This window comes from Ornithorhynchus anatinus, chromosome 3 (genome assembly GCF_004115215.2).
Source record: "Ornithorhynchus anatinus isolate Pmale09 chromosome 3, mOrnAna1.pri.v4, whole genome shotgun sequence".
Classification (NCBI taxonomy): Eukaryota; Metazoa; Chordata; class Mammalia; order Monotremata; family Ornithorhynchidae; genus Ornithorhynchus; species Ornithorhynchus anatinus.
In genome coordinates this window covers 86,409,592-86,694,922 of record NC_041730.1, presented here as the reverse complement: position 1 = coordinate 86,694,922, position 285,331 = coordinate 86,409,592, and the positions used below count along the sequence as shown (strand labels likewise).

The following is a 285,331-nucleotide window of genomic DNA, read 5'->3' as shown; positions in this document are numbered from 1 at the left end:
AAGTAAGGGACGTGGATCCCAGTCCAACCACCCAGGATCCTCAGCTTCCCGGCCAGGCCCTCAAGATAGTGGACATTCAGAACCCCCCTCGTCTCCCACCTTGCACCTCTCCCTGCCCTGCTCTCTAACTTGGTCTCTTCATCTCTCAGGACAGTCTGAGTGAATGCAGATGGATCCAGCAGATACAGCACTCTTCTGTTCCTTTCTTCCTAGCCTGGGAACCCCAGCCCTGACCCTGCCTCACATTTGTCTGCAACTGGAGGTTTTCTGCCCCAACTGCCGCTCCACCCTGACTTACTTCCCGAGGAAAACGTCACTCGGAGGGTCCCAGCCCAGGAGGGAAGGAATGCACATCCTGGCTTTTATGTACCTCAGAGGGCTTCATGACATTGTCTCAGAGAGAGGTATTGCTTGAATCTATCACACTACTTCCTACAGCACATGGCTTATAGTAAGCGCTCAACAAAATATCATGTGTCTTTTTTCAGTCAGTGATAGAAAGCTGACCGAAACCCCAAATAAACCTCCGACCTCTAGCAGCGAAACCTTATCAGTATCATCTTTAATGGTGTGAGGTGAATGTACCGTTTAGCTGGGTCACAGGTGAGGTCAGTCAGCATCGAGGCCAATTTTCCATGAGGCTCATCTCTGAACATCATGATCCTGGCTCCACATTTCTCACCTGTCCCTCTCCTGGCATAAGCCCTCAGAAAAATCGTTTCTAGTAAGAGTAAACGATTGTTTTTTGGTGTTTTAGAACTCACCTGAAAGACTGCCTGAGGGCAGAGAGCAAACCTGACCCAATGTAAGATATGGTGCACTCCCTATCCACTGAGCCTAGCTGGGTGAATGAAGAGTCTAATGTGGTCAGGGGGTCTTTCTTCTGTATATCTGGGACAGCCTGAAGTGGTTACAGCTTTTCTCATTGGAAGCGGAATGACCTAGTAGAGAGAGCATGGGGCCGATTGATTGCTGTGTGACCTTGGGCAAATCACTAAACTTCTCTGTGCCTCAGTTTCTTCAACTGTAAAATGGGGATACCTGTTCTCCCTCCTACAGACTGTGAGCCCCATGAGGGACAGGGACTGTGTTCGATCTAATTAATTGGTAGCAACTCCTGCACTCAGAAGAGTGTTTGACAACTGGTAAGTACTTAACAATGCCTTAAAAAAAGGATGAGAGGAAATGTCTGCTCACCATGTCGACAAGTGTTGGGTGAACCGGTCCAGTGCTTAGAACAGGGCATGGCACATAGTAAACACTAAACAAGTACCATAATTATTATTATTGTTCTACCAATCTGTTGCCGAATTGCACATTCCAAACCCTTAGTACAGTGCTCTGCACATAGTAAGCATTCAATAAATACTATTGAATGAATGAATACCAGTTCTCCTGAGCAAACTTAGCATCTGTGACTGCTTCGTCCAACTCAGGGTCATATCTCCATATGAACCGAGCCCAAGAGATCCAGCCCCAACGAGATAGGCTCTGCCAAGCTCACAACCCTTTCTCCGGTTCCCTAAAATGACACCCATTTCACCCTTACCATCAACCCTAATCTACCAGAAAATAAACATATCCAAGCACCTCTCTGTTTGAACACTTTTCTCTCTCACCTGTGCCCTTGGAGTGGTTCTTCCAGCCAATGCCTTCTTCTACCAGGTTGACACCAGAATGAAAGAACAAATATTTCTCCAGACCAGCCTTCTCACCAGCCTTAGCCACCCATCTGCTTTCTCACTGGCTGCTACCTCCTCCCAGACAGGTCAGGCAGATAGGAGGCTCCACCTCTCCTAACCAGGTAAGCCATCTGAACTTAACTACAATGCATCTCTTGCTACTCTCACTTGCAAATTTAGAGATACATCATCTAAATCTAAAGATACAACCTAGGGAAGCAACGTGGCCTAGTGGATCGAGCAAGGGCCTGGGAGTCAGAAGGAACTGGGTTTTAATCCCAGCTCTACCTGTTGCCTGCTGTGTGACCTTAGGAAAGTGGCTTAACTTCTCTGAGTCTCAGTTATCTCATCTGTCAAATGGGATTAAGACTGTAAGCCCCAAGTGGGATAGGGACTGGGTCCAAAGCAATTATCTTGTATCTACCTTGATGTTTAGTATAGTGCCTGGCACATAGCAAGCACATAACAAATACCATAAAAAACAGACTTCCAAGTTTCCATTTGCTTCAGAGTTTGTGAATTTTGAGGTGATACAGCTCCAAAATGTGCTCTTTCTAAGAAAAAAACAGAAACTACAGACAAAAATCTATTCAGTCTCCAAAGCTTCCTCCTTAAATCCCCTACCACCAAACAATTCCATCCATCTGTCTACTCACAGTATAATTCCTCACACCAAGTAGGTTTCATGAATAAGAACATGCAGTGAGTTCAAATCCTCTGGTCATAATCCCATGTCAGAAATGCAACCGAAAACATACAAGTTACCCATAGCTTCGATTTTTCCACTTCTCCTTTAGTATCAGACTCATGTCAACTTCCCCATCCTCTCTGCCTGTGTCCCACAGAATTTCCGCATACAAAGGCAAAACTTCAAAATACGTTCATAATAAGTTCTTTATGGGCAGGGAACATTCCTGATAATTCTGTTGGATCGTACTCCCCCAAAAGCTTAGTATAGTGCTCTCTGCACATGGTAAGTGCTCGAGAAATACCACTGATTGATTGATTAATATTCCAATCCAAACAAATGTGGACCAGGCCAGCCCCTAGTAATACGACTTAATAATAATAATAATAATTGTGGTTTTTGTTAAGTGCTTACTATGTACCAGGTACTGTACAAAGATGTGAGGTGGATACAGGAAAGTCGGGTTGGACACAGTCCCTGTCCCACACAGGGTTCACAGTCTCAATCCCCATTTTACAGATGAGGTACCTGAGTCACAGGGAAGTGAAGTAACTTGCCCAAGTTCACACAGAGACAAGTGGCGAAACTTGTCTTAGAACCCACTACCTGCTGACTCCCAGGCCCATGCCCTACCCCCTATGCCAAGCATGGCTCAGTAGAAAGAGCCCGGGCTTGGGAGTCATAGGTCATGGGTTCGAATCCCGGCTCTGTCACTTGTCATCTGTGTGACTGTGGGAAAGTCACTTAACTTCTCTGTGCCTCAGTGACCTCATCTGTAAAATGGGGATTAACTGTGAGCCTCACGTGGGACAACCTGATTACCCTGTATCTACCCCAGCACTTAGAACAGTGCTCTGCACCTAATAAGCGCTTAACAAATACCAACATTATTATTATTATTATTACGCTGAAGAAGAGCCACGGCGTTTACAAATCATATCCTGACCTCCCAACCCAACCCCCACTTTCTAATGTATATTCATTCAGTAGTATTTATTGAGTGCTTACTATGTGCAGAGCACTGTACTAAGCGCATGGAATGTACAAATCGGCAACAGATAGAGACAGTCCCTGCCCTTTGATGGGCTTACAGTCTAATCGGGGGAGATGGACAGACAAGAACAACGGCAATAAATAGAATCAAGGGGATGAACATCTCATTAAAACAATAGCAAATAAATAGAATCAAGGTGATGTACATCTCATTAACAAAATAAATAGGGTAATGAAAATATATACAATCGAGCGGACGAGTACAGTGCTGAGGGGATGGGAAGGGAGAGGGGGAGGAGCAGAGAGGAAGGGGGGAAAAGAGGGTTTAGCTGCGGAGAGGTGAAGGGGGGGTAGAGGGAGCAGAGGGAAAAGGGGAGCTCAGTCTGGGAAGGCCTCTTGGAGGAGGTGACCTTTAAGTAGGGTTTTGAAGAGGGGAAGAGAATTAGTTTGGCAGAGGTGAGGAGGGAGGGCATTCCAGGACCGCGGGAGGATGTGGCCCAGGGGTAGGTGGGACAGGCGAGAATGGGGGACGGTGAGGAGGTGGGCAGCAGAGGAGCGGAGCGTGCTGGGTGGGCAGTAGAAAGAGAGAAGGGAGGAGAGATAGGAGGGGGCAAGGGGATGGAGGGCCTTGAAGCCTAGAGTGAGAAGTTTTTGTTTTGAGCAGAGGTTGATAGGCAACCACTGGAGGTTTTTAAGAAGGAGAGTGACATGCCCAGAGCGTTTCTGCAGAAAGATGAGCTGGGCAGCAGGGTGAAGAATAGACTGAAGTGGGGAGAGAGAGGAGGAAGGGAGATGAGAGAGAAGACTGACACAGTAATCTAGCCAGGATATTACGAGACCCTGTAACAGTAAGATAGCTGTTTGGGTGGAGAGGAAAGGGTGGATCTTGGCAATATTATAAAGGTGAGACCGGAAGGTTTTGGTGACAGATTGGATGTGTGGGGGGAACAAGAGAGCCGAGTCAAAGATGACACCGAGGTTGCGGGCCTGAGGGACGGAAAAGATGGTCGTACCATCCACGGTGATAGGGAAGTCAGGAAGAGGACAGGGTTTGGAAGAGAAGATGAGGAGCTCAGTTTTGATAGAAACATCTTGGAGGCAGGAGGAGATACGAGCCTGAAGGGAGGGGGAGAGGACAGGGGCAGAGATGTAGATCTGTGTGTCATCTGCCTAGAGATGATAGTTGAAGCCATGAGAGTGGATGAGTTCACCGAGGGAGTGAGTGTATATGGAGAACAGAAGAGGGCCAAGAACTGACCCTTGAGGAACCCAACAGTTAGAGGATGGGAGGGGGAGGAGGAGCCTGCGAAGGAGACTGAGAATGACCGGCCAGAAAGATAAGAGGAGAACCGGGAGAGGACGGAGTCCGTGAAGCCAAGGTGAGATAAAGTGTGGAGGAGAAGGGGACGGTCGACGGTGTCAAAGGCAGCTGAGAGATCAAGGGGGATTAGGATAGAGTAGGAGCCATTGGATTTGGCAAGAAGGAGGTCACGGTTGACCTTAGAGAGAGGTCGGTAGAGTGGAGGGAACGGAAGCCAGATCGGAGGGGGTCCAGGAGAGAATGCGAGTTAAGGAATTCTAAGCAGCGAGTGTAGACAACTCGTTCTAGGATCTTGGAAAGGAAGGGTAGTAGGGAGATAGGGCAATAACTGAAAGGGGAACTGGGGTCGAGAGTGGGCTTTTTTTACGATGGGGGAGACATGGGCATGTTTGAAGGTAGAGGGGAAGAAGCCATTGGAGAGTGAGTGGTTAAAGATAGAAGTTAAGGAGGGGAGGAGGAGAGAGGCGATGGTTTTTATAGGGTGAGCGGAAATGGGGTCCGAGGCGCAGGTAGAGGGGTGGCACTTGTGAGGAGGGAGATCTCCTCTGAGGATAGTTCAGGGAAAGATGGAAAAGTAGGGGAGAGGGTTGCGGAGGGGCAGGGGAGGCAGAAGGGGAAGGGGTGACTTTGGGGAGCTCAGACCTGGTTGTGTTAATTTTCGTGGTAACAATAGTAATAGTAACAATAGTAACTAGTAACAATAGTAATATTTATTAAGGGCTTACAGTGTGTGGAGCACTGTACTAAGCAGTGGGAGAAGATAAAGGTTGAAATGACAGAGCCGTCACTGCACCTCTGCTATGGCTGCAGACTCAAGTAGGACTTTGGAACGGGATATCCTGAAAGTTGGTCATTTTAAAATGTGCCACGAATATGTTCTTTTGAGGGAATTTCCTAACCTCGGACTCTGTGAAGACCCTAGGATTCATCTGGGTTATTGGTCCTATGGGTCACCACTCTTCTTGCAGAAAAAATCGATCCCTCGCTGGAAACCAAGTCTTGGAGAGTGATATATTTTGCACTGAGGTTGGAGTTTGCTAACCTAAACTAAGCAAGGCTGCCCCAACATTGCTATGTCTAACAAATGGAGGTTCACTCAATCGATCGATCAATTGTATTTATTGAGCACTTACTGTGTGCAGAGCACTGTACTAAGCACTCGGGAGAGAACAATAAAACAGAGTTGGTAGGCAGAATCCCTGCCCACCACGAGTTTACAGTCTAGAGGAGGAAACAAACATTAATATAAATGAATATATTGCTGATAAGTACATAAGTGCTGAGGGGCTGAGGGTAGGGCGAATGAAGAGTATAAAGCCAAGTTCAAGGATACAACCTTGGAGGTGAAAGCTGTATTAGATTGTGCTTCAGGTCATCCAGGGCACTTCCATAATCATCATCTAAAGACCTAATGACAGAGCGTTGCGGGACTTGGATATGGATCATCTAAAAGGCCACACCCAATGGGTCGGTGATAGCAAACTGCTTTTAGGAATCAGCATGAGACTTGTGGTCCAACGTTCTCTGTGGCTGTGAGAGCTGGATCTGCTAAGAAGGTCACCACATCTGTGTCCTTGAGTTCTCCCACAGTGTCTTTTGTAGACCATACACAACATCAAGCGGTAAGACAGAAACAAGAACGTGATCCAGAAATGAAGCAGCATGGCGAGTGGGTAGAGCACGGGCCTGGGACTCAGTAGATCATGGGTTCTAATCCCTGTTCCACCACTTTTCCATTTTGTTGCCATGAGCAAGTCACTTCACTTCTTTGGGCTTCAGTTACCTCATCTGTAAAATGGGGATAAAGAATGTGAGCCCTATGTAGGACAGGGCCTGCTTACAGTTTGCTTGTATCCACCCCAGCGCTTAGTACAGATCCATAGACTAGACTAGACTTTGAACTCGTTGTGGGCAGGGAATGTGTTTGTTGTTGCTTTGTACTCTCCCAAGTGCTTAGTATTATGCTTTGCACATAGTAAGCACTCAATAACTACTATTGAATGAATGAATGAAAGCATTTAACAAATACCATTATCATTATTATTATTATTAATGATATTACATGTAGACATCTTAAATAGCAATGAAATTCTGCTTACCTCAACATGGACATCTGCCGAATAGGGAACTGAAATGGAGTGACCAGAAACAACAGGGGTGAGGGTGTGGCGGAAGGCAGGGGAATCATTTTAAGGACACAGTAAAGCGAGGTCTCTGGTAATACGATTTCACAACCGAAAGCTAGGAGACAGCTGTGGCAAATCTACATGAAAAGTGAACTGTAACCAGGAAAGGAGCCAGCCTTTTTGAGCAGGAGCTTTGAATCAGTCAGTCAGTTGTATTTATTGAGCACTATTGTGTGCAGAGCACTGTACTAAGTGTTTGGGAGAGTACAACAATTAACACACACACATTCCCTGCCCACAGTGCACTTACAGACTAGAGGAGGGAGACAGACATCAATATAAAATAAATTACAGATATGTACGTAAGTGTTGAGGGGTGGCAGGAGGATAAATAAAGGGAATAAGTCAGGGCGACAGAGAAGGCTGTGGGAGAAGAGGAAAGAAGGGCTTAGTCAGGGAAAGCCTCTTGGAGATGTATTGTCAATAAGGCTTTGAAGTCAGGGGAGAGTAACTGTCTGTTGGCTATGAGGAGGGAGGGCATTCCAGGCCCGAGGCAGGACGTGGGTGAGATTTTGATGATAAAGTAGACAAGATTGAGGTACAGTGAGAAGCTTAGTACTAGAGGAGGGAAGTGTGCGGGTTTGGTTGTCCTAGGAGAGCAGCAAGGTAAGATAGGAGGGGAAAAGGTGATTGAGAGCTTTAAACTCAATGTGAGGAGTTTCTGTATGATGTGGAGGTGGAGGGCAACCACTGGGGGTAGTTGAGGAGAGGGGAATCATGGCACTAACTTTTTTTGTAGAAAAATGATCCGGGCAGCAGAGTGAAATGTGGATTGGAGTGGAGAGAGACAGGAGGCTGGTAGGTTAGCAAGGAGGCTGATAGAGTAATCAAGGAGGGATAGGATTAATGTTATAGCAGTTTGGATGGAGAGGAAAGGGCAGATTTTAGTAATGCTGTGAAGGTGGGACTGACCGGATTTGGTGACAGATTGAACATGCGGGTTGAATGCAAAAGAGAAGTCCAGGATAATGCCAACGTTATGGGTCTGTGATGCAAGAAGGACACAATGATGGGAAAGTCAGGGGAAAGACAGGGTTTGGGTGGGAAGATAAGGAGCTCTGTTTTGGACATGTTAGGTTTGAGGTGATGAGAGGACATCTAAGCAGAGATATCTTGAAGGCAGGAGGAAATGTGAGGCTGCAGAGAGGGAGAGAGATCCGGTCTGGAGATGCAGATTGGGGTATCATCCACATAGAGGTGGTAGTTGAAGCCATGTGAGCAAATGAGTTCTCCAAGGGAGTGGATGTAGATGGAGAATGACAGGGGACCCAGAACCGAAGCCTGAGGGATCCCCGCAGTTAGAGGGTGGGAGGCAGAGGAGGAGCACGCGAAGGAGACTGAGAATGAGTGGCCAGGAGGAGGACCAGGAGAGGACAGCGTCAGTGAAGCCGTGGTTGAATAGTGTTTCCGGGAGAAGGGGTTGATCAACGGTGTCGAAGGCGGCTGAGAGGTCGAGGAGGATTAGGATAGAGCAGAGGCTGTTGGATTTGGCAAGGAGATCATTTGTGACCTTTGTGAGGGCGATTTCTGTGGAATGACTGGGATGGAAGCCAGACTGGAGGGGGTCATGGAGGGAATTGGAGGAGAGAAACTTGAGACAGCAGTTATAGACAACTACCTCAAGATGTTCACGAGGCAAACAACAAAAGCAAAAGCAGAACTGCAAGAGATAAATACACCAGAACAGGGGATGATCTTTGCGTGTGCACAGGGTGGTCAGGGCTGTTGGTCATGCACTGACCTTTTCAACCTCACACTCACGTGCTTGGTCCTCAGAATCACCTTCAAACTCAGGGCTTAGTGTAAAGAGCATGGGCTTGAGAGTCAGAGAGGACATGGGTTCTAATCCAGGATCTGCCACTTGTCTGCTGTGTGACCTTGGGCAACCCACTTAACTTCTCTGTGCCTCAGTTACCTCATTTGTAAAATTGGGATCAAGACTGGGAACCCCATGTGGAACAACCTGATTACCTTGTATCTACCTCAGCTCTTAGAACAGTGCTTGGCGCATAGTAAGCATTTAACAAATGCCACAATTATTATTGTTATAATTAATAAGTACGTATATTTATGCAGGCATATAGATATTATGTCAATGCCAGTGGTCTCTTCTTCAAATATGGTCAACTATAAGTGTAATGCCACTGTGGAGAAGGATATCGATTTCTCCCTTCCTACTTCCCAGTATAAACTGCAACTCCCAAATATCTTTCAACAGCAATGTGCATCACGTAAAACAGGAAAATGCTATGAACAAGTAAAAGGCATTTCACCAGGAACCCAGTGTGAATATAACGTGCGATGTGTAGAATGAAATACAGAACCAGCATGAGAGTAAATAAGAACACCGAGGCACTATGTATGAAAACATGTTTCTCTTTATTCATCCACCTTTATCCAAAATCCTCATAACGTATCCGCATAATATAAAAGCTACATAGTTTTCACCTCTAATGCTCTAATGTTAGATCATGTACATTTATATGCACCCTCTCTCTCCTCCCCTTCCAAATAATGTGTAGATTTGAACAACCTCCAAACAGATATGAGCACACGTGTGTGTGGATGCATGCACACACACACACACACACACACAACTCCCCACCCCCCCACCCCCACCCTCATGCATAGTCTACATAAAAGCCCTGCAGGTTTGGGCAAAAACTCTTCTTGGTCTGGGACAACTTTTACCGTGTGTGCAGTTGACAGGACTGATTCAATCAATAAATCAGCAGTATTTATTGAGCTCTTACTGTGTACAGAGATCACTCTACTAGGCACTTGAGAGAGTGCCCTGTAACAGTTTTGATAGACACGATCCCTGCCCAAAATGAGTTTACAATCCTGAGGATTTACAACTGAAACCAATGTACAATGGGTCCAGAAAAAGCTGCTTACTGCACATTTGCTATATTCAGTGAATGAATGATCATGCTATTTAATAAGCACTTACTACGAGCTGAGCACTGTGATAAGCTCTGGAGTAGAAGGAAAATAAAGAATTCAAACAAGTTTTCTGCCTCAGAAGGGCTCAAAATATAAGTGGAGGAGGATAGAGAAATAGAAAAAGGAGTAGGTTATCAACAATGGGAGAAATGACAAAGAATTTGGAAATTATGAACACTTTGTAGGTAAACGGTTCTTAGAGTGGGTGGGGATGTTTTCAGGAGCAATGCTGCTCCAAGCCACAGTCCTTGATTCCTTGGTCCCAAACGATGCAGTCTTTTATTTTTTTTTTCTTTTAATGGTATTTGTTACACACTTCCTATGTGCCAGGCACTATACTAAATGCTGAGGTAGGTACAAGATAGGTTGGACACAGCCTTGTCCCACATGGGCCTCACACTCTTAATCCTCATTTTATAGATGAGGCAATCGAGGCACAGAGAAGTTAAGGGACATGCCCAAGGTCAAAGACCAGGCAACTGGCAGAGCTGGGATTAGAACCCAGGTCCTTCTGACTCTCAGGCCCATGCTCCATCCACTAAGCCACTCTGCTAACAGCTGTCCCACTTGGGAATGCATTTGCTGTACATTCTGCCTCTTGGATCATAACCCTCCTGAGTCCCCTGCTTTCATTAGCTTCCCCAATCCCGATGACTGTTTGGGAGGTTGGTCTGTCTGCCACGTGCCTTCCAGATCTCCAGTTGTTTTAAGATTGGACTGTCCAGTCTCTTTTAACGTGTTTCTTCTGCCTGACTTTTTGCTTTTACTTCAGCTCACGTCAATGGACTCTGCAGCCAAGCATTCCTGGGACTGGGATACACCCAGAAAGATTTTTCCCAGTGAAAAGATCTGCTTTTGAGTCACATCTGCCCAGAGCCATCCTCCCCTTTGACAGAACCTAAGATTGGTAAGTTCAGGTGTGCTGACAAGAGCAGTGGTTTCAGGGTTACATATCATTCATTCATTCAGTCAGTCGCATTTATCGAGCGCCTACTGTGTGCAGAGCACTTTACTGAGCGCTTGGAAAGTACAATTTGGCAACAAATAGAGACAATCCCTACCCAACAATGGGCTCACAGGAGAGTACAATATATCAATGAACAGACACATTTCCATTCACAATAAGTTTACAGTCTACAGTCCTGCCTCAGGACCTAGTGACCCTCCTGATCGAGTGCCAGGCTGCATCTACTGCACCAAGAATGCCTTTTGGTCTCTCCAGTGGTGTCCTGGTTGTCAGGGCCCAAGAAGGGATGGGAAGAGCAACCACTGCTAGCCAAAAGTCCGGTTCATTAGTGCTCTGAGAGAAAATGATAGCTGAGACCTCTCGTGGGGATTGATTGAATACTGCTGCTTGTCGGTAGGTTTGACTTGTGCAGAATGGGGTCAGAAGGAATCTTCCTCTGGAAAATCCCTTTCCAAAGCCCTTCCTGACCCTTGAAGATACTGCAAGAAAATTGCTTCTTGATGAAAAGGATAATCCTTTTCTCCAGGATTTGTCTATTCGTCAAATCTCACTACATTTGAACCACAGTAGAAGAATTGCTTTCTGGTGACTGATTCAAAGAGAGAGCTTGAGTAATAGCTGTGATGGGAAATAACAATGACCCAGACTTTTCTGTTTACCTCAGAGGTAGAACATACAACTCCAAAGACCTCTCCCCATACCAGCCCGTGGGGGGGGGAAATCTGGGTCATGTTGGTGTGTCAATTCTCATTCGGCAGAGTTGACCGTCAGTCAGAAAGCCTCTCTCTCTGACCATCAGCAGTTGGAAAGTCTCTCCCTCTGACCTTTTGGAGGAAAGAGGGTAGCAGGAGACGCCTGGAGGACTGAGGAGAACCTTGGCTGATTTTTTTGGGGGGGTATTTCTTAAGCATATTCTATGTGTCAAATGCTGTTCTATGCACTGAAGTAGATATAAGTTAATTGGGTTGGACACAGTCCCTATCCCACATGAGGTTCACATTCTAAGTAGAAAGGAGAGCAAGAGAACTGAGTCACAGAGAAGTTAAGTGACTTGCCTAAAGTCTCACAACAGACAAGTGGCAGAGCTGGGATTAAGGGACTAAGTATGGTTTAGAGGAAAGAATCCAGTTTTGGGAGACTGAGGACCTGAGTTCTAATAGTTAAGCACTGGGGTAGGTACATGATCATCAGATCAAACCTAATTCCTAATTCCTTTCCTCCAAAGAGTTTACCATCGAAGAGTTAGGGGGATCAAGGACAAGGATCCTCATTTTCCAGATGATGAAACTAAGGCTTAGCAGAGGTTAAGATCTCCTGACTTTCAGCCCCATGCTCTTTCCCCTTGGTTACACTGCTTCCTTGCACTTTCTAAGCAGCGTGGCTCAGAGGAAAGAGCTCGGGCTTGGGAGTCAGAGGTCACGGGTTCTAATCCCGGCTCCTCCACTTGGCAGCTGTGTGACTTTGGGCAAGTCACTTCACTTCTCTGGGCCCCAGTTACCTCATCTGTAAAATGGGGCTGAAGACTGTGAGCCCCACGTGGGACAACCTGATTCCTTTGTGTCTACCCCGGTGCTCGGCACATAGTAAGCACTTAACGAATACCAGCATTATTATTATAATGTTCTGCACATAGTAAGTCCTCAATAAATATCACTGAATGAGTATGCCCCACTTCCTTTCACCTTGCTCCTGAGCTTAGGGGAGACCTAGAACGATCTCAGCTCGCTGAGACCTCTGAACCTGGTGCCAACATAGCTCACACCCTAAGGGGCTGGTGCAACCTCATACAAACTACCACAAATGACTAATGATTGTACGCTGTGACACAGAAAGCTGCCCCTACTCAGCTAGACCACAGCATCTGAGTACTGAGGTTCCCTGCCTTCCTGCCATCCCCCACCTAATACATCAGGGAATCTGTATGGTTTAACCAATAGTCACCTGTCTTTTTTTCCCCATATCTTGAAACCTCCAGGCCGGCTCTGGTCTTCAACTCTCCTCTAGTCTTTTTTTCTCAGAATCCTTAGTCCCTCAGCCCTTCCTCCCTCTCTGTTCAGCAGGGAAACCAGCTGGTTGAGATCGGGCTGAGGATGTCTGGGGGAGCTTTGCTGTTGTGGCCAATTTTACCTGTTGAGAGGCTTTGGAGTCAATTCTTGTTCCTGGCATTCGACTGAGTTGCCTTCAGGTTTTAGGGTTAGGATGGATATGGGGTAATAATAATAATAATAATAATGTTGGTATTTGTTAAGTGCTTACTATGTGCAGAGCACTGTTCTAAGTGCTGGGGGAGATAGAGGGTAATCAGGTTGTCCCACGTGAGGCTCACAGTCTTCATCTCCATTTTACAGATGAGGTAACTGGAGCACCGAGAAGTTAAGTGACTTGCCCAGAGTCACACAGCTGACAAGTGGCAGAACTGGGATTCAAACCCATGACCTCTGAGTCCCAAGCCCGGCCTCTTTCCACTGCGCCATGCTGCTTCTATGGGACTGGGAACAGAAGTACACTGGGAAATCCCAGCCTGGAATTTCTGGCCTACCGTGCCCATCTGTAGAGCATGGCCTTGATTTGGGAGACGCCGAAACGGGCTGGAACATGGACGATTTCTGAGCTCAGGTTTCATTTACTCCAGAAGTGCATTGAACTGCCAGATGTCTTGAGGAAAGTTTCCTCGCTGAAAGACCCTGAAGAGAAAGGCTTCTGAATTTTTTATTCCATTTCAATTTCAACTCAGTCCAGTTTTTTCACCCCCTCAGCTACTGACTCTCTCTCCCCTCCACCACCCTGGCTGTCCCAACTCGATAATTTTCCCCCTAGCTCCCTGATTCAAATCTGATTCCTGTTGTCCCACCCTCCCCTCAAATGGCTACTATAGATTAATGTTTTCCAAACAACAGCTCCCTAATCAGCACCTATTGCAATCCCTGTCCCTGTTCCATGTTCCAGACTGGAGGGGTCCTGGCTGGGCTTCACCACACCGCCCCACTTCGGTTCCCTACTGGCTTTCCCAGGAGGCCCTGGTGGGCATACTCCAGGCACGTTGACCCCTTCAGGTGGGGTGCACAGGTCACGTTATATTGGAATGACACCGACCCGTGGTTCAGATAGCAGTCCTGAATCTTCGAATCCTCTGTATGGGGAGCCCGGTCACAAGTACCCAGGAGATCATCATCCCAGCCGTTGTCAGCGTCCCATACCTGTATCCTGAGGGGTCCCCCCGAGTTCAACTGCACAGGCCCAAAATCTATATCGGTCTGCCACACTGGGTTGTTGTTATTCCATATCGTGGGTGTCCTCTGCTCAAGTCCCCCAAAAAACACTCTGACGTAGGCATCTGTGCTGGTGAAATAGTCTCCCCACAAACCACTTGCCTTAATGATTCTCACTTGTAACTTTGCAAGACCCCACTTCTTGGGACAGCATTCCTCATTCATACCCCATGATTCATGGCACACACAGCGACAGGGGTCATGGGCGCTTTTTACCTTCCCAGCAGGACAAGGCCGGGTGCAGTTTTGCCACCGCGCCTTCTGGATAATATACTCACTCACGGCCTGCCTTAGTTCTTCCTTGCGGGGATCATTTTTTTGCAGGAGAAAGTGGAGAGGGTCCAGAGAGTAGGTCACCAGCCCAGGGGATGCTGGTAGTGTGGCCATCCAGGCGGAGAACTGCTGCGTCTTTTTGGTGGCCCCAAAGATCAGGTCAGCGATGCTCTCGTGCTGGCCTCCCACCACATCCACATGCCGTTCGTTGTACGTCTCGTGGAAGGACCCCTTGAGATTATGCTTTTTAATCTTCTCCTTGCACCACTTGCTTTTAGCCGTGGTTTCCCCTATGAAGGCCACACTCACCGCGGCTTCCACTGCCAGGCAGTCGGCCACCTCGTCGGCCGTGACCCCGTCCAGCGTCAGCTTGCAGGTGCGCAGGGCGGTGATGTCGGTGGCCCGGCCTCCCAGCTCCACAGACCTAATGAAGTGGGTGCCGAAGTTAGCGATTAATTGAAAGTATTCAGTTTGAGTGGAGTTAGTGAATTTGTCAGGCAGGAAGCGCAAGGCTCGCTTGAACTCAAACTCCAGGGGTGGCATTTGGATAAGGCGGAACCTGGGATGGAAGAAAGGGAGAGAGGAGTTAGTTGGGAAATAGCCATTGTGGAATGCAGCACAGCCTTGTGTAAAAAGCATGGTCCTGGTAGTCAGAGGTTCTGGGTTCCAACCCCAGCTCTGCCTCTTGCCTGCTGTGAAATCTGGGGCAAGTCACTTCACTTCTCTGTGCCTTAGTTTCCTCATCTATAAAATGGGGATTTCATATCTCTTCTCCCTCTCTCTAAGACTGTGAGTCCTACGTGTCCAAACTGGTTATCTGTTATTTTACCCTAGGATTTGGTATAGGCTTGGAGATTATGGGGTTTCAGCCCAAGCAGGTGATCCAAAGTATCTTAATTAGATTACGAACACTGGTTGAGGCAGGGATCGTGTCTGATCTAAATGCCTTGTATCTATCTCAGAGCTTAATAAAGTGCTTGGGCTGTAAATAAATACCATATAATTATATGGTTATAATTTTTAACCAGATTTCCTCTTTCCTATCCTGTCATTCCAGAGCCAGCCCCTTGGGGTGGAGGGAGAAAGGAAGGGCCTTCCATCGGAACTAGTGAATTTTCAGTGCCCCCCGACCCCCGACAAAATTATTCACTATCAAAGGTGCCTAGTTCCTGTCTAGTGGGGCATGAGCGGAGGAACTAATGATCTCTCATTGCTTCCTCCTTCCCCTCCCAAGCGCATTTCTCTTGGACGCTTCTCAGCTCCACTCCAGAGCCAGGTAGATGACCATCAGGTCTCCCGTAGTCATCCCTGCATCCTCCTGCCTCCCCAGCCCAACCCCTTTCTTATGGCAAAGATGATTCTCTGGGCCCCTGTAGTTCTGCCCTTTCATTTCTACTCTTTCATTTAGAGAAGCAGCATGATGTAGTGGAGAGAGCACAGACCTGGCAGTCAAAAAGTCATGGGTTATAATCCCGGCTCTGCCACTTGTCTGCTGTGTGACCTCGGGAAAATCACTTCACTTCTCTATGCCTCAGTTACCTCATCTGTAAAATGGGGATTGAGCCTGTGAGCCCCATGTGGGACAGGGACTGTGTCCCATCCAATTTGCTTATATCCACACCAGTGCTTAATACAGTGCTGGGCACATAGTAAGCACTCAACAAATACCATCATTATTATATCTGGGGCCTGACTGTCGTTACTTGTTACGCAGAACCCCCACGACTCCCCTCACCCCAGAGCCGGCAGCGGGCCCCTCACCTGTAGTAGCGACACTCCACCGTGTCGCTGGTGAAGACATACTTGTCCTGCTGCAGTTTCCCTGAGGCAAAATTGGCTTCTTTGGAGTGGGATCCGGCCACCGACACCTGGACGTTGACTGCTGGTTTGGGAGTCACATTCAGGCCCTTCTTCCAGTTATTCTGGATCTTCTTGGCTGCCGAAGCGGCCACCTCTACCGCTGAACGAGCCACTGCTTTGACCACTGCCCTTTGGCACTTGGTCGTGTCGGCACGCCAGTCCGTGACGGCCAAAGGGAGGAGCTGGAGTTCTCCCCCTTGATGGTCATTGCGGCAGAGAATGCAGGTTCCATTCTTCCGCAGATATTTATTCAGATCCAGGGGGAAGAAGCCCGTGTGCTGAAGGGTGGTGATGTCCACACCTTCTCCTACCAGCTGGGACCCCGGGATGAACTTCTGGTGCTCCTTACACTCTGCCTGGGTGGCAGTGTGGCAGGGGGCAGGGACGGGCAATGGCCGGAGGAGAAGGAAGAAGGGGAGGAGAAGGAAGCAGCCTCCCATAGCTACAGCCAGTGAAAGGACCTGCCAGAGACTGGGACGGAGCAGACAATCATGAGTAGGGAGTGGCTAGTTTCATTTCCCCCACCTATTTATCTGAACCCCCCCTCGCTCTGGAAAGTCCTTGCTATGGCAGCACCCCGCCTCAAAGTTTCTACCTCAAATCCCATCTCTGTGAGGTCTGAGGTTTTTTCATACCTCTCTCACCCCAGCTCTGGCAGGCTTGCGTTGTGAGTGGAGGGATAAATTAAGATATACTTGGGTCAAGACAGGGAAGCCACAGACCCCTCACTCCAGCGGCCAGTAGAGAAGTGCAGTGGACTGAGATCCTCAGGCAGAACCTGCTCTCCCGCTCGTTCGGCTCTGAGATGAGGGTAGACCACAGCGGCCCCTGTGCTAAGCCCCACCTCTGCCTTCCGTCTTCTTCCTCCCTACCTCCCCCCACCCCACTTTGTAGCCCACCCGCTCTGGCACTCAGGGCAGCCCAAACAAATGTGTAAAGTAGGGCACAAACCTTTTCCCCCATTTTCTCCCCAGGACAAGAACCCCGGCCCCCAAAGCTGTCTGGGACCCATCTGGCATTGGAGGACAATTTTAATGTCTCCCCTGGGTGGTGAATTTCCACTCTGATTGAGGAAGACATTTGTAAATAGTGCCCAAGAAACAAGTGGGTGTTTTCTGGTTTGGCCAGGAACTTTAAAACCGGGGCATTCCAGGCCCCATCATCACTAGTTCTGTTTTTCAAAGGGGCGTGTTCAGGTGGAGAGTGTTTACAGAAGCATCCGGGCATCATCGAGGGGGTGAAGACTTCTGCCTTCTGATGGGAGTCAGGATGCTTGTGTTCTGCCAAAGAGCAGGGTGTTGGATGGGCCAGCGAGCAAGGAGGGGAAGACGATGAAGGGTTTTAAGGAGGGGGTCTGGAACCCCACAGTGGAAGACCCCATGATTTAAGAAGGAGGATTTTTGAATGCTCCGACTCCAAGTGGAGCTATGAGAAACCTAGAGCAGGAAAGGAAGAGGCCTTGGGGAAAGAGGTAGGGCTTGGGAATGGGGGAAAGGGCAGCCTGCTGGTCAGAGTAGATGATCTCAAAGGAAAGATGGGCTCTCAGCTTCTGTTGTCATCAGAGTAATTCTTGCCCCGTACTCCCCCTTTATACAGGATGTCACAACTGCATCAGTCTGTTCCAAAAATGAAATTTACATCCCTCACCTCAAACTTGCAGGGATTGCAGTCTCCCATGACTAGGCTAATAATAATTATTATTATTATGGTACTTGTGAAGTGCTTACTATGTGCCAAGCACTGTTTTAAGAGCTGGGGCAGATACCAGTTAATCAGGTTGGACCCAGTTCCTATCCCACAAAGGGCGCACACTCCTAATCCCCATTTTACAGATGAGGTAGCTGAGGCCCAGAGAAGTTAAGTGACTTGCCAAAGTCACAGAGCAAACGTGTGGTGGAGTCAGATTAAAACCAGGTCGTTCTGACTCCCAGGTCCGTGCTCTACCCACTGAACCATGTTGCCTCTGGCTGCCCTTTCTAGGTTGCCCTTTCTGAGTGCCAGGGTACTGACACCAATCTTATACTGGCTCTTTTTGAATGTGAATGCATGTTCTTCACTCATGAAAGGTCAGTGCTGACCAATATGAGGCCACAGAAGCCCCTGGAGGATGTCTTTTCCCTTAACCCGTCGATAGGTCTAGGCCTCTTCAGGTCCTGCTAGTTCCCTTCCTCTCTAGTCTGAAGTTGATGAAGCACCAAGAAGAATGGCTAATTTATGTGGTTAAGGAAGCAGCCTAGTGGCCTAGTGGAAAGAGCATGGGCCTGGGAGTCAGAGAATCTGGGTTCTAATCCTAGCTCTGCCACTTGCTTGCTGTGTGACCTTGGGCAAGTTACTTAACTTCTCTATGACTCAGTTTCCTCAACTGTAAAATAAGGCTTCAATACCTGTTCTTCCTTCTACTTAAACTGTGGGCCTCATGTGGGGCAGGGACTGTCTGACCTGATTGATTTGCATCTATCCCAGCACTTAGAACAGTGTTTGACATAGTAAGACCTAGAGCTTACCCTGTGAAATGGAATGTCTCTGCAGTTGGGGAATATGGGGTGAAGCTCAAGCAGGAGATCCAAAGTATCTTACTTAGAATGCGAACACTGCTTGAGGCAGGGATTGTGTCTGATCTGAATGACTTGTATCTATCCCAGAGCTTAATATAGTGCTTGGCCTGTAGAAAGCCCTTAACAAATACCACAATTATCCAGCCTTCCATAGAGGGTGCACCAAGGAAATGTGATGCTGGGGTGGAGCAATCTCATCCAGTTTTAATGCAACCCTATGAATGGAACCCTACAGCTGCCTCAGTTTAAGGATTCAAAAACCATACAAATAAAGGTAACACCCTTCCAGCCAGCTATGGACTGTAAACTCGTTGTTGGCAGGGGCTGTGTCGGTTATATTGTTATACTGTGCTCAATAAATGTGGTTGACTGACTGACTCTGGCTCAGGGTCACTAGGTTTGTGCCACCCTAAGACCCGAGTTCTAATCTCAGCCCTGCTGCTTGTCTGCTGTGTGACTTTGGGCAAATCACTTCACTTCTCTGGACCTCAGTTACCTCATCTGTAAAATAGGGATTGAGACTGTGAACTTCATGGACTGTGTCCAACCTGATTACCTTGTCCCATGGCTTAGAACAGTGTCTGGCACAGAGTAAGTGCTTAACAAATACCATTTTTAAAAAATAGGGCCTTGGGAATGGCTTTGAAAGATGAAATCATCCAGCCACCATTACCGGAGTACAGTTGGAAGAAGCAGCAGAACAGCAGAAGCTTCTCTCATGTGAACCACTTAGCGGAGGAAGGGGGTGGTTGTATTCAAGCATCTTGTCCCCAAATTTCCCCAACTAAACCTTGTTCCATTCGCAAACTCAAATGCTCTGACCCTAGCTGCCTGTCTCCCAGAATCAACCGCTGTTCCCAAGCCCAGTTCTCTTTTCAGAGCCCAAAAGACCATTACTCAAACTGCACCAGCTCCCTGCCTAGTGGGCAATTTTATTGCTTCTGTGGGGATAGAAATTCAGTGATAATGTAAACAAAATGTAGCACAGTCTGGTGGATAGAGCACCGGTCTGGGATTCATAAAGACCTAGCTTCTAATTCCAGCTCTGCCACTTGTCCATTGTGTGACCTCGGGCAAGTCACTTACCTCTGCCTCACTTACCTCATCTGTAAAATGGGGATTAAGACTGGGAGCGTCATGTGGAACAGGGACTATGCCCAACCTGATACGCTTGTACCCACCCCAATGCTTAGTAAAGTTCCTGGAACATACTAAGTGCTTAACAAATACCCCAGTTATTAGATCAGTAGGCTGTGTGGATAGTGTGATTCGGTAGCTCCTGCAGATACCAGAACATTAAGAATAACCAGGAAAGTCCTAGATCTGTTTTCCTAACAGCACTTCTTAGTACTATAACCTTCTTGAGGGCGGGGTCAATGTTACAGGTTTCCTTTGCCCCACACATCCTGGCTAACAAGGAGAAGAGTGGAAAGTTGTGTCAGAAATGTCAAAGAGAACATATTAATGTATGTAGGTGTTCATGCACAAGTCTGTGTTCGGGCGTGTGTGTGTGTGTGTGTGTGTGTGTGAAACATTCATTCATTCATTCAATAGTATTTATTGAGCACTTACTATGAGCAGAGCACTGTACAAAGCGTTTGGAATGTACAATACGGCAACAGGGATTGTCTCTGCCCAATGATGGACTCACAGTTTAAACGGGGGAGGCAGACAGCAAAGCAAAACAGAACAAAACAAAAACAAGATTGCATCATCAAGAGAAATAGAAGCATGGAGATATACACCTTATTAACAAAATAAATAGGGTAATAAATGATATATTAAATGAGCATAGTGCTGAGGGGAGGGAAAGGGGTAGAGTTGGGGGTGGGAAGGGAAGGGGGAGCAGAGGGAAAGGGGGGCTCAGTCTGGGAAGGCCTCCTGGAGGAGGTGAGCTCTCAGGAGAGCTTTGATGAGGGGAAGAGAGTTAGTTTGGCAGATGTGAGGAGGGAAGGCATTCCAAGACAATGGTAGGAGGTGGGCCAGGGATCGATGGCAGGACAGGCATAAGTGGGGGACAGTGAGGAGGTGAGCGGCAGAGGAGCAGAGTGTACGGGGTGGGCAGTAGAAAGAGAGAAGGAAGGTGAGGTAGGATAGGGAAGGGGATGGAGAACTTTGAAGCCAAGAATGAGGAGTTTTTGTTTCACGTGAAGGTTGATAGGCAACCACTGGAGGGTTTTGAGGAGAGGAGTGACATGCCCAGAACGATTTTGTAAGAAGATGATCCGGGCAGCAGAATGAAGAATAGACTGGAGTGGGGAGAGACAGGAGGAAGGGAGATCTGAGAGGAATCTGACACAATAATCCAGTCGGGGTATTATGAGAACTTGTACCAGCACGATAGCCGTTTGGAAGGAGAGGAAAGGGCGGATCTTGGTGATACTGTGAAGGTGAGACCAGCAGGCCTTGGTGATGGATTGGATGTGAGGGGTGAATGAGAGAGCTGAGTCAAGGACGACACCAAGGTTGCGGGCCTGTGAGACTGGAAGGATGGTCGTGCCGTGCACAGTGACAGGGAAGTCGGGGAGAAGACAGGGTTTGGGAGGGAAGATAAGGAGCTCGGTTTTAGACATGTTGAGTTTTAGGTGGTGGGCAGACATCCAGGTAGAGACCTCCTGGAGGCAGGAGGAGATACGAGCCTAGAGGGAGGAGGAGAGAACAGGGGAGGAGATACAGATTTGGGTGCCATCTGCATAGAGATGATAGTTGAAGCCGTGGGAGCGAATGAGTTCACCAAGGCAGTGAGTATAGATAGATAGAGAAGAGGGCCAAGAACTGACCCTTGAGGAACCCCTACAGTTAGTGGATGGGAGGGGGAGGAGGAGCCCACGAAGGAGACTGAGAATGAATGGCCAGAAAGATAAGAGGAGAACCAGGAGAAGACAGAGTCTGTGAAGCCAAGGTGGGAAAGTGTGGAGAAGGGGATGGTCGACAGTGTCAAAGGCAGCTAAGATGCTGAGGCGGATTAGGATGGAGTAGGAACCATTGGATATGCTAATAGGTAAAGAATATTTACCCCTGCCAATTATTCCGGACCTTTAATTCTCTCCTCAGGTTCCCTGTTCCTCCTTCTCCCCCATCCTTCTCCCCCAACGATCTGGCCACCTACTTCATCATGAAAATTAACACAATCAGGTCTGTGCTCCCCAAAGTCACCCCTCCCTCTTCTACCCTCCCTCCCCCCGCCCAACCCTCTCCCCTACTTTCCCACCTTTCCCTGAACTATCCTCAGAGGAGATCTCCTCCCTCCTCACAAGTGCCACCCCCTCCACCTGTGCCTCGGACCCCATTCCCGCTCACCTTATAAAAACCATCGCCCCTGCCCTCCTCCCCTCCTTAACTTCTATCTTTAACCGCTCACTCTCCAATGGCTCCTTCCCCTCTGCCTTCAAACATGCCCATGTCTCCCCCATCCTAAAAAAACCCGCTCTCGACCCCACTTCCCCTTCCAGTTATTGCCCTATCTCCCTACTACCCTTCCTTTCCAAAATCCTAGAACGAGTCGTCTACAATCGCCGCTTAGAATTCCTTAACTCCCATTCTCTCCCGGACCCCCTCCAATCTGGCTCTACTGAGACTGCTCTCTCTAAGGTCACCTGTGACCTCCTTCTTGCCAAATCCAATGGCTCCTACTCTATCCTAATCCTCCTTGACCTCTCAGCTGCCTTTGACACTGTCAACCATCCCCTTCTCCTCCACACCTTATCTCACCTTGGCTTCACGGACTCCGTCCTCTCCTGGTTCTCCTCTTATCTCTCTGGCCAGTCGTTCTTGGTCTCCTTCGTGGGATCCTCCTCCCCCTCCCATCCTCTAACTCTTGGAGTTCCTCAAGGGTCAGTTCTTGGCCCTCTTCTGTTCTCCATCCACACTCATTCTCTCGGTGAACTCATCCGCTCTCACGGCTTCAACTATCATCTCTGTGCAGATGACACACAGATCTACATCTCTGTCCCTGTCCTCTCCCCCTGCCTCCAAGACGTCTCTACCTGGATGTCTGCCCGCCACCTAAAACTCAACATGTCCAAAACTGAGCTCCTTATCTTCCCTACCAAGCCCTGCCCTCTTCCTGACTTCCCTATCACCGTGGATGGTACGACCATCCTTCCCGTCTCTCAGGCCCGCAACCTCAGTGTCATCCTTGACTCAGCTCTCTCGTTCACCCCACACAATGGATCCGTTACCAAGACCTGCCAGTCTCACCTTTATAATATCGCCAAGATCCGCCCTTTCCTCTCCACCCAAACGGCTACCTTACTGCTACGGGCTCTCGTTATATCCCGGCTAGACTACTGTGTCAGCCTTCTCTCTGATCTCCCTTTCTCCTCTCTCGCCCTGCTCCGGTCTATTCTTCACTCCGCTGCCCGGCTCATCTTCCTGCAGAAATGATCTGGGCATGTCACTCCCCTTCTTAAAAACCTCCAGTGGTTGCCTATCAACCTCCGCTCAAAACAAAAACTCCTCACTCTAGGCTTCAAGGTTCTCTATCACCTTGCCCCTTCCTACCTCTCCTCCCTTCTCTCTTTCCACCGCCAACCCCGCACGCTCCGCTCCTCTGCCGCCCACCTCCTCGCCGTCCCCCGTTCTCGCCTATCCCGCCGTCGACCCCTGGGCCACGTCCTGGAAGGCCCTCCCTCCTCACCTCCGACAATCTAATTCTCTTCCCCTCTTCAAATCCCTACTTAAAACTCACCTCCTCCAAGAGGCCTTCCCAGACTGACCCCCCTTTTTCCCTCTGCTCCCTCTACTCCCCCCTTCACCACTCCGCAGCTAAACCCTCTTCTCCCCCCTTTCCCTCTGCTCCTCCCCCTCTCCCATCCCACCCCCTCAGCACTGTACTCGTCCGCTCAACTGTATATATCCTCATCACCGTATTTATTTTGTTTAATGAGATGTACATCACCCTGATTCTATTTAGTCGCCATTGTTTTTATGAGATGTTCTTCCCCTCGACTCTATTTATTACCATTGTTCTTGTCTGCCCGTCTCCCCCGATTAGACCGTAAGCCCGTCAAAGGGCAGGGACTGTCTCTATCTGCTGCCGATTTGTACATTCCAAGCGCTTAGTACAGTGCTCTGCACATAGTAAATGCTCAATAAATACTATTGAATGAATGAATGAATGAATGAATTCAGGCTCTCATAATATCCCGGCTGGATTATTGTGTCAGCTCTCCCTTTCTCCTGTCTCTCCCCGCTCCTGTCTATTCTTCATTCCACTGCCCGGCTCATCTTCCTGCAGAAACGCTCTGGGCATGTCATTCCCCTTCTTAAAAATCTCCAAAGGTTTCCTATCAACCTCTGCATGAAACAAAAGCTTCTCACTCTAGGCTTCAAGGCTCTCCTTCACCTTGCCCCCTCCTACCTCCCTTCTCTCTTTCTATTGCCCACTCCGTTCGCTCCTCTCCTCTGCCGCCCACCTCCTCACCGTCCCCCGTTCTCGCCTGTCCCGCCGTCAACCCCTGGCCCACGTCCTCCCCCTGTCCTGGAATGCCCTCCCTCCTCACCTCCGCCAAACTAATTCTCTTCCCCTCTTCAAAGCCCTACTGAGAGCTCACCTCCTCCAAGAGGCCTTCCCAGACTGTTTCCCCCTTTCCCTCTGCTCCCTCTGCTGCCTCTCTGCCTCCCCCAACCTCCCTTCAGCTAAGCCCCCCTTTCCCCCCTTTCCCTCTGCTCCTCCCCCTCTCCCTTCCCCTCTCCTCAGCATTGTGCTCATCCGCTCATTTGTTTATATTTTTATTATCCTATTTATTTTGTTAATGAGATGTCATCCCCTTGATTCTATCTACTGCTATTGTTTTTGTCTGTCTCCCCCTTTTAGACTGTAAACCCATCAGTGGGCAGGGATTGTCTCTATCTGTTGCCAAATTGTACATTGCAAGCGTTTAGTACAGTGCTCTGCACATACTAAGTGCTCAATAAATACTATTGAATGAATGAATAAAGAATGTTCAATAAAACTGTGATTTTCCTGTAGGAAAAACGGTGTTTTTCCATGATTGGGCTAGATTTCTGATTTTGGAGAAATCTCCCAGTGCCATATGATCCAAATCTCAGTGTTGGGGTAACAGTTGTCTGTGTCCACACTGGCTCTAGCAGTAGGGTCTCGCTATAGAGAATGAAGGCTGAGTTTGCCTATAAAAGGGAGGCAAAGCAGTCTGGGGAACAGACTCAGGATTAGGTGGCTGATGGGCAACAAGCTGGGTAAACCTCTTCTCAATTTGGCACCACTTTGGATGAGTTTGGGCAGCCTGATGAAGGGTGGCTCAGAGACAGGTTTTGGATGCACCATGTTGGGGAGTAGTCATCCCTTATCACACCAGTGGCTGCTGGGGTGGGGAGAGGGAGGGTTTCACAGTCAGACAGTTACCAAGAACAGTCTTTCCAAACCAGCCAAGAGGCAGAACGATCAGAAGCAGAAGACCCAGCACTGCTTCCTGAAACACCAACCCTGGCTGCCATAGGGTCCCGATATTTTTTAGCTCACTCCTGTCTACTCTGTATTCTTTATGGCTTTGTAATATTACAGTTGAATAGTTACATTTCAGTTTATCCGGGGAGGCGGGGAGGGTGCTATTTTTGTCTGTTCTACTTTTATTTCCTGTTCTTCTTCCCTCTTTGACTGTGATCCCAAGGGGGGACAGAGACTGTGTTTAACCTGATTATCCCCTCCAGAGCTTAGAACAATGTTCGTTACACAGAACACACTTAACAAGTACCACAATTATGACCTTTAGAAAGAAGAAAAGAGTCCCTCTAGACTAAGATCTTTGTGGTCAGGGAATGTGCCTACTAACTCTATTGTCTTGTTCTCTCCCAAGGGCTTAGTACAGTGCTCTGCACACAGAAAACACTCAAAAAATAGCATTGATTGATTGACCGAAGGCTCCCCTGACCTTTCCAAAACCATTCTGAGAATCTCATTGAAAGATGGATTTTGAAATAGGTGAGGGCACAGTGTTTGAGCTGCTGGAGGGACCACGGAGACATTCTGTTCTATGACCACAGACTTCATCCAGTCTTCCTGCAGGCCATTTTGCAACACCTTCCAATGGGCAATAAAGGAACCAGGTGAAAGAATGAGTACAGTTCAGCCCCCTCAGCACCTCCAAAACCACACTGGAAACTTTCCCAGTCCAGAGCTGTGAGGAGGCAGTCACTTAACTTATCTGGGCCCCAGGCCCCCCATCTGCAAAATGGTGATTCAATACCTGTTCTTCCTCGTACTAAGATTGTGAGCCCCACTAGGGACCTGATTATCTTGTATATACTTCAGGGCTTAATACAGTGCTTGGCACAGAGTAAGCCCTTAAAATAATTCTTATTTCCTCTAAACTGTAAGCTCCTTTGTGCACAGGGAATGTGTCTATCAACTCCGTTCTATTGTATTCTCTCCAGCTGAGGAGCAGTGTGGCCTTAGTGGAAAGAGCACAGGCCTGGGAGTCAGAAGGACTTGGGTGATGATGACCTTTCTGGGCACCTAACTTCACGGTTAGGGTTGTCCATGTTGGAAGACAGCATTGTCAAGGGGGATTCATATTTCTTGGACCGGTGAGGTGGCTGAAAAGACCAGTACCAGCAGAATTTTATTTTATTTCATTTTTTCCCTTTTTAATGGTATTAATCAGAGACTTAGTAGGATGCCAATGTGCTCTGGAGGCACTGCTGAATCTGGGCCCACCTGGTCGAGCGTCACAGGTTCTTCTGGGCTTGCCAACCTACCTCTGCCTCCAGGTAAGTCCTGTACAGAGTCTTTTTTGACTTTTGACTGACTCCTAAGGACTGATTCACCCCCAGAATAACCATAATCCTTTTTAAATCTCTCTCGCTGCCTCTCTGCAGCCTCTCATTTCCTCCTGCCTTCAGGACATCTCTACTTGAACGTCTCATCGACACCTTAAACTGAACAGGTCCAAAACGTAATCAAATCCTCTGTCCAACCAAATCACTCAATTAGTGGTATTTATTGAGCATTTACTCTATGCAAAGCACTGTACTAAGCACTTGGGAGAGTACACCGCAATAGAGTCGGAAGACACATTCCCTGCTCACAAAAGCTTACACTCTAAGGAGGGAGATAGACAATAATATAAATGAAATAAATTACAGATATATACTTAAGACCTGTAGGGCTGAGGGTGGGGAGAATACCAAGCTTTTAAACCCAACGTCACTATCGTCCCTGTCTCCCAAGCCCATCATCTCAGTGTTACCCTTGACTCATCTCTATTCAACCTATATATTTAGTCTGTCACACACTCCTGTAGGTTTTACCTCACAACATCACTAAAATCTGCCCTTTCCTCTCTATCCAAACTGTTACCATATTGATCCAATCATTATCTTATCCCACCCCGACCACTGTCTCACATTTTTTGCTGACCTCCCTGCCTTTCGTCTCTCCATTCCAACTCCAGACATTACTTCACTATGCTGCCTGGATCATTTTTCTAAAAAAAACCCCAATCCATATCTCTCCATTCCTCCAGAATCTCCAGCTGTTGCCCATCCATCTCCACATCAGAAGGGAACCCCTTACCATTGACCTTCAAGCACTCAATCGACTTGCCCCCTCCTATCTAACTTGGCTGACTTCCTACTGGAACCCCAACCCAGCCCACACACTTCACTCCTCTAACACCAACATATTCACTGTACCTCTATCTCATCTCTCTTGCTGTCAACTCTCTGCCCATGTCCTCTTTCTGGGCCAGAATCCACCCCGCTGTCCCGCCCTCCCATTCATTCTCCCCAAGTTCAATACCGAATTAAAATTATATCTCTTCCAGGAGGCCTTTCTCAACTAAGCCATCATTTCCCTTGTTCCCTATCCCTCCTGTGTCACCTGTGCACTTAGATTTGTATCCTTTAAAGCACTTAATACTCATCCCACCAAGTCCCACAGCTCTTATGTACATATCTGGAATTTATTTTAGTGTCTGTCTCTCCCTCTAGATGGTAAGCTTCTTGGGGATAGGGAACATGTCTAACGACTCTGCTATATTGTACTTTCCTAAGTACTTAGTATTGTGCTCTGCACACAGTAGACACTCAATAAATATTATTAATTGATTGATTTTTGTGCCCAACACTCAGGACCTCTATTCCAAGGTGATGTCCCTTGAGCGGATACGGGCCCCAGCCATGTGATGCAATCAATCAGTGATATTTATTGAGTGCTTAATGTGTGCAGATCATGGTACGAAATGCTTGGGAGAATATAACAGAGTTGGTAGACCTATTCTCTTCCCACAAGGAGCTTTCAGTCTAGAGATAATAATAATAATTAATTCATTCAATAGTATTTATTGAGCCCTTACTATGTGCAGAGCACTGTACTAAGCGCTTGGAATGGACAATTCGGCAACAGATAGAGAAAATCCCTGCCCAATGACGGGCTTACAGTCTAATCGAGGGAGACAGATGATCAAAAACAAGACAACATAATCATGATAAATAGAATCAAGGGGAAGTACACCTCATTAACAAAATAAATAGGGTAATAAAAATATATACAAATGAGCACAGTGCTGATAATAACTGTGGTGTTTGTTAAGCATTTCCTATGTGCTTCCAGAAACTGTACTAAGCACTGGGGTAGATACAACCTGATAATAATAATAATAATGTTGGTATTTGTTAAGCGCTTACTACGTGCAGAGCACTGTTCTAAGTGCTGGAGTAGATACAGGGTAATCAGTTTGTCCCACGTGAGGCTCACAGCTAATCCCCATTTTACAGATGAGGTCACTGAGGCACAGAGAAGTTAAGTGACTTGCCCACAGTCACACAGCTGACAAGTGGCAGAGCCAGGGTTCAAACCCGTGGCCTCTGACTCCCAAGCCTGGGCTCTTTCCACTGTGCCACGCTGCTTCTCCAGGGTGGGCACAGTTGGACACAGTCCCTTTTTCATATGCGGCTCACAGTCTTAAACCCCACTTTACTGACGAGTTAAAGGAGGCACAGAGAAGTGAAGTGACTTACCCAAGTTCACTCAGCAGACAAATGGCGGAATCAGAATTAGAACCCAGGTCCTTCTTACCCTCAGGTCCATGCTGTATCCCCCAGGCCATTGTCTATTCCCTCCTTTTACCTCTTTTTTATGGTATTTGTTACGTGCTTACTTCCTTCTCAGGATCACATCTGGAGAGTTCCCAGTACTCTACCAGTCTTGACCACAGGAAGGAGAGTCGAGCAGAGGTCTAGCAGAGGCCTACCCATTCCATTCCTACTTGGCCAGTGGCTAGCGAGTGGAAGGCAATCTGCCACAAGTCAAAACTCACCTGAGCCGGGCAGCAGCGGCTGGGAAAGTGTCCAGGGTGGAGACTCAAGTTGACAATGTGGAAGAAGGCAACGGTAAACCACTTCCATATTTTTACCAGGAAAACTCTATGGATACACTACCAGAATGATTGCAGATGGAGATGGGGTGTTCTAGGAGAGATGTGTCCATGGAGTTGCTATGGGTTGAAGATGACTCATTCATTCAGTCATATTTATTGAGCGCTTACTGTTTGCAGAGCACTGTACTAAGTGCTTGGGAAAGTAAAAAATACAACACTAAACAGGGACAATCCCTGCCCACCACGAGTTTACAGCTCAAGACAAGTGCTCATCATGTGCCAGTCACTGTTCTAAGCTCTGTGGTAGGCATAAACTAATCAGTTTAGACATATTCCATATTCTAAGTGGGGCTCATTGTCTTAATCCCTATTTTAAAGTGGAGGTGACCAAGGCACAGAGAAGTTAAGTAATTTGCCCAAGGTCTTGCAGAAGACAAGTGCTGGAGCTGGGATTAGAGCCCAGGTCCTTTGATTCCAGGACCGTGCTCTTTCCACTAGGCCACTCTGCTTTCCTTCCCCTTCTTTTATGACTCTCCTCTTCAGCACAGATAAGTCAAGGGACTTGCCCAGAGTCACTCAGTAGGCAAGTGGCAGAGCTGTGACAAGAGCCTGGGTCTCTTGACTCCCAGGACAATATCCTTGCCACTAGGCCATGCTCATAGTCCATTTCCCCACGACATATGACAGGGAGATGTCGATCACAGGGATACTGCTCATTAGCCCATTGTAAGTCAACCCCTTCTATTAGGGGTCAGTAGATCAGAGAGGGCTCCTAAGTACATCCACAATCCAATCAAATACGCACACTGCATTCCTGTTGTATACCTTTCTCCACAGCTCCGTTAAAAAATTTGCTTTGTCCCAAACTATAACCTTAAATCAATCGATGGTATTACTGTGTGCTAAGACACACAGTACTGTGTATTACTGTGTATTATTGTACTTAGTACAATACAAATGTTGCCTGCTCAGAAGGAGCTTACAGCCTAAAGGGGGTAGGGGGGACAGGAGTTAATTTAAATGAGTAAATTACGGTTATGTGCATAAGTGCCGAGTGGCTGAGGGCGGGGTGAATATCAAAGGCTTTAAACTCGATGCCCAAATTGATACCCTCAACACTGCTCCCTTGACTCAACTCCACTCACTCACTCACTCCCCTATCTTAGTACCAGTAACCCACAGCCCTTGATCATCTCCACAAAATGCTTTCTTGGCTCCTGTGCTCGAGCTGAGGAGCACTGCTAGCAGAAATCCAGTCACGGGGCCAATCACATCCATCTCAACCTCATCCTCACCTGTTTTAACTCTGTCCTTCTCCTCTGCTTGTAGCATTACTTCTCGATCCTTATTGACACCCATGCTCATTGTCCTCTCCAGTTGTTTCAGACATTTAACTATTTCCTCAAACCCTCTGTTTCCCCTCCCCACCCTCTCTCTTGACCTTAATGATCTGACCTCATACTTTACCAATAAAATTGAAACCATCTGGCATGATCTCCCTAAAATCTCCCCTGCTCCTCTTCAGTCCCTACCTTCTCCTGATCTTTCTTCGTCTCTCCAACCCTTCCCAGTAGTACCTAAAGAGGAGATCTTCCAACTCCTCTCAAAACTGACCCCCTCCGCCAGCACTTCCATCCCTATCCCTTCATACCATCTCAAACACCTGTCCACTCCTTTCTTCTCTCTTTGATTGCCATCTTTGACTGTTCATTCTACATTGGCTTCTTGCCTACTCCTTTCAAACATGTTCGTTCATCCCCTCTCCTAAAAGAACTTTCCCTTGATCCCACTCCTTCTCCTACCATTCATCTCTAAATTCCTTGTGTGAATTTTCTACACCCTCCGCCTCCACTTCCTCTCCTTCAATCCTCCTTGGCCCCTAGCATTCTGGCTTCTTCCCCTTCGCTCCATGGTAACCGCACTCTCTAAGCTCACCAATGACCTCTTCTTGCCAAATCCAATGGCCCCTACTCCATTCTAATTCTCATCAACCTCTCATCTGCCTTCAACACTATGGATCTCCTCCTTCTCCTAGAAACATTATCCAAGTTTGGGTTCACTACTCTTCTGGTTCCTCTCTAATCTCACTGAACTCTCAGTCAGTCTCTTTCATAGACTCCTCCTCTGCTTCCCACCCTCTGACTATGGCGGTCCCTCAAAGCTCTTCCCTCTTTATGCTGATGATTCCCAAATCTATCTCCCCAGACTTGACATTCTCCTCCTCTGCAGTCTCACATTACCTCCTGCTTTCTTGACATCTTTATATGGTTGTTCTGCAGACACCTCAAACTTAACAGGTCCAAAACAGACATCACATCTTCCCACTTAAACCCAGTCCACTCAGCAACTTATCCATCACTCTAGGTAGCACCACCATCCTCCCTGTCACACAAGCCCATAACCTTAGTATTATCCTCAACTAAGCTGTCTCATTTCAACCCACATATTCAGTCTGTCAACAAATCCTATCAGTGCTACCTTCACAACATCCCCCTTCCAAAGCTGCTAACACACTGATCCAAGTACTTATATCCCACTTTGACTACCGCATCAGACTCCTGTACCCTTAAGCACTTGATGTGCTCATTCCACATCTCATAATAATTAAATTATTAATAATATCCAGGCACTGATTTTATTTTGCAGATTTGCAAATTTTCCCTTTTTTATATATATTCTAACCTGGATCTCCCCCACATTTCCCTGCTCACCCGGGTCCTGCTCCTCCCCTGGACTTAGATGTTCTTGCTCTCCGGCACCCTGCTCTCCCCCTCTGCAGACCCTCTTTTCTGGCTAGAACTCTGTTATTCTAGCTTGACACTGACCTGTATGATCCTGTGCCCTGGGAAAAGGAGGTGTCTTCTCTGGAGGAGACCTCACCTCCTCAAGGGAGTTTTGCTGAGCTAGAAAATAGTTTGCCCTATGGGGGATTTCTGACTTGATTGCTTTGCAACTTCTCTCTCTCCCTCCATTCACCTCCTCCAACCTTACTTCCCCACACCTGGCTGAACTTTGGGAGGAAGCCCTGTTCTTGGCCAGGAAAACTCCTATGTCTTTCACTGGTTGCTGGTTCAGGAGGATACACACACACACACATTTCCCTATAATCTTTACCATCTCCAAAGCAATCTGAATTTGGGGGGTTTTAATAATAATAATAATAATGTTGGTATTTGTTAAGCGCTTACTATGTGCCGAGCACTGTTCTAAGCACTGGGGTAGACACAGGGGAATCAGGTTGTCCCACGTGGGGCTCACAGTCTTAATCCCCATTTTACAGATGAGGGAACTGAGGCACAGAGAAGTTAAGTGACTTGCCCACAGTCACACAGCCGACAAGTGGCAGAGCTGGGATTCGAACTCATGAGCCCTGACTCCAAAGCCCATGCTCTTTCCACTTATTTTAACCTCATGTGTACCCCCATAATCATTCAATAGCATTTACTGAGCACTACCTATGTGCAGAGCACTGTACTAAGAGCTTGGATTGTACAATTCGGCAACAGATAGAGACAATCCCTGCCCAAAGACGGGCTCACAGTCTAAACAGTCTAAAGTCTAAAATCATTTTTTCAAAATTTGGGTAAATTCCCCAAGTTTAACTTTTAAAATTTTTCTTGGGTTTTTCATAATTGTTTTCATGGTCAGATTGGATTTAATAACAATAATGAAAATAACAATTATCATTATTATGGTACTTGATAAGTGCTTACTATGTGCCGAGTAGTCGGGCTGAAGTCAATCTGCAGATTTATCCCAATCCCGCTACCCCAGATTTTAACTGATGTTGCACGGAAGAGAATGGTTTGTTCCAACGGAGCTTGGTAATGTAGCAGGCTGGGGGAATGGGAGTCCAGTAAAGTCTAACATACAGGAAGTCAAAGCTACGGAGCTGCCCAGCAGGGGGCGGTGCATAGTCACGCAATGGAGTCCAATAAATAGAGCTGGTGAGTTGAAGCTGTTGGGGATCAGATTAACAGGAACCTGCTGCATACTAGCTGCAACTGGTATGCAGTATGCATACTAATTGCATACTACAATTTCATACTGAAATCGTGATCCCTTCTCCAGATCACGAGAAGGCTGCTAGAGTAGTAAAAATATTAGTAGCAATAGTAATATTTATTAAAGGCTTACAGTGTGTGGAGCACTGTACTAAGCATTGGGAGAGGATAAAAGTTGAGATGACAGACCTGTCATTGCACCTCTGCTACGGCTGCAGACTCAACTAGGACTTTGGAATGGGATATCCTGAAGGTTGGTCATTTTAAAATGTGCACGAATATGTTCTTTTGAGGGAATTTCCTGACCCCCGTCTCTGTGAAGAACCCTAGGATTCATCTGGGTTGTTGGTCCTATGGGTCACCACTCTTCTTGCAGAAAAAATCGATCCCTCGCTGGAAACCAAGTCTTGGAGAGTGATATATTTTGCACTGAGGTTGGAGTTTGCTAACTTAAACTAAGCAAAGCTGCCCCAACATTGTTATGTCTGACAAATGGAGGGTCAATCAATCGATTGATCAGTTGTATTTATTGAGCACTTCCTGTGTGCAGAGCACTGTACTAAGCACTCGGGAGAGAACAATAACACAGAGTTGGTAGGCAGAATCCCTGCCCACCATTCATTCATTCATTCAATAATATTTATTGAACGCTTACTATGTGCAGAGCACTGTTCTAAGCGCTTGGAATGAACAAGTCGGCAACAGATAGAGACGGTCCCTGCCATTTGACGCGCTTACGGTCTAATTGGGGAAGACGGACAGAAAAGAACAATGGCAATAAATAGAGTCAAGGGGAAGAACATCTCGTAAAAACAATGGCAACTAAATAGAATCGAGGCGATGTACATTTCATTAACAAAATAAATAGGGTAATAAATATATACAGTTGAGCAGACGAGGACAGTGCTGAGGGGAGGGGAAGGGAGAGGGGGAGGAGCAGAGGGAAATCAGGGGAAAAGAGGGTTAAGCTGCGGAGAGGTGAAGGGGGAGTGGTAGAGGGAGTAGAGGGAGAAGGGGAGCTCAGTCTGGGAAGGCCTCTTGGAGGAGGTGAGTTTTAAGTAGGGTTTTGAAGAGGGGAAGAGAATCAGTTTGGCGGAGGTGAGGAGGGAGGGCGTTCCAGGACCGCGGGAGGACGTGGCCCGGGGGCCGACGGCGGGATAGGCGAGACCGAGGGACGGCGAGGAGGTGGGCGGCGGAGGAGCGGAGCGTGCGGGGTGGGTGGTAGAAAGAGAGAAGGGAGGAGAGGTAGGAAGGGGCAAGGTGACGGAGAGCCTCGAAGCCTAGAGTGAGGAGTTTTTGTTTGGAGCGGAGGTCGATAGGCAACCACTGGAGTTGTTTAAGAAGGGGAGTGACATGCCCAGATCATTTCTGAAGGAAGATGAGCCGGGAAGCGGAGTGAAGAATAGACTGGAGCGGGGTGAGAGAGGAAGAAGGGAGATCAGAGAGAAGGCTGACACGGTAGTCTAGCCGGGATATAACGAGAGCCCGTAGCAGTAAGGTAGCCGTTTGGGTGGAGAGGAGAGGGCGGATCTTGGCGATATTGTAAAGGTGAAACCAGCAGGTCTCGGTAACGGATAGGATGCGTGGGGTGAACGAGAGAGACGAGTCAAGGATGACACCGAGATCGCAGGCCGGAGAAACGGGAAGGACGGTCGTGCCATCCACGGTGATAGGGAAGTCTGGGAGAGGACCGGGTTTGGGAGGGAAGATGAGGAGCTCGGTCTCGCTCATGTTGAGTTTTAGGGGGCGGGTCGACATCCAGGTCGAGACATCCTGGAGGTGGGAGGAGATGCGAGCCTGAAGGGAGGGGGAGAGGACGGGGCGGAGATGTAGATATGCGTGTCTTCTGCGTAGAGATGGTAGTCAAAGCCGTGAGAGCGAATGAGTTCACCGAGGGAGTGAGTGCAAATGGAGAACAGAAGAGGGCCAAGAACTGACCCTTGAGGAACTCCAACAGTTGAAGGATGAGAGGGGGAGGAGGCGCCAGCGAAGGAGACCGAGAATGACCGGCCAGAGAGGTAAGAGGAGAACCGGGAGAGGACGGAGTCCGTGAAGCCAAGATAAGATAAGGTATGGAGGAGGAGGGGATGGTCGACAGTGTCAAAGGCGGCAGAGAGGTCAAGGAGGATTAGAATGGAGTAGGAGCCATTGGATTTGGCGAGAAGGAAGTCATGGGTGACCTTAGAGAGAGCAGTCTTGGTAGAGTGGAGGGGATGGAAGCCAGATCGGAGGAGGTCTAGGAGAGAATGGGAGTTAAGGAATTCTAAGCATTGATCGTAGACGGCTCGTTCTAGGATTTTGGAAAGGAAGGGTAGTAGGGAGATAGGGCGATAACTGGAGGGGGAAGTGGGGTCAAGAGTGGGTTTTTTTAGGATGGGGGAGACGTGGGCATATTTGAAGGCAGAGGGAAAGGAGCCATTGGAGATTGAGTGGTTAAAAATAGACGTTAAGGAAGGGAGGAGGGCAGGGGCGATGGTTTTAATAAGGTGAGAGGGAATGGGGTCCAAGGTGCAGGTGGAGGGGGTGGCACTTGCGAGGAGGGAGGAGATCTCCTCTGAGAGGGGAAAGTAGGGGAGAGGGTTGGTGGGGGGGAGGGGAGAGGCGGAGGGGTGACTTTGGGGAGCTCAGACCTGATTGTGTTGATTTTCGTGAGGAAATAGGTGGCCAGATCACTGGGGGTGAGAGATGGGGGAGGGGGTGGAACGGGGGCCTAAGGAGAGAGTTAAAGGTCCGGAACAATCGGCGGGGGTTTACATCACGAGTTTACAGTCTAGAGGGGGAGACAAACATTAATATAAATGAATATATTACTGATAAGTACGTAAGTGCTGAGGGGCTGAGGGTGGGGTGAATGAAGAGTATAAAGCCAAGTTCAAGATACAACCTTGGAGGTGAAAGCTGTATTAGATTGTGCTTCAAGTTCTCCAGGGAACTTCCATAATCATCATCTAAAGACCTAATGACAGAGTGTTGCGGGACTTGGAAATGGATCATCTAAAAGGCCACAGCCAAGGAGATGGGTAGGTGATAGTAAACTGCTTTTAGTAATCAGCACGAGACTTGTGGTCCAACGTTCTCTGTGGCTGTGAGATCTGGACCTGCTAAGAAGGTCACCACATCTGTGTCCTTGAGCTCTCCCACAATGTCATTTGTAGACCGTATACAACATCAAGGGGTAAGACAGAAACAAGAACATGATCCAGAAATGAAGCAGCATGGCGAGTGGGTAGAGCACGGGCCTGGGACTCAGAAGATCATGGGTTCTAATCCCTGTTCCACCACTTTTCCATTATGTTGCCTTGAGCAAGTCACTTCACTTCTTTGGGCTTCAGTTACCTCATCTATAAAATGGGAATAAAGATTGTGAGCCCTAGGGACTGTCTACAGTTCTATTTGTTTGTATCCACCCCAGCGCTTAGTATAATGCTCAATCCATAGACTAGACTAGACTTTGAGCTAGTTGTGGGCAAGGAATGTGTTTGTTGTTGTTTTGTACTCTCCCAAGTGCTTAGTATTATGCTTTGCACATAGTCAGCACTCAATAACTACTATTGAATGAATGAATGAAAGCATTTAACAAATACCATTATCATTATTATTAATGCCAATAGATGTAGACATCTTAAATAGCAATGAAATTCTGCTTACCTCAACACGGACATCTGCCGAATAGGGAACTGAAATGGAGTGCCCAGAAACAACAGGGGTAAGAGGGGGGGTGAGAGGCAGGGGAATCATTTTAAGGACACAGTAAAGCCAAATCTTGGATAATATGGTATCACAACAGAAAGCTGGGAGACAGCTGTGACAAACCTTGCTGCAAAGTGGACTTTAACCAGGAAAGGAGCCACTTTTTTTGAGCAGAAGCTTTAAATCAGTTAATCAGTCAGTTGTATTTATTGTGCACTACTGTGTGCAGAGCACTGCACTAAGTGTTTGGGAGAGTACAACAATAAACACACACATTCCTTGCCCACGATGCACTTACAGACTAGAGCGGGGAGACAGACATCAGTATGAAATGAATTACAGATATGTACATAAGTGCTGAGGGGTGGCAGGAGGATAAATAAAGGGAACAAGTCAGGGCGACACAGAAGGGTGTGGGAGAAGAGGAAAGGAGGACTTAGTCAGGGAAAGCCTCTTGGATGTACTGTCAATAAGGCTTTGAAGTCGGGGGAGAGTAACTGTCTGTTGGCTATGAGGAGGGAGGGCATTCCAGGCCCGAAGCAGGACGTGGGCGAGATGTTGGTGATGAAATAGACAAGATGGAGGTACAGTGGGAAGCTTAATACTAGAGGAGTGAAGTGTGTGTGAGTTTGGTTGTCATAGGAGAGGAGCGAGGTGAGATAGATGGGGAAAAGGTGATTGAGTGCTTTAAAGTCAATGTGAGGACTTTCTGTAAAATGTGGAGGTGGAAGGCAACCACTGGGGGTTGTTGAAGAGAGGGGAATCATGGCACTAACGTTTTTTGTAGAAGAATGATCCGGGCAGCAGAGTGAAGTATGGAATGGAGTGGGGAGAGACAGGAGGCTGGTAGATTAGCAAGGAGGCTGATAGAGTAATCAAGGAGGGATAGGATTAATGTTATAGCAGTTTGGATGGAGAGGAAAGGGCAGATTTTAGTAATGCCGTGAAGGGCCGTGAAGGTGGGACTGACAGGATTTGGTGACAGATTGAACATGCGGGTTGAATGCAAAAGAGAAGTCCAGGATAATGCCAACGTTATGGGTCTGTGATGCAGGAAGGACACAATGATGGGAAAGTCAGGGGAAAGACAGGGTTTGGGTGGGAAGATAAGGAGCTCTGTTTTGGACATGTTAGGTTTGAGGTGATGGGAGGACATCTAAGCAGAGATATCTTGAAGGCAGGAGGAAATGTGAGGCTGCAGGGAGGGAGAGAGATCAGGTCTGGAGATGTAGATTGGGGTATCATCCACATAGAGGTGGTAGTTGAAGCCATGTGAGCAAATGAGTCAAGGGAGTAGATGGAACCGAAGTTTGAAGGAACCCCGCAGTTAGAGGGTGGGAGGCAGAGGAGGAGCTCGCGAAGGAGACTGAGAATGAGTGGCCAGGAGGAGGACCAGGAGAGGACAGCGTCAGTGACGCCGAAGTTGAATAGTGTTTCCGGGAGAAGGGGTTGATCAACGGTGTCGAAGGCGTCTGAGAGGTCGAGGAGGATTAGGATAGAGCAGAGGCTGTTGGATTTGGCAAGGAGATCATTTGTGACCTTTGTGAGAGCGGTTTCTGTGGAATGACTGGGATGGAAACCAGACTGGAGGGGGTCATGAAGGGAATTGGAGGAGAGAAACTTGAGACAGCGGGTATAGACAACAACCTCAAGATGTTCACGAGGCAAACAACAAAAGCAAAAGCAGAACTGCAAGAGATAAATACACCAGAACAGGGAAAGATCTTTGTGTGTGCACAGGGTGGTCAGGGCTGTTGGTCATGCACTGACCTTTTCAGCCTCACGCTCACATGCTTTGTCCTCAGAATCACCTTCAAACTCAGGGCTTAGTGTAAAGAGCATGGGCTTGAGAGTCAGAGAGGACATGGGTTCTATTCCAAGATCTGCCACTTGTCTGCTGTGTGACCTTGGGCAACACACAACTTCTCTGTGCCTCCATTACCTCATTTGTAAAATGGGGATTAAGACTGTGAGCCCCAAGTGGAACAACCTGATTACCTTGTATCTACCTCAGCTCTTAGAACAGTGCTTGGCACATAGTAAGCATTTAACAAATGCCACAATTATTATTGTTATAATTAATAAGTACGTATATTTATGCAGGCATATATATATTATGTCAATGCCAGTGGTCTCTTCTTCAAATATGGACAACTATAAGTGTATAGTTAATGCCATTGTGGAGAAGGATATCGATTTCTCCCTTCCTACTTCCCAGTATAAACTGCAACTCACCAAATATCATTCAGCAGCAATGTGTATCACGTAGAAAAGGAAAATGCTATGAACAAGTAAAAGGCATTTCAACAGGAGCCCAGTGTGACTATAACGTGCGATGTGTAGAATGATATACAGAACCAGCATAAGAGTGAATAAGAACACCCAGGCAGTATGTATAAAAACATATTTCTCTTTATTCATCCACCTTTATCCAAAATCCTCATAATGTATCTGCATAATATATAAACTACATAGTTTTCACCTCTAATGTTAGATCATGTACATTTATATGCATTGTCTCCCTCCTCTCCTTCCAAACAGTGTGTAGATTTGAACAACCTCCAACACAGATATGTGTGTGCATGCGCACACACACACACACACACACACACACACAATTCCCCCCCCTGCCCCCCCCCCCCCCATGCATACTCTACATAAAAGCCCTGCAGGTTTGGGCAAGACTCTTCTTGGTCTGGGACAACTTTTACCATGTGTGCAGTTGACAGGACTGATTCAATCAATAAATCAGCGGTATTTATTGAGCTCTTACTGGGTACAGAGAGCACTCTACTAAGCACTTGGGAGACTGCCCTGTAACAGAGTTGGTAGACACGATCCCTGCCCAAAATGAGTTTACAATCCTGAGGATTTACAACTGAAACCAATGTACACTGGGACAAGAAAAAGATAGCTGCTTACTGTACATTTGCTGTATTCAATGACTGAATGATCATGCTATTTAATAAGCTATGAGCTATAACTATGAGCTGAGCACTGTGATAAGCTCTGGAGTAGAAGGAAAATAAATAATTCAAACAAGTTTTCTGCCTCAGAAGGGCTCAAAATATAAGTGGAGGAGGATAGAGAAATAGAAAAAGGAGTAGGTTATCAACAATGGGAGAAATGACAAAGAATTTGGAAATTATGAACACTTTGTAGGTAAACGGTTCTTAGAGTGGGTGGGGATGTTTTCAGGAGCAATGCTGCTCCAAGCCACAGTCCTTGATTCCTTGGTCCCAAATGATTCAGCCTTTTATTTTATTTTTCTTTTAATGGCATTTGTTACACACTTACTATGTGCTGGGAACTGAATGCTGAGATAGATACAAGATAGCTTGGACACAGCCTTGTCCCACATGGGCCTCACACTCTTAATCCTCATTTTACAGATGAGGGAATTGAGGCACAGAGAAGTTAAGGGACATGCCCAGGGTCACAGACCAGGCAACTGGCAGAGCTGGGATTAGAACCCAGGTCCTTCTGACTCCCAGGCCCATGCTCCATCCACTAAGCCACTCTAACAGCTGTCCCACTTGGGAAGGCATTTGCTGTTCTTTCTGCCTCTTGGATCATAGCCCTCCTGACTCCCCTGCTTTCATTAGCTTCCCCATTCCCAATGACTGTTTGGGAGGCTGGACTGTCTGCCACGTGTCTTCCAGATCACCAGTTGTTTTAAGATTGGACTGTCCAGTCTCTTTTAACGTGTTTCTTCTGCCTGACTTTCTGCTTTTACTTCAGCTCACGTCAACAGACTCTGCAGCCAAGCATTCCTGGGACTGGGATACTCCCAGAAAGATTTTCCCCAGTGAAAAGATCTGCTTTTGAGTCACATCTGCCCAGAGCCATCCTCCCCTTTGACAGAACCTGAGATTGGTAAATTCAGGTATGCTGCCAAGAGTGGTGGTTTCAGGGTTACATATCATTCATTCATTCATTCAGTCGTATTTATTGAGCACCTACTGTGTGCAGAATACTGTACTAAGTGCTTGGAAAGTATAATTTGGCAACAAATAGAGACAATCCCTACCTAACAATGGGCTCACAGGAGAGTACAATATAACAATGAACAGACACATTTCCATTCACAATGAGTTTACAGTCTACAGTCCTGCCTCAGGACCTAGTGACCCTCCTGATTGAGTGTCAGGCTGCATCTACTGCACCAAGAATGCCTTTTGGTCTCTCCAGCGGTGTCCTGGTTGTCAGGGCCCAAGAAGGGATGGGAAGAGCAACCACTGCTAGCCAAAAGTCCGGTTCATCAGTGCTCTGAGAGAAAATGATAGCTGAGACCTCTCGTGTGGATTGATTGAATACTGCTGCTTGTCGGTAGGTTTGACTTGTGCAGAATGGGGTCAGAAGGAATCTTCCTCTGGAAAATCCCTTTCCAAAGCCCTTCCTGACCCTTGAAGATACTGCAAGAAAATTGCTTCTTGATGAAAAGGGTAATCCTTTTCTCCAGGATTTGTCTATTCGTCAAATCTCACTACATCTGAACCACAGTAGAAGAAATGCTTTCTAGTGACTGATTCAAAGCGAGAGTTTGAGAAATAGCTGTGATGGGAAATAACAATGACCCAGACTTTTCTGTTTACCTCAGAGGTAGAACATACAACTCCAAGGACCTCTCCCCATACCAGCCCACGTGGGGGGAAAATCTGGGTCACATTGGTGTGTCAATTCTCATTCGGCAGAGTTGACCGTCAGTCAGAAAGCCTCTCTCTCTGACCATCAGTTGGAAAGTCTCCGCCTCTGACCTTTTGGAGGAAAGAGGATAGCGGCAGCCGGCTGGGGGATTGTGGAGAACCTTGGCTGTTTTTTGGGGGGGTATTTCTTAAGCATATTCTATGTGTCAAATACTGTTCTATGTATTGGGGTAGATCCAAGTTAATTGGGTTGGACACAGTCCCTATCCCACATGAGGTTCACAATCTAATTAGAAAGGAGAGCAAGAGAACTGAGTCACGGAGAAGTTAAGTGACTTGCCTAAGGTCTCACAACAGACAAGTGGCAGAGCTGGGATTAAGGGACTAAGTATGGTTTAGAGGAAAGAATCCAGTTTTGGGAGTCTGAGGATCTGGGTTCTAATATTTAAGCACTGGGGTAGGTACATGATCATCAGAGCAAACCTAATTCCTAATTCCTTTCCCCCAAAGGGCTTACAATCGAAGAATTAGGAGGTTCAAGGATCCCCATTTTCCAGATGATGAAACTAAAGCTCAGCAGAGTTTAAGATCTCCTAACTCTCAGCCCCATGCTCTTTCTCCTTGGCCACACTGCCTCATGCACTTACTAAGCACCGTGGCTCAGTGGAAAGAGCCCGGACTTGGGAGTCAGAGGTCGTGGGTTCTAATCCCGGCTCTGCCACTTTGCAGCTGTGTGACTTTGGGCAAGTCACTTCACTTCTCTGGGCCCCAGTTACTTCATCTGTAAAATGGAGATGAAGACTGTGAGCCCCACGTGGGACAACCTGATTCCCTTGTGTCTACCCCAGTGCTTAGAACAGTGCTTGGCACATAGTAAGCGCTTAACAAATGCAGCATTATTATTATAATGTTCTGCACATAGTGAGTACTCAATAAATATCACTAAATGAGTATGCCTTACTTCCTCTCACCTTGCTCCTGAGCTTAGCGGGGGCCTAGTATTATCTCAGCTCCCTAAGACCTCTGAACCTGCATAGCTCAGATCCTAAGGGGTTGGTGCAACCTCGTACAAACTCCCACAAATGACTGATGATTGCACGCTGCCACAGAGAAACCTGCCCCTACTCAGCTAGACCACAGATTCCCTGCCTTCCTGCCATCCCCCACCTAATACATCAGGGAATCTGTATGGTTTAACCAATAGTCACCTGTCTTTTTTCCCCATATCTTGAAACCTCCAGGCCTGCTCTGGTCTTCAACTCTGGTCTTGAAACCAGCTGGTTGAGATCGGGCTGAGGACTTCTGGGGTTGACATGCCAGCCGGGAGCTTTGCTGTTATGGCCAAGTTTACCTGTTGAGGCTCCTGTAATCAATTCGTGTCACTGGCTTTCGACTGAGTTGCCTTCAGGATTTAGGGTTAGGATGGATCTGGGATTGGGAACAGAATTTACACAGGGAAATCCCAGCCCGGAATTTCCGGTCTACTGTGCCCATCTGTAGAGCATGGTCTTGATTTGGGAGACGCCAAAACGGGCTGGAACATGGACGAGTTCTGAGCTCAGGTTTCATTTACTCCAGAAGTGCACTGTACTGCCAGATGCCTTGAGGAAAGTTTCCTCGCTGAAAGCCCCTGAAGGGAACAGCTTCTGAATTTTTTATTCCATTTCAATTTCGACTCAGTCCAGTTTTTTCACCCCCTCAGCTCCTGACTCTCTCTCCCCGACCACCACTCTGGCTGTCCCAACTCGATAATTTTCCCCTTAGCTCTCTGATTCAACTCTGACTCCTGTTGTCCCACCCTCCCCTCAAATGGCTACTATAGATTGATGTTTTCCAAACAGCAGCTCCCTAATCAGCACCTATTTCAGTCCCTGTCCCTGTTCCATGCTCCAGACTGGAGGGGTCCTGGCTGGGCTTCACCACACCGCCCCACTTCGGTTCCCTACTGGCTTTCCCAGGAGGCCCTGGTGGGCATACTCCAGGCACGTTGACCCCTTTAGGTGGGGTGCACAGGACACGTCATACTGGAATGACACCGACCCGTGGTTCAGATAGCAGTCCTGAATCTTCGAATCCTCTGTATGGGGAGCCCGGTCACAAGTACCCAGGAGATCATCATCCCAGCCGTTGTCAGCGTCCCATACCTGTATCCTGAGGGGTCCCCCCGAGTTCAACTGCACAGGCCCAAAATCTATATCGGTCTGCCACACTGGGTTGTTGTTATTCCATATCGTGGGTGTCCTCTGCTCAAATCCCCCAAAAAACACTCTGACGTAGGCATCTGTGCTGGTGAAATAGTCTCCCCACAAACCGCTTGCCTTAATGATTTTCACTTGTAACTTTGCAAGACCCCGCTTCTTGGGACAGCATTCCTCATTCATGCCCCATGATTCATGGCACACACAGCGACAGGGGTCATGGGCGCTTTTTACCTTCCCAGCAGGACAAGGCCGGGTGCAGTTTTGCCACCGCGCCTTCTGGATAATATACTCACTCACGGCCTGCCTTAGTTCTTCCTTGCGGGGATCATTTTTGGGCAGGAGAAAGTGGAGAGGGTCCAGGGAGTAGGTCACCAGCCCAGGGGATGCTGGAAGTGTGGCCATCCAGGCGGAGAACTGTTGCGTCTCTTTGGTGGCCCCAAAGATCAGGTCAGCGATGCTCTCGTGCTGGCCTCCCACCACATCCACATGCCGCTCGTTGTACGTCTCGTGGAAGGACCCTTTGAGATTATGCTTTTTATTCTTCTCCTCGCACCGCTTGCTTTCAAACGTGGCTTCCCCCTTGCCAGCCACACTCACCGCGGCTTCCACTGCCAGGCAGTCGGCCACCTCGTCGGCCGTGACCCCGTCCAGCGTCAGCATGCAGGTGCGCAGGGCGGTGATGTCGGTTGTCCGGCCCCCCAGCTCCACGGACGTAATGAAATGGGTGCCGAAGTTAGCAATTAATTGAAAGTATTCGGTTTGAGTGGAGGGAGTGAATTTGTCAGGCAGGAAGTGCATAGCCCGCTTGAAATCAAACTCCAGGGGCGGCATTTGAATAAGGCGGAACCTGGGATGGAAGAAGGGAGAGAGGAGTTAGTTTGGAAATAACCATTGTGGAAAGAAGCACGGCCTTGTGTAAAAAGCATGGTCCTGGTAGTCCGAGGTTCTGGGTTCTAAGCCCAGCTCTGCCTCTTGCCTGCTGTGCGATCTGGGGCAAGCCACTTCACTTCTCTGTGCCTTAGTTTCCTCATCTATAAAATGGGGATTTCATATCTCTTCTCCCTCTCTCTAAGACTGTGAGCCCTATGTGTCCTAACTGGTTATCTGTTATCTACCCCAGGGCTTGGTATAATGCTTGGCACTTGGAGAGCACAAAAATAAATACCATAATTATAATTATCATTTTAATCCAGGTTTCCTCTTTCCTATCCTGTCATTCCAGAGCCAGCTCCTTGGGGTGGAGGGAGAAAGTAAGGGCCTTCCATCAGAACTGGTGAATTTTCAGTGCCCTCGCCCGCCCGAAAAAATTATGCACTATCAAAGGTGCCTAGTTCCTGTCTAGTGGGGGATGGGCAGAGGAACTAATGATCTCTCACTGCTTCCTCCTTCCCCTCCCAAGCGCATTTCTCTTGGACGCTTCTCATCTCCACTCCAGAACCAGGTAGATGACCATCAGGTCTCCCGTAGTCACTCCTGCATCCTCCTGCCTCCCCAGCCCAACCCCTTTCTTGTGGCAAAGATACTTCCCTGGGCCCCTGTCATTCTGCCCTTTCATTTCTGCCCTTTCATTTAAAGAAGCAGCATGGCGTAGTGGAGAGAGCACAGACCTTGGGAGTCAAAAGGTTATGGGTTATAATCCCGGCTCTGCCACTTGTCTGCTGTGTGACCTCGGGAAAATCACTTCACTTCTCTGTGCCTCAGTTAGCTCATCTGTAAAATGAGGATTGAGCCTGTGAACCCCATGTGGGACAGGGATTGTGTCCAACCCAATTTGCTTGTATCCACTCCAGTGCTTAATACAGTACTGGATACATAGTAAGCACTCAACAAATACCATCATTATTATTTCTGGGGCCTGACTGTCGTTACTTGTTACGCAGAACCCCCACGACTCCCCTCCCCTCAGAGCCGGCAGCGGGCCCCTCACCTGTAGTAGCGACACTCCACCGTGTCACTGGTGAAGACATACTTGTCCTGCTGCAGTTTCCCTGCGGCAAAATTGGCTTCTCTGGAGTGGGATCCGGCCACCGACACCTGGACGTTGACTGCTGGTTTGGGAGTCACATTCAGGTCCGCCTTCCAGTTATTCTGGATCTTCTTGGCTGCCGAAGTGGCCACCTCTGCCGCTGAACGAGCCATTGCTTTGACCACTGCCCTTTGGCACTTGGTCATTTCGGCACGCCAGTCCGTGACGGCCAAAGGGAGGAGCTGGAGATCCCCCCCTTGATGGTCATTGCGGCAGAGAGTGCAGGTCCCATCCTTCCGAAGATATTTATTCAGATCCACGGGGAAGAAGCCCGTGTGCCGAAGGGTGGTGATGTCCACACCTTCACCTACCAGCTGGGACCCCGGGATGAACTTCTGGTGCTTCTTACACTCTGCCCGGGTGGCAGTGTGGCAGGGGGCAGGGACGGGCAATGGCCGGAGGAGAAGGAAGAAGGGGAGGAGAAGGAAGCAGCCTCCCATAGCTGCAGGCAGAGAAAGGACCTGCCAGAGACTGGGATGGAGCAGACAATCATGAGTAGGGAGAGCCCTCAGTCAGTGGCTACAGTAATTTCCCCCAACTATTTATCTGAACCCCCCTCGCTCTGAAAAGTCGTTGCTATGGCAGCACCCCGCCTCACAGTTTGCACCTCATTTCCCATCTCGGTGAGGTCTGAGGTTGTTTCACACCTCTCCCACCCCAGCTCTGGCAGGCTTGAGTTGTGAGGGGAGGGGAATTAAGATATACTTGGGTCAAGACAGGGGAGCCACAGACCCCTCACTCCAGCGGCCACCAGAGAAGTGCAGTGGATTGAGATCCTCAGGCAGAACTTGCTTTCCAGCTCGTTCGGCCCTGAGATGAGGGTAGACCACAGCGGCCCCTGTGCTAAGCCCCACCTCTTCCTTCCGTCTTCTTCCTCCCTACCTCCCCCCACCCCACTTTGTAGCCCACCCGCTCCGGCACCCAGGGCAACCTAAACAAATGTGTAAAGTAGGGCACAAACCTCTTCCCCCATTTTCTCCCCAGGACAAGAACCCCGGCCCCCAAAGCTGTCTGGGACCCATCTGGCATTGGAGGACAATTTTAATGTCTCCCCTGGGTGGTGAATTTCCACTCTGATTGAGGAAGACATTTGTAAATAGTGCCCAAGAATCAAATGGGTGTTTTCTGGTTTGGCCAGGAACTTTAAAACCGGGGCATTCCGGGCCCCATCATCGCTAGTTCTGTTTTTCAAAAGGGCGTGATCAGGTGGAGTGTGTTTACAGAAGCATCTGGGCATCATCAAGGGGGTGAAGACTTCTGCCTTCTGATGGGAGACAGGATGCTTGTGTTCTGCCAAAGAGCAGGGTGTTGGATGGGCCAGCGAGCAAGGAGGGGAAGACGATGAAGGGTTTTAAGGAGGGGGTTTGGAACCCCACAGTGGAAGACCCCAGGATTTAAGAAGGAGGATTTTTGAATGCTCCGACTCCAAGTGGAGCTATGAGAAACCTAGAGCAGGAAAGGAAGAGGCCTTGGGGAAAGAGGTAGGGCTTGGGAATGGGGGAAAGGGCAGCCTGCTGGTCAGAGTAGATGATCTCAAAGGAAAGATGGGCTCTCAGCTTCTGTTGTCATCAGAGTAATTCTTGCCCCGTACTCCCCCTTTATACAGGATGTCACAACCACATCAGTCTGTTGCAAAAATGAAACTTACATCCTCCACTTCGAACTTAACAGGGGTCTCAGTCTCGCATAACTTGGCTAATAATTATTATTATTATTATTGTGATACTTGTGAAGTGCTTACTATGTGCCAAGCACTGTTTTAAGAGCTGGGGCAGATACCAGTTAATCAGGTTGGACCCAGTTCCTATCCCACAAAGGGCTCACACTCCTAATCCCCATTTTACAGATGAGGTAGCTGAGGCCCAGAGAAGTTAAGTGACTTGCCAAAGTCACAGAGCATACGTCTGGTGGAGTCAGATTAAAACCCAGGTCGTTCTGACTCCTAGGTCCATGCTCTACCCACTGAGCCATGTTGCTTCTGGCTGCCCTTTCTAGGTTGCCCTTTCTGAGTGCCAGGGTACTGACACCAATCTTATACTGGCTCTTTTTGAATGTGAATGCATGTTCTTCACTCATGAAAGGTCAGTGCTGACCAATATGAGGCCCAGAGCCTCAGGAAGCCCCTGGAGGATGCCTTTTCCCTTAACCAGTCGATAGGTCTAAGCCTCCTCAGGTCCTGCTAGCTTCCTTCCTCTCTAGTCTGAAGTTGATGGAACTCCAAGAAGAATGGCAAATTTGTGTGGCTAAGGATGCAGCCTAGTTGCCTAGTGGAAAGAGCATGGGCCTGGGAGTCAGAGAATCTGGGTTCTAATCCTAGCTCTGCCACTTGCCTGCTGTATGACCTTGGGCAAGTTACTTAACTTCTCTATGACTCAGTTTCCTCAACTGTAAAATAGGGCTTTAATACCTGTTTTTCCTCCTACTTAAACTGTGAACCCCATGTGGGGAAGGGACTGTCTGACCTGATTGATTTGCATCTAACCCAGCACTTAGAACAGTGTTTAAGGTAGTAAGACCTTGAGCTTACCCTCAATGTCTCTGCAGTTGAGGATTATGGGGCTTCAGCCCAAGCAGGTGATCCAAAGTATCTTACTTAGAATGTGAACACTGGTTGGGGCAGGGATTGTGTCTGATCTGAATGCCTTGTATCTAACCCAGAGCTTAGTATAATGCTCGGCCCGTAGTAAGCCCTTAATAAATACCACAATTATCCAGCTTTCTGTAGGGAGTGCACCAAGGAAATGTGATGCTGGGGTGGAGCAATCTCATCCAGCTTTAATGCAACCCTACAGCTGGCTCAGTTTAAGGATTCAAAAACCATACAAATAAAGGTAACACCCTTCCAGCCAGCTCTGGACTGTAAGCTCGTTGTTGGCAGGGGCTGTGTCGGTTATATTGTTATACTGTACTCAGTAAATGTGGTTGACTGACTGACTCTGGCTCAGGGTCACTAGGTTTGTGCCACCCTAAGACCCGAGTTCTAATCTTGGCCCTGCTGCTTGTCTGCTGTGTGACTTTGGGCAAATCACTTCACTTTTCTGGACCTCAGTTACCTCATCTGTAAAATAGGAATTGAGACTGTGAACTTCATGGACTGTGCCCAACCTATCTATCCCAGTGCTTAGACAATGTCTGGCACAGAGTAAGTGCTTAACAAATACCATTAAATAAATAGGCCCTTGGGAATGGCTTGAAAGAAGAAATCATCCATCCTCCATTACCAGAGTACAATTGGAAGAAACAGCAGAACAGCAGAACCTTCTATCATGTGAAACACTTAGGGGAGGAAAGGGGTGGTTGTATTCAAGCATCTTGTCCCCAAATTTCCCCAACTAAACCTCATTCCATTCGCAAACTCAAATGCTCTGACCCTAGCTGCCTGTCTCCCAGAATCAACCACTGTTCCCAAGCCCAGTTCTCTTTTCAGAGCCCAAAAGACCATTACCCAGACTGCACTAATCCCCTGCCTAGTGGGCAATTTTATCGCTTCTGTGGGGATAGAAATTCAGTGATAAGGTAAACAAAATATAGCACAGTCTAGAGGATAGAGCACCGGTCTGGGATTCAGAAGGACCTAGCTTCTAATTCCAGCTCTGCCATTTGTCCATTGTGTGACCTTGGGCAAGTCACTTACCTGTGCCTCACTTACCTCATCGGTAAAATGGGGATTAAGACTGGGAGCCTCATGTGGAACAGGGACTATGCCCAACCTGATACGCTTGTACCCACCCCAATGCTTAGTAAAGTGCCTGGCACATAGTAAGTGCTTAACAAATACCCCAATTAATATATCAGTAGGCTGTGTGGATAGTATGATTCGGTAGCTCCTGCAGGTACCAGAACATTAATAATAACTAGGAAGGTCCTGGATCTGTTTTCCTAGCAACACTTCTTAGTACTGTAACCTTCTTGAGGGCAGGGTCAATGTTACAGGTTTCCCTTGCCCCACACATCCTGGCTAACATGGAGAAGAGTGGAAAGTTGTGTCAGAAGTGTCAAAGCACAAGTCTGTGTTCATGTGTGTGTGTGTGTGTGTGTGTGTGTGTGTGTGTGTGTGTGAAACATATTCATTCATTCATTCAATAGCATTTATTGAGCACTTACTATGTGCAGAGCACAGTTCTAAGCACTTAAGGAAAGGAAGACTTAACCGAGAAATGTGGTTTCCTTAGATTGCGGGCCCCAGGTGGGACAAAGACTATCTGATCTGATTTTATTGTATCCACCCTAGTGCTTAGCACAGTGGTGGACACATCCTGCCTCTGGCCCGGAACACCCTCCCTCTTCACATCTGACAGACCATCAATCTCCCCATCGTCAAAGCCTTATTTAAAGCTCATCTCCTCCAAGAGGCCTTCCCTGACAAGGCCCTTATTTCCTCTTCTCCCACTCCCTTCTGCATCACCCTTGTACTTGGATTTATACCCTTTATTACCCTTACCCTCCCTGAGCCTCGTAAGACTTATGTACCTATCCATAATTAATTTATTTATTCATTCAATAGTATTTATTGAGCGCTTACTATGTGCAGAGCACTGTACTAAGCGCTTGGAATGAACAAGTCGGCAACAGATAGAGACAGTCCCTGCCGTTTGACGGGCTTACGGTCTGATCGGGGGAGACGGACAGACAAGAACAATGGCAATAAATAGAGTCAAGGGGAAGAATATCTTGTAAAAACAATGGCAACTAAATAGAATCAAGGCGATGTACATTTCATTAACAAAATTAACAAAATAAATAGGGTAATGAAAATATATACAGTTGAGCAGACGAGTACAGTGCTGAGGGGATGGCAAGGGAGAGGGGGAGGAGCAGAGGGAAATGGGGAGAAAAGAGGGTTAAGCTGCGGAGAGGTGAAGGGGGGGTGGTAGAGGGAGTAGAGGGAAAAGGGGAGCTCAGTCTGGGAAGGCTTCTTGGAGGAGGTGAGTTTTAAGTAGGGTTTTGAAGAGGGGAAGAGAATCAGTTTGGTGGAGGTGAGGAGGGAGGGCGTTCCAGGACCGCGGGAGGACGTGGCCCGGGGGTCGACGGTGGGATAGGCGAGACCAAGGGACAGTGAGGAAGTGGGCGGCAGAGGAGCGGAGCGTGCAGGGTGGGCAGTAGAAAGAGAGAAGGGAGGAGAGGTAGGACGGGGCAAGGTAATGTAGAGCCTTGAAGCCTAGAGTGAGGAGTTTATTCATATTAATGTCTCTCTCCCCCTCTAGAGTGTAAACTCATTGTGGGCAGGAAATATCTACCAACTAAGAGCAAGGGCTTAGGACCAACTAAGAGCAAGGGCTTAGGAGTCAGGGTTCATGTGTTCTAATCCTGGCTCTGCCACTTGTCAGCTGTGTGACTCTGAGCAAGTCACTTTACTTCTCAGTGCCTCAGTTACCTCATCTGTAAAATGGGGATTAAGACTGTGAACCTCACATGGGACAACCTGATTACCCTGTATCTATCCCAGCACTTAGAACAGTGCTCGGCACATAGTAAGCACTTAACAAATACCAACATTATTATTATTAACTCTGTTATATTGCACTCTCCCAAGTGTTTAGTACAGTGCTCTACACAGAGAATGCATTCAATAAATACGGTGGATTCATCAATTGATGGTACACTGTTATTATTATTATTATTATTCCCCTCTCCCCGTGCTTCCTGGCTTAAATGGAGACGCATGTGAAGTTTTGCTTGTTCTGAAGTGGTGTGAACTACACATATTTTAATTTTATTTCTCTTCCACTCTCTGCAAAAGGCACTTCCATGAGTGGACTCCTTCTAATAGCCAATACTTTGTGACTCAGTAATGAGAGTCACATTCACAATTCTCGGGAAGCTGGATTTAGGCAGGAAGAGGGTGGAACACAGGGTATGCCATTTCTCCTTTTTATATGGCCTGATCCAGAAAAGGGGGCTTCTGAGGAAGGGGATTCTCTTGATCCTGGTTTCCTTGTCAGGTGCAGATAAAAGTCCGAGCTTTTATCTTTTTTTTAGGGTTTCAAGTTTTTCTATTCCACTCTTTCAATTTCTGTTAGAAAATGAAAACTCCTGTAAACGCCTCATAAATTCCTGGAGGGCAGGGATCACACCTACTAACTGTACAGCATAAGTGGTATTTATTGAGCACATAATAAATACCACTGAAGGACTGATTCACTCCATACAGGTGTCCCATCCATAGCGTGGATCTCCTGGTCCATCAGCCAGTCATATTTATTAAACACTTACTGTGTGAAGAGCACTGTACTAAATGCTTGGGAGAGTACAATATAACAGAGTTGGTAGACATGATCCCTGCCCACAATAAGCTTACACACTAGAGGCACTGTCACTACACTGTCACTGTCACTACTGTCACTATAGTTACCCAACACCTCCTGTTGGGTGTTGGGTGACGACAAGGCTAGTCATCCCCCAGGAAGGATGGTGTCAATCAGTAAATCAATCAGTGGTATTTATTGAGAACTTACTATGAGCAGAGCAGTGTACTAAGCACTTGGAAGAGTACGGTGAAATTAGCAGACACATTCATGAGAAGCAGCGTGGCGCAGTGGAAAGAGCCCGGGCTTTGGAGTCAGAGGTCATGGGTTTGAATCCCAGCTCTGCCACTTGTCAACTGTGTGACTGTGGGCAAGTCACTTTACTTCTCTGTGCCTCAGTTACCTCATCTGTAAAATGGGGATTAAGACTGTGAGCCCCATGTGGGACAACCTGATTCCCCTATGTCTACTCCAGCGCTTAGAACATTGCTCTGCACATAGTAAGTGCTTAACAAATACCAACATTATTACCTGCCTATATTGAGCTTATAGTCTAGAGACTGTCCCTTGTATTCATTCATTCAATCTTATTTATTGAGTGCTTACTGTGTGCAGAGCACAGTACTAAGTGCTTGGAAAGTACAATTCAGCAACAAATAGAACCATCCCTACCCAACAACGGGCTCGCAGTCTAGAAGCGGGGAGACAGACAGCAAAACAAGTAAACAGGCATCAGTAGCATAAATATAAGTAAATAGAATTGTAAGTATATACACATCATTAATATAATAAATAGAATAATAAATATGTACAAATACACACAAATGCTGTGGGGTGGGGAGGAGGTTAGGGCAGAGGGAGGGACTTGGGGTGATGGGGAGGGGAGGAGGATCAGAGGAAAAGGGGGCTCATTCTGGGAAGGCCTCCTGGAGGAAGTGAGCTTTCAGTAAGGTTTTGAAAGGGGGAACTGTGCTAGTTTGGCCAATTTGAGGAGGGAGGGCATTCCAGGTCAGAGGTAGGGCTTGGGCCAGGGGTCGATGGCAGGACAGGCGAGAATGAGGCACAGTGAGAAGATTAGCAGCAGAGGAGTGGAGTGTGCAGGTTGGGCTGAAGAAGGAGAGAAGGGAGGTGAGGTAAGAGGACCAAGGTGATGGAGAGCTTTGAAACCAATAGTGAGAAGTTTTTGCTTTATAGTCCATGAGTTGGCCAGATGAGCAATTGATGGCACCGCTTTGGACGAGATTGGGCAGCCTGATGAAGGATGGCTGAGAGACAGGTTTTAGATGCACCATGTTGGGGAGTAGTGGCTGCTGGGGTGGGGAGAGGGAGGGTTTCACAGTCAGTTACCAAGAACAGTCTTTTCAAACCAGCCGAGAGGCAGAAGGGTCAGAAGCAGAAGACCCAGCACTGCTTCCTGAAACACCAGCCCTGGCTGTCATAGGGTCCCGATATTTTTTTTAGCTCACTCCTGTCTACTCTGTATTCTTTATGGCTTTGTAATATTACAGTTGAATAATTACATTTCAGTTTATCTGGGGTTGGGGGGCGGGGGTGGGAGAGGGTGCTGTTTTTCTCTGTTCTACTTTTATTTCCTGTTCTTCTTCCCTCTTAGATTGTGATCCCAAGGGGGGACAGAGACTGTGTTTAACCTGATTATCCCCTCCAGAGCTTAGAACAATGTTCGTTACACAGAACACACTTAACAAGTACCGCAATTATGACCGTTAGAAAGAAGAAAAGAGTCCCTCTAGACTAAGGTCTTTGTGGTCAGGGAATATGTCTACTAACTCTATTGTCTTGTTCTCTCCCAAGGGCTTAGTACAGTGCTCTGCACACAGAAAACACTCAAAAAATAGCATTGATTGATTGACCGAAGGCTCCCCTGACCTTTCCAAAACCATTCTGAGAATCTCACTGAAAGATGGATTTTGAAATAGGTGAGGGCACAGTGTTTGAGCTGCTGGAGGGACCACGGAGACATTCTGTTCTATGACCACAGACTTCATCCAGTCTTCCTGCAGGCCATTTTACAACACCTTCCAATGGGCAATAAAGGAACCAGGTGAAAGAATGAGTACAGTTCAGCCCCCTCAGCACCTCCAAAATCACACTGGAAACTTTCCCAGTCCAGAGCTGTGAGGAGGGCAGTCACTTAACTTATCTGGGCCCCAGGCCCCCCATCTGCAAAATGGGGATTCAATACCTGTTCTTCCTCATACTTAGACTGTGAGTCCCTCGAGGGACCTGATTATCTTGTATATACTTCAGGGCTTAGTCCATTGCTTGGCACATAGTAAGCACTTAAAATAATTCTTATTTCCTCTAAACCGATAGCTCCTTTGTGCACAGGGAACGTGTCTATCAACTCCGTTCTATTGTATTCTCTCCAGCTGAGGAGTAGTGTGGCCTTAGTGGAAAGAGCACAGGCCTGGGAGTCAGAAGGACTTGGGTGATGATGACCTTTCTGGGCACCTAGCTTCACAGTTAGGGTTGTCCTTCATGTTGGAAGACCACATTGCCAAGGGGGATTCATATTTCTTGGACCGGTGAGTTGGCTGAAAAGATCAGTACCAGCAGAATTTTATTTTATTTCATTTTTTTCCTTTTTAATGGTATTCGTTTAGTGCTTTCTATGTGTCAGGCACTGTACTAAGCACTGGGATAGAGACCAGCTAATCAGGTTGGGTTTAGCTCCTGTTCCACATAGCGCTCACAGTTTTATTCTCCCCTTCACAGATGAGAGAATCGAGGCACAGAGAAATGAAGTGACACCCAAATCACACAGCAGAAAAGTGGCAGAGCCAAGACTAGAAATCCAGGTCCTTCTGACTCCCAGGTCCATGCTTTATCCACTAGGCCATGCTGCTTCTCAATACAGAAGTCAGTACAGAGACATCTGTATCGTCTGCATCCGGAAGGTAGGCTTCCTGGTTGGTTCTCTTTCAGGTCGTCTTTTTTGGGTCAGGGAATGACCTAGCCTGTTTGCCGAGGGGCTTGTCCTTGAGCTCGCTGTGTGTCGGGTTTCCTGGTTTGCCTGCCCTGTTACGAGAGTTGGGTCCTTCTCCCCTCCAGATGGTGCAGCAGCAGTAAATATTTTCGGTTCTAATCTAATCGCAGGGCTGCTCGCCTGAAGGATGAGGTCATGCTCACTCCCTTGAAGGCGGCTGGGGGCTTTTCTGGGGGCTCCCTGGTGTGGAAGTGGTCCCCCACCCCCATCATGCAAGCCCGTCACAGGGCTGTGGCCGGGGACTTTCCGTCTCTCTGACGCTACGTTAGCCTGCTGTGCCCTCCTCCACGCTAGCATCACCTTTAGCCTGCCACAGCTTGGTTGAGTTGCTGTTGGGGTTGTTTTCCACCCCCTCTACCCCAAGTTCTCACTCCATGCCCCCACACCTTCAAATGCCATGCCGCTCCCAAATAAGGTGGCAGCATAGCGGGGTGGCCTAAATACGGAACTGTGAGTCAGGAAATCCAGATTCAAGTCTCCGCTCCTCCACTGGCCTACCGGGGGACCTCGGGCACTTCACTTAACCACCTTTGGCCTCAGTTTCCTCATCCATAAAATGAGGTAAGAGAAATTGTGAGACCCCTGTAGGACAGGGACTGAGTCTGACTTCATAATGAAGCAGCATGGCCTAATGGCAAGAGCATGGCCTTGTGAGTCAGAAGATGTGGGTTCTAGTCCCCTCTCTGCCACGTCTGCTGTGTGACCTTGGGCAAGTCACTTAACTTCTCTATGCCCCAGTTACCTCATTTGTAAAATGATGATTAAGTCTGTGAGCCCCACATGGACCAACCTGATTACCTTGTATCAACCCTCAGCACTTAGAACATTGCTTAGCACATAGTAAGTGCTTAACAAATACCATACTTAGTATTGTTATCATTATTATTATATCTCCCCTACTCTTAACACACAAATCGTCATTCAGTCACTTTCATGGGCTCCTCCTCTGCCTCTCATCCCCAAACTGTGGGAATCCCTCAAGGTTCAGTCCTGGGTCCCCTTCTAGTCTCCATCTACACCCGGTCCCTTGGAGAACTCATTCACTCCCATGACTTCAACTACCATGGCTCTCGTGACAGGGCAGGCAAACCAGGAAACCCGACATGCAGCGAGTTCAAGAAAAAGCCCCTTGGCAAACAAACGAGGTCACTCCCTGACCCAAAAAAGACTACCTGAAAGAGAACCAACCAGGAAGCCAACCGTCCTGATGCAAATGATACAGACGACTCTGTAGTGACTTCTGTATTGAGAAGCAGCGTGACCTAGTGGATAAAGCATGGACCTGGGAGTCAGAAGGACCTGGTTGTTGAAGCTACGGTGGTTGATTCCCAATTCTACATCTCCAGCCCTGACCTTTCTCCTTCTCTGAAGTCAATTTATCATATTTATTGAGTGCTTACTCTGTGCAGAACACTGTATTAAGCACTTGGGAGAGTACAATATAATAGAGTTCATTCATTCATTCACTCATTCGCATTTATTGAGCGTATACTGTGCGCAGAGCCCTGTACTAAGCGCTTGGAAAAGTACAGTATAACAACAGAGACAATTCCTGCCCACAACGAGTTCACAGTCTAAAGGTGGGGAGTCAGACATCGATAAAGTAAACAGACATCAAAATAAATAAATAAAGTTACAGATACGTAATAAGTGCTGTGGGGCGGGGAGAAAGAAGAAGAGCGAAGGGAGCAAGTCAAGGTCATGCGGAAGGGAGTGGGAGATGAGGAAAAGTGGGGCTTAGTCTGGGAAGGCCTCTTGAAGGAGATGTGTCTTAAGTAAGGCTTTGAAGGTGGGGGAGAGTAATTGGAGGATCTGAGAAGAGTTGGTAGACACATTCCCTGCCCACAGTAGCTTATAGTCTGGGGTCCACAGTCTTGTATTTCCTCCTGTCTTTATGTCCTGCCAACACCTCAATCTTAACATGTCTAAAACAGATCTTTTCATCTTCCCATCCAAATCTTGTCCTCCCTGTGACTTTCCCATCACTATAGACAGCACCACCACTCTCCCTGTCTCAGAATCCCATAACCTTGGAGTTATCCTGGATGCATCTCTCTCATTCAACTTGTCACATATTCAATCTGTCACCAAAACCTTTTGGTTCAACCTTCTCAACATCGTTAAAATCCACCTTTTCCTCTTCATCCAACTGCTACCATGCCAAGCACTTATCCTATACCACTTTTATTAGTACATCAGTCTCCTTACTGACTTCCCTGCCTCTTATCTCTTCCCACTTGAGTCATACTTCATTCTGCTGCCCAGATCATTTTTCTACAAAACCATTCAGTCCATGTTTCCCCACTCCTCAAGAACCTCCAGTGGTTGCTCATCCACCTCCTCATCAAATAGGAACTCCTCACCATAGGTTTTAAAATTCTCAGTCACCTGGCCCCCTCTTAACTTACCTCTGATTTCCTACCACAACCCAGCCCACACATTTCGCTCCTTTAATGCCAACCTGCTCACTGTATCTGGAGCTCGCCTATCTCGTTGCCTAACCCACGCCCACACCCCATCTCTGACCTGAAACTCCCTCCCTCTTTATATTCGAAAGATGGTCTCTTGCCCTACCTTCCAAGCCTTATTGAAATCACACCTCCTCCAAAAAGCCTTCCCCAACTAAACGCTCATTTCCTCTTCTCCCACTCCCTTCTGCACTGACCTTGCACTTTTAATTGCACCCTTTATTCACCCCATTCTCAGTCCCACAGCATTTATGTACATTCATTCATTCATTCAATCATATTTATTGAGTGCTTACTGTGTGCAGAGCACTGTACTAAGTGCTTGGAAAGTGCAATTCAACAACAGAGACAACCCCTGCCCACAATGGGCTCACAGTCTAGAATGGGAAAGACACACATCAAAACAAGTAAACAGGTATCAATAGCATCAATATAAATAAATAGAATTATAGATATACATTCACATCAGAGAAGTAAACAGGCATTACTATAAATAGAATTATAGAATTATAGATATGTACATATGGAGAAGCAGCGTGGCTTGGTGGAAAAGAGCCTGGGCTTCGGAGTCAGAGGTCATGAGTTCGACTCTAGGCTCTGCCACTTGTCAGCTGTGTGACTGTGGGCAAGTCACTTCACTTCTCTGTGCCTCAGTTCCCTCATCTGTAAAATGGGGATTAACTGTGAGACTCACGTGGGACAACCCGATTACCCTGTATCTACCCTAGCACTTAGAACAGTGCTCTGCACATAGTAAGTGCTTAACAAATACCAACATTATTACATATATACAAATATCGTTGCATCTAGTAAGGGCTCGATAAATACAATTGATTGAATGGATATCCATATTTCATTTATTTATATTAATGTCAGTCTCCCCCTCTGGATTGTAAGCTCCTTGAGGGCAGGTAACGTGTCTACTGACTCTGTTGTGTTGTATTCCCACAAGCTCTTTGCACAGCACAGTAAATGCTCAATAAATACTACTGACTGATTGAATGACTTTTCATGGTATTTGTTAGGTTCTAAATATGAGTTGAACACTGTTCTAAGCTCTAGGGTAGGTAAAAGTTAATCAGGTTAGACACCGTCCCTGTCCCACAAGGAGCTCACAGTCTAAGTAGGAGGGTAGACAGCTATCCCCATTTTTACAGAGGAGGAAACCAAGGCACAGAGAAGTGAAGTGACTTGACTGAGGTCACACAGCAACCAATTGACAGAGTCAGGATTAGAATCCAGCACCTTCTGTATTCCAGGCCCCTGCTCTATCCACTATGTCAGCTGGTCTATGGAGCTTTCTAAGTACCCCTTTGTCTGTCTTGCAGTGACACCTGGCCTGACCAGAGTGCACAGTGCTGGTACATCAGCATCTCCTAGAAGCCACATGTCCCATGGCAGGGCAGGATCTTCTTTTCTTTTTCTTATGGCATTTGTTAGGTATTTGTATCTGTATTTGCTATGTGCCAGGCACTGTATTAAGCACTGGATCACAGCTGGGATCTCAGAATCCATCAGTTTATCAGTACTGAAGCATTGCCTTCCTGTGCGACAAGCTGAATGGGGGACCGCCTATGCTAAGGGGACATGGTACAGCCTCATTTCTACCCATGACCTTGCAAAGGCCTCAAGGGAGGAGCGTGGCCTCGTGGAAAGAGCACTGGCCTGGGAGCTGGAGGGTCTGGCCTCTAATCCTGGCTCCCCCACTGGCCTGCTGTGTGTTCATGGGGAAATCACTTAACTTCTCTGTGCCTCAGTTTCCTCCTCTGGAAAATGGGGATTCAATATCTGTTCTCCCTCTCCTCTATACTGTGAGCTCTAGGTGGGTCAGGGCTTGTGTCTGACCTGATTATTGTTTCTTCCCCAGTCCTTAGTACAGTGTCTGATACAATGATCAGTAGTATTTATTGAGTGTTCGCTGTGTACCGAGCACTGTACTAAGCACTTGGGAGAGTATAATACAGCACAGTTGGTAAACACATTCCATGTCCACAAGGAGCTAAGCATTCAGAAAGCATCCTCTTAATAATAATCAGGGATAGATAATGACAAACACTTCAACAAGGCAATATCTGGCTATCTTTATACTATGGATAATAGATAGCGAATGGCATGTCAACCTTTTCAGCCAAAATTGAGAGCATAAATAAGATTTCATGATCAATTGCATCATCTTTAAAGATGCAAAATGGCAATACCTAGGACCATCTTTACCAAATAAATCTTGACTGCTTTGAATTGCTTACTCATTCTCTCCTAGTGTCTCCAGGTTCAATGGTCCTGTGCATAGATAAGGCCATTTTTCCCATTTATCCCATGTCCTCCTCCTGGCTTGGAATGTCCCCCCATCTTCATAACCGACAATTTAAAGGCTTATCTCCTCCAAGAGGCCTTTTCTGACTAAGCCCTCTTTTCCTTTTCTTTCATTCCCTTCTGTGTGACCCTGACTTGCTCTCTTTATTCATCCCCTCTCAGCCCCACAGCACTTATTTACATCCGCAATTTATTTAACGCCTGACTCCCCCTCTAGACTGAAAACTCACTGTGGCAAGGAATGTGTGTGTTATATTGTCATTTGTACTCTCTCAAGCGCTTAGTACAGTGCTCTGCATGCAATAAGTGTTCAACAAATTCATTCAGATCAGAAGGCAATGACTCGCATGCCAATTTGGTCTGAGTAGGCCAGCGGCCAGGGGCTTGGCACCCCCTTCGTCTGAAAGCAGAACTTTAGGAGTATTTAAAGCCTCGGATTGGCATGGGATCAAGCAGGGCCCGGGCCACAGCTTCCCAGAGTGGTTGCAGCAGGCTTTGGGGGGCCAGTTTGGTCATTCTTTCAAAGCCGGGCCGGGGGAAGGATGGAAGCTGTCTTGAAACTAGAAGGCTACATCACCCTTTGATGGTAGAGGTAGGAAGAGGGAAGGGGAAGTTGTTTCAGGAGGCACTTGGGCATTGGACTAAGTGGCTTATCCCTCCCTCCCTCCACCCCCGCCCCGACAATAATAAGGATAATTCTGGTACTTATTAAATGTTTATTATGGGCCGAGTTCTATTGTAGGTTACACGTTATAGTAAGTGCGCAATAAGTACGATTGAATGAATGATTGATTGTTTTAAAACTTTTGGGATGATATTTTCCTTATAGTCACAGTGCCGCCAAGGTCTAAGTCTTGCTTTTGGTTTTTAAAATGAAATACATGTTAATCAAGCTCTTAATACCTTTTCCTGTCCCCCTCCCTCCTCCCTACCCGTCACCCTCTCAGGTCCAAGATCAGAATTTCTCCTCTTTCTTCTTGGAATAATAAGAATCCTGGAAAGCAAACAACTCAGACCTTCTCCCAGTACCTCAGGGAAGCTTAGATCCTCTCTGAAATCCCAAGCTTCCCGGTGACATTTGAGTCAAGCTGCCTCTGCCCATCTGGGAGCTTGAATGTTAGAATGGCAGCTGTTATTGTTTGGGTTGAAGTGGCCAGGACTAGGGTACAATCCAGGGAGAGCCTGACTCTCCCTGGCTGAAACACCTCCCTCTCTCTGGACACAATAATAATAATAATGTTGGTATTTGTTAAGCATTTACTATGTACCAAGCACTGTTCTAAGCGCTGGGGTAGGTAGATACAAGGTAATCAGGTCATCCCACGTAGAGCTCTCAGTCTTCATCCCTATTTTATAGATGAGGTAACTGAGGCACAGAGAAGTTAAGTGACTTGCCCAAGGTCACACAGCTGACAAGCAGTGGACCGGGATTAGAACCCATGAGCTCTGACTCCCAAGCCCGGGCTCTTTCCACTAAGCCACGCCGCTTCTCTGATGGAGTTAGACATCAACTCCAGCCTGGAGGCTTGGGGGAATGAGGGCCTGCTCACTTGGTGGGCTTCCCTGCCCCAGGTCAGGGACTTGGGTTCTTCAGCCGAAGATGTTCCTCACACACCTGGGGTCCCAGGGGCCCCTGATCTCCAGCGGGTGGTGAGACACAGAGTGGACCAGATGAGCCCTCACAACAGCCATCCACTCATTACTCAACTTGAACAATAGAAAATGTTTCCAAACACCCTAACTCACCCCAAACTCATGACCCATTACCCCACAACATCCATACACAGTTTCCAAACAGAATTGTTTCTAACTGATCTCATTTTTTCAATTATTCCCTCAGGACATCAGCTGTTCTCTAATGAATGACAAATCACTGTGGCTAGTTTTCCCCATCAGGATGTCTGGATATGGATATTAGACAAAGATTCCATGAGCATGGAATATTAAGGGGAACAAAAGAGAAGCAGCATAGCTTAGTGGAAAGAGTGTGGGTATGGGAGTCAGAAAACCTGGGTTCTAATCCCAGCACTGCCATTTGTCTGCTGTTTGACCTTGGGAAAGTCACTTTACTTCTCTGTGCCTCAGTTACCTCAGCTGTAAAATAGGGATTAAGACCGTGAGCCCCATGTGGAACAGGAACTCTGTCTAACCTAATTATCTTGTAGCTACACCAGTGCTTAGTACAGTGTCTGGCACGTAGTTAGCACTTACAGATACCATAAAAAAAATTGAGGAGATAAGGCCTTGACAAATCAATCAATCAATGGTATTTCTCACCTTGGCTTCACGGACTCTGTCCTCTCCTGGTTCTCCTCTTACCTCTCTGGCCGGTCATTCTCGGTCTCCTTCGCTGGAGCCTCCTCCCCCTCCCATCCTTTAACTGTTGGAGTTCCTCAAGGGTCAGTTCTCGGCCCTCTTCTGTTCTCAATTTACACTCACTCCCTCGGTGAACTCATTCGCTCTCACGGCTTTGACTGCCATCTCTACGCAGATGACACGCAGATCTACATCTCCGCCCCTGTCCTCTCCCCCTCCCTTCAGGCTTGCATCTCGTCCCGCCTCCGGGACGTCTCCACCTGGATGTCTGCCCGCCACCTAAAACTCAACATGAGCGAGACTGAGCTCCTCATCTTCCCTCCCAAACCCGGTCCTCTCCCAGACTTCTCTATCACCGTGGATGGCACGACCGTCCTTCCCGTCTCTCGGGCCCGCGATCTCGGTGTCATCCATGACTCGTCTCTCTCGTTCACCCCACGCATCCTATCCGTTACCGAGACCTGCCGGTTTCACCTCTACAATATCGCCAAGATCCGCCCTTTCCTCTCCACCCAAACGGCTACCTTACCGTTACGGGCTCTCATTATATCCCGGCTAGACTACTGTGCCAGCCTTCTCTCTGACCTCCCTTCCTCCTCTCTCGTCCCGCTCCGGTCTATTCTTCACTCCGCTTCCCGGCTCATCTTCCCACAGAAACGATCTGGGCATGTCACTCCCCTTCTTAAACAACTCCAGTGGTTGCCTATCAACCTCCGCTCCAAACAAAAACTCCTCACTCTAGGCTTCAAGGCTCTCCATCACCTTGCCCCTTCCTACCTCTCCTCCCTTCTCTCTTTCTACCGCCCACCCCACACGCTCCGCTCCTCTGCCGCCCACCTCCTCACCGTCCCTCGGTCTCACCTATCCCACCGTCGACCCCCGGGCCACGTCCTCCCGCGCTCCCGGAACGCCCTCCCTCCTCACCTCCGCCAAACTGATTCTCTTTCCCTCTTCAAAACCCTACTTAAAACTCACCTCCTCCGAGACGCCTTCCCAGACTGAGCTCCTCTTCTCCCTCTACTCCCTCTGCCACGCCCCCTTTACCTCTCCGCAGCTAAACCCCCTTTTTCCCCCTTTCCCTCTGCTCCTCCACCTCTCCCTTCCCATTCCCACAGCACTGTACTCGTCCGCTCAACTGTATATATTTTCATTACCCTATTTATTTTGTTAATGAATTGTACATCGCCTTGATTCTATTTAATTGCCATTGTTTTTACGAGATGTTCTTCCCCTCGACTCTATTTATTGCCATTGTTTTTGTCTGTCCATCTCCCCCGATTAGACTGTAAGCCCGTCAGACGGCAGGGACTGTCTCTATCTGTTGCCGACTTGTTCATCCCAAGCGCTTAGTACAGTGCTCTGCACATAGTAAGCGCTCAATAAATACTATTGAATGAATATTTATTAAGCATTTACTATAAGCAGAGCACTGTACTAAGCACCTGAGAGTTGACAGTACAACAGAATTATCAGACATGGTGCCTGCCCATAATGAGCTTGCAGTCTGGAGCCCCCACACATTGGGCAACCTGGTCCTGAATAATCAAGAATGAACAGCCTCTGGTAATGATAATAATGATTATGGCATTTGTTAATCACTTTCTATGTGCCAAGCACTGCATTAAGCACTGGGGTAGATACAATATAAGCAGATCAGACAGTTCCTGTCCCACAGAGGGCTCAAAGTCAAAGGGAGAATGGGTATCCTAACCCCATTTTTCCAGAAGATGAAACTGAAGCACAGAGAAATTAAGGGATTAGCCCATGGTCACTCCACAGGCATATAGTGGAGCAAGGATTAGAACCTAATAGTAATAATAATTATTGTATTTGTTAAGCTCTTTCTATGTGCCAAGTATTGTTCTAATTGCTGGGGTAGATAAATGGTAATCAGGTTGTCCCGCATGGGGCTCACAATCTTAATCACTATTTTACAGATGAGGTAACTGAGGCACAGAGAAGTTAAGTGACTTGCCCAAGATCCCACAGCAGAAAAGTGGCAGAACCCACGTCCTCTGACTCCAAGTCCTGTGCTCTTCCCAGTGATCCATGTTAGAAGTTTCAGGATCTTGACTCTGTGACACTGCTTTGTCAGTAGTGACAGTTATTAAGCTTTGGTAATGTGTGATGCACTGTGCTGAACACCAGGGAGAGATACAAGGTTACTAATTCAGATTCGATACCCGGCCCTTGGGGGAAAATTAATAGGGAAAATTCAGCAAATGCTAGAAGAAAGAGCTGTGGGGGAAGGGGCCTACTGCTTGGTCAAAATCCCCACAAACTCCTCCACGTTCTCCACTTTGACATGGGGTCTCAGGCTCCGGTGCCACAGTTTTCACCTGGGTGCACTGGATCTCTGTGGAGGAATGGCTCTGTCCATCGTTTTTCTGGTCAGTGAATGAAGAGGAGCCCAGGTCATCCCCCGCAGAGTTTGCAGTGTAGGTGAGAATGATTACTTTTCCCGATCCTCCGATGAGGAAAATTGAATCAAGACTCGCCAGTTCCAGCTCCTTAGTCTACTACTACTTTTATTATTACTATTATTGCTGATAATAATAGTAATAGTATTTATTAAGGACTTACTCTATGCCACACACTGTATTAAGAACTGGGGTAGATATAAGAAAATCGGATCAAGCTCGGTCCTTGTGTCCCGTACGGAGATCAGAGTCTAAAGGAGAATAGGTATTTAATCCCCATTTTAGACATGAAGAAATAGAGACCCAGAGAGGGTTAGTCACTTCCCCAAGCTCACACAAGGGGCAAGTGTTAGAGAAGCGGGGCATCCTAATGAATAGAGCATGGGCCTGAGAGTCAGAGAGACCTGGGTTTTAATCCTCGCTCTGCCACTGTCTGCTGTGGGACCTCGGGCAAGTCAGTTAATATCTCTGGGCCTCAGTTACGTCATCTGGAAAATGGGGATTGAGATTGTGAGCTCCATGTGGGACAGGGACTGTGTCCAACCTCATGCATGGACTGTGTTCAACCTGATTAGCTTGTATTGACCTCAATGCTTAGTACAGTGCCTGGAACATAGTAAGCACTTAACGAATACTATTTTTTTAAAAAGTGGGGAATCCAGGACTACAATACGGGCCTCCTGATTCCTAGTCCTGAGGGCTTTCCACTAGGCCATGCTGACCCAGAGAATCCTTAACTTCTAGAAAAGGAAACTCCTGTTCTGGTTGAGAGGGCATGTCTGAGGGCTTTTCAGAACACTGATTAAGCAAGACCCAATCTTAGAGGGAAAAAAACACAGGATATGTCCTAACCAGACTCCTGAAGGCACAAAGCTAGTTTTCTTCTAAACACAACTGGATTTATGGTTTTACCAAGAAGTTTTTACAGCATTGAAAACAGCTTTTGTGAATGGGAGACTATTACCTGTCTCACTCCAGCTGGAGTTGTAAAGTTTGTTTGGCAAAATCCTTTGTAAGGAATGTGCCTGTTATATCCTAGCCTGGCTTTGTCCCGATCTGGTCTACGTTTCTACTGGCAAGGAACTGGAGAAGGGCTCTGTAAGGGATGTTTTCGCTATCTAGTTCAAAGAAACCCCATTGATCTCTTCCGATTATCCTTTCCCCACCCCATTTTCCCTCTTTACTGCCATTCCAGAACTTCCACATCACCTAAACATCACCTAATGCTTAGGTGCACTCTTTTTTTTAATGGTACTTTTTAAGTACTTACTATGTGTCAGGCGCTCTTCTTAGCACAGGGTTAGATACAAGCTGATTAGGTCCATGTCCTATGAGGGGCTCAGAGTCTTACTTCCCATTTTACTGATGACGTAACTGAGGCACAGAGAAGTGAAGTCCCTTGGCCAAGGTCACACAGCAGACAAGTGGTAGAGTTGGAACTAGAACTCAGATCTTTCTGACTCCCAGGCCCATGCTCTCTCCTCTAGACCACGCTGTCCTCCCCCTTGTTATGCCGCAGGACTTACATATATATGCTTTCCACTATCTTCCCAGACCTCCTAACTCTATTTTTATTGCTGTTTTTATTTTGATTTGAGTATTTTTATGGTATTTTGTTAAGCACTTACTATGTGCCAGGCACTGTATTGAGCACTGGAGTAGAAACAAGCGGATCAGGTTGCATACGGTCCATGTCTCTTGGGCCTCACAATCTTAATCCCCACTTAACAGTTAAGGAAACTGAGGCACAGAGAAGTTAAGAGACTTACCCAAGGTCCCACAGCAGAAAGGTGGCGGAGCCAGGATGAGAACCCAGGTTCTTCTGACTCTCAGACCTGTGCTCTACCCATTAGACCACATTGCTTTTATTTTATGGTATTTTATTTTATTTTGTGTAGTTAAACAGGTCTTCATGTTGTCTTAGTATTTTGTTTGTTCTCTCCTTGTGTGTCTGTTGTTAGTCCTTTCCCACCCTTATAATTTTAGATTGTTAAACCCCGAGGGCCAGGAACTGTGTCTAACTTTTACCTTTGAATTCTTTCCCAGTGCTCTATTGCACAGAGCTCTGTCCACAGTGAAAGCACTGAAATTCTACTATTATTACTACCACTACTCTATTGTATTCTCTCTAGCATTTTGTACAGTGCATTATTCATTCATTCTAACATTTATTGAGCACTTACTGTGTGCAGAGCACAAGAGTACTAAGCACTTAGAAAATATAATTCAGCAATAAAGAGAGACAATCTCTGCCCACAAGGGGCTTACAGTCTAGAAGGGGGGAGACAGACATCAAAACAAGTGAACAGGCATTTATAGCATCAATATAAATAACACAGAGTAAGTTTAGTGAACAGTACTGACTGATTGACTGACCGACCAAAGGTGCTACATGACCTGGAAGTAGAAGACAGTACCCAGAATTAATCCATGTGTGATTCTTTTAAGTTCTTCAGAAACACTTTTTCTTTCTTTTTAATTTGTATTTGTTAAGCACTTACTATTTGCGAGGCATTGTACTCAAGCCCTGGGGTAGATAAAAGCTAATCAGGTTGAACACAATTCATATTCCACATGGGGCTTAGAGTCTTACTCCCCATTTTATAGATGGGGTAATTGAGACCCAAAGAAGTGAAGCGAATTGACCAAGGTCATCCAGCAATCAAGTGGAAAAGCCGGGATTAGAACCTAGGTCCTTCTGACTCCCAGGCCTGTGCTTTATCCACTTGTGTTGAGCACAAGGGACTCCATTTTGTAATGCAGAAACCATTTTACGAGCGACCATCATTTGACCCTGTGAACAACAACATAGGAGGAGGAATTTGGGAGGAACAGGATAACGAAGATGGAGGACCTTGAGGAGGCACTGAACCGTCTTGCCGTCAGAAAAAAGGAGGACTGCTGGAGTACATGAGATAAGCTACCTTGCAAAAAACAGCCCACAGGGTGGGCACTGGGGGAGGGGTAGCCGTCTCCCCTGGCTTTACCTGGTAACGGCAAGTCAAAGCAGTGAATCAAGACCTGCTGCGACCCCTCTGAAACAACCAAAAAAAAGGGAGGGGGGATGTGATCGACAGAGAGAAAAAGAGATCAAAGAGAATAAGCATACACAGAAGAAGGGGGAAAACAAACAACTGAAGCAGGTGGTCACCATGAGCTAAAGGATGTGACCCCAGGTGGCTGTAAAGACCACCTGGGCTGAGATGCCTACCGCAAGTCCACCACGATCCACCTAAAGATTTGCATGAGGATGACATGCTGCAAGCAGCCAGACTCCTCAAACTCCTCTGACGTGGGACCATCTGCATGAACTTAGGGAAAAATCAGACAGGGTAACAGTGTGTCAATATAGTTGTGTGTCTGTGTGAGCGCGTGCGCGTGCTCCCCTTCAATTAGACTGAGAATTGAATAAAGCTTTCCACTACATACCCTGGTGGTTTGGTTTCACTGTGGTTTGACTTGCCGTTGAGTGCCTGATGGGGTGAAATAATACAATTCATTCATTCAGTCGTATTTATTGAGTGCTTACTGTATGCAGAGCACTGTACTAAGCACACTTGGAAAGTACAATTCCGCAACAGAGACAATCCCTACCCAACAACGGGCTCACAGTCTAGAAGGGGGAGACAGACAACAAAACAAAACAAGTAGACAGGCATCAACAGAATCAAAATACCAATCACAGACCTATAGGATAGGTGCCTAATGGGATGAAATAGTACCAGGGACGGACTTTTGGAATGAGTGCCTGACTATGTGAGACAGGCTTATGACACCACTAGGCTTCACACTATGACACACTGCTTCTCAACACTTGTTCAAAGAGTGTGCTTGCTTTCTCTTCCTCTCTCCATATGTGTGTGTGTGTGTGTGTGTGTATGTATATATACATATATATATTTGATATCTATCTATCTATATACACATCTATATATAGACATATATATATATATATCAAATAAATAAGTATATGTGTGTGTATATATATATATATATATATATATATAGACTTTTCCCTAAGTTCATGCGGTTGGTCCCACATCAGAGGAGTTTGAGGAGTCTGGCTGCTTGCAACTTGTCGTCCTGGTGCAAATCTTTAGGTGGTTCTTCGTGGCCTTGTGGTATATATATATGTGGTATATGTATGTAAATGTGTGTGTGTGTGTGTGTGTATACGTATATGTTTTCTTCTGCATCTTGAGAAGCAGCGTAGGCTTAATGGAAAGAGCATAGGCTTGGGAGACAGAGGTCATGGGTTCTAATCCCGGCTCTGCCACTTGTCTGCTGTGTGGCCTTGGTCAAGTCATTTAAATTCTCTGTGCCTCAGTTACCTCATCTGTAAAAATGGGGATTGAAAAATATGAGCCCCATGTGGGATAATCTGATGACCCTTTATCTACCCCAGCGCTTAGAACAGCGCTCAGCACATAGTAAGCACTTAACAAATACCATAATTATTATTATTCTTATTATTCTTGTGTTTTGCTCATCTATTCCCTAGCTTGGCTTTCAGTCCAAGTCCAGTGCTGTACCACTCCAGAGAAGTTCCTCTGCGCTGCCTGCCTGTTCCAGGTTAATAATGATACAAACAATTGCGGTATTTTTTAAATGCTTATTATGTGCAGAGTTGTCCTTCAGTTGTCTTTTACTGTCTATGTCCAGAGTTGCCTGTTTCATATCATTTCTAAGACCTGACCCTGCAGGCCCTCCACCACTACTATCGTTTTTCATTCTACGTTGCAATGTAAGCTTATTAGAACCTGACGATAAATTTCTTCTTCATCCCACTGGTGGAGAGCGAAAAGCCTGTATCCACATATTTTTGTCCTTTGAAGACCCTTGGATGTATCTGGATTTCCAGAAACAAGGCCCGTTCTCACTTTCCAAGCCCTACAAAGTCTAAGAGGTGAGCAAGCTGAGAGCCAGTGATTGCCCATTTTAACTCTTTTTTTAATGGTATTTGTTAAGCACTTACTATGCCACAGGCACTGTAATAATAATAATAATAATGTTGGTATTTGTTAAGCGCTTACTATGTGCCGAGCACTGTTCTAAGCGTTGGGGTAGACATAGGGGAATCAGGTTGTCCCTCATGGGGCTCACAGTCTTAATCCCCATTTTACAGATGAGGGAACTGAGGCACAGAGAAGTTAAGTGACTTGCCCACAGTCACACAGCCGACAAGTGGCAGAGCTGGGATTCGAACTCATGAGCCCTGACTCCAAAGCCCGTGCTCTTTCCACTGAGCCACAAAGCACTGCAGTAGATACAAGCTAATCGGGTGGGACACAGACCACATCCCACCTAAACGGGTCACAAATCTTAATCCTCATTTTGCAGAGGTGGTAACTGAGGCTCAGAGAAATCAAGTGACTTGCCCAGGGTCACAGAGCAGACAATTCATTCAATAGTATTTATCAATCAATAGTATTTATTGAGCACTTACTATATGCAGAGCACTGTACTGAGCACTTGGAATGTACAATTTGGCAACAGATAGAGACAATCCCTGCTCAATGACGGGCTCACAGTCTAAACTGGAGAGACAAACAGCAAAGCAAAACAGAACAAAACAAAAACAAGACAACATCATCAAGATAAGTAGAATCAAGGAGATATACACCTCATTAACAAAATAAATAGGGTAATAAATAATATATACAAATGAGCACAGTGTTGAGGAGAGGGGAAGGGGGAAGAGCAGAGGGTGGAGGGGAGGGGAAGGGAGAGGGAGGAGAGGGAAAGGGGGCTCAGTCTGGGAAGTCTTCCTGGAGGAGGTGAGCTCCCAGTAGGGCTTTGAAGAGAGGAAGAGAGTTAGTTTGGCGGATGTGAGGAGGGAGGGAATTCCAGGACAGCGGTAGGATGTGGGCCAGGGGTCGACGGCGGGACAAGCGTGAATGGGGGACAGTGAGGAGGTGAGCGGCAGAGGAGCAGAGTGTAAGGGGTGGGCAGTAGAAAGAGAGAAGGGAGGTAGGAGGGGGCAAGGTGATGGAGAGCTTTGAAGCCAAGGGTGAGGAGTTTTTGTTTCATGTGAAGGTTGATAGGCAGTCACTGGAGGTTTTTGAGGAGGGGAGTGACATGCCCAGAGTGTTTCTGTAAGAAGATGATCCCAGCAGTGGAATGAAGAATAGTCTGGAGTGGGGAGAGAAGGAGGAAGGGAGATCAGAGAGGAGGCTGATACAGTAATCCAGTCGGGATATTATGAGAGCTTGTACCAGCACGATAGCCGTTTGGACGGAGAGGAAAGGACGGATCTTGACGATATTGTGAAGGTGAGACCGGCAGGTGTTGGTGACGGATTGGATGTGTGGGGTGAATGAGAGAGCTGAGTCAAGGATGACACCAAGGTTGCGGGCCTGTGAGACGGGAAGGATGGTTGTGCCATCCACAGTGACAGGGAAGTCAGGGAGAGGACAAGGTTTGCGATGGAAGATTAGGAGCTCAGTTTTAGATAAGTGGCAGAGCTGAAATTAGAACCGAGGTACTTCTGGACTTCCAGGCCCGGGCCTTAGGTCATGCTGCTTCTCAACACTATAGCCATGTCCAAGTATGAGCTCGTGTGTTGGGGTTGTTGTAGCATATGGTGGTCGTGATGTTCAGTTGTGGGGCTCTCTACAAATGAAGCTTCCTTCCTGCTTCTCTCTGGCTAGGCTTGTACAGCAGCATGGCATAGTGGATAGACCACGGACCTGGGAGTCAGAAGGTCATGGGTTCTAATCCTGACTCTGCCATTTGCCTGCTCTGTGGCCTTGGACAAGTCACTTTACTTCTCTGTGCCAGTGGGGATTGAGACTGTGAGCCCCATGTGGGACACGGACTGAGTCCAACCCAACTTGCTCGTATCTACCCCAGCGCTTAGTAGAGGGCCTGGCACATAATAAGTGCTTAACAAATATCATAATTATTATTCTTCTTGTTACAGCCCCCTTCCTCCTAGACCTCGTCAATTCTGAGGACCCAAAAATCAGCACTTAATGCATTTGGATGTCAAACACAGTCTCTGACTTGCTTTTGAAGCAGATTCTCCCTGACTAGACGTGGCTCACAGACCAGCATCTGGTTTAAGAAAGCCACCTGGGAATCTGGAATGTATCTCATGCTAAATTTGAACTTTTCCAAGTATTTAGTATCAGGCTCAAAAAATGCTTGCCCCTTCCCTTGCCCCAACTGTTCACACTCCAACAGCATCTTCCCCACTGCTTGCAAACATGCTCATGTCTCCCCTATCCTAAAAAAAACAAAAAACTCCTCCTTTGACCTCACGGGTCCCTCTGGTTATTGCCCGATCTCCCTCTTCCAAACTCCTTGAGTGAGTTGCCTACATTCACTGCCTCCATTTCCTCTCTTCCACTTCTCTCCTTGATCCACTCCAGTCTGGCTTCAGCCCCATTCCACCCAAACTGCCTTCTCGAAGGTCACCAATGATGTCCTTCTTGCCAACTCCAACAGCCTCTACGCCATCCTAATCCTCCTCGACCTCTCAGCTGCCTTTACACTGTCAACAACCTCTTTTGCTGGAAACATTAAGCAACCTTGGCTTCATTAACCCTGATCTCTCCTGGTTCTCCTCCTATCTCTCTGGCCACTAATTCTCAGTCTCCTTCTCTTTTGCCGGCTCCTCCTCTTCCTCCTCTGAGAGTAAGGATCCTTCAAGGCTCAGTTCTGAGTCCCCTTCTAGTGTCCATTTACAACCACTCCCTTGAAGAACTTATTTGCTCCCAGGGTTTCAAGTATCTATGAGTATGATTCCCATCTCCAGGCCTGATCTCTCTCCTCTGCAGTCTCATTTTTCCTCCTGCCTTCAGTACATCTCTACTTAGACGTCCCTCCGACACCTCAAATCTAACATATCCAAAACAGAACTACTCACATTCCCATATTCCCACACAAACTCTGTCCTCCTCCTGACTTCCCCATCACTGTGGACAACACCGCCACCCTCCCTGTCTCACAAGCTCATAATCTTTTTTCCCTTTTTTATGGTATTTGCTACGTGCTTTGCTATGTATTTGCTTTGTGCTAGGCACATACCACTGGGGTAGATACAAGTTAATCAAGTTGGACACAGTCCATGTCCCACAAGGGGCTCGTGGTCTTAATCCCCATTTTACAGATGAGGTAACTGAGGCACAGAGAAGTTAACTGACCTGTCCAAGGCCACACAACTTACGAGTAGTGGAGCTGGGGTTAGAACCCAGGTCCTCTGACTTCCAGGCTCGAGCTCGCTCCCTTAGCCCATGCTGTTTCTTGACTCATCTCTCTCATTCCATCCATGTATTCAATCTGTACCTAATCCCACGGGTTCTACTAGAACCTAGCACTCTCACTTTGCTCCTCTGATGCCAACCTACTCACCATACCTTGATCTTTTCCACCTCACCATCGACCCCTTGCCCATGTCCTGCCTCTGGACTGGAACTCCCTCCCCCTTCAAATTCAACAGACTATCACTCTCCCCACTTTCAAAGCCTTCCTAAAATCACAGCTCCTCCAAATGGCCAGCCCCGACTAAGCCTTCATTTACCCAACTCCCTCTCCCCTTCTACATCATCCTTGCACTTGAATTTGTTGCCACTGTTTACCCCACCCTCAGCCCTACACCACCTGTGTTAACAGAAATTATTTTAATGTCTGTCTCCCCATCTAGTCAGTGACCTATTTGTGGGCAGGGAATATATCTGCCAACTTTGAAATACTGTACTCTCCCAGCGCATAGTACAGTGTTCTGCACACAGAAGCATTCAGTAAATACAATTGATTGATTAATATCATCACCACTACTCCTACTAGACTTATTCTTTTTTTCCAGAGAAGACTAGAGCCCTGGCGGCTTACAAAAGCATTCCACCTGCCATTGGTGGAATTGGTGGTTGCAGGTGGAACCTCCCCAGGCAGGGTAATGCAGCCGGGTCTCTGGAATTAAAAGTAATAATTATAATCACGGTTCTAAACGCTGGGGTAGGTATAAGTTAATCAGTCCTTGTCCCACATGAGACTCACAGTCTAACTAGAAGGGAGAACAGGGATTGAATCCCCATTTTACAATTGAGGAAACTGAGGCTCAGAAAAGTTAAATGATTTGCCAAGGGTCATAAAGCAGGCTGTGGTTAGCGCTAAGAAGTGGGCCAAGGAGGCCAACTGCTGATAATGATTCTCACATTGAACATTAATAGAAACGACAAGCTTTCAAACTTTTTTGACAGATCAAAAGTGGCTTGGAGGAGGGGCTCTGGGGCAAGGTTGGGCTCCACCATCCAGTTGTCCAGAATCTTGAACCCGGGATCCTGAGGTCTCTGGGCCCAACTGAACTGTCTGTCCCATGGGCCAGCCTGGATGGAAAAGTGGCCTGGCCCCAACTGGGCTCCTGATGACCTGCTGATTTACATGAAGGGGTGGCGGTGATGGCGGCGGTCTCAGCATTCCTCCTGTTTCTCTCCCAGTGTGGCAGCACTCGAATTATGGACTTCCAAATTTTTTGACGGACTTTATGGAGATGGTTGATTCCAGTTCGTTTTTACCACCCATCTGTGACTTTGCGTGAAACATGGCAACACCATCCCCCACCTCCTCCAAGGGATTCCCTTACCACTGACCTGCCCTGGACTTCCCACTTGGTAGCTTTGCCTGCCATTACCTCTTAAGTCATTTTCAGTCCTACTGAAACAGAAGTTGCTGGATAAACACTTAAATATATCCCTGGATGACCTGACTGACAAATGGAACAAAGACCATATCCAATTCCCCAAATGAGAGGTGGGGGACATCCCCCGCCCCTAATCACCACCCTCCCCCCCACACACCATCTGCCCTCACTTCCCTCCTGTCCTCTAAATGCATCAAGCACCGTCCCACCCTAAAGCTTCATTGTCTCTGGTTAGTACAGTCCAGGAGATCTCTGGTAAGAGTGGTTCCGGTAGCTTCTCTCTCAGCAGACTGTTCCCCCCTACCTCGGTTGGGTGCCAGAGAAACCCCTGTGGTGGGGGAGTGCGGGGGCATGGTGGGGGGACACAGTGTCTCCAAAGCAACTCTGGTGGGACTGCAGGTCATGGTGAAGGAGATTTAGAAGTCAATCAATCAGTCGATCAATCAATCTGGTATTTATTGAGTGTTTACTATGTGCAGAGCACTGTATTTAGTGCTTGGGAGAGTACAACAGAATTACTAGACAGGTTCCCTGCCCATAAGAAGCTTTCGTCTAGAGGGGAAGTCAAAATGAACGAGTGGGGTTTCTTCCCTTGCCTACCAAGTAGCGGACCCCAAGTCTAAAATTCAGGGGTCGGACATGGAGAGCCTTTTTGGGGCCTGGAGGAAGATTCTCCCCTTCTTCCCTTCTCCTTATAGAGACGCCAGGGCAGAAAGGGCAAAGGTAGGGAGGGGAAGAAAGAAGAGGGTTTTCCACTAGAGAACCGAGAGGATCGAGGACGCCAACAGTCAGTGTTGGATAACTTTAAACTTAACTTTGTCAACTTTAAACAGGCAGGGATTTCTCCCCTTTCATGAGCTGATGAAAATGAGACCCAGGAGGGGGAAGTGACCCATCTCCAGCTCATTAAGCAGAAGACCCCATCAGCAGGAGGCTGGGGTCCCCAGGCCCATTGAGAGTCACTGTCTACACCAGGGGACTGGAGAGAACCATCAGTAAACTATATATCGAGGCTGAGGTGGCTGCTCCTGAGGGGTTAGAGTGTTGGTCAAAGCCCCTTCTTCCTCGACCCCCAGCTGTGGGGAAGCTCTTTGTTTTGGCCCTTATGGCTATTTGAGTTGAACTCAGACTCACCAGGATTCTGATTAGAATCCATCCTAATGGGGGTGAAAAGCTCTCCAATGGGCTGGGTTTTTAATAATGATAATAATAATGATAATTGTGGTATTTGTTTAGCACTTACTATGTGCCAGGCACTGTACTAAGTGCTGGGGTAGATACAAGTAAATAGGATTGGACACAGTCCCTGTCCCACATGAGACTCACATTCTCAACCTCATTCTATAGATGAAGTAACTGAAGCACAGAGAAGTGAAGTGAGTTGCCCAAGGCCACACAGCAGACAAGGGGCACAGCCGGGATTAGAATCCATGACCTTCTGACTCTCAGGCCTGTGCTCTATCCACTACGCCTTGGGTCTTTCTGACCCATTAGTTCCTAGAGAAGCAGCATGACCTATGTGGCAAAAGCATGGGCTTGGGAGTCAGAGGACTTGGGTTCTAATCCTGTCTCTGCCACTTAACTGCCATGTGACCTTGGTTAAGCCACTTAACTTCTCTGTGCCTCAGTTACCTCATCTGTAAAATGGGAGTCATGATAGTGATCCCTAAGTGGGATAACCAGATTTCCTCGTATCTACCCCAGCACTTAGAACGGTGCTTGGCACATAGTAAGTGCTTAACGAATACCACGAGAAGCAGCGTGGCTTAGTGGAAAGAACCCGAGCTTGGGAGTCTGAGGTTGCGGGTTCTAATCTTTGTCAAGGTCTTCTTTGTGACCTTGGGCAAGCCACTTCAATTCTCTGGGCCTCAGTGACCTCATCTGAAAAATGGAGATTCAGACTGTGAGCCCCAAGTGGGACAACCTGATCACCGTATAAGTCAAACAGCACTTAGAACAGTGCTTGGCACATAGTAAGCGCTTAACAAATACCATCATTATTATTATTGTTATCATTGTCTGCGTCACCCTGCCTCTGCCCCTTGCCCAGGATGGAGAGATGGCATCCAAATGGCGGGGACACTGGCCTAGCACCAGGAGACCCGGGGACGTGGAGCAGGGGGAATCATGGGGCATGGGGATAATAATAATAATGATGATGGTATTTGTTAAGTGCTTACTATTTATTACTATCCCTGCTCTGTCACTTGTCAGCTGTGTGACTGTGGGCAAGTCACTTAACTTCCCTGTGCCTCAGTTACCTCATCTGTAAAATGAGGGTTAAGACTGTGAGCCTCAGGTGGGGCAACCTGATTACCCTGTATCTACCCCAGCGCTTAGAACAGTGCTCTGCTTAACAAATACCAACATTATTATTACTACTTGAGAAGCAGTGTGGCTTAGTGGAGAGAGCACGGGCTTGGAAGTCAGAAGTCATGGGTTCTATTCATTCATTCATTCAATTGTATTTATTGAACGCTTACTATACGCAGAGCACTGTACTAAGCGCTTGGAATGTACATTTCAGTAACAGATAGAGACAACCCCTGCGACGGGCTCACAGTCTAATCCCGGCTCTGCCACTTGTCAGCTGTGTGACTTTGGGCAAGACACTTAACTTCTCTGTGTCTCAGTTCCCTCATCTGTAAAATGGGGATTAAGACTATGAGCTCCACGTGGGACAACCTGATGACCTTGTATCTACCCCAGCGCTTAGAACAGTGCTTGGCACATAGTAAGCGCTTAACGAATATCATCATCATTATCATTTATTACTTGCCAAGCACTGTTCTAAGCTCTGGGGTAGGTAAAGTTCACCAGGTTGTCCCACATGGGGCCTACAGTCTTAGAGAAGCAGCGTGGCTCAGTGGAAAGAGCATGGGCTTTGGAGGCAGAGGTCATGAGTTCGAATCCCAGCTCTGCCACTTGTCAGCTGTGTGACCGTGGGCAAGTCACTTAACTTCTCTGTGCCTCAGTTACCTCATCTGTAAAATGGGGATTAAGACTGTGAGCCCCACGTGGGACATCCTGATTCCCCTGTGTCTACCCCAGCGCTTAGAACAGTGCTCGGCACACAGTAAGCGCTTAACAAATACTAACATTATTATTCACCCCCATCTGACAGCAGTTTACCCGTGGTCACCCAACAGACAGGTGGCGGAGGCAGCATTGGAACCCAGGTCCTCCACCTCCCAAGCCCGTGGGAGCCTTTCTACTGAGCCATGCTGCTTGTCTCAGAGCAGCAGCGGCTCCTCCGATCCCTTTTCTCTGGCTTCCTCCTCCTCCCCCGTCCCGGCGAGGGGGCCTATGAAATTACGGGAAATAGAGAAGCAGCGTGGCTCAGTGGAAACAGCCCGGGCTTGGGAGTCAGAGGGCGTGGGTTCTAATCCCGCTCTGCCACTTGTCAGCTGCGTGACCGTGGTCAAGTCACTTCACTTCCTCTGTGCCTCAGTTACCTCATCCCTAAAATGGGGATGAAGACTTTGAGCTCTACTTGGGACAACCTGATGACCTCGTATCTACCCCAGCGCTTAGAACGGTGCTTGGCACATAGTAAGCGCTTAAGAAATATCAACATCATTATTATGACTGTTCTTTTTCAGCAAGTTCTCGTGTTAACAAACTGAAGAGCCCTACTGAGAGCTCCCCTCCTCCAGGAGGCCTTCCCAGACCGAGCCCCCTTTTCCTCTGCCCCTCTTCCCCTCCCCATCACCCCGACTCCCTCCCTCTGCTCTCAGTTCCCTCATCTGTAAAATGGGGATGAAGACTGTGAGCCTCACGTGGGACAACCTGATGACCCTGTATCTACCCCGAGCGCTTAGAACAATGCTCTGCACCTAGTAAGCGCTTAACAAATACCAACATTATTATTATTATTATTATTATTACCCTCTTCCCCGCCCCACGGCACTTGTGCAGATTTGTGCATATTATTAAGGATGTGTAAATATCTATAATTCTATTTACCTGTTCTGATGGTAGTGATGCCTGTCTACTTGCTTCGTGGTCCGCCTTCCCCCCTCTAGACCGCGAGCCCGTCGGTGGGCAGGGAAGAAGCAGCGTGGCTCAGTGGAAAGCGCCCGGGCTTGGGAGTCAGAGGTCATGGGTTCGAATGCCGACTCTGCCACATGTCAGCTGTCACATGTCAGCTTGGGCAAGTCACTTCACTTCTCTGGGCCTCAGTCACCTCCTCTGTAAAATGGGGATTAACTGTGAGCCCCATGGGGGACGACCCGATGACCCTGTATCTCCCCCAGCGCTTAGAACAGTGCTCTACAAATACCAACATTATTATTGTCTCCATCTGTGGCCGAACTGTACTTTCCAAGCGCTCAGTCCAGTGCTCTGCACCCAGTAAGCGCTCCGTACATACGACTGCACGAATGAATGAATGAATGAATGAATGAATGAACGATCGATTGAATGAATGAAGGGTGGGCCGGGCCGGAGCGGGGAGGGGGCGGGCTCGCCGGATCCCTGGCTCCCCCGGCCAGCGCCCGCCCTGCAAGGACCGGCGCTGCGCCGCTGCCCTCGCCACGCGCGCCCCGAGCGCCACGCCGCCCCCGGGAGCCACGAGCGCCGCCAGCGCCCCACGAACGCCCCCCGAAAGCTCCGAGACCCCCGAGAGCCGCGCGACCCCTGGAGGCCACGAGCGCCCCCCGAACCCCCTCCCCCCCCCCCCCCCGAAAGCCACGAGCGCCACGCGCCCCCCGAGAGCCACGAGCGCCCCCCGAGAGCCACGCGATCCCCGAGCGCCACGCGACCCCTGAAAGCCACGAGCGCCCCCCGAAAGTCCCGAGCGCCCCGCTGTCCCCGCGCCCCCCGGAGGGTCCGGGAGCTCGTCCCCGCAGGATCTGGCCGCCGGCCCGCCGGCTCCCGATGGACTACAGCCGCCTCGTGTTCTCCTGCCTGTTCCCCCTCAACTGCTGGCTGGCCGCCACCGGGGCCCCAGGTAACCCGGACGGGGCCCGCCGGAGAAGGCGGGGGCTTGGGGTGCGCCCGGCCGCCTGCGTGTCCACGGCCGGGAACGTCCCCGTGCCACCGGGTGCCACAGCGCGCCTGTGGGTTGCACGGCTGGAAATGTCTCCGTGCCCGTGTGCCCGCCTGTCCGCGGCTGGGAACCCCTGTCTGCCACCCGTGTGCCTGCGGATGCCCGGCTGGGAACGTCTGTGTGCGAGAGTGTGCCTGCGTGTCCACGGCAGGGAACCCCTGTCTGCCACAGTGTGCCCGTGGATGCGCGGCTGGGAACGACCGTGTGCGAGAGGGTGCCTGCGTGTCCACGGCTGGGAACGTCAGTGTGCGAGAGGGTGCCTGCGTGTCCACGGCAGGGAACCCCTGTCTGCCACAGTGTGCCCGTGGATGCGCGGCTGGGAACGACCGTGTGCGAGAGGGTGCCAGCGTGTCCACGGCAGGGAACCCCTGTCTGCCACAGTGTGCCTGTGGATGCGCGACTGGGAACGTCAGTGTGCGAGAGTGTGCCTGTGTGTCCACCACTGGGAATGGCATTGTGCCTGTGGGTGCACGGCTGGGAACCCCTGTGTGCCTGAGTGTGCCTGAGGATGCACGGCTGGGAACGTCTGTGTGCGAGGGTCTGCCTGCGTGTCCACGGCCGGGAACCCCCGTGTGCCAGAGTGTGCCTGTGGATGCACGGCTGGGAACGTCTGCGGACGAGAGCGTGCCTCCGTTTCCACGCTGGGAAAGTCTGTGTGCGAGAGTGTGCCTGCGTGTCCACGGCTGGGAACCCCTGTGCGCCAGAGTGTGCCTGTGGGTGCACGGCCGGGAACGTCTGTGTGCCTGTGTGTGCAGGGCTGGGAAGCAGCATGGCCCAGCGGCAAGAGCACGGGCTGGGGAGTCAGAGGCCGTAGGGTTCTTATCCCCGCTCCGCCACTTGTCTGCCGTGTGACCTCGGGCAAGTCGCTTCTCTGTGCCCCAGTTACCTCATCTGTAAAATGGGGATTGAGACTGTGAGTCCCATGTGGGACAGGGACCGGATCCAACCTCATTAGCTTGTATCTACCCCAGTGCTTAGAACAGTGCTTGGCACAGAGTAAGCGCTTAACAAATAGCAGAGTTGTTATTACTATAAACGCCTTTGTGCCAGTGTATGCCTGCGTGTGCATGGCTGGGAATGCCTGTGTATGAGCGTGTGCTTGTGGGTGCGTGGCTGGGAACAATGCGCGTGCGATGGCTGGGCTTGGCTCACTGTGGCCAGGGACCCTGTCTCCCAACCCTGTGGCACTGTGCTCTCCCAAACGCTCAGTACAGTGCTCTGCCCACAGTCCGTGCTCTGTAAATGCCAGTGAATGATTGGACATGTGTGTGCGTGCATATGGACGTGTGCGTCTGCACGCATGCATCTGTGTATCTGGGGTATGTATATGCGGGCTCTACTTGGTAACTGTCCTTGTGTGAGTTTGTGCATTTGCATAATAATAATAGTGGTATTTGTTAAGCGCTCACTATGTGCCAGGCAGTATACTAAGCTCTGGGGTAGATACAAAGTAATTGCATTAGACACAATCTTAAGCCCCATTTTACAGATGAGGTAACTGAGGCCCAAAGAAGTTAAGTGACTTGCCCAAGGTCACACAGTACACAAGTGCTGGATGCGGGATTAGAACTCGGGACTCGGTCCTTCTGACTCACAGACCTGTGCTCTAACCAGTGTACGTTTGCCATCGAATGGTGTGCGTGCGTGACAGCATGTGTGCCCCGGTTTGCGTTCATGCACGTGTGTATCTGTGGGTGTGCACATGTGTGTTCTAGTTGGTTTCTGTACCAGTGTGGACTAGTGCGTGTGTCTGTGAATACGTGGGTTTATGGGCTTCATGTGTTTGTGCGTTTACGCGTGCGTGTGGGTGCGCGACTTGCCCAACACTCTTTGGCTGGGCCGCGTTGGTTGGCATCCCCAGATCTCCGCTCGTCTTGCCGACTGGCTCCAGGGGGTCTGTTGTTGGGGGAAGGAGGAATTGGAGATCAGAAGAGCGGGGGAGTAAGGAGGGAGGGGGAAAGTTGGAGAAGCAAGCCCGAGTCAACCCTCAGGACTTCTGTGTCCCTCATTCTTCCTCTTCATTGACATTGTGTTTCTGGACTTTGGACACACAACCTCAGACACACACCCTATGTGGACATCGAGGTAATGTGGGACAGGCACACGTAGACAACTGAAATGAACACTGTGACGTAAATGCTCAAACTCACGAGCACACTAACGTTGGCATAAACACATGCATCCACATCCCATGAGCTCACATCTGAACAAAGATAGACAAATGTCTGATCTACACAGGCACAAAAGCAGACGTGGCGTACATGTTCGGATCAGTACATTCTCCTTCACATGGGTTACGCATCCAGAAAAAAGCCCGTGCATTTGAATGTACACTGAAGATCCCATTTTCAAAATGTATTTTTATCCGTTCCTCGTCTCTTCAGCGTTCTTGTGATTTCAATCGGAAGAAAATTAGCAGTCCTTTGGGCACCAAAAGAAGAGTGCTTTCAACTCCTAAAGCCACTCTCCCTTTTATCAGCATGCGGACGAGGAGGGGGGAGGAGGATGTTGCGAAAATGAGAATTTCGGCTCAGACCCGGCTCACAAGTCAGCAAAAAAATCTATCCTTGGCTTTATTTGCAGCGCGGTCCAGAGTTTGGAGCGGGAGAGGAAGGGGCGTCGGTGTGAAATCGCAATGTAGCCCCAGGGCCGTGACCGTAGATCACCTATCACTAAGACTACAGATGACTTCGGACCATGTTCTGCTTTCTCAGCAAGGGCATTTGGCATGGACCCTCTGAGCAGCAGTGGTTAGCCTTTCAAACTTGTCACTTTTTGGACCGCCATCACTCTCTTTTTAGTTGTAGTGGTTGTGTTGGCATGAGCACGCTACCCAATTTGGAACCGGGGGTTTTATTTGGGGTTGCTAGGTGTGTTTGTTTGGACAGGTGTATTTTTATGCTGGGTTAGCACCGTTGGCTGGCAGGATGATGCCTGCTGCCTAGATAGGCAGGTAGAGTGAATCAGACTTCCCGGAGATCACTTGTTTGACATCTTCTTTCCCTTCTCCCTCCACCCACTCACCGTACCTGTCAATCTGTCGGTCATTTGTATTTACTGAGCACTTAATGCGTGCAGAGCGCTTTACTAGGCGGTTGGGAGAGTATAACGGAACAATATGATAGACACATTTCCTGCCCCAGTGAGCTTACAGACTAGAAGGGGAGACAGACGTTAATATAAATAAATTCTAGATATTTATCTAAGTGCTGTGGGGCTGGGGCGGGGAGGATCAATAGAGGGAGCAAGTCAGGGCAATGTAGAAGGGTGTCAAAGAAAAAGAAAAGAGGACTTGGGGAAGGCTTCTTGGAGGAGGTGTAAGTTCATTCTGGCGGGGGATGTTTCTATTATATTGTTATATTGTACTCTCCCAAGCCCAGAGAAGCAGCGTGGCTCAGTGGAAAGAGCACGGGCTTTGGAGTCAGAGGTCATGGGTTCGAATCCCGGCTCTGCCACTTGTCAGCTGTGTGACTGTGGGCAAGTCACTTCACTTCTCTGTGCCTCAGTTACCTCATCTGTCAAATGGGGATTAAGACTGTGAGCCCCACGTGGGACAATCTGATTCCCCCGTGTCTACCCCAGCGCTTAGAACAGTGCTCTGCACATAGTAAGCGCTTAACAAATACCAACATTATTATTATTATTATAGTGCTGTGCACACAGTAAGTGCTCAATAAATACAATTGACTGACTGAATAAGGCCCTGAGGGTGGGCAGAGTAATTGTCCCCCCATTTAAACTGTGAGCCTGTTGTTGGGCAGGGATTGTCTCTGTTGCCGAATTGTACATTCCAAGCGCTTAGTACAGTGCTCTGCACATAGTTAGCTCTCAATAAATATGATTGAATGAATGAATGAATGAATGAATGAATGAATAGGAAGAGGGAGGACATTCCAGGCCAGAGGCAGGATGAGGGCGAGAGGTCGGGAGTAAGATAGACAAGATCGAGGTACAGTGAGTAGGTCGGCATGAGAGGAGAAAAGTGTGTGGGCTGGGTTGTAGGAGAGCAGTGAGGTGAATTAGGAAGGGGTGAGATGATTGAGTGCTTTAAAGCAGATAATAAGGAGTTTCTATTTGACGTGAAGATGATGGGCAACTGTTGGAGGTCCTTGAGGAGTGGGAAAACATGGTGTGAACGTTTTTGTAGAAAAATGATGTGGGCAGCAGAGTGAAGGATGGGGAGAGATAGGAAGCTGGGAGATCAGCTCCTTTTGCCCTCCCCGCTTCTCAGTTTTCCTCAGGTACCCTCTGGGAATTTACAGGGTGTGTGCATGGGGAGGGAGAGTTTGGGGAATGGGGTCATTGATTTTCCTGCAGTGGAGTTTATTAATTCATCGGGGAGGAACCGCTGGCAGGATTCACCAAATGGTGCACATATTTCGCATGCTTGCCGCTAGCTAGCTTGTAAAGAGGCGCAAGTCCCTGTCGAGAGTCATTTTTTCTGCTAGGCTTGACCGGGGTCAAAGATTTAGTTGCTGTTACTTTCTGGCCCGTTTAAGGCTGCAACGTGCTTTCTTGTTATTCAGAAACCAGAAGCAAGAGGCAGCAGGAGAAAATGGGTGTGAGCCCTGAGAAAAGAACTCGTAGGGGGTTTGGTGACTCTTGGCAAATCCTTTCTGTTCTGCACCTCCTTCCTCCTCCTGACACCCCACACTCTCCTTCCTGGCTGGCCTGCCCTCTCCCCCTCTCGTTGCCCCAAGCTCTGGTCGTTCATTCTTACAATCCGCTTACTGTGTGCAGAGCACTGTACTAAATGCTTGGGAAAGTGCAAATGTAACTGGCTTGTGCACCAGCTGCCCTGAAGCCTGTCTCTCTCTCCCTTTCTCTTTGCATTTGTCTCCAACAGAGCCCTTCTGGTCCGGGAAGCAAGGTGACTATGGCGTGGTCGTGCCCTTCAGTGTGGACCACCGGGGACGCTTCGTTTCGCACGTGGTGTCTCGCCCCGCAGCGACGACCCCTGCGGGAGCCGGGAGCGGCCCGTCCGGCCTCCAGTCGTCAAACCTGGCCTCGCCAACCCCCTGGTCTTTGCCACGCCGCAAGCCCCGCAGCCCCCCCGACCCCAGCAGCCCGGGGCAGTCCTCCCTCTACTTCAATGTCACCGTGTTCGGGAAGGAATTGCACCTGCGTCTGCGGCCTAACCGGCGACTGGTGGCCCCGGGAGCCTCGGTCGAGTGGCACGAGGATTTCCGGGAGCGGCGCCGGGAGCCCCTGCCGCAGGGCTGCCTGTTCAGCGGCGGTGTCACCGGCATACCCGGGGCGGTCGTCGCCATCAGCACCTGCGATGGACTGGTGAGCCCCGGGGCTGGCGGTGGGGCAGGGCTGGGGGCCGGGGCTGGGACCTGGGTAGGGGCGGTCCTCCGGTTCAACGTCACCTTCCCGGGACTCTCGCTTCTCCTGCGGCCTGGGCTAGGTGCGAGGTTATGGTAGGGAGGGGGTTTCCCCTCACAGACTAAAGGCCCTGGGCCCGGTGAACCCCAGGGAGGCTTCTTCCCTTGATTTGCAGTCAGGTGAGAATCTCCCAACCAAATGCCAGGTCTGTGAACTGCCCACTTCTTTGCTTCCATCCCCCGACCCCATTGCTCATCCCTAGGACTCTTCCTGGATTTGAGGTCAGTGGGGCACACCAGCCCCAACCAGCCCCCTCTCTGCCCCCAGCCAGCCCACTGCCAACCCCTTTCCAGCCCCGATCCAGTCCTTTCCCAGTCCTTTACCAGGTCCCAGCTAGCCTGTCAGCCCCCCTCCAGCCCCTTGTCAGTCGCTTACCAGCTCTCTTTCACTTATTCATTCCTCAATCATATTTATTGAGTGGAGAAGTAGCATGGCTCAGTGGAAAGAGCATGGGCTTTGGAGTCAGGGCTCATGAGTTCGAATCCCAGCTCTGCCACTTGTCGGCTGTGTGACTGTGGGCAAGTCACTTAACTTCTCTGTGCCTCAGTTCCCTCATCTGTAAAATGGGGATTAAGACTGTGAGCCCCACGTGGGACAACCTGATTCCCCTATGTCTACCCCAGCGCTTAGAACAGTGCTCGGCACATAGTAAGCGCTTAACAAATACCAACATTATTATTATTATTACATATCTGTAATTTTATTTATTTGTATAGATACCTGTCTCCCTCACTCTGGACTGTAAGCTCGTCGTGGGCAGGGAATGTCACTATTTATTGTTGTATTGTACTTTCCCAGGTGCTTAGTATAGTGCTCTGCACACAGTAAGCGCTCAATAAATACGATGGGATGGATGATTAATGAGGAATCCTCCACTCAGGAGAAGCAGGAAACTAAAAAAGTACTTCTTTTCTCTTTCCTGACACCAACCCCTGATCCCCACCCCCATTCACTGGCTTTTCTGTCCCATTGACATTGCCTAGTAGGGTGGCCATCTGTCTGGTTTTACACTTGTTCATATGGTTTTCAACTGGTCTGTATCCTGCCCAGTACTGACAGGGCACCGGACGCCTTTATGTCCAGAATGCTTATTTTAAATGCCAAGTTTCACTCCGCCTTGACTTCTGGGCCACGCAGCCCTGTATCTTGGAAGTGGCACCCATGTTGTCAGAACACTCTAAAGGGGACACAAAAATTCCGAACAATGGAGGAGAGCAGGGTAATAACAATAATAGTGATTATGGCATTTATTAAGCAGTTACTATGTACCAAGCAGTGTACTAAGCATTGGGATAGATACAAGGCAGTCGGATCGGACACAGTTCCTCACCACTGAAGAAGGAAAAGGAACAAGTATCTAAACCCCATTTTGCAGATGAGGAATCAGTCGTATATACTGAACCCAGATCTTCTAACTCCTAGTCCTGTGTGCTTTCCACTTGGCCCCGCTGCCTTTCTCGTTTCTAACCCGGCACTTACAACAGTGTTTGACACATAGTAAGCTCTTAAAAAATACCATAAAAAAAAACCCCTAAACCCCAGAAAATCTCTGTGAGACTCCCCAGAGATCATCATGGCTGCAGCCACTCCAGTCCCTAAGCCATCATGAGGTGTGGAAGCCATGCTGGGCATACCTGATGGCAAGGAGGAAGAGGAGAGGGAGGAGGAAGAGGAAGAGAAAGCAGTCTCTTCCCTACATTTCCTAACCTGTGCTAATCTTCCTGTTCAGATGCAGGCTTCTCCAACCTGCCTGTCCCCCCACCCTCGGTTCTTGCTACAAGAAAACCAGTGCTTGGGGGCCCAGCCTCAGGAGAGGCGGTCTCTGTCTTGGGGTTTCCCGTCTTGAGGGTGATTTGACCCCTGTCCTTGGTCACTCAAGGGCTCCTTTCACTGGGAGCTGGGCACATCTGTTCCCAGGACAGCCTAAGGGTTTTCCTTGAGCTGCTGGTTCATGACTGTTCAGAGAGTGGAAATGGGCCGGCCTTGATGGAGGTCACTGGCCAGTTCTCTCCCGAGGACTTCTCAATTTATCGTTAAGGAATTTCCCTGCTGGTCTCCAAACTAGTCCCCTCCCCGACCATTCCCCCACTCCAGCCTTGAATTCCTTAGGGGACCCTTGATCTTTCTCCTCCTTAAAGTCACGGTACCTTGGGGGGTCCATAGACTACCAATCAGTCAATGAATAAATCAGTGGTATTTATTGAGCACTCTGTGCTGAGCACTGAATGCTTCGGAGAGTACACTAGAATACTGCAATAGAAGCAGCATAGCCTAGTGATTAGAGCATGGGCCTGGGAGTCAGAAGGACCCGGTTTCTAATACTGGCTCCGCCACTTTCATTCATTCATTCAGTCGTATTTATTGAGCGCTTACTGTGTGTAAAACACTGTACTAAGCTCTTGGAATGTACAGTTCTGCAGCAGATAGAGACAATCCCTGCCCAACAGTGGGCACTTGTCTGCAGTGGGAGCTTGGGGAGGTCATTTCACTTCTCAGTGCCCAAGTTCCCTCATCTGTAAAGTGGGGATTAAGGCTGTGAGCCCCATGAAGGACATGGACAGTGTACAACCTAAATAGCTTATATCTAGTCCAGTGCCTAGTACGACACCTGGAACAAAATAAGTGCTTAAAAAATACCATTAAAAAATGTAAGATATAATCCTTGGGAACTTAGGTTTGGAAGTATCAATTATTTAGAGTGCTTTAATTTGGGGCAAGGGGAGAAGGAACCAGGCCCAGCAAAAAGCAAAGTTCCTCTATAGCCAGTCAATAAGTCAGTCAGTCGTCTGCCTTCACTGCAGTGCCCAGAGACACTGGATGTTGGGCAGGAAACAACTTCTGCAGTAACATTCCTGAGCATCCCCCTAGGAGTTCAGTTTGGATTCCTGGGAATTTGGTGAGGAGTCGGGTGGGGATTCCTTGATTATCTTGTTGAGAAAGAATATTCCACCCAGTGCATCCTGAAAGGGTCTGAGACCAAAGGCTGCCCAACAGATCGGTTTTCATTGAGAAAGCTGAGAGCCTCTCGATAGCTCAGCTAACAGCCTGGCCTAGTGGATAGAGCATGGGCCTGGAAGTCCGAAGGACCTGGGTTCCAATCCTGACTCTTCTACTTGCTGTGTGATTTTAGGTAAGTCACTGCACTTCTTGGTGCCTCAGTTACCACATCTATAAAATGGAGATTAAGACTCCAAGCCCTCTGTGGGACAGGAATTGTGTCCAACCTGATTTTCTCGTATCTATCCCAGTGCTTAGGATAGTGCCTGACACAGTGAAAGCATTTAACAAATGCCACAATTATTATTATTATCAGTTAACAGGACCTGGAGGGATGCTTAGAAACCTGCCAGGATCCTTAGCAACTCGCTGCCTCCAAGAGGGGAATCTGGTGTGGTGATTTCTTGGGGAATGAAGGCAGGGCAGCTGTTGCCTGTCGATTGTTAAGCTTTGGGTAGAAACTGGAGGGGAGTGACTGTCAGCTAGTTATTCACCTGCTTTGGAGATAGGGTCTGGACCTCCCAGCCCCACAGCACCTATGTACATATCTGTAATTTATTCATTTATATTAATGTCTGTCACCCCCTCTAGTCTGTAAGTGCTTTGTGGGCAGGGAATGTGTCTGTTATATTGTACTCTCCCAAGTGCTTAGTACAGTCCTGTGCACACAGGAAGCCTGAGCCCCCAGGGTTCAGGGAGCAGCCTGCTCTCACATGTAGCCCGATGCTCATTATACCCTTGTGGGTCCTGTTTAACTAAGGCTAATTTGAAACTAATTTTCCTGCCGGTTCTGCTTCAACCCCAGTGCCCCTCTCTGATGGCTCACGGATGGTGGTGCCTGCTTTTTTTATGGTATTTCTTAAGTGCTTACTAGAGAAGCAGCATGGCTTAGTGGAAAGAGCACAGACTTGGGAATCAGAGGTAATGGGTTCTAATTCCGACTCCGCCACCGATCAGCTGTGTGACTTTAGGCAAGTCACTTAACTTCTCTGTGCCTCAGTTACCTCATCTGTAAAATGGAGATCAAGACTGTGAGCTCCATGTGGGACAACCTGATTACCTTGTATGGACCCTGGCACTTAGAACAGTGCTCAGCACATAGTAAGCGCTTAACGAATACCATCATCATCATTATGTGCCAGGCACTCACTAAGTACTGGGGTAGATATGAGCTAATCAGGTGGGACCCAGTCCATGTCCCACATGGGCCTCACAGTCAGAATCTCACGGCAGGGACCGTCTCTATCTGTTGCCGACTTGTTCATTCCAAGCGCTTAGTACAGTGCTCTGCACATAGTAAGCGCTCAATAAATACTATTGAATGAATGAATCTCCATTTTACAGATGGGGTAATTTGGGCTCAGAGAATTGAGGTGTCTTGCCCAAGGTCATACAGCAGACAAGAGGTGGAGCTGGGATTAGAATCCAGGTTCTGACTCCCAAACCCATTCTCTATCTGCTAGGCTGTTCTGCTTCTCTAGTTAATTTTCCCACTGGAAATTACAACCTCAGTGCCCTTCTCTGGGGCCTGGAGCCCACAGCCTGTGCCCCAGCTGATGGCTGGAGGAGTCAGGTTGGTGCCTGCCTAAAGGTCTGGTGGGGCTGAAGGGGAGGAAGTCTGAGGAGCTGGGCCACGTCACATTCTCCCTCTGCTGCTGTTCTTGGCTCTCCCCTGAAGCTCACGGGAGCGAACTCTGGAATTTTCTGGGCCCGGGGTGGGCTCCAGCTCGGACTAGGGTGTGACTCTGGGCCAGCTCATGTGCTGTGGACCTCACCTTTTTTGTAATGGGGTAAGAAGGATGGCTTTCGGGGCTCTGCCTCTCAGGAGGATGAGTAGTTATTATAAATAATAATCATGACGATAGTAATAACAATAATTGTGGAGTTACGTAAGTGTTTAGTATGCGTCAAGCACTGGGTTAGAGCTAAGATAATGTGGTCAGACACTCTCCCTTTCCCATGTCAGGCTCATATCTAAGTAAGAGGGAGGAAGATTGAATCTCTTTTTAACAAATGAAGAAACTGAGGTGTAGAGAAGTCAAATGACTTATCCAAGGTCACACAATAGGCAAGTGGCAGAGCCAGGAATAGAACCTAGGTCCCACAGCTCCCAAGCCACCCTGCTTCTCATGAGTGAGAACATTCCTACTTCTACACCCTTTTGATGATGAGGTTGCTATTTATTAAGCGCTTAAGACATGTTAGCCACTGTGCTAAGCCCTGGAATAGGTATGAGATTATCTTTTGAGCCCTGGTATGACAGTTGTTGAGGAGGGAGAAAGTTTGATTTGTCCGTGACATAGTCTCTTCCACCATTTTCGGAGATTCTGAGGTCTGCACATGAGTTCTTATAATAGCAGGTCTGTCCCGTAAAGGTCAGAAAGCAGTCAGAATGTGTGCCACCTTCCTTGAAAGCTCAGGATTTTCCACATTATGGCATGAGAGGAAGGCAGTATGCTTTGTGTAGAATAGAGCTGAGCTTTGGGTTGGGCATTCCAGCTCTTTCTAGAGCCAGGATCTCAGGCAGCGAGTGCAGAGATGAAAGCCGCAGTATTCCCTGAATTTAGCAGTTGTCCGTCAGCAGCCCCCTGCTTTAAAGCTGGTTTTTATGGGGCAAAAGGAGGGTAGGCAGGAGCGGCCCCAGGGGCTTTGTCGGAAGGATTGCCTTACCCGAATGAGGAGAGGCTGGCAGGCTGCCAGCCTCAGAGAAGAACAGAGCTGCTCCTTGTGGCTTTGAGCTGGAACCGCTCAAGGGTTAATCTGCACCGCCCACCCGGATGTGTTGGGGCTGGCGGCCAGAGGGTCAATCCTCCTCCTGTGTATCTCCTACCTCGGTGGGCTCTCCTAACCTCTGCCCTGTTCCCTCACCCCTGTTCTTGGCCCTTCCCGACCCTCTCCCCAGGGGAAATGGCCAGGGTTGTCTAATAATAATAACAATAATAATAACAATTATTATTATTACGGTATTGGTTAAGGGCTTACTATGTGCCAGGCACTGTAATAATGTTGGCATTTCTTAAGCGCTTACTATGTGCAGAGCACTGTTCTAAGCGCTGGGGGAGATGCAGGGTAATCAGGTTGTCCCATGTGATCTGACTTGTATAATAATGTTGGTATTTGTTAAGCGCTACTATGTGCAGAGCACTGTTCTATGCACTGGGATAGATAGGGGGTAATCAGGTTGTCCCACGTGAGGCTCACAGTCTTAATCCCCATTTTCCAGATGAGGTAACTGAGGCACAGAGAAGTGAAGTGACTTGCCCACAGTCACACAGCTGACAAGTGGCAGAACCGGGAGTCGAACCCATGACCTCTAACTCCGAAGCCCGGGCTCTTTCCACTGAGCCACGTTGCAAGTACTGGGGTGGTTACAAACAAATTGAGTTGAACACAGTCCTTGTTCCACATTGGGCTCACAGTCTCAACCCCCAGTTTCCAGATGAGGTCACTGAGAAGTGAAGTGACTGGCCCAAGGCCACACAGCAGATTTGTGGTGGAGCCGGGATTAGAACCCTTGACCTTCTGACTCCCAGGCCTGTGCTCTATCAACTATATCATGCTGCTTAGACTGATTCCCTTCTGGGTCACTAGATTCTCAGGCTGAATTAGCTGGATGCTTGTTCCCCCTCACTCTTCCCGTTCTATACTGCATCTGCCCTTGTGGACAGTTCAGTCAGTCAGTCAATCGAATTTATTGGGCACTTACTGTGTTCAGAGCACTGTACTAAGCACTTGGGAGGGTACAATAGAACAATAATAATGATGGTATTTGTTAAGCGCTTACTATGTGCTAGACACTGTACTAAGCTCAAGGTTAGATAAAGGAATATCAGTTTGGACACAGCCCCTGTCAACATGGGGCTCACAGTCTCAATCAATAAACAGACACATTCCCTGCCCACAATGAGCTTACAGTCTAGAGGGGGAGACAGACATTCCTGTGGGGGTTTGATGGGCATGGCCCAGTGGAAAGAGCCTGGGCTTCGGAGTCAGAGGTCATGGGTTCGACTCTCGGCTCTGCCACTTGTCAGCTGTGTGACTGTGGGCAAGACACTTAACTTCTCTTTGCCTCAGTTACCTCATCGGTAAAATGGGGTTTAACTGTGAGCCTCATGTGGGACAACCTGATTACCCTGTATCTCCCCCAGCGCTTAGAACAGTGCTCTGAACATAGTAAGCGCTTAACAAATACCAAAATTATTATTATCCCTTGGTGCCTGTTGAGTCCAGAGGAGACGCCTGTGCAAGAGAGAGATTTATCTGTGGGCTTTATGGGCGCGCTGCCCCGTGCCAGATCGTCTGACTTCTCCCTGCGAAGGTTGGCAGCCCTCCAGCAGGGTGAATCTCACGGCCCCGCCTGCCCTGGTGCTCAGCCAAGGGTGAAGGGAAGGCCCGGTCCTGCCCTCACCTTCCCAGCCCGGCCGCCCGATTGGCTGAGGGTGCCCCTCTGGGAAATGCTCGCTGGCCTTGAAGGGGGAGGGGTGGCCATTGGGAATGGATGGGCAGCCTATCCCCTGGGGCCTGGGACAAGGAATTTGGAAAGGGAGGTTGGAAGGACAGGTTAAGATGGCTGACTGTTCTGTAAAATTCCCTTATCATCACCCCTGGGGCCAACTCACTGTGTTTGATAGCCACATTGCCCTCATTGCCAAAAATAGTGCCCAACCCAGCCCTCCATCCCACACTTCCCTCTCCTGTAGGGTCCGGTCCGAGAGGCCCAGTGTGAAGGCCCCTAGAGTGACGTTTCCCCATGCTGGTATTTCCCGCAGTCTTTCCTGCACTGAGAGTGGACTAGTTAACCAGAAATTTATTGCACTTCCAGAGAATGAGCCCCCAGCTGTGGCTCATCACCATATTTCAATGTAGGATATGTGCCAAGCACAGTACTAAGTGCTGGGGTAGATACAATAGCTCAGTGGAATGAGCACGGGCTTGGGAGTCAGAGGTCACTGGTTCGAATCCCGGCTCTGCCACTTATCAGCTGTGTGACTGTGGGCAAGTAACTTAGCTTCTCTCTGCCTCAGTTCCCTCATCTGTAAAATGAGGATGAAGACTGTGAGCCTCATGTGGGACAACGTGATTACCCTGTATCTATCCCACCGCTTAGAACAGTGCTCTGCACATAGTAGCGCTTAACAAATACCAACATTATTATACAATACAGTCAGATCAGACCCAGGCCGTGTCTCCCATGGGGCTCTCAGTCTAGAGGAAGAGAGAGTAGATATTGAATCCCCATTTTACAGCTGAGGCAAATTGAGGACCAGAGAAGTTATGGGATTTTCCCAAGGTCATTTGGCAGGCAAGTGGCGGGGCTGGGATTATAACCCAGGTCTCCTGACTCCACGTCCTGAACACTTTCCACTAGGCTGTGCTGCCTCCTTGCTCAGTGGATTCTCATCTTTGGTTGTGACACAAGAGGCAGGAGGTCCCATGTAACTAAGAGGGGCGGCCTGGTCTAGAGAAGGGTGGCCAGCAATAGACTGTAAGCTTGTTGTTGGCAGGGAATGTCTCTGTTTACTGTTGTATTGAATTCTCCCAAGTGCTTAGTACTGTGCTCCGTACACAGTAAGCACTGAATAAATACAGTTGAAAGAATAGGACCAAGCAGGCTGACCAGCAATCAATCCATCAGTGGTATTTATTGAGCACTTACTATGTTCAGAGCAATGGACTGAGCACTTGGGAGAGCACAAGAGAGAAGTAGGCGGGATCCCTGCCCTCAGGGGGTTGTCACCTTCTCCGTGCTAGTTCACAATTGCCTCCCAGGAAAGCTGCTTATCCAAGGATCGGAATCAGAGCAAAAAGTCCAAAGCCATGGATACGAATTGTTGAGAGGTCAGGTTTGACCCCAGAATGGTCCAAAACTCTAGCCCCAGTAACTGGTCCTGCAAAAGGAAGGGGGCTGAATCCCTCTACATCATGGGTACTGATGTAGGGTACTGAACCCCTCCCCTCTCTCGAACCCAAATCCTCCTTTTCCATCTGAAAGTACTGGGCTTTGATTTTGCATTTGATTTGGGGCCCTTGAATGCAATGGTTGGTGCCTTTCACCTACCCCTTCTACCATCTTCCATTCTGGTATGTGATTGTGGAGTTTGTTAAGCACTTTACTAAGTGCCAAGTACTGTTCTAAGCACTGGGATTGATATAAGGTAATCAGGTCAGATACAGTCCCTGTCCCATGTGGTGCTCACAGTCTGAGGAGGGAGAAGAGGTATTGAATCCCCATTTAACAGAGGGGGAAACTGAGGTTCATTCATTCATTCATTCATTCATTCAATCTGTGTGCAAAGCACCGTACTAAGAAATGGGGAGAGTACAATTTAGCAACAAACTGACACATTCCTGCCCATAGTGAACTCAGTCTAGAGAGGGAGACAGACATTAATATAAATAAATAGATAAATGAACTATTGAGAATCAGCATGCCTTAGTGGATAGAGCCTGGGCTTGGGAGTCAAAAGTCATGGGTTCTAATCCTGCTGCGCCACTTATCAGCTGTGTGCCTTTGGGCAAGTCATAACTTCTCTGTGCCTCAGTTACCTCATCTGTAAAATGGGGATTAAGACTGTGAGCCCCACGTGGGACAACCTGATTACCTTGTATCAACCCCAGCGCTTAGAACAGTGCTTTGCACATAGTAAGTGCTTAACAAATACCATAATAATAATAATTATTATATATACAGTATATACATATGTGCTGTGAAGATGGGAGGGAGGATGAATGAAGGAGCAAGTAAGACTGGTGTGGTGGGGAGGGGGGAGAAGAGAGGAGGGCTTAGTCTGGGAAGACTTCTTGGAGGAGATGTGGCTTCACATCTTCATCTCCTGAAATCCGGAGGTTAAGTGATTTGCCCAAGGTCACACAGCAGACAAATGGCAGAGCCAGGATTAGAATTCATTCATTCAATAGTATTTATTGAGTGCTTACTATGTGCAGAGCACTGTACTAAGCGCTTGGAATGAACAAGTGGGCAACAGATAGAGACAGTCCCTGCCATTTGACGGGCTTACAGTCTAATCGGGGGAGACAGACAGACAAGAACAATGGCAATAAAATTAGAATAAAATAAAATAAAATAAGAATCCAAGGCTCTGACTCCCAGGCCTGTGCTCTTTCCAGTAGGCCATGCTATTTCTGTAGGTTTAGATGTGGCTGCTTCCTAGATGTGTAAAATGCCAGGAGAAGTTTCTCCTAGTCCTAGGTTTGGAGATTTTAAGGTGACAGAATGTACACTACCATAGACTTTCAAGACAGGTCTCCTAACATGGGATTGCCTCCTAAAATTGTACAGTGCTTTAAATCACAGTTGGTCATCTCCGCAGCCTGGGGATGGAGGGAGGGAGGCAGTTACCCTCCCACCCCCTGCCCCACTTCTTCGTGACATTGAGAAAGAACCCATATTACACTCTTCTGAGTTTCCCAAACAATCCGTGGACAACTCAGAAGTGGGCATACACCACCTTACTAAGCCTTCAGTTTCCAAAATTCAGTCTGCGGCGCCTGCTTTTCCTCTGCTCTAGAGTAATCATAGGGTTTATCCAGCAATTAGCATGGAGTTGATCCTAGTCCAGTGTAAACAGCATCTCTGTCATCTTCGCTGCCTCTCGGTGGGAGAGAGAGGGGCCGGAGAGACCCAGGAGATGGACAAGAAGCAGGCTCAGGGTCCCAGAGGGCAGCCAGCCCTGAAACTGTTCACAGGTCTGGTGGTGGCTGACCTCTGCCTATGCTTCTGTCCTGTGCCATGCTGCTCCTTCTGATATATCCAGTCTTCGATGTTTTGTTATTTAGGACTTCAAAGGACTGATGGCCTTTGGGGAGCCCCCGGGTGGAAACCTCACCCAGAATGACTCTTTCCAAAACATGGATAAGTAATTTACTGTTTCTGCTGCTAGGCAGAACAAATTTTCCCACCCTGGGTCACTCACGCAGCCACGCCCCACATAGGAAACACTTTTCCCGAGTTCTGAAAGTCCTTACCATGAGGCCTGGTGGTTTCTGAAGAGTTCAGGGTTCAAGGCTCCAACCAAGAATTTCTTCCTCTTTCTCTTGTGAAGCGTTCTGGGGAATGGCGAACCAGGTGGCTTGCAGCTCTGTCAGCTCACAGAGAGGCCAGTGGAGAGAGCCTGGAGGCTGGGAGTCCAGGGACGAGCTAAACAGTCAATATAACAGTTTGAAAGGGGATCGATCAGGCCAGCTGGGGTTGGCAGGAAATTGAATGCTCTCCCAAGTGCCTAGTACAGTGCTCTATACACATTAAACAGGCAGTAAATACTACTGATTGATCTATTGACTGAAAGACAGTGAGAGGCTGACATTGTGGGCTTCTGGAACAAAGAGGCCGGTGGTAACGTTGACAGAAATGGAAAAGCAGGTTTAGGAGGGAAGATATGAAGTTCAATTTTAGATGCCTAAAATTTGAGATGCCAGCAGGAGATGTCTTAAAGACAAGGGGAGAAATGGGGTTGTAGATTAGGAGAGAGGTCAACCTACTCACTGTACTGCCCACCTCAGTTTACCTCGATCTTGTCTATCTCTCTGCCTACCCCTCACTCATATGCTGTGTCTGCCCTGGAACACTCTCTCTCTTTATATCCGACAGACAATTAGTGAAGGCACATCTCCTCCAAGAGCCTTCCCTGACTAAGCCCTCATTTCCTTTACTCCCACTTCATTATGCGTCGACCTGACTTGCTCCCTTTATTCATCCCTCCACCTCAGCCCTATAGCACTTATGTATATATCCATAATCTTTTTTAATTTTAACGTCTGTCTCCCGCTCTAGACTGTGAGTTCATTGTGGACAGGGAATGTGTCTGTTATAATGCTATATTGTATTCTACCAAGCTCTCTGTACAGTGCCCTGCACACAGTAAGCTCTTGGTAAATGATGTATTGATTGATAGGTCAGCATTACAGAGGGAGATGAGGGAGTTAAAATGAGAAGATGAGCTCCCTGAGAAGGTGTTGGGTGACAAGAGAAGGGGACATGGAACAGAGTCTTGGGGACATTCAAAAGTTAGGCTATGGGAGGAGCTGGGATTAGAATTCAGGCCCTCTGACTCCTTGGCCCATGCAATTTCCACTTGGCCTTGCTGCTTCTGCCCATTGATTCCCACAGGACAAATCAATGGAGAGCCAGTCTGCACACTGTCTCCGTCTGAGCTGTTAGCAGTCTGGTGGACTTGGGAACAGGGTGGCCGCTCTTGCGGTCTTCAATCAGTCAATCGATCGATCATATTTCTTGCCAGTTGTATATCGCTCTCCACCTCTCAATTTCCTGAGAGCCTCCATCTTGGGTCCAAATATCTAGTGTAGTGCTCTGCACATACGAAAGGCTCAGTAAGTACCTTTTATCAACTGATTAAGTGTCAGACAGACCTCTTGTCCTGGAGAGCAGAACTTAGCGTTAAAGTCAGGAATGGGTGGGCAGGATGAAAATGTGAATAAAGTATTGCTTAAATGAGAAGTAGCATGGCCTAGTGGAAAGAACACAGAACTGGGAATCAGGGGACCTGGTTTCTAAGCCCAGTTCTGCCACTGGTCTGCTCTGTGACCTTGGCAAGTCACTTCTTGTGGCTTCTGTTTTCTCATCTGTATAATGTGGATTAAATAGATGTTCTCCCTCTCATTTAGACTGTGAGTCCCATATGGGCAGGGACTGGGTCTGATCTGATTGTATCTATCCAGTGTTTAGCACCACGCTTAGCACATAGTAAGTGATTAACAAATTCTGCGGTTACTCTTATTATCCAGCATCTGCCACATCAGGGCTAAGGGTGCTTGACCTTAAGTAGGAGGGATCAGGAAGAAGAAGAGACATTCCCCCCCTTCACCCCCTGCCCCTGACAGCCCCCAGCCCAGATATCTGGGCTAAGAGAGGGCAACAAAATCCAGGGCGGACTCAATGGGTTTGGGCCTAGGGTAATGATAACTATGGTATGTATTAAGCGCTTACTATGTGTCAACCACTGGGGTAGATTCAAGATAACCAGATTGGATGCAGCCCCTGCCCCACATAGCTCTCACAGTCTGAACAGGATGAAGAACAGGCATTTAATCCCCATTTTCAGATAAGGAAACTGAGGCCCAGGGAAGTTAAGCAATTTGGCCAAGGTCACACAGAAAGCAAGTACATCTGCCAACATTCTTATCCTCTGTTCTTCCTCCCCTTGCCGGCGTCCCCCAGGCCGGCCTGATCCGGACGGACAGCAGCGAGTACTTCATAGAGCCCCTGGAGTGGGGACAGCAGGAGGAGGAAGAGAAGGGGCGAGCCCACGTGGTCTATCGGCGGATGGCTCTGAGGCAGGAGAGGGCGGAGCCTCAGCAGGACCTCCACAATGAAGGTAGGCCGAGGGGGCCATCTTGGTGGACTGGCCAGGTCCTCCTTTGGGGGCCTGGGCTGCTGTCCTAGCATCCAAAAAGGCACTCTGGGAATTCTGTGGGTGGGAGCGACAGATAAGTTAGCTGTGGCATCCAAAGAGGAGACTTCTGGGAACCAGTGTTCTGTTGCCTTGTTTCTTGGATTGGTGGATTCCAGACTGTACCAAACTGGACCTTGACTGGATTCTGCTGGGCAGCGTATCTGTTCTGTGGGATCCGTGGAGCCGGGAAACTCTCCTGAAATGGCTACCTCATCTACAGATGGAGTAGAAGCTTGAGCCAGCAGCACAATGGAAGTAGTAGTATCAGTAGTAATAATAAGAGTAATAATAATAATGATGGTATTGGTTAAGCACTTACTATGTGCCAAGCACTGTACTAAGCTCTGGGGTAGATACGATGTAATCAGGTGGTCCCATGTAGGGCTTACAGTCTTAATCGTGGCTCAGTGGAAAGAGCACGGGCTTAGGACTCAGAGGTCATGGGTTCTGATCCCGGCTCTGCCACCTGTCAGCCGTGTGACTTTGGGCAAGTCATTTCACTTCTCTGTGCCTCAGTCACCTCGTCTTTAAATTGGGGATAAAGACTTTGAGCCCCATGCGGGACAATCCGCTTACCTTGTATCTACCCCAGCACTTAGAACAGTGCTCGGCACATAGTAAGCGCTTAACAAATACCAACGTTATTATTAGTAGTAGTAGTAGTCCCCATTTCACATTTGAGGGAACTGGGGCACAGAAAAGTGAAGTGACTTGCCCAAGGTCACGCAGCAGACAAGTGGCGGAGCCGGGTAGTAGTAGTAGTCAGAAGGACAATTGTAGTAGGTAGTAGTAGTAGAGAGAAGCAGCGTGGCTCAGTGGAAAGAGCCCGGGCTTGGCAAGCAGAGGTCATGGATTCTAATCCCGCCTCTGCCGCTTGTCAGCCGTGTGACTTTGGGCAAGTCACTTCACTTCTCTGGGCCTCCGTGACCTCATCTGGAAAATGGGGTTGAAGACTGTGAGCCCCATGAGGGACAACCTCATCACCTTGTATCACCACCCCCTGCCCCAGCGCTTAGACCGTGCTTTGCACATTAGTAAGCACTTAACAAATGCCATCATCATTATTATTAGTCATGAGCACAGTTGTAGTTGGTAGTAGAACTCAGTCACCTATGTAGTAGTAGTTTAGTAATTTAGGACTGGCATTTATTGAGGGTCTACTTGGTGTTATGCACTGTAGTAAAAGCTTGGGAAGAACAGATAAAGGAAGTGACAGGCTCCCTGCCAACAAGGAATGTGCACTCTAATAGGGGAGACAGGCATAAAGATTTTTACAACCGGAGAGCTCAAAAATAAGTAAATCCAGCAGACATCCACGTGAGTATGCAGGAGGGTATAAATCTGTTCTTCAGTACTAGAGAGTTGGCTATCGGAGTCCTTTTTTACTTCCGCTCTCCTCTTCCTAGTAGAAATAATAATAATAATTGTGCTATTTGTTAAGCTCTTACTGTGGGCCAGGCACTGTTCTAAGCGTTGGGGTACATACCAGCTAATCAGATTGGACACAGTCCCTGTCCCACATAGGGCTCGCATTCTAATCCCCATTTTATAAAAGAGGTAACTGAGGCCCAGAGAAGTTAACTGAGTTCCACCCCACTCTTATGTCTCTCCCTCTCCCTCTCCTTCTCCTCCTGTGTGGTTCCCCATACCTCCTCCCTCAAGAGTTTGCTCCTCTTTGTCCTTGATCCCCTTCCACTAAGCAGCATGGCTCAGTGGAAAGAGTCATGGGAGTCAGAGGTCATTGGTTCGAATCCCGGCTCTGCCCCTTGTCAGCTGTGTGACTGTGGGCAATTCACTTAACTTCTCTGTGCCTCAGTTACCTCATCTGTAAAATCGGGATTAACTGTGAGCCTTACGTGGGACAACTTGATTACCCTGTATCTACCCCAGCGCTTAGAACACTGCTCTGCACATAGTAAGTGCTTAACAAATACCAACATTATTAGCACACTTTCTCATTCTCTGTCCCTCCTTCCCTCTTGCCCCACCAGCATCTGAGATCCTTCTCCTCGAAGGAAGAGGTCCCAGAAGAATTCAGATGACCAGCTGTTGTATATAACTCCTGGCTCAGTCAAACACATTTCTCCTCCTAAATCAGAGGTTTTCAAATGGAGAGCTGCCAGGAAAAGGGGACGGGGGAAGTTCCGAGGGTTTTGTAATCCCAAGGATCAGGAAAATTTCAGCAGAAAATTGGACGGCATCCACAAGAGACCTTTGTTCAGAATTTATTTGAAGGGATGTTGGCTGTTGAGAAACAACATTGCCTAATGGAAAGAGCATGGGCCTGAGAGTCAGAGGACCCGGGTTCTAATCCCGGCTCCATCACTTGTCTGATCTGTGATCTTGGGCAAGCTACTTAACTCTTCTAAGCCTCAGTTACCTCATCTGTAAAATGGGGATTAAGACTGTGTGCCCAATGTGGGACATGGATAGTGTTCGATCTGATTAAGTTATATCTACCCCAGCGCTTAGTACAGCGACAGGCACATAGTAAGTACTTAACACATTCCATTAAAAAAAGAAAAAAGAAAGAAGAGGCCGAGGTACTCAAGGATTATACTCAGCAGAGCTGGGCTCACAGCCTGCCAATCAGCACACAAGTCTCTCAATCCTGTGCAAGGTGAATCTCTCCCTCTAGACCGTAAGCTCGTTGTGGGCAGGGGACATGACTACCAACTCTGTTGTGTTGTATTTTATTGTACTCTCCCAAGTGCTTGTACAGTGCTCTGCACACAGTAATGCTCTGCACATAGTAAGCGCTCAACAAATACCACTGATGACGATTAAGGAGAATCTGCTCTCATTTCTCAGGGAATAAAGAAGATCGGGAGAGTACATAATTACAACCCACAGAATTCCAATCAACCAGTGATATTTACTGAGCACTTATCGTGTGCAGAGCATTGTGCAATGATAAGCAGCATGGCCTGGTAGATAGAGCACGGGCCTGGGAGTCAGAAGGACCTGGGTTCTAATTCCGGATCTGCCACTTGTCTGCTGTGTGACCTTGGGCAAGTCACTTAACTTCTCTGTGCCTCAGTGTCCTCATCTGTAAAATGGGGCTTAAGACTTTGAGCCCCGTGTGGGACAGGGACAGTATCCAACCTGATTAGCTTGTATCTACCACAGCACTTACAACTGTGCTTGACATATAGTAAGCCCTTAGCAAATACCATTATTATCATTATTACTAAGCACTTGGCGAAGTTCAGTACAACAGAGTTGGAAGATATGTTCTCTGCCGTCAAGAGTTTACCATCTGGGGGGAGAAACATTCATTAAAATAAATTATGGCTGTGAATATAAGTTCGTGGGAATGAGGGTGAGGTGAATATCAGGTGCTTAAAAAGGGTACTAATTCAAGTGCGTAGGTGACACAGAAGGGAGAGGAAATAAGGGAAATGAGGGCTTAGTCAGGAAGGCCTCTAGGAGATGCAATTTCTCCTGTCCTTCCCCCTTCTCTCCCCGCCAAACATCATCCCCCCCACCGCATACTGACAGTCCTAATTACCAAACATGCATAGGCCCTCCTGCAGTTAATCATTCACATGGCTGGGTCAGCCATGTGCAACTCATAGCCACCCCCACAACTAGCCCAGACAGTAAACTTTCACTGGAGAAGCAGTGTGGTCTAGTGGATAGAGCACTGGCCTGGGAGTCAGAGGGACCTAGGTTCTAATTCTGTTCCCACTACTAGTCTGCTATGGGACTTTGGGCAAGTCACTTCACTTCTCTGCCTCAGTTACCTCATCTGTAAAATAATAATAATAATAATGTTGGTATTTGTTAAGCGCTTACTATGTGCCGAGCACTGTTCTAAGCGCTGGGGTAGACTTAGGGGAATCAGGTTGTCCCACGTGGGGCTCACAGTCTTAATCCCCATTTTACAGATGAGGGAACTGAGGCACAGAGAAGTTAAGTGACTTGCCCACAGTCACACAGCCGACAAGTGGCAGAGCTGGGATTCGAACTCATGAGCCCTGACTCCAAAGCCCGTGCTCTTTCCACTGCACCACGCTGCTTCTCACAGCAAAATGGGGATTAAGACTATGAGCCCAATGTGGGACAGAGATTATGTCCAACCTGATTTGCTTGTATCTACCCCAATGCTTAGTACAGTACTTGGCACATAGTAAACACTTAACAAATACCCCAATTGTTATTATTCACTCAGGCAGGAATGCAGGAGTCCCCTGGCATGGGATACTGGAACCTTTGATAGTGGAGAAAGACAAAGAGATGCAGGAGGCACTCATTTGGAGTTGGCACTCCTCAGTGAGGGCTAACAGTGAGGGTGGGGGGCTTGTAGGGGACCTGCCCTGCCTCTGTTACCCTCCAGCAGTCATTCAAGGCCTCCCGGCCCATCTCCAGAACCAACATCATGCAAGTTCTTACTTCTGTCCCCCCTCCCCGATCTCCTGGCCCAATCCACCCAATTCCAGGAGGGCTCTTTTGGTTGAAAACACGTGCCCTCTACCTCTGGCCCTCAAAGTCTTTCCTGGCATCTGGGGTGGGCAAATGGACATGGTGCAGACATCCACAGTGGGGAGGGTCCAGCACCTAAGATGGGGTGTAGCCCCGATCCTAAACAGCTGTCTCTTTGCTCCCCTTCTCCTCCCCACAGTTCCCGCCTTTCGGCTGGGTGACTTCCCCAGCCTGCTGGACCTGATTGAGGACCAGCTGGGCGAAGCCGACCGGAAGAGGCGGCATGCCAAGAAGGACAACTACAACATTGAGGTGCTGCTGGCCGTAGATGACTCGGTGGTGCGTTTCCACGGAAAGGAGCATGTCCAGAACTACGTCCTCACCCTCATGAACATAGTGAGGTTTTGGGTTTTTTTTATCATGTGCTACAACCCTGGCCTGAGTTCTTGGGGGTGGAAGGTGGTGAGGTGGTAGGGCAGGGGAAGGGGGGAGCATGGAATTCAGGATTATGGGGTTTTCCTGCTCTGGTTATGGTTTTGCTGGCAAGTTAGGGCAGGTTCTGCCCTTTCGTGGGGCTTTGAGGGGAAGTGGGCTCTTGTTCGGTTCAGTCATCTACTCAGTTGGTGAGTAGAATTGCCTTTCTGACTCCTTAAGTAGCTCTTAATTTGGGGGTCCATGTGGCTGGGGAAGAAAGTGTACAAGTTGGAGCCACATGAGCAGTGGGAAGAGCTAGGCAGAACAAAGATGCCTTCCAAGAGTGGCAGAGCACTGGAGTGTTAGTGGGCTGAGCGCTGGAGCACTGGTGCGAATCTTTTTTTTTTAATGGTATTTGTTAAGCACTTACTATGTACCAGGCACTGTACTAAGCCCTGGGGTAGATATATGCAAACGAAGTTCATTCATTCATTCATTCAATAGTATTTATTGAGCGCTTAGTACATGCAAAGCACTGTACTAAGCGCTTGGAATGTACAAATCGACAGTCCATGTCTCACATGGGACTCTCAGTCTTAATCCCCATTTTACAGATGAGATAACTGAGGCAAAGAGAAGTTAAGTGACTTGCCCAATTCCCGGCTTTAATGAGGATTTGGGGATGTGGGAGCAGAGGGTTGGTAAGGAGGGAAAGAAGCCAGAAGAGTAAAGATGATGGGTTACGGGTAAATAGTCAACATTTGCTCTGCCGGTCTGTGGCTTCTATGGCTATTGTTCTTTGGCTTTGATCAATCAATCAGTGGTATTTATCGAACACTTACTGTATTAAGTGCTCAATAAATAAATATGATTGGTTGATTGGGAGAGTACAATACAAGATTCAGTAGACACCATCCCTGCACACAAGGATCTTACAGTCTGCAGGAGGAGCTTACACTCTCTGTGCTCAGACTGCCCACCCTGCTCCGGATTTAACGAGGATTTGGGGGAGGTGGGAGCAGAGGGTTGGTAAGGAGGGAGAAAAGTCAGAAGTGAGAGGAAGATGGGATACTGGTAAATACTCTACATTTGTTCCGGTGGTCAACTTCCCTGTGTCACTTCTGAATGCCCAGCTGGTAATAATAATAATTATGGTATTTTCTAAGCACTTACTGTGTGCCAAGCATTGTTCTAAGTGCTGGAGTAGATACAAGATAATCAGGTTGCCCCATGTGGGGCTCACAGTCTTAATCCCCATTTTACAGATGAGGTCACTGAGGCACAGAGAAGTTAAGTGGCTTGCCCAAGGTCACACAGCAGACAGGTGGCAGAGCTGGGATTAGAACCCATGCCCTCCGACTCCCAAGCCCATGCTCTTTCCACTAAGCCATGCTGATTCTCCAGCTGGTCTGCGTGTGGCAGTGGCTAGAGATTGAAAGCAGTGTGGCCTAGTGGAAAGAGCATAGACCTTGGAGGCAGAGGCCTGGGTTCTAATTCCAGGTCTGTTGTTTGTCTGCTGTGTGACCTTGGGCAAATCACTTCACTACTTTGTGCTTCAGTTACCTCATCCGTAAAATGGGGATTCAATACCTGATCCCTCTCTTCCTTAGGTTGTGAATCCCATTAGGATATGATTATCTTTTATCTACCCCAGCATTTAGTAGAGCGTTTGGCACATAGTAAGCAATTACAAATACCATAGTTCTTCTTATTATTATGCTATCTTTTTTAAGCGCTTACTATGTGCAGAGCACTGTTCTAAGCGCTGGGGTAGACACAGGGGAATCAGGTTGTCCCACGTGGGGCTCACAGTCTTAATCCCCATTATACAGATGAGGTAACTGAGGCACAGAGAAGTTAAGTGACTTGCCCACAGTCACACAGCTGACAAGTGGCAGAGCCGGGATTTGAACCCATGATCTCTGACTCCAAAGCCCGTGCTCTTTCCACTGAGCCAATATCATCGGTATACCCCATCAAGGCTGTGAGCCCCAAGTGGGACAGGGACCCAATTTACTTGTATCCACCCCAGTGCTCTGTACAATTCCTGGCACATAGTAAGTGCTTAAAAAATACCATTATTGTTATTATTATTGGCCTTGGCATAGCCCTTCCATCACATGCCAGGGCTGATAGGGGTGACCGTAGTATTTTGTTTGCAGGCTACCCAGAGAGGAGGAATGGTAGGAGAAGGCAGAGAGCAGTTGGCAGAGACCGCTGCCCTGAGATCTTTGGCACCTCCTTCACTCTCCCGTGCCCGGGTATGGTTCCGTTCAGAGTTCCACTATCTATAGGGATGGACATGTGCCTATCAATTAATCAACCAGTCAGTTGTATTCATTCATTCATTCATTCATATTTACTGAGTGTTTACTGTGTGCAGAGCACTGTACTGAGCACTTGGGAGAGTACAAAACAAAAGAGTTGACAGATATGTTCCCCCCCACCCACAGTGAGCTTACAGTCCAAAGGGGGAGACAGATATTATTATAAGTAAACAAATTACTGATATGTACTTAAGTGCTGTGGGACTGACGGAGGGCTGAATGAAGAGTGCAGATTCTAGAGCACCAGGTGTCCAGCGTGGCAGTCATCTCCCTGCTCATCCGAGCAGAGTCCCCTTGCCGCTAGCAGACCCCGAGTCCTGGGCCAGGTGGACAGTGGGTGGGTCTGGCAGTCCTGTATCGCCCCCCCCGTCCCAAAAGGACCTCTCCTTGGCTCTCTGCCTCAGCCCAGCCTGTGACTATCCCTTAGACTTCGAGTTTCTCTTGGAGCCTGATTGCCTTTTCCTACTACAACCTGTCCCACCCACTTGGCTCCTCAAACACCAACATACACTATCGCAGTCTCGTCTGTCTCACCGCCGACCTCTCGCCTACATCTTGACTTTGGTGTGGAACTCCCTCCCCCTTCATATCCGACAGATCACCATTCTCCCCACCTTCAAAGCCTTATTAATATCACATTTCCTCCAAAAAGCATTCCTCCTCTATGCCCTAATCTCCTTCTACTTTCTGTGTTGCCCTGGCACTAGGATTTGTAACCAGTAAACACTTGCTTATTCATCTCACCCTCAACCCCACAGCATTTATTGTTGAGGGCAGGGAATGTATTTACCAACTTTCCTGTCTCGTACTCTCCCAACCACTTAGTACAGTGCTCTGCATTCAGTAAGCACTCAGTAAATATCATTGATTATGTACATAGCTGTAAGTTCTTCTAATGTCCACATCCTCCACCCCACAGACTGTAAGATCCTTTTGGGCAGGGATCTATTGTATTGTACTCCACCAAATTGTCCAGAAAGTGCTCAGAAGACAGTAAGCACTCAATACCATCGATTGATTGATCTCTACTCCAGAGCTTAGCAAGTGCTTGGCACTTAGTAAGGGAAGCAGCGTAGCCTAGTGGATAGAACATGGGTCTGAGAGTCAGAAGGACCTGGGTTCTAAATCCGACTCTGCCACTTGTCTGCTGTGTGACCTTGGGCAAGTCACTTAACTTCTCGGTGCCTCAGTTACCCCATCTGGAAAATGGGGATTAAGACTGTGAGCCTCAAGTGGGACAACCCGATTACCCTGTATCTACCCCAGCGCTAGAACAGTGCTCTGCACATAGTAAGCGCTTAACAAATACCAACATTATTATTATTATTCTCTGTGCCTAAGTTCCTGCATCTAAAATGGGGATTAAAATGGTGAGCCTGATTATCTTGTATCAACCCCAGTGCTTAGTACAGTGCCTAGCACATAGTAAATGCTTAACAAATACCATAAACCACTACCTCTATTATTGTTATTATGATTAAGAAGGCATGAGGGATATGTTTGGATCTCTAAAGCGCTTAACAAATACCATTAAAAAAAACACACAGGCAGCTAGCAGTCTCTGCAACAATACTATCATTTTGGTATGCTTGGAACAGCACAGTCACATGTGGCCTATCTGGAGAGCGAGGCCCTCCTGGCCTGGAAGACCCTTGGACAGAGCAGCCCCCATATGGGCCTCCCTGAGGAGGAGTCCACTGGAGGGCAAGAGAGCTGGATCCGCGCCTTTCCCAGCAGCTGTAAATCAAAACCCCAACACCGAGGACCACACAACTAGACAGTAATCCCATCAGCTCAAGGCTGGGTCCGGTGGCTGGGGCCTGGCCCGGAAGCCAGCGGGTGGGCGGGAGAGTAAAGGAGAGGAGGGGAAACAAAGGGACTTAATGATCTGGCAGCTCGGGCCCGGCCAGGCTGGAGCAGGAGCGCTGAGCTCCGCGGGGAAAGCCGGTATCCCGGCAGGGGCCACGCTTCCGTCTGTGCCGCCGCCAGCGGTTTGGAGAGGACCAAACGTTCCCCAGGCAGCAGGCCCTGGGCCGAGGCAGCTTGGCAGGGGAGACCAAAGAATCCGAGATGGCAGGAGAAGAGGAGGGAGCAGCGGGGAGATGGGCAATCATCTGACGGGTGATCTAGAGGAGATGCTCCCAGCCCAATCTTTAAGGAGTCCAGGTCAGGCAGCGAGAGTGGACCGTCTGTTCTGCCCACCCCAGCTGCCTCTATCTTGGGTTTTGGTCAGGGAGCTGGGAGGAGGGGGAGGAGAAGAGGAGGCCTGTTTCTTTATACAAGCAAAGTGACTTCTTCCAGCCTTCTTACTACCTCATTCTTTGGTCCAGTCAACCTTGGGGTTCAGGGCTCCACCACCCATCCCTAGGGCAGGGTCTATTCTCTACCATCCAAGGCAACGACCGCCAGCTTGGGCAGGAGGGGAAGGGGCAGCTTCCTGAGGATTTATCATAAAAAGAAAGTTTCTAGTAAGCTACTTTGTCCACAGGCCCCTGGACCCGAGGAGAAATCCATGGGAAAACCCCTCCAGCAAGCAACTTTGACAAACAGAAATACCTCAGAGAGCTCAGGCCCTCTGAGCCCTCTTCTCCCAAGAGGTCAGAGGAGGGTGCAGTCAAACTCTCCATAGTACTTATTGATTCATTCAATAGTATTTATTGAGCGCTTACTATGTGCAGGGCACTGTACTAAGCGCTTGGAATGTACAAATCGGCAACAGATAGAGGCAGCCCCTGCCGTTTGACGGGCTCACGGTCTAATCGGGGGAGACGGGCAGACGAGAACAATGGCAATAAATAGGATCGCGGGGATGAACGTCTCATTAAAACAATAGCAAACAAATAGAATCGGGGTGATGTACAGCTCATTAACAACATAAATAGGGTAACGAAAATATATATAATCATCATGGTATCTGTTAAACGTTTACTATGTGCCAGACACTGTACTAAGTGCCGCGGTGGACACAACCACCCCAATTCCCACTACCCCGTGCTGGTTCTCATGGGGAGAGCGCCATATAACGCTTGGAAGAGTACAATATAACAACAAATCGACATATTCCTGCCCACGGTGAGCTCACGGTCCGGAGGGGGAGACGGACATTAATCTCAATAAATAAATGGCAGATATATACAGATCTACACCTAGGGGCTGGGGGGTTCAGAACAGTGTTTGACGGACAGTAAGGGCTTAATAAAGCTTAATAAAATACAGGCAAAGCAGAAGGGAGAAGCTGGTGGCTACAAAAACCCTGACCCCGGGGCCTCTTCCAAGCTGGAGGTGCGGCAGAGGGAAGCAGTCGGTCGGTCGATCATATTTATTGTTTAATAATAATAATGTCGGTATCTGTTAAGCGCTTACTATGTGCAGAGCACTGTTCTAAGCGCTGGGGTAGACACAGGGGAATCAGGTTGTCCCACGTGGGGCTCACAGTCTTAATCCCCATTTTACAGATGAGGTAACTGAGGCACTGAGAAGTGAAGTGACTTGCCCAAAGTCACACAGCTGACAAATGGGCCGAGCCGGGATTCGAACCCATGACCTCTGACTCCAAAGCCCCTGCTCTTTCCACTGAGCCACGCTGCTTCTCTCTGCTTCATTCATTCAATAGTATTTATTGAGCGCTTACTCTGTGCAGAGCACTGGACCAGGCGCTTGGAATGGACAGTTCGGCCACAGATGATACAGACCCCATTTTCCCGATGGGGGAACTGAGGCCCAGAGAAGAAGAAGGTTGGTATTGGTTACTGTACTCGAAAAGGGAATGGGACTAAAAGGCAGGGAGGAGTCGAACCCAAGGTGGTGACACAAGCAAGGAAAATAACACTCAGAGACAGTGTTGGATAGATCAGAAAAGGGAGGAAGGTGACCGAGTGCCCGTTCACCTCCCGGAGAGGTACGAGTGACACAACGACCCCCCTCTCCCGTTTGGCTGTGCCTTTATTTGCAACGTACAGGAGAAGTGGCCGATCACAAAAGAACTCGGACAAGTGTGTTTTCTTCAATGACAAAAGAGACTCTTCAAGCAGGCCTTATCTGTATTGGGTAAGAAGCAATCTCCTGTCCAAGCAGGCCTTATAATAATAATAATGTTGGTATTTGTTAAGCGCTTACTATGTGCAGAGCACTGTTCTAATGTTGGTATTTGTTAAGCGCTTACTATGTGCCGAGCACTGTTCTAAGCGCTGGGGTAGATACAGGGTAATCAGGTTGTCCCACGTGAGGCTCACGGTTAATCCCCATTTTACAGATGAGGTAACTGAGGCACAGAGAAGTGAAGTGACTTGCCTACAGTCACACAGCTGACAAGTGGCAGAGCTGGGATTCGAACTCATGACCTCTGACTCCCAAGCCCGTGCTCTTTCCACTGAGCCACGCTGCTTCTCGCTGAGCCACGCTGCTTCTCAGCCCTGGGGGAGACATGGGGGAATCAGGTTGTCCCACATGGGGCTCACAATCTTAATCCCCATTTTACAGATGAGGTAACTGAGGCCCAGAGAAGTGACTTGCCCATAGTCACACAGCTGACAACTGGCAGAGCTGGGATCACCTACTGTGTGTTGAGCACTGTATTAAGCATTTGGGAGAGTACTATAGAGTGAGTAGACATTTTCTCCTGTCCTCCAGGACAGGGGTTTGCAGTCCAGCAAGTGCAGAAAGCTTCTGTTCTTCCCCAGGCTGAGTTTCTAGCCAGGGTCTGTGGCCTGGAGCTGTGAACAGGATGGTTGGGATTGAGTGGGAGGGGGCTGGCATCTGGGGAGGTGAGGGGTTGAAGAGAGGTCAGAGGACCTCTGGCCCAGGACCTCCTGCTCTGGTAGGTGAGCTTATGTGGAAAAAACCCAAGGGCTCCACTCTCTAGGCCCCAGTTCTTGGGGTCAGTGCCTGCCTGACTTCTGACCCTGAACTGGATAGGCTATCTTAGGCCAGAACAGAAGTCTCTGGAGCTGAGGGCTAGCCCACAGAAACCCCTCCAAGGCTGGGACGAAGAGAAGAGACATGTTGCTCATCCTTCCTTTTGTCCAGGAGGGAAAGCCAGGGTCAGTGGATCCATCCCAAGGGGTTTCCTGCAATTGAAAGAGCCGGTCCTTCCCTCACTTTGGTTCTGCATGATGCTGGAGATCCTGATTTGAGAGTTTTCCTGATGCCCATCTTCCCTTCTGCTCAGCTCTGACCTTTTCCCCCTCCATTATCATTTTCCTCCTGCTCATTGTCCTTCAGTCTTTTGTTTTTGCTTTTTTCATGACATTTGTTAAGCACTGCTTTTTGCCAGTCACTTTACTATGCCCTGGGGTAGATACAAGATGATCAGGTTGGACGCAGTCCCTGTCCCACATGGGGCTCCCAGCCTTAATCCCCATTTTACAGATGAGGGAACTGAGGCACAGAGAAATGAAGTGACTTATCTAAGGTTACACAGCAGAAAATTGGAGGAACCAGGATTTGGACCCAAGTCCTCTGACTCCCAGGCACGTGCTCTTTCCACTAAACCACACTGCTTCTCCAGAGGAAACCCCATGTTCTCCTTTCAGAATACAATTAGATATAATAATAATAATAATGATGGTATTAAGTGCTTACTATATGCCGAGCACTGTTCTAAGCACTGATCCCTGGCCTCAAGGAGCTTTCAGCCTAATGAGGAGACAGCTGGAAAACCGGAACTAGCCTGGGGTCTGCCAGCACCTGCCAAGGCCCCTCCTACTCTTCCTGCTCCTCCATCTTCTCTCCTCCTCCTTTTCCTTCATTTCCTCCTCTTTTTACTCCTCTACCTCCTCTCCCCCCCACCCTCCTCCCACTCCTTCTGCTTCCCCTCTTTCTCCTTCTTCTTCTCCTCTCTCTCCTTCTCCTCCTGCTCCTCCTCCTTCCCCTCCTCTCCTCCTCCTCCTCCTCCTCCTTTTCCTTCTCATCCTCCTCCTCGTTGTCCTCCTCCTCCCCCTCCTCCTCCATCTCCTCTTCTTTTCCTGCTCATCCTCCTCCTCTCAGTTTAGCCCCATTCTCCTTGGATCACTGCACTGGAAACTAGCCCAGAAAGGTAATAGTGGGGGTAACGGGAGAATGGGGCTTGTTTCTCCACTGAACTGTGCATCTCCAGTCCCTCTAAGGGGGTTCAGGACAGTTCATGGAGGAAGTTGAGGGGAGCAGGAGGATCTGTGTCCACTGCCCCAGTGAACAGGGTGCAGCTGGCACATGGCTAGAAATAAGAAGGGAGGTGATGGGGTCTGAGAGTGACTGGGCCTGTCAGGACGAAAGAACATGGGCCAGCGAGGCTGGGTGTGGGAATGGAAAGGGAACCCATTCTCTGGAGTGATCCCAGCACCCCCCGGGCAGCAGTATCTCCTAGGAAATGGACCCAGCTAGGAGATGGTGACCTGGGTTCCCATTCTGCTCCCTCTGGAGATGATTTCTGGGACCTCGTTAAGTTCTGTGCATCCACGAAGTCCACAGGAGGTCCAGACTCTTGCGCTGTGTGCAACTCTGAGGCACAAACCATTCTTCCTCATCTCCTCTGCTCTGGGGAGACCTGGGCCCAGGGTGGTTCACAAACCCCTGGAGCAGCTTGCTGGGAAGGAGCTAGAAAATACCAGAGAGATTGACAGTAACTGTCGGAGTCATCATCATCATCAACATCACTGCCACTTTCGCCATCGAAGGTGATGACCGAGCTTGTCCCACTCCTGGCTTTTTGCGGTGTCCCTGCTGCTTCCCGTTACCACCGCTATTACAGTGGATGGCTGGTCTGTGAAGTGTCAGCAGCAGCTGGTCCCTTGGGAAACAAGACTCCTAGCACTCCCTTCCTCTATCTAAGGAGACCCGCAAGGCATCACGGATTCAGCAGTGGACTTAGTATTTTTGAGAGAAGGGAGGAGGTGGGAGGCGAAAGGGAGCAGGAGGACAAAGGGTCCCTTTCACTGAGGTCATTAATAGAGCCCGATACTGGCTAGGAATGCTTCCAGATTTTGTTTTCTCACCATAGAGCTGAGCCGACCTACTGGCCAGAATGTATGGGGAGGTACCCTCTGTTCCCCTTCCAGCGCCCTCCTCACCTCCATCTCTCCCCTCGTCCTGGAGGACCTAGTTTGGGGTTTCTCTGGAAACCCTTGTATGGCTCCAGCCTCGGCCTTAGGAGGATGAATGTGACTTCGAGCCCACCCATCCACTGAACCGATTGGAGTTTGAAAGTTAGCAGGAAGGCAGGACTTGCAGAAGTCCCATTTGGAGATTTGGAGGATGTCTTTACTCAGCCTTCTACCATTTAGGAAAATAGTTAAACCTGTTCTGGGCTGGGGCTGTGAAAGCTAAAGGGGAGGGGCAGCGGGGAGAGGTGTAGACGTGGAGGAATCTCATAATTTGTGTGGAGATGGAGGCCCCTAGATCTGGTCCATATCAGAGTTGTCTGGGCCTGGGCTGGTGCTGAGTGATTAATTCATTCATTTAACCATATTTATTGAGCTCTTATGGTGGCAGAGCACTGTACTAAGCACTTGGGAAAGAACAGTATGGCAATAAAGACAATCCCTGCCCACAACGAGCTAACAGTCTGGAAGCGGGGAGACAGACATCAGGTTAAACGCATAAAATTACAGATATACACATAAGTGCTGTGAGTGGGGAGAAGGGGGAAGGGCAAAGGGAGAAAGTCGGGATAATGCAGAAGGGAGTGGGAGATGAGGAAAAATGGGACTTAGTATGGGAAGGCTTCTTGGAGGAGATGTGCTTTCAGTAAGGCTTTGAAGTGGGGAGAGTAATTGTCCGTTGGTTGCTCAGAGTGTGACAGATATTTAATGTAAGGATGTCAGAGAATGGAGGATGGCAAAGCCACAGAAAAGGCTTTCATGCTGGTAGAGGTTCAGCTTTCTGCTCTGGCACCGGTTTGAGCGGGAGCTTCTTGGATGGGATTGAACAACATTTGCCCTTGACCCTTGGGCAGGCTTCCCTCCCCAGGGCCCAGAGGACAGGCTGCCGTCAGAGTTAGTCTCAGGCCAGGACCCCCCAGCCTCCTTTGGAGCGGGCCCCTGGGAGGCCAACTTCCTGCAGGCTGCTGGCCTGGCAGGGTCATTAAATCGTCCTTCCTAGGTTGGGAATTGTGGCAGCCAGCAGCCCATAGAAGAAGGAATCCCCAAATGTGGTCCCTGGCTTCCAGGTATGATCACGGGCCCTCATTGGCCTATTCATGGGGTTGAAAGTGGGAAATGACTGCTGCCCAGATCAGAGGTGCCCATCTGCACACAAGTAATGTCTCGTTAACAATTCTGCCCGAAGGATGAGGGAAACAAGGGGAAGCTGGGGGCCAGAGCAGTCTGAGGATCGAAACTAGTTGGGTGGCAATCTTGCTGGGCAGCAGCTGGGTGAACAGAGAGAGCATGGGCTCTTTTGATGCAGTGGGCCTGACTTGGAGTCATCAGTAAACTGAATCCCTGGTTCGGCCTTGGCAGCCAGGTGGAAAACCGACCCGACACACGGGCGGGCAGGCAAAGCCGTTGTGGTTCCTGGCGGTGGAGCAGAAGCTGCTTTGGGGTCCAGTCTCTTTCTGTCTCTCCCTTCCTCCCTTCTTTCCCTTCCCTGACCCCACCACAACTGCATCTTCGGGGGGCAGGGGGAGCCTCATCAGCCTTCTCTAGAAGAGAGAGACCACCAACTCCTAGTACAACCCCTCGCCCCTCTGGGTATGGGGTGTGACACTTAGGTGGGGAAAGTCAAGAGGGCCAGGAGTGCCTGCCCTCAAGAAGCTTGAAGTCTAATGCAGTGGTGGCCACCACATTTAAGAGAAGCAGCATGGCGTAGTGGATAGAGCATGGGCCTGGGAGTCAGAAGGTCATGGGTTGTAATCCCAGCACCCCCACTTGTCTGCTGTGTGCAGACAAGTCATACTTCTCTGGACAAGTCACTTCACTTCTCTGGGCCTCCATTATCTCATCTGTAAAATGGGGATTGAAACTGTGAGCCCCTTGTGAGACAGGAACTGTGTCCAACTCAATTTGCGTGCATCCACCCCAACGCTTAGTACATTGCCTGGCACAAAGTAAGCGCTTAGCAAATGCCATCATTATTATTGGGTAGTGCAGTGGAGACAGTGGAGATAGTGCAGTGTTCATTAAAGCCACCTGCTTACAGACCAAGCCTTCAGCAAAGGCTCATTAAAAATCGTAAATGTTATAAAAAAATTAACCACATATCCAGTCAATCAATGGTATTTTCTGAGTACTTAGTGTGTGCAGAGCACAATAGAATGGTAGACATGAGCCTTGCCCTCAAGGAGTTTACAGTCAAGTGAAGGAAACAGACATTAAAATAAATTACAGATCTGTTGTTTAATGGTAAAAATGAAGATTTTCACTCTGGATATGAACATGAATTTCTGAAGAGTTGGTCTTCGAATGAGAGTCAGGTTAGCACCCCTGCCTTCATGCCAATTCCGCAGTGGGTGTCTGAGCCCTGCAGCTCAGTAGATCAACCTCGGGTGGTATGCTGGGAGCCTGGGGAGCGGGGATACCAACCCTCACTGACCAGCGGGCATCTCCCAGGAAAGGAGCCATCTTGCTGGGCTGGGAGCCCAGCGGACTGGGCCACGACATAGTGGGAGGCAGGTGGCCTCAGGCTGCAGTTGGGCACTGCCCCAGGGAACCCTGCCAACCCGGGGCTGGCTTGGGCTCCCCGGGCTAGGGTCCAGAGGAGGTGTCAGAGGCCTGGCCAGCTTGTGAGGCCCTCAATATGGAAGACCCGTGCCACTTGAACCCCTAATAATAATTGCTGTATATGTTAATTGCTTACTGTGTGCCTGACATTGTACTAAGTGCTGGGGTGGATACAAGCAAACTGAGTTGGACACAGGCTCTGTCCTTCATGGGGCTCACAGCCTTAATCCCCATTTTACAGATGTGCAACTGAGGCACGGAGAAGCAAAGTGATTTGCCCAAGGTCACACGGAACCCGGATCTCTGACTCCCCGGCTCATACTCTATCCACTAGGCCACGCTGTTTCACCCCTAGTTGCAAAGGTTCTGAAAAGCGTCCATCAACAGCTCTGCTGTTCTACTTTGGCGGGCTGGAATCTGGGCCAGAAAACAGTGGCACAGCAGCAGGAGGCGGGCTGGGGAGTAACTCAATCCTTGCCATTGATTAGGGGCAATTAGGGGGAAGGAACCTCAGAGGAGGCTAGGGGAAAAATAATTCCTCACCTCCTCCTCCTCTTCCTCTTTATCCTCTTTTTCCTCCTTCCCCTCCTCTTCCCCTCCTCCCTCTCCTCTTCTTCCTCCTCCTCTTCCTCTGCCTCCACCACCTTCTCATCCTTTTTCCCCTCCCCTCTGCCCCCTCCTCCTGGTCCTCTTTAACTTAGAGCCAAGTTCAAGTCAGGCAGGCGCCCGGTGGTGAGGGATTAATCCTGCAGGAGTTGTCAGGGGCGGAGAAGGGGTTTTCCTGGTTGAGCCGGAATTGGAAAGTGCTGTTGGCAGAAACAAGCTGCCTTCCCATGTGGACTTTTCTGGGCCTTTTCTGTCCCTCTCCCTGCAGCCCAGGTCCTCCCCGGCAACTTGAACTGGTGTCTCACCTCCGCGACTTGCATCTCATTGCTTTTGGCCCCAGATGGTGGGTCCAGCTGTGAGACCACTGAGGGACATCCTGAGGGCCCCGGGCCAAGTGGATGGTTTCTGGGAGGGAAAGGGAGAGGAGGGAAGGGAAGGGGCAGTTAGGCCACCCTGGCTTTGAGGTCCTGCCCATTTGCCTTTCCAGGGGCAGGCTTGGGGCCCAGTTCTTGGAAGTCCCTCAACGGAGCTAACAGCCAGTCCTTCGGCAATCTCAGCCAGCCCCTCGGTCCATCCTTTGGCCAGGCCTGGGGCAGTTCACACCTTTTCCTTTCCCCCTGCCTTGCTTGTCCTCACTCTGGTTTCCCACTACTGTGTATTCCTTCCTTGCCCGTCTCTTGCCTCTGCCTCCAGTCTCCGTATCTCCGGGGTTTTCCAGTTCATGTTGAATGGTCACTTCAGGCTGACTTTCAGGCCGGGCTTGGGACCTGGAGACCAGTGGACTAGAGTCAGGGCCTTATGGGCTTTGCCACAGGTCAGTTCACATTGTTGGGACTTGCTTTCTCTGGTTGTGTGAGGTGAGAAGAAAGGAAGCCCCACTTCTGCCTGCCCTTGGAGGGCAAGGTCAGTATGCACTCAGTATAGTGCTCTGCACACAGTAAGCATTCAATAAATACGATTGACTGATTTACTAACTTTTGTGACAGAAGGATGGACTCTATCCAGCAGGGGCCACTGGGAGCCTTTCCTGCCGAGCCCCCTTACCATTCATGCCCTGTGCCTACCTTTGGGGAAGGATGGGGGCCAGGGACTCTAGACCAGATGCCACCTGTCCCCTGTCCCCCACCCACTACCCCAATACTTATGGGCATACCCTTATACTTAGTTGCTTCTCTTATCTATAACTAGTTTTAGCGTCTGTCTCCCCAACTAGGCTGCAAGCTTCTTGCGGGCAGGGAGTGTGTCTACCAACTGTGTTATACTCTCCTAAGGCCCTGAGTACAGTGCTCTGCACACAGTAAGTGTTCAAGAAATATCATCAATCGAGTGATTGGGGAAGGACGAAGGGTCAATCCAGGAGCTCTGCTGCAGTCCTCTCAAAATGCCCCACCACCTCCCTTCTAGGCCGCTGGTTTCCCTTGCTCCTAGATTGGTGTTTCATCCACCGCGTCTCTATCAGTTTTCTAGGTTTAGTGCTTTTCTCTGCTACCTTTTGCTCTGCCAGGCTCACAGGGAGCGGGCTACTTTCTCTGCTGAGGGAGAGAGAGAGAGAAATAAGAGGAGACAGGCCAGGAGAGGGAGGCGGCAAAGGAAGGCAGGGGTGTTGGAGCTCATCAGACATGTCCTGCTCTGGACCACTTTCCACCCATCCGACTTTGTTGCCTGTCCAGCTGGAATCCCAAGATCCCGGGAAACTCCCCAGAAGCTCAGATGGGTAACAACCACATTATTGTTTTGGCAAATGCTGAGTCGTTTTGTGAGCCATGGGAGTTTTTCCTTTAAATGGGGCCTCTGCTGTCTCATCACCACCAGCAGCTCCAAGGCTCTAACCCCCAGAGAGAAAAAGAGGCCAGACAAGGTGGGCCCTCTCCATAGCCTTCCAGAACCACTCTCCCTTACCTTTTGAAGAGGGAGCCAGGTAGGCAGGGTGAACCTGAAGCGTGGAATTCCTGCAGCCTGGACCTGGGGACTGTCTTCTAGAATGAGAAACACCATGGCCTAGTGAAAAGAGCATGGGTCTGGAAGTCAGAGGACCTGGGTTCTAATCCCGGCTCTGCCGCTTCTCTGAGCTGGGTGACCTTGAGCAAGTCACTTCTCTATGACTCACTTTCCTCATCTGTAAAATGGGTATTAAGACCATGAGCCTCACGTGGGACAGGGATGTATCCAACCTGATTATCTTATATCTATCCCAGTGCTTAGAAGAGTTCCTAGCACATAGTAAGTGCTTAACAAGTACCACTATTTTTATTATGCTTCACCAGGTATACAGAATGGCTGGGGAGCTCCTCTGGCTCAAGCCGGGTGGAGTGGGGTGGTTTGGACCGAAAGATTTCTGGGTTCTTCAGAGCAAGAGTGGAGAGGAGCAGAAGCCGATTCTCAATTGTCTTTCCCAAGGAATTACAGACTCCACCTAAGCAGCTTCCAGATGGTGTCTCCTGGCGAGGGCTGAACTAGCCCAGATCCAGAGGAGAGCGATCCCAATCCACACTTAACCCAACACCACACTGTGTCCTTGCCCCTTGCAGCAGGGTGTTGGGAGGGAGAAGAGAAGGGGGCAAGTCTCACCTGTCAGGACCCTCACCCACCATTATTTACAGGCTAGTGTCTGTTTGCTTGCCTACATTAGAAACAGTGTCTTGCATCCTCTGCCTAATATTCTCTGAGCTAGTGTTCGTAGTCTGAGGTTTCTCTCCAGGCTTATCCTGGGGGCCTCCTGCAGGGAATGTCTTGATGACGAGCCTCCCCTTCCTTGCCTAGAAGTTGCTGGCAGTACTCTTTTTCTTTTTTTCCAAGAGGAATGGCTTTCCCGGGCAGAGTAAAGTCTCCAGCAGCCCAGACGGGGGCTGGGCTGAGGTCTCTTGCGGGGCCTGGAGCAGTGTCACTGCAGAGCTGCGAGAGCGTCAGGCCAAGTCTGTTTCTGTTTAGGCAAAGCCAGCGGGGCCCGGCCTTTCAGCCCACGAGTGGCGAGGCTTGGGAATCTGGATTCTATTCTTTCTGGACTCCTCGGGCAGCCTGGAAGCATGTCCTGGAATGACTTCAGGGAGTGGAGACTTTCTTGCACGTTCAATCAATCAATTGTGTTTACTGAGCAATTACTGGGTTCAGAGCTTTGTATTAAGTGCTTGGGAGAGTACAATAAAACAGAGTTGGTAGAAATGTTCCCTGTCCACAACGAGCTTGATCGATCGATAGGTATTAATATAAATAAATACATTTTGGCTAGGTACACAAGTGCTATGGGGCTGAGAGAATGGTGAATAAAGGGAGCAAATCCAAATGCAAGACACTCTTTCCCTTACAAACTTTGGGGTGCCCTGCTGGAGGCTCCTGGGAGGATTTTCAATGTCGCTAGTTGTGAGAGGGCAGAGTATGGGGCCCAGGCTTCCTTGGTCATCCCTTCACCTGCCGGAGAAAAATCTGGCCTGGTGGTCACCTGCTATAGGAGCTGGAGCGTTTTATGGAGGGTTTGGGGGTGGGGAGTAAAGTGGTGGAGATGCCCACTTCCTGCCTGTTTGTGATGTTTTGGTGATTGGTGTTGAGTTCTGCCTGGCTGCCCCTCATGGCTGGGGTTGGGGTACCTGATCAAGCCTCTGTCCCGGTCCTTCAGTTCCAACCCCAGGGTCTCTTGCATCTGGGTCCTGCTTCCCATCCTAGGAGGATGTGACCTCTGCTGTCCAGGAACCGGGGAAGAGGCGGGGGAAGCAGGGGTCGGCTCTGAGAAATGGAGAGGAAACACCAATTTCCATTCTCAAGCCAAATGGGCCTTTGCCCAAGTGTCCACGTTTAAGACACTTCCTGTTTGTGTTTCCCCTGCCACCATACTTTCTCAAGACTTTCAATAATAGTCAAAGTTGTGGGGGATTTTAAATGCTTAATATGTGCCAGTCACTGTGCTAAACACTGAGGTGGACAAGAGACAGTCAAATCAGACAAATATGGGGCTCACCGTTTAAGAATAAATGTAATAATAACAATTAAGCGCTTCCTATTTGCCAGGCCCTATACCCAACACTGAAATCGATACAAGCAAATCAGGTTGGACACAGTCCCTGTCCCACATAGAGTTCACAATCTAAAATCGCTATTTGACAGATGAGGAAACTGAGGCCCAGAGAAGTGAAGTGACTTGCCCAAGGTCACATAGCAGACAAATGGCAGAGCCAGGGTTAGGACGCAGGTGTCTGACTCTCAGGTCCGTGCTGTTAGCAGCGTGGCTCAGTGGAAAGAGCCCGGGCTTTGGAGTCAGAGGTCATGGGTTCGAATCCCGGCTCAGCCACTTGTCAGCTGCGTGACTTTGGGCAAGTCACTTAACTTCTCTGTGCCTCAGTTACCTCATCTGTAAAATGGGGTTTAAGACTGTGAGCCCCACCTGGGACAACCTGATTCCCCTGTGTCTACTCCAGCGCTTCGAACAGCGCTCGGCACATAGTAAGCGCTTAACAAATACCAACATTATTATTATTTACACTAGGCCATGCTTCAAGGCAATTCTGATATCACCTTTCATCTCCCTGGATTGGCTCCCTTTCCCAGAACTCCTTCTAAGGCAATGGAGTGACTTTGGCTCATTGGGAGCCAGGGGTTGTCTACCAAATCTTATCAGCCCTGTTTGAATCCAACCAGCTGCCTGTCCACTTGCTACCAGCCCTCAGAAACAGTGGGAATTCACTTTGACTTCTATTGTATGTTCCCAAATAATAATAATAATAACTGTGTCATTAGCTAAGCACTTACTATATACCAAGTTCTACACTGAGCACAATGTGAGCACAGTGTTGCCTAATGGAAAGAGTATGGGCCTGAGAATCAGAGGATGTGAATTCTAATCCTGGTTCTGCCACTTGCCTGCCGTGGGTCCTTGGGCAAGTTAATTAACTTCTCTGCCTCAGTCCTCTCATCTGCAAAATGAGGATTCATCTTCTAGACTGTGAGCCCATTTGGGGCAGGGATTGTCTCTGTTGCTGAATTGTCCTTTTCGAGCACTTAGTACTCTGGTCTGCACACAGTAAAAGCTCAATAAATACCACTGAATGAATTACCTGTTGTCCCTCCTACTTAAACTGTGAGCCCCATGTGGGATCTGCTCATCTTGTAGCTATTCCAACACTTAATATAGTGCTTAGCACATAGTAAGAGCTTAACAAATATTATAATAATATTACAATAATAGTAATAATAAGGACTGGATTCGGTTCGAGATGATCAGGTAGGACATACCAGTCCTTGTCCCATGGGGACCCATAGTCTAATTAGTAGGTAGAACAGACACCTCGTTTTATTGATAAGGAAACTGAGGCACAGGAAAGTTGAGTACTCGCCCAGGATGACACAGCAGGCAGGTGTCCTTGGGGTACCTGATCAAGCCTCTGTCCCGGTCCTTCAGTTCCAACCCCAGGGTCTCTTGCATCTGGGCCCTGCTTCCCATCCTAGGAGGATGTGACCTCTGCTGTCCAGGAACCGGGGAAGAGGCGGGGGAAGCAGGGGTCGGCTCTGAGAAATGGAGAGGAAACACCAATTTCCATTCTCAAGCCAAATGGGCCTTTGCCCAAGTGTCCACGTTTAAGACACTTCCTGTTTGTGTTTCCCCTGCCACCATACTTTCTCAAGACTTTCAATAATAGTCAAAGTTGTGGGGGATTTTAAATGCTTAATATGTGCCAGTCACTGTGCTAAACACTGAGGTGGACAAGAGACAGTCAAATCAGACAAATATGGGGCTCACCATCACTTAGTTCAGTACTCTGCTCTGGTAATTAGTTCTGGTTATTAGGCTGATGATAATGATAATGAAGAATGTGCAATTTAGCCTGTCATGTATTTTAGTGTCTTCTTTTCCCACACTAAACCCCACCTCCCCCATCCCTCTTTCCCCTCCTTTGAAGGCTATATAATCTGCCTCTGTCACCCACTCCAGTTACTAGCCATGGTCACCTACTGCCCCTCAGACTCCACCTTAACTTTCTGATCTATTTTGATCCCTTTTTCACACTCCTTCTCTCTTTTTCCATCCCTCCATTGATCCCTGGTGACTTGCTCCCAGTGACCTTTCTGCTGCATGCTTCCTATCACTCAACTCCACTGACCTCCTGCTCCATCCCTCCTCACCCACTCTTCAACTTGGACACAGGCTTGATATCATCAATCTGTACAATCTCCAACCTCACCAACTCTGAAATTCCACTCTCTGACCACAACTTCCTGAAATGCCTTCTCTCCCACTCACCCCTTCCCTGTAAATCTGTCCAATTCCTCCACAGAGACCTCCGCTATTTTTATCCCCTATAATTTCCAAAAGCTGTCAGTTCCGATTTGATCTATGTACCCACCCTACCTTCTCTTCAGGCACAGATCCACATCCTCAAAGCTGTCCTCTCCACTGAACTCAACTCCCTCACTGCCCTGACCCTCTGCCAATCTTGTACCACTAATCTGGAACCCTGAATCACCTCCACAGTCCACTTTCTCTACTCCGTGCTTGAGCAGCAGAGTGCTGCTGGCAGAAATTTAGACACCAGGCCAACCTCCTCCATCTCAAGCTCATCCTCACCTACCTTAACTTCTGCCCTCTCAACTGCTCGGCAACAATACGTCTACATCCTCACTGACTCTCAGCTGTTTCAGACTTTTAGTTCCTTCAAACCCCCATTCTCCCATTCCTCCCATCTCTTGCCTCAGTGACCTTGCCATGTACTTTATTGACACAATTGAAATCGTCAGCCGTGATGTCCTTAAAATCTCCCCTGTTCCTCTCCAATCCCTCCCTCCTCCCAAAAGATCCCCCATCTCCTCTCAGAGAAGCAGCATGGCTTAGTGGGAAGAGCAGGGGCTTAGGAGTCCGAGGTCGAGGGTTCTAATTCTGCTCCGACACTTATCAGCTGTGTGACTTTGGGCAAGCGATTGGTGAGAGAAGCTGCCATACCCCCTGTGCCAAGGGTGCCAAGGGGATGGGTGGCTTCTGGGGGAGTTGGGGAAGGGGGCACTTTCAAGGGTAGAGAGAGCAGCAGACCTGGTCCCAGGGATATGGGGGGTTTCAGAAGCCCTGGCCCAGAAGGACCACAGAGCAGGGCTGCTGAGTGGGCCCATCACAGAACCTGGGGGATTGCAGTTGGGAGAACAGCTGCCTGAAAAGCACCATGGCCTATTGAAAAGAGCACAGGCCTGGGAGTCTGCAGGACCTGGGTTCTAATCCCAGCTCTAGCACTTGTCTGCTGTGTGACCTTGGGAAAGTCAGTTCACTTCTCCAGTCCTCAATTACCCTATCTATAAAATGAGGATTAAGACTATCCTATGTGGGACAGGGACTGTGTTCAAACTGGGCTTACTCGAATCTATCCCAGCACTTAGTACAGTGCCTGGAATAGAGTAAGTGCTTAACAAATTCCACAATCATTATTATTACTATTATCAGTTTGTCTGGTTCGGGCCAAGAGAAGCTTGGGAGATGCCTAGGCTCCTGCTGGTGCTATTTTCATTCATTCATTAAACTTATTCATTTATTTATGTGTATTTATTGAACACTTAGACAAAGCACTGTACTAAGTGCTGGGGAGAGTACAATATAACATTAAAGGGGCACATTCCCAGCCCATAATGAGCTTACAGTCTTGAGGCTTGGCTCTCAGCAAGAGGTGTATGAAGCCACAGGCACCCAATGCTTTACGTCATTCATCATTATATTACTTGTCTTTAATGTGCATTCTCTCTTTCTTTCTCTGTCTCTATCTCTGCCTCTCCATCTCACCCGGCCAGGTGGATGAGATTTATCACGATGAGTCCCTGGGAGTTCACATCAACATCGCTCTGGTCCGTATGATCATGGTGGGCTACAGACAGGTACGGGTCATCAGCCGAGAGGGCACGAGGGACCCTGGGGAGGGTCCGAGTTAAGGGAGGGAGAAGACTCCCCTCTGTATATGAAAATCCTCAGAGTCCATTTGTCCCGAGGCTGAACCAGGGTGGGGCTGGAGGACCGCTCCCACGCCTGCTCAGCCAGCTGGAAGAGTGAACTCGGGTCTTCAGTAGCCGGCCCTGAAATCCATTAGAATGAGCCTGAAAGAAATGAGGCTGCGGGCAAGTAACAATTTCAATCAATCAATCAGTGGTGTTTATTGAGCACTAAAAGTGTGCAGAGCACTGTGATAAGAGCTTATTTCAAAAAGAGGGAAGCTGGCCTCCCTCACTCCTCAGTGAGGAGGGGGTGGAGGTGCCACGGTTATTTTTAGGATCCTGGGAAACAGGGGTCAAAGGGACTAGAGAGAAGGCAATTTCTGAATTGTGGGTCCACCACTCTGACCCTCCCAAGTGCTTGATTGTTGTCTCACAGTGTAGAGGTAGCATTGCCTAGCAAAGAGAGAAAGAGAAGTCAGATCCCCATATTCTGGTTTTCGCACAGTCTCTGACAGTGCTGGGTGACCTTAAGTAAGTTGCAACACTTCTCTGGGCATCAGTTTGCTCATCTGTTAAAATGGGAACAGTTATACCAGCCCCTCTTAAGGTTCTAAGGCCAAAAGAGATAGTCAGTAGGAAAGGGTTTTGGGAAATGACAGTGTCCAAATGTATTAGTATTGTCATTACTATTAGCATTATTATTACTATCATTTTCACTGTTATTTTTATCCCCACTGTTCGTGGATTGGATTGCTGAAACCATTGCCATAAAGGATAGGCAAGAACAGTGGAAAAGACAGAATCTGTGACTGTTCTGTTCATCAGAGCAGTGGGTATATACGTAGGGGTAGTTTCAGCCTTTCATACTCCTCAACCCAGTCCCCCAGACATTAGCAGGAGCACCCTTCCTGTCTTCTTCCTCCAGCCCCACCCGCGCCCAAAGCCACAAAGAGCCCCTTTGAGCACTTCCCCCGCTGGTCTGCAATTCACTGAAATTCCTAGGCTGGCAGCTTTGTCTCTATATGCAGGGGCCAAACGGCAACCCTGCCCTCCCCACACAGTGCTTCTATGTCTGTGTGAGTGGGGCTAGCCCCCAGCCCAGTGGCTGGAGCTCCGGGACAGCTATGTGTGTTTGTCTGTGTTGGGGGTTGAGGGGACGGGCCACTCGGCCCTCAGGTCTGGTCTGGTTAACCACTGTTAACTATAGATGTAGGGATTACTGTGTATGCCACCCCGCTGCCGCCGGCGGGAGCGGCAAACCCCTTCCCTGGCCACAGGCACCGGTTTGGTTGGGCTGCTGCCCTAAGCCTGCAGCATCCTCTCTGTGGTCCAGGTCGGGAGAGGCTGGGGCAAAGACCGTGGGCTCCTGCCCCCCTCCCCATGCCAGGGCAATAAGCAGGTAGTGGCAGCTCAGACCCTCCACTGCCTGGGTGCCCTGAGGGAGCTCTGGCCACAGGCAACAGTGGAGCCATACTATCTTGGGGATTTCATCCAGAAGCTGCGTCTGCCTGCTGCGGCTGGCACCCTGTCTGCCCGGGGAGCTGGGAGAAGCTGCTTCCTCTCTTTCCACAGCCTTGTCATGTCCTTAGATGGGCAGGGAGCTGGGCGGGGAAGAGAGGATGAGTGGTTATCTCTGTAGTGCAGGTGGGGAAACTGAGGCCCAGAGAGGTTAGTGACTCCCCCAAGGGCACCCAGGAGGACCCACAGAGCCGGATTGGACTCAGGCTTCCAGACTCTCATTTGTTCCCGCCTGATCCATCGCTCTCCCCTCAGATTAAATCAATCAAGGGGGCAGCCTGTGGGGTCGGCCTGCACTTTTGTAGAAACCTCAGCCCTAGAAGCGAAGTGCGGTCACTGGCCCTTCCCGCCAATATTGGGCCTCCTCCCCCTTCCCCCCTTTCCTCCTCTTTCCCCTCCTCTGTTTCTCCCCTTCCACCCTGCCCCCTGCAGTCTATGAGCCTGATTGAGCGCGGGAGCCCATCCCGGAGCCTGGAGCAGGTGTGTCGCTGGGCCCACGCCCAGCAGCGCCCGGACCCCAGTCACGCCGAGCACCACGACCACGCTGTCTTCCTCACCCGCCAGGACTTTGGGCCTGCAGGTATGCAAGGTACTGTATTCCCCAGGGTCAGGTGTGTCCACTGCCTGGCTGGACAGCTGGACGGGAACCACAGGGAGAGAGGAACTAGGCGCCCAAGGGGAAGTGGTTTTCCACACACCCCGACCCGGGTCCTTGAGCCGTGCCTGTCCAGAGATGCCAAGCTTTTCTTTGTGAGCAACGGGGAGGACCTTCCAGGAGCTTGCCTTCACTATTGCCTCCTGCCTCTCCCCACTCCAATCCATACTTCACTCTGCTGCATGAATCATTTATCAATAAAAACATCAGTTCATGTCTTCCCACTCCTCTAGAACATCCAGTGGCTGCCCAACCACTTCTGCGGCAGACAGAAACTCCTCACCATTCATTTTTAAAGCGCTCAATCAGCTCTCCCCAGCCCACGGCACCTCATTAATTGCACACTCTGCTCCTCTAGCACCAGCTTACTAAATGTGCCCCGATCTTGTCTACCTCGCAGCCAATCTCTTTCCCGCCTCATCCCTCTAGCCTGCCCGCTCCATATACATCAGACCACCACTCCCTCCACCTTCAGAGCACAGAGAGTTAAGGTCACATCTCCTCCAAGAGACCTTTCCCGATTAAGCCCTCTTTTCCCCAGCTCACTCTCCCTCCTACATCGTCTATGCGCTTCACTCTGACTTTTGGACACTTGATATTCGTCCCATCCCCAACCGCACAGCACATGTACATATCTTTAAATTATCTATAATAAATGACTTTCATCATATTAATGCCTATTTCGCCCCTAAACTGTAAGCTTATTATGGGCAGGGAATGTCTGTTAATTCTGTTGTGTTGGGCGCTCCCAAACGCTTAGTACAATGCCCTGCACACTTAGTAAGCACTCAATAAATACGATTAACTGATTGATTGACTGATTGAGGGGAGCAGTTGGGAAAGGCTTGGGAGGGCCAGGCAGGCCCCAGAGAGCAAGCAGACCAGACATACCCACTTGAAGTCTGGTGGGGGACTTGGGACAGGCCAGGCTGGGAGACCAGCCCAACCCAAAAGCAGTGGAGAAAGCAGTGGCCTCTCCGCCCTTCTTTCCCCTCCCCTGCCCCCACAGCCAGAAACCGACTTCCCCAACTCCTCTTGCTTCTTTCAGTATTTCCTCAGGAATGGGATGGCACCATCCTAGAGCAGCGGCGGCTGGCTTCTTGGAATGAGTATGCCAGAGAAATCGCCATGGGTTGATTGGGGAAACTGCCCCATATGATGGACCATGGTGGTGGCCAATGGAGAAACAAGGGGAGAAGGTACAGGGGAGGGCCCTGGGACTTGGCAAATCAGCCCTTGGAGCTCAGAGGAGAACCTGGACAACCTGGCTCCTTGCATTATGTGCCCAACAGTGCAGTCCTATCAACAGTGTGTTAGCACCTGCTGGGCTCAATCCAGCATCCTGCCCACAGTGGGAGCATAGTAAGTGCTCAGCAGAGCAGTCTCTGCACTGTAGGTGCTGAGTTCAACACTCTGCACTCAGTAGATGTTCAGTACAGCACTGCATACAGTATTTGCTCAGTTTAGAGCTCTGCTCATTCTAGGTCCTCAGTACAGTTCTCTGAACCCAAGAGGAGTTGGGTTCAGCACCCTACACACTGCGGGTATTCAGTACAGCACTCTGCATATAGTGGGTGCTCAGCCTAATACTCCACACACTGCGGGTGCTCAGTATAGCTCTCTACAAACTGCTGGTGCTCAGTACAGTGTTCTGAAACGGTGCTCAGTATAGTACTCTGCACACTAAGTGCTAAATAGAGTGCTCTGCAAACTGCATGTCCTCAGTACAGTACTCTACACAACGGGTACTCAGTACAATGCTCTATACACTGTGGTTGCTTAGGAGAGTGCATTCCATACAGTAGGCTCAGTCTGTACTGGGTAGTGGTAGCTCAGCAGCAGGGGACCCAGCAGCTGGGATTCTGGAGTGTGGCCCAGGAGGCCGGGTAGAGCCGGCCCTTCTTGGCCCAGTGACTATTCTTACTTGCCTTGACCAGAACAGCTGGATATGGGGGGTGGGGGAAGCAGGGGCGGAGCCTCAGGAGAAAGATCCCATCTGCTCCCTTTCCTGCTCCTCCAGGAATGGCTAGGAAGCCTCTTCCTCCAGGCCCCGGAGAGGGGGGGGGAGAGAGAGAGAGAGGAGTGAGTGCATGTGTGTGTGTGTGTGTGTGTGTATGCTCATGCCCGCTGATATGTGTGGAAACCAGTGCCCCTGCCAGAGGGCAGGATAAGCTCCAAGTTTGAGTCCAGGGCTTGGCCCGGACCCAGGTGAGCCTTCCTCCCTTGTAAAGCTTCCTGTGCCCTGGTCATCTGTGGATGGGCTGCCAGCTCCCACAGACATTCCCCCATCCCCACTACCTGCCCAGGACCCCCCGCCTTGGGGGAGGTTCACTGGAAGCAGGAGATGGGGAAGCCCCTTCCTCCAGGGCCCCAACATGACAGTGAGCAGGGAGCCCCAGCCCTGCAGACTCAGATCAATTGAGTGCTGATGGAGAAGATGCCCCCAGTGCTCCCAATCTGCCCCCAGACAAGCCTGGGATGGCTTGCCCCCATCCCTGGTCCTGCCTCTGGTCCTGCCACAGCTGACCTTGCCTCTGTCCCAGCCCCCTCTCCTACATAACACTCTCTCCACAGCCAACTCTGCCACTCTTCTCTCCCCTTAATTCCCCCTGCCTCCCCTATCCCCCTAAGTCTTCCTTCTGGCCCCTTTCCTTGGCCTCAGCTCCATTCATTCATTTATTCATTCATTCAATCATATTTAATAATAATCATAATAATTATGGCATTTGTTAAGCACTTTCTATTTGCCAAGCACTCTTCTAAGAGCTGGGGTAGATACAAAGTAATCAGGTTGTCCCACAGGGGGCTCACAGTCATAATCCCCATTTTACAGATGAGGTCACTGAGGCACAGAGAAGTTAAGTGGCTTGCCCAAGGTCACACAGTGGACAAGTGGCAGAGCCAGGATTAGAACCTCCTCTGACTCCCAAGCCCGGCCTCTTTCCACTAAGCCGTGCTGCTTCTCACTAAGCCGTGCTGCTCCTTGCTTATTGTGTGCAGAGCACTTGGGAAAGCACAATACAACAATAAACAGTGACATTCCCTGCCCATGATGAGTCTTGAGGTGGGGAGATGGACATCAATACAAATAAATAAAATGTAATTATAGATATATACGTAAGTGCTGTGGGCTGGTGGTGGGGTGGGAGGGGGAAGCAAAGGGAGCGAGTCAGGGAGACTCAGAAAGGAGTGGGAGGTGAGGAAAAGTAGGGCTTAATCTGGGAAGGCCTCTTGGAGGAGATGTGCCTTCTATAAGGCTTTGAAAGAGGAGAGAGTAATTTTCTGTCAGATCTGAGGAGGTAGGGCGTTCCAGACCCAAAGCAAGACATATGCCAGGGCTCACCGGTGAGACAGGCAATATCGGGACACAGTGAGAAGGTTAGCATGAGAGGAGCGAAGTGTGCTGACTGGGTTGTAGAAGAGAAGCGAGGTGAGGTAGAAGGGGGCAAGGTGATGGAGTTCTTTAAAGCCAATGATGAGTTTTTGTTTTATACGGAGGTATCAACCACTGGAGATTTTTGAGGAGGAGGGTGACATGTCCAGATTCTGCCCCTGCCCCTCCTGAGGCCCAGTCCATTGCAGTCTGGGAGCTGAATCTGAACCAACCAGATCAACCAGAGAGAGCTCCTGGGGGGATTCAGGGAGACTTCTACTTTATGTACATAAATGTCAATTAGCATATTGTCCTGAGGACTGGGCTGGGCTGGGTGCGGAGGGTTTCTCAGAGGAAGGACATATTTTGAGTGGAGGGCTGGAGGGGGGAAGGGCGGGGAGAGGGGCGGCTGGGGGAACTATGGTGGGAAGGGGAGGCAGGATTCAGGAGCAGGGACCCCAGATAACAGTGGGATGCAGTACCAGGCCAGTCAATCAGTCAATCAGTCGTATTTACTGAGCACTTACTATGTGCAGAGCACTGAACGAAGCACTATAGAGAAGCGGCGTGGCTCAGTGGAAGGAGCACGGGCTTTGGAGTCAGAGGTCATGGGTTCGAATCCTGGCTCGGCCACTTGTCAGCTGTGTGACTTTGGGCAAGTCACTTCACTTCTCAGTGCCTCAGTTACCTCATTTGTAAAATGGGGATGAAGACTGTGAGCCCCATGTGGGACCACCTGATTCCCCTGTGTCTACCCCAGCGCTTAGAACAGTGTTCGGCACATAGTAAGCGCTTAACAAATACCAACATTATTATTATTATTATTATTAAGAGGCAGGTGGCAGGGATGTGGGACTGGGCAAAGAGGCTGGCTACCAATATGTTGCTGGCTTTGCCCTCCTCTCCCTCCCCTGCCGTGTCTGTGGTGCTTGGGGCCTCCTGATTGCAGTTGGGACCTGCAAATATGCAACAGGAGCCACTTGTCGGCTGTGTGACTGTGGGCAAGTCACTTAACTTCTCTGTGCCTGTTCCCTCATCTGTAAAATGGGGATTAAGACTGTGAGCCCCACGTGGGACAACCTGATTCCCCTATGTCTACCCCAGCGCTTAGAACAGTGCTCGGCACATAGTAGGCGCTTAACAAATACCAACATTATTATTATTATTATTAGTGGATAGAGCATGGGCCTGGGAGTCAGAAAGACCTGGGTTGTAATTCTGGCTCCATCACTTGTCTGCTGTGTGACCTTGGGCAAGCCACTTACCTTCTCTGTGCCTCAATTACATCATCTGTAAAATGGGGATTGAGATGGTGAGCCATATGTAGGACAGGGACTGTGTCCAGGGTGATTATCCTGTGTCTACCCCCGTGTTTAGTACTGGGCCAGGCAAATAGTAAATGCTTTACAAATACCATTTTTAAAAAAATGGCCCCAGGCTGCTCCCTCCAAGGCATGTCAGTGTGGGAAGGGTTGTGGGAGGACACAGCAGAGCTCTGATAGAGTGTTTATTTCTAGACACTGGTTTCTCCCAAGGTCTTAGGTTCTGCCTGTTTTGGGGGTCAGAGGTGCCCAGGTACTGTAGCACAGAGAAGCAGCTTGGCCTAGTGGCAAGAGCACAGGCTTGGGAGTCAGAGAATGTGAGTTCTAATGCCTGCTCTGCTACTTGTCTGCTGTGTGACCTTCACTTCTGTGCCTCAGTTACCTCATCTGTAAAATGGGGTTTAAGACTGAGCCCCACATGGGACAACCTGATTACCTTGTATCTACTCCAGTGCTTAGAACAGTGCTTGGCACATAGTAAGCGCTTAACAAATATTATTATTATTACTGGCAGACCCAGGAATGGACTGGATGGGAGGTGTGCTTGGAATGACCAGTTCTGGTTTGTAGCTTGTATCTCTTAGCTTTTTACTTTCAAGCTGACCTTTGGATGACCTCTCCATGTTCTCTGTCTGTCTCTGTGTCCGTGTGGCAGGATACGCCCCCGTGACGGGCATGTGCCACCCCCTGCGCAGCTGCACCCTCAATCACGAGGATGGCTTCTCCTCGGCCTTTGTGGTGGCCCACGAAACCGGCCACGTGTAAGTGGTGGGCCCGGGTCTCGGGCCGGGGGAGGCGTTTCACTGTGGCTGGGTGGCTGTGGGCAGGATGCCCTATACCCACCCCATGCTCAGTGATGTGGACTCGTGAGAACGCAGTTTCCCAGCTCAACCCCCAGTCCTGGACTGGGGTGCATGGAGTAGCTTTCAGGGCCGGCCCCCTCGGCCTCCCGGGAGCAGAGTTTGGGCCTTCCATACTTTAGGCCGCCCCACCCCTAAGCACTTGAAACTGTTTTCTGGACCAGGAAAGGACCCCATGAATGCACCTCTCCCCTCCCTCCTTTTTTCCCTCCCTCCCTCCCTCCCTCGCTCCCCAGACTGGTCTGCAGGGTCTTTCCCATGTAGCCCATCAGAAGGGTTCACAGCTTGCTCTCCTTTCCCATATTTGCTGTGGCCCTCCCAGCCCTCTGGGTATTTATAAATATTGGTGTGTGGCATCCAGTCCAAGGGTCTGGGGGAAAGTGAGCACAGCTGTTCCCTGCTTTATACTTCCAGTGGGTCTGGCGTCAACCACCCCTCCCTCCATCCTCCCCCCATGCCCTCCTCACCAGACCCTGACAAAGCACATTGCACCCTGTTTCCTTGGTCAGACCCAGGCTCAAGAGGGAGATGGGAGGGAGCGGAGTTCAAGCCCAAAGAGATCAGCAGCGAGACTCCAGAGCAGGGGGTAAGGAGAGTTGGGGAGAGAGTGATGGGTCTGGGGAGTCCAGGGTTTCAAGTACCTCCCAGGTGGGAATGCCAGCCCATTTCACTTGGCCCCCTGCCCAACCCCAACCAGTCTTCCATAAAGTGAAACCAAGGCCAGAAGCTTTTGGTGCTGAGCACCTTTATCCTCTGCTCAGCATCTGTTCTGTTCCCCTATGTCCAGCCTGAGACAGGGAATATCCCCCATGGGAGCACGGTCCAGGCTGGGGGCAGCCGGTGGCAGGGCGCAGAGTACACGTGACAAGATTGGGAAGGATGAGGGGCAGCATCTGCTCTCCACCCAGCTGGCCTGGGAATCCTTCCATCAGTAGTTCTTATTGAGAGCTTACTGTGTATAGAGCAGTATATTGAGCGCTCCGGGGAGTGGGTTAGAGCTAGTGGACATGGCTCTGAGATCTTTGTTTTTCCACGTGTCCTCAGTCGGGTGACCCCAGCAGCGACTAGTGGGCTAGCAGTGGAAGTTCTGGGTGGCCCCAAGCATATGTCTTAGGCTGCCTCCTAGGTCCCCAACTCAGAGGTGTGAAGTGGTCAGGGCTGGGAAGCAGAGGGCATGGTGAAGGGCAGTGTGTTTCCTCGTGGAGACTTCCTGGTGATGCAGTGCTCTGGAGCTCACTTTGAACTGTGTAAAGGGGACCCTTATCCCAGACCTGCAGAGATTGAGGCTAGGGGCTTTTATATCTGGGGCAGTCCCCTCCCAGACCCCCTAAGATAGGGCTCAGGATAAAAACCCTGTGTGTTAGGTGTACCCCAAAGCCCTCCCCCAATTCCCATTTTCTAGAGCCATCAGTTCCTGGGCCAAGTCAACCTAGTGCTGTGAGTTCCTCTCCTGCAGTGGGGAAAAGGCCCCAGGCTTATGGGCCTGCCCTGCCTGCCCTTCCCTAGGGAAGACAGTCCATCTCCTGATTGGTAGCACAGCCACAAGACCTTTGCAGCTTTGTTTTCACTCCCTCTGAATCAATCCATTAAGTCAATCAGAGGTATTTACCAAGCACCGTACTGATCTCTCTACCTCTCTGCAGTCTGCATTTCCTCCTGCCTTCAAGACATCTCTACTTGGATATCCTGACCACACCTCAAATTTAACATGTCTAAAACAGAACTCCTCTTCTTCCCACCCAAACCTTCCATCTCCCTGATTTACCCAACATCCTCCCTGTCTCACAAGTCCATAACTTTAGCGTTACCTTTCAGTCATCTCTTTTATTCAACTCACATATTCAATCTGTTACTAAATCGTGTCTGTTCAGCTTTCACAATAGCACTAAAATCCACCCTTTCCTCTCCATCCAAACTGCTACCATGTTAATCCAAGCAATTATCCTATCCCGCCTTGATTACTGAATGAGCCTCCTTTCTGTCCTCCCTGTTGCTGTCTCTCCCCACTCCAGTCCATACTTCACTCTGCTGCCCAGATCATTTTTCTACAAAAATGTCAGTCCATATTTCCCCACTCCTCAAGTACCTCCAATGGTTGCCCATCCACCTCCAAATCAAACAGTAACTCCCTACCATAAGCTTTAAAGCCCTCAATCACCTTGCCCCCTCCTACCTCAGCTCAGTCCTCTCCTACTCCAACACAGACCTCACACTTCGCTTCTCTGGTGCCAGCTTACTCACTGTACCTCAATCTCGTTTATCTTGTTGCCAATCTCTTGCCCAAATCCTGTCTCTGGCCTGGAACATCCTTCCTCTTCTCATATCCGACTGATAATTACTCTCCCCACCTTCAAAGCCTTATTGAAGGCCCATCTTCTCCAAGTGTTCTTCCCTGACTAAGCCCTCAGTTCCTCTTCTCCCACTCCCTTCTGCTCTGCTTTGCTGTCTTTATTCACCCATACCTCAGCCCCACAGCACTTATGTATTTGTTTATTTATATTAATGCCTGTCTCCCCCTCTAGGCTGTAAGTTCTGTGGTGGTATATTCCCCAAATGCTTAATTCAGTGCTCTGCATATAGTTTACAAAATTGATTGACTGATTGATTGATTGATATTGTATGCAGAGTACTCTACTCAGCACTTGGAACAGCACAAGAGAATCAGTAGCCACAATCCTTGCCCTCGAGGATCTTCCCAGCTAGTCAGGCAGATAGCTTTCTCTCTGTTTCTGTAGGGAAACAGAGGGATTATAGGGAGTCAGCCTCACATCAGCGGTCAAGAATGGAGCCGGGACTTATGTGTTGCCCCACCAGATGCCCACTCCCTTCCATCCCCACCTGCTTTGGGTGTAGGGGGAGGGGTCCCACTGGAAAACCGGGTTCCGGGGCATCTCATGCAGGTTGGGCATGGAGCATGACGGCCAGGGGAACCACTGCGCCGACGAGACCACCATGGGCAGCATCATGGCACCGCTGGTGCAGGCCGCGTTCCATCGCTACCACTGGTCCCGGTGTAGCAAGCAGGAGCTCAATAGATACATTCGGTACGTTGGGGCTCTGGGCACCTGTGGGACCCCACCCAGACCCCTTCCCCTCCAGGAGATCCCCCCCCAATCCTGGCCTCTAGTCCCCATTCACCTCCTCCACCTTCATCTCCACCAGCACCACCAACTTTACCATCCCACCTAAGGGGGCTCTGGGGCAGGATTCAAATTCGGAGTGCTCACACTCTGCTCACACTGCTAGGACCAACCAGATTGAGCTGGGTTGGCTCCCAATTCATCACATCGACAAAGCTGCTTCCTTGTTGGGCCCCGGCAGTGGCAGCCCGCGCTGTGGGGAGAGAAGCCGGGAGCTGCGGGGAGCTGCAGGACTGTAGCCAGTCTGCCCTCCCCACCCACTGTCTCCGCAGCTCCTACAACTGCCTGCTGGATGACCCCTTCGAGCCCCAGTGGCCCCGTCTGCCTGAGCTGCCGGGCAGAGATTACTCCATGGATGAACAGTGCCGCTTTGACTTCGGGGTGGGCTACAAGACCTGCACAGCCGTGAGTCACCCGCCCCCCGCCCCCAGCAACCTCCCAGGCCACAGCTGGTTGGGATCTCTGGGCCGGACGGGAAGGAGTGGGGGTGGTGGGGGCTGCTTCCAGCCAGACAAGGGAACCCAGGCCAGGCCTCGCTTGATTTCCAGTTCAGGACCTTTGACCCTTGCAAACAGCTGTGGTGCAGCCACCCTGACAACCCTTATTTCTGCAAGACCAAGAAAGGGCCCCCACTGGATGGCACCGAGTGCGCGGCTGGCAAGGTACCCGCGGTGGTGGTGGCATCAGATGGGGTGGGCTGTGGGATGGACAGTTGGAGGATTCAGTCAGTCAGTCAGTCGTATTCTTTGCACATCTTCAGAGAATTGTTGTAAGAGCAGGTGGGTTTGGAAAAAGGTGGGCTATGTGGGTCGGTGAGTCCCCAGGTGAGGGGGGGGACTGTGAGAGAGAGAGAGAGACTGTGTTTGCAGAGTTCTTTCCCTCTAGACTGTAAGCTTGTGAGCAGAGAATGTGTCTGTTATACGGTTCCCCAAGCGTTTAGTACGCTCTGCACTTGGTAAGTGCTCAGTAAATACCATTAATGATGATGATGGACAACTGTTAACCAAGGAGTGTTTCCCAGATCTTAAGCCCTGCCTATTTCCCTCCAAAGGAGCTTCCCCTGGCAGAATAGTTTAGCCACTTTTCCTCCAGAAAAACAATGTGGGGAGGTTTAGACTGTGTTCTCTACTGCCTTAAGGTCTCAAACTCCCAGCTCTCACAGCTCTCCTGACCCCAACCAGGGAGACAGGGAGGGGCTCCCCATGGTTCCCTTGGGGCCCTTTGTGGGAGATGGGGAGCCTGCCATACCAGTGATGGCCGGCCCTGCCCTCTCCTTGCCCGCAGTGGTGCTTTAAGGGCCACTGCATCTGGAAGACGTCGGAACCTCCATACGGCCAGGATGGCAGCTGGGGGTCCTGGACCAAGTTTGGCTCCTGCTCCAGGACATGTGGGGGAGGGGTGCGCTCTCGCAGTCGCAGCTGCAACAACCCTCCGTGAGTCTGGCTTTCCTGCAGGGCGGGCACTCAGCTGGGCTCAGACCCCGGGGGACGGGGGCCACAGTCTGGTTGGCGGGGAGAGGCAGGTACGAGCGGGTGGGGGTGAGAAGCCAGTTTGAGGGGAGGGGGACCGGGAGGTGTCATGGGATCTGAGCCACGGAGAGGCAGCACCCCGACAACTCACCCCCTTCCCCTCCGTGCCTTTCCCAGACCAGCGTATGGGGGACGCCAGTGCCCAGGGGCCACGTATGACTACCAGATCTGTAACAGCGAGGAGTGTCCCGGGCCCTACGAAGATTTCCGTGCACAGCAGTGTGCCAAACGCAACCCCTACTTCACCCATGAAGGTGCCAAGCACTCCTGGCTTCCCTTTGAGCATGAGGACGGTGAGTGGCCCTCACTGCAGGCAGCAACAGGGGCGGACCGACTCCTCTGGTGTTAAAACCAGGAATGCTGGAGTTTCAAAAGCTCTCCAGGCCGTTCTGTGGACAGAGTGTCCATGATGGGATGGAAGTGGGGAAGGTGGGGTCGGAAGCGGATACTTGGCCGGCCCCCACCGCCCTGAGCTGCTTCAACCCCAAATGACCCTCAGTGCACCCTGAGTCGCTACAACTCCCACCGTATTCCCGGACTCACCCTCATCGCACCCCAAGCTGCCTCCCCCAACCCACCCTCACTGTACTCTGAGCCACTACTGCTCCCACTGCACCCCAAGATACTCCCTCCTAGAACCACACTCACCACACCCCGAGCCACTGCAGTCCCCACGGCACCCCGAGACACTCCCACCTGGAACCATCCTCAAGCACTCTGGGCTGTCCCTACCCCACATGAGCCACTGCCATTCCCAGTGCACCCCAAGATACTCCCACCCCCAAACCGTCGTCATCATACACCGAGCTATCCTCACCCCACCCCAAGCCTCCACCGCACCCCAAGACAATCCCAAGCTCCCAAGCTGCCCCTTTCCCTGCATCTTTCTGGGTCCCTGCGCAGGATGCTGTGTTCTTTTTGTCTTCCTGGATGGGCCCACCAACCTCACAGGCCCCTCTCTGCCAAGCCTGGGCATGGGGGAGGTGGAGGTGCCGGGCCCCCAGGGCTCAGGGTCTCGGACAGCCATCTCCTGCCCCCAGACTCTGCCCCTCCCTCTGCCGCTCCACCTGCTGCCCTTCCCTAAGCTGGGGACCGCTTGCCTCAGCAGACTCCCAGAAGTGTGAGCTGATCTGCCAGTCCGAGGGCACCGGGGACATCGTGCTGATGAACCAGGTGGTCCACGATGGCACCAGGTGCAGCTACCAAGACCCATACAGCGTCTGTGCCCGAGGCGAGTGCGTGGTAGGTGGCCGGCCCTCCCACCTTCCAGAGCCTCGTGGGAGGATGAGAGCAGGTGGGGAAGGGGGGACAGGGAAGGTGATGAGGAGGGAAGAAGGAGACCAGGAGGGCAGTAGAGAGGGAGGGTGAGAGCAAGTGAGCACAGAGAGGGAGGAAACAGGGCAGGTTTGGTTTCAAAAAGCCTTGGCTGCCTGGAGATCAATGAGTCGGTCAGTGGTATTTATTGAATGCTGCCCGTGTGCAGAAGTGCTTGGGGGAGTACGATTCAGAAGAGTTTGTAGACACGATCCTTGCCCTCAAGCAGCTTCCAGTGTGGTGGCCTCTCCACGGATGAAGAGACATCACCCTGCCCAGGCCCACTGGTCCCCAGGTCTCCTGCTCTCCCCAGGACCCAGATAGAAAAGTGTGCAGGAACAGAGAGCAGGCGAGGGCGGGTCCTGTCCAGGAGCAGGAGGGGGACCCTGGGTGGCCCCCTCTGACTCTCTGACTTGGTGACAGCCCGTCGGATGTGACAAGGAAATCGGGTCCGTGAAGCAGGATGACAAGTGCGGCGTGTGCGGTGGGGACAACTCCCACTGTCGGACAGTGAAGGGGACCCTGGCCAGGCCCCCCAAGCCCTCAGCAGGTGAGCAGAGCTCCGGCGGTAGGCGGAGACCCTGGTGGGGTGAAGTGAGAGGGTCTGGCCTGCTGTCCCTTCCCTTTTCCCTGCCCACATCTTCCAGTCCTCCCCATCCCCATAGCCCCCCTGCATCTCCCCGGGTAGGGGTAGGAGTGGGGACTGGTGGACAGCAACATGGTCTTTCGGAGGCTGCGATGGCCCAACCTCATGGAATAAGCACACGGCTATAGCCAGATGATTGAAGTTCAAGTCTTACTCTAGCCCCTGACTGCTGTGCCCCTGGTGCAAGTCACTTAACCTCTCTGTGCTTCAGATTCCTCAGCATACCTGCCCCTCCACTTTCCTGCCTCTCCCTTGCCTCCCGGTGGGCTGTAAAGAGAAGAGGAAAAGCATGACCTTGTGGATAAAGCACGGGCCTGGGATTCACAAGGACTTGGGTTCTAATCTGGCTGTGCCATTCATCTGTTGCATGGCCTTGGGCAAGTCGCCTAACTTCTCTGTGCCTCAATTACCCTATCTGTAAAATGGGGTTTAAGACCGTGAGCCCCAGGTTGGACATGGACTCTGTCCAACTGATTAACTTGTATCTACCTAAGCATTTAGTACAGTGCCTGTCATAAAGTAAGTGCTTAACAAATACCATATTAAAAGAAAAAAAAGAGATCATTAATGTGAAAGTGCTTTGAGAGAATCAAAATGTCAAACAAATTCAAGGGACTGATGCTAAAATTAATAATAATAATGTTGGTATTTGTTAAGTGCTTACTATGTGCAGAGCACTGTTCTAAGCGCTGGGGGAGATACAGGGTCATCGGGTTGTCCCACGTGAGGCTCACAGTCTTCAGCCCCATTTTACAGATGAGGTAACTGAAGCACAGAGAAGTGAAGTGACTTGTCCACAGTCACACTGCTGACAAGTGGCAGAGCCGGGATTTAAACCCATGACCTCTGACTCCCAAGCCCGGACTCTTTCCACTGAGCCACGCTGCTGGGCCTAGGCAAGGAGCAGAGAAGAGAAAGGCCAACCCCTTCAAAGTCTCTTCAGGGGGAGGTGGCTTCCCTTCACTGCTGTGCCCACTGTCTTCCTAAAGATGAGCCTTTCCGGGAGGGCTACCCCACCCCCACTCCCTTTCCAATCCCAAAAGCTGGCTGTGGCAGGGAGCCCAGCCAGTCCGTCAGCCAGTCAATCATGCTTATGGAGCGCGTACTGTGTGCAGAGCACTATACTAAGCACTTGGGAGAATAATAGTATAGCAATATAACAGACACATTCCCTGCTCACAAAGAGCTTATGGTCTAGAACGGAGACAGGCATAGATATAAATAAATGAATTACACATGTGTACATAAGTGCTGTGGGGCTGGGAGGGAGAGATGAATAAAGGGAGCAAGTTAGGGCGACAAAGACAGGAATGAAAGAAAAAGAAAAGTGGGCTTAGTCAGGGAAGACCTCTTGGAGGAGATGTGCCTTCACTAAGAGTTTGAGGGGGTGGAGCAGCTGGCCAGCCACCTCACCTGCCTCCCTTTTCCCTCCTCTTTCCCTCACCCGCCTCCCTCCAGCAGGTGCGCTGAAGTTGTTGGAGATCCCGGCCGGAGCCAGACACATTCAGATCGAGGAGATGGAGCCTGGGCCCCACAGATTGGGTAGGCCGCCAGCCTGTGATCCCTTGTCCTTCTCTTGCCTGCACTTTGTTCCCGTGAAGGGAGCCCAGGAACCAAACACTGGATAGCAGCTCTGATTACTGGAGGGCGGGAGGATCAGTTGTCCCCTGGTTGGGAGGGGGCAGAGCTAGTGGGGGCCCCTGGAGTCCAATTTAAGCAACCAAATCAATCAGTAAGTGGTATTTATTGAGTGCTTACTGTATGCAGAGTTCGATACTAAAGGTGGCTATCCCATCTTACTCCCTCCTCTGCCTGGGGTGGGAGGGTCTGGGAATCTGCAGAGAGAACCGGGGCTGAGGGAGTGGATAAGGGGGTGGGAGGAGGGCTGCAGGAATTGACGCAACATATCTCCCAGGAAAGAGAAGAGCTGAACTCACTATATCCAGCCCTGCCTCATAGGATAGAGAAGGTAGTATTCTCCAAACTTGAATCTGCAACTGAAATTCTTTTCTTATCCACCCCTCCTCCCCCACACTGGGGTAGACAGCGCTGAATCCACAAGACTGTAAGTTCCTTTGTACTGGGTGCTCAGTACAGTACCCTGTGAGAAGAAGGTTCCTAGTATAGTGCTCTGCGTGCAATAGGCACTCAGTAAAGTTCTCTTTTTGGACCAGATTGGTAGCAGTATGGACGGAGATGAAGGGGCGGTTCTAGAAATGTTATGAAGAACGTACAGAGTTTGGTGATAAACTGAATGTGTGGGTTGAAAGAGAGATGAATTGAGAGCAATACTCAACGTTACAGACTTGTGAGATGGGGAGAATGGTGGTATTGACTTACAGTGATGGGAAAGTCACGGAGAAGACAGGCTATGGGTGGGAGGATGAGGAGTTCTGTTTTGGACATGTTAAGTTTGAGGTGTCAGTGGGACATCGAAGTAGAGGTGGCCTGAACACAGGAGGAAATGGGAGATTTTAGAGAAGAGATATCAGGTCTGGAGCTGTAGCTTTGGGAATCATCTGCATGGAGATAGTATTTGAAGCTGGGGGGGGCAAATGAGTTCTCCAAGGAAGTGGATGTAGATGGGGATTTGAAGGGGACACAGAACTGAGTCCTTGAGAGACTCCCACAGTTAGTAGTTAGAAGGCAGAGGAGGAGCCAGCAAAAGAGAGTGATCAGCCAGAGGGGAGAACCAGGAGAGGACAGTGTCAGCGAAGCCAAGGTTGGATAATGTTTCCAGAACAGGGGGGTCAACAGAGTCGAAGGCTGCTGAGGGCTCAAGGAGGATTAACGAAGCAGCGTGGCTCAGTGGAAAGAGTCCAGGCTTGGGAGTCAGAGGTCATGGGTTCGAATCCTGGCTCTGCCACTTGTCAGCTGTGTGACTGTGGGCAAGTCACTTCACTTCTCTGAGCCTCAGTTACCTCATCTGTAAAATGGGGATTAACTGTGAGCCTCACGTGGGACCATCTGATGACCCTGTATCTCCCCCAGCGCTTAGAACAGTGCACATAGTAAGCGCCTAACAAATACCAACATTATTATTATTATTATTAGGATGGAGTTGCAGCCATGGCACATCCTCACCCAGATCCCTGTAGGAGGAAGAGGAATAATAATAGCAGCAGCAACAATAACAGGAGCAGTAGTAGAGTAAGAAATGATATTTATTAAGTGCTGGGGAAAAAAACACTACATAGATGAATATTAGACCTGATCCCTGGCCCCCAAGAAGCTCACACACTAAGAGTAAGGGATGGAGTGTTAGAAAGGGGTGACGAATGCATAAGGAAGAATGAAAATAAAAACATAAGTACAAGAAAGAAAAGGACAATGATCAGTCCAACAAGAGGGATAGGTTAGTGTGATTAGAAGAGCAGAGTTTTAGGCTCAAGAGCCCAACAAGACTTGTGTTGGAGATGTGCCGGGGAGGGGAGAAGGAGAAGGTGTCTCTTTCCACACACACATCTGGGCTGGCTCTCAGAAGTCTCTCAGGTGATTTTAATTATTGCAGAACTGACTGAGGGGCAATCCTGCCCAGGGACTTAGCAAGAGCAGAGCAGGGAGCAGCACGGCCTGGGAATCAGAGGACTGGGTTCTAATTTCAGATCTGCCAGTTTGCTGTGTGACCTTGGCCTAGTCACCTAACTTCTCTATGCCTCAATTCTCTTGTTCTCCTTCCTAGTTAGACTATGAGCCCCTTGCAGGACAAGGACTGTGTCCAACCTAATTAACTTGTATGTACCCCAGTGTTTAGTGTTCAACATAGTAAGCTTTTAACAAATACCATATTAAAAAAAGGCTACTTTCTCCTCCTCCTCTTCTTCCTCCTCTTCCTCCTCTTTGCTCTCCAAACCCTGCCCCCTCCTCCCACTCCTTCTTCACCTGGTCCCTCTCCTCCTCCACCCCTTTCCCAATCCCGCGTCCCCTTGAGCGGAGGCAGAGCCGAGCCAGGGAACGAGGGGGAGGCCATGCCTGCCTCCTGCCTCCTGCCTCCAGCAGACAGGAAGATAAACCTCTGCCACCCTCTCTCTCCAGCGGTGAAGAACCAGGTCACGGGAAGCTTCATCCTGGACCCCAAGGCCGGAGAGTCCCGGAGCCGAGCGTTCATTGCATCAGGCCTGGAGTGGGAGTACGCTGTGGAGGGCGACAGGGAGAGCCTCAAGACCAGTGGGCCCCTGCACGAGCCCGTCGGCATCCTGGTGGGAGCCCCTCTCTTTTCCTGCTGGGTGGGGGCTCAGCTGGACGGGGGTGGGCTGGCGGTGCGGTGGCCGGAGGTGGGTAGGGCTGCCCATATTGGAGGGCAGGGAGGGGAACAGAGTGCCATGAGAAGGGAGGGCTCTGGCCCCCAGATACATCTGGGACTAGCCAAGCCACCTGCCCCCAAAACATACCCTGGCCGAGCCACTTGCCCCAGGCTCGGATGCCCAAACACCTCCCAGCCCCGGCCATAGATTTGTAGGGGGATAAGGGGAGACTGTCAGGCAGCATCACTGGATCCGATTGGATTGACCATCGCTGCCTGAGCCCTCGGGTGAATCCTTCCCTCCGGGTCTCAGTTTTTCCAACTGGAAAATGGGGAGATCCCTGCCGCCTCCCCCTTTGGCTCTAGAGCTGGGGTGGGGGGTTGAGGATAGTTCTCAGCTTCCTGACATCACCCTCTCCTCTCTGGCTTTCTAGGCGGGGCGGGAGGGCAGAGCACCTAAGAGATGGCCGCTGACTTCCTGTCTGTTTGCCATCCCTCCTCCTTCTCCTCCTCTTCCCCTCACCCCTGCCTGGCCAGCTGGTGCCCCAGGGCACCCCCGAAGGGCAGAGCGGCCTGGTGTACAAATACACCGTCCACGAGGACCTGCTGCCCCTGATCGGAAACAACCACGTGCTGCTAGAGGAGATGGACTCCTACCAGTGGGTGCTCAAGAGCTGGTCCCAGTGCTCCAAGCCCTGCGGCGGAGGTGGGACACTTCCTCACTTACCTGTCCCTGTTAGGGGCCTCCCGCCCTGCCCCCATCCCTGCCCTGCCTCTGTCTCTGGGTATAGTGGGGGGGACGGGGGGCTCCCCGCTCTGGACCTGTCCCTTCCAACCTCCCTTGGTCCCACCTGCCCACCTGCCCCTCTCCTTGTCCTCCCTCCGTCCCTCCTCTCCCTGACTTGCCCGGGCTTTCCAGCCCTCTGCATGCTGGCTGGACCATAACCTTTTTCCTCCCCGTGCTTCGATTTCCCCACATCCACCTGCCCCGCCCGGACCCCGACCACGCTGTCCTTCCCGGGACCCCGGCTCCCTCCTGCAGGCATCCAGTTCACCAAGTATGGCTGCCGGCGGAATAGCAGCGGTCGGCTGGTGCGCCGAAACTTCTGCGACCTCGGCAAGAAGCCCAAACCCATCCGCCGGCGTTGCAACCCCCAGGAGTGCTCGCAGCCCGCGTGAGTGACCCCCATCCCCACAGAATCCTGTGCCCCCGTGCTACCCCTTCCCAGCCAGCCCATCAAGCGAGTCTGCTCCTCAGCAATCCCAAGAGCCAGACCCCTGGACCATGACCAGGTTCTGAGAGAGACCTGTCTCATCCCGCTTGGGAATAAATAACACCCTTGGGCAGATCGGGCAGCAGCGATGTAAGAGATTGAAGGACACAAGAGGAAATGTCTGGCTTGGTCCGTAGCCCCACTGGAAAGATGCCAACCTTCCCCACACCACCCCCAAGCCATCCCACCTGCTCCTCCCCTGAGTCCCCCCAACCCTGCCAGGTCCAGGCTCACAGCTACCACTTCGACCTTAGGTGACCCAGAGGGTTAGGGGCGACCGGAGATGAGGGAAGGGAATTGGGGAAGAGAGGAGATCCCCAGAGGTGCCGTTCCAGATCCCGAGCCCCGGTCCGCCCCGCATCTTTCGACAGGTGGGTGGCGGGTGAGTGGGGTCCCTGCAGCCGGAGCTGTGGCAAGCTGGGGGTGCAGATCAGGGTGGTCCAGTGCCTCCAGCCGCTCCTCAACGGCACCAACCGCACCGTGCATGCCAAGTACTGCCCGGGAGACCGCCCCGACCCGCGGCAGCCGTGCCAGCGCCTGACCTGCCCAGCCCAGTGGAGAACTGGAGCCTGGTCCCAGGTGAGTCTCCCCGGGGACCCGGGCATTCCTGGGACTGTCCGTCGGGAGACCAGCTTCCCGCTGTGGGACTCCGGAGGCTCCCCTCACCACTCTGGGCTGGATTCCTCTTCTGCCCGAGAAGGCTAATAGTAGTGGCCTCGCCCTACCTCTCAGGGAATGGATGAGGGCAGGGTGAGGGCAGAATGAGTGTACTGGGACAAAAACCCTCTGGAAGACTAAAAGTGCTATGTACGTTCACAGTGAGATTCAGCATCTTCATAGTAATGGTAATGACAATTGTGGTACTTCTTAAGCACCTAATGTGTGCCAAGCGCTGTACTCACCACTAGGTTAGATACTGTGAACTCATTCTGAGCAGGGAACGTACCTACTAACTCTCTTGTATTGTACTTTACTGAATGATGATGATGAGAGAAGCAGCGTGGCTTAGTGGAAAGAACCCAGGCTTGGGAGTCGGAAGATGTGGGTTCTAATCCCAGCTCTGCTACTTGTCTGCTGTGTGACCTTGGGTAAGTGACTTAAGTTTTCTGTGACTCAGTTCCCTCACCTGTAAAATGGCGATTAAAAGTGTGAGCCCCATGTGGGACCACCTGATTAGCCTGTATCCACCCCAGCGATTAGAACAGTGCTTGGCACATAGTAAGCACTTAACAAAAACCATCATTACTATTATTATGATAAGAGATTATCGGGTACGATACAGTCCCTATCCCACATGGGGCTTACAACCTCTGGAAGAGGGAGGACAGGTATTAAATTCCCATTGTACAGAAGAGGGAACTGAGGCCCAAAAAAGTTAAGTGACTCATCCACGGTCACACAGCAGGCAAGGGGCAGAACCAGGTCCTCTGACTCTCAGTCCTCTTTCCACTAGGCTCTGCTGATAATAGTGGAATTTTCTAAGTGCTTACTATGTGCCAAGTAATGAGGTATAGACAAGAAAATCAAATCAGACACAGTCTCTGTCCCACACAGGGCTCACATTCCGAAGGGGAGGGACAACATATTAAATTCCCTTTTTAAAGATGAGGTATGGTAAAGTTACCCAAGGTCAGACTGCCAGGAAATGGCAATGCCAGGATTAAACCTAGGTTTCCTAACTCCCAGTCCTGAGCTCTTTCCACTAGACTACAGTCTCAGTATGATTTTTATCATCATTTATTCCATCTCCCATCAGCCACAGAGCTGACCTCTCCCTCCCTCCTCTGCCCCACTCACTACCACTCCTCCACCCACTCCCTCTCCTTCTCCCCAGAAGAAATCTCTCTGCAGGGAAATCTCTCTCCCAATATGTTGACTAGCTCTTTACTAGAGAGGAAATCCCAAAGAAAGCCTGGGGTTTCCTGGGCTGAGAAAGGGCTGGGCTGGTCAGGCTGCTTGGCCTTAATCAGTCATTCAATCAATCAATTAATCCTATCTATTGAGCGCTTACTGTGTTCAGAGAACTCTAATAATAAGAATAATGATGATATTTGGTAAGCACTTACCATGTGTCAAGCATTGTTTTAAGTCCTGGGATACATAGAAGGTAATCAGGTTGGAAACAGTCCATGTCCCACATGGGGCTCACAGTCTTAATTTCCATTTTACAAATGAGAGAACTGAGACACAGAAAAGTTAAGTGACTTACCCAAGGTCACACAACAAACAAATTGTGGAGCCAGGATTAAAACCCACATCCTTTGACTCCCAAGCCCATGCTTTTGCCACTAGTCCATGCTGCTTTTCACTAAGTGTTTGGGAGAGTAGTAATAATAATAATAATTATGGTATTTTGTTAAGCTCTTACTATGTGCCAAGCACTTTTCTAAGTGCTGGGGTAGATACAAGGTAATCAGGTTGTCCCACATAGGGCTCATGGTCTTAATCCCATTTTACAGATGAGGTAACAAGGCACAGAGAAGTTAAGTGATTTGCCCAAAATCACACAGCTGATAAGTGGCAGAGCTGGGATTCATTCATTCATTCAATAGTATTTATTGAGCGCTTACTATGTGCAGAGCACTGTACTAAGCGCTTGGAATGAACAAGTCGGCAACAGATAGAGACAGTCCCTGCCCTTTGACGGGCTCGCAGTCTAATCGACTCCCAAGCCCGTGCTCTTGCCACTAAGCCACACTGCTTCTCATATACAACAGAGTTGTTAGACACATTTCCTAACCACAGTGAGCTCACACTCTGGACCTCGGGGGGACAGGGGAGACATTAATATAAATAAATGAATTGCAGATATGTACATAAGTGCTGTGGTACTGAGGGAAGGGTGAATGGGAGCAAATCAGGGTGATACAGAAAGGAGGGGGAAGAGAGAAAATGAGGACTTAGTCAGGGAAGGCCTCTTGGAGCAGATGTGCCTTCAAGGTGGGAAGACTGTGCAATTAGCTGCATCCGGTGTTCCCAGCCCCGAAAGAAAAGTCCACGATCGGGTGTCGGGGATGGTAAGGAGGTGGGTGAAGTAGAAGTCCGAGCTCCAGGGATCACTAACCTGCCCCCACACCTCTGCTGGGTCCCTTGACCTCTCTCTCCCCCGATCTTTGACCGGCACTGGGCTTTCTGAACTCTTTTCCAACATGAGGCCCGTTTACCCCCAACAACCCCTCCCTTTTCCACTGTGCCTCTTCCTGCTCGCAGTGCTCTGCCAGCTGCGGGGAGGGCGTCCAGCAGCGCCAAGTGGTGTGCCAGGCCAGCGACCACAGCATCGGGCAGTGCGAGGGCGACAAGCCAGAGCCCGTCCAGATGTGCCACCTGGCCCCGTGTCCAGGTGAGGGGCGGGACAGGTCGGGGTGTGTATGGGAGTGGGGTGCAGCCATGCTCCTGACCCTCCATCTCTTCAACCAACTGGAGGGAGTCCAAACCTCATCTCCACCCCCCCACCAGCTCTCTCCTGACCAACTCTCCCCTCCCTCTTAAATCCACAGGGAAGCCGCCAGATTCCACGGCCCGCACTGACACCAGCGAGCAAGTAACCCCAAGGGGGCAGAGGGAGCACGAGGACCGGCCCCAAAACCCTGTGGTCAAGATTTCTTCCAGTGAGTCAACACCTCATCTCCCCCCAACAGCTTTTTCGAGAAGCAACGTGGCTCAGTGGAAAGAGCCCGGGCTTGGGAGTCAGAGGTCATGGGTTCTCATCCCAGCTCCACCGCTTGCCAGCTGGGTGACTTTAGGCAAGTCACTTAACTTCTCTGTGCCTCAGTTACCTCATCTGTAAAATGGGGATTAGAACAGTGAGCCCCACTTGAGACAACCTGATCACCTAGTATCCCCCCAGCGCTTAGAACAGTGCTTTGCACATAGTAAGAGCTTAACAAATACCAACATTTTAATTTTTTTATTTTCCCTCCTGTTCCTGCTCTCACCCTGGAGGCCGGGCGCCATCTAGTGGCTTGGCCTCCTTCTTGCCTGGGAACCAATGCCCCTTTCCTCTTTCTCTTCCTGGATCAGTCAATCAATCAATCGTATTTAGTAATAATAACGATGGCATTTGTTAAGCACTTACTATGTGCAAAGCACTGTTCTAAGAGCTCGGGGGGATACAAAGTGATCAGGTTGTCCCACATGGGGCTCACAGTTTTAATCCCCATTTTACAGATGAGGTAACTGAGGCACAGGGAAGTTAAGTGACTTGCCTAAAGTCACCCAGCTGACAATCGGCAGAGCCAGGATTAGAACCTAAGACCTCTGACTCCCAAGCCCAGGCTCTTTCTACTGAGTCACGCTGCTTCTCTATTGAGCACTTACTTTGTACAGAGCACTGTACTAAGCACTTGGAAGAATACAGAACAACAATATAACCTCCTCTCCTCCTCCTAATCTGTCCATACCTTTCCTGATCAGCAGGGAAAAGTCAGGAGCTCCCAGATCCTCAGACCCAGATCTCCTTTCCTCTGGAGATCCCAGAACCTGAGTCCCAGCTCTCCCTTCCCTGTAAGCCCTTGGGAGCCCTTTCTGCACAGAACAGGCAAATTGGCCCCTGCACACCCACCTGGCCCAAAGGTTCCTGCCCTGGAGGGGACCAGGAGGAACTCCCTGACAAGCTAGGCTTCTGTCCACATCTGCCCAGTGCCCAGGGTTGGGAGACCTGCTGGCTTCTGACCCTGGCTGACACTAGGCTCTGGAAGCATTAGCTAATGAACCCCACCCCAGGGGACTGGAGCAGACTGGGAACAGATGGAGTAAAGCGGGAGGGATGGAGGTGGGCAGGGAGGAAGGGGATGAGGGAGAGAGAGTTGGGTTGACTGGATATCAGACTGGCCAAAATGGTGCTGAGGAGATCGAGAGCATCCCGGCACTGAGCGGTGGGTTTGCTGCCGTGGTTCTTGTTGCAGAGGAGCCCTGTCAGAGGGACAAGTCCATCTTCTGTCAAATGGAGGTCCTGGCCCGCTACTGCTCCATCCCAGGCTACAGGAAACTATGCTGTGAATCCTGTGGCAGGAAGACCTCGACTGCCCCCACTCAGCCTCCCGAGCTGGACCCAGAAGGCAGCCCCCTCCCCAGCCCTGTGCCATCCCAGCCCTCCCCCGCTGCCTTCCAGAGGCCCCAGCCTGGCGCCAGTTCCAAGACGGACTCTTCCCAGGCCACCTGGAGCCCTCTGGACGAAACGGATGGCTCAGCTGCCCGCTGGGCCCCACCGGGGCACCCTGCCACCTGCTCTCCAAACCCTGGGGCCTCTGGAGGCTCCACTGCTGAGACCCAGGGACCCCAACAGCCAAGGGGCAACTCCTTAGTCCTACCTTGGAGCCCCTCACCCCCAGGGACACTGAGTCAGCATAGCCGAGCGCCTGCCCTATCCGGGGCAGCAAGGCAAAAGAGCACTGAGCCTGGAACGGCAGAGCCACTGGGCACCAGACTCCAGACCACCTCACCTATAGGGACGTGACACCCCCTTCCGACAGTCTCTTTCTTCGACCTATGGACGGGGGGATGAGCCGCCTGCAAAGGGGCCAACCACAGGACCACAGGACCACAAGAGAAGGAGGAAGAGCAGAGGAAACAGAGGCTCCAATTCTCACTATTTGATTATTATTGTTTTGGGCTGTAGCTCCTTAGGACTCATGAGGGGCAAACAAGGAGAAAGGTAAAAAGCAAGACAGGGGCAGGAGGAAAATGGGCAAAGGAGCATCAATGAGAAGAGAGGGCCCCCCAGGCGGTTCCCTCTGTGATGACCAGATATATACCTCAAGGGCCCCAAGCACAAGACAGTGACCCTGAATCCACTGCAGAATAAGTATCTAGCTTGGAAACCTCTGACCAGTTCTTGAGGTTCTAACCCCACAGACAGTGACAGCCAGGGTAGAGGGGTGGATTCTACCCACACCATCCTCATTCCCCCAGCCACCCTCTGCCCTGAGGTCCCAGGAGGCCAGTTTGAGTTGGGAGGAGCCTGTCCATTGTTCTCAGTTGGTGCCGAGATCCAGAACCCCACAAGTATGGCTTCTTCCTCCACAGATGGGGTTGGGGCAGTGGGGATTGGTGGGGAGGGGCAGACAGTTAACAGCCACTCCACTGAGGGGTAGAGAGCTGAAGCAACTGGAGATTGGGGGTCCCTTTCCTGCTGCAATCCAGCCCATTTGTGAAGTGCTCCGAGCACAAGGCAGTGACCCTGCAAACCCTCCCACTGCATCCACTGCAGAGGAGGCGTCTAACTTGGAAGTCTCTGACCAGGTTGGCCAGTTCCCCTGTGGAGGTCCCCACCGGACCCCAGCTCTTTAACAATCGTGGGGACCCTACAACTTTAGGGTGAGGGCAGTGCACTGAAAACCCTGGCCCCTCACACTACCTCTGCCCCAAGCCCTACCCACGACTACCTGGCTCTGGGATGGCCAGCAGGGGCTTTTCCTGCTCTCCCAGACCTCCTATCTCTGCCTCCCACAGCTGGGTAGGCCCCCCTGGGGTCCCCCACCGACTCTTGCCCATTGGCAGCCGCAGCTGAGGCAGACACACCCTGGGCTCTGGAGGAGGGAGCCCAGAGAGAGTCCAGGCTAGATGCGGGGACCCTCCCTCCCCAGCACCAGAGCCAGGTCTGCCCAATCGTCCCTTGGACAAGCCCCGGCCAGTGGGATGATGTATAAAGTGTTGTACATATGAGATTCAGAGCTCTTTAATTTTTAATATTTATTAACTTGGTTGTCAGTGTGTTGTGTGTGATTTTTTTTTCCCTAAACATATTCCATTCGGACCCAAAATCTTTTTGTTGTATAGATTAGATTTGCCTTTAAGGACAAGGACCACAGTGTTTGCTGTGAGCTCCGCAGCCCAAGAGGGTGATCGGGGGGCCAGACTGCGGGGTTGTGGGGAATCCCCGGCTCTGAAAGGGACCCCAGCCATGGTGGGTGTCCTGATTCATGGGAACAAACAAACCCCAGAGAGGTCACTCTGAAAGTGGTGACTTCTGGTGACTCCACCCTCCTCATTTTTGTGACCCGAGGGAATACCAGCCCCACGAACCCTCGCCAAAGCTTCCACACACCCAGCCATGGCTTTGGAAGCTGCCAGGAGCCTCAATACCCGCCGTGCACCAAGCCCCAGGCCCATTTGGAGACTTCGAAGCCAACTCTCCAAACCGGCTTCAGATCTGGAGAGGGAGCAGGATTTACCCACAGGAGGGCACCGTTTATATGTCACTTCTTCCTCCCTCAGTGACTCCCAGGTACACCATCCCCACTAACTCCTTCCCGAAAACGCCAGTGCTCCCTCCTCCCTCTTTAACCCCGATGACCTTGTCAACTACTCTGTTGGTAAAATGGACAATATCTGGCTAGAATTTCACCAGAATTTCCCCAAGTCAACCAGTAGTATTATTTGTGTGCAGAGCACTTCACTAAACGTTTTGGAAGGCACAGTACAATAACCACTCATTTGGTCTCAGCTCTTAAAGACCCTTTGCTCCCCTCAATATCCTCCCTGGGTTTTTTTTTTTAGTAGATTAATAGACTCAAGATAATCAGATTGGACACAGTCCATATCCCACATGGGGCTCACAGCCTTAATCTTCGTTTTACAAATGAGGTGACTGAGGCATAGAGAAGTTAAGTGTCTTGCCCAAGGTCATACAGAAGGCAAGTGGCAGAGCAGGGATTAGAACCTAGGTCCTTCTGACTCGCAGGCCATGCTCTTTCTACTAGACCATGCTGCCTCAGTCTTACTACTCTCTTCAACCTCTCACTCTCAAATGATTCCTTTCCCTTTCTGCCTTCAAGCCCATTCAAGTCAGTCGCCAATCAACCAGTGGTATTCACTGAGCACTATCCTGTGCAGAATGCTGCTCCTTTATACTGAAAAAGCCTTCTAGGGTTCCAGCAATCCTCTCCCGCTGACATCCCATCTCCGTCCTCCCCATCCTCTCCAAGCTCCTGCTTTCACTTCCTCTCCAACTGTTGCCTTCATTTCCTCTCCACCAGCCCTTTGCTTCTTTCAGCAGGGTAGATTTCGCTCCCTTTGCTCTGCTGAGACTGTCAGTCGGTCAATCAATCGTATTTATTAAGATCATACTGTGTGTAGAGCACTGTACTAAGCCCTTGGGAGAGTCCAATACAACAGAATTGGTAGACACATTCCCTCAGTCAAAGGTATTTATTGAGAGCTTACTATGTGCAGAGTACTTTAATAAGAGCTAAACAGAGCACAATACAACAGAATTAGCAGATGTGTTTCTGGCCCATAAGGAGCTTACAGTCTAGAGATGAGCTTACAATCTTATCTCCTCCCTGAAGTCTCCAACGATCTCCTCAGCGGGCTGAATTGTATCCTAACCCTTCTTGAGCTCTTGGCCATGTTCAACATTACTTGGAATGCACTCAGACCATGGCTAGTCCAGCAGCATGTACCAATTTATCTTTCCAGCCCTGGCCTCTCCTGGCTATTCAACCTTACATCTATCAGTAAGTGTTTTGATTGAGCACTTGCTTTGTGCAGAGCACTTTACTGGGCACTTGAAAGAGTACAATAAAGTTGGTAGACATGATCCCGGCCCTCTAACTTACAGTCTTACAGGGGAGACAGACACTAACATAAAAACAGGGAGAGCTACTTGCATAAATTCTGGGTGGGGTGAGTGCATGGATGAGGCAGTAGGGAAGGAAAGTAGAGTGGAGGGATGAGCGCTTAGTCAAGGAAGGCTTCCCAGAGGAGATAGGATTGTAATAGGGCTCCGAAGAGGGGAAAGTTCTGGTGTACCGGATATGCAGGGGAAGGAAATTCCAAGCAGGGGGAAGGGAATGAGTGAGGGGTTAATTACAAATTAGATGAGATCAAGGGACAATGGGTAGGTTGAAATTAGAAGAGTGAAGAGTATGGGCTGAGTTGTAGTGGGCGAGGAGGAAGGATAAGTAATGGGGAGAGAATGGATTCCCTGGCTTGAATTCAACGGTCAGGAGTTTACTTGATGTGGAGATGGATAGGCAACTACTTGAGGGTTTTAAGTCAGGGAGAGGAGAGTCAGAGATGAGTATGGACTGGAGGGGGAGAGAGTGGAGGCAGCGGGTCAGAGGAGGCTGATGCAATAGTCGAGATGGGATATGGCAAGTGCTTGAACCAGTGTGGCGGCAGTCTGGCTGGAGAGAAAGGGTCATATTCTGGAGAGGTTGTGATTATAAAAATGATGGGATTTAGTGCCTGAATATGTGTCTGATGGAGAGATAACTCCAGGATTATGGGCTTATGACCCAGGGAGGATAAGTGGTAGTGGTGATAAGCAGGATGGGAAGGCCAGTGGGAGGAGAGAGTTTGGGAGGGAAGGTAAGTTCAGTTGCCTTCAGGACATCTCCACTTGGATAATAATAATAATAATAATAATAGTTGTTATTGTATTGAAGTGCTTACTATGTGTCAAGAACTGTTCTAAGTGCTGGAGTAGGTACAAATTAATCACAGTGGATGTAGTCTCTGTCCCACATTGGGCTCACAGTCTAAGTAGGAGAGAAACAGGCATTTTATCCCCACTTTACAGATGTTGAAACTGAGGCACAGAGAGGTGAAGTGGTTTGCACAGAGTCACCCAGCAGGCAAGTGGCAGGGCAAGTATTAGAACCTCTGACTCCCAGACCTGTTCTCTTTTCACTAGGCCACATACCTTCTCTCCTCTCATAATAATAATAATTGTTAAACACTTACTCTGTGTCAGGCATTTGTGTACTAAGATGGGGATAGATACATACCACATGTCTACTATGTGACCTTGGGTGAGTCACTTAACTTCTCTGTGCCTCAGTTACCTCATCTGTAAAATGGGGATCAAACTGAGCCCCACGTGAGACCACCTGATTACCTGATTACTTATACCCATTCTAAGTGTAAATTATATTCATTTGGACATTCAATTCTTCATTCTGACTATTCTGGTTTCATTTTGGTATATTTCTCTGTCCCTTTTCTGATTCCTGTTCTTCTCCTCCTGCTGTGTGTAAATATTTTGAATGTCTGTCTGCCCTATTAGAATGTACATTGCTTGTGGACAGGGAGTGTTTCTTTTGCTTCTGTTGTGCTTTCTCAAGTGCTTAGTACAGTGTGTTGAACTAAGTGGCTGTTCATTGAATTCCATTAGTGGGGCTACTGGAAGCAATCCAGGTCAGTTTGGCAGGGCCCAGGAAGGCTTCTGTTGAGAAATGTCAGTTTAGGCTGGCCCTTTCCCTATTTGGCAGTCCCCCCACATTGACTCCCCCACATTCAGGGACCTGGGGTTGACCGGTGCTAGGGGTGGCTTCCAGGGGCGGGAGAGCCTCCAATTCTGAGGGTCTCAGTTCTCCATTGTAGCTGAGTATGGCTGTGGTGATGAGGGGAGTTCATGACTTCAAGGGCTATCGTGTCAGGGCAGAAAATTTCAAATCCGACATTTTGCATAGGCACAGGACTCCGTTTTACTCCTGGCAGGACAGCCCTTAGCCAACGTTGCCATGGCAACCCCAACAGAGCCCACCGCAAGCCTCAGTCCCAGCTTGGGGTGGATGGTCCATTTCTCAGGAAACCTAGAATGAGCCAAAACCTCCAAGAAATCCAATCTTGCCTCTGGAAGCAGAAAGCTGTGGCCTCTGCCAGGATCTCTGCCACCCTGCAGGGGAGCTTGAACTTCCCTGGGGTCAAATATCAGTGAAAGGAATGTGTGGGAATTGGGTTTTTACAATAGAAAGTAACCAAAGTTAACCAAAGACAGGAGCAGACACCTCCTTCTCAGTCCTTCTCTCAACCAAAGATCTCCACTGCCCTGGAACCCACATGTGGGGGGCCGAGGGGCAGAGCTTACTTCAGGTAACTAGATCAGGACCACCCTGCAGCCACCTCCAAGCCTTCCATCCTGCCTTCTGAAGATAGGAGAAGCTCTCCCCACCGTGGGAGCATCAAGCGCTGGGGGGGGGGTCTGTGGACATGGGTAGCACAGATATGACTGCCCTGCTCACTCCCTAGATGGGCCATCCGTCTGGATTTGTCCTGGACAGTCTGCTTTTCAGCTGTTCTGTCTCCTGGGTGGTTCGGTGGGGTACTGGAGGCCTTTATAACTGGTCACTTTAGTTTAAGAGCCAGTCTCCCTCTGCCTCAGGCCCACCTCTCAATTCCACTTCCCGGAAGCAGTGCCCAAGTTTTCAGGGACATGGGAGGCGGTGGGTGATGTGTCTGCTCTGGGGAGAAGGGAGGAGGCGGCAGGGGGCCACGTGTCTTATATCTGATGCTGGCACAAAGGTGGGGGGCAACAAAGGGGTCCTGGAACTCCTTAGCTCTATTAAATGGCTCCCAAGAGGAGCATTTGAAATCAGGACTCCCCACCCCAAGATGCCACCCTCTGACCCTGAGGAAGAACCGCACCCCACAACAGCCCTGCTTCTGGGAGGCCCCGGTGATGATGGATAGGCTGCTTTCTAGAGTGTAAGCTCACTGTGGGCAGAGATCTACAGATTCTGTTTTGTTGTACTCTTCCAAGTGCTTGGTACAGTGTTCTGCATACGGGAAGCGCTACAGAAATACCACTGATGATGATGTTGACTTCAACGGCTGCAGCACGCCCTATTTCCTCTCGCTTTACACCATCCACACTGCGCTGAGAAAGCGGCAGATTCCCCTCACCGAGACTGTGGGCCTCAAAGCCGCAGCCGCTGCCAGGTAGGGCTTGATCAGAAAATGACAACCCCTCTGGTCAGGTTAGGCACTGGAGAAGGGGGAGATGACTGGAGTCACCCTACTCTCAAAGAGCCCGAGTCCCTGCAGGAGGTCTGAGGTCAGGAAATGACAAAGAGGGAGGGATCTCTGACTTAAGCTCTTAGTATTCCTAATGTGTTATTCCCAACAGGTACCAATAGTACTTATTGAGCACTTACTGTGTCAGAGTGCCTGGGAAAGAATTAGCAGACATAATAATATTCATGGTATTTGTTCAGCACTTACTATGTGCCATGCAGATACAAGAAAATCAGGTTGTGGGATTGTACTCTCCCAAAAGCTTAGGACAGTGCTTTGACTGCAGTAAGCACTCAATAAATGCCATTGATTGATTGACACAGTCCCTGTCCCAACGGGGCTCATCATTTTAGAGAGAGGGCGAACAGGAATTTATTCCCTATTTGGCAGATGAGAAAATTAAGGCCAAGAGAAGTTAAGAAACTTGCCCAAGGTCACATGGCAGGCAACAGCTGACTTACCAGCATTTCATTGCTGACTTGCCGGTAACATTTGAACTGAAGCTCCTATTCTTTCATGTACTGAATATTTATCAGTTTGTGTCCAATTGTCTCCCTTCAGACTATAAACTCTTCAGGGCAGGAAGGTGTCTTTTACTCCTACTGTTTGCTCCCAAGCCCCCTGTACAGTGCTCTGCACAGTGTTAATCCCACTGCTGCTGAAGAAATGGACCTGATATTTCTAGTTATTCTCTGACTCTCGCTGTCTGCTCTGGACAATCTGACTATGAGAAACAGCCAGGTTCTCCCATCTCCCTCAGCTGAGCAAGAGCAAGCCCCAATTTTCCAATCAAATCAGATCCCTTATAAATCCTGTTTAGTCTCAAGGCTTCCTGACCCTCCTGATCACTCATCCACCAGTCATGTTTCACCTTAAGCCCTCCTGTCTCTAGAGTTGTCTGTTTAAATGTTGGTGTTTATTATGGTATTTGTTACTGTCTTTTAGCATATAGGTACATGTAGGATTATTGATTGGACATAATCCCTGACTCACACGGGACTCCCAATCTCTTCTATCTCATTTTGCAGATAAGGAAACTGAAGGTCAGAGAGGTTATGTGACTTGACCAAGGTCACACTGTAAACCAGTGGCAGACGGAGACTAGAACCCAGGTCTTTTGACTCCCAGTTCCATTGTCCTTCTTCTACTATGCCATGCTATTTCCTGGTAGGAGCTGGTGAGGGATCTTGGATTAAGGGAGATTACTTCCAGACTGTCAGTCACCCAAGTTCGGTCTTCTCCTCCCTGCTATTAGGGGGTGGGGGAAGTCAGAGGCAGCAGAGCAGGGCAGTGGTGGACATCTTTTCTCTGACCAGGGAGCCCTAAGGGCCCCGGGAGTGTAAGGGATGAGATGAAGTTCTTAGGAAGTGATACCCTCTGTAAGGGAGAGAGAGAGGCTGAGAATTGTGCAATAAAAACCATCGGAAAAGAAAGCAGCTTGAAATGGCTTTATGATGGCAGAAACCAGGGGCGCTATAGAAGGAGAATGGGATGAATAGAACTCTAGAGTCAACCCTGTTCTCTCCCGGCATCTCTAGAGTCAACCCGGTTCGCTCCCGGCATCTAAAGCCACCTGTTTCCCTGAGCTTCTGTGGTCTACAGGGCCCAGGCATGGGGTGGAGGCGGTGTGGGGGGGGGGGGGGAAATGGGGCACAAGAGGTGGGAGGGGGAGAGAGACAGGTGGAAAGGGAGACAGATAGAGAGAGACAGATGGACAAAGCAGGTTGGTTCAGCACATTATCATAAAGAGGATTCTACGAGAAGCCACGCAGAACTAAAACACTGGAGCCAGATGTTGCTCCTGGGCAGAAGCCAGAGATGCAGATATTGCTCAGTGGGATGGTAGCTTCTTGCTCTCCTCTTGGGTAGAATGAAACTGGAGAACTTCGGCCTGGCCAATGTGGTCTGGAGAGGGGAAAGGTAAGATAGGAAGGGTTAGTACCTACAGTCAATATTGAAGTGGACTTTCGTTTCACTTCTAGTCCCCTGGTCTACTTCCCACCCCAAAATCCCGCTTTTTAGCAACCATGAGGATCTCACCTCCAGAGACAGGGGCAGGAGGGAAGCCACCATGGTCACCTTCCCAGAGTTCACTCCACCTTTGATGACCCCAGAGAAGGACAGCCCATGACACTGTGCTGGGCAGTAAGCGCTGGGGAGCCTGGAGTGGGGGGTTGAGTGTGGTGGCTGGTGGTGGCTGGGGCCCTTTCTCCTCACCTCCTGTTTCCACTTGGTGCCATGCTAAGCATGTGAGCTTGAACTTTGTGAGCCCACCGGTTAACCCCTTCTCTTGTCCTCCCCCCTCCCCACTCACTTTGAGCACCAGAAAATCTGTTCCTTCCATTAACTAAATGAATGAATTTATTTTTAATCCCCAAACCAAACAGCTTTTCCTGGGGACTCCAATCCAGTTGAGGATGAATCTGGATGGAGTGTGGTTCCACATCCAGAGAATTGGGTCCTGGTCCTTGCTCTGCTCCCTCGATTTGCTCTATGGCCCTGGGGAAGTTGCTTCCCTTCTCTGAACCCTTCCCCTCTCCCCAGTGTCACTGTGAAAATGAGATTTACCTTTTCTGTACTTAGGGCCAGAAGTAAGGTGGAACAGCGTGGAACAGCCGGAGTTCCAGGGTAGGGATAGTGGATCCACCGCCCCGCTTACCTGGGGCTGACCAGCCTCGTCCCCTGCCCCTTCCGAATCTTGGGTCACCAGCAGTCGCAGCTCCATCTCCCCCGAGTTACCCCAACCCGAGGCCCTGGTCTGTGTGCTTCTCCAGTGGTTGGCCGGCCCTTCGCTCCTCCCTCACCCTGTGGAGAGCCTGCTTACTGGTGGGACGAGGCAGCGACGGAGGAGGTGGAGATGATGGGAGTTGTGGAGTCAGTGGGATGGTGGGGAGGTGGCAGTCTGGTAAGATTTTTTCTTTTTAACTTTCATCACTGGCTGCCCACTCCCACTCAGTCAGTCAATCAATCATATTTATTGAGCACTTAACTGTGAGCAGAGAACTACACTAAATGCTTGGGAGAGTTCAATATAACAACATAACTGTGGCAGGTTGTTTGTTTCTCCCCTGACTGAGGCCAGGGCCGGGACCTCTTACCTGGTTTCTCATCAGCTGGAGGAGGTGCCTGCTTGGGTCTCTGTGCATAGTGGCTACAACCAAGCAAAGGGACAGAGAGAGGGTTTTCTATTCATTTGGGTTTAACGATGTGGATGGGGGCCGGGAAAGGGCCAGGGAGAGTGGTCGAGGTGAACCAGCACTTGGTTTGGGCTGTGGACTGGAAACTATTGGCCCTTTCAGCCATCTCTCCCAACTTCCTCCTCTCCATCTTCTTTCCTCCCTCCCAACCTCTCCAAAAGGGTGGGTAGGGAAGGTGTAGGAGCTCACCTGACCAGCCTGCAGTGCCCAAGGGTGTGACCCCGGGAGGCGAGGCCCACGACATGCTGGGAGATCTGAGTGAGGAGTCGCTCCTTGGCCTCCGGCCCTGAGGCTTGGGGTCCGGGCAGGAGTTGAGCCACTGCCGCGTGGAGCAGCCCCAGGACCAGGTCTTTCTCTGCAGAGACAGGAGAAAGAGGAGAGGGTGGTGGATGGGAGCAGAGCATGCTTCAGGCCTGGTGCACCCATAGACCTCGACCCCCTTGGCATCACTCTTGTAATGGGGCTTCCCAGCCCGCACAGCTGGAGATCATCCTCTTCCTCCCCGAGAGGGTTCTGGGGCTTGACAGTCCAGGGGCAAGAGGGCAGGAGCTGGGTGGGAGGCGGCTGGGCCCAACCATCCATCCTCCATAAATGGGACCAAACCATCCCCTGACTGCTGCAGGGTTAGGGAGAGGGCTGAGGGGTGGACTCAGAGGGTAGTTTTGTCTGGGGTGGGGGCAGTGGGTCATCCCTCACCCCTCGGTCCGGCTGAGAGGAGCCAGTACTGGATCGCCTTCAAGGAGTCCGTCCGCAAGATCTGACAAAGTAGCTCCAGGATCTGTTGGCAGAAAGAGCGGGGTGCTGTGGGGTGGCGTGTTTGGGTCAGGCTGACCAGGCCCTGGAGGCAGTCCAGGTGACCCTCCCCAGACCCTGAGCCCAGTCCAAGCCTCCAGGGAATTTAGGAGTTTTCTAGGCTAAGGTCAGTCCCGAGAGGGAAACCAGGTAGAGGTGGACAGTGGACAGAAACCTCTCCACCAAGGCAGGTTCTTCAAGGACCAGGAGTTGTGCCACATGGTGGCAAGATTAAAATTTTCATGGGGCTGACTCTCCCCACTTGGGAGTGGGGGTGACAGAAACTCAATCAGAATGGGTGTGTTGATGAGTGCATGCCAAAACAGAGGGTGACAGTCACTCCTTGTTTGTATGCATGTTTGTGCCTACTGGACAGAGGCTAAGCTGCACAGCCTAGTAGAAAGAACACAGGAACAAGAATCAGGAAACCTGGGCTCTATTCCTGGCTCTATGATTTGCCTACTCTGTGACCTTGGATGTGTCACATCCTCTCGGAACCTCAGTTTCCTTATTTGTAAAATGGGGATTAAGCTACACTGTGAGCTCCAATTTGGATTGTGTTTGATGTAATTTTCTTCCATCTACCCCAATCCTCAATGCAGATCTCTGCACATAAGTCCCCTTATTAGGAGAAGAACTAATCAATCAATGGTATTTATTAAGTGCTTACTATGTACTATGGGAGAGTACAATTACAACAACAAAAGCTTAATTATCTCCAGAATTCCTGGATGGAAATCTGACTGACCTTGTATCAAACCCTATTATTCTATCTCCCCTAACACTATTCTATTTTAATATCTGTCTCCCTCTTCAGACTGTAAGCTCTCTGCGGGCAGGGTTCACGACTACTAACTCTGATGTATTGTACCAATCATTATATTCATTCAATCGTATTTACTGAGTGCTTAATGTGTGCAGAGCACTGTACTAAGTGCTTGGAATGTACAATTATATGTGCACTGTTTATGGCAATTATTGAATGTTTACTAAGTTCTAGAGAGAGTACAATACAGCATACGAAATGATATTCTACTCTCCCAAGCTCTTAGTACCATGCTCTACACACAGTAAGTGCTCAATTCCGTTGATTGATTGATTGAAGGATGGTGGGAGGTGGAAATGGTAGACAAGATCCTCTCTCCCTGTCTCAGATCCTCTCTCCCTGACTCACCTCTGGGCTCCCACCCCACTGGAGCCTACAGAGGGAATTAAGTTCCAGTGTCACCCTGCTCCATAGCTTCCCCTGCCTTACCAGCAGCTCTTGGTCTTGGAAGAGCATGGCAGGGCCCTGGTTTTTATTCCTGGCGTGGGGGCGGCGGCTGAGGCGGCACGCTCGGCTGGTGATGGCCCGAGAGGAAGCCGGGATGAGCCGCCCAGTATCAGCTGAATACTGAGCTGTCCTGCGGCGCTCTTCTCTCTGCAGGGACAACACGAGCAGCCAAAGGGCAGAAGTGGCAGAGGGGAGGGAGAAGGGCCACCAAGATGATCAGAGTGATGGAGGTGCTTCCCAAGGCAGAGATACAGCAGTCTGGAAAGAGACACACTAAGGCGGAACAGGATTGGGACCCACAGAATCGTGGGAATAAACACAGCTCCAGGATGAGGGGGACCCCTTGGAGCTAAGAGCAGTAAGGTCAAAACCAATAAAAGGAAACACTTCTTCACCCAGAGTGACCTAGGACAAGTCACTTCTCTGTGCCTCAGTAACCTCACCTGTAAAATGGGGATTTAGACTGTGAGTCCCATGTGGGTGGGACATAGACTATGTCCAACCTGATTGACTTGTATCTAACCAGCATTTAATACTGTGCCTGGAACTAAGGCTCCACTTAACAAATACCATTTAAAAAGAAAATTAATTCCCTCCGGAAGTGGCCAGCTGAAAATAGCACCAGGATCAAGAGGGGTTTGAATAGTTCCGTGGACAAGTTAAGAGAGGGAAATTGTAGGGTCATAGAGGGAAAATAAAAAGGATGCTAGGGGGACACCAAATAATCTCTAATGGTCCATCACTACTATGATATGACTATGTAGGAGGCGTCCATGGCCCGCTTCCTCCAAACATCCTGATGCCCCAGTTGAAGACATAATCCTGGGCTGGGTGAACCGTTGAGTCTGGCCCAAGTTGGCGCTCTGGCACTCTGTGTGCAGTCTGATGGGAGTGGGGAGAACTTTCATTCATTCATATTTACTGAACACTTACTGTGCGCAGAGCACTGTACTAAGTGCTTGAAAAGTACAATTCGGCAACAGAGACAATCTCTGCCCAACAATGGGCTCACAGTCTAGAAGGGGGGAGACAGACATCAAAACAACTAAATAGGCATCAATAGCGTCAATGTAAATAAATAGAATTATAGATCTATGCACATCATTAATAAAATAAGTAAAATAATAAATATGTACATATATACACAAGTGCTGTGGGGCTGGGAGGGTGTTAGAGGAGAGGGAACGAATCGGGGCGATGGGGAGAGGAGAGGTGCAGAGGAAAAGGGGGCTTAGTCTGCAAAGACCTCCGGGAGGTGAGGTTTCAGTAGGGGTACTTGTTAAGCACTCACTATGTGCCAAGCACTGTTCTAAGCGCTGGGGTAGATACAAGGTAATCAGGTTGTCCCAAGTGGGGCTCACAGTCTTAATCCCCATTTTACAGATGAGGTAACTGAGACCCAGAGAAATTAAGTGACTTGCCCAAAGTCACACAGCTGACAAGTGGCAGAGCCGGAATTAGAACCCACGACCTCTGATTCCCAAGCCCAGGCTCTTTCCACTAAGCCACATTGCTTCTCACTATCACTGAACAGAAGCAGTGTTGCCCAAGGTGACCTTACAGGAGGGTGCCAGGGCATTCAGGAGGCTGAAGGCCATAGAAGGTCCATTATCCCTTTCCCCACCCCCATGTCCCTCCAGGAAAAGCTGGCTCGGAGGGCAGTATCTCCATCCCAGCTCCTAGGAAATGCATCTTACAGGAATGAATTTCCTGAACACTAATCCACAGGATAAGCATCCACTCCTAAATATCCCCGAGGCTCCACACTCACCTCCTCCTCCTTCTCCTCTTCCTCTTTCACTGCTTCCTTGGGCACAAAGGAGGCCACCCTGATGGCCAGCTCCCTTAGGGCCTCTCGCCATGCCTCGGACAGAGAGCCTGGACATGGGGCAATGATAGAGCCTATTAGTTCACACCCCTTGTCTTCCATTGTTCCTCCTGCCCCAGGGACTGCAAATGTCCCAGAATGGTTGAAGTGGGTGGTTATGCAGGGTGGTTTTGCCCCACAAGGCAGTGCCCATCCAAGCACCTGAGTAAGGCCAGGGGACAGGTAGCATGGTAGAGCAGCAGGGAGGAAGTCAGCCACACCACCTCTCCAGGCAGTTGGGAGGAAATTGGGGGCTCCCAGAACACTTCGCTCACACCAGCAGTTAATACACCGTTAACTGCCCTCAGTAGGTAGTTCTGGGTCAGACCTCCCGCTGGCTGCTGCCACCATCCTTCACGTCCACCATCTATCTTGGGGTGTGTTGGAGCTGGAAGCCTCAGGCCTGAGAAACCACCAGCCCCAGGACAGAGATGATAGAAGATGGTGGTGGTGATAAAAGCAAGAATGAAGGACATGGGCAAACTCCCCTTTCAGACCCTCCCTCTCTTCCTCTCCTCTCTTTCACTTTTTGCTTCTCTATATCTCTCATTTCAACCTCTCCAGCTCTCCATCTCTGTGGTCCCACCCATGCCCAGCTTGGGCTGAGAGAAACTGGGTCTCTTTCACCTGATCCCCGGGCCCTGCCACCCTAATAGGTCCTCAGATTGGGAAGGAATCTTTTTGTGAGAGGGCAATTCTTCCCATCTAATTTCTGACAAGGAAAATTAGACAGACCTCACCCTTCATGGGGGTTTGATGCTCTGCAGCCCCACTCCTGCCCCCAAGGAGGGATGCTAAGTGTGCAAAGGGGAAGAGGAATAGGGGACTGAAAATAAGACAAGTTCTCCTACTCTTCAACACTGCAGTCTGGAAATCTGTTCTCACTCTCTGAGCCATCCTACCCAAGTCCTCCCTCCCACCCCGACCTGAGCCTACAGGGACACTGAGACTGACCGGTGGGGAGCCAGGGCTCCAGGTTGGAGCGTGGGTCACCAATGGGCATCTGGATCTCAGGGACTCCCATCAGTCTGGGCCTGAGCTGGCCGGGGAGTCCGGGGTGCGGTGAGGCCGGGGCCAACCAGTCGTCTTTCACCACACAGATAGGGTGGCCGCTTAGGCCTGAGGGACACAGTGGGAGAGAGAAGGAGGGGTGAAGCCGAGGACGGGTCTGCTCCCTAAGAAAGATGTCAAGGAGGCCGGAGGTGGGGTGGGGAGGCCCTGCCTGTCAGGGGCAGAGCTCACTTACCTTGGATATGGGTCACCCGGTGTGGGTGCGGGTTGTGGCGAGAGAAGAAGGAGTGGTGGCTGAGGCGGCCGAAGCGGGAGGCGCTCTGAGATGGTGAGGGGCGGGGGGCCGAGGGGGGTGGGACCATTAGGTCTAGCTTCTCACGGAGAGGTTCAGCCTCCTTCCCCCTGAGGGAGCCGGAGCCGGGGCCGGAGCTCTGCTCCTTCGGCCTCCTGTCTGTCCTTGGAGAAAAGGAAAAAGTAAGCCAAGAAGAAAAGGGTCACTCTGTCTTCCAGTCAGTGGCCCCTCCCCATGCCAGATACTGCACCCCTAGCTTGGATCCCCGGGTAGGGTCCATTTCAAATGAGCACCCGATGCCAGATTCCAGAGTTTTCCTTCCCCCCAGGGATAGTGGCCAGTGCCTTGTTCCCCCCAGCGGGACTTGCTGTCTCATGCCCAGAGTCCATTCCCAAACCAGAGAAATCCAGGCTAGTTGATACTTCCCTCTTCCAGGTGATTGAGAGACCTTGAGGGGTAGAGGTTTGGGGGCCCCCCAGGGTGCCCCCATCTTTCCAACAGGAGCGATCTCCAAACTGCAGGTCAAGAAGGCTGATACCGACCTGGCATTTTGAGCCACATGGAGAAGAAGAGAATGCAATTTAAATGGACCTTCAAGCCGTCAGGTGGGCTGGGGGAAACCGGTCAAGCACATCTGAGATTGTTGAGCTGAGGTGTGGTCCACCTTCCCCACTGCTTCCTGGGAATGTGCTGGGGTTGTGTATATGTTCGATGGGTATATGTGTATATGTGTGTTTGTGTGTGTGTGTGTTTGTGATGCTCTGAAACTTGCCAGAACCTGATCTGCAAGAGGGTAGTGAGAGGGGGTGGATTTGGAGGGGTTTGGGGGAGGGAGATCCTCAGCTACTAGTCAGACTAGGGAGCACCATCACAAAGCGTGGCAATTCTGGGTTCACGCTTGGCCGAGCCCCTCTGCTGGGGAACGCCACGCCAGGGTTTGTTCCGGTACGGCGGGCTGCTGGCCCTCTGCCTTCGCTCTGGACTGGGGGCTGACCAAGCAGAGGATCAGAGGTGACTAGAAAGAGACAGCTTGGGCTAGTGGCTCTGTCCAGACTCAGGGGTCAAAAGGCCCAAGCTTGTTAGGAGTCAGCACTTTGTCATGTGGGGACTCAGCTCCCTGCCTGGACTCTACACTTCCATCTGCCCTAGCTTGCCATTTCTTCTCCCAACACCGCCCCTGTTGACTCCCCAAGCAGCTGATGGCAATTTGTCTAGTCTACTGGTCTAGTGATGCCTTTTTGCCTTAACCATGGGGGTCTCACACCTGCATCCCCCCCCGCCTCTTCCCTTCCACCGTAGGACTGCCCTCGGAGGGCTGGCCTACTTCAGAAACTTACACTTGGGGTGGACGGGAAGGCTCTGGACTCCTCTCCTCTGTGGCCATTTTGGGATTTCTAGAAACATAAACATAGGTGATGGGTGATTCATTCATTCAATTGTATTTATTGAGCACTTACTGTGTGCAGGACAATGAACTAAGTGCTTGGGAGAGTACAATATAATAATATACACATTCCTTGCCCACAGCGAGCTCACAGTCTAGAGGGGGAGGCAGATATTAATATAAATAAATATAAAAAATAAATTACAGATATATACCTAGCTGCTGTGGGGCTGTAGGGGGGCATAAATAAAGGGAGCAAGTCCAGGCAACGCAGAAGGGAGTGGGAGAAGGGGAAAGGAGGGCTTAGTCAGGGAAGGGCCCTTGGAGGAGGTGTGTATTCAAAAGACTTCGAAGGCAGGGAGAGTAATTGTCTGTCAGATATGAGGAGGGAGGTGTTCCAGTCCAGAGGTAGGACACTGGAGAGCAGTCGGCAGCGAGATAGACTAGATCAAGGCACAGGGAGAAGGTTAGCACTTGGGAGCAAAGTGTCCAAGCTGGGTTGGAGTAAATAAAGTAAAATTTTGGTATTTGTTAAGCACTTACTATGTGCTAAGCACCATTCTAAGTGCTGGAGGGGGGGGATACAAGGTGATCAGGTTGTCCCACGTGGGGTTCACGGTCTTAATCCCCATTTTACAGATGAGGTAACTGAGGCCCAGAGAAGCGAAGCGACTTGCCCAAAGTCACACAGCTGGCAAGCGGCGGAGCCGGGATTGGGCTAATACTCCCAAGCCCGGGCTCTTTCCACTGAGCCATGCTGCTAGCAAGGTGAAATAGGAAGGGGCAGGGTTACATGGCTCAGCTTCTCTCTCTCATTGGAACAGTGCTCTGCACCGAGTACAGTGTCCTATACACAGGAGGTTCTTGACCCAATGTTCTACACACATGGTTAACTTGTAGGACCGTGCCGTTATCATAGTAGAGTTCAAGACCAAGACCTTCAAACAGTAGGTGCCCAGTCCAGTGGTCTGCAGCTAGTGAGCACCTAATGCTGGTCGTCCTACTAGAATGTGAGTTTATGGAGCACAATTTGGAGGGCTAGGAGAATGGAGTTATTATATTAGGGCTGGCTGCGAATTGGTTAAAAGGTAATGCAGTTTTGCCAGAAATGCCTTCTAGGGCTGATAATAGTAATTCATTAGCATTTTAAGAGGAACCAGTTGCAACATTTAAAATTCAGTGATTACTGGAAACTAATTTTAAGCAGTTGCAAAGTGGGTGATCTCTTAGAAACTTATGGTAAGTACCAGAAAAGGGTCAATGAAAGGGCCAGAAAATATAGAAGGTTTCTACATGAAAAGCCTTCCCCAAAATTTTCTTGCATCTCACCCAGTAAGTCACGTACTTACTTCATTTGTTTGCAAACCATGTTTCCCCTAAACCACCTATTTACCACTGAAACAGTGATTAAGCCTATATGTTTTTTTTGGTCCGTGGTAGAGCCTCCATTCCACAATGATTGTTGAGCCTCTGACTCTTCACATCTCTGACAATCATGGAGGCCAAGATTTGAGGCTCATGACTGACCACAGACTTGTTCAGTCCTATTTGCTTTGCAGAGGTCAAAGTCATGCGTTCCCTAACACACTTCTAATTCACCACAGCAATGGACTTATCCTCCAAAGACCAGATGTCACATAGCAGGTCTAATGCGAGAAGGACCTGTTTCCCTTAAATCCCCAAGCGCCAGTGTCACTGGAACACGCCCTGAGGGTGGCCTTCAGTTCATCTTAGCTTTTTTTCCTGTGGCCTCCTGGGGAGCGGTCTCTGGGGTGAGCATTCATTCATTCAATAGTATTTATCTTGGGCGTCCTTTCATTGTTCATTGTTTATTTATACCTGCTGTCTGCACCACTGCAGATGAGTTCCGGTCACCCTCACCTTTACACGGATGATTCCGCAGTGACGCAGGACCTTGGGGTGCAGGCTGCCATTTTGGCAATGTCACAGGACCTTGGGGTGCAAGCTACCATTTCACCATTTAATACTGGTTAGTGACCTCAGTAGCACAGATGGATGGAATCGGTCAGGTTGTTTGTTTGTTTATAATAGTATTTGTTAAACACTTAATATGGGCCAGGCACTAAGTGACCGGGTAGATACAAGCTAGTCAGGTTTGACATAGTCCATGTCCCACATGGGGCTCACAGTCTTAATCCCCATTTAACAAATGAGGTAACTGAGGCCCAGGGAAGTGAAGTGACTTCCCCAAGATCATACCACAGACAAGTGGCAAAGCCAGGATTAGGACCCAGGTCCTTCCGACTCCCAGCCCCATGCTCTAGCCACCAGGCCACCCTGCTTCTCATGCTTTTTATTAGGCTACCAATGTAGTGTCTGGGCCTTTCAGCCATTCAGCAGTTTTGGGATGACAGTAGCACATTAAAGCACATTCCAGCCGAGTCCTCTTCCACCCAGGGCCAATGTTCCAGATTTCCTAATCCTGTGCTGGCCACACCAAGGTGCCAGTTGATGTTCACATCAACAACAGCATTTTGTGAGAGCAGCCATCATGTAGCAGAATTTGAGGCCACATGTAAGGTGCACATCATCAGTGGAGCCTTGGAGCAGGCACGGTTGTTGTGGGCTTCAGCTGGAGCACCATGTTGGTTGTTTTCAGTCTGATTGTCGACTCAAAGCCTTTAGGTGATCATTCAAGGCCTCCGGTGCACAATTTTATGTCTTGAAGTGTCGGCCCCCTGTGTGTGACTCAGCTACAAGCATTAGCTTGCATTTGAGAGTTTTTGTAAATGTGTTGCAAGTTCAAAGGGCCACCATCTAGGCGATTACTGTATGTGGATGCTACAAGCTGCAACTTTCAACATAGCCAGCAAGGGTGTGTGTGTGTGTCTTGCGGGAGGTGGTATGGTAGCTAGAGATGCATAATGTCAGTCCTTAGAACTTGAAGTTGATGCCACTGGAAGATTTTCAGAACTGGGAAGCAGTGTGGTCTAATGGAAAGAGAATGGGCCTGGAAGTCAGAGTTTCTGGGTTCTAATCCTGAATATGCCGCTTCCCTGCTAGGTGACCTTGGTCAAGTCACTTAATTTCTCTGTGCCTCAGTTATCTCATCTGTAAAATGGGGATTCAAGCCCTGTTCTCCATCCTACTTAGACTGTGAACCCCTTGTATGACAGGAATTAATTTGTATCTACCCCAGTGCTTGGAACAGTGCTTGACACATAGTAAGCACTTAATGGCTGCTGTAATTATTAAATATTGTGTTGTGGCAGGAATTTCTGTACAGTGCCCTAGACACAATATGCACTCTGTACCTTCTACTGTTGGTGAAGATGAGGAGGAGAGGAAGAGGTGGATAAATAAGCTAGAGTGTTAGCTCCCTATGGGTATGAGAAAAAGCATGGCCTAGGGAATAGAGCAAGGACCTGGGAGTCAAAAGGACCTGTGTTCTAATTCCAGCTCTGCCACTTGACTGCTGTGTGACCTTGGGCAAGTCACTTTATTTCTCAGTGCCTCAGTTCCTTCCCCTGTAAAATGGGGATTAAGACTGTGAGCCTTATGTTGTGGGACATGGACTGATTACCTTGTATCTACCCCAGCGCTTAGTATAGTGCCTGGCACAAAGTAAATGCTTAACAAATGCCAAAGTTATTATTATTAGATCAACTAAATCCACTGTGCCAGTCACCTAGAGTTTAATCCCATTTGGAAGGATTTAAACCCCTGACTCAGGATCTATGTCCCTAGCTGGGAATCTAGTCAACAGCACACAAACAAGAAAGGCTCAGAAACCGTGGTAGAGAACAAAGGCAGAGAACCCTTTGAAGTACCCCTTTCCAGAATTGTTTGTAGAAAGCAGTAGTGCAGAGCTGACACACTAAGGAACCCCAGCCAGAGCAAACAGCAGCAAAACGAACAAACAGTCTGAGTCCCCTCAGGTCACAGAAAGACAAGGAGATAATGGGAGTAGGCATAACATTATTGGTGTTTGTTAAGGATTTACTATGTGCCAAGCACTGGAATAAGGTGACCAGAAACTTGGTCACCTCAGTTGGGAAAGGGACAGACCAGAAGTGGGACAGAGGAGGCACAGGAGAGAGAAGCACAGAGGAGGACAAGTTAATCCAAAGCCAAGACTACCCCTTCTGCCTGGGCTTTGGCAAACTGACCCATCATACTGACCCATTCTGGCTGTGTGGATCTGCACTGTAGCTGCCATACTGACTGGCCCTCTCTAGATCATAAACTTGTTGTGGGCAGGGAATGTGTCTATTGCATTCTCTCAAGTGCTAAGTACAGTGCTCTGCACACAGTAAGTGCTCAATAAATATGATTGATTGACTGACTGATAACCACGGTCACGGGGTCGGAGCCTGAACAGCTGCAGAGCTGCAAGACCCCCAGGACTCACTGAGCAGCTGCAGCCACTGGACCTGAGGTTCTGCTCAGAGTTGACAGGAATCATGTCTACCAACTCCATTGTATTGTACTCTCCCAAGAGCTTAATACAGTGCTCTGCATATAGTAAGTGCTCAGCAAATACCATTGACTGACTGATCGATTGATCTGCAGATTCAGCAAAACAAGGGCAGGGCTGCTGCAGGTCCCTCCGCTTTCCTCCCCTGAGACTGAGGAGTGGTGGGGGAGCTTGCCTCTCCCTCCCTCTCTGACTCTCCCAGTGCTCAAGATACTTTTGCATCTCAGTCAACTATTTATTATGTTCAAGTGTTTTGGGGGTAAGAAGGTATTTTGAAGGTTCCAAAGCAGGAGGTCAGGCAGATCACAACTGACTCACTACATTCACTCAGGACTCCAGATCCTCTTATATATCTATAATTATATTTCTATTGATGCCTGTTTACATGTTTTGGGTTGTCTGTCTCCCCCTTCTAGACTGAAAGCCTAGTGTGGGCAGGGATGGTCTCTCTTTATTACTGAACTGTACTTTCCAAGTGCTAAGTACAGTGCTCTGCATACAGCAAGAGCTCAATAAATATGATTGAATGAATGAATCAAAGTCATTTGACATTTGCTCCACCTTCAGCCCCACAGCACTTATGTATGTATCCATAAATTATATATTGCAATTATCATTTTTTATCACTATCTCCCCCTCTAGACTGTAAGCTCATTGTGGGAAGGGAATATATCTACCAACTCTGTTGTATCACATGCTCTCAAGTGCTTAATACAGTTTTCGGGACACAGTAAGTGCTCAATAATGCTGATTGATTGATTAATTGATTGATTGATTTATCCAACAGAAAAACAAACTAAAGTTGTAGGGTCAAGCCTGTGGCTCTGTGAAGGTGGAAGGAACCCAGATCTCAGAGACTTGGGGCTTCTGGGGTGAAGCTATTTTCACTGGCAAAGTTCATTAATTTCAGGTAATAATAATAATAATAGTAATAATAACTATAATTATGGTATTTATTAGGCTAAGCTCCGGAATGGACACAAAGTAATCAGATAGGACATGGTACCTGTCTCACACTGAGTTCATAGTCCAGGGGGAACCAGAATAAGGATTAAATCCCAATTCACAGATAAGAAAACTGAAGCCCAAAGAAGTGAATTGACTTGCCCAAGTTCACACACAAATGGCAGGCAATTGGTCGAGCTGGATTAGAACTCAGTTCTCCTGACTTCCAGTCCTGTGCTCTTTCCACTCTCCCATGCTGCTTCTCCAAGTGCAATCATCAAGAGCGGAGGAGTGGGCAGGAGGAAGAGGAAGAGGAGCCCAGGATTTGGAGAATCCCTACTAGCAAGAGAGGTCAGTTAGTAGCTTTAAGGTCTACAGGGAGAACAGGGAAGCAAAACATCTATCCACAGGGGATTGTTCACACTTCTGTGGGTCTTGAGAGAGGGGTTAAGGCCTCCCAGCCCCTGTCCCTGACACTATGATGTCAGTGTATGGAAGAAGTCTCTCCACAATGTTCACAGTGACCTAGCCAGACCCCAGAACAGGGAACATCTGCCCAGAAGCAGACCCACTCCAGCTCCCATCTCCAGGGAAAGAATCAGGCTTTGGTGCCAATGATCATCGTGAGTGCAGGGGCAAGGAGGGGTCGGACCTTTGGGATTTTGGATGGGGAAGGTAAATTTCAAAGAGCTAATGGGGCAGAAAGACCCGATTCTGGGTTCTTTCCAGCCCCGCTTAGAATTTCTCCATTTTGTTGGAGATAGGACTGAGCAAGTCAGGAGTCCAGCCCAAACACTGGGGAAACAAAGGCAGGAAACCTAAGGAGTCTTCATAGTCCTATTGTCCCCATGGAGCTGGCACCAGTGGGCTCCTGTGTTGGGTCCTTGGAGAAGGAAGAGGACTTTGGGGTGGGGAAGGGGAAGAAGGATGGGCTCTTAATCCATGAAGTGAATAATCTACATCCACCATCAGTCTTTGGGGTCAGAGGCCCATCCTCATGCTTACTTCTTTCTCCCACTTTTCCACCACAATGAGCTAGGCTCCAGCAAGCTGGTCAGTCACCAGCTCCCCAATTCCCTCACCTGGGTCAAAAGCCACCCCATCCACACCCTCCCCCCGGGAGTTGAAGCTCCAGGCTCTACACCGAGTACCTGTCACAGAGCCCTCCCCGCTGATCCTCCAAAATGCCGACTCACCAGCGGATGCCCAGGCCGCGATGCCCTACTGGCCCTCAGCCCCCGGCCCGGGCTGAGAGAGTGCACGGGGTGAAATAGCCCACTGCCCTCAAGTTCTGAGAAAAGTCTTGTTTGCTCTGTGACTTGCTGAGACAGGGTTGCTAGGTTACCCTTCTCTTGGCAACTGTAGAATCCCCCTACCCCCCCCCTACCTCCAACTCCTCTTTCCCCCCTAGATGGTGCCACTAAATAGCTCCACTCCCATTAGGCCCAGTTCCCACCACTGGCACTGGTGAAATGCTGAAGGCTTCCAGAAGGAAGTGGGGAGGGAGAGAAGAGTTCAGCTGCTAGAATCAGTTTACTCAGACAACCAGACTTGGCCTCCATCCCCTTTCAGATGCCAGAATTTCAAAGAGAAATAGAGAGGCGGAAAGGGAAAAAAAGTAAAGGAAAGAGAGAAGGAGAGGGGGAGAAAAATAATGGGGAAAGGAATGTGTGTGTGCGTGTGTGCATGGGCACGTGTTTGGTGGTTTTCTCAATATTAATATATCTAGAGAGCAGACAGCATAGCCTAGAGGATAGACCATGGGCTGAGAATCAGAAGGAGCTGAGTTCTAATCCTGAGGCTGCCACCTGTCTACCATGTGACCTTGGGCAGGTCTGTGCCTTAGTTACCTCCTCTGATTAAGGTAACTGGGGATTGATCTGGGAATTAAGACTGTAAACCCCACGTGGACTATAAGTCCCATGGCCAACCTGATTACTTTGCATCTACCCTAGTGCTTAGAACAGTGCCTGGCACATAGTAAGTGCTTAACAAATACCATAAAAAAAAAACACCAGTAACTCCCCACCCTTCTCCATCGCTTCCCTGGGAGGTTTACCATCGTTAAGAGGCAACTGACCAGATTGACCAGTTTCTTCTGTTCATAATGACCAGAGTCCAGTTGACCAGATTCTTCTGTGGGCAAGGGGAGAACAATGCCTGGAACCACTGGCTCTCTGGAAGACCCAGCGTGGCGCAGTGGAAAGAGCACGGGCTTTGGAGTCAGGGCTCATGAGTTCGAATCCCAGCTCTGCCACTTGTCAGCTGTGTGACTGTGGGCAAGTCACTTAACTTCTCTGTGCCTCAGTTCCCTCATCTGTAAAATGGGGATGAAGACTGCGAGCCCCACGTGGGACAACCTGATTCCCCTGTGTCTACCCCAGCGCTTAGAACAGTGCTCTGCACATAGTAAGCGCTTAACAAATACCAACATTATTATTACCGTATACCAGCACTGCCTACCAGCAGTGAGAGAGAAAAAGAAACAGAAGCTGGCTGGGTGGTCTCCTTCAGGGGTAGGCTGGCAGCCAAGACTTCTGGGCAAATCAGGGACTTCCAGTAAGGCTGTTTGCTCAAAGAGACCTTGATGTATCTTTGGGCCCAACCCTCTGCCTCCAGGCAAATAAGCAAATAAATCTTCTCACCTTAACTGGAGATTTTAAGAAAGGGAGTCTGGAAAAAGCCCAGTTTTCAGCTGACTTGTCTCCCATCTCAGTTGACCTGTCTCCCACTCCAACTCGAACAGTTGCTTTTATGCTCTTTCTTGAATTTTCAGCAACAAGCTTCCCACCCCAGCAACTTCTCCTATCAAGTTCCACTGCTCAGGCGCAGCACTAGAGTTCACATAGATGTAGAAGGGCAACACAGAGGCTCTAGAACAAGTCAGAGGCTCAGGGGTCTACTCGAAGAAATGCACTAGAATCACAAGACATCATCCCCTTATGCTGAGTGCCTAGGGTAACCCTGCAACATTCACTTCATGTGTGTCTCCTGGTCTGGTATTTCTGAGGGCCATCAGAGGAAGCAGCATGGCATAATGGATAGAGCACAGGCCTGGAAGTAAGAAGGACATGGGTTCTAATCCTGGCTCCACCACTCGTCTGCTGTGTGACCTTGGCAAAGTCACTTCACTTCTCTGGGCCTCAGTTACCCCATCTGTAAAATGGGGATTGAGACTGTGAGCCCCATGCGGGACATGGACTGTGTCCAACCCGATTTGTTTGTATCCACCCCAGCACTTAGTACAGTGCCTGGCACATAGTAAGTACTTAATAAATGCCATCATCATCATTATTATTATTACTGTCTACACAACCTAAGTTTCCTTGCTGTTCAGGCTGAGAATCTTCCTCCTTTCCTCAGAAAGACTCTAAGTCTTCCTCTCTGCCCCACAAACAGTACAGCTGGACATTTGGAGACCCCAGGCCCCCCACCTCAAAGCCTGGAGATTCATCACTTCCTGTGCTGAAGAGTTCAAAGGCAGCCACCTTCCTCTGAACCAGCGATCTCATTTCCAGGCATTGTGACCCGCTCCAGGAAAACTGGGAGTCCAGAACTGCCGAGCTTTGATCCTGAACTTGCCCCTTCCTTTTCTCTGCTTGGTACCCAACTGAGCAATCTCCCCACCATTCACCACTGGTCTGTCTCTGAACTCAGCTACTGCGGATATCAGGTTCAAACGAAAGTCACTTACCTTACCAGGGAGTTTTAAAAAATCTTTTCTATCAATGAGTCAACCAATCAGTGGTGTTTATTGAGCACTTACTGTGGGTAGAGCAAGTTGGGAGAGTACAATTTAATATAGTTGACTGACATGATACCTGGCCATAACTGTTATGTGGGTTTATAAGCTTTAGACATCTTGCATGGTCTAGGTACAGTTGTACTTGGAAGCAGAAGGAAGCAGCATGGCCTAATGGATAGAGCACAGTCCTGGATCTCAGAAGGACCTGAGTCCTAAGCCCAACTCTGCCACTTGCCTGCTGTGCCACCTTGGGTAAGTCACTTCACTTCTCTGGGCCTCAGGGACCTCATCTGTAAAATGGGGATTGAGACTGTGAGCCCCATGTGGGACAGGCACTATGTCCAACCCGATTTGATTGTATCTACCCCAGCTCTTAGTACAGTGCCTGGCATATAGTAAGTGCCTAACAAATATGACAACTATTATCATGGACCGTATGACCTCTGGAGGACTTTGACAGTTCTGAGGCCTTGTGGCCCATTCTCAAACATGCACTCTGTGAAATGTCTATGTGCCTGAGAGCTTTCAGCAAGTAAACCCTCTGTGCTTTAGGAGAAGGCTGGAGACATTCCTCCAGGGATCCCCCACTCCAGGAGGCCCCCAAACTGTAAGAGGCTGTCTGCCGCCCAACCAGCCAGGCTCTTCCCCTCTGATTGACACCAGGGAAGTGAAACCCGTAGCACCTGTTGTCTGGAGCAACTGGAAGCCACAGTCACTCTGGTCCAGACGTTTTAGAATGTTCACCATGACCTTCAATACTCTGCCCTCTATTTTCCCCATCCCTGTCCTTGATTCCCACTAGTTCCTGGCTCCCCCCAAACCCAGCATTGTGCCCATCAACTTACTCGCATTCAGCTCCTCCTGCTTATAATAATAATAATAATATTTAAGTGCTTACTATATGCCAAGCACTGTACTAAGTACTGGGGTAGATGGAAGATAATCTGGTAGGACAGAGTCCCTATCTCACCTGGGGGCTCACAGTAAAAGGAAGAGGGAAAACAGATATTGAAGCCCCATTTTACAGATGAGCAAACTGAGGCACAGAGAAATTAAGTGACTTGCCCAAGGTCACACAACAGGCAAGTGACCAAGCCGGGATCAGAATCCAGGTCCTTTGACTTCCAAGCCCACGCTCTTTCCACTAGGCCATGCTGCTTCTCCCTTATGCCACCTCCTCTGCCAGCTTCCTCTCCAAACAAAAGCCCATCCAAACATGGCCTGTGGAGGCCTGTCCCAACCATCATGAGCTAAGTTCTCTTCATCCTCAATATGTTCCTAACCCAATCTCTAGACTGTGACCTCACTGTGGGAAGGGAAGGTGTCTGTTTATTGTTATATTGCAGTCTCCTAAACACTTAGTAAGGTGCTTTGCATACAGTAAATGCTCAATAAATAATAATGTTGGTATTTGTTAAGCGCTTACTATGTGCCGAGCACTGTTCTAAGCGCTGGGGTAGACACAGGGGAAGCAGGTTGTCCCACGTGGGGCTCACAGTCTTAATCCCCATTTTACAGATGAGGGAACTGAGGCACAGAGAAGTTAAGTGACTTGCCCACAGTCACACACCTGACAGGTGGCAGAGCTGGGATTCGAACTCATGAGCTGTGACTGAATGAATGAATCTATGCCAGGGAAAGAGAAGCCAAAGCTTGTTTTGGGCTTTAACTGATCACACAGTGAGCATGTGTTCCTGGTGTGAAATGTTAGTAGGGTCAGCTAGCCTCGACTGGGGAAAATTAATTCAGTTACCTAGTACAGTATGAGAACTACGGTGTCTTTCATCTGTTTCACACCCTGCACCTTAGCAATATCAGGCCAGACAGTCCCTGGAAGGTGCTCAGTGCTTGGTCTTCTGGATATTTGTTTGATCTGCTGGAGGGCCACACTAACCCTAGAAGCTTTTTTGAACTGCATATTCTTGGCCCTTGGTCTCAAAGACCCTTAAGAGGAAGGCAAAGGAAGGAAGTTGGCAGTTTGGGAATCACACAGTCCTCAGGTTTCCAAATGCACCCATCCTCTTGCCGTAATCCGGGTTCAGTACACAACAGCTTCTGGCATAAGTAGGGCATTTCTGGTGCCCCAAGACAAGCTGGTTGGACCCTTCTAGTTGGGCCTAACTCTGATCCTACCAGGAAGTGGTGATCTTCCTTTTTGTAGGCTTTAACACTAGGCTTGAAGTTGGGAAGCAAAAGAGCAGCCAGGTTCAGGGAATGCTTTATGAAGTCATAAAGGGGTTGGTGCTATACGCCTGGTGGATTGCAAACCTAGGCAGGAGGACTGGAAAATGGAGGTGGTTCTGCGTATTTTTCTTTGGTCTTTCTAGAATGGCCCCTTTCTTTAACTAAATACCTGATTAATATTGCTGTTCTTACTAGCACTTTGGGCTGCTGAAGCTTTGGGTTATAGCCGAGTGGTGGATTAAGCCCTCTTGTTGGACTGAACCAATTCTAGTTGATTCCTTGTGGGACTCTATGCAAGTTTCTTTCCCTCTCTGCCCCTTCATTGTCCAAATCTGTAAAATGGAGAATTTACCCTCCTATTCCCTTTGCGCTTCTTTAGAAACAAATTAACTCAACTTTTGAAAGTCTGTCAGTTAAATTATTTTGAGCATTAGCTGAGATGGATTTTTTTAAATTTAAAGTCTAATTTATTTTAAATTAACTTCTCCAAGCCTGATGCTTCTCTAATAATTACTCTCCCTCCGCTTCAAAACCCTATGATGGCACATGTCCTCCAAGAGGACTTCCCTGACTAAGCCCTCCTTTCCCCTTCTCCCACTCTCTTTTGCATCACTTGGATTTGCTCCCTTTATTCATTTCACCTCCCAGCCCTAAAGCACTTATGTACATATCTGTAATTTATTTATTTTAATGTCTGTCTCCCCTTCTAGACTGTACTCTCACTGTGGACAGGGAATATGTCTGTTGTTATACTCTACTCTCCCAAGTGTTTAGTACAGTGCTTTGCACACAGTAAGCACTCTGATACAATTGACTATGACTTTTAGTCCTTAACAATGATAATGATGGTATTTGTTAAGCACTTACTATGTGCCAGGCACTTTTCTAAGCACTGGGGTAGATAAAAGGTAATCAGGTTATCCCAGTGGGGCTCATAGACTTAATCCCCATTTTCAGATAATGGAATTGAGGCACAGAGAAGTTAAGTGACTTGTATCTCTCTCCCCTCTAAATTGTGAGCTTGTAGTGGGCAGGGAATTTTTCTGTCCTATTGTACTCTCCCAAGTGTTTCGTACAGTGTTTGGCCCACAGTAAGGGTTCAAATGCGATTGAATGAACTAGGGTAGTTACAAAATTACCAGAACACACAACTTTATCCTACACAGTGCCTGCAATCTATCATTCCCACTTTACAGATGATGAAACTGAGGTCCAGCTTCCCAAGGTTACCCAAGGCTATTAACATAACTGGAACTAGAACCCAGGTCTCCTGATTCCCAGTCTTTTGTTCTTTCTACTAAGCCACATTGACTCTACTTTTCTCCCAAAAGTGGCACCTGCTTGTCTGAAACTCAGAACCTGACTTTTCCAACCTCCCACATAGTGCCGCCTGTAACATCAAGCCCAACATCACCAGTTTCTGCAAATCCTGCCCATGGAAGCTGCTCATAGACTTGGCATCATAGAATTGGACTAGTCCTGCTGGGTCTCTCCAAGCTCCACTAGCCCAGGACGACTCCTCCTTGCCAAGCTCCACTAACCCTGCTGACAGTGGAGTGAATACAAGCAAATTGGGTTGGACATAGTCCATGTTCTGCATGGGGCTCACAGGCTTAATCCCCCTTTTACAGATGGGGTAACTGAGGCACAGAAGTGACTTGCCCAAGGCCACACACGATCTGAGAGTAGAGCCCATGACCTTCTGCCTCCCAAGCCCATACTCTATCCACTACTTTAGATGCTTTTGCATTATCTGTTGACTTGATCTCATCTGTGCCACTTAGCCCCTCCTTCACTGTTAATAATTGAGACCAGAGGGCCTACATAAATCCCAGGTGGTAACATTACCCAACCTAGTGGCCTTGGGTGCTGAAGATGGAGAGCAATTCCGACTTGTAGCTTAGCTAAAGAGAAGTAGAATCTTTCATTGCCCTCATAATCCATAACCATTTTAAGTCAACCTTGCTGATAAAGCCAAGGTTTTATTGCCTTGTCTTATGCTGTTGAGTCATCTCTGACCCATAGCGATGTCACAGATGCATCTCTTCCAGAATGCCCCACCTCCACCTGCAATCTTTCTGATAGTTGATCTACAGTTTTCTTGGTAAAAACACAGAAGTGGTTTACCACTGCCTCCTTCTACTTGGTAAACTTGAGTCTCTGCCCTCGACTCTCTTCTATGCCACTGCTGCCCAAAAAGGTCTGTGGAAATGCTCACGTGCCTCCACCTTTTCTAGGAGTGGAGTAGTTGTTGGAAAACCTGTTCCACTGGGAGGAGCGAAGAGTCCTTCTTAGGTAATGAGGCTCTAATTACTCCTGATCCTGTTTACCCGGGATTTGCATTGTAATTATGTTCCGGTTGGATGAACTAGGCTCAGACAGAACAGGTGAGACAAACATGTCCAAAACAGTCAGGGTAGAAATGCCCCCCAAGGGCTTACTATCTTCCACCCACACCAAATATGAATTATAATAATAACTTTGAGTTCCTGTCAAATGTCTGAGAAATACTAAATTGCTTCTCATAGAATTGGGGGCTAAGATGAATTTGAGGTCATTTGGTCTGATCTTATAGGCTTTTTAAGGGCAGGGATTGTGTCTACTAACTCTGTATTACTCTCCTAATAATAGTAATAGTGGTATGTTAAATGCTTATTATATGCCAAGCACTATTCTAAGCACTGGTAGATATAAAATAATCAGGTCAGACACAGTCCCGCCCCACACAGGGCTCACATTCTAAGTCAGAGGGAAGCATGTATAATAATAATAATGGTGATGATGGTAGTATTTAAGTTCTTACTATGTCAAGCACTATTCTAAGGGCTAGGATAGATACAACCTAATCAGGTTGGACACAGTCCCTGTCTCACATGGCGCTCACGATCTTAATCTCCATTTTATAAAGTAACAGATCCAGAGAAGTTATGTGACTTGCCTAAGGTCACACAGCAGACAAGTGGCAGGACTAGAATTAGAACCCACAACTTTCTAACACCCGGGGCCATGCTCTGTCTACTTTGCCACGCTGCTTTTCTTTTTACAGGTGAGGTAACTGAGGCTGAGAAGTTAAGTGACTTGCCCAAGATCACAAAGCAGGCAAGTAGCAGAGGTGGGATTAGAACCCAGGTCCTCTGACTCCCAGATCAGTTTTCTTTTCTGCTATGCCATGCTGCTCCCAAGTGCTCAGTACAGAGCTAAGTACAGTAAGCATTCAAACTGATGAATTCTACTGCTTTATTGTAAGCTTCAAAAAACTGACAGGCCCCAGACCTCCCTCTATCAGTGGCTCTCCCACTACTTGCAGCTCGTAGGTTATTGTCCGGAGGCCCTTGGGAGCCACCGTGGACCAAAACCTTTTTTGTAAAATCTCCTAAGCTACTCAGAGATCTCTTTCAAGGTTAGGCTCTCCTACGTTAATCCTAGCTGCAATCAGGTCAGGACTTCTCTGGGTGTATTTTCTCGGTCCCAAGAAGAGTGCCTTGCTGAAATCAGAAATGCAGAAAGCATGAAAAAGCCTTTCCAACTCAGCAGAAACTCCTCTTTTTAAAGTTGGGCTGGAGAAGGTGTGGTAAACATCTCAAGTGGGTCTCCTAGTGACAAAGTACTTTCTGAAGGAATTGGAAAAGAACTTTACCAGCTTCACCTCCTGGGGCATCAAATTAAAAGAAACAATGGATTGGAAAAGACACCACCAACCGCTATAGCTCTAACCTCCTCTGACTTCCACTCCACCCCCTGCTAAGCACTCCTGCTTCATGCCTAAGTAAGTGTACCCACTTAACCATTTCCTACCCAGTACTTTTCCCCTAAACTCCTTAATATGAGGTACATATGGTAAGTGCAAGAGGGAGGGGGAACTAGGACTCCTTTAATTCCCCCAGAATCCCTTGTCTTGGGAGGCAAGGCGAAGGCCAGGTCAGGAGACATTTTCCAAGCCATTGTATATGCTATTCCCCTCTCCTCTTGGTCAAACCAGTTCCATTTCCCTCCTTTGAATGATTAGGGAAAACTACTTCCTCCAAGAAGCCTTCCCGGATTTACCCCACTGGAATCCAGGCTCTAGAAATCCTTTAGCCAAACAATCAGTGAATTGTATTTGTGGTCCACAGTTTTGAATTGTCAACACTATGACAATGGGTCACAGTGGGGTCGAATTGTTCCCCTTCTCCTGGAAAAGTTATCCAACATTGGCTTCACTGACTCTGACCTCTCCTGGTTCTCCTCTTATCTCTCTGGCCATTCATTCTCAGTCTCCTTCTCGGGCTCCTCCTCTGCCTCCTACCCCCTAATTGTGGGGGTCCCTCAAGGTTCATTTGCAGGTCCCCTTCTATTCTCCATGTACACTCACTCCTTTGGAGAACTCATTCTCTTCCATGGCTCCAACTATCATCTCTATGAGAATGATACCCAAATCTACATCTCCTCTCCTGATCTTTCTCCCTCTTTCCAGGCTCACATCTCCTCCAGCCTTTAAGACATCTCTATTTGGATGTCCTCCCATCACCTCAAACTTAACAACTCCAAAACAGAGCTCCTTATCTTCCCCACCCCCACCCCAACCCTGTCCCCTCCCCGACTTTCCTGTCACTGTAGATGGCACCACCATCCTTCCTGTCTCACAAGTTTGTAACCTTGGCATTATCCTTGACTCTTCTCTGTAATTCAACCCACATATTCAATCTGTCACCAAATCCCGTCCTTCCGACCTTCACATCATCGCTAAAATCCGCCCTTTCCTCTCCATCCAAACTGCTACCACGTTAATACAGTCACTCATCCCATCTTGCCTAGATTACTGCATCAGCGTCCTTATTGACCTCCCAAGCCCCTGCCTCTCTCCTCTCCAGTCCATACTTCACTCCACTTCCCAGATCATCTTTCTACACAGGTCACCACCCCCTCCTCAAAAGTCTCCAGTGGTTGCCTATCCTCCTCTTTATCAAATAAAAACTCCTCACCATTGGCTTTAAAGACTCCATCACCTTGCCCCTCCAAGGCCCCCACCACTTCACCTTACTTCTCACCTTCTACAACCCAGCCTGCATACTTCACTCCTCTGGTGCTAACCTTCTCACTGTACCTCAGTCTCACCTGTCTCACTGCCAACCCCTGGCCTATGTCCTGCCTCTGGCCTGGAATGTCCTCTCTCCTCAAATCCACCAGAAAATTACTCTCCCTTGCACTTCCAAGCCTTACTGAAGGCACATCTCCTCCAAGAGGCCTTCCCAGACTAAGTCCCACTTTTCCTCATCGCCCACTCCCTTCTTTTAATGCTTAATAAGTCCTTAGTGAGTCACTCAGGGAGTCCCTTGGAATATCTAACTGAGAGACTGACCCCTGAGTAGACTTATAAAGCATCCAAATCACTTCTCCCATGTGTACATTCAGTTCTTTGCTGCTCTAAGGACAGGACCCTCTACAGAGCCTGACTGCTTCAGGACCAGATGCGGGGTAGCCCAGACTTCCTTTTTTTAATAACATTTGTTAAGTGTTTACTGTGTACCAGGTATTGTACTAAGCGCTGTGGTAGATACAAGATAATTGGGTTGGACACAGTCCATGTCCCACATGGGACTTGAAATTTTTAATTTTCATTTTACAGATGAGGTAACTAAGGCCCAGAGAAGCAAGGTGACTTGCCCAGAGCCCCATGGCAGACAAGTGGCAGAATGAGGATTAGAACCCAGATCCTTCTGACCCTCAGACCCGTGGTCTATCCACTAGACCACGCTCCTTAGTTTAGCCTTCACCTGAGGGGAGAAATCCCTCTGTCAGCAGCTACCTGAAAGACTGGTCTATCTTATAAAGCTTCTTAACAGCCACCTTCTATTGCATCCTTTGAGACTGTGCTTTAATTTGTACTGAAATCATTTTTTTGTCCTCCTGGCTCTCAGCTCACTACACAGCAGCTGGGGTAAACAGCACACCTGTTCGAGGAAGGGAACCAGTTGGCTTGTGAGACTGTGGCAGGAATTCTAAAGTGCTGGGCCAGGTTCAGGATGACGCCTGCTTGAATCAGTTACAGACAATGTTGGTGGAAATTTGGGTGGAACTGGTCCCAACCAGATTTCCTTCTTCCTTGTTGGGATGGGCTACTCTCCCTCCCAAACAGAGTTCCGTGTCCTTGTGCTCTCTCAGCCTTCTTTTCCAGATCAAGCACCTGCTCTCATTGTGTTCGGCTCCAAGTTTGCCTGTGACAGATTTATTTATTTTTGAGAAGCTGTCTTTTCCTCCCTTTGATGGTTCTGGGGAGTTTGAAAAATCTGGGAACAGCATTTCCTCTGGAGATAACTCTTCCTGTGCTGTGGCTTCTGTCATTTGAATTTAGAACGCAGTGCTAAGCAGGACACTATCCGACAGTCACAATTCCATTGTGGTCCACTCCAGCAAGGTGATGTTCCTGAGTCTGCCTCTCTTTGTGGGGAATTTGCACCTTTCTCTGATTGCTATAGCTCTCTCTTCCCTTCTCCTCCTCCTCGTCCTTCCTCCTCCTCCTCGTCCTTCCTCCTCCTCCTCTCCCGGGGCTCAGTGGTGTTGTGGTGCTTGAGCTCACTGTTGCTGTTTTTGTGTTTTCAGGCTCCCTTGACAGACAGGAACCATCACAACAAACCACCCCTCTGCGTGATAGCCTAGGGAGATCTTGTGGGCAAAGCCTCGCCAGGAGCCAATCCCGAGGGATCTCTCTGCACCGTGAACGGGCGAGAAGCTGAAGAGCCAGTCACACGCAGGTTACCCAGCAGATGCCACTGCCAGGTAAGCAATGGAGTCTCTCTGGTAGGTCTTGGAAATTGGGTAGAAAGTTCCCTATTCCCACCTTGGTGATACGATGGCAACCCCCTACTCCCTACCCACCCCCGAAGCCTAGCAGCTTCCCTCTGAGATAAGAACTAAGGGACAGTGACTCTGGCTTACCTGCTTAACTTGTATCTACCCCAGATCTTAGAACAGTGCTTGGCACATAGTAAGCACTTGAGTACCATAATTATTACTAAACAAACTGGCCAACCTCTCAGTGAGAGGGATGGGGAGGATAGCCTGGAGGAAGAATAATTGTGGTATTTATGTGCTTATTATGTGCCAAGCACTGTACTATATGCTGGGGCAGACACAGGATCATCAGGTCCCATATGGGGCTCAATTTGAGGGAGGAGGAAGAACAGGTTTTGAATCCCCATTTTGCTGGTGAGGGAACTTGGGGTACAGAGAAGTTAAGTGACTTGCCCTAGTTCACACAGAACTTGGTTTGTGGTGGAGCCCAGATTAGAACCGGGCTCTAGTCTCTAAATTCATTGTGGGCAGGGAATGTGTCTGTTTATTGTTATATTGTACTCTCCCAAGCCTTTAGTACAGTGCTCTGCACACAGTAAGCGCTCAATAAATATGATTGAATTAGAACCCAGGTCCTCTATGGAGGGTCAGAGGCCTCATCTCTACCCCCTGACTCTGAAAAGGACCATGGCAGAGGTGTTTCCCCTCAGAGCCTCACCTACACATGAGAAGATATATGACGGCTAATGGGCAAGTAGACCTTTTTTATTGTATTTAAGTGCAGTGGGAGACAATGTTCCAAAAGCTGGTGTAAATACAAGGCAATCAGAATGGATACAATCCCTATCCTACATGGGGCTCACATTCTTAATCCCCACTTTACAGATGAGGTAACTGAAGCACAGAGAAGTGAGGTGGCTTACCCAAATTCATACAGCAGACAAGTAGCGGAGCTGGGATTAAAACCCAGGTCCTTCTGACTCCCAGGCCCGGGCTGTATCCGCTACTGCTTCTCTATTGCCTGCTTGTGCCTCAGTCTGTCATAATAATAATAATAATTATGGTATTTGTTAAGTGCTTACTATGTGCAAAGCACTGTTCTAAGCCCTGGGGTTGATAGAAGGTAATCAGGTTGATCCACGTGAGGCTCACAGTCTTAATCCCCATTTTACAGATGAGGTAACTGAGGCACAGAGAAGTAAAGTGACTTGCCCAAAGTCACAGAGCTGACAAGTGGTGGAGCCAGGATTAAAAACCCATGACCTCTGACTCCCAAGCCTGTGCTCTTTCCACTAAGCCCCACCGCTTCTTCTTTATTGGGAGATGTGTGGAAGTTGGGTATTGATGGAGAGCTGGAGCTGCAGGGCAAGAGGAGCAAACAAGATGGCAAGGGAGTAGAGGAGGGGTACCTGAAGAGCTGAAGCTAAACCACACACAGGTCTGGATCCCTTTCCCACTTCCATCAGCAGAGAGTTCTCAGTCTGCCAGTTTAGAAACCTTTTGTTCCCACTCTTAAACTCTTTGGACTGGAAGAAAGGGAAGCCAGCAGAGGTTGGGGGGCAAGTGAGAAGGGAAGATGTTTCTTCAAACCTGAAATAATATAGATGGCAACTTATTATTTGCAGTCTTGAGGAAGGAATTACATAAATAAATATAGAGTCATCATTCAGGAGGTTGTGTTTCCTGATAAGTGCCCAAGAATCAGATTTTGAAAAATCTCCACAATAGAGGATTTTACAAGGTGCTTGACTAATGTTGTGGCCTGGTGTACAAGGAGCAGATTCAACTGGGAGACAGATGGCTCTAATAATGATGATTGTGGTATTTAAATGCTTACTATGAGCCAAGTACTGTACTAAGTGCTGGGGTAGAAACAAGGTCATCAGATCCCAGATGGAATTTACAATGTAAGAGGGAGAACAGGTATTGAATATCCATTTGCAGTTGAGGAAACTGAGGCACAGATAAGTTAAGTGATATTCTCAAGGTCACGTAGCAAGCAAGCAGCAGAGCTGGGACTGGAACCCAGATTCTTTGGCTCCCAGGCCTACGTTTATCTACTAGGCCACACTGCTTCTGCTGGTAGCACTTTTTTTACAAGGAACTCCAAGTACTTTACTCCTATTAAAATATTGGATTTTGGATTTTTATTTCAAAGATTCATTCAGTAGTATTTATTGAGTGGTTTACTATGTGCAGAACACTGTACTAAGCGCTTGGAATGAACAAGTCGGCAACAGATAGAGACAGTCCCTGCCGTTTGACGGGCTTACGGTCTAATCGGGGGAGACGGACAGACGAGAACAATGGCAATAAATAGAGTCAAGGGGAAGAACATCTCGAAAACAATGGCAACTAAATAGAATCAAGGCGATGTACATTTCATTAACAAAATGAATAGGGTAATGAAAATATATACAGTTGAGCAGAGGAGTACAGTGCTGAGGGGATGGGAAGGGAGAGGGGGAGGAGCAGAGGGAAATGGGGAAAAGAGGGTTAAGCTGCGGAGAGGTGAAGGGGGGGGCGGTAGAGGGAGTAGAGGGAGAAGGGGAGCTCAGTCTGGGAAGGCCTCTCGGAGGAGGTGAGTTTTAAGTAGGGTTTTGAAGAGGGGAAGAGAATCAGTCTGGCGGAGGTGAGGAGGGAGGGCGTTCCGGGACTGCGGGAGGACGTGGCCCGGGGGTCGACGGCGGGATAGGCGAGACCGGGGGACGGTGAGGAGGTGGGCGGCAGAGGAGCGGAGCGTGCCGGGTGGGCAGTGGAAAGAGAGAAGGGAGGAGAGGTAGGAAGGGGCGAGGTGATGGAGAGCCTCTACCTACAAGGGTAGATTACAGATTATATTTAAAACATATTTTCTGTCTGATCCATCGGTGGTTCTCATTTATGACCCTTCCTGTTGCCCAATTTTTTTTTTTTTGTGGTATTTGTTTCCTTCAACCATCTCTCCATGAATCATAAAAAGGTTAAAGAGGATTCTTCCACTCTTTTTTTTTTTTGTCGTTTGTAGCTTTGAGTTTTCTGTGGCGTATTGGGGGGTGGGCAGTGAAACCCAGGGAAGAGAGGAAGAGGGAGTGGACCAGACTGAAGGGGTCGCTAGGAACACGCCCCCAGATCCCTGGTTCCTTATGATCTTGGAAAAGGGGGTTGAACCCCACCAACGGGGGGCTAAAATTAGCTAATCAATCAATTGTATTTACTGAGTACTTATTGTGTGCCAAACAGCGTACTAAGCACTTGAGAGAGTATGATACATCAGAGTTGCTAGACATGTTCCCTACGCACAACAGGTCTAGAGAGTGTCAAATAGACAACAGTCTTCACGAAGACAGCCCTGATGAATAGACCACAGGACCAATGGTGGAAGGGAATGTGTCTTTTATTGTGGCATTGCACTCTTCCAAGCATTTACTAGAGTGCTCTGTACACAGTAAGTGCTCAATAAATGCGATTGATTGAATGAATAATAATAATAATTATGGTATTTAAGTGCTTATTATGTGCCAGGCACCGTACTGAGCACTGAGCTGCATACAAGCAAATCGGGTTGGACACAGTCCCTGTCGGGGGAGGCAACTGAGGCCCAGAGAAGTGAAGTGACCTGGGGTAAGTCACACAGCAAACAAGTGTTGGAGGCAGGATTCAATAATAGTTATGGTATTTGTTAAGTGCTTACTATGTGCCAAGCACTGCTCTAAGTGCAGAGGTAGATACTAATTAATTAAGGTTGGTCACAGTCCCTGTCCCACATGAGGCTCGCAGTCTTATTCCCCATTTTACAAACGAGGGAACTGAGGCACAGAAATGTTAAGGTCACACAGCAGATATGTGGCGAAGCCAGGATTAATAATAATTATGGTATTTGTTAAGAGCTTACTATGTGCCAGGCATTGTACTAGGGGCTGGAGTGGATACAAGTAAATCAGGTTGAACACAGTTCCTCTCCCACCTGGGGCTCACAGCCTTAATCCCCATTTTGTTGATGAGGTAACTGAGGCCCAGAGAAGTGAAGTCACTTGTCCTAGAGAAGCAGCATGGTTTAATGAAAAGAGCACGGGCTTGGGAGTCAGAGGATATGGGTTCTAATCCCTGCTCTGCCACTTGTCTGCTGTGTGACCTTGGGCAAGTCACTTTACTACAAGGTTATCAGATTGTCCCATGTGGGGCTCACAGTCTTAATCCCCATTTTCCAGATGAGGTAACTGAGGCCCAGAGAAGTGAAGTGATTTACCCAAAGTCACGCAGCTGACAAGCGGCGGAACCGGGATTAGAACCCCTGACCTCTGACTGCCAAGCCCGGGCTTTTCCCACTGAGCCACGCTGCTTCTCTAGTAGAACCAAAGGGATCTTCTAGACTCTGATCCTGTTGGGTAAAGACTGTCTCTAACAGGTGCTGAACTGTACTTTCCAAGAGCTTAGTACAGTGCTCCGCACAGAGTAAGCACTCAATAAATACGATTGAATGAATGAATATTGTGTATTGTACATTCCAAGGGCTTAGTAAAGTGCTGTGCACACAGTAAGCCCTCAACAAATACGACTGAATGAATCAATGAATATTGTCTAGTGTACATTCCAAGCGCTTAGTACAGTGCTCCTCACATAGTAAGCCCTCATCAGCATGGCTCAGTGGAAAGAGCACGGGCTTGGGATTCAGAGGTCATGGGTTCGAATCCCAGCTCTGCCACTTGTCAGCTTTGTGACTGTGGGCAAGTCACTTAACTTCTCTGGGCCTCAGTTACCTCATCTGTAAAATGGGGATGAAGACTGTGAGCCTCACATGGGACAATCTGATTACCTTGTATCTACCCCAGCGCTTAGTACAGTGCTCTGCACAGAGTAAGCACTCCATAAAATAAGATTGAATGAATGAATGAATGAATGAATGAATGAATATTGTGTATTGTACATTCCAAGTGTTTAGGACAGTGCTCTGCACACAGTAGACCCTCAACAAATACGATTGATTGAAGAATGGGCCTCGCCCGCCTTAGGCCTTGCCTTGTGGGGCGGGGCTAAGGGACGAGGGGGTGGGGTCAAGGACCCAGGGGGCGGGGCTAAGGATTTCCTGGGCGGGGTTAACACCAGAGGGGGTTGATAAGGGCCGAGGGGTGGGGCTAAAGGTTGAGGGGCGGGGCTAAGGGTATGGGGGCGGGGCTAATACTATATGGGCGGGGCTAAAGGTCGAGGAGGCAGGACTAAGGGACTAGAGGGGGCTAAGGACCTAAGGGGCGGGGCTAAGGACATAGGGGGCGGGGCTAACACGAGGGCGGGGTTAACGCCAGAGGGGAGGAGCTAAGGACCGAGGGGGCGGGGCTAAGGGTCGAGGGGGAGGGGATAAGGACCTGGTGGGCGGGGCTAAGTCCAGAGGGGAGGGGCTAAGGGTCGAGGGGGCGGGGCTAAGGGTCGAGGGGGGTCTAAAGCAGCAGCGTGGCTCAGTGGAAAGAGCCCGGGCTTGGGAGGCAGAGGTCATGGGTTCGAAAGAGCCCGGGCTTGGGAGTCGGAGGTCACGAGTTCGAATCCCGACTCTGCCACTTGTCAGCTGTGTGACTGTGGGCAAGTCACTTCACTTCTTTGTGCCTCAGTTCCCTCATCTGTCAAATGGGGATTAACTGTGAGCCTCACGTGGGACAACCTGATTCCTCTGTCTCTCCCCCAGCGCTTAGAACAGTGCTCTGCACATAGTAAGCGCTTAACAAATACCAATATAATAATAATAATAATAATAATGCTGGAGAAGCAGCATGGCTCAGTGGAAAGAGCACGGGCCTTGGAGTCAGAGGTCATGGGTTCTAATCCTACCTCTGCCACTTGTCAGCTGTGGGACTGTGGGCAAGTCACTTCACTTCTCCATGCCTCAGTTCCCTCATCTATCAAATGGGTATTAAGACTGTGAGCCCCACCTGGGACAACTTGATTCCTCTGTCTCTCCCCCAGCGCTTAGAACAGTGCTCTGCACCTAGGAAGCACTTAACAACTACCAACATTATGAAGACCCTAAGCAAGTCACTTGACGTCTCTGTGCCTCAGTTCCCTCATCTGTCAAATGGGGATGAAGACTGTGAGCCCCACGTGGGACAACCTGATTCCCCAGCGCTTAGAACAGGGCTCTGCACCTAGGAAGCAGCGTGGCTGGGGAAGCAGCGTGGCTCAGTGGAAAGAGCCCGGGCTTGGGAGTCAGAGGTCATGGGTTCGAATCCCGAATCTGCCACTTGTCTGCTGTGTGATCTTGGGCAAGTCACTTAACTTCTCTGTGCCTCAGTTACCTCATCTGTAAAATGAGGATGAAGACTGTGAGCCCCACGTGGGACAACCTGATTACCCTGTCTCTCCCCCAGCGCTTAGAACAGTGCTCTGCACATAGTAAGCGCTTAACAAATACCAATATTATTAGTAGTAGTAGTAGTAGTGAGCGCTTAGAGAAGCAGCGTGGCTCAGTGGAAAGAGCCTGGGCTTTGGAGTCAGAGCTCATGAGTTCGAATCCCAGCTCTGCCACCTGTCAGCTGTGTGACCGTGGGCAAGTCTCTGGGCCTCAGTGACCTCATCTGTAAAATGGGGATGAAGACTGTGAGCCCCACGTGGGCCAACCTGATTCCCCTGTGTCTACCCCAGCGCTTAGAACATTAGTAAGCGCTTAACAAATACCAACATTATTATTATTATTAACAAATGCCAACAGTATAAGGGCCGAGGGGGCGGGGCTCCCCCGGGCCGCGGATGTAGTTCCCGCCGTCGGCCGGCAGGTGGGGCTGCGCGGCTGCGCCCCGTCGTCCGGCGCCGCCCGTCCTTCCCGCCGGCGGCCGGCAGGGGGCGCCGTCCGTCCTTCCCGCCGGCGGCCGGCAGGGGGCGCCGCCGCCGCCGCCGCCGGGCGGGCCTGGTCTCCCCGCCGGGCGGTGCGCGTGTCCGCGGGCTGCGCTGCTGTGCGAAACGCTGCGCTGCTGTGCGAAGCGCTGCGCTGCGGCGCCCCGGGGCCCGGAGCCCGTCTCCAGCAGCGGGGAGAGCCGGGAGGGGCCCGGGGGAGGGAGGGAGGGGGGGGCGGGGCCGGAGAGCTCCATCCCCATTGGCGGACAGGCCGGGACCCCCAATCCGGATCGTGCTCGGCGCCCCGGAGGCGCTCAGTAAGTAGCCCCAGCCTGATGGGGGGCGGGGGGGGGGGGAGCCGAACGGTCCGGGGATCGATCCCGATCGGGCGGCAGCCGCCTGAGTCTCCGTGGGGCTCAATTATCCCTCCCTTCCTCTCCCCCCCCCCCTCCCTCCAATCGATCGTATTTATCGGTTGGGCCCCGGGTTCTAATCCGGCGTGGCTCCGGCTGGGGAGTCACAGGGCGTGGGTTCTAATTCCCGCCCCCTTGGCAGTTGGGGGGACTTGGGGTCGCTTCGCTGCTCCGGGCCGCAGTGACCTCATCTGGAAAATGGGGGGGAGCCCCACGTGGGACAACCTGATGATCTTGTAGCTCCCCCCAGTCCTCCAGCGCTTAGAGCAGTGCTTGGCACATAGTAGGCGCTTAGCAACTATCAGCATTGTTATTATTATTATTATTATTAATCCCGCTCTGCCACTCGTCTGCTGGGGGACCCGGGGCAAGTTACTTATGGGCCTCAGGGATCTCACCTGGAAAATGGGGGTGAAGACTGGGAGCCCCACGTGGGACAACCTGATCACCTTGTAACCCCCAGCGCTTAAAACAGTGCTTGGCACATAGTAGGTGCTTAACAAATACCAGCATTATTATTATTATTATTATTAATCCCGCTCTGCCACTCGTCTGCTGGGGGTGAAGACTGGGAGCCCCACGTGGGACAACCTGATGATCTTCTAATCCCCCCCACCCCCCAGCACTTAGAACAGTGCTGGGCACATAGTAGGTGCTTAACAAATACCGGCATTATTATTATTATTATTAATCCCGCTCTGCCACTCGTCTGCTGGGGGACCCGAGCAAGTTACTTATGGGTCTCAGCGACCTCATCTGGAAAATGGGGGTGAAGACTGGGAGCCCCACGTGGGACAACCTGATGATCTTCCAACCCCCCCACCCCCACGCTTAGAACAGTGCTTGGCACATAGTAGGCGCTTAACAAATACCATCATTATCATTATTATTATTATTATTATTAATCCCGCTCTGCTACTTGACTGCTGGGTGACCCGGGACAAGTTAATTATGGGCCTCAGGGACCTCACCTGGAAAATGGGGCTGAAGACTGGGAGCCCCACGTGGGGCAACCTGATGATCTTCTAACCCCCACCCCCAGCGCTTAGAACAGTGCTTGGCACATAGTAGGCGCTTAACAAATACTATTATTATTGTTATTATTATTATTATTATTAATCCTGCTCTGCCACTCGTCTGCTTGGTGACCCAGGGCAAGTCACTTCTCTGGGCCTCAGTGACCTCATCTGGAAATCTGGAAAATGGGGTGAAGACAGGTGAGCCCCACATGGGACAATCTGATTACCTTGCATTGGCGCCCCCCCCGCCCCCAGCGCTTAGTGCTTGGCACATAGTAGGTGCTTGACAAATACTATCATTATTATTATTATTAAACCTGCTCTGCCACTCATCTGCTGGGTGACCCGAAACAAGTCACTTCTCTGGGCCTCAGCGACCTCATCTGGAAAATGGGGGTGACGACTGGGAGCCCCACGTGAGACAACCTAATCACCTTGTATCCCAGTGTTTAGAACAGTGCTTGGCACATAGGTGCTTAACAAATATCATTATTATTATTATTATTAATATCAGTAATCCCACTCTGCCACTCATCTGCTGGGTGACCTGGGACAAGTCACTTTTCTGGGCCTCAGCGACCTCATCTGGAAAATGGGGATGAAGATTGGTGAGCCCCACGTCGGACAACCTGATCACCTTGCATTTCTCCCCCCCACCCCAGTGCTTAAAACAGTGCTTGGCACGTAGTAAGCGTTTAACAAATACTGTCATTATTATCAACCCTGCCCTGCCACTCGTCTGCTGGGTGACCCAGGGCAAGTCACTTCTCTGGGCCTCAGCGATCTCATCTGGAAAATGGGGGTGAAGACTGGGAGCCCCCCGTGGGACAACCTGATCACCTTGTATCCCAGCGCTTAGAACAGTTCTTGGCACATAGTAAGCGCTTAACAAATACCAGCATTATTATTAATCCCGCTCCGCCACTCGTCTGCTGGGAGACCCGGGGCAAGTCACGTCTCTGTGCCTCAGCGACCTCATCTGGAAAATGGGGAGGAAGATTGTGAGCCCCCCGTGGGACAGGCTGATCACCTTGTATCTCCCCCAGCGCTTAGGACAGTGCTTGTCACATAGTAAGCGCTTAACAAATACCATTATTCTTTTTCTTCTTCTCTGGATCTCAGTTCCCTCATCTGTAAAATGGGGATGGAGACTGGGAGCCCCACGTGGGACAGGGACTCTATCCAAACTGATTTGTTTGAATCCACCCTGGTGCCTAGTACAGTGCTGGGCATATAATAAGTGCCTAACAAATACCATTATTATTATTTGTTGACATTATTATTATTATTATTTGTTGAGCACTTACTGTGTGCAAAGCACTGGGCTAAGCACTTGGGAAAGTACATTACAGCTGCATACTGAGCCCTCCACGAGCTCACAGTCTAGATGGAGCCGGGAATCTGGCCAGAGAAGAGAGGCGATCGGCCGGATCATTAGTGACCAGAGAATAATCCTAATTAATAATGATGGTATTTGTTAGGTGCTTACTGTGGGCCAAGCACTGTTCTAAGTGCTGGGTACATACGAGGTAATCAGGTTATCCCATGAGGGGCTCACATTTTTTATTGTTGTATTGTACTTTCCCAAGCGCTTAGTACAGTGCTCTGCACATAGTAAGGGTTTAATAAATATGATTGAGTGAATGAATGAATCTACCCTCTCCCTCCTACCCAGGTATTGAATTCCCATGTAACAGATGAGGGAACTGAGGCCCAGAGAAGTGAAGTGACTTGCCCAAAGTCACACAGCAGACGAGCGGCAGAACCGGGATTACAAACACGTCCTCTTGACTCCCAAGCCTCTGATCTTTCTACTAAATCATGCTGCTTCTCTAATCCACCGGGCTGAGTGGCCCGGGCCAGAGAGATTGACCCGAGCAGGGCGGGGAGGGAGATGATGCAGTTGGTCGACGATCTGGATTTGACAATCCAGAGGGCTGGGGGTGGGGAGGTCCCGGGAGCCACGGATGGTGCGAGCCTCCCAAGGAGCAAGACCAGTCGAGCAGCTGCGAGGACAGATGCAGACCGGTTAAACCTTTCCAAGTAAACAACCCGGTACCTTTTTTTTTTTTTTTTTGCAGAGAGAAGATACCCAGGAGCGGGATGCTGGGGATGGACCTCTTAAAGATGGTAAGTGCGACTAAAAACACGTTTTCTTTAAAAAAATAATGCTGGTGCCCAAATGCAAAGTGGTAGCCTTTAGGAGCAGATGATTGCTGTAGTGGTTCAGGATAAAGAACACCTGGGTGTGTAGACTTTGGGTCCCGGTGCTGTAAATCCTACACTCTGCTCTGTGGGTTTCACGATCCCTGGAAAAGAGCAACTTGAATGGCAGTTTAGTGTGTGGTTTTGGGAGGCAGTAGCTTTGTTTTTAAGGAATGTTCTCTTGCAGAATGGTAGGACTGCTGCCGCCAAATAAATGGGAAGTCACGCTGGGGTTTACGCAGGGATGTGGTAATAATAATGATGATATTAAATGCGTACTATGTGCCAAGCACTAGGGTAGATATGAAATAATCTAGTGGGACACACTGTGTATTTTTGTATTGTACTTTCCCTAGTGCTTAGTACAGTGTTCAGCACACAGTAAGTGCTTAATAAATTTGAGTGAATGAATGAACATGCCCGCTCCCCCAAACCCAGCTATCAAATCCCCATTTTACAGATGAGGAAACTGAGGCCCAGGGAAATCAAGTGACTTGTCTAAGGTCACACCACAGGCAAGGGGCAGAGCCAGGAGTAGAACCCAGGTCCTCTGACTTCCAGGCCCCTCTTTCCAGTAAGGCCACCACACTACTGCTTTCACTTTGGGTTGCAGCTGGGATTCCTCCTGGACTTTAAAACAGCAGTATTAGAGCTGCAGACCTGCCGTTTAATAATAATGTTGGTATTTGTTAAGCGCTTACTATGTGCAGAGCACTGTTCTAAGTGCTGGGGTAGACACAGGGGAAGCAGGTTGTCCCACGTGGGGCTCACAGTCTTAATCCCCATTTTACAGATGAGGGAACTGAGGCACAGAGAAGTTAAGTGACTTGCCCACAGTCACACAGCTGACGAGTGGCAGAGCTGGGATTCGAACTCATGAGCCCTGACTCCAAAGCCCGTGCTCTTTCCACTGCGCCACGCTGCTTCTACCTGCTGCTACCTGCTTCTACCTGCTGCTGTTTACCTGCCGTGCTCCCCTTCCCTTTACTCCTGGAGAGGCAGGAAGTAGAATTTCAGGGCTATGTTCAGATTTTCAGTCATACTTTATTCAGTCAGGTTTCTCCGGTTCTGGGACTCTAGACTAAGATCGTGTTGGGCAGAGAGCATATTTACCAGTTCTGTTATAGTGTACTCTCCCATTGCTTAGTTCAGTGCTTTGCACATAGTAAGCACAGGATTGATTGGTTCTCTTTGTTAATGCCGGTGACTTTCCTGCACTTCCCCTATTTCTGTGACATCAGAGGTAATTCGTTACCACCTCTGTTAGACCCAGAGCCCCCTTAATAGGATTTTCCTTCTGAAAGCTTCACTTCCCATCTGGGCAAACTAGGAGAGGATATATGTGTGTAGGGGTGGTAAACAGTGGTTAAAGGCTCATCTGGATTGAGATGGGAAACTGGTGTATTTTAGGATCTGTGGGCTTGATGTTCTTTGCAAAGGCTTGGCTAGCCTTCATTTATTCAGTCTTATTTACCTATTGGGTTTTGACAGCCTCAAGGCACAGCGTTTTGCCCAAATGAAATCCTTTTACCATATATTTACGGTCAAAACCTTTAGCAGAAAATTTGTTGCTGTAGAACTGTGTTCTGTGTTTCATTTTCTAAGCAGTCTCACTAGCAGCTGCGACTTCCAATATTTTTCCCCAGTTGTGATTTGCCTTGGAGCTGGTCTGATGATGTTTTTTCTCTGCCTGTGGCCTTCCTGGAGGTTGCCAGAGCTTCTAAATCAGAGTAACTAGAGTTAATTCCAGTGATGGACTGTCCAAAATGAACTGAACAAATATAGTGCATCTCACTATGTATTTCAGGCAGAAAGTATACACTTTAATTGAGCAATAAATAGGTTCTATTCTGGCCCCCTTGAGAGCCGTAATGTTTTGGAAGGAATGCTAGCTGTTCTTTTCTGGAGCATTTTCCCTCAGATGATAATAATAATAATAATTGTGGTATTTGTTAAGCACTCACTGTGTGCCAAGTGCTGTACTAAGTGCTGGGTTAGATAGAAGGTAATCAGGTCCCATATGGGGCTCACAGTCGAAACAGGAAAGAAAACAAATATTGAATCTCCATTGAGCAGATGATAATAATAATAATTGTAGTATTTGTTAAGCACTCACTATGTGCCAAGTGCTGTACTAAGTGCTGGGGTAGATAGACTGTGGGGCTCACAGTCTAAATAGGAAAGAAAACAAGTATTGAATCTCCATTGGGCAGATGAGGGAACTGAGTTAAGAAGTTAAGTGACTTGCCCAGAGTCACGGAACAGACAAGTGGTAGAGCTGGGATTAGAACCCACATCCTTTGATTCCTAGGTTTAGGCTCTATGCGCTAGCCCATAGGATGACAGCAACCTTCCTCTTCCTTCTCATCCAATAACCTTGAGTGCCTGTTTGCCCCTGATGCTTTCCACTTTGGCTGGACCTCCAAGACAATCACAATAATAATTTTAATTGTATTTGGTAAGGGCTTACTATGTGCTCAGCCATGGGGTAATTGCAATCAGATCCAAAACAATCCCTGTCCCAGGGCTTAGAGTCCCAGCGGGGGGAAGAACAGGCATTTAATCCCCCTTTTACAGATGCGGAAAATGAGGCTCAGAGAAGTTAAGTGATCTGCCCAGTGTCCAACATGGCAGGAAAGTGCTGGAGCCGGGATTAGAGCCCAGGCCTCCTTGAGGCCAGGCTGCTTTTTTTTTTTTTAAAATGGTATTAGGACAGTGCCTAACGAAGTGCTGGGATTAATATAAACTAATCAGGTGGGACACAGTCCCTGTCCTAAAGTGGGACTTAGAGTATTCGTCACATTTTACAGATGAGGTAACTGAGGCACCAAGAAGTGAAGTGACGTGTCCATGGTCACGTAGCCGAAAAGTGGCAGAGCCAGAATTTGAACCCAGGTTCTTCTGACTCTCAGGCCTGTGCTCTATCTATTAGGTCATGCCACTTCTCCTGGTAGAATGGGATGGGGTTTTTTTTACAAATTAAGACCTGCTCCCCCATGGCTGTCGAGCAGCCGCTTTCCCTTCCAGCTCCAAACAAATGCAAGCTGGACCTTCCTGGGCCTCTTCGGGCTCTCCGAGGGTGGAGCGCTTCTCCCCGGAAGCATGTGGACTGTGGATTGGGGTGGGTACAGGAGAGAGCCAGCCTCAAAACCCTCTCCCAGAGGAAGAGGCCATATAAATACAGGGATCTGGATCCTCCCCGATTTAGCGACAGCATTTCTCTCTCTCCTGTCCTCAGTCTGAGAGGCCTCATGCAGGGCCCTGTTGTTGGATAGCCAAGACCGGGAAGTCCTGGTCCTCGGTGAGTGATGGAAGCCTTACGAGCGAAGTATTGTGGTCTAGTGGAAAGAGCCGAGACTTGGGAGTCAGAGGACCTGGGTTCTAATCCCCGCCCTGGCACTTGTCTGCTTCGTGACCTTGGGGCAAGTCACTTAATTTCTCTGACCCTCAGTTACCTCATCTGTAAAATGGGGATTAAGACTGTGAGCCCTGTGTGGGGCAGGGACTGTCTCCCACCCGATTATTTTGTACCTGCTCCAATAGTTAGTACAGTGCCCGGCACATAGTAAGTGCTTAACAAATGTTATTATTCTTCAGAGTATTACGCGTCAGCCAGCACCCGATATATCTCGAGCATCGACTCTGCGAAGGAGGCCCAGAGTTGCAAAGGAAGGGGCGGGACCATGGCATTGCTCTTCGAGACCTTCGATCTTAAACCGGGATGTGGGGCTGGGAAGGGGGAGTCAGAACAAACACTCCTAGCTGTATAAACCAGATATAAGCCAAACCCGTACGCAATTCCAACCCAACAGGGCTGTTTACGTACGCTGAGTCATCGGAGTAGGGGAAGCCAGGAGACAAGGGCCAAGGAGGTGAGGCTGGAAAGGCTTCTTCCAGGTCTCTTTGAGATGGGCAGATATCTGTCGATCTGACTCACGGGACCAGCCAAAGAGGAGGTGAAGGGTCAGCTATCAGAAAGAGTGCTCTGTCAGGGCCGGGCAGGACACACACGTGGGCTTCGGAAATACCAAGGTGGCAGGGCCGGGTTCCATTGGCACCCACTTTGCTCCAGTCCCAGTCTTGGCTGGCAGCTCTTTTTTTCCTTCCAGCCCCATTTTGTGGGCTCTAAGCCAGGCAGTGGCCTTGGATCTTGGACATGGGGTACTGCTGTGTAATTGTGGAAGGAATGCAGTGTGGCCTAGTGGATGGAGCATGGGTCTGGGAATCAGAAGGACCTGGAATTCTAATCCTGGCTCTGCCACTTGTGTGCTGTGGGATCTTGGGCAAATCAGTTAACTTCTCTGCGCCTCAGTTACCTCATCTGTGAAATGGGGATTAAGACTGTGAACCCTATGTGGGACCTGGACTTTGTCCAAACTGATTAGCTTGCATCTACCTCAGCACTCAATACAGTGCCTGGCCTATGGTAAGTGCATAACAAATACGATAAACACTGCATGCCTGTGGTCCCTTGGGATAGAGTTAAGTCCCAGGCAGTAGCAGCCCCGAAAGAGAACCTAGACCCATTTCAATTCCTGTTTGCTCTCACTGGGGCTGGTTTAGAGAGTCCCCCTGACTTAAATCCCAGTACTGGCTCTGACCAGCTGTCGACTCAGGACTGATCCAGGGCTGTGTATCGAGGCTCTGTAATAAGAATGACTGTCCAGGACGGTATGGAAGCGGATATTTGCGTCACTGTGGTTGTTCAGATCTTACTGCATTAATTCTTACTGTCAGAGCAGGAAATGGTCAACCTCACACTGCCATGTGATAAGCAGCTCTTCAGTAAGCAGAATGGTCATCAGTCTGGCCTTGTTGCAAGACACCCGCTCAGTGTGTCGCAGGAACTGTGCCTTGTGAAAGAGGCATTGTGAACTCTGTGATTCAGGACAACTTGATATTTAGAAGGAGTGAGTGCTCAGTACTGCCTTTTCCCACAGATGCTAAAGTAGCGAGAACCCAAAGCCCTGTGAGAAGCAGCATGGCCCAGTAGAGAGAGCACGGATCCGGGAGTTGGAAGGACCTGCGTTCTAATCCCTGCTCTGCCAATTCTTTCTGTGTGATTTTGAGCCAATCACTTTACTCTGTGCCTCAGGTTCCTCAGCTCAAAAGATGGGGTTACCTGTTCTCCCTCCTACTGGACTGAGAGTCCCATGTGGGAAAGAGACTGTGTCTGACTGAATTTACTTGTACCTACCCCAGCACTTGGAACAGTGTTTGACACAATAGTAAGTGCTTGACAAAGAACGAATTGTTGCCCAATTGTACTTTCCAAGCTCTTAGTACAGTGCTCTGCACACAGTAAGAGCTCAATAAATACGATTGAATTGAATGAAATACCGTAAAAACCCCCCAAAACCATAACCTCCTGAACAGCCCCCTTTTCAATCCTGAAAACTGTAATGTCTAGGCTTTCCAGATTTTGAGTTCTGCCTCTAGAACCTCTTATCTTCACAGCCCTAAGGTGCAGTGTCTTTGACTGCAGAATCTTTCCAGGAACACTCAGGCCCAGAATTCCTTGGGAGGGTGAATCAGTAATAACTCTGGTGTTTGTTAAAGAGCTTACTATCTGCTAAGTGCTGAGATCGATACAATGCAATCAGATCGGACCCAGTGCCCTTTTTTATGGTATTTGTGAAGCCTATTATGTTTCAAGGGCTTCTAAGGGCTGGGGTAGGTACAAGTTAATCAGGTTGGACACAGTTCCTGTTCCAAGTAGGACTCACATTTAAGGAGAAGGGAGAACTGGTATAGAATCCCCATTTTACAGCTGAGGCACAGAAAAGTTAAGCGACTTGCCCAGGGTCATATCAAAGGCAAGTGGCAGAGTCAGGATTAGAATCCAGGTCCTCTGATGCCCCGGCCCTTTCCACCAGGCCACTCTATTTCTCATTCGGTCATATCCCAATCTGACTCCTGCATCAGCCCAGTCACAGACCGCTCTCCCTTCGGGCTCTCCCCTCCTCATACTTCACTCTGCCATCTGGATCACTTTTCTAAAATATCATTCTGTACTCATCTCCTCTCTTCCTGTGTTTTTTTCCCACTGGACCACATTGCTTCTCACTTCTCAACTCGACTACCGCATCAGCCTCCTCTTTGACCTCCCTGCCTCCAAACTCTCTCCTCCCCAGTCCATACTTCACTCTGCTGCCTAGATCTTTTTTCTAGAATATTATCCTATCTCCATCTCCCCTCTCTTGCCCCTAGGCCACGCTGCTTCCCAAAGAGATAGACAGATCTTGGGGTGGGAGTTCCAATCCTGATTTTGCCACCAACTGGCGGTTTGATCCTCATTGTTCAGGGCGCTTCTCTTTTCGAGGCTTGTATCCTTTTTTGCGGAATGAGACCAGGATAAGAGGAGCGACGAACGGTTGTATCATAAGGATAGGTGCTGCACTGTGGGGCAGAGCAGGGTTTGAGAATCCAGGGCTTTGTCAGCAATAAAGCTAATAATAATAATAATAACAATGTAATAATTATGGTATTTGTTAAGTGCTTACTATGTGCCACGCACTGTTCTAAGCCCTGGAGTTCGTGTAAGTTAATCAGGTTGGACACAGTCCCTGTCCCATATGGGGCTCACATTCTTAACTCCCATTTTTCAGATAAGGTAACTGAGTCACAGAGAAGTGAAGACTTGCACAGAGTCACACAGCGGACAAGTAGCAGAGCTGGGATTAAATCCCAGGTCCTCCTGACACCCAGGCCTGCGCTCTATCCTCTAAGCCTGCTGCTTAGCACGTGATGTCTCTCTGCATTATTTCATGCAGTTGTTCGGGACCTGGGGTCTGCTTGTAGAACTGTGCTAGAACCCAGGGCGGACACCATTAGCCTTCTCAGAAACAACATGGACAAACACCCTCACCTGGGGAAGAGAGTGAAGCATGTTGGGGAATAATCCTGGTAGAACATTAGTCGGAACACCAGTCCATTATGTGCTTCGCCCCGCCCCCAGAGTGAATCATGGTCCTTGCCTGGTCATCATACTCAGTGGCCCACAGAACTGTCTTGGGTTGGGGGCACCGGTCATGGTGGCTGCAGGTGGCCACTCACCTACTCCCAAAGCCTCTGGGAGGGAAAGGTCGCTAATCCTGCCAGAGGAGCCAAAGCCTCGTGAGGGTTCACCTCTCAGTAGAAAATGAAATTCTCTTTTTCCTCCTGTTTTCCCGGGAAAGTGAAACCCAACCCAGTTCTGCAAGTTCTTCTGAGTTCCCCCCCTCCTCTCCTCCCGTCAACCTGACACCTAAGGGGTAGCTGCTGAGTCAGCTTCTAAGAGGAGACAGACTACTATTCTTTGTAGGTAAACAAAAGCCCTGTTCGGAATGAGGTCAGAGTTTTCAAGCGCCAACTTAATCAGTTCTGGGAAGGATTTTCAGATCCCTGTCTCCGTTCTGATATGTACTAGGCTCGCTCAAGTCAGAGCCAGGAAGAGATTGTTCTTAGGCCATGCTCCAAACAATTTTTAGTCACCTAATTGTTCCTTAAAAAAGATCTGAGTTTTGAACAGTGGACCCATAAAAAAGCCCCATAAATAATTGGTATTTTGAGAGAGCATCTTGGCACTACTTGCCTTCTAAGTGCATTGAAGTAAAAGGAAAGATCCATTTTCACAGGGAGCTGGGGTGGGGGTGCTGATTCTGAAATGCCCATGTGCTCGGCGGCTGGGATCATCCCAAGAAGGGTAGGAGGCAGGTAGGGTGCTGCTGATGGGCCCGGGACAACAGTGTAATTTAGTCATCTGCTCTGGCTGGGTCCCTTTCACATCAATCAATTAATAGTATTTATTCATTTTAATTTTCTTTTTTAAATGGTATTTGTTTAGCACTTACTCTGTGCCAAGCACTGTACTAGGCATTGGGGTAGATATAGGATGATCAGGTTGGATGCAGCCTCTGTCCCACAGGGGGTTCACAGTCTTAATCCCCATTTTACAATGAGGAAACTGAGGCACAGGGAAGGGAAGTGACGCCCAAGGTGACACAGCAGACATTATCAAGTACTTTCTGTGTGTGGAGTACTCTAGTAAGCATTTGGGAGTGGGCAATATAACAAGCTTACAGTCTCATTGCTGTCTTCTTTATAGTCTGCCTCCATCCTTGGGAGGGCCTTAACTTCACTGAGCTCCTTCTTACAGGAATTATTTACCGGTTAGTCGGGGAGAAGATAAAGGAAGTTGGGATTCGAATCTGGGCAATGTGCTGCTTGCTCTGTACATCTATCTGGTGTTGAGCCTGTAGGGCCCCATGAGTTTCCCAGTCCTGTTTAGACACCTATTCATTCCTCATTCATTCATTCAGTCATATTTATTAAGCACTCACTGTGGGCAGAGCAGTGTATTAAGCTCTTGGGAAAGTACAGTATAGCAATAAGCAGTGACAATCCCTGCCCACAACCAGGTCACAGTCTAGAGTGGTGAGACAGACATCAATATAAATAAATAAAATTACAGATATATACATAAGTGCTTTGGGGTTGGGGCCAGGGGGAAGAGTAAAGGGAGCAAGTCAGGACAACACACAAAGGAGTGGGAGATGAGGAAAAGTAAAGTTTAGCCTGGGAAGACCTCTTGGAGGAGATGTGCCTTCGATAAGGCTTTGAATGAGGGGAAAGTAATTGTCTGTCGGATTTGAGGAGAGAGGTCATTCCAGCCCAGAGGCAGGATGTGGGCCAGGGATGGGCCTCGAGACAGGCGAGATAGAGGCACAGTAAGAAGAGTAGCACTAGAGGATTGAAGTATGAGGGCTGAGTTGTAGGAGGAGAGAAGGTGATGGAGTGCTTTAAAGCCACCAGAATTCCTGGAGGGAAGAAGGTGTCAGCACATGGATTACTCTTTTCACTCTGCAGATGAGGAAACCAGTCTGGAGAGGAGAAAATTCTTGCTCAACCCACAGGAAGCCAGGCAGGACTGCTGGCAGTAGCCAATAACCAGGCTGGTGTTCTGGCAGTTAGGCCACCCAGGCAACTGGGCTTTTGAAAGAACTTGCCTCCCTCATGTGATCAGATGTATGGTACACTGTGATAAATGGTCTGTGAGCTCATTGTGGGCAGCGACTGTGTCTAGGAACTCTGTTGTATTATACTCTCCCAAGTGCTCTGCACACAGTAAGCGCTCAACAAACATCATGGATAAAGAAATGGTCGGCCTTCAAAGTCAAAGGAGGAAACACGCCCCTTACTCTACAGAGTCAAGGTACCTATGATGCTGACACCCACTAAATAACTCTGATTTTCAGGAAAACACTAAGCTGAAATCCAAAAATTCACTTAGCAATAGGCACGAGATCTTATTCACTCCTACTAGTTGGTCAGCTACTTGAGGAAGGGGATCATATCTAGTAATTCTGTTGCATCTCCCAAGCATTTAATTCAGTGTTTGGCATGCTGAGGTACTCTCTAAATACTGGTGATTATTACCCGAGACTCTTTAGTCAAATGTCAGATTTGCATGGGGATTTGGAAAGTCAGTTTTCTTCCCTTCAGAGGGTCAGGGCTAGTGCTGAATTAGAATGGAATGTAAATATTTCCCACACTGAGTTGCTCCATCATTTTGGGGGGGCTAGTATAAGCCCCCGACTCAAGATTTTTGCTACTCTGAGCATGCAAGTGGGTCAGGATGGAAGTTTTCTTGAAGGTTGCCTGGAGCAAATAGCTCAAAGAATGAATAATTGTGGAATTTATGAAGCAATTATTGTGTGCTAAGCACTGAGGTCGACACAGCTACAGTTCCTATCCCACGGTGGGAAGCTCACAGTATAAGAGGGAGAGGGAGCAGGGTTTTTATCCCCATTTTAAAGATAAGCACTGTGGCCTTGTGGAAAGAACACGGGCCTGGGAGTTGAAGGACCTGGGTTCTAACCCAGGATCCATCACTTTTCTGCAGTGACCTTGGGCAAGTCACTTCACTTGTCTGTGCCTCAGTTACCTCATCTGTAAAATGGGGATTAGGATCATGAGCCTTATGTGGGACATGGACTGTGTCCAACCTGGTTATCTTGTATCTACCCCAGCTGTTTAATACAGAGCCTGGCACATAGTAAGCGCTTTACAAATGCCACTTATAAAGAAAAATATAAGGAAATGGAAGCACTGATAAGTTAAGCAATTTACCCATTCATTCATTCATTCATTCAGTCAGTCATATTTATTGAGCACTCTTACTGTATGTAAAGCATTATACTAAGCGCTTGGGAGAGTACAGTATAACAACAAAGAGATACATTCCGGCCCACAACGAGCTCATAGTCTAGAGTCCCAGCTCTGCCACTTGTCAGCTGTGTGACTGTGGGCAAGTCACTTAACTTCTCTGTGCCTCAGTTCCCTCATCTGTAAAATGGGGATTAAGACTGTGAGCCCCACGCGGGACAATCTGATTCCCCTGTGTCTACCCCAGCTTTTAGAACAGTGCTCGGCACATAGTAAGCGCTTAACAAATACCAACATTATTATTATTATTATTAGAGTCTATTTATGCATTAATATAAATAGATAAATTACAGATACATACAGATACATTCTTATGAGCTGTGGGGATGGGAGGGAGGATGAATGAAGGAGCAAGTAAGAGCATCACAGAAGGCGTGGGAGAAGAGGAGAGGAGGGCTTAGTCAGGGAAGGCTTTTTGGAGATGTGCCTTCGGTAAGGTTTTGAAGTTGGGGAGAGCCATTTTCTGTCTGACATGAGGAGTGAGGGCATTCCAGACCAGAGGCAGGATGTGGGCGAGAGGTCGGCAGCGAGACAGACGAGATCGAGGTACAGTGAGAGGTTGGCATTAGAGGAGCAAAGTAGTGCGGGCTGGGTTGAAGTAGGAGAGTAGCGAGGTGAGGTAGGAGGGGTCAAGGTGATTAAATGCTCTAAAGCCAGTGGCGAGGAGCTTTTGTTTGGTGCCGAGATGGATGAGCAATCACTGGAGTTTCTTGAGGAAGGGGGAAACATAGGGGGAACGTTTTAGAAGGAAAATGATTTGGGCAGCAGAATGGAGTATGGACTGGAGTGGAGAGAGGAGGCAGGGAGGTCAGCGGGGAGGCTGATACAATAATCAAGGCGGGATAAGATAAGTGCTTGCATTAATGTGGTAGCAGTGTGGACGGAGAGGAAGGGGCAGATTTTGGCAATGTTGTGAAGGTAGAACTGACGAGAGTTAATGGTGGCTTGCATATGTGGGTGGAACGAGAGAGAGGAATCAAGGATAATGACAAAGTTATGGGCTTGTGAGACAGGAAGGATGGTGGTGCCGTAATCAGTGATGGGAAAGTGAGCAGGAGGACAGTTTTGGGGATGGAAGATAAGAAGTTCAGTTTTAGCCATATTAAGTTTGAGGTGATGGGAGGGCATCCAGGTAGAGATGTCTTGAAGTAGCGTTGAGAAATCTAGGTAATGCTGTAGTAGACGATGAGAGAGGCCTCTTTCCTCAGCAGTTATGCAAATTCTTGATTGTAAATCTGTGGGCCTGGCTTGCTATGGCTCACTCCCCAGGGTTTCGGTCATTTGAAGCTCCTTGCTTGCTCACCAGAGAGAGCTTTGGCTCTCTTCCAATTCTTTTCCCAAGAGGGTCCTTATCTCTGTAATGTCCGGCTTCTTGGAATCAGACAGCCTAGTTGTTGAACTTCAGGGCTCTTCACAAGAAGTCCTTTCTTTCTGACCTGGTGGGCCTGGCAGGGATTCCCATTTTTTGACTTCTAATGAATCCCAAGAGGAGTTTTAAGGCATCGTGGGCTTCTCTGTATGTTTAAAGCCAAAAAATGCATGTTTAACTGAATCTGATGAAGACGAAATGACCCAACTACATTCCATAGTCTGGGAGGGGGGCTTCACCTGGAGCTGCTACTGGCGCTGCTGGAGGCCCTGCTTTCTCAGGAGGGATTTTTTTTTATGGTATTTAAACGCTTACTATGTGCCAGGCACTGTACTAAGCTCTGGAGTAGATACAAGCTAATCAGGTTAGTAGCAGTCCATGTCCCACATGGGGCTCACGATCTGAATCCCCATTTTACAGATGAGTTAGGCACAGAGAAGTGAAGTGATTTGCCCAAGAACACACAGCATACAAGTAGCGGACCTGGGATTAGAATCTAAGTCCTCTGACTCCTAGCCCTGTGCTCTATCTACTAGGCCATGCTGCTTCTCCAGGGTTGAGCTTGGCCTTGAGTGTCCCCTCCCCCCCAACAACCCCCTCCCCTACTTTCCCATCCTTCCCTGCAGTATCCTCAGAGGAGATCTCCTCCCTCCTCGCAAGTGCCACCCCCTCCACCTGCGCCTCGGACCCCATTCCCTCTCACCTTCTTAAAACCATCGCCCCTGCCCTCCTCCCTTCCTTAACTTCTATTTTTAACCACTCGATCTCCAAGGGCTCCTTCCCCTCTGCCTTCAAACACGCCCACGTCTCCCCCATCCTAAAAAAACCCGCTCTTGACCCCACTTCCCCCTCCAGTTATCGTCCTATCTCCCTACTACCCTTCCTTTCCAAAATCTTAGAACGAGTCGTCTACGATCGATGCCTAGAATTCCTTAACTCCCATTCTCTCCTAGACCCCCTCCAATCTGGCTTCCGTCCCCTCCACTCTACCGAGACCGCTCTCTCTAAGGTCACCCATGACCTCCTTCTTGCCAAATCCAATGGCTCCTACTCCATTCTGATCCTCCTTGACCTCTCTGCCGCCTTTGACACTGTCGACCATCCCCTCCTCCTCCGTACCTTATCTCACCTTGGCTTCACAGACTCTGTCCTCTCCTGGTTCTCCTCTTACCTCTCTGGCCGATCATTCTCGGTCTCCTACGCTGGAGCCTCCTCCCCCTCCCATCCTTTAACTGTTGGAGTTCCTCAAGGGTCAGTTCTTGGCCCTCTTCTGTTCTCCATTTACACTCACTCCCTCGGTGAACTCATTCGCTCTCACGGCTTTGACTACCATCTCTACGCAGATGACACGCAGATCTACATCTCCGCCCCTGTCCTCTCCCCCTCCCTTCAGGCTCGCATCTCCTCCTGCCTCCGGGACGTCTCCACCTGGATGTCTGCCCGCCACCTAAAACTCAACATGAGCAAGACTGAGCTCCTCATCTTCCCTCCCAAGCCCGGTCCGCTCCCAGACTTCTCCATCACCGTGGATGGCACGACCATCCTTCCCGTCCCGCAGGCCCGCAATCTCGGTGTCATCCTTGACTCGTCCCTCTCGTTCACCCCACACATCCTATCCGTTACCGAGACCTGCCGGTTTCACCTCTACAATATCGCCAAGATCCGCCCTTTCCTCTCCACCCAAACGGCTACCTTACTATTACGGGCTCTCGTTATATCCCGGCTAGACTACTGTGTCAGCCTTCTCTCTGACCTCCCTTCCTCCTCTCTCGCCCCGCTCCGGTCTATTCTTCACTCCGCTGCCCGGCTCATCTTCCTGCAGAAACGATCTGGGCATGTCACTCCCCTTCTTAAACAACTCCAGTGGTTGCCTATCGACCTCCGCTCCAAACAAAAACTCCTCACTCTAGGCTTCAAGGCTCTCCATCACCTTGCCCCTTCCTACCTCTCCTCCCTTCTCTCTTTCTACCACCCACCCCGCACGCTCCGCTCCTCTGCCGCCCACCTCCTCGCCGTCCCTCGGTCTCGCCTATCCCGCCGTCGACCCCCGGGTCACGTCCTCCCGCGGTCCCGGAACGCCCTCCCTCCTCACCTCCGCCAAACTGATTCTCTTTCCCTCTTCAAAACCTTACTTAAAAATCACCTCCTCCAAGAGGCCTTCCCAGACTGAGCTCCTCTTCCCCCTCTACTCCCTCTGCCATCCCCCTTTACCTCTCCGCAGCTAAAGCCTCATTTTCCCCTTTTCCCTCTGCTCCTCCACCTCTCCCTTCCCATCCCCACAGCTCTGTACCCGTCCGCTCAACTGTATATATTTTCGTTACCCTATTTATTTTGTTAATGAATTGTACATCGCCTTGATTCTATTTAGTTGCCATTGTTTTTACGAGATGTTCTTCCCCTTGACGCTGTTTAGTGCCATTGTTCTTGTCTGTCCGTCTCCCCCGATTAGACTGTAAGCCCGTCAAACGGCAGGGACTGTCTCTATCTGTTGCCGACTTGTTCATCCCAAGCGCTTAGTACAGTGCTCTGCACATAGTAAGCGCTCAATAAATACTATTGAATGAATTCTAGTGGGCCTCTCCAGAGCAAGAGCCCTGACTGATTAGGCAAAGTGGACAGTTGGCAAAGCAGAGCAAGGCAGTCCCTATCCTGAAGGTGCTTCTGGGAGCAAGGAACAAAAACAGAACTTTTGCCAGAATACTCAAACATAAAAATTCACAAGGTCCTCCCAGAAACATCCCAAATTCTAAATCTAAACCTTTGCTTAAGACCTCCAGAGAAATAATTGCACAATCCCAGTGTGTTTTCAATGCTCCATCAAAGCTCTGTAGTGGAATTTTACAGAGAGGTGTTTGCATTCTTGGAAAGTTCCATCCCTTGGACTCAGAAGATGCCTTGATCACTTGGCATAATTTATTCCACAAGTGATTGGGATAAACTGTGAGCTAGACTGTAAGCACCCTCTCTAGACTGCAAACTCCTTGAAGGCAGGGGCTGTGTCTACCAACTGTATTGTATTCTCCCAAGCCCTTAGAACAATGCTCTACACAAAATGAGTGCGCAGTAAATACCATTGATTGATTTGGATGAAGAACAAAGCCCAAATCACCCTGAATCTGATAATAATAAAAATAACTGTGGTATTTATTAAGCACTTACAATGTGCCAAGCATTATACTAAGTGCTGAAGAAGATAAATTCAAGTTAATAAAGCCGGACAGTTACTGTCCCACATGGGGCTCACAGTCTAAGTAGGAAAGCACCAGACTTCCAGTAGAAGAATCAATCAGTGATGTTTATTAAGTGCTTAGTATGTGCAAAGCATTGTACTAAGCACTTGGGAAAGTGTAGATAACAGAGTTGGTAGACGCATTCCCTGCCTACAAGGAACTTAGTCTAGAGGAAAGATGTATCTAGTCTACAGTCTGGAATAGATCTTAAGAAGGGAACACCTCTACAAGTTGACCTTTCCTTTGGAAAAGGGATATATACAGTCATTTAGGACTGTTTGAGGATGCTGCTTAACCACAGAACTTGGGAAGTTGGGTAGAGGTAAGAGCATGTTAGTATTCCAAAGAATTATTTGGGAATCGGCACAGATAAAGAATGTATTGAAGAGGTCAGTCTCAGCTGGGCCCACTGTCTCTGCCTGTCCTTTCTCTGTCCATTTGTCCTCCCCTGCCGAGGGTTTTGGCATTAATAATAATAGTAATTATGGTATTTGTTAAGCGCTTACTATGTGCAGAGCACTGTTCTAAGCGCTGGGGTAGATATGGGGTAATCAGATTGTCCCACATGGGGCTCACATTTTTTAATCCCCATTTTTACAGACGAGGTAACAGGCACAGAGAAGTTAAGTGACTTGCCCAAGGTCACACAGCAGACAAGTGGCAGAGCCGGGATTAAAACCCATGACCTCTGACTCCCAAGCCCATGCTCTTTCCAGTGTCTTCATTGGACTATGGTCCTTGTGAATGCAGAACGGCCGTAGGAATATGGAAGAATCTCCCCTTGCTGTGCTGACCCTGAGAGGGAGCTGAGTGAACTGAGCTTATCCCAACTGAAATACTTTCAAGTTTTAGTTTCCTCTGCAGAATCGCACTAATGTATGTCTGTTGGTGCCTGGTCTTTGCCAATCACTGCTGCACTCTGGTTTAATAATAATAATAATGATGGTACTTATTAAGAGCTTACTATGTGCCAAGCAGTGTTCTAAGCACTGGGGTAGATACAAGTGAATCAGGTTCGGCACAGTCCCTGTCCCACATGGGGCTTGTGCTCTTAATCTCCATTTTAAAGATGAGGTAACTAAGGCCCAGAGAAGTGAAGTGTCTTGCCCAAGGTCACACAGCAGACATGTGACAAAACTGGGATTAGAACCCAGGTCCTATTGACTTCCAGGCCCGTGCTTTGTCGACTGAGCCTCGTTGCTCCTCGTGGATTGGTGGTTCTTGGTCCCTCAGGGTCTATCCTCTGGGGCAGCACTGCTCTGGTCTCTGTCGTTGGTGCCGTAGTGCAGGAAGGGCCCCTGAACCATCCGTTTCTTGGTTTAGCGGGCCCTTCCTTTACAGTAATATCTTGGCTCAGTTCAGTCCCATTAGAGCTCTGGAGCTTTGATTCTCCCTTCTCTAATGCAAGCTAAAAGTTGAGGCTTTGCTGACCTGTTGCCAAGTCACGCAGTGTGCCCCATCGAAGGGACCTGGGAACGGTGTATACCAATTCTGTTATATTGTACTTTCCAAGTGCTTAGTACAGTGCTCTGCACACAGTAAGCACTCAATAAATAAGAGTGATTAATCGACTTGTCCTGAATGTTGTCCTTAGCCTGGATTGGATTTTGATGATCAGGTCTGGCTGGGTAGTCCGGACTAGGATGAAAGGCCAGAGTCCTGGCCTAGGCTGCTAGGCTTGCTGGCGTAGATTTCCCTAAGAAATTGTGGCCAGAATTCTTGGCAAGTTCTTAATCTTACGGTCCTCTCACCGCTTCCCATGTCTGAGTACTCTTTCAATTCAGTGACACCACTGCCGCCCTCCCCTCCTGTCCGACTTGCTTCATCTTCCCTTTGTTGCTTCATTCTTACTTCTCCTTTTACAGATCCTGTCATTACCCTCTTCCTTCTGGGAGATCTGTTTGTTAATAGTTTGAGACCTTTGGAGAAGACCAACCCCTGGATTGCTTTCTGAGCTCTGTGGCATATTTCTTATTTCTTTGCTTTCCCCCATCCTCCCTCTGAAGGCTGGCAACCCTGGGCATAGGAAACAATCCTTGGCTTCTGCTGAGGACAGAAGTGAGTGAAAGTCCCACTTTCCTTAGATAATCCCTCTTGGGCTCATTTACTCATGGGAGTCTCCCTGGGATTCAAATAGAAATCCTTACCATTGGCTTTAAAGCACTCAATCACCTCGCCCCTTCCTACTTCACCTAGCTGCTCTCCCACTGCAACCTAGCCCACACACTTCGCTCGTCTAACACCAACCTACCCAATGTAGCTCGGTCTCATCTATCTCACCGCTGACCTCTCGCCCACATCCTGCTGCTGGCCTTGAACGCCCTCCCTCTTCATAGCCGACAAACAATTACTCTCCGTACCTTCAAAGCCGTTTTGAAGGCAGATCTCCAAGAGGCCTTCTCTGACTAAGCCTTCATTTCCTCTTCTCCCACTCCTTTCTGCATCGCCCTGGCCACTTGGATTTCCCCCCACTTCATTCACCCCTCCCTCAGCTGCACAGCACTTATGTACGTATAGAAGCAGCATGGCGTAGTGGATAGAGCATGAGCCTGGGAGTCAGAAGGTAGTGGGTTCTAATCCTGACTCCGCCCTTGTATGCCGTATGACCTTGGGTAAGTCACTTAACTTCTCTGGGCTTCAGTTCTCTCATCTGTAAAATGGAGATTAAGACTGTGAGCCCTATGTGGGACAGGACTGTGTCCAACCTGATTTGCTTGTGTCCACCCCAGCTCTTAGTAGAGTGCCTGGCTCATAGTAAGTGCTTAACAAGTACTATATTATTATTATTACATATCCATCATTTATTTATATTGTCTCCTGCTCTAGACTGTTAGCACATTGTGGGTAGAGAACGTGCCTACTGTTATAATATACTCCCAACTGCTTAGTACAGTGCTCTGCACACAATAAGTGCTCAATAAATAGAATTGATTGATTGACTCTTGTACTTTTCTTTAAGGACTATTTCTTAGTTGATTGGATGGTAATCAGTCTGCTGATGTGAACTGTCCCTGATCAAAACCTGCTGCCATTTTGTAGTGGACCCAGGGTAGCTGGTGACGAGCGGGCTGGAACAGGTCCTTGCTTGTTTGTAGTCATTCAGATAGAGGGCTCTCTGGGCAGCTCAACAAACCCACCGGTCCTGCTGCAGAGCCGGAGATTCCAGCTCCACTTGCATTCTGGATCCTTTGTTGGGCAATAACACCCGAGGGGAGGAAAGGGAGAAGCTCAGAAAACCAAAACCTTTCTCCGCTGTCAGCAGACAAATGGGAAATTTTAGTCTTCAGCAGCATCTGGCCAGAGTTTAGGGATGGGTTAGATAGAACCAGCTATCTCCAGGGTTCAAAGTCCTGCTGACTTGTGAGAAGGTCTAGTGCCGTGATTAGCCCATCCCAAAAGACCCAGCCTGGTCTCAACTTCACTGCCCCTAGCAATAGAAATCGAGTGGCATCGAGAAGGCCATGAAAGAGGGGCAGAGACATTGCGCCCAGTGGCTGTGCCCCTCCCTGGTGAAAACTCCCCCAGAACGCTTTCAGATAAAAGCAGATAAAAACCACCTAGAAACACTGTACTAAGTGTTTTAAGAGAGTAAAGTAGAGTTAACAAAGACCTGGCCCTTCTCCAGCACCTTTCCACTCCAGATAGCGAAGCGCTGGACAGGAACTGCTTTTGACCTTCTCCGTTGGAAGAAAGGCACAGTGTGTAGCGGGGCGAGATGCAGTGTTCTTTCAACAAAAACTCCAGTCATTGGCCTTGTTTCTCTGCTTCTTCACTCCACTACCGAGTCTCCTTCCCTTCCCGGCAAACTCAGTCCTGCAGCCTTCCCATACCCCATAAATTATATTTTACTTGGAGGGATTAGAGGTGGGGGAGTGGGAAAGAGGGATACATCTGTTATGTGAAACCTCCCTAATTGTGAACATAGATAGTATAATCTCCCTTTGAGAGAACTGAGTGGTTTTCAGTATCAGGGTTAAAATGGGCTATTTTCTAGACCGGCCTGCATTCAAACCACTTGGTAACATTGAAGAAAATGTCACCTGGGAGAGACCTGCTTTCTTCCTAGCTATGCCATCTTGGCAATACCTCATGCACTTTCTTCCTTGAAACTCTGGTTCCCATCTTCCTTTCCTGGGAAGACCACTGTTCCAGATTCGCTCAGCTCAGACATCTAGCTGAAACCCAGGGTCCCTTCTACCCCAGCCAGGGACAGGTGGGGTGGCCACAATTACCACCTCAGTGTCCACACTGAATCATCTTGGTCCATCTCTGTTAAGGGAGAGGCAGTGTAGGACACAAAGGGTCGTGGGAGAGTGATCATTTCAGCCCTGTCCAGAGGAGACAGATTGCTAGGGTGTCAAGGTTGACTCTGGTTGCACAAAGCCAGTCTGGTGCTATCTTGAAAATCTTTCCCTGAATATGAAGAACCACTGTGGTCTAGCGGAAAGAGCCTGGGCCTGGGAATCAGAAAATCCGGTTTCTAGACATGGCTCTGGAACTTGCCTGTGGTGTGACCTTAGCTAAGCCACTTAACTTTTCTATGCCTCAGTTTCCTCTGATAAAATAGGGGTTTGGTACCTCTTCAACCCCACCCCATGCCAGAGCCTATGAGCCGTGTGTGGGGCAGGGACTGGCTCTGATCTGATTAAGCTTTTTGTGGCCAGGGAATGTCACTGTTTATTGTTGTATCGTACTTTCCCGAACCCTTAGTATAGTGCTCTGCGCACAGAAAGTGCTTAATAAATATGATTGAATGAATGAATGAATGAATTGTATTGTGTCTCCTCCAGTGCTTAATACTGTGCTTGGCAGAGGGTAAGCACTGAACATACCACGGTTGTTAGTACAATTATTACCCCTGCCAGCTCCTTGAAGTAACACTGGCCACACAGTTGTCACCGCTGGATGCCAAAGGAGTAGGAAAGGATGTGGTTATGGTCATGATTGGGTGTTTTTCTGTTTGCTTGTCCTGGGTCTGTACTCTCTGGATGGTCTGGGAGTCCACCTGACCTCACTGTCCACCCGGGCCTACTCTGAGGGCCCGCTAAGCTGACTGTGGGGTGGTCGGGGGGCAGGGCTGGGGCTTGCCCCAATTGCCCCCGATAAATGAGGTGTAATCTGCCAACGTCAGAGCAACCGGGATAGGCGTGCGGCTCTGGTGCGGCTCATATTCGTTTGGCATTTAAATCACCCCACTGCAGTTCGGGGTCAAAGAAGTGAATTTTTCCTGGAAAAGCCCTACAGATACACGCCAGCCCCATGCCGACAGGCTAGCGGGATCTGGGTGATTGGCCCCTGTGTGGCTTGCTATCCTAGGGGGCAAGAGGTGTGTGATGTATCTACCCGGAACAGAGTCTGGCCCCCTGTGGCCTCCCAGTGAAATCTTTCCATTGGGTTTCATCACCTGGGGGAGCCCTCTGCCCCCAGAACCGAGTTGCTGTGTAGTGGATTGGGCAAGCTAAGTTTGGGTCTCTTTGTCTGTTGGGAAAAACTGCAATAGCTGAAATTCAGGCAGCCCTGGGTGAGGAGAAGCATCTTAGCAGTGCAGAATGGTTGCCTACTGTGGAAAAGCAGCTTTGGCAAACATCGGAGGCCCACTTGGAGGAGGCACCAGGGAATGAATGAGCAGGGGGAATTTATTTCTTTAACCTTTAAGTTTCCCCTCCTCCCCATCCCTCACACTGACGGGCTAGCTTCCTCTCCATTGCCAAAATAACCCAGAGCCCAGATTTATAATTCTCACTGTTTTGGGGGTTAGGGGGTTGGGGTGGCTGTTTCCCTGATCACCTTTCATCTCGAGATCCCCCTGGCCCTTTAGTCTCAGCCTTTGCTTAGTGGTGGGGGGGAAACGGGAGCTACGAGAAGGGACTGAAGCCTCAATTTGTTTTCTAGGCAAATCAGCTGTAATCCCCTCAGGAGATTGGCCCTGGTCCATTTCTGGAGGCTGAATCTGTCACTCTCCCTGGAGCCTTCCCTTTCCAAATGAATCCTGTTCCCTGGGTAACCAGGTGTTGCCCAACAGTTGAGTTTTAATGAGGAGAAAGTCTGGGCTGGAAACAAAGGGGTAGCTTCAGCATGGTCGAGATCCAGCAATCAGTCAAGCAATCAGTTGTAGTTACTCAGTGCTTAACTGTATGCAGAGCACTGTACTGAGCGCTCTGGCAAGACCAAATGGAGTTAGTACTTTTAATAGCAACTTGGCACTTAGTACGGTGTCTGGCACTTAGTAAGTGCTTACAAATCCAATTGAAAAAACACAGAAGTGCTTACTGGTTGCCAAGTACTGGGGTAGAGACAGGATGATCAGGTCAGACCCAATCCCTGTCCTACATGGGGCTTATGGTCTAAGGAGGAGGGAGAACAGATATTTAATTCTGTTAATTTTGTCGTAGTGTACTCAATCTAAAATGCTTAGTACAGTGTTCTGCATAGAGGGCTCAATAAATACCATTGATTGGTGAATCCCTGTTTTACAGATGGGGAAACTGAGGCCCACCCTACTTTTCCCTGCGCCTCCCTTCTCCCACGAAAGGGAGCATTCAGGCAGTAAGGCCTGAAATGAGGATGTGGGCTCACCAGGAGACCAATAACCCACACCACAACTTCAGTGCAGGCTCTGGAGGGGAGTCCTTCAGGAACCAAAGCTTTATGGGTCTTGAGCTACTTCCTCCAATTCCTTTCACCAGTCAGCCCTCTGTCTAGACTGTAAACTTGCTGTGGGCAGAAAATATGTCTGCCAACTCTGTTGTACTCTCCCAAGCACTTAGTACAGTGCTTTGCACAGAGCAAGCACTCAATAAATACCAATGATTTCCAATTGTCAGTCAAGCCTCGGACAAGGATCCCGGCTTCTAACACGCTGTCTCACTGAGCCGAGATCACGTCTCCAGGAGAAGCAGTGTGGCCTCGTGAGAAGACCACTGGTCTGGGGCCAGGGAGCCAGGGTTCTAATCCTGGATCCATAACTTGCCTGCTGCATGAACTTGGGCAAGTCACATAACTCCTGTGCCTCAGTTCCCTCATCTATAAAATGGAGATTCATTACCTGTTCCTCCTACAGAGCCTCATGTGGAACAGGGACTGTGTCCAGTTCATTCAGTAGTATTTATTGAGTGCTTACTATGTGCAGAGCACTGTACTAAGTGCTTGGAATGTACAATTTGGCAACAGATAGAGACAATCCCTGCCCAATCTGATTATCTGGTATCTACCCCAGTGTTTAGTGCCCTGCTTGGCACCTAGTCCATGCTTAAAAGTGCCAGTTATTATTACTATTAATAATAATTAGGAGAAATCATACCTTTAGCAAGGTATTTTTCAGCTAATCTCTTCAGTCTCACCCACCAGGAGAAAAAATGGCGTGTTGTGTTTCACCTTAACTTCCTCGTATTTTTTTCTTTAATTTATAGTACAAAAATCAGCCATTTCAAATCAACTCAAAAGGTTTGGATAACACCCACAAAAATCAACCCTCCCGTAAGTGTGTGAACTACGTCGTATTTTATATTCTCCCACACTTGTTCAGAGATGTAGTTTCTAGTTCAAATCCCATAGCTGACCCCCTGGGAGACCTTCAGCAACATGCTCTGCCTCCCAGGGCCTCAGTTTCTTCATCCGTAAAATGGGGTCATAAATTCCCTCTCCTCCATAATAATGATGGTATTTGTTAAACTCCTATTATATGTCAAGCACTGCTCTAAGGGCTGGGGTAGATATGATTTAATCAGATTAGACATGGGCCCTGTCCCATATGGGGCTCACACGGTCTGTGTAGGAGTGAGAGCAGGATCTCTATTTTACAATTGAGGAAACTGAGTCACAGAGAAGTTTCATTCAGTCATATTTATAGAGAACTTACTGTGCACAGAGCACTGTACTAAGCACTTGGGAGAGTACGATACAGCAGTAAACAGATACATTCCTTGCCCACAATGAGCTTACAGTCTATGACTTGCCCAGGGTCACAAAGCGGGCAAGTGGCATTGCAGGGATTAGAACTTAGATCCTCTGACTCCCAGTCCCAGTCCTCTTTCCACTAGGCCACACTGCTTCCATAGACTCAGAAGGACTCTGTGTGAATGAATGAGACCCTTAGGAAATGCTGAGAGATCTATGCCAGAACTAGGCTCTGAAGCCTTGAGAGGGGGAATGAAAGTCCAGAGTTGGGTCAGAAATACACCTTTCCTCCTGGCATATTCAGTGAGTGTGGGCTAAAATGGAATAACTACCAGCTTAATAATAATGATTAAGAATGAGTGTATGTGTGTATGCACATGTGCATTTGCACGTGTGGTGAAAGAATGCATTGCTTTGAGCCAGGAGACTCCGAAACATGTAATTATAATGTGGTGCTCATTTGTCTCCCACCATCTTCCCCTTCAGATTCCTATCTGTCACCTCGGCATTCCTGCTCATTCAGCCCTAGAGATTGCACCTTCCGATTTATTGCAGCACCAATTAGCCTCCTGTGCCAGGCTTCCACTAGTCAGGGGCAGGGTTACTGCGGGCTTTGATTTGGAGATGGGAAAGTTGGAGGAGGCCGGCATAAGGTTTAGGATGGGTTCAACTGAGTCAGGGCTTGGTGCTCATCACCCCGAGGTGGTGCTGTTACCGGACCCCACGGCCTTCCACCCAGGGGGACCAGGATCCACTCCCTCCCCCGCCATTAATGGAGTAATAACAATAGTGGTGATACTTGTTGAATGTGTACTTTGTGCCAAACACTCTACTAAGCACTGGGGTAGGTATAAGATCATTAGGTTAGACACAGTCCCTGTCTCACATGGGGCTCACAGACTCAATAGGAAGGAAAACAGATATTAAATCCCCATTTTACAGATGAGGAAACTGAGGCACAGAAAAATGAAGTGACTCACCCAAAGTCACAAAGCAGGCCAGTGGCAGAGTGCCACAAGATGCTTTGCCTACAGGGACCAGGCCCCTGGGCCAGGACAATGGCCAGGGGACTATGCAGCCTCTGGGAATAGCCAGGTCCACTGAGGTTTTGGAATCTGGCATTAGCTATGCTGTGGGGACGATTCTGCCAGATAACCGTCTCTGGTAGTGTGTGAGTGGGATTCAAGGAAGTGTTTGGCTCCTTAAAAGCAGCCCCATTTCATCCCTGATTTCTTCGAATCGGAGGAAATCAAGTTTAAAGAGCATAGGCCTGGCAATGAGGAAACTTGGGCTCTTTTCCCAGCTCTGCCACTTGCCTGCTTTGTGACCTGGAGCAAGCCACTTCTCTGTGCCTCGGTTTCCTCATCTGTAAACTGGGGATTCAGTGCTTGTTCTCTCTTCCACTTGGACAGTGAGCCCCGCGTGGGACAGGGACTTTGTTCGATCTGATTAACTTATATCTACCCCAATGCTTAGATACATTGTAAATGCTTAATGAATAATAATAATAATAATAATAATAATGGTATTTTGTTAAGTGCTTACTATATGCCAAGCACTCTTCTAAGCGCTGGGGTAGGTACAAGCTAATCAGATTGTCCCACGTGGGGCTCACAGTCTTAAACACCATTGTACAGATGAGGTAACTCAGGCATAGAGAAGTTAAGTGGCTTGCCCAAGGTCACATAGCAGACAAGTGGCGGTGCCATTATTAGAACCCACATCCTCTGACTCCCAAGCCCGTGCTCTTTCCACTAAGCCACACTGAATTCCACCTTGCCACCCTCGGCATGATCAGCAGCCGCCAAAGGGGTTATTTTACATCCAGATGCAGGTTCGGAAGAAGGCTGGCTCCCTCTTTCCCACTCTCCCCAATTAAATCAGACCCATAGAATTAAGTCCCCTAGGTGCAAGGGAAAAAAAAAAAGAAGTGTGGAAGGTGGGGCTCCCGCTATCTCGAGATGGTGAGTTAAGCTCTGCTTTGGAATGGCCCCCATACATATCTCCTGCTCTAGATCTGAATGGCTAGACATGTGTTTTCTACTCTTGTCGGTTCTGATTTGGGTCTCTGTGTGCAGGGATGCCTTAGCTTTGGTGGGTTGTGGGAGCAGGTCAGGTGAATCGAAAAGTTCTGGTTTCCTTCTCCCCACTGCACCATTGGGCCTGACCGGGGTGGTCAGTGGAAGCCACAGGCCTTCCCAGGTATCTGGAGGGCTCCTCCTCATCCCCACAGAGACCACAAGTTTGAGGCTGGAGGGAAAGGGATGCGTAACCACAACAGTCCCAAGCACTTGATAAATACTAATCAGCAGACAAAACAAGCTCATTGCTCAACTTCCAGCTTCTCTCCCCTCCCCCATTCATGGCTGCCTGAACCAAATGGGGAAATACAGCAAGCCCCTGGCTCTTATCCCTAAGGAAATAATTTCAGAAATGTCCCACCTACATGATCATTGGTAAAAGTCTCTGGCAGTGTGGCGTTGAGCAGAAGCAGTTTGGCTAGTGAAAAGATCACAAGGCTGTGAGTCACAGGACCTAGGTACTAATCCCATCTCTGTCACTTGCCTGCTGGATGACCTTAGGCAAGTCACTTAACTTCCCTGGGCCCCAATTTTCTCATTTTGTAAAATGGTGATTCAGTACTTGCTCTCCCTCCTCTGAGACTGTGACTATGTATGGGGCAGGGACCATGTGCAACCTGATATTCTTGTATCTACCCCAGCACTTAGAACAGTGCATAACAGAATAAGCACTGATTACCCTGTATCTCCCCCAGCGCTTAGAACAGTGCTCGGCACATAGTAAGCGCTTAACAAATACCAACATCATTATTATTATTATTATTAAATGTCACAATTGTTGTTATTAATAATGATAGCTTTTGTATTATGTAACTCTCTTTTATTCTATTTAAGTGCTTACTATGTACCAGGCACTGTACTAAGCTCTGTGGTAGCTACATGCTAATCCGGTTGGACACAGTCAGTGTCCCACATGGGGTTCACAGTCTTAAGCCCCATTTTACAGATGAGGTAACCAAGGCCCAGAGAAGTTAAGTGACTTTCCCAAGGTCACACAGCAGAGACGTGGCGGAGCCCGGATTAAAACCCAGGTGCCCCTTCTGTCCGTACTCTATCCATTAGGCCAAACTTCTTCTCAGGAGTTTAACACCGGAAACTAAAGGGTCCTCTGAAAGAATGGAGGGCAAATAATTGAAATGGAGAGAGCAGGGTGGGGGGCAACTTTGTTTCTCTCTCACTGAATGCCCTGCTTTGCTCTGCTTGCCTTTTCAGAAGGCCGTCGAGCCCTACAAAGAAATCGTGGTGGACTACTTGACCGAAGCCAAGAACTTTGTGAATGGGCAGTGCACAAAGTTGGAGCCCTGGCAGCTGATTGCATGGACTGTAGGGTGGACGCTGCTGGCAGTGTGGCTGTACGGCTTCATCTTCCAGCCAGAGAGTAAGTACGCTGCTCAAGCGTTTTCTGTGACCCTAAGGGACCTGGGCTGGCCCTGGTATCCAGAAAGGAAGAAAAGGACCCAGGCTGGGCTTCAAAGACTCTTCAAAGGCCAAAGTTGTTGACCACAGGCACACCCCCCGGTTCCCTTCTTGGAGCTGTATTATAACTGGACTTCATGTTCCCCCAATCAGTGGTATTTATGGAGTACTAACTATGTGAAGAGCCCTGTACTAAGGGCATGGGAGAGTACAGTACTCCAGAGTTGGTAGACACGTTCCCTGCCCACTTAGAGTTTTTAGTCTAGAGGATGGGACTCATTCTCCCTTGTTGGACCCCTAGTGATGATGATGATGGTGTTTGTTAAGTGCTTACTGTGTGCTTGGCACTGTACTGGGTTGGACACAGTCCCTGTCCCACATGGGGTTCTAAAACTTAATCCCCATTTTCCAGGTGAGGTCTCTGAGGCACAGAGAAGTTAAGTGATGTGCCCAAGGTCACACAGCAGGCATGTGGCAGACTGGGATCAGAACTCAGGTCCTTCTGACTCCCAGGCCCGTTCTCTATCCGCTAGGCCACAATTCCGGTGGCTCCCACAGCTGTCCACTTGCCGGGAGCATCTCCCCCCACCTTCTACATCGAAAAGCTGACTTTTGAAATTTTGTTGGAGGTGGAGGGATGCAAAAATCTAGTGGAGAGTTTTGAGGAGCGGATGGGAAGACGATCTTTGCAGCAGGTTATCGTGTCAGTTTGGAGAGAGGAGAGGTTGGAGGCTGGGAGACCAGCTAGGAGGCTGATACAGAAGTCTTGCTGCAGTAAGACCCCAGTTTGGATTAGGCTAGTAGCTGCTGGGGTGGAGAGGATGGGGAGGAGCTGGGTGATGCTGAGTAGGGAGAATCGGCAGTAATTGAAAATGAGAGACATCCGGAGTCAAGGATGACACTGAGGCTGTGGGCTTTTGGGGCAGTGAGGACGGTTCACCGTGCCGTCGACTGAGATGAAAAAACTAGGAGGTGGAGTGTGTTTAGGGGAAAATAGGAAGTAGTTAATCACTTGATTTCGGTTTGAGCCCTTTAACTATGCCTACCATGTGCCTGGTCCCTGGGTGATATGTGGCAGGGTTCAGGGGCCCTAGTTTGCAGTTTAGTATGCACATATCTGTCGCCAACAGAAAGCAGCTCTGGGGAGCTTGAGACCATTAGTGGAGAGGCTCCTCCTGGCATATTTTCTTTCAGAAAGCGACAGGGCTTTAGAATGTCAAAAAGCAGGTCTCTCAAGTTGATTTTTTCCACGGCCCCTGTGTTTTCTCTGTGGGTCAGTGATGAACCCATTACATCCTTGACCCTCCCAGAAGAGGCTGATGGAGGGTTGGTGGGATTGCCGAGGTCAGTGAGGAAAGGAGGAGGGCTTTGGTGGGCCAGTGACTGGACCTGAAGACTGGGCTAAAAGGAAGTTAAAGGAGGTTTGTGGAGGCTGGAGGAGTCCCGCTTTCTCCATCTTCAAAGCCCTACTACAATCACATCTCCTCCAGGAAGCCTTCCTTTAATAACTTCTCATCTCCCCACTCTGTTCTTCCTTCTGAATCACTTCTGCACTTGGGAACTAAGCACTTTGATACCCACCCCACCCCAGCCCTTATGTACATATCTTTATTGCTTTCCCCTCCCTATAATTTATTTTAGTGTCTGTCTCTCCAGCTAGTTGCTAAGCTCCTTGAGGGCAGAGTTAGGGTCTGCCAACTCTCTTGAGCATCTAGCACAGTCCTCTCCTTACCATAAGCACTCAGTCAGTACCATTGACTGACTGTGTGTGGAGGGGAGGTGGTCAGGGGGACTCTGATAAACTAGCTTTTCTGCTTCTCCTCACCCGTGTCCCCTCGCTGTCACCCGGTACCTCTAATTTCCATGGCTCTCTCAGACCCACCTCAGGATCCCCTGGGGCCTAGCTGTTTTCAGTGTCTCTGGATGGCCTCTGTTCGCCCTTAAACCTTCCAGCCTCGTGGTCCGGCCAAGCGAGGACATTTGGCCAGCTGTCCAGAATGGATCGATTCCGGTGGGTTTCATAACTGAAGAGGGGTGGGGACAAGAGCTATGGCCTTGTGCCCATTTTGAGGAATGTAATGAAAAATTGTAAGGCTCCAGAGCGAATCCTGTGGCTCTGGTCAACTTCCTGCCTCTGGCAGTTCTGTCACCGTTCTCTGTGACCTCTCCCCAATCTTATCTTGCCCTGGATGCCAGCGTCTCTGCCGAACCTTTAGTATCTGTTGCCCAGATATGGAATCTGCCTCACTTTCTGACCCCTTTCTGCACCTGATCCCGGGTGCTACCTTTGCTTCAAAGATTTTCCAGATGTTGCAACTCTGTTGGCACTCTGTCCTTGTCTCTTCCTCGGTTTACTCCGAGGATCCAGGATTTCATGCCGCTGAAACAGCCTCCACAGTTTCCTGACTCTTTGCCCCCTCCATTCCATGGAACACTGGAGCTCTCACAACCATCCTGTCCTCTGGGTCTGACCTACATTTTTTTGTGGCTGTGGATGAAGACCGTAATCCTGAAAGGAGAAGTTCCCCTTTCATTGGCAGACTTTTAGCTATTGCGCCAGCACTGTGAACATTTTTCAGGACTGGCTATATCATGGGAACCTACGGTGTTCCTGCTGTTCCACTTACGAGTTTCGACAAACGGGGAAAGAACAGGGTGTTTCAGGAGGGTATTGGAGGGCTCAGGTCAGGTACATGTCCTCTTATTTGCAACAGTTGGACTAAGTGGTGGGATAGATGCAAGAAAACCAAGTCGGACACAGTCCTTGCCCACATGAGGCTCACAATCCTTAAAGTCAGGGTCTCTGTCCAAATCCTATGAGTGTTTTCTTTCCCAGGACTTAGTACAGTGCTCTAAACACAGTAAGTACTTAGTGAATACTGTTACTTCTAAGTAGGAGAGAGAATATGTACTGAATCCCCATTTTACGGATGAGAGAACTGACGAATGGAGAAGCTAAGTGATGTGCCTGAGGTCACCCAGCAGGCAAGTGGATTAAAATCTGGGTCCTTTGATCTGTCCTCTTTCCACTAGGCCACATTGCTTCCCTGCTTGGTCTGTAGTCTTCCCTGTGGGTTAAGTCTGTTTCGTGATATCATTATTTTTTATGGGCAGTCAGTTCCTTTTCCCAGACTGTAGTGAACTCCAAGAGGGACTGAGGTTTCCATAACTTTTTCCAAATTTAAAATGCCTCCGGAGCGTGTTGGGTCCATTGGGAAAATTCCTGCACAGAAACTCAAAATTTAATGGGGGGAAAAAGCCACAGGAAACCCTGAGAACAGTGCTTGGCACTTTGTAAGTGTTTACCATATACCACAATCATTATGATTATTGTTAAATCCCATCTCCTCCAAAAGCTTCCCCTGACTAATTATTCACTCCCTGAATCATATCAGCACAAGAACACTTCTTCCTCTTAGGAAGGCACATATATGTGTGGGTGGACAGTGCTCTGCACATAGTAAGCGCTCAATAAATACTATTGAATGAATGAATGAATGAATATTTCGATTTATCATTTGATTCTGATTTTGCTGTTTGTAAATACCTTTATATTTGACTTTGCAGCCTAAAATATAAGCTTCTTGTGGCTAGGGAGCATATCTCCTGCTTCTATTGAACCCTCCACAGGCACTTGGTTCCCTGACTGCCAGTGCTCAGCCCACCTTTCCTTCAAAGCCCTCCTAAAATACCATCTCCTCCAACAAACCCATACCTAACTAATTCTCAGTTTCCCGATTCTTGTCAACCTTGTAGCCAACTCTAGCACTTATCTATTTTTCTATAATAGTTGTGGTATCTAAGTGCTTACTATGTGCCAAGCACTGTACTAGGCACTGAGGTAGATACAAGATAATCAGTCCCACATGGGACTCAACGTCTAAGTAGGCTGTAGAGCAGGTATTGAATCCCCATTTGGGAGATGAGGGAGCTGAGGCACAGAGAAGCAAAGTGATTGCCCAAGGTCAAACAGCAGACAAGTGATGGAGCCAGGATCTTCTGACTCCCAGGACTGTGTTTTTTCCATTAGGTCACTCTGCTTCTCTATTTATAGCCCTTGGGTATATTTATGCATATTTGATTATTTCTCTGTGTGCCTTCCCCAGTGGAGCATGAGCGGCTTGTGAGCAGCACCTCTGTTGGATCTCCCAGGCGTTCAATCTAATGCCCGACCTTCAGTAGGTGCCCACTAAATACTGTAACTGATAGATCCATGAACTCCATGGGGTCAGCAAGCCTGCGTAGACCCCTGGTTGTCACATTCCCTTGGGCAGCTGGGAATCTAGGGTGTTTGTCAGCAGTCTGTTTGGGCATCCTGCCCATTCTTTCCACGAGTTGGGGGTGCCCGATCCAAGGGGTTCGGCAAGTCGTCCTCGTGGGCAGAAGATCCTGCCAGGGCTGGCAGGTGGAGCAGCGAGGGCACCGGAGCTGTTGGAAAATAAAAGAAGCCCTGCCAATGGTGGGGCAGGAAGGGGAGGAGAATAATAATACTACTAATAATATTGGTATTTGTTAAGCGCTTACTTTGTGCAGAGCACTGTTCTAAGCGCTGGGGTAGATACAGGGTAATCAGGTTGTCCCACATGAGGCTCACAGTTAATCCCTATTTTACAGATGAAGTAACTGAGGCACAGGCAAGTTAAGTGACTTGCCCACAGTCACGAAGCTGACAAGTGGCAGAGCCAGGATTTGAACGTGTGTCCTCTGCCTCCCAAGCCCAGGCTCTTTCCACTGAGCCACGCTGCTTCTCTAAAGCCACACGTTTAAACTTTGGGCAGGATCTGGGTGGGTTGGCCAGCTGCGAGGCAACCAGAACTTTTTTGCTTCTTCTCAGGTTTGACCTCAAGAGGCAGGAAGAAGTTCTTCAGAGTTCTCAGGAAATTGCCCATTGTCGGGACCTCGGTAAGTGGACGTTGCGGACCCGGTCCTTCTCTCCGCCTATCTGCAGCCCCCACCCTCCCATCCAGTCCCCTCGCCCTCCGCTTTCTCGGCCCCAAAGCCTCCGGCCAAGGAAGGCGATGGGCGCAGGCTGGTGCAGGGTTGGCAAGTGGAGTTGGCAAGTCTGGCAGAAATGGTTGACAGGTGGTGGGGGCCACTCATGGCGAATGTGATCATTTAGCTTCTGGTACGTTGTTTGGAAGTGGTTCAGTGGGAACTGTTCTATATGACACTACTGAATTCAGCCTATCCCAACCCTGATCTTTCCGGCTTCTAACCCTTCTCAAGACTCACTTTCCAGCTGAAACCTTCCTCTCTCGTCCTATTGGTACTCATGCACTTGATGTCAATCTTTCATTTTGTGATTATTTATCTTGGCTTGTCTGCCCCATAAGCCCAGGCTCCTCAGTGACTAGAACTTTATCTTAAACATCTCTTCTAATCGCCTCAAACCCCCAGAACAGGGCAGTGCACAAAGTAGATGCCCAATAAATACCATCGTCTCTTCCATATGATAGTGAGCTTCTTGAGGGCTGGGACAGTATCTCCTTTTTTTATGACCCTCTCCCAAGAGCCAAGTCCAGGGCTCTGCAACGTGTAGATATGCAGTAAATGATGAGTACGATAAATTGAGCAGTCTCTGTGACCATGAACAGAAAAGTTCACTGAGCAGTGACCAGAATGTTAACAGTTGCCATCAGCCTCATGCCCACAGCTACTGGGGCAGGATGGGCCACTGAAGCTAGCCTACCCCACCTCTTGGATGGCAGGGAATGTGTCTGGTTATTGATATATTGTACTCTTCCAAGTGCTTAGTACAGTGCTTTGCACGTAGTAAGCACCCAATAAATATGAATGAATAAATGATGGAAAGTGGAGTCACAAACATACCACCGTGAGCCTGGCCTCGGGCCCAGCCTGTCAGTCTGCTGCTCCAGTGGCTCGGCAAGCCCCGCCGGACCGGCCCGCTGAGTTGGGGCCTCCACCCTTTGCCACCACAGCCCGGGTAGCCACAGCCCGGCTGACCTGTCCCCGGCCGGGTGCCATGTCCACTGCTGTGTAGCTGGTGATGATGTCAGTGGCCAGGGAATTATTATTAATTATTCATTATGATGGTACTTGTTAAGCGTTTACTGTGTGCCAAGCAATGTTCTAAGTTCTGGAGTAGGTACAAGGTAATCAAGTTGGACATGGTCCCTGTCCCACATGAGGCTCACACTCTTAATCCCCATTTTAAAGGCGAGGTAACTGAGATCCAGAGAAGTGAAATGACTTGCCCAAGGTGACAGAGCAGACATGACAGAGCAGGGACTAAAACCCAAGTCCTTCTGACTTCAAAGCCTGAGCTGTGTCCACTAAGTCCACTGTTCTTCACTAAGCCATACTGCTTCTCAGCATCTTAGTGAAGAGATGGTGTGGTGACAGAGGGTAAATACCCTGTCCCCTTGCTTTTCCTTCCTCTTTTTTCTTTTCTGTTCCTCTCCTCCTGTTCCCCTTCTCTTCCTCCCCCTCCCCCCCTTCTTTCTCTTGTGACACTGTCCCCATCCCATCTAAGGTTAAGCGCCTGACCAGGCCAGATGCCCAGGGCTCCAGCAGGGATCTGGGGGTTCCTTTCAGCCCTGCTAGGCTACAGGAACTGTCTGGAGGCTTTTTTCTTCTTGGCCTGGCCCTGAGTTCAACAGGCAGGGCCTCTTGTGGTCTCCCAGGTTTGTGCCCCACTGGGTTCTGAGCCCAGATGGAGCTGTTTGGTATCCTCACTGGTCTCAGGGTGGGCTGGGCACTTGTCTCTACCCCACCAGGCTGCCAGGGACTTTTGAGTTTCTACTATCAATCAGTGGTATTTATTGAACACTTACTTAGCACTGTACTAAGGATTTGGGAAGGTACAATACAACAGAGTTAGTAGACACGTTCCCTGGCCATAACAACCTTCCTGTCTAGAGGATGGAAGGGGGCAAGATTTCTGCCTCAGGGCGCTTCCTGTGCTCTGTGCTCACAGTGAGCTGGCAGAGACAGGGAGACCCAGGATAGTTGCTCCCACCAGCACTTATCAAGCACTCTCAGAGACTTCGCTAACATTTTTTTATGGTATTTATTAAGCATTTACTGTGTACCAGGGACTGTACTAAGCAACGTAAGCTAATCAAGTTGGACACAGTCCATGTTCCACATGGGGGTCGCAGTCTTAATCCCCATGAGAACCAGCGTGGCTTAGTGTGAGAAGCAGCGTGGCTTAGTAGAAGGAGCACAGGCTTGGGAGTCAGAGGACATGGGTTCTAATCCTGGCTCTGCCACTTGTCTGCTGTGTGACCTAGGGCAAGCCACTTAACTTCTCTGTGCCTCAGTTACCTCATCTGTAAAATGGGGATTAAGACCGTGAGCCCCACGTGGGACAACCTGATTACCTTGCATCTACCTCAGCACTTAGAACAATGCTTGGCACATAGTAAACACTTAACAAATACCATAATTATTATTATTATTATTTTACATAGGAGGTACTCGAGGCAGAGAGAAGTGAAGTGATTTGCCCAAGGTCACACAGCAGACAAGTGGCAGAGCCAGGATTAGATCCGAGGTCCTCTGCCTCCCAGGCCTGTACTCTTTCCACTAGGCTTCACTGCTCCTGCAGCTGACAATTTGTCCTCATGGCCTTGGACCAAAGCCCTAGAGCGACCTCACTTAGATTTTGAGTAACTTGGATGCTGGTAAGTAAACACTGGCAGCCGAGACAGATGAGCCATGGGGCAGACAAGACCTCCGTCATGCCAAGCATTCCAGCCCTCAACCCAGGCCACAGCCAGATTGGATCATGAGCCCGAGGGTCCCTCTGCCCATTCTGTTGTCTCTGGGGACTCCTCCCATGACTAGCATCACCCTGGGGGAAGAAGCAATCAAGCTAGGTTTCCTGGTCATTCTGGTATGTTTGCACTCCCCCATTTGTTTCCCGTGTCTGGCATATGTCTTCTCTGTGACCCTGGATGAGTAACGTAACTTCTCTGGGCCTCAGTTACCTCATCTAAAAAAATGGAGATTAAGATTGTGAGCCCCATGTGGAACATGGACTGTGTCTAACCTGATTAGTTTGTATCTACCTCAGCACTTAGTACAGTACCAGGCCCCTCCCTTCCACGTCACCTCAACTCGCTTCCTTTGCTCTCCCCTCTCCCGGCCCATAGCACTTATGTATATATGTATGTATCTGTAATTCTACTTATTTATATTGATGCCTGTTTACTTGATTTGATGTCTGTCTTCCCACCCTCTATACTGTAAGCCTGTTGTGGGTAGGGATTGCTCTTTTGCTATATCGTACTTTCCAAGCGCTTAGTACAGTGATCTGATCACAGTAAATGCTCTATAAATAAGATTGAATGAATGAATAGCCCATAGTAAGTGCCTAACGAATACCATCAAAAGAACAAAAAAACCCAAAACTTCCCCAAAGTCTTCTGAGGGACTGAGGCGCACACCTGAGGATGTCAATTCAGACAGTGGATTGACTTCCTTGAGGGGGATGTGTGCCTGCACCCACTTCTCCAGGCTCCAGCAGAAGGGTGTCGTAGACAAGGGGAGCCTCCCCGCCTTGTTGCTGACCCGTCTCCCTTTCTCCTTTGCAGATCCAGAAGAAGTTCAACAAAGTCAAAGAAGACGTGACCAAGAACATGTCCTTCTTGAAAGCAGGGAAGGGCTACGTGAAGGTGCTGCCCCCAACTGGGCTGAACCAGTCCGATGTCCTGGACCGGCTTCGGGAGTACAGCTCTATGGGTACGTTGGCAGGGCACCCCCTGCCCCCGCACCCCAACCCCGGGGCCGTTGCGTGCGCTGTAGGTACTCAGAATGGCAGATGAGCCCAAGGGTTGGGATGCATCCCAACCGCTGTTCTCGAGGGGAGCCTTCATCTTCTCATCGTCTTGGCCCTCAACGGTGAAACGGGGATGCTCAGAAGTGTGGTGCAATGGCGAGGCCTTCCTGGTGGCCAGCAGAGGTGGTTGGAGTCCTCCTAGGAGCACAGGTCTGGGAGTCAGAAGGTCCGGAATTCTAATCCAAGTTCCACCACTTGCCTGATATATGACCTTGAAGTAGTCACTTCACTTCTCTGGGCCTCATTTACCTCATCTGTAAAATGGGGATTAAGACTCTGAGCTCCATGTAGGTTAGGGACTGTGTCCAACCTGATTACCTTGAATCTGCCCCAGCACTTAGAACAGTACTTGACACATAGTAAGCTCTTAACAAATACCGTCATCATTCTTTCATTCGTCATGGGTTCTAATTCTGGCTCCACCACTTGTAAGCTGTGTGACCTTGGGCAAGTCACTTCACTTCTCTGTGCCTCAGATACATCATCTGTAAAATTGGGATCGAGACTATGAGCCCCATGTGGGACAGGGATCGTGTCCAGCTCGATTTGCTTGTATCCACCCTAGTGCTTAGTAAAGTCCCTGACACATAGTAAATGCTTAATAAATACCATCCTGTGGTTTTGGGACAGTATAACCGCTGGCTGCATGGTGCCCCCTTAGTCCCTCTCACAGGGCCAGGGTTTCTGGGGACTGGTCAGCTGGGTTCTGGGCACTTGCAGTGCCTTTTGGGGGTTCCGTATTTGAGGATCATTCAATCGTATTTATTGACCACTTACTCTGTGAAGAGCACTGTACTAAGTACTTGGGAGAGTACAAAAAGACACATTTCCTCACAACGAGCTTACAGTTTGGAGTCACGAGATGGTGGTGACAGTCATGGGGTGCACTGCAGGAGAGCCCCAAGAAATCCCTTCTAAATTGCCATGGGTGCTGGGAACTTGGCTTCTGACCTCAGATTGATCCGAAACCCCACAGGGAGGTAGGTTTTAATAGTTGGGAAAGATGGCTGGGGTCTGGGTCCTGGTCGGCAGTGAGGAGAAGGGAGAGCAGTTCAGGGAAGAGGCCATTTCTATGCCGGTTTTCTTGTTCCTGGTACTGAGGAGAGGGTGGTAGATTCTCCTGAGGCATGTGCAGCAGTGAAAGCAGCAGTCTTGGAGTTAGGGGGCACACAGAAATCCACTGAGGAGCCATGTAAGATTGAGGGCAGCTCTACTCTAGCGGAAAAAGAGGAGAAAGCTTGTTGTGGTTTTCTGGCTGGGTTTTTTCCCAGTCTCAGGCCTGAAAAAACACCCGGTGCTTTCCTGTGATTTAAGAACCTTATTGTCCTGCGGGAGCTGTAGCCTTGACTCGCCCCTCTCTCTTTTCAGAGTCAGAGAGCCTGTAAGCTGATCACAGGAAAGAGAAGCAGCATGGCCTAGTAGATAGAGCCTAGGTGTGGGAGTCAGAAGGACCTGGGTTCTAATCCCGGCTCGGCCACTAGTCTGTCGTGCGTCTTTGGGCAAGTCACTTCACTTCTCTGGGACTCAGTTACCTCACCTGTAAAATGGGGATTAAGATGATGAGCCCCATTTTGGACAGGAACTGTGTCCAACTTGATTAACTTGTATCTATCTCAGTTTGTAGTGCAGTTATTGGCACATGGTAAGTGCTTAACAAATACCATTAAAAGAAGAACCTTAAATAAAAGGGAATTCTTTTCATTTTCCCTCCTGGTTGGCCCCTCAAGCCCAGGGCTTCTGTTTCAGGTCTCTCACCCACAAACAAGAGGGGATGCTTTCTCACTGCAGGGCCTTTCTCCCCCTCTCCTTTCTTCTTCCCCCTTCATCCTTGATGTCTTTGGGGCTTCTCTGGCCAGAGTAGAGGGGGCAGGTCCAAATAAGTGTGCCAGAAAATATCTGAGCCAGTGTGGCCATAGAGGGAGATAAAGGCCATCCACCAGTGTAACACAGACTTTCAGCCGAAGAGCCGTTGGAGATGAAAAGAGCATCGGCCATGGGCCACGGGGTAGAGAAGAGTTTCCGGTTGGTAGCTATTATGCTTTGAAGTCCTAGACATCCCCCAGCTCCTAGCAGACATCTGATGTCAGTGGCTGCCTGACTTTTTTTTTCTCCCCTTCTCCTCTGGACAGCCTGGTCCAGAAAAGACAAACACCCTGGTGTTGGCGGCCTGCAGTTTGGCTATGACACGAGGCGAGGGTAGTGCTGTGGAGTAAGGCTTGGGAGTGCAAGGCCTCGAGTTGCTCTCCCAGCTGTCTATGATGTTCATGAGAGAGGATCCTGGGCTGGGAGCCAGGGTCTGGGTTCTTAGAGGCCCGGTGAGTATTAATCACCCTCCAGGCTGAGGAGTCTGGCTGTGGAGCAGCACATGCCTGCCAGGGCCCTAGTGTGTAACCCGAATGGGGGGGCCAGACCGGTGTAGTAGAAAGGAAGAAAGCCGACAGAAAAGCCAATGCTGGCAGGTTTTGGTGTGGTCAAGGCCGAAGGGCAGACCTGTAGCGGTGAAGTCGGGAGGCTTGGCTTCCCTTCCTGCTCCTGTCGCTCCTGACTCGTTTCCTCCTCAGTACGGAGGACGAGACATGCCTACCCTGAGCCCTGCTCGGGCATGTAGGAGGCGGATTACTGTGCACTGCTTATTCATTCAATCGTATTTACTGAGTGCTTACTGTGTGTAGAGCATTGTACTAAGCGCTTGGAAAGTACAGTTTGGCAAGAAATTGAGACAATCCCTACCCAACAATGGGCTCACAGTTTAGAAGGGGGGAGACAGCCAAGAAAGCAAAACAAAACAAGTAGACAGGCATCGGTAGCATCAATATAAATAAATAGAATTATAGATCTATACACATCATTAAGAAAATAAATAAAATAATAAATATGTACATAAATACATAAATGGGAGAGTGGGGTCTTTATTTAAGGGCATTTGTTAAGTGCTTACTATGTGCAAGGCACTGTAATAAGGTCTGGGGTAGGTACAAGCTAATCAGGTTGGACACAGTCCCTGCCCCACACAGGGGTCACAGTGTAAATCCCCATTTTATGGATGAGGTAACTGAGGCCCGGAAAAGTGAGGTGACTTGCCCTAGGTCACATGGCAGACAAATGGCAGAGCCAGGATTAGAACCCAGGCTCTTTGACTCAGAGGCCCCTACTCTTTCCACTAGGCCATGCTGCTTTCCAATAAATTTCCCTGATCCCTGCAGGACTAGAACCTGCAATCTTCTGATTGGACTATAAGAGCTTGGGGGATGCAGTGCATAGGGGGGGGTCGATACTCCCCTTTATTCTGTAACTAGAGTGACTGCAGATAGGGAAGCAGTGTGGCCTAGTGAATACAGGATGGACCTGGGAGTCAGAAGGACCTGGATTCTAATCCTGGAGCTACAATTTGTCTGCTGTGTGACCTTGTGCAGGTCATTTAAGTTCTCTGTGTGTCAGTTTTCTCATTTGTAAAAATGGAGATTAAAATTGTGAGCCCCATGTAGGACATGGACTGTGTCCAACTTGGTTATCTTATCTCTACCCTAGGGCATAGTACAGTGCCTGACACATAGTAAGTACTAAGAAATGCCAAAAAAATGAGAGAGACGGGCCTTCAACTAGACCTCTTAGGGTCCATATATTTTTTTACCCTTTCTGCATCTTCCTCCCCCTGGCACTTCCCAGCTCCAAAGTGACAAGCAGTTTGGAGGTGCTCATTTAGAGTTTTCTCATGAGAGGGTCCCATCCGTTTTTATTTCAGGGTGACAGATCTCTAGGAACATTCTTACCTTTGATTGCTGTAATAATAACAGTGATAGTTAAGTATTTACTATGCACCAAGCAGTGTACTAATCACTGGAGTAGATACAGGATGGTTGGACACAGTCCCTGTCCCACACTGAGTTCACATCTAAGTAGGAGAGAGAAAAGGTGTTTTATCCCCATTGTTCAGATGAGGAAAGAGAGACACAAAGAAGTGAAATGATTTGTCCAAGATCACACATCGAAAAGATCAGGATTAGAACCCAGGTCCTCTGACTCCCAGGTCTGTGCTCTTCCTGCTAGGCCACACTCCTTCTCTGTATGCTTTTCCAGAGGGTGGAAAATGTCCAACACCCCATGACACACAAAGTCTTTCTTTGCTCTCTCCCTGGACTGGAAAGGCTTTTTTCCTGAGTTTTCTCCAGTTGGGACCAGAACCTCTCTTCTAAAGCATCCACTGCTGCTCTGGGGCTGCCATCTTTAATGCGCAGGGGTTTGGTTTTTCAGGCGATGTCCGCTGGCAAGATGGGAGAGCGTCGGGAGCTGTGTACAACGGGGAAGAGAAACTCACCGAACTCCTCGTACAGGCAAGTGACATTGACCTTGGGGCAGTGGGTTGGACGTGGGCAGAGGTGCTGGCTCTCTGTGGGAAGGGGTGGTGAGGGATTATTTTAGGTGAGGTTAGTGGGGTTTTCTAGCCCTGACCAGTAGCTGAAAATGCTGGAGGGACTACCACTTTGGAGTGAGCACCGGTGGAAGTATTCTAGTGGGCACGTGGAAGCCTGTCCCTGACTTTGTGGGCATCTGCACCCGCTTCCTACCCCTGGGGCATATGTGGACCAAAGGAGACTGTTTACTTCTCTAAACTGTCAGAGAAGGAAGTGGTCGAGTTTGGCGTAGCTTCCTTAACAGGTTATACAGACGAGTCAGCTTGTAGAAGAGCTTCTTCCTGGGCTCCGGGTGTCTGAGGCAGCTGAGGGTTTGGGAGGATCTATCAGTCTGGGGTGTTTGGGCCCAGCTTCACTTCCTTTGGTCATAGTTTCCGATGTCTTGGAATCTTTGAAAGCCGGGTGGGCCTTCTCTACTGTGTTGCATTTGCAGAAAAAACATTCCTAATTCTCCTTGGCCCCAAGATGCCACCCAGGAGGGTTGATTATAAACAGGACCAACCTTGCTGTTACATCAGAGCGGGCTACTGAAGTTAATTAGGCCAGATGCCAGTTTTCCGCACTGTAGCCGGCCCCTTTCCCCTCCCCCGCAACCAATCACCAGTGGGCTTCTCTCTACAGGTGTACGGGGACTTCGCCTGGAGCAACCCCCTGCACCCAGACATCTTCCCTGGGGTGCGCAAGATGGAGGCCGAGATAGTGCGCATGGCCTGCTCGCTCTTTAACGGGGGCCCAAACTCCTGCGGATCAGTAAGTGCCTGCCTGAGGCGCCCCCTTTCTCCTCCCCCATGCCCCTCCCCCCCCCAGTCCCATGCACGGTATTAACACCACGACACCCTCTGCTGTGAAGAAGACCCCTTTTTGGGGTCCTCCATAAGAGGGGCCGGGAAGATATGTGAGTTTTCCTCTTCCAGGCCGACCTCCATGCAAAACTCCTGAACTGGAATCAGGAAGCTGTGCAATTCTAGGGACCCTACCTTGGTGAACACTTTTGGGTAGCGAGCACCATCAGCAGGTTTATGCAGTTCCTATAGACCTGTTTTCTTCAGTGGGCTGGGGTAGCTTGCCTACAGCGGAGCTTCATGGTCCAAGGAGTGAGAGAAGGGAACTCTCTGATGTGGAGTTAACAGAAAAGACATGCCTGCTCTTGAGACTCAACTCTAGTTGGGGAGTGTAGAGACCGCTGAACGGTGGGGCTGTTTTAATGAACTGAAGACCAAAAGGGGAAGATTTTTTTTTTCATTTTTTCTTATGGTATTTGATAAGTGTTTACTATGTGCTGGACACTGTACTAATTGCTGGAGTAGAGACAAGCTAATCAGGTTGGACACAGTCCCTGTCCCACACGGGCTCACAATCTTAATTCCCATTTACAGATGAGGTAACTGAGGCCCAGAGAAGTGGTCACTTGCCCAAGGTCACACAGCAGAGGTGGTAGAGCCAGAATTAGAACCCAGGTCCTTTTGAATCCCAAACCTGGGCTCTATTCATGAGGCCACACTACTTCTCTTCCATTTACTGCTTGCATCTGCATCACTGCATAAATTGGGATAAGGCGAGGAGCCCTCGGGATGTTTGCTTTGGTATTGGTTTGGTATTTGCTAATGCCCATTTTGCAGGAGGACATGCCATTCTGGGGTATGGATTGTCTCCAACTTGCCCTTTTTTACATAACATACAGCATTTTAAAGCCTGCCCCTACCATCAACTCCTTTGTCAGGCCCCATCTCCGCTGAAGGTTTCCTTCGTCTGGAACCGTGTGCTCCATCTGGGAAAGATGGGGCTTGTTCGCTGTCTGTGGGCATAAAGGTGCTGTCTGTGGGGCATTCGCCACTATTGGAAAGGGGTTCTCTCTAGCCCCTGCTCTGGTGAAGTTGCAGAGGCTCTCCTGGAGGAAAGGGCTCATGGGATTGGGGAAGTTGAGGATGGAGAAGTGAGTTTTCTGTCTAAAAAGCTCTGGAAACTGAGGCCAGTAGTAGACTTCCTGCCAGACCACCTGCATCTCTCTGGCTGGCCAAAAGCCTCAGAGCATATGGCATTGCAGCCCAGGTTAGGGGCTCTGGTCCAGGAGCCTAGGGACTCCTGAGGGTGGGCAGTGGCTCAATCAGAATGGAGGCCCAGTGTCTCCTTTCCAAGACCGTTCGGCTTCTTCAACAAGTAGAGAAGGAGGACGAAGGGCCAGGAGATGAGAGGTGACTTGGGTAAAGCAAGAGATATGAGCAGGAATTCGAGAACCAGGTTATTATTAACCAGAGCTGTATTTTAGCCGGCGCCTCAAGAGGATTGACTCTGACTCGCTTCGGTCTCTGATGCTCTCCTGAGCTGAACAGCCCACAGTCATCAACCCTGCAGGCTGTTATGTGGTTTGTTTGTTGATTTTATTTTTACCGTGTGTTTTTGCTAAAGGAGGTTTTCTGGCCTCCCTCCAAATGTTTCCTCCCCTCGGGGAGGAGACATATCCCATTGGTCTCTGGGGCACTTGTGCTCTCCGGTTGGGCATGCCCAGGAGCTCGTGGTTTGGTTCTTGGGGAAGCTGAGGCTCAACCATCAGGAAGGACCACTCCAGTGCCTGCTTTCAACAGGACTTTTTCACTGTGGATGGGAGCCCGCGGGCAACAGGTTTTCCCCTGCTAATTAGGGGAACCCCACAAGGACAATACTAATGTTTCCTGTGGGCAAGCCCCTCCTGCTTGGAAAACAAGTTAGCCCCGAACTTCGAGCTTTAAGCGTGAAGAGTTTTTTCCTCCCTCCAAATTAAATGTCCCTGAATTTAAATGAAATGTTAGAAAGTGGCATTTTTGACTGTGAGGCCTTTCCAGTATTACCTAGAAGGAGGGAGGGTGGAGGGACCGGAGCTAGGCCAGAACCTCGTTGGGCAGAAGGTCCAGGGTCGGAGAGGCTATCGTTGGAGTTGGAGGAAGGCTGGCAGTCAACTATGAGAAATCCTTTGAGGACATTTAATTCCTCTGTCCTTGGCTGTGTAACAGTGACCCAACCGAACATGCCAGCCCAGAGTGGCCGGGGAAGAGGGCTTTCGCACCAAGCAATCGTGTTTACTGAGGGCGTACTCTGTGCAGATGACAAACACAGCACATGAAAGAATAGCTGAATATGTGTCTGGGTGGGCTGCATACCGGGAAAGACTGGCCTCTTGAAGCTTCTGATCCAAGACAGCCCAGAGAGCCAAAATGAAAACGGCCACCGGGTGCTGGCCAGCAGCAGACACTTCAGGGGTGGACTTTATGGGGGCACCAAGCACCAAACACGCGTGTCCTCACATGTGCACACACACACCCCCCAGGTTAACCATGTAAGGTCAGGGCTGTCTTATTCAAATACAAATATAATAATAAGAATGGTATTTGTTAAGTGCTTATTATGTGCCAGGCACCGTTCTAAGCACTGGGGTCATACCACATGGGGCTCACAGTCTTAATCCCCACTTTACATATGAGATTACTGGGTACAGAGAAGTTGTGACTTGTTAGACAAGTTGTGTAGCCAGGATGAGAACTCAGGTCCTTCTGACTCCCAGGACCATTCTCTATTCACTAGGCCCCATGTCTCTATTCCAATATTTTGGAGGTGCACGAAAGTCACAGAAATGATGGTCCCTCGAGTTCTGTCTTCCTCGTTACACTTGCAAACAGAGCTGGCCCATGGGCCCAGAGTTAGCAAGTCTTAGTCACAGCGTCCAGTTCTGGAGGAGCGAAGAGTCGGCCATGCCACTGCTTGATTTTTCAGTGTCCTTGCCAATGAGCGTGGCGAGTTGGAAAGCACACAAGGAGTCCAGCATTGCCTGCCCACCCAGCCGCCCCGCCTCCATTTGAATCCAGGGCACTGTCTCGGGTGCTCTGGTTTTTGTGAAGTAAGGGGGTAGGGGGTTATGAGAACTTTGAGGGGGGTGACCTCAGCTGGGGTGACTCACTTTGCTTTGGCTTCCCGCCCCACATTCAGGAGATACTTGAAAAGTGATAATTGATTGGTCATCCAGGGTCAAGGAACTGTGTGGGGAGGAGGTTTCTGTCTGAGTTCTTTGGGAGGCTGAGGGAGTGTGGTTTGGGCTGGATGGTGAGTGGGAAGGGGTGGAACGGCCTTGGAATCAGAGAGAACATTTGAGCCCTGGCAGCATGGAAGACGCTAAATATCTGGAATTCCTCCTCCCCCCGTTAGGCTGATTCAGACCCCACAAAGCGTCCTAAGCAACCCTGAGTGGGGTGCTTGACTTTCTGCCCAAGTTTTCCAGGAATAGCTCTGGGCCTCTCTCTGTCTCCCTTCTACTGGGTGTGGTGCTGATGGGGAAAGAGGCCCTCGGATGGTGAGAGCTGAGGAGTGAGAGAGCTGTCCCTCCTACTGTAGGGACAGCTAGAAGGGTGTTTCAGTGAGGGAGAGAAGCTGCTTCTGCTTCGGGGCCTGGAAGCAGGGAAAGGACCCTTAGTCACTCCCAAGAGAGTCCAGAGGGGTGGTTCTGGACCACCTGCTTTTCAGGGCCCCAGTCCATCCTGAAGAGCTGCTCACCTGTGCTGATGGCATTTGCTGAGGACTAAAGTCTCAGAAGAAGACGCCCACCCAGTCCTTCCCCTGCTGCTTTTCCACCTCTCTGTGGATGTGGGTGTGTGCTCCTGTAGGTCTCCAACTGTCACCAGCCAGTGTATCTCTGCGCCCCAGAGCACTTGCGGAGACTGTGAGCCCGTTGTTGGGGAAGGATTGTCTCTCTATCTGTTGCAGAATTGTACTTTCCAAGTGCTTAGTCCAGTGCTCTGCACACAGTAAGTGCTCAGTAAATACAGTTGAATGAATGAATGGTCATCAGCTTCGCTGCGGGAGGCTGCTTAGGGCTGGTTGGGGTAGCCTTGGAAGACATGTGACAGACACCACTGGCCTGGGGAAGGGAGGTTTCTCACTTCCCTCCTGACCTCTCTACAAACATACAGTCTCCTTTAGAACCAGCTGGGCTCCTGGTGGGGAGAGCAGAGGGGAGAGATGACCAGCCCTGGCCACAGGGCATTAAGGGTTCTTGCTGTGGAGGGGCAGGTATGTGTGTGTTTGTGTGCATATATATGCATGCACACATGCTCTTACAATGGTCCTGCAGCTCTCTGCTCCAGTCATTTCACATTTCACTCCCAGCAGAGGAACTATGTGAAGTTCAGGTTTTCCAGGAACCTATGAGTTTGTGGGGCCAGTGGATCAGGGTAAAACCCAAGCGCCTAGATCTGGTAGGTGGTCTGAGTACATTGGCTGTCCCCCAAGGCCTGGGCTGGTGGAAGTGGATGTTGAAATGTGCTGGAAGGGAAGTAGTCTTCAAGTATAAGCTGGGATGGTGTGAATACCTGCTGCCTGAAGGCAGGGGGGTAAACTAGAGGACCCCCAATCCTGCCCAGCCCAGGGAGGCAGTGGAGAGAATGGGCCCAAAAGAGGCCCTCCTCCATCAGAACAGTGCTGAGTTGGGAAAGTGAATCCTGCCTGCTTCTTAGCTATTTCCAGCTTGCCCTGCAGACTCTCTCTTGAAACACTATCTTTGCTTTTGGTGTCGGATGCTAAGCCGCTGCTTGGGTCGCGGGGCAATTGGCCCTCAACGCCTTCCTCCTGGAGAGAGGGAGTGGAGGCTGCCTTGCAGCAAGTAGCCTGACTTCCTGCTTCTGCCCAGAGATTTCCCGTAAGCCTCTGCAGGAAAGCTAACCCGAGCACCTGACCCACGGTCTGGGTGGGCAGCCGAGTCTAAAGACTATTTTTCTTCTTTGTTGTAGGTGACCTCTGGGGGCACTGAGAGTATCTTGATGGCCTGCAAAGCTTATCGGGACCTGGCTTATGAGAAGGGAATCAAGCACCCAGAGATGTATGTACTGGCCTCCAGCCTTGCTCTCCCAATCCCCCACCCCGACCCCCGTGACTGACTTCTCCTTTTTCTCCATCACTGCTGGTCCTGATGGCCCTTCCAGTCCTCCCACCCACTCTGACATCTCCAGGGATCCCCTCTACCCAGGGAAAGCGTCTCGGGTTGTGGCATCATGTCTAGGCCCAGCAAGTTAAGATGCAGAGCGTCCAGGAGCCACTTAGGCTGGAGGCTCCTGCTGGCATCCAGCCAGAGTCTGGGGCTACCCTCAGTGCTTAGTACAGTGTTCTGCACCCAGTAAGCACTCAATAAATACGATTGATTGATTGACTGTCAAGCCAAAGGGAGTCAGTTGGCTCAGATTAGCAGATCTTTCGGAGGCGAGTTGCATTTCTCATAAACGGCCCGGGGAGTTCTTTTTTTTCTGATTTGCTCCAGTGCGGACAGCTTCAATCACAAGCTGGCCTAGGGAGATTCCAAGCGGGCTTGGGCTTTGTCTGTGGGGCCAGCCTCATCTATCACCTACCCCTTGGTGGTCACTACTGCCCTTCGTCTCCGGCGCTGCCTCCCTCTCTCCAGTCTGTCTTCACGGGGCCTCAAGATGGCCTGAGAAAATGATCTTTTCTCCCGGCCACACTGGGGTTTATTGGGCCTCAACTGATCAGTCAGTGATGTTTACTGAGCACTTCTTGTGTGCAGGGCACTGTACTAAGAGTACATGATTTTAAAAGGGAAGCCGAGCTGAGTGGGGAGGGTGTTTAAAGAAAAGGAATTCTCTGATTCCAGCCGAGTTTCCCTTTCCAAGGCATGTGTACACTGTATAATTCATGAGTTTAGCTGGGTCAGCACACCCATTACAGCAGGGACATTTCCTGACAGTTGGAATGCTGCTTCCAGGATGGTTGTGGGTTCGGGTCGATCACGGCAGTTAGTAGTAGCAGTGATAATAATCATGGTAGTTATTAGGTGTTAATTATGTCCCAAGCACTGTACTAGGTGCCGGGGTAGATTAAATGCAGTCAGATCAAACACATTCTCCATCCCACATGGGGCTCAAAGTCTGCAGAGGAGGGAGAACAGCTGGGTTTTTTCTGTTTTGTTTTGTGCTTTTATTGGCACTGAAGCACTTACTGTATGCCAGGCACTGTACTAAGCGCTGGGGTAGATAAACACTAATCAGGTTGGACACAGTACACGTCCACATGGGGCTCATAGTCTTAATCCCCATTTTTCAGATGAGATAACTGAGGCACAGAGAAATTGTGACTTGCCTAAGGTTACACAGCAGACAAGTGGACCTGGGATTAGAACTCGGGTCCCCTGACTCCCAGGCCTCTGCTACATCCACTATCCACCTCTCTCTAGGCCATGCTGCTTCTCCGTTGAACCAGCAGCGTGACCTAGTGGATAAAGCATGGGCCTGGGAGTCAGAAGGTCACAGGTTATAATTCCGGCTCCACCACCTGTCTGCCGTGTACCTGGGCAAGTCACTTAATTTCTCTGAACCTCGGTTCCCTCATCTGTAAAATGGGATTAAGACTGTGAACCCTACATGGGACAGGAACTGTGTCCAACCCGATTATCTTGTATCTACCCCAGTGCCTAGAACAGTACCTGGCACATATTAAGCACTTAATAAATACCATCCTTGTTATTATTATTATTGAACCCCAGTTTTACAGATGAGGAAACGCGGGCATAGAGAAATGAAGCAACTTGCCCAAGATTCACCCAGCAGGCAAGGAGTGGAAACAGGATGGATTAGAACCTATCTCCCAATCCTGGGTTCTCTCCACTAGGCTCCGCTGCTTCTAACGGTCTCCCGTGCGTCTCCTCTCCCAGGCCGCGGTCCGAATCTCCCTGTTTCACCTGACTTCTCCTCCCTCTCCCCGCAGAGTGGCCCCAGTCAGCGCCCATGCCGCATTTGACAAGGCAGCTCATTATTTTGGGATGAAGCTCGTGCACGTGCCGCTGGACAAGAAGATGCAGGTTGACGTCCGGGTGAGTGGGACAGCTGGGATGCTGAGTGCAGCCTCTCCCCACGGGGCCAAGAAAACGGGCAGTCAGTCGGCCAGTTGAATGTATTGAACTGTTGCTCTGCACAGTACTGCTCTAAGCACTTGGGAGGTTACAACACCAATAAGCAGACCCGATCCAAGCAGTGGTGGGGAGGTGGGGGAACCTACCTACAGAGAAGGTACCTACAGCGAAGCAGCCTGGCTTAGTGGAAAAAGCCAGGCTTGGGAGTCAAAGGGCATGGATTCTAATCCCGGTTCCACCACCTGTCTGGTGTGAGACCTTGAGCAAGTCACTTAACTTCTCTGTGCCTCAGTTACCTCATCTGTAAAATAGGGATTAAAAGTGTGAGCCCCACATGGGACAACCTAATTATCCTGTATCTACCCCAGTGCTTAGAACACATAATAAGAACATAATAAGCACTTAACAAATACCATCATTATTATTATTATCACTATTACCTGTCTGTCTGGCAGCACATTGTGATCCTGATGATCACAGTCCCAGGTGATACTGATTCCCACCTGTGGGTAAGGATAGACGCATTTCCCTCCTGCCTGATTGTGGGTGGAAGAAGAGGAGGAGCAGGGACTGACTTCCCTCTCCCCTTCAGCCACCTTGTAAGCTCTTGATAATAATAATAACAATTGTGATATCTGTCCTGTGTTTACTGTGTGTCAAGACTATGCTAAGTGCTGGGGTAGACTTCAGGATAATCAGGCTGGAAACAGTCCCTGTCCTATATGGGGTTCATGATCTAAGGAGGAGGTAGAACAGGTATTTCAATCCCATTTTATAGATGCGGAACCTGAGGCCCAGGAAAGTTAAGTGACTTGCCCAAGGTTTCATAGCAGGCTAGTGGCAGAGCCAGGATTAGAATCCAGGTCCTCAGGCTCCCAGGCCTGTACTTTTTCTACTAGGCCATATTGATCCGAATTGGACTGTTGCCCAGTGGTTTGGGGTTTTTTTGTTTTGTTTCGTTTTGGTTTTTTTGGTATTAAGCACTTACTATGTGTCAGGCACTGTATTAAATGCTGGGGTAGGTACTAGCCAATCATTCATGAGAAGCAGCGTGGCTTAGTGGATAGAGCTTGGGACTGGGAGCCAGAAGAACCTGGGTTCTAATCCCAACTCAGCCACAGGTCTGCTGTATGACCTTTGGCAAGTCACTTAACTTCTCTGTCCCTCAGTTACTTCATCTGTAAAGAATGGGAGTTAAGAGTGTGAGCCGAGTGTCGGACAGGGACTTTGTCCTACTTGATTAATTTGTATCTACCCCAGAACTGAGAACAGTGCTTGGCACATAGTAAGTGCTTAACAAGTACCATAATAATTACTATTATTATTAGATTGGACACAGTCCCTGTTCCACATGGGGCTGACAGTATGTTACTATTATTCTTCTTCTCCATTTTTATTCCCCATTTTATAGATGAGGTAATTGAGGCAAAGAGAAGTTAAGTAACTTGCCCAGGATCACATGGCAGACATGTGGCAGAGTCGGTATTAGAACCCAGGTCCTTCCAACTCCCAGACCCGCGCTTTATCCACTAGGTCATGCTGTCATGCTGCTTCTCTGAAGTGTTTGCTTCCAGCCCCATTATGCAGCCCTGCTGAACAGCGTAGCATAGCTTAGTGGAAAGAGCATAGGCCTGGGAGTCAAAAGTCATGGGTTCTAACCCCCGATCCTTCACTTGTCAGCTGTGTGACCTTGGGCAGGACACTTAACTTCTCTGTCTCTGTTACCTCATCTGTAAAATGGGGATTGAGACTGTGAGCCCCTCGTGGGACAACCTGATAACCTCGTATCTACCCCAGTGCTTAGAACAGTGCTTGGTATATAATAAGTGCTTACCAAATACCATCATTATTATTATTATTAGGGAGGCTTGGGAACCCCCAGTTTTGGCTCCCTGCCTGCCCAGCCATCCCACTACCTGTCCTCAGCTGCATGGCCATCGCCACCGTCTTCCCATTGTCTGGAGGTCTTCCTGGACCAGTTATGTATTTTTGAGAGGAATTTTGCAGTAGATTCAATCGAACAAGAACATGTATATATTCTGTTTGATCCACATGGCCATGGGGCATCCTTACCCATCAATGGGCAATGGCTTATCAGCAGGGCTTATCTTGGCATGAGGGTGTTTTTTTGTCATTGGATTCCACTTGCTGTGGGGAATCATCAGCATATTTATTGAGTGCATATTTATTGTTTGCAAAGCATGTACTAAGTGCTTGGGAGAGTACAGTATAACAAGAGTCATATTTCTGCTCACAGTGAGTTCATAGTCTAGCAGGGGAGATAGACATCAATATAAATAAATAAATTACAGATATATGCTGATCTGTCCATATGTGCTGTGGGGATGGGAGGGAGGATAAATGAAGAAACAAGTAAGAGTGGCACAGAAGGGAGGGGGAGGAGAGGAGGGCTTAGTCAGGGAAGGCTATTAATAATAATAATAATTAATAATTATGGTATTTAGTACTTACTATGTGAGAGGCATTGAACTAAGCGCTGGGAAGGGTACAAGCAAATTGGGTGGGACACAGTTCCTGTCCCATGTGGGGCTCACAGTTTCAATCCCCATTTTACAGACAAGGTAACTGAGGCACAGAGAGGTGAAGTGACTTGCCTAAGGTCACACAGCAGATGAGTGCTGGAGCTGGGATCAGAACCCATGACCTTCTGACTCCCAGGCCTGTGCTCTATCCACTAAGCCACGCTGCTTCTCACAGCGCTCAGTAAATGCAAGTGATCGGTCAATGACATTAAGTACTTAGTGTGTGCAGAGCACTGTACTAAGCACTTGGGAGAGTACAGTACAACAGAGTAGGTAGACACATTCCCTGCCCATAAGGAGTTTGCCGTCTAGAGGGAAGTACAGACCTTCACGTTCCCCGATGTACAGGCAGGGTAGGGTCATTTCCACCTTGTCCCTAAAACCCGTCCTCCTTACTCTGCTGTTCCCACGTGGGGTTCAGGGCAGGCCGGGGGTGGGAGAGGAGGAAATGGAAGGTGGCAGCAGCAGCAGCCAGGTGTTACATCTGAGAAGCACTGTGACCTGGTGGAAGAGCACGCACCTGGGAGTCAGAAGGACCAGGGCTCTAATAATAGTAATGATGGTATTTGTTAAGCGCTTACTTTGTGCAAAGCACTATTCTAAGCGCTGGGAGGATACAAGGTGATCAGGTTGTCCCACGTGGGGCTCCCAGTTTTAATCCCCATTTTACAGATGAGGTAACTGAGGCACAGAGAAGTTAAGTGACTTGCCCAAAGTCACACAGCTGGCAAGCGGAAGAGCTGGGATTCGAACCCATGACCTCCGAATCCCAAGCCCAGGTTCTTGCCACTGAGCCACGCTGCTCTCCTGCCACTAGTCCGCTCTGTGACCTTAGGCAAGTCACTTAACTTCTGTGGGCCTCAGTTCCCTCATCTGAAAAATGTGGATTCCGTCCCTGTTCTCCCTGCTACTCATGCTGTGAGCCCTACGTGGGACCTGATTATCCTGTATCAACCCCAGCACTTAGTACAGTGCTTGGCTCATAGTAAACACTTAAATACCACAGTTATTATTATTATTAGTGGTATTATTATTATTACTATTAATCCTGCTTGGGGATGCCTCCAAGGTCCAAGAGTCTCAGTGGCAAAGCAGAACAAAAGAATGAGTGGCTCCAGGCAGACTTTCTGGACCCCGATTTTCAGCGAAGGAATCTGGTCTGTGACACCCCATCCAAATGGCCCTTGGCAGCTTCTTGGGATGCTGTGGATACTCTTTTTCAGCTGAACCAAGCTGCTTTTAAATGAACATTGGCCTCAGCCTGTGTGACCATGGCTGCCTCATGGGGCCTTCAGGGTTAGATTTTTGTCTGTGGAACCTTGGGTGACTGTACTGATGATTTCGGTAGGGTGGGTAGACTGGCAAAATCAGCCTTCACTCTCGTCTCTCCTCCCTTTTCAGTGGCCCCTCTCCGGAGAGTGGAGTAATCAAGGCTGGGAGTTGAACAGGGAGAGGGGTTGGGGGGGGGAGAGAGAGAGAGAGAGAGAGTGTGTCTGTGCGTGTTGTGTTTGTGTATGTGTATGTGGCGCGGGGGAAAGAAGGAGACCAGTGGTGTGGTTCTCATTTCCTGTGTCCTTCAAACCTCCAGGCAATGAGAAGAGCCATTTCCAGCAACACCGCCATGCTGGTCTGTTCCACCCCACAGTTTCCCCATGGAGTGGTCGACCCCGTAACGGAAGTGGCAAAGGTATTGCCGGGGGCGGGGCGCCGTGGTGGGCACAACTCCAGGGATGGGAAATGGGATGCTGGGTTGTTTGGCCGGGCCCAGCTGAATCTGACACCCTTTCAGGATGCCCGCTGGGTTCCGGGAGCAGTGTGGAAGTGTGGCTCTCTCTTGTGGAACCCCCTAGAAAGAAGCAACTCTGGGTAGGAGCAGGGATGAGGGCGGGAAATACTAGCCAGCAGTCCTTCCTTGGTTTATTTCATATTCGTTGGGAAGAAGAGGAGGAACTGGGGTGTTAACCAGAGAACAGGATTTTCGAAATGCATGAACCAGCCCCCAGGCCTTGAAATGGTTTCAAGTTGTTTTCTACAGTGCTGGTACCAAAATCTGTCTCTGTTACCGATTTGTACATTCCACGCGCTTAGTACAGTGCTCTGCACATAGTAGGCACTCAATAAATATTATTGAATGAATGAAAATCTGACTCCCGCTCAGGAACTCGTTGAGTGTTGCTGCCACCCAACAAACTTTGGGTGGATTCTTCTCCAGTGTGAAATACTGCAGCTTTTCCGGCTTCTGTTGAGGCGCCCAAACGCGAGCTCCCCTTGGTCCTGCAGTGGGGGCGACCTCTGGCTTCTGAAAGGATTGCTCTATCCCAGCATCCTTGGCCGTGAAATATTTTGTGTTCCGGTTGAGTAGGATGAACAGAGGAGTGTTTTATGTGGAACCTCACACCCTGCCTTATGTGAGAAAGAGAGTGTTGGAAATGTCCTCCTGAGCTATATATAGAGTATGGAAAATGCTAATTCCAGATTTCTTGGAATACATATTCAGTGTCCATCTCAACTTGCTGCTCTCTCGAGGCTTTGGTGGCTGGCTGTGTTAACAAGGCCCCTTTTTAAGTTCATTTTGTTTTGGTTAACAGCTGGCGGTGAAGTACAGCATTCCCCTCCACGTGGATGCCTGCTTGGGCGGTTTCCTGATCACCTTCATGGAGAAAGCTGGGTACCCCCTGGAGCAGCAGTTTGACTTCCGGGTGAAAGGTGTGACCAGCATTTCTGCCGACACCCACAAGGTGAAAAACCGGGTCGGGGAGAAGGAGTAGAGGACAGCCTCGAAGTGGTCAGAGGGCAGCTTCTGGAACCACTTAGATGCACATAGATTTACACCCCTCCCTTAGCCCCATAGCACTTATACATAATTTGATTATATTTTCTTTCTCCTAGACCGTAAGCTCACTGTGGGCAGGGAACATATTCACCAACTCTGTTATCTTGTACTCTCCCAATCAATATAGTGCTGTGCACACAGCAGTCACTCAATAACTGCAATTGATTGATTGATTGACCACAGCTAGCAACAGGGGCAGATTGGAAAGATTTATTATTTCCTTGGAAAATTGCCCAGTCTTTCACTTTGGCCTTCCCCAGAGCTCCCCCTCCCAGTACTGGCCATTTATCCCAACCCCATGTGTCCTGGTTTTACCAGACACCATTCAGTGACCCTGTGATGATCTCGAGGACTCTCCTAGTGACACCCAGACAACCTGCCCCAAATCTCCACAGCCCAAAGGGGCTGGGAGAAAGAGCTCCCTGGGTCGGTCTGTCAGTCAATCAGTGGTATGTATTGAGCACTTCACTAGGCTGTAAGCTTGTTGTGGACAGGGAACATGTCTGTTTATTGTTGTGCAGTACTCTCCCAAGTGCTTATTACAATGCTCTGCACACAATAAACTCTCAATAAATATGATTGAGTGAATGAACTAAGCACTTGGGAAAGTGCAATATAGTAATCAGACACAATCTCTGTCCTCAAAAAGCTTATGATCTAGCAGAGGCCCCGTTACCCAGGGAAGATGCCAGGGAATCAACCACCAGAATCCACCACCACTTCTCCTCTGCTATTTCCTTGGTCCTTGAGCTGCCCAAGGGAACTTTGACCTGATGTCCTTAGACCTTGATCTCAGACAGCTTAAGGAGAGGTTGAGTCTCCCCGAGGGGGCCCCAGGGCCTGCCCTTCTGGGGCTGCAGCAAACCCAGACTAACTGGGGCAGGAGAGGAATGGCCTTCTGGTCCTCCTCCACTTCCTACTCCATTTCCCCATAGCCTGATGAATCTGTTCCTGTCTGGATTTGGCACCATTCGCCGGGCAGGCACTGCCCTTTTAGAAGGCTTGTGTTGGGTAGCCAGGGCCCTTGGGAACGGAAATCCCGTTGGCTAGTATGGAGGGTAGATGAGAGAGGGCGCCGGGTGTGAGATTCCTGAAATGAAGCCCCTTTGAGCAGCCTTGAGGCTCAGAGGAGGAGATGAGAGGACTGAAATTAGTCCCGTCTTCTGCCCTCAAGGTGGTTTTGGTGGGAGGGTTTCATAGGTTGTCTTGTCTTTTCTGTTCTCCCCTCCTCCCAGTACGGCTATGCCCCAAAGGGCTCCTCGGTAGTGCTATACAGCGACAAGAAGTACCGGCACTACCAGTTCTTCGTGGCCCCTGACTGGCAGGGAGGGATCTACGCCTCCCCGACCATCGCAGGCTCCCGGCCCGGGGGCATCATCGCCGCCTGCTGGGCCACCATGATGTACATGGGGGAAAGTGGCTATGTGGAGGCCACCAAGAAGATTATCAAAACAGCGCGTTACCTCAAATCAGAGTACGTCCCTGGGGGTTGGGTTTCTGCTCCAAAATTTCTCTCTTTTCCCCCTCCCCCCTTTCCCTTCATTTCCCTCACACACACCTCTCCTAATCCATCACTGAAGGCCTTGTAATCTGTTTAATGACCAATGTAACTGAAATGACGATGATTGATTGGGCCTCGATTTCTTTTTGTCCTTTAAGACTGGAGACCATCAAAGGCATCTTCATCTTTGGTGACCCCCAGGTGTCAGTCATCGCCTTGGGGTCCCGGGACTTTGACATCTTCCGGCTGTCCAACGTGCTCACTGCCAAGGGCTGGAATCTGAACCAGCTGCAGTTTCCGTCTAGGTAAGCACAGCCTGGGGCTTGGCCAGGAGAGAGGGAAGGGATAGATGGGGACGGAGTATGCCAGCTGAGGTGTTTGAGGTCTTTGCTCCCACAGTGCCGGGAGAAGGCAACCAGAGAACACCTTTCTCAGCCTGGCTCGTCTGGCCTCATAGAAGACAGGTCATCAGCTTGGCTGGGACTCATGGATCCCCCTGGGGTGCAGAAATTTGGGATTGGAATGTGGCCCACCCGATTCCAAAGGAAATGGCCACCTTGGATGGGAACATCCCATGGCACTCGTGTGTACGTCTGTAAATTTATTTATTCATTTATTTATTTCTATTAGTGTCTGTCTCCCCCTGTAGACTATGAGCTTGTTGTGTCCATTTATTATTATACCGTACTCTCCCAAATGCAGAGTACAGTGCTTTGCATAAAGTAAGCCCTCAATAAATACGTTTGAATGAATGAAGAAACATCATCCAGATCAGCCCCAGTGGTCATGTCGACTGCCTTTTCTCCCATGGTGGTCCCGGAGTACCTAAAAGCCTAACTTCCCTAAGTTTCCAGGTCACTCTGAGAAGAAAAGCTGAGTCTATCTTGCTCTGCTTCTTTGCTTCCTTTCATTTATCCACCACAACCCTTCCATCCCTTCCTTTGCAGCATCCACATTTGCCTCACACAGCTGCACACCAAGCCTGGCGTGGCCACCCAGTTTCTCAAGGATGTCCGGGAATCTGTCACCCAAATCATGAAGAACCCCAAGGCGAAGACCACTGGCATGGTAAGAAAGCATCATCTTCCCTTCTGAAATTTCCAGGAAAGGGAAGGCGATTAGAAATGTGACACAGACACAGAGAATGGCTCTCAAGACCGTTCTGAGAGGCTGGCTGGCAATCGGGGATGAAAATAGATTCTCTCACTGTCTGTCTGAATCTCCTTTCCCTAGTCGGGGACATACAGGGCAAGAGTCAGGCAGGTGTGGAGCAGACTATTGAGGCACTGGGTAGAGGAGTCACTGCTTGGAACAGTGGGACTGAGGCTGTGCACCGCTCCCCACCTCGTCTACTCATTTTTCTGCCCTGCTTCAGCAAGCCGAACTGCCGGTCTAGCCTGGGCAGCAGGTCGAGCACTAACCTGGGTCCTTGGGGGAACAAAACCAAAGGATCTAAAGATGCAGTTCCTGACCTAAGACCCTAAATGCTAATGGGGGAGAAGGAAGACAGTGCTGAGTAGATCACGGTAGGGTTCCAAAATTCCTTTCAACAATCACAAGGGACTGAAAAAGCAGCAAACAGTGAAGAAACTGAGAGATCTGTGAGTGCTGAGGGGGCCTGACCAGGAAAGCCACTTAGGTTGGGAGTGGGGTGATAGACCTCAGCAGGACTCTGAAGGTGGGGACGGATGGGGTTTAACTCTTGCGGAAGGGATGTGGGAGTGGGGGAAGGAACCGGGAGGGTGAGAGATTTGGCCACTTGCTGTTTTGTCCACAGGGTGCCATCTACGGCATGGCGCAGGGGGTCCCCGACAGGAAGATGGTGGCGGAGCTGTCCCAGGCCTTCTTGGACAGCCTTTACAGCACTGAGAACAGCTCCCGGGGTGGCCAGACAAACGGCACCGCCAGCCCCCGTTGACCTCGCCAGACAGGGTCAGTCAGGCCTGCCAGCCCCGGGGAGGGCATCACAGTCATCGGAAGGATCCTTGGGGCGCTGGGACCTTGGGAGACCTCTGGGTCTTTGGGATTGTCCCCACCTCAACATTGCCTGTACCTCTAACTCCCCGACACCCACACCCCATCCGTCAATTCTTCCTCCCCATGGGGGATCCTGGGCTCTGGCCCTTTCCCTTCCTTGAGGGGCTGGTTGCCCAGTCCCACTCCAGCACCCTCCAAAGGGCATTGTGCGTGTGTGTGTGTGTGTGCGCGCGCGCGCGCATACGTGTATGAGTGTGTGTGTAGGCAGGTGGCAAGGCCTTCAGCAGCGGCTGCCAGCCCCATCCCCCTAAGAGCTCCTGCCCTTCCTGCCTCATCCGTCTCCTCCTCCCCACTGCCCCCCCCACAATGATGCATCTTGTGTCAGGATTGAAAGCATTTGATTCTGGAAGCATCTTTCCTGTGAGGAATGTGGTGGACCTGGGCCTCCACCTCACCCATCTCCATCAGACAGGGCAGGAACTGGCCCCTCCTCTACTGCCAGAGAGATTGTCCCAAGTGTTCCTGCTCAACACTGTTGCTTTCCTCCCCTCCTGGGGAGCACATGGCCCCTTATCCCCAGAAGGGGCCCTCCCCTTGTCCCAGGAGCACAGACTGCTCCTGAGGGGGCTAAACGAAGCCATTTGGAGGTGGGGGAGGGTCCCTCAAGGCCTGGAATCTGCCCCGCTCTGTGACTGCACCTAACTTGAGAGGTTAAAGAGCCTAACGAACGTAAGGTCCCTGGAGCAAGGTCTGCGGCAGCAGAAATTAGGGTTTGGGGTGTGTTAGGCTTGTACAGAGATACCTGCTGCTCCTGCCCCACTTTATCCCTCTCGCTTCCCCTGCTCAGAGCCATCCAGCAGAAAGCAGCCATTCAGGCAGAGCTCGACTCCCCGGCCCCAAGGACTGGTACAAAAGCACAAAATTCCGCAGGCATTCACCTCTGCCTTGATGGCCTCTGTGGCCGCCTGCGGGCAGGGGAGGAGGGACCCGCGAGTCTTCCCAGGATGGTTCCCCCTGCCCGGCCAGGCCTGCCTCCCAATGCTTCCACCACGGCCACTGGCACTGACCCTTCTGCTCAGAGGAGTGAATCTGGGCAGGAGACCAAGAGGAGTCTGAGGCCCTGTCCCTCAGCTCTACTCTGCAGACCTGTAGGCTGGGGTGGGGCTGTGCTTGGACCCCAGGGAATATGTCGTCGTCCTTTACCACTGTGCCTTTTGCTGCCTTGGTGAGACCCGCTCCCAGTGCAGCACCCCGGGGCAGCTGACCCCCTTCAGGTGTCCCCCCACTTCAGTTGTCCTGCGAGCTCCAGCCAGCCAAGGGGCGGGGGAGGATTTGGGCCTAGGTGGAGGAGGGGTTCCCACAAGGTTTCCCTGTCTCCAGCCAGCCCTCCCACCTCCCTCCCCCAGGAGCCAGGTGGCTCCCCGTGGCCTGCACTGTGAAGCTGGAAGGAGTCTGGAATCTGTTGAGAGCACACTGCGGGATGGAGGTCCCGGTCAGGACCCTCAGCCCCTTCCCACCCAGAACTAAAGTGCCCTCTGGCACACTGCGTCCACAGTCGGTACTTCCGACGAGAACTGTGAATTCCCCGGCCCTCAGACCCATGAATTCCCCTGAGACCTGCTAGGGATGGGGCGGGGGGGAGTAGGGGAGAGGGGACTGACTCCATCCTCCACCTCTGAGAGGAAATTCACCAATCTCTCCTTGTAGTCTGTGGATTTGGGGTTTTAGGGAAGCTTATTGTCTATCCTGCTGGAGGGGAAAATTCCCCTGCTCCCTCTTAACTGACGCTTTTAGTCTCTGAACCAAGCCCCCTCCCTCTCGGGTTGGAAGGTTCAGAGTGGTGGTTTCACAGGTTCCTCCCATCTGACAATGGGGTGGATTCTTGAGAAGCAGTGTGGTCTGGTGTAAGGAACACGGACCTCATTCTAATCCCAGTTTTGCCACCGGCCTGCTTTGTGTCCTTAGGCAAGTCCTTTCACTTATCGGTGCCTCAGTTTCTTCTTCTGTAAAATGGGGATTCAATACTTGTTTTCCCTCTCTAGACTGTGAGCTCCTTGTGGTATAGGCACTGTGTCTGACTTATCTTGTTTCCTTCCCAGCACTTAGTACAGTGCTTGGTACATAGTGCTTAACAAATACTACAATTAATTATTATTGTCTTGGGTTTCAGGGCCTTGATTCTAGTTTCCCCATTCTTCCAGTCCTGTTGTGTTTGTGGGTGTGACATTTTGGAGGTGGTTCAAGCACAGTGACAGAGGCAGGCAGGTGCCCGTCTCTCCCCCATCTCCCCCTACCTTCCCCTCCCCAGAGGCTTGGGTTATGACTGTGCTATCCCACTTCTGTTTGTCTCACTTCCTCTCTTTGAAGAAGCAACTGTGAGAGGAACATCCTGGGCTCTTAATTGGCCTGGAGATATGATGGTACTTTCTCCGTGACCCCTACCTCGCCCGTGCCCTGCCACGCTGGAGCAATACTATCCAAAAACAAACTTGCAAGGGCTTAGTCCCCGTTGAAGGCCCAAGTCCTCTGGGTCAGGGGCTCCGGAAAATCAAGATTGCGTAGCGGCCAGTGTTGCCTTGTGAGTTCTCCCCCTTGTGGTGCAGCCTCACAACAACCCTGAGCCTTCGGCCTTAGCTCCCCAGCCAATGCTTCCTTGCAAGACTGGTTGTTTGGTTGAAGAGGCAAGTGACAGGCTGATTGTTAATAATAACTGGCATTTACATAGCATCCCCGCAGTTAGGTCTAAGCACTTTATCGACTGCCCCCTTGTCTCCCCAGAAATTGAAAGGCAGGTGCTCTGGGTCCCAGCCCCCCTACTATGCTTGGTGCCGCCAGGGGGTGGGGGGTTGACTTTGCCTCCAGCTTCAGTGCCGGAGTGAGGTCTTCCATGACAAGGTTTCAGAGGGCAGCTCGGGCAAGGACACTAAAACTATCTCAGGCAGATGCCTGCCTGCCATCTCCTAGGGCTGGACAGGTCTGGGGTGACTTGGGGGCTGGCCGGAAGGACCCAGACTGAAGCCAGATGCTGGGGGAGAAGGGGGAAGGCTGCCTCTTCATCCTGACTTGCAGCTTTTCCCAGACATGGAACAGACCAGCCTGCCTCTTTTCAGCTGAAAGCTGCCATTCATTGACTAGGGCCTTTCTGGAGCCCCGGGGCTGGGAGAGAGGTGGGCTTCTGATGCTGCCACTTCTCCCTGAGCCCCTGAGGTACGGCAGCAGGGGAAGAGAAGTCATCCACTCTGAGCCCTGTGTTCCTGCTGCTTCTGCCTTAGGCTGGGTTTTCTCTTCTTACCTCGATTCAAACGTTTGCTTTCTCCTGAAACTGGCCACTGGACCCCTCCCCAATCCTCTCCTCCCTGACCCCAATGGTTAGCTATTTTTATTGTGTGGATACTATTTAGAGTAATAAACTGGTGAATTTCACCTCGGTCTCCTTGTCTTGGATGGTGGCGGCCTAGGCCGCGGACAGCAGTGTTTGTGTGGGTTGGTCAGCGGCTCCTACTGGCATCCTGGCCTAAACATCGAACCACAGGTGAGTGCTGGTCCCGAGCCACTGAGCGCTGTGACTCCAGGCTCTTGCACTGCCTCTGGTCCATGGGCATGGAGTTGGAGTGGCCCCGGTCTCTCTTCCCACTGCCGGAGCTGTTGTGCCTGGGTGTGGGGGTCAGGGGCCGGGGAGGAAGTGAGCAGGGCAGCTGGAGTGGGGATGTACAGTGCCCATCTACTCACTGAGGCCATGGGCTCTGTTTCTGCTGCCACATGTTGCCAGGTTGGGCCAGGGAGCCAAGGTTTCATAGAACAAGTGCTGGCCACTGGGCAACCCTGATCTAGACAGACCTGCTTGGCTGGACACTGGAATAGCCTGGGCTGTTTCGCTGCTTCCTGTTGGGCCAGAGGCCAGACTGCGGCCCTGCTCCCTGTTGAGAAGCAGCATGGCTTGCTGGGTAGAGCACAGGCCTGGCAGTCAGAAGGATCTGGACTTAATGCCAGCTCCAGTGCATGTCTGCCATGTGATTGCGGGCAAGTCACTTCACTTCTTTGGGCAGCAGTTACCTCGGCTGTAAAATGGGGATTAAGAGTGTCAGCCCCATATGGGAGTGGGACTCTGTCCAACCTAACTTGTATCTACCCCAGTGCTTAGAACAGTGCTGATAAAAAAGTAAGTGCTTAACAAGTACTGTAATTATTATTATTGTCACAAGCTGGGTGTCTTAGCAGCCCATGGAGCTTTTCCAGGTGAGAGTTAAACCTGAGAGGTAGGGGTGGTGAGGTAGTGTTGTTCCCATTAGATGGGACCGGTTGGAACAGAACCCTCCCCAATCCCTTCCCCAACACTTAGGGTCAGTCTACCCCAGAAACTGGGGGTGGAGGAAAAACATCACCAGGAGCTTACCATGCTCTGGAGATTCATTCATTCAATAGTATTTATTGAGCGCTTACTATGTGCAGAGCACTTTACTAAGCGCTTGGAATGTACAAATCGGTAACAGATAGAGACAGTCGTGCTGGTCACCTTGTAGACCATCCAAACTCATTAGTGAGGGACAAAGAGGCGGAGCTAAGTGAGAGGCCATCTGGTTCAGGCTCCTGCTTGGCTCTTGGGGAGAGGTCCCAAGAATCAGAATAAGGAAATCCATAGCCCCACAGCCAAGACTAGGGAAACGGCCCAGGAGGTTTATTCAAGAGGCATGAGACATTCACATTAGGTTGAGGTTTCTGTTGGAGGCTATGCTATCCCACAGACGTGGCTGTAGCTCCAGGAGCTGAGCCCAGTCAGCCCCACAGCCTCTGAGCTTGGAGGGGAAACCGAGACTTAAGGGACAGAATTGTGAGCTAGTGACAGGAAGAAGTGGACACCTCTACCTACCCAGCTGTGTCCAGGTTGAATCGTCAACCACAGGCTGCCAAGGTGGGTAGAGTTCTGCCCCATGGTGTGGCGGTGCTCCCCCTGGCCTGCCTTCCCCAGTCTTCTACCCTGGGCTCATTCTCTTGGGCACCCCCAGGGAGATGAAGGCAGAAGGGGATGAGGTCTTGGGTCTGGCTGGTTCTGGTGGTCCTCACATTTCAGGGTTGGGTGAAGGTGGGTGTGAGGGAAGGTAGTGGAGAATGGGTGCCTAGGCCAGAGTCACAGCCACCTGCTCGATGAAGCTGGCCAGATTGATATCCCGTTCTGACAGGCCTGCACACTCGTGGGTGCTCAGGGTGATGTGGACCTGGAACAAACAAACAGGCCTGACTCAGCACCCTTCCTTCACTCCTGGACCTGACCCAGCCCTGCCCTGTTCAGCTCATCCCGACCCAACCCTGCCCGGCCCACGGGCTTTGCCTGCAGGGGTAGGAAGCGGGGTGGGGGCGGTCTTCAACTCAACAGAAGCACCATGAATGGAGATCAGAGAAAATGGTCGCTTCTCCCCGGGCCGGAGGGCTTGTCCACGGTGGTGCTAAAAAAAGGGGAAGTGTTTCCACCCCGCCATCGGGGCCCTGAGAAAGCTCCTTAGGCTTAAGCCTGCTCACGCCTGTACGGTCACTCAGCCTCGGGGAGCCCATGGACACCCTGCTCTGGGCCAGGAGCTGAGCAGGGAGAATGGTGGGAGCTGGGAGGGAGGGATCCAGTCACGGAGTGGTCAACTGGTCCCAGTGGCACTGGGTCTGGTTTGGACGAACCGTCTGCCACTTGTCAGCTGTGTGACTGTGGTCAAGTCACTTAACTTCTCTGTGCCTCAGTTACCTCATCTGTAAAATGGGGATTAAGACTGTGAGCCTCACGTGGGACAATCTGATTACCCTGTATCTACCCCAGTGCTTAGAACAGTGCTCTGCACATAGTAAGCGCTTAGCAAATAACAACATTATTATTATTATTTAGCATCCCTTACCTTGTTGTAGACATTGAACCACTCAGGGTGATGATCCAGCTTTTCAGCCTGCAGAGCCACCCTGGTCATGAACCCGAATGCCTGTGGGAAGGGGAGTCCAAGTGGTTAGGGGGTGCTGGGGAGAGAGGGATGCTTACCCCACACCACCAGCAACAGGGCCTCTGGGAGTGCCCACCCTCACCCACCTACTCCGCGGCTTGGGTTGGAGGAATGGAGAAGCCCTGGGCAATGCCTTTCAAAGTCACCTCAGGGGCTGGGTCACATGATCTAGGGAGGCAAACAGGAGGCTTCAAATCCTTTGGTTGAAAGAGACTTCGAAAGGTCAGTTAATCCTCCTGCCCTGAGGAAGGCCCCCACTTCAATCATCCCAGAAGGAGAATTTAGATAAAGACCCTTGGGAACAGAGGCTCCACAATCTCACTAGGCCTAGCCCCCCTCCGTTTTCCCCATCTATGAAATGGACAGTTAAAAGGGCCTCCAAACCTCTGTCCCTAATGATAATAACAGTTGTGGTAGTTAAGCACTTACTCTGTGCCAAGTATGGTATTAAACGTTGGGGGAGATACAAGATAATTGGGTAATATAGGGTCCCTGACCCATATGGGGTTCACAGTCTACGAAGGGAGGAGAGGTTTTTTAACCCCCATTTCACCGATGAAGAAACTAAGGTTCAGAGAAGTTAAGTGACTTGCCCAAGGTCACACAGCCAAGCTGGGATTAGAATCTAGGACCCATGACTCCCGGGCCTGTGCCACAAGGCCATGCTGCTTCTCTCATGGAAACATGATAGGTGGGGATGATTAGGGGCCTGGTGGTTTCCAACAGCTAATGATGCAGAAAGCCTCAGTTTGGGCCCTTCAGACCTGATGAGAAGCTCTGGGAGCAGAGCCGAATGAGTGCCACCCACTAAGGGGTGGGGGGCTGGAGAGAAGAACCCACCCACAGCTGGTAACCTAGTGTGGGAGGGGAGGTGGTGTCCGTGATCTTGGCCGGAAGGCAATGCTGGAGGAATTCCGGCAGATTTGAACTTCAGCCGGTCAGAGTCCCCTCTGTGGGGCCTCAGGCTGAGCCAGGAGGGTCGGGGCCTGGGCCCAGGGACCCTGGCTTCAAATACCCTATTGAAATCCTTGAAATGGAACTGTTTGAAGATGGCATCCCGGTCCTGCAGCTCATTCCAGCCCACGGCCCGCAGGTTGGGCAGCAGCTGGTCCCTCTCCTCCGCACTCAGTCTGTGGGCTTTTCCCGCCTGGGGAAAGAGGAGAAAGGGTGAAGGGGAGCGGAGGCCCAGGAGGTGGGTGACAGCAGTGTATCCGAGGGCCAAGGGCATGTTCCGGTGACACCTGACCTCAGACAACGGACTGGCACTTCCCCTTCCCCACTGCAAACTTTCCATTTGCTGTCAGAGTGCCAGTGATGGCCAGCTGGAGAGATGTAAGTGATGCCGTTGGCTTGGCTGCTGGCCTGCTATGGGACCAGGCCAAGTATTGGCCCCGCTCTGTACCTCAGTTTCCCCATCTGTACATGGGGCAGGAATGAGAACAAAGTGTTTCAGCCTTTGTGCCTTCCCCCGTGCTTCTCCCTGGAACCACCAGTGGCCACGAAGCCAACCCTGATTCCTTAGCAGCTGCACTGGTTCCCAGCTCTGCCCTGACAGTGCCCTCTGGACGGTTGCCCTCTGGGGCTGCATGGGAGTTGGGCTGACTGAACCCTGGGGTGTGCTCCAGAGAGGGGGCTTAGAGTCCAGTGCTGTTTACCGCCCCCCTTTACTTCCTTCTGCTGGCTGGTGCCTGGAGGCAGGGGGTTGGACCAGATGGCCTCCAAGCTCTCTCTCCTGTACTGTATGCAGAGAAATGTGTTAAAGCACCGGGGAGAGTACAATAGGATTAGTGGAAGTGATTGCTGCCCTCAAGCAGTTCACTACCTAGTAGGCAGGAAATCTGCCCAAGAGACAGCTGAAAAAGAGGAGTGGATATGGGGGAGAAAGGAAGTTGGGAAGGTGAGGTTGGCAGGGAATGTGTCTGTTATATTGTACTCTCCCAAGCGCTTACTACAGTGCTCTGCACACAGTGCTCAATAAATACGATTGACTGACAGACTGTACTAAGTGCTTGGAAGCCATCCGCTCCCCCATGTTAATGGCAGAAGATCCCTCAGGAGGCATCTCCCCTTTCCCCACCAGCCTGGAAGCCCCTTCCCACAACAGCCCTTGGATATCTGCCAAATCTGGAAGCCATTCCCCCACTCTTATCAACCCCGTCCCGCCTCTCTGGGGCCACATGAGGCACAGAGAGCTGGACAGAGGGCTCTGAGCAGAAAGGCTCAAACTGATTTTTTCCTTTGGGGGCATGGGGGCTCACCACAGGTCACTCAGGGAGCCTGAACCAAGACCTCTGGAACTTTGACCCCCCCCACCCCCCACCCCCAAGGCCGCTGCCTCTGCCTGGGGCTGGGTTGTGCAAGTGGCCAGTTCAGGTGACTTGTGCCCTTGACTGAACTGGGGGTGGGGAGGTTGGATGGGACATCTGCTGCTGGAAAGTGAGGCCGTTTCAGGCCTGTTTTTCTTCTCCTCCTCCTCCTCCTCCTCCTCTCTCTCCTCCCCTCCCCCACCTTTCCTCCTGCCCTGTGGCCCAAACTGGTGCTGTCAGAGCCAATACAGCGTAAACATGGAAGCCCCATCCCTGCCCTTCCATTAAGGTGGCCGGATATGCTGGGTCCGGGTTTCTTAGCAACCCTCAGCACCGACTTGGTTGCCAGGACCCCAGTGGCAGGCTCAGTAACTGCTCTGTGGATGTCTGTTTATGGCGAGGGAAGGGGTGGGGAAGGATCCCAGGGATGAAACAAGGCCAAAGAGGGGCCCTGGACTGCATCAGCAAGGCCCGGAACTGCAGGAAGAGCTCTTGTCCCCACATGAAGGGAGTCTGGGTAGGAACCCATTCAGCCCAGGGGCCAGTGGGCAATGGGAAGGGAGAGTCCTGGGCCTGGTGAAACATGGGTAAGGCTCAGTCCTCCTGCCTTCATTCAATCATGTTTATTGAATACTTACTGTGTACAAAGCACTGTATTAAGCGCTTGGGAGAGTACAATATAACAACAGACACATTTCTGCCCACAACAAGCTCACAGCCTTCAAATCAGGACCCTCTGTCCTGGGACCATGGTGGTGGGAGGGGTGGGGATGATCAAGTGCAAGAGAACTAGGCACCCCTTGTGAATCCTGAACATGCAAGCCTTCACTCTGGGATGAACCAGGCGAACCCTAACCCACGTGGGCCCCTGGGTGTCTGGATCATGGTCCCGGCTCTCCGGTCCAGCACTTCAGCCAAGGGAAGCCATGTCCTAGGCACATGAGAAGCAGCATTGCTTTGTCGATACAGCACGGGCCTGGGAGTCAGAAAGACCTGGGTTCTAATCCCAGCTCCGCCACTTGTCTGCTGTGTGATCTTGGACAAGTCCCTTCACTTCTCTGTGCCTAAGTTCCCTCATCTGTAAAATGGGGATTAAGACTGTGAGCCCTATGTGGGACAGGGTCTGTGTTCAAACTGATTGCCTTGAATCTACTCCAGCACTTAGTAAAGTGCCTGGAACACAGTAAGCGCTTAACAAATAAAACAATGATTATGTATTATGACAGCTGCCGAGGCAGACAGAGCTGAGCCACTGGGGCAGCGTCTGGCGGGATCCATCTCTCAGGAAACTGTATGAAGGCAGAGGATGGGCCAGGGCCTGGGTGGTGGGAGGGTTAAGAGAGATAGTAGCAGAGTGGGGTCTGGAGATGAGCTGTTTTTTATTCCTTCCTGTTCCCTGCAGGGGCTCTGGCACCACTCTGTGCCAGCTCACACTGACCATCCCTCCCTGTCATCCCACTGCCCCGAGTCCCCGCCCCCCCGACTCTGGTTCCAGGTGCCACACCACAGTCTCATCCCCCCCAAGCTGTTTCCAGGGCCTGGCCAGCCCCAAATCCTTAAGCTATTGGCAGGGCGGCACCGGGGGGCAGGGACCCGGGTGGGTGGTCCCTGGCTGCCCCTTGTTCAGATGGAAAGCAGCCTTTTAGCCTGAGCCACCTCCTGTTGCAGCAATCACACACTGAGCCCCACCGGACCCCGACCAAACACATTCAACCTTCATGGAACCTCCCTCCAAACCTCCATCCCACTTTACAGCCACAGGCACAGACACACACATTCCTCTGTGCCAGATTTGGGGGCAAGTCGGGCCCCTACGGAAGCCCATCCTGTAGGTATGGTCCAAGACCACCTAATGCAGCCACACCTGCCATCCCCACCTCCCTCCCTCAATCAATGGTATTTAGTGAAACCTTACTATGTGTAGAGCACTGTACTACGCACTGTCTTGTTCCCGGGCCTTGTACACCCTCCCACCTCTCCCCACCTACCCCCAAAAAACCCCACATAAAACCTGCAGCTCTTCAACTTCCACTCTCCTCCCTCCTCTTGGAAAAAGCAAGATTCAAGTCTAGGGCCCTGCTCCCCTCCTCCCCAGCCCAGAGCCCTGCTCCCCTCCTCCCCAACCCAGAGCCCTGCTCCCCTCCTCCCCAACCCAGAGCCCTGCTCCCCTCTCTCCAGCTCAGGGTCCTGCTTCCCTCCCCTCCAGGCCAGGCCCTGCTCACCTCCTGTCCAGTCTCCTCAGCCTGCTGCCCAGGCAGATCCCATCTCCCTACTCCCACGGGAGGGTGGCAGAATGCAAGGGGCGCGAAGCCTTTAAAAAGGCTGATGTGCCTGACCTGGGGATGACCTCTCACCTCCTTCCTGACCTCCCTCCCTTCCCTGCTCCCCCACCATGTCTCTGCCCCCCTCCCTCCACCTCCGGGTTACACCCAAGGGCCGGCTGGCGACCCAGGCTTACCATGCCCCCAGAAGGGCGAGCGGGCAGGGCAGGCGACGGGTAGGAGCAGAGCCCGGAGATCTGTACAGGCAGAAACACTGGAAAAGGCGGACCCTCCTCTTCGGACAGGCGGGTGTAGAGGGAAGGAAAAGGAGGAGGAGGAGGAGATGGGCGGAGCAGGAGGGAGAGAGGAGGGTCCGAGGGTTAAGTCCACCCACTGCAAACAGCTGCCGCGGCTGCAGGGCGAGCCGGGGCAGGAGATTCCGTCCTTTGCTCACGGGTCGAGCTTGGGGTAGGGGAGGCAGTTTTGCTCTGCCCCGGAAAGGGTCTCAGCATCCCCTCCCGGGAGCTCTCCTCCTCCTCCTCCTCTGGATCGAGAAAGGGAAAGCCAGGCCGGCTCTCTGATCCGTTGGGCTGCAGTTAATGGTTAACGGGCTAGGCCTGGGCCTGGCCGCCTGCTCCTCTTCCCTGTTTATAACGCGCTTCCCAGTTCCCCTTGGATTCCGGCCCCGCTCTGGGATTTGGGACCTGGTCCTGATCGGCTAGGAGGGGCTGCTAGCTCTTTGGAAGTCTGGAATAAAATGCAAACTGTAAGCTTTTGGTCAGGGAACATGTTTGCCAATTCTGTTGTATAGTAATATTGATAATAATAATGAGGGTATTCGTTAAGCACTTACTCTGTGCCAGGCACTGTTCTGAGCCCTGGGATGGATGCAACCAAATCAGGTTGGACACAGTCCCTGTCCCACTTGGGGCTGTCTCACAAGTGCTTAGAACAGTACTCCGCACACAATATGTGTTTAATATGTGTTTAATAGCACTGATTGATTGCGTCAACTCTAGACTGTAAATTCATTATGGACACGGAATGTGTCTGCTAATTATATTGTATTGAACTCTCCCAGGGGCTTAGCACAGTGCTGGGCACATAGTAAGCACTCAGTAATAATAATTATGGTATTTGTTAAGCACTTACTATGTTCCAGGCACTGCACTAAGCACTGGAGTGGATACAAGGAAATCAGGTTGGATGCAGCCTCTGTCCCGCCTGGGGCTCACTGTCTCAATCTCCATTTTACAGATAAAGTAACTGAGGCACAGGGAAGTGAAGTGAGTTGCCCAAGGTCACACGCAGGCAAGTGGCAGAGTCTGAATTGGAATCCATGACCTTCTGGCTCCCAGGGCCATGCTCTATCCTCTACGCCATGCTGCTTCCCAATAAATATGACTGATTGTCTTTAAGTACTTGGGACCTTCAGTGGCCCAAGGCAAGTGGCAAACAGCCCGCTCAGAAGCAATGGAATTCAACCTCGATGCTGGACGAGTCCAACTGCAGCAGCAGAAGAGACATAGTGGTCAGAGTAGACCAAAAGCAGAAGGATGGAATTCTTCAAAAATTCTAAATATTATAATGATAACCCATTCACTGAATTGGCAGAGTTGGCTTAGTTGTCCAAAGCATTGTGCTACTATTTGTCTCATTTTTTTTCTCGCAATATCCCTGGCAAGAAATTGAGGCATATAGTGATTTAGTAACCTGATCCCAGCTCACACAATAGGCTAGAGGCCCATTTAGGACTAGATGCCAGAATTGCTGATATTACTATTATTATTGTTATATTAGTTTAGTACTCACTATGTGTCAAATACTGTTCTAACTACTGGAGGTAGGTACAAGTTAATTGTCAGATCCACTCCCTATCCCACAGGACGCTCATAGTTTAAATATGGGGGAAACAGGCATTAAATCCACATCAGAGAAGCAGCGTGGCTCAGTGGAAAGAGCACGGGTTTGGGAGTCAGAGGTCATGGGTTCAAATCCCAGCTCTGCCACCTGTCAGCTGTGTGACTATGGGCAAGTCACTTAACTTCTCTGTGCCTCAGTTCCCTCATCTGTAAAATGGGGATTAAGAGTGTGAGCCTCACGAGGGACAATCTGATTACCCTGTATCTACCCCGGTGCTTAGAACAGTGCTGTGCACATAGTAAGCGCTTAATAAATACCAACATTATTATTTTACAGATAATTATAAATAGTTCATTCAATCATATTTATTAAGCACTTACTGTGTGCAGAGCACTGTACTAAAAGCTTAGGAAAGCATAATAGAACAATAATGTGACAATCCCTGCCTACTACGTTCTCACAGCATAGAGTGGGTTAATAATAATAATACATAATAAATGATAGCATTAAGCACTTACTATGTGCCAAGAACTGTACTAAGTACTGGGGTAGGCACAAGATAATCAGGTCCCAAATGGGCTTTACAGCCTAAGTAGGAGGGAGAACAGGTATTGAATCCCTATTTTGCAAATAAGGGAATTGAGGCACAGAGAAGTGACGTGACTTGTCCAAGGTCACATAGCAAACAAATGGCAGAGCTAGGATTAGAACCCAGGTCGTCTGATTTACAGACCCGGGTTCTTTCCACTAGGCCATGTTGCTTCTTTTCTAATGAGATGAGACTTTCAGGAGATTTTTTTTTCCCCAGGAAATCCCACTGCCTTACAAGACCCCAAGTTGTATTCACCAGAACCTTCCACCCTTCCACTTCCAGATCAGACTGTGTCTGAGCTGATTGACTTGTCCTTAACCCAGAACTTAGATCAGTGCATAACTCATAGTAAGCACTTAGCAAATACCATCATAATCATCATTCATTCAATTGTATTTATTGAGCACTTACTGCATGCAAAGCACTGTACTAAGAGCTTGGGAGAGTACAGTACAACAATATTACCATCATCATCATCACTATGTGTTGGTCAGACCAGGCCCAAATCTGAGGTCTTGATCTGGATTTGAATATTACATTTAAAAGGAGGGAGAGAAAGCATAAAGCATCCAGAGAAAAGAGGCAAAAATGACCAGAGGGCTGAAAAATCAGTCCTGTGAGCTAACGTTAAAGAGATCGGGGATGTTTCGTGATGCCCAAGGATAGGGGTGGCCTGCACCATGCAGTCTAATACACCCACATTAGCCAGAGAGACAAGACTTTGAGCCAGACTTTGGTTAGTGAATCAATCCTCAATATTCACTGAGCACCTGCTGTGAGCAAAGCACTGTACCAAGTGCTTGTGAGAGCACAATAGAGTTAGTGAACAATGGAAACAGATTCAGGGTGACCTCTCACAATGGTGAGTAAGGTACCTGTGTTTCCAGCCAACAGGTCTTGCCAGAGTTTCTGTGTGGCCTGGTTTTCGCTCAGCTCTGTTGCCTTCACCCTATGCATGTGTCAATATATTAAATCCTGCTATCAGTCTGGTGGAAAGAACACAGCTCAGGAAACCTGGATTCTAGTCTTGGCTCCACCTCTGGGGGCTCTGCCATGAGCCATGAAAGTGTCTGACTTAAGAACCACCTAGGGCCTTCCATGATGGGGTTGGGCCCACCAGGAATCCTGAAAAAGAGCTGGCTGACATGGTCAGGGAACATAGTAGCAGTGATAGAGATAAGTGCCTTCAGGTTCGCTGTTGATCCCTCACCCACATCCTGCCTCTGGCCTGGAACACTCTCCCTCCTCAAATCAGGCAGACAATGACTCTTCCACCCTTTAAAAACTTACTGAAGGCACATCTCCTGCAAGAGGACTTCCCTAAGTCCCCCTTTCTCTTCTCCCACTCCCTTCTGTGTCACCCTGACTTGCTCCTTATATTCACCCCCCTTTCCCAGCCCCACAGCACTTATGTACATATCTGTAATTTATTTATATTAATGTCTGCCCCTGCATTATATATTATTTATATTAATGTCTGCCCCGATTAGACTGTAAGTTCACTGTGGGCAGGGAATGTTTCTGTTTATTCTTATATTGTACTCTCCCAAGCACTTACTACAGTTCTCTGTACACAGTAAATGCTCAATAAATACACTTGAAAGAATGAATGAATGAATGAATGAAGCACATGGCATCTCTGCTATGATACTGTCACTCCAGCTGAAAATGGGTCCTGTTTATTATTTTATTATTAAATATAATAATTAATAATAGTGATATTTGTTTAGTATTTACCTGGTTCTTCAAACCAGGGCTGGTGGGGGACACACCAGTTAGGGTTGGGTCCCCTGTTTAGAGAAACCATGTTGCTTGGTGGATAAAGCATGGGCCTGGAAGTCAGAAGGACCTGAATTCTAATCCCAGTTCTGCCACATGTCTGTTGTGTGACCTTGGGCAAGTCATTTAACTTCTGGACCTTAGTTACCTCATCTACAAAATGGGAACTAAGAGTCTGAGTCTTATATGGGCAGGGACTATGTCCAACCTGACTACCTTTATCTACCCTACTGCTTAGAACAGTGCTTGGTACATAATAAGTGCTTAATGAGTATTACTATTATTATTATATTATATGCCAAGCTCTCCTTACCCCTATTCATTCATTCAATAGTATTTATTGAGCGCTTACTATGTGCAGAGCACTGTACTAAGTGCTTGGAATGTACAATTCAGCTACAGATAGAGACAATCCCTGCTTATTGACGGGCTTACAGTCTAATTGGGGGAGACAGACAAAAACAAAAGCAATAAATAGAATCAAGGGGATGTACATCCCATTAACAAAATAAATAGGGTAATAAAAAATATATACAAATGAGCAGATGAGCACAGTGCTGAGGGGAGGGGAAGGGAGAGGGGGAGGAGCAGAGGGAAAGGGGGGGAAAGGAGGCTTAGCTGAGGGGAGATGAAGGGGGAGGGCAGAGAGGCAGCAGAGGGAAAAGGGAAGCTCAGTCTGGGAAGGCCTCTTGGAGGAGGTGAGCTCTTACTCTCTCTTTTGCATTGCCTCTGCACTTGGATCTATATCCTTTAAGTGTTTGATATTCACCCTACCCAAGCCCCATAGCACATATACATCTTTTTATGCTTTGGGCCATTTCCCCTATCTGTAATTAATTCAAAATCTCTCTCTAGGCTGCAGAGAGGGTGCCCTTGTAGGTAGAGATCACATCCAGCACTTAGTACAGTGCTTCCACTGCTTAGTACAGTGCCTGGCACATAGTAAGCACTTAACAAATACCATTATCATCTACCAATTCTATTGTACTGTACTTCACCAGTCAGCACTGTAAGTGCTCAATAAATACCATGGAATGATTAATGTAATCGATGAAATGGGTTGTCCCAGCAGCCCACCCTCCTGTCTTGATGGAGAAAATGAAATAGCTCAGAAAGTTGATTGCTTAGAATAAGCAGCCTCTTTATTTTAGGTTTCTCCTGCTCCACAGGCAGTTCCTGCTAGCCTAGGTCCCCACTGGACCCTGCTTGAGCATCTGCTATATTGCACCAGCCCTGCTTTCTGAATCTACTCTTCCTCCCCTGTCCCCCTCTCTATCCTCACCCCCATTTCAGTCTTGGTATCACATGTCCCTGCAGAGTCTGAGCAGCTGCCTGTCCCTACCCTACCACCAGCTCACCCATGATGTCCTACCCTGTACTTGGAAAAGCTGAGGCTCAGAGAGGAAAAGTCACTTCTCTGAGGACAGACAGCAAGGGAAATCTCTGAACTCTAACCTCTTGTCAGCCCACCCTCCTAGCTCTTTCCACCACTCACACCTGAGAATTACTAATCTGGCAGGTGGGGGAAGCTTACTTCTTTTCCAGGTAAATTTGCAGTCAGTCATATTTATTGAGTGCTTACTGGCAGAGCACTGTACTAAGTGCTTGGAAGAGTACAATACAAACACTAAAGAGACACATTCCCTGCCCACAATGAGCTTAAGGTCCAAGGGGGAAGATACCAGCTCATCAGGTTGGACATAGTGTCTGTCCCACATGAGGCTTACAGTCTTAATCCCTATTTTAGAGATAAAGTAACTGAGGCACAGAGAAGTTAATGTAACTCACCCAAGGTCACACAGCAGACAAGTGCAAACAGGAAGCACTCATACAGTAGGCACTCAATAAATACTTCTCTGTGTCTCAGTTACCTCATCTGTAAAATGGGGATTAAAACTGTAAGCCCCACGTGGGACAACCTGATTACTTTCTAACCTCTCCAGTGCTTAGAACAGTGCTTTGTAGATAGTAAGCGCTTAACAAATGCCATCATTATTATTAGGACAGTGTTTGGCACATAATAAGCAATTAAATACCATCATCATCAAATACTAGTGACTGTTTGGGCAGGGGTCAAAGTCAGGACTATTTGGACTAAGAGGGATGAGAGACACTTTTCTCCACCGATCTAACCTAACCCTCTCTACCTACCTACTCCCTGTCTCTCCAAACTGTACAAACCTCAAAAGGCTGGGATCCCTGCCCCATTCGGAGAAACTGAGCCAATGAAGACAGCTTGTCCATGGAGCCTGCTAGGGTCCTCCCAGGTAAAAATCACACCGTTAATGGCAGCAGGTGGGATGGACTATCTGGAATGGCTGTAGCAATAGCTGTTGCTGAGAGGAGGAGCCGACCTCCTGCCATGAAAATGAGGTGGAGAGGAGTAATTAACACTTGCCAGCTGTATTCCTCTCAGAATGACAATTGGGAGACTGTTTTTATGACCTGGCACGGAATAGCCTGGCTGAAATGGTCATTTAAACTGAACATAGTTTTAGACACCTCTGAGATTTGAGGGGACAGACTTTGATCCATTTCTTGAGCGGTTGGAGGGGAAGGATTGTACGTTCCACTTTTATTGTGTGTCAGTCAATCACACACACAAACACACAGTCTCTACACAAAGATGGCATTCAGTAAATCCTGATGAGGAAGGTGATGCAGTCCCATATTGTCTTTCTCACTGATGACCTCTCACTCATGTCCTCCCTCTGTCCTGGAACTCCCTCTCTCTTCACATTGGCAGACCATCATTCTCCCCATCTTCATATCCCTTCGAAAAATCCCATCTCCTCCAAGAGGCCTTTCCTAAGCAATCACTTCCCCTATTTGCCCTCCTTTCTTCTTGGCTTATGCACTTGGGTCTGTAACTCTTGAACATTTTGATTTTCTCCCCACCACCACAGCACTTGTATACTTATCCATTTACAATTAAAATCTGTTTCTCCCTATAATCTTGTCTGTAAACTCCTTGTGGGTAGAGAATGCAGTGCTCTGCACAAAGAAATCACTCCACAAATACCATCGATTAACCGAATGATTGATTGATTGATCTACCTGCAATTTCCTGGCAAATTCAAAGTTGGGAGGTAGAGTTTCTGATATGAAGAGGCATGACACAGTGGATAGGGCACAGATTGGGAGTCAGAAAGTCATGGGTTCTAATCCTGGCTCCATCACTTGTCTGCTGTGTGACCTTGGGCAAGTCACTTCACTTCTCTGGGCCTCTGTAAACTGGGGATTGAGATTGTGAGCTCCACATGGGACAGGGACTGTGTCTAACCTGATTTGCTTGAATCCACCCCAACACTTTTAATGTAGTGCCTGGTACATAGTAAGTGCTTAACAAATACCACAATTATTAATCAGCACTTAGAACAGTGCTTGGCATATAGTAAGCATTTAACAAATACCATTATTATTTTATTATTATTTCAATCTGATAATCTTGTATTTACCCCAGTGCTTGGTATCAAGTAGGTGCTTATTAAATACTGATTAAAAAACAGTTTGAGGGAAGGAGCCTCATCAGTTTAGCCAAACTGATGAGCTAAAACTGTTTTTAACATATGGCTAATGGAAAGCTTATGGTAGGATGAGATTGAAGGGTTTGCTCTGTTGATTCAGGATTTTAGTAGCACAGGCAGTGTTTATTAACAGTCCGTTTGGTTCAGTGCACTGTGTTAGGTTTTTAGGAAAAACAGAATAAAAAGTAATATGTTCCCTGTCTACAAGGAGTTTGCATTCTAACAGGTGATTGGTGGTAAAACTAATCAGGAATCTTGGTCAGTGTGTTTAATGGTCAAACAGATGGTTTATGGTGATGGATGAAACCACTTTTTTCCTGACAGTCAAGTGTTTATAATGTGCAAGGCAAAAGGCATTGATTCATATGCAGACCCTGTCTGACCTTCCAGGAATAACAGTCCATACAGTCACTAGTATTTGATGATGATAGTATTTAATTGCTTATTATGTGCCAAACCTGGGGTAGGTGATACACAGGGATAGAAAACAGGGTAAATAGAGCAAAAGCAGCAATAGTTTAAAAAAATGGTATTTGTTAAGTATTTACTATGTACCAGGCACTATATTAAATGCTGGGGTTGATACAAGCTAATCAGATTGGATTTAGTCCATGTCCCACATGAGTTTCATAGTCTTAATCCCCATTTTACAGATGATATAACTGAGACACAGAGGAGTTAAGTGACTTGCCTGGGGTGACAGAATAGACATGTGGCAGAATCAGGATTAGAACCCAGGTTCTCTGCCTCCCAGGCCCAGTTCCATTAATGCAGTGTAATCCAATACAACGCAACAACAACCACAACAAAAGTGCAGTACAGAAGTGCTGGAAGGAACTAGGCTCAAGTTCCCCACTGCTTTGGGCTGGGCCTCCCTGCATCTAAACCGTCAACCTTCAATCAATCAACCAGTCAAACAGTGAAACTTATTGAGTGCTTACTGAGTGCAGCACTCTGAACTAAATGCTCAGTACAATAGAGTTGTACAATATAGGATGATCCTCAAGAGGCTTCCAGTCTAGAAGGGGAGACAATTTTCCCCACAGTCCAGAAAATCTTTCCCATAGTCCAACAGTCTGACAGAGACTGCTGCTCTGGATGGATGGCTGGGGTCTATCTGTCTGTTCCCCTAGCAATGGCAGTTGTGATGGAAGTAGCAAATCTGACTCCCTCTCTAGAGTGTAAACTCATTATGGGTAGTGAAGGTGTCAACTAATTCTGTTGTATTATCCTCTCCCATGTACTTAGTACAGTGCTCTGCATATAGTTAGTACTCAATAAATACCATTGATTGAATAGGAATAGTGATAGGAGTAATCACAATAGTGTCTATTAAGAAATTACTATGTGCCAAGCACTGTACTAAGCACTGGGAAAGAGATATGTAATAATCATAGGATTTGTTAAGCATTTACTATATGCCAAGCACTGTACTAAGTGCTTGGGTGTAAACAAATTGGGTTGGACACAGTCCCTGTCCTATGCAGGGCTCAGAGTCTCAATCCCCATTTTACAGATGAGGTAACTGAGGCCCAGTGAAGTGATTTGCCCAAGGTCACACAGCAGGCAGGTGGAGGAGCATTCATTCATTCATTCAATAGTATATACTGAGCACTTACTATGTGCGAATGTACAATTCGGCAACTGATAGAGACAATCCCTGCCCAATAATAGGCTCACGGTCTAAATGGGGGAGACAGCAAAGCAAAACAGAAAAAAACAAAACAACATCATAATGATAAATAGAATCATGGAGATATATACCTCATTAACAAAATAAATAGGGTAATAAATAATGTATACAAATATGCACAGTGCTTGGGGGGGAAGGGTGAAGGGCAGAGGGTGGGAGGGGAGGAAGGGAAGGGGAGGAGGAGCAGAGGGTGGGAGGGGAGGAAGGGAAGGGGAGGAGGAGCAGAGGGTGGGAGGGGAGGAAGGGAAGGGGAGGAGGAGCAGAGGAAAAGGGGGGAGCAGGGATTAGAACCCATGACCTTCTGACTCCCAGGTCCATACTGTATCCACTACACAATGCTGCTTCTCATGGATGAGGTATAGACATGGCGTCTGACTCCCAAGGGGCTCATAATCCAAGAATGATGAGAAGGGGAGAGTGGGGGACAGAAACATAAGGAAAGGCAAAGACACCAAAGCCAAAGATGACATCGAACTGTAAGAGAGCAGCAGGATTCAGGCTCCTCCCAGCTTGGGCCAGGGGTCCCAAAAGTCCCATCTGCGGTTACAGAGGTGACCTCAACCTTTCAAAAGTTGAGAAGGCCTCTCATTGCTGACAGTCCCGGGTTGGAGCAGGGGCTGATGGAAAGCCCAATGTGCTGGGGGTGGGGCCGCATCCAATCCACACAACTGGACTCCAGTGGGGTTGGATGTAATGAACGGCTCTCATGGTTGCCACTGGTGTAATGAGAGCAATGAACGGCTCTCATGGTTGCCACTGGTCAAATCCTTCCCAAGATGGAACAGGGACTGATGGGATCCCAGGTGTGATGGGAGTTAGGCAGCAGCCCTTTAATGCAGGTGGGCCTCAAAGCTGGGGAATGAGGGGACCAATGTATACCTCACTCAAGAGTTGCAAAGGGAAGGCACCCGGATTTCTGGTGGTTTCGCTTGTGCATCTCCTGGAGAGAGTAGTCCATCCTAGACCTCAGGAAGCTGTCAGCTCTCCCCTGACTGGGCAAGTGGAGGCAGGAGGAGCAGGGTTGCCTCATGCCATGTGACTGCAACCTCTGCCCACTCTGTGCTCACATTGAACATTGGACATCTGGACCGGTGATGGGCAGAGGGGCAGTCCTGGTGCTCAGGATTCCATCAGCCATCACAAGTATTTCACTGAGCTCATTCATTAATTTCAGGTCAGTGACTGTTTCACAGTTATCCTATAAGCATGAAGGTAGGAATGTGATGTAAAGCAGAGCAATCAGGAAGATTAGAAGAGAGCTGCACTGGAAGACCCCCAAATCCCAATCAAGTAATAATAATAATAATAATGTTGGTATTTGTTAAGCGCTTACTATGTGCCGAGCACTGTTCTAAGCACTGGGGTAGACATAGGGGAATCAGGTTGTCCCACGGGGGGCTCACAGTCTTAATCCCCATTTTACAGATGAGGGAACTGAGGCACAGAGAAGTTAAGTGACTTGTGCAAGTAGACATCCTGTGGTTGAAGAAACTTAACAACAGAGAAGAGCTTATTGATGTTTCTGTTCCCCTAGGCAAAAATATCCTGAGAACATTCTCAGAGATGTTAAATAAGGATGTGAGTCTGGGAGAGAAGCTGAAATGATGGGGGAGATGGAAGCTGAGCAAAGAATGGTTAATTATCTCCATGACTGGGGTGATTTTATATACAGTAGACTTCTAAAGGGACTAGGGTTTTACTTTTCAGTAGGTGGTATTTTGGATAACTGCCTCATAACCAAGAAATTGTGAAAAAAAGATTCTCAACGGATAATTTATGTTGCTACCTAAAGATCAGATTCATCGGAGAAGTAAAACTATTATTAATGAGATGAGTATGATATCTATTATTATTAGACATCTGTACCTCTCCTCATTCCCAAGTTTTTTGTGAAAGTGAACAAACAAGTTAAGTTGCTTTTGTAATTTCTATATATTTTCTTTGTAGTAGTAATATACTTATATAGCACTTACTGTGTCAGAGCACTCTCCTAAGACCTGGCAAAGAATACACAGTTCAGAATTAGACAAGGTCCTGTCCCTCAAGGGACTCACAATCTAAAAATGAAAACTGAGAGAGGGGACTGGTGATAGCTACATAAGAAAAGATGAAACAAAACACTAAGAGAATATGAAACAAAAACAAAGCTCAATAGGGCACTACGGCTAGAAGTGCAGAAATTCAGGCTCCTCCCGGCTCAGGGTCCACAGATAATAATAATAATAACAATTATGGTATTTGTTAAGTGCTTACTATGTGCCAAACACCGCTCTAAGCACTGGGATAAATACAAGGTAATCCCTCTTGGGGCTCACAATCTCAATCCCCATTTTACAGATGAAGTAACTGAGGCACAGGGAAGTTAAGTGACTTGTCCAAGGTCACACAGCAGACAAGTGGCAGAACGGAGATTAGAACCCATGACCTCTGACTTCCAAGCCCACGCTCTTGCCACTAGACCTTGCTGCGCCATACAACCCCAGCCACAGCAACCATCACAGCAGCAGCAGCCACAGTCTTTCTGAGGTTTTAGTGGAGGTGGCGCCAGGCTGCAGCTGCTTCTCTCTGTTCCGCCAGGATGGTGTAGGAACTTCTGGATTACGGTGGGTGTGGGATGGGAGGGGCAACAACAGTGGACCTACAAATGGGGGAGAAAAAGGAGAGAGAAGAGACCAAGACACAGCAATGAAAGGAGGTGGATACTAAGAAACAGACATTTAGAGCCAGAGACCACTGACAGTTTAGATCCCATCTCCTTAAGGTCCCATCACCTCTAGGGAGGCTTCCCAGTTTAAACCCTCTTTTCCCCAGCTCCCTCTCCCTTCTGTGTCATCTATGCACTTGGCATTTGATATTCACCTCACCCTCAACTCCATAGCACTTATGTATGTATTTATGTTATATATTATAAATTATTTATATTAATGTCTGTCTCCCTTTCTAGACTGTAAGCTCCCTGGGGGCTGGAAATGTGTCTATCAACTCTGCTGTACTGTACTCTTCTAAGAGCTTTGTACAGTGCTCTGCACACAGTAAGTGCTCAATAAATACCATTGATGATTACAGAGAGAGAGACCTAATGAAACACAGAGAGAGAGACTCACAGAGACTGAGACTCAGGCAAATAAAGAGACACCAAGAGGCACATGCAGGAGAGCTAAGGGACACAGCTGAGAGATAGAGCGACATAGAGAAACAGATGCAACAGAGACGTATCAGAAGGATAGTGATGGAGACACAAATGTGAGAGACACATACATGTACATACATGTAGATATACTCACACACCTTCTTTACATCCACATGTTCTCTCACACTCACACTCAGCACAGCCCAGATGACCAGTCATTGGTCCAGCAGCAGCAGCACCAGCAGCAGCCAAGATTCAGTTGGTCAATCGTATTTATTAAGCACTTACTGTGTGCAGAACACTGTACTTAATGCTTGGGAGAGTACAGTATAACAGTAAACAAACACATTCCCTGCTCACAACTAGTTTACAGTCTAGAGGGGGAGATAGATGTTAATATAAATTTTTAAATTACAGATATGTACATAAGTGCTGTGGGGCTGGGAGGGGGATTGAATAAAGGAACAAGTCAGGGCAACACAGAAGGGAGTGGAAGAAGAGGAAAGGTGGGGCTCAGTCAGAGAAGGCCTCTTGGAGGAGGTGTGCCTTCAATAAGGCTTTGAACAAGGGGAGAGTATTTTCTGGCTGGTATGTTGAGGGAGGATGTTCTGGGACAGAGGTAGGATGTAGGCTAGAAGTCAGTGGTGAGATAGAAGAAATGGAGGTACAGTGAAAAGGTTAACGTTAGAGGAGCAAAGTTTGCAGGCTGGGTTGTAGTAGGAGAGTAGGGGGTAAGGTAGGAGGAGAAAAGGTGATTGAGGGCTTTTAAGCAAATGGTGAGGAGTTTCTGTTTGATGTGGATGGAGGTGGGTGGCCAACCACTGGACTTTCTTGAGGAGTGGGGAAATATAATAATAATAATAATAATGTTGGTATTTGTTAAGCGCTTACTATGTGCAGAGCACTGTTCTAAGCGCTGGGGTAGACAGGGGAATCAGGTTGTCCCACGTGGGGCTCACTGTCTTAATCCCCATTTGACAGATGAGGGCACTGAGGCACAGAGAAGTGAAGTGACTTGCCCACAGTCACACAGCTGACAAGTGGCAGATCTGGGATTCGAACTCATGACCTCTGACTCCAAAGCCCATGCTCTTTTCACTGAGCCACGCTGCTTCTCCAGCGTATGGCCTGAACGGTTTTGTAGAAAAATGATCTGGGCAGCAGTGTTAATGAAAGTGAATTTAAAAAGTCAAGTTGTTTTTGTAATTTCTATATATTAATTTTCTTTGTAGTAGTAATAGTGATATATTTATTTAGCACTTACTGTGTGCAGAGCACTCTCCTAAGACCTGGCAAAGAATACACAGTTCGGAATTAGACAAGGTACTGTCCCTCAAGGGGCTCACAATCTAAAAATGAAAAGGGGGAGAGGGACTGGACTGGAGTTGGGGAAAACAGCAGTCAGGGAGGTCAGCAAGGAGGCTGGTACAGTAATCGAGGTGGGATAGGATAAGTGACTGGATTAATGTGATAGCAGTTTGGATGAAGAGGAAAGGGTGGATTTTAGTGATGTTGCGAAGGTGAACGACAGGATTTAGTCGTGGATTCAATATGTCGGTTGAATGAGAGAGAGGATAATGCCAAGATTATGGGTTTGTGAGACAGGAAGGATGGTGGTGCTGTCTACAGTGATGGGAAAGCCAAAGGGAGGACAGGGTTTAGGATGGAAGATAAATTCTGTTTTTGACATCTCAAGTTTTCGGTGACAGGAGGACATCCAAGTAGAGATGTCTTGAAAGTAGGAGGAAATGTGAGACTGTAGACAGGGAGAGAGATCAGGGCTGGGGATGCGGATTTGGATATCATGCACAGAGAGGAGGTAGTTGAAGCTATGTGAGCAAATGAATTCTCCAAGGGGGTGGGTGTAGATGGACAATAGAAAGGAACCCAGAACTGAACACTGAGGGATTCCCACAGTTAGGGGGTAGGAGGCAGAAGAGGAGCCTGCAAAAGAGACTGAGAATGAGCGGCCAAAGAGATAAGAGGAGAACAAGGAGAGGACAGTGTCAGGGTCAGCATAACCAAGATTGGATGTTTCCAGGAGAAGGGGATGGTCGACAGTGGCGAAGGCAAATTAGAGGTGGAGGAATGTGAGGATTGAGTACAGCCTTTGGATTTGGCAAGAAGGAGATTATTGTGACCTTTGACTGTGGAGAGAAGGGGACAGAAGCCATATTCATTCATTCATTCAAAAGTATTTATTAAGCGCTTACTATGTGCAGAGCACTGTTTGGAGGCTGTCAAGGAGAGAATTGGAGGAGGGAAACTTGAGACAGCCGGTGTAGACAACTTGCTCAAGGAATTTGGAGAGGAATGGTAGGAGGGAGATGGGGCTATAACTGGAGGGAGTCATGGGGTAAAGGGAGGGTTTTTTAGGATGGGGGGACATGGGCATGTTTGAAAGCAGGGGGAAGAAGCCATCATAGAGTTAACAGTTGAAGATGGCTGTTAGGGTGAAAAAAAAGGAGGAGGAAAGTGTTTTGATAAGGTGTGAAGGAATAGGGTTGGATGTGCAGGTGGAGGGGGTGGATTTTGAGAAAAGACAGATCTCCTCTAGAGATACTGCTGGGAAAGATGGGAGAGTTGAAGAAGCAATCTCTCATCATATCCCAACTGGATTACTGCATCAGCATCCTCTCTTATCTCCCAACCTCCTGTCTCTCCCTGCTTCAGTCTATACTTCAATCTGCTGCCCAGATTATCTTTCTTCAGAAACGGTCTGGGCATAATAATAATGTTGGTATTTGTTAAGCACTTACTATATGCAGAGCACTGTTCTAACTGCTGGGGTAGATACAGGATAATCAGGTTGTCCCACGTGAGGCTCGCAGTTAATCCCCATTTTACAGATGAGGTAACTGAGGCACAGAGAAGTTAAGTGACTTGCCCATAGTCACACAGGTGACACAGCCGGGATTTGAACCTATGATCTCTGACTCCCAAGCCCGAGCTTTTTCTACTGAGCCATGCTGGGCATGTCACCCCCCTCCTCAAAAATCTCCAGTGGTTGCCTATCACTCTTCGCATCAAGCAAAGCTCCTCAGTATTGGCTTCAAAGCTTTCCATCACCTTGCCCGCTCCTACCTCATCTCCCTTCTCTCCTTCTACAGCGCAGCCCGCACACGCTGCTCCTCTGCTGCTAACCTCCTCACTGTGCCTCATTCTCGCCTGTGCCACTAGTGACCCCTGACCCACGTCCTACCTACCTCTAGCCTGGAATGCCCTCCCTCCTCACATGTGCCAAACTAGCTCTCTTCTCCCCTTCAAAGCCCTACTGAGAGCTCACCTTCTCCAGGAGGCCTTCCCAGACTGAGCCCCCCTTTTCCTCTGCTCCTCTTCCCCTCCCCATCGCCCCTACTCCCTCCCTCTGCTCAACCCCCTTCCCCACCCCACTGCACTTGTGTATATTTGTACATATTTATTCGATTTATTTTATTAATGATGTGTATATATCTATAATTCTATTGATCTATTTTGATGTTATTGATGCCTAGCTACTTGTTTTGTTTTGTTCTCTCTCCCCCTTCTAGACTGTGAGCCCGTTGTTGGGTAGAGATTTTCTCTGTTGCTGAATTGTATCTCCCAAGTGCTTAGCATAGTGCTCTGCACACACTAAGCATTCAATAAATATGATTGATTGAATGAATGAATGAATGAAGGGGCAGGACCAGAGAGGGATTGGGGAGAGGCAGGGGAAATTTTAGGGACATCATGCCTGATATTGTCAATTTTCTTAATAAAGGAGATAGCCACGCCATTAGGGGAAAGGGACAAGGAAGGTGGGGGGAGAGGGAAATTGAGGAGGGAGTTAAACAAGTGAGACGGGGACTATATCTGGCCTGATTATCTTGTATCTATCCCAGAACTTAGAACAGTGCTTGACACATAGTAAGCCACTAACAGGTACCATTAAAAAAATACCCAAGGACTGGGGCCAAATGGAGTGGGACATTAGGGACCCTGGCTCCCATCCCTCCAGAAGCCACTCCCACTCCCCAGGCCATGGAACAGACCAGACCCCTTCTGAGCCCCAATGGCTGTTTTACTTCTTGCTTCCCCCTCAACTCCATAACTCCAGATTGTGGCTTTTGTGCTTTCAGTGATAGCAGCAGCACAAATGGCAGCAGGGCTAGGGATGGACCCTGATTTTGATTTTTCAAAACCATTCTTTCTCTCTCTCTCCCTCTCTCTCTGTCCTCCTCTCTCTGGTCAGGGCTTTTAGGTTCCTTTCAAGGCACAGAAAAATCAGCTCCCACACTTCAGTTTTTCCTCCTGCCCATCTGTTTTGCTTATCAGTTTTGGAGATACAGTGGGTACTGACATTTTCTAGAAACTGGATCCTAGGGCCAAGTGGCTGTCAGTGGCCCTGTGGGGAGGTCAGGGAGGGAAGTCCCAGGGTACTTTAGGAGGTGATGGGGTCTTGAGGCTTCCTCTATGCCATCCTGACAACTGGCTGGTTTACCAGAGTGCAAGGGGTCATGGGAGAAGGGATGCATGAATTCCTGACATTGTGATGGTTTTCCAGCCACCAGGGACCATCTGAAGAGTACGCAGTGTAGTTACAGTTCTCTGGGCCAGTTTTCTGATTCTGAAAAAAAAAAATAAATCTGAAGTTCTTGATTTTGCACTTCCAGTGAATCACTGTGTTATCCTGAGAAAGTCATAGGTGCTTTGTGGCAGCAGTCTGGTCTAGGGGAAAGAGCATAGGCCTGGGAGTCAGAGGACCTGGGTTCTAATCCCACCCCCACCTCTGGTCTGGGGGGTGACCTTGGGCAAGTCACTTCTTCTCTGTGCCTCAGTTTCATCTATAAAATGGGGATTAAGACCGTGAGCCCCATGTAGGACATAGACTGTCTCTAACCTGATTAGCTGAATCTATCCTAGCATTTAGTACAGTGCCTGGCACAAAGTAAGTGCTTAAACAAATACTATTTTTAAAAAAAGCTCTTAAATTAGTGTTATAATAATAATAATAATGTTGGCATTTGTTAAGCGCTTACTATGTGCAGAGCACTGTTCTAAGCGCTGGGGTAGACATAGGGGAATCAGGTGGTCCCACGTGGGGCTCACAGTCTTAATCCTCATTTTACAGATGAGGGAACTGAGGCACAGAGAAGTTAAGTGACTTGCCCACAGTCACACAGCTGACAAGTGGCAGAGCTGGGATTCGAACTCATGAGCCCTGACTCCAAAGCCCGTGCTCGTTCCACTGCGCCACGCTGCTTCTCTAGTGTTACACATTCCCCCTCCTATATCCTCAATATTTATGATTAAAGTAAGATCTATCTCAGACTTTTTTTCTGTTAAATTGAATGCTTTTTTCTTTCATTTTATCACAGTGTAGGACAACTCTATTTGTGGAAGCCAAAGGTGGCTAAATATAGAAATCAAGTTCAGGCACGAGAGAGGACTGTCAAAATAATGAACAGATCTAAAAAAATGGACTACTTTAATTCATACAAATTAAGTGCGATGATAAAATTTTCAGCCCATCCTCTTCAATACTCAGGACTGTACGCAGCACACAGAGTGCGAACACAGTAAAGAACTGATGACTGACTCTTGATTAGAAAAATATGAAAGACATAATCAAAAAGAGGGACGCTTATATAATTGCTGCAATCTACAAATATAAATCCACTAGAATTAAACAAGATGAAAATGATTAAACACAAATCATGGAAACCATGAATGGAATATTTACTAAACCATCACAGGTGGGTGATTGAAATTCAAACACTTCACTTTATGAGGAGAAAAGGGAGGGGGAGGAAAAAGAGGCCCATAGGATTAAGCTTGATCACAGCCCCACACAATCTACTCATTCTGAATCAAAACTTTTCTCCACCCCCTCCCACACATCCAAATTTCCAACCCCTAGGAAGCAAATTAGTTTAGCAGCAAAGGCAGATTCCTCCATTGCTTGTTTTGAAAACTTTAGAAAAGCACAATTTAAGTAACACAGAGAAGCAGTGTTACCTAGCGGATAGAGTATGGGGCTGGGAGGCAGAAAGACCTGGGTTCTAATCCCAGCTCTGCCATTTATCTGCTCTGTGTCCTTGGGCAAGTTATTTAACTTCTCTCTGCCTCAGTTACCTCATCTGTAAAATGGGGATTAAGACTGTGAGTCCCATGCGGGACATGGGCTGTGTTCAATCTAAATAGTCAGTAGCTATCCCAGTGCTTAGTATGGTGCCTGGCACATAGTAAGCACTAAACAAATACCATACAAAAGTTATCGTAAATACTCTTCCCCACTTTTCCTCCACCCACCACTCCTTCAATTCTTTCTAGGTGAAGTGAGGTGAGTTTCAAAGCTCTCCCCGCATACGCATACCCTTCCCCCTCCTCACCACACTTACTCATACAGTGCAGGGAAATTTTCCTTCTGGCTCAATAACCACTCCATTTATTTGACTCACATATTCTGGCTTACAAAATTGACATTTATGGACAGCTTATAAGCCTTGCTTAGAGTTTGATTTTACCAGTGTCAACATCACTGCAAGTGAATGAAATTGAACTCTTCAGTAGTGAAAGACTTAACAGCTGGAAGCACTGTAGGAATGGGAAGTGCCAATTTCAGACAATGCATTACTGTCCTACTTAGTGCGTTTCACCGGCCCTATGTGATAAACCCGAGGGGACCTTGCCCTTGGCAGTTCGGTCATATGACTGGCAGATGTTAATCAGAAGAACTAGATAAAATAGGGGCCCCCCAGATACATCGGCAATCTAATCCGATGCTTATGCAAATCGCACACTGTCCCCTCCTGCACCAGAATTTTATACTCTTACTTTAAGGGAATTGCAACCTTCTCCTGCATACCATAATCAGGGTATTTGTTAAGCACTGTACTAAGCATGGGGTAGACAGAAAATAATCAGGTCAGATCTGTCCTATGTGGCGTATACAGTCTATGGAGGAGGTATTTAATATTTCTTTAACAGATGAGGAAACTGAGGCAGAAATAATTTAAATGATTTGCCCAAGGCCACACAACAAGGGGCAGAGAACCTAGATCCTCTGACTCCCAAACCCGTGCTCTTTCTCCTAGGCCATAGCGCTTCTCTCTCTGGCCTGGAACTCCCTCCTGCTTCATATCCTACAGACCCTCACTCTCCCCATATTCAAAGTCCTACTAGAATCATATCTCCTACAAGAGGCCCTCCCTGACTAAACCATCATTTCTTCAACCCGTTAGTCCTCCCTTCTGTGTCGTGTAGGCACCTGGGTCTGCAGCCCTGAATAACTTATTCATTCATTCAATAGTATTTATTGAGTGCTATGTGCAGAGCACTGTACTAAGCACTTGGAATGTACAAATCGGTAACAGATAGAGACAGTCCCTGCCCTTTGAGGGGCTTACAGTCTACTCGGGGGAGACAGACAGACAAGAACAATAGCAATAAATAGGATCAAGGGGACGAACATCTCATTAAAACAATAGCAAATAAAGAGAATCAAGATGATGTACATCTCATTAACAAAGTAAATAAGGAAATGAAGATAGATACAGTTGAGCTGAGGAGTACAGTGCTGAGGGGATGGGAAGGGAGGAGCAGAGGGAAAGGGGGGAAAAGAGGGCTTAGCTGCGGAGAGGTGAAGGGGGGTAGAGGGAGCAGAGGGAAAAGGGAAGCTCAGTCTGGGAAGGCCTCCTGGAGGAGGTGAGCTTTAAGTAGGGTTTTGAAGAGGGGAAGAGAATTAGTTTGGCGGAGGTGAGGAGGGAGGGCGTTCCAGGACAGCGGGAGAACGTGGCCCAGGGGTCGACGGCGGGACAGATGAGAACGGGGGACGGTGAGGAGGTGGGTGGCAGAGGAGCGGAGCGTGCGGGGTGGGCAGTGGAAAGAGAGAAGGGAGGAGAGGTGGGGGGGGCAAGGTGATGGAGAGCCTTGAAGCCTAGAGTTTGCTTAGAGACCCACCCCACTCCCACCCCCTCAGCATTTATGCACATGTCCTTTATTCTGCCATTTCCCATGTCTGTGATTTATTCAGAAAAGCAGCACAGCCTAGTGGATAGAGCATGGGCCTGGGAGTCAGAAGGACCTGGGTTCTTATCCTGGCTCTGCTATTTGTCTGCTGTCTGACCTTAGGAAAGTCACTTAACTTTTCTGTGCTTTAGTTACTTTATCTGTAAAATGTGGATAAAGACTGTGAACCCCAAGTGGGGCATGGACTGTGTCCAGCCTGATTAGCTTGTATCTAGCCCAGCGCTTAGTACAGTGCCTGGCACATAGTAAGTGCTTACCAAGTCGACCCCTGGCCCACGTCCTACCGATGTCCTAGAATGCCCTCCCTCCTCATGTCTGCCAAACTAACTCTCTTCCCCTCTTCAAAGCCCTACTGAAAGCTCATCTCCAAGAGGACTTCCCAGACTGAGCTCCCCCCCTTCTCCCTCTGCTCCCCCTCCACCCTCTGCTCCTCCCCCTTCCCCCTTCACCTCCCCTCAGCTGAGTCCCCTTCCCCTCTGCTCCCCCACCCCCCAACCCCTCCCCTCAGCTCTGTCCTCATTTGTATATATTATATATTACCCTATTAATTCTGTCAATGAGATGTACATCCCCTTGATTCTATTTATCGTGATAATGTTGTCTTGTTTTTGTTTTGTTCTGTTTTGCTTTGGTGTCTCCCCCGCTTAGACTTTGAACCCATCAGTGGGCAGGGATTGTCTCTTTCTGTTGCTGAATTGTACATTCCAAGCGCTTAGTACAGTGCTCTGCATATAGTAAGTGCTCAATAAATACTATTGAATGAATGAAATACCACCATTATCAAATACCATCATTACTATGTCTATCTCCCCATCCTTGTCCTTGTCCTTGCTCCTGCTTCATCTTTCGCCTGTCCCTGCTCTGTCACTGCCCCTACCCTTGCCCTGCCCCTCTTCTTCCCTTCAAGTTTGTGTTGTAAGGCTGGGGAAAACAACTCGCAGATGCACTTCATCTCCCTTCCACTTTAAGCTTTGGGTCTGAGAAAAGACCCAACCCACTGGGTCCAACAGCAGGGCCCACTGTACCTTCAGGACTCTTTCTATCCCAGTGCCCTGTCCCAGGGTCCCTGGGTACTTACCATGTCCAGTGTAGGACAATGACTTAAAGGAAACACACTCTAGGACAGAATAGCCTATAATGCTCTTTACCCAAGGGAGGTGATTATTGCCCTTCTTGCTATCCGCAGGGCAGCTTGGACCCCTTCTTTTCACACTTGCACTCCTCGTCTCCCCTAGTGACCTGGGGGTGGGTGGGTGGGGGCTACTGGACACACTCCTTGGGCAGTGCTTGGATGCTCTTTGGGTGTTCATTGGGCACTTTCTGGGCACTCTCCCTGGCCTGGAATGCCCTCCCTCCTCACATCCGACAGACAATGACTTTTCCCCACTTCAAAGCCTTATTGAAAGCACTTCTCCTCCAAAAGGTTTTCCCTGACTCGTGTGTTCTAGGAGTTTGGAAAGGAAGGGTAGGAGGGAGAAAGGACGATAACTGGAAGGGGAAGTGGGGTCGAGAGAGGGTTTTTTTAGGATGGGGGAGACATGGGCATGTTTGAAGGCAGAGGGGAAGAAGCCATTGGAGAGTGAGTGGTTAAGCAGGGGAGGAGGGCAGGGCGATAGTTTTTATAAGGTGAGCGGGAATGGGTCCGAAGCACAGGTGAAGAGGGTGGCACTTGAGAGGAGGGAGGAGATCTCTTCTGAGGATACTGCAGGGAAGGATTGGGAAAGTAGGGGAGAGGGTTGGGAGCGGAGGGGGCGAGGGGGGTGAAGGAGAAGGGGGAGGGGTGACTTTAGGCAGCTCAGACCTTATTGGGTTAATTTTTATGATGAAGTAGGTGGCCAGATCGTTGGGGGTGAGGGATGGGGGAGGAGGAGTAACAGGGGGCCTGAGGAGAGAGTTAAAAGTCCAGAAAAATCGTTACAGCACCAGTCACCACCACCAGATCAGGTGCTAAACTTCTACTGTGCCTCATTCTCTCCTGTCCTGCCATCAACTCCTGGCCCACCTCATACCTCTGGCCTGGAATGCCCTCCCTCCTAAAATCCTCCAAACTAGCACACTTCCCCCCTTCAAAGCCCTACTGAAGGCTCACCTCCTCCAGGAGGTCTTCCCAGACTAACCCCCCCTTTTCCTCAGCTCCTCCTCCCCTCCCCATCTCCCGGACCCCCTCCCTGTGCCCTACCCCCCAGCACATGTATATATGTACATATTTATAATTATAATTCTATTTCTTTGTATTAATGATGTGTTTATATCAAACGCTTAGTACAGTGCTCGGCACACAGTAAGCGCTCAATAAATACGATTGAATGAATCTATAATTCTGTTTATTTATCCCGATGCTACTGATGTCTCTTTACTTGTTTTGATGTCTGTCTCCCCCCTTTCAGACTGCCTCCCCCCTTTCAATCCCATTGTGGGCAGGGATTGTCTCTACTTATTGCTGACTTGTACTTCCCAACCGCTTAGTACAGTGCTCTGCACACAGTAAGCGCCCAATAAATAGGATTAAAAGAATGAATGAGGAAGTTAAAATTCGTTTGGGGCATCTTCAACGCTGCAATCCTTCTCAACCACCACAAGGGGGCAGGGCGCTCTAAGGAAAGGAAGCCGATTCCTTCAATTCTGCTAAACCACAGCTCTCCTCTCCTCATAATAATAATAATAATAATAATAATAATAATGACGTTGGTATTTTTTAAACACTTACTATGTACAGAGAACTGTTATAAGCGCTGGAGTAGATATAGGATAATCAGGTTGTCCCTCGTGGGACTCACAGTCTTAAGCCCCATTTTACAGATGAGCTAGCTGAGGCACAGAGAAGTTAAGTGACTTGCCCACAGTCACACAGCTGACAAGGGGCAGAGCCGGAATTAGAACCCATGACCTCTGACTCCCAAATCCGTGCTCTTTCCACTGAGCCACGCTGCATCCCTATCTACTCTCTTTACCCTCTGCTCTCCAACTCACACTCTTCCCTCCTCCCAAGACCACTGTCTACCTGCACCTCGCTCTCCAATCTTCTGCCTCATCGCTCATGTTGTTAGTGGTAGTAAAAATACTTATTCATGCATTCAGTCATAGTTTTTGCGCGCTTACTGTGTGCAGAGCACTGTATTAAGCTCTTGGAAAGTACAATTGGGCAACAGATAGAGACAATCCCTACCCAACAAAGGGCTCACAGTCTAGAAGATAATGATAATAATAGTACTTGTTAAGCGCTTACTATGTGCCAAGCACTGTTCTAAGCACTGGGATAGATAATCAATTAATTAATGATGGCATTTAAGCACTTACTATGTGCGAAGCACTGTTCTAAGCGCTGCAGGGGATACAAGGTGATCAGGTTGTCCCACGTGGGGCTCACAGTCTTAATCCCCATTTTACAGATGAGGTCACTGAGGCATAGAGAAGTGAAGTGACTTGCCCAAAGTCACACAGCTGACAAGCGGCAGATCCAGGATTAGAACCCATGATCTCTGACTCCCAAGCCCGGGCTGTTTTCACTGAACCATGCTGCAAGGTAGTCACGTTGGACACAGTCCCTGTCCCACATTCATTCATTCATTCAATAGTATTTATTGAGCACTTCCTATGTGCAGAGCACTGTACTAAGCGCTTGGAATGAACAAGTCGGCAACAGATAGAGACGGTCCCTGCCGTTCGACGGGCTTACGGTCTAATCGGGGGAGACGGACAGACGAGAACAATGGCGATAAATAGAGTCGAGGGGAAGAACATCTCGTAAAAACCGATGGCAACTAAATAGAATCAAGGCGATGTACGTTTCATTAACAAAATAAATAGGGTAATGAAAATATATACAGTTGAGCAGATGAGTACAATGCTGAGGGGATGGGAAGGGAGAGGGGGAGGAGCAGAGGGAAATGGGGGGAAAAGAGGGTTAAGCTGCGGAGAGGTGAAGGGGGGTGGTAGAGGGAGTAGAGGGAGAAGAGGAGCTCAGTCTGGGAAGGCCTCTTGGAGTTGGTGATAGGGCTCACACTCTTAATCCCCATTTTACAGATGAGGTATCTGAGGCTCAGAGAAGTGAAGTGACTTGCCAGAGGTCACACTGCAGACATGTGGCAAAGCCGGGATTAGGACCCATGACGTTCTGACTCCCAGAACGTGCTCTATCCACTAAGCCACGCTGCTAATATAGTAATATATTAATTAAGCGCTTTCTATGTGCAGAGCACCTCCTCCAAGAGGCCTTCCCAGACTGAGCTTCCCCTTTTCCCTCTGCTCCCTCTCTGCCCCCCCTTCACCTCCCCTCAGCTAAGCCCCCTTCCCCCCCTTTCCTCTGCTCCTCCCCCTCTCCCTTCCCGTCCCCTCAGCACTGTCCTCATCTGCTCATTTGTATATATTTTTATTACCCTATTTATTTAGTTAATGAGACGTACATCCCCTTGATTCTATTTATTGCTGTTGTTTTTGTCTGTCTCCCCAGATTAGACTGTAAGCCCGTCAATGGGCAGGGATTGTCTCTGTTGCCGAATTGTACATTCCAAGTGCTTAGTACAGTGCTCTGCAAAAGTAAGCGCTCAATAAATACTATTGAATGAATACCAAGTGCTGGAAAAGAATACATAACAGGTGGGAATTAGATACGGTCCCTGTCTCTCAGGGGATTCACCAATCTGTTATTAAAGAAGGGGGAGAGGGGACTTGCAACAGACACATAAGGAAGATGAAATGATACATTAAGGGAACGGTGTCAGGAGGAGCAGGGTTTCAGGCTCCTCATGGCTCAGAATCCACAGACACAACCACAGCCACAGTGACCGGTTCAGCAGCAGCAGCCAGTCCTCCCGAGGTTTCGTGGAGGCGGCTCCAGGCCGCGGCTGCTGTTCTGACCTGCCTGGATAGTGGGAGGCAAGGTCGGGATGGAGGCTCCTTGGTGAC

General features: G+C 49.3%; 6 protein-coding genes and 1 pseudogene across 15 annotated transcripts; 3 read left to right on the top strand and 4 right to left on the bottom strand.

Annotated features, from left to right (window-relative positions):
- Positions 1-13,701: 13,701 nt before the first annotated feature.
- On the bottom strand, positions 13,702-16,625 carry LOC100087695 (perforin-1-like). The gene is made up of 2 exons (XM_001517518.2): positions 16,087-16,625; positions 13,702-14,884 (listed from the first exon to the last, which is right to left on the bottom strand). Exons 1-2 carry the CDS (start codon positions 16,623-16,625, stop codon positions 13,753-13,755), a joined length of 1,671 nt encoding a protein of 556 aa, XP_001517568.1. The 3' UTR covers positions 13,702-13,752.
- A 12,237-nt stretch (positions 16,626-28,862) lies between these two features.
- Positions 28,863-29,010, top strand: LOC114810913 (annotated as a pseudogene).
- Positions 29,011-42,304: 13,294 nt separating this feature from the next.
- On the bottom strand, positions 42,305-46,137 carry PRF1 (perforin 1). Its single transcript, XM_001517149.3, has 2 exons — positions 45,549-46,137; positions 42,305-44,468 (listed from the first exon to the last, which is right to left on the bottom strand). Exons 1-2 carry the CDS (start codon positions 46,085-46,087, stop codon positions 43,337-43,339), a joined length of 1,671 nt encoding a protein of 556 aa, XP_001517199.2. The 5' UTR covers positions 46,088-46,137; the 3' UTR covers positions 42,305-43,336.
- A 32,773-nt stretch (positions 46,138-78,910) lies between these two features.
- Positions 78,911-149,138, top strand: ADAMTS14 (ADAM metallopeptidase with thrombospondin type 1 motif 14). Its single transcript, XM_029059322.2, has 22 exons — positions 78,911-79,010; positions 83,956-84,398; positions 97,690-97,846; positions 102,549-102,745; positions 123,084-123,167; positions 125,172-125,328; positions 130,745-130,850; positions 133,850-133,993; positions 134,362-134,494; positions 134,638-134,751; positions 135,374-135,522; positions 135,736-135,911; positions 136,727-136,860; positions 137,356-137,482; positions 139,037-139,120; positions 141,614-141,777; positions 142,359-142,527; positions 142,864-142,996; positions 143,467-143,674; positions 146,306-146,435; positions 146,593-146,703; positions 148,000-149,138. Exons 1-22 carry the CDS (start codon positions 78,938-78,940, stop codon positions 148,548-148,550), a joined length of 3,744 nt encoding a protein of 1,247 aa, XP_028915155.1. The 5' UTR covers positions 78,911-78,937; the 3' UTR covers positions 148,551-149,138.
- Positions 149,139-156,517: 7,379 nt separating this feature from the next.
- Positions 156,518-171,203, bottom strand: TBATA (thymus, brain and testes associated). The gene is made up of 10 exons (XM_007663261.3): positions 171,185-171,203; positions 164,604-164,660; positions 163,210-163,430; positions 162,918-163,082; positions 161,868-161,974; positions 160,079-160,243; positions 158,728-158,809; positions 158,221-158,386; positions 157,933-157,985; positions 156,518-156,739 (listed from the first exon to the last, which is right to left on the bottom strand). Exons 2-10 carry the CDS (start codon positions 164,648-164,650, stop codon positions 156,666-156,668), a joined length of 1,080 nt encoding a protein of 359 aa, XP_007661451.2. The 5' UTR covers positions 164,651-164,660; positions 171,185-171,203; the 3' UTR covers positions 156,518-156,665.
- Positions 170,577-249,406, top strand: SGPL1 (sphingosine-1-phosphate lyase 1). 9 transcript variants are annotated; one of them, XM_029060492.2, is made up of 16 exons: positions 170,577-170,656; positions 182,542-182,718; positions 193,042-193,090; positions 219,160-219,325; positions 224,198-224,265; positions 227,922-228,069; positions 232,418-232,497; positions 233,200-233,328; positions 238,329-238,417; positions 240,310-240,415; positions 244,586-244,684; positions 245,586-245,735; positions 247,066-247,304; positions 247,490-247,636; positions 248,279-248,399; positions 249,109-249,406. In XM_029060492.2, exons 3-16 carry the CDS (start codon positions 193,064-193,066, stop codon positions 249,247-249,249), a joined length of 1,710 nt encoding a protein of 569 aa, XP_028916325.1. In that variant the 5' UTR covers positions 170,577-170,656; positions 182,542-182,718; positions 193,042-193,063; the 3' UTR covers positions 249,250-249,406. The 9 variants fall into 9 exon arrangements, with proteins under 9 accessions (XP_028916325.1, XP_028916326.1, XP_039767449.1 ...); XM_029060493.2 differs by lacking the exon at positions 170,577-170,656 and adding an exon at positions 173,611-173,706; XM_039911515.1 differs by lacking the exon at positions 170,577-170,656 and adding an exon at positions 176,028-176,072.
- Positions 249,407-253,954: 4,548 nt separating this feature from the next.
- PCBD1 (pterin-4 alpha-carbinolamine dehydratase 1) lies at positions 253,955-260,185 on the bottom strand. 2 transcript variants are annotated; one of them, XM_001508766.6, is made up of 4 exons: positions 260,048-260,185; positions 256,299-256,430; positions 255,185-255,265; positions 253,955-254,521 (listed from the first exon to the last, which is right to left on the bottom strand). In XM_001508766.6, the coding sequence occupies exons 1-4, from the start codon at positions 260,048-260,050 to the stop codon at positions 254,423-254,425; spliced, it is 315 nt and encodes a 104-aa protein (XP_001508816.3). In that variant the 5' UTR covers positions 260,051-260,185; the 3' UTR covers positions 253,955-254,422. The 2 variants fall into 2 exon arrangements, with proteins under 2 accessions (XP_001508816.3, XP_007666133.1); XM_007667943.4 differs by lacking the exon at positions 256,299-256,430.
- Positions 260,186-285,331: the final 25,146 nt, after the last annotated feature.

What these genes read in the sequence shown, in the direction of transcription:
- LOC100087695 (XM_001517518.2), bottom strand. Translation starts at nt 16,625, where the DNA reads ATGGGAGGCTGCTTCCTTCTCCTCCCCTTCTTCCTTCTCCTCCGGCCA. An exon ending in GTGGAGTGTCGCTACTACAG is followed by an intron (nt 14,885 to 16,086) that starts GTGAGGGGCCCG and finishes CTTCCATCCCAG; the next exon opens with GTTCCGCCTTATCCAAATGC.
- PRF1 (XM_001517149.3), bottom strand. Translation starts at nt 46,087, where the DNA reads ATGGGAGGCTGCTTCCTTCTCCTCCCCTTCTTCCTTCTCCTCCGGCCA. An exon ending in GTGGAGTGTCGCTACTACAG is followed by an intron (nt 44,469 to 45,548) that starts GTGAGGGGCCCG and finishes CTTCCATCCCAG; the next exon opens with GTTCCGCCTTATTCAAATGC.
- ADAMTS14 (XM_029059322.2), top strand. Translation starts at nt 78,938, where the DNA reads ATGGACTACAGCCGCCTCGTGTTCTCCTGCCTGTTCCCCCTCAACTGC. An exon ending in GCTACAAGACCTGCACAGCC is followed by an intron (nt 134,495 to 134,637) that starts GTGAGTCACCCG and finishes CTTGATTTCCAG; the next exon opens with TTCAGGACCTTTGACCCTTG. An exon ending in CGCAGCTGCAACAACCCTCC is followed by an intron (nt 135,523 to 135,735) that starts GTGAGTCTGGCT and finishes TGCCTTTCCCAG; the next exon opens with ACCAGCGTATGGGGGACGCC.
- TBATA (XM_007663261.3), bottom strand. Translation starts at nt 164,650, where the DNA reads ATGGCCACAGAGGAGAGGAGTCCAGAGCCTTCCCGTCCACCCCAAGT. An exon ending in TCCAAGACCAAGAGCTGCTG is followed by an intron (nt 158,810 to 160,078) that starts GTAAGGCAGGGG and finishes TTCTGCCAACAG; the next exon opens with ATCCTGGAGCTACTTTGTCA. An exon ending in GGGCACTGCAGGCTGGTCAG is followed by an intron (nt 157,986 to 158,220) that starts GTGAGCTCCTAC and finishes GCTTGGTTGTAG; the next exon opens with CCACTATGCACAGAGACCCA.
- SGPL1 (XM_029060492.2), top strand. Translation starts at nt 193,064, where the DNA reads ATGCTGGGGATGGACCTCTTAAAGATG. An exon ending in GGAATCAAGCACCCAGAGAT is followed by an intron (nt 238,418 to 240,309) that starts GTATGTACTGGC and finishes CTCTCCCCGCAG; the next exon opens with AGTGGCCCCAGTCAGCGCCC. An exon ending in TTTCTGCCGACACCCACAAG is followed by an intron (nt 245,736 to 247,065) that starts GTGAAAAACCGG and finishes CCCTCCTCCCAG; the next exon opens with TACGGCTATGCCCCAAAGGG.
- PCBD1 (XM_001508766.6), bottom strand. An exon ending in ATTTCAAGGATTTCAATAGG is followed by an intron (nt 255,266 to 256,298) that starts GTATTTGAAGCC and finishes CCCTTCCCACAG; the next exon opens with GCATTCGGGTTCATGACCAG. An exon ending in GGTTCAATGTCTACAACAAG is followed by an intron (nt 254,522 to 255,184) that starts GTAAGGGATGCT and finishes TGTTTGTTCCAG; the next exon opens with GTCCACATCACCCTGAGCAC.